We start from the raw sequence: 288,358 nt of genomic DNA, 5'->3' as shown, positions 1-288,358 counted from the left end.
AACACAACTGTTCAAAACCTTTGGGATGCTGCAAAGGCAGCCCTGAGAGGGAAGTATATAGCAATACAAGCCTTTCTCAAGAAACAAGAAAGGTTTCAAATATATAAACTAAAGGAGATGGAGAAAGAACAGCAAATAAATCCTAAACCCAGCAGGAGAAGAGAAATAATAAAGATTAGTGCAGAAATCAACAAATAGAAACCAAAAGAACAGTACAACAGATCAACAAAACTAAGAGCTGGTTCTTTGGAAGAATTAATAAGATTGATAAACTGCTGGCCAGATTATCAAAAAGAAAAGAGAAAGGATCCAAATAAATAAAATCATGAATGAAAGAGGAGATCACAACCAACACCAAAGAAATACAAGCAAATATAAGAACATTATGAGCAACTATATGCCAACAAATTAGGCAATCTGAAAGAAATGGATGCATTCCTAGAAATGTATAAACTACCAAAACTGAAACAGGAAAAAATAGAAAATCTGAACAGACCCATAACCAGCAGGAGAATTGAAGCAGTCATCAAAAATCTCCCAACAAACAAGAGTCCAGGGCCAGATGGCTTCCCAGGGGAATTCGCCAAATGTTTAAAGAAGAAGTAATACCTATTCTTCTGAAACTATTTCAAAAAATAGAAATGGAAGGAAAACTTCCAAACTCTTTCTCGGAGGCCAGTATTACCTTGATCCCAAAACCAGACAAAAACACCACCAAAAAGGAGAATTACAGACCAAGATCCGTGATGAACATGAATGTCAAAATTCTCACCAAAAACTAGCCAATAGATCCAACAGTACATTAAAAAGACTATTCACGGGATCCCTGGGTGGCACAGCGGTTTGGCGCCTGCCTTTGGCCCAGGGCGCGATCCTGGAGACCCGGGATCGAATCCCACATCAGGCTCCCGGTGCATGGAGCCTGCTTCTCCCTCTGCCTATGTCTCTGCCTCTCTCTCTTTCTCTCTCTGTGACTATCATAAATAAATAAATAAATAAATAAAATAAAAAAATAAAAAGACTATTCACTATGACCAAGTGGGATTTATTCCTGGGCTGCAAGGGTGGTTCAACATCTGCAAATCAGTCAACGTGATACAAGACATTAATAAAAGAAAGGACAAGAACCATGTGATCCTCTCAATAGATGCAGAAAAAGCATTTTATAAAGTACAGCATCCTTTCTTGATTAAAATTCTTCACATGAGGGTATCTAGGTGGCATCTGCCTTTGGCTCAGGGCATGATCCCGGGGTCCTGGAATCGAGTCCCACACCGGGCTCCCCACAGGGAGCCTGCTTCTCCCTCTGCCTATGTCTCTGCCTCCCTCTCTCTGTGTCTCTCATGAATAAATAAATAAAATATTTTAAAAAGTGAATAAATAAATAAGGTGGATCCGAAGCTGGAGTTCATGCACAAATGAATCCCATGTGCTCCTATTACACGTGTTACGGGAGTGGCCACAAAAGTGGTAGCCCCCAATGTGAAAAAGGAAAGAGTAGGGAGACGGTTCTCAGTGTCTATACAGCAAAAACAAACAAGACTTTCAGGTGCAGCACCACTGCCGAGGCCGAGTCCTAAGCAAAGCCTCTCCTATGGGTCTTCATTAGAGAGCCACTGAGAGGTGCCCTGAAAAGCACCGTCCTCAACAACACGTTCAAAACAAACCCAGGAAGGCTTCCCTGGGGCCGTGACTGACCTCCCGGGCCTGCACTTCACCATCTAGCTCTCTGTTCTCTGAGACTCTGCCCCTCAGGACAGCGTCCAGCTCAGGCCAGGGAAGCAGTGTAGACTTATCTCCTACTCATTACCCTCCCTGTGCTCTGAAATGCTCTGGACTGAGGATTACTCTGTTTGTTCTTCTCCACTGGGAGGTCCTTGCAGAGCTCATAGCTAGTCCTCTGCACATCCTCTGAAAGAATACAGGAGGACCGCATTACTATGGCACCCCAAGAGGGGCTTCGCTGCTCCGTGCTATTGATTTGCTATGATTTCCACACTGAGCTCTGTTTGAAATCAGTTGAACAGGCTCCTGACCTCCAGTAACTTGACCAGCCAGATTTTTCTATCTTTGAAAATAAAATTAAGATTTTTATTTGTCACTAAGGAATTCAAATCAAAATGGATACATTTTCACCCAACTTGGATGGTATGTTTGGAACAGTCTGATCTGAGTCAGAAGCTGTATAAAAGTTACAAAGGGCCCTGAGTGATAGAGGGAAGGAATAATCATCCTTCAAGGTGGCTGAAGCAGGAGTACGGTGACATTGAAAGGCCACGATGAATATTAATCTGGAGAGACATGTCATACATGCAAAGACTCCAACAGAGAAAGCAGAGGCTTCACTCAAAACTACAAGAGCAACGTGGGAGCAAGGCTATGTCTGCTTCAGGACAACGCTGGAGAAGGCAGCTGGATCCACTTCCTGAATCTGACCTCCATGCCCACACCATGCCTTTGACTCCTTCATTGTTTTCTTAGACGTACCTGGCATCCTGACAGGTAGAGTGACCAGACAATGTCACAGCCACTACTGGGCAGAACTGGGATGCAGGATGCAGACCCTGTTTCTTGGACTTTAAACAGGGTTTCATACCCTGCATGAAACCAAGACAGTGCTGGGAAGAGAGGGCATGCAAAACAATAAAAGTCAGGAGAGGGGAAAAGGCTGTACAAGGTAGAAGAAGAGGCTGGGGACATCCTATACTTTGCCAAGTGCCAAGCTGTGAAAAAGCCTCAGCAACATTCCCCATGGATTGGGATCAGGGATGCTCCAGAGGGGGTAGGGAAAGGGCCAGAAAGAAGAGTAGCATAAGGTAAGGCTACTCCAACTCCCTAATTTGGACCCAATGATGCCACCTGCCTTGCCTACTTTTTCCCATATCAGTCCTGAATCCACCTGTCATTGGCATTCTGCGGGATGGATGGGCTGAGGCAGCTGAGGGCTTGGCACTTTTGTATATCCGCCACCACAGAATCCATCCAGAGCATTCTCATTCTCTAGAGTTGACTGAGGGCTCTGGACAGTGTATACCAGGAGACAGACCAGCAGGGGATAATCAGCAGTCTCTGCCACAGCCCTTGAGTGAGATCCCAGGTCATCCTCACTCTGATCAGATTTTAGATGCAGTTACACATATGACTGAACAACGCACTTAGAAATCCCTAGCCTGGGGCACCTGGGTGGTTCAGTTGGCTAAGCATCTGCCTTCGACTCAGGTCATGATCCTGGGTCTGGGATCAAGCCCCATGTCTGGCTCTCTGCTCAGCAGGGAGCCTGCTTCTCCCTCTCCCTGTGCTGTTCCCCCTGCTTATAATATCTCTCTGCTGAATAAATAAATAAAATATTTTTTTAAAAAAAGAAAGAAATCCTTAGCCTATTGTATTTATTTAGGGAATTGGGCACAAATATTCAAAAGCCTTCATCATTTCCAGGGCCACTTATATATTACAGCCTGCATCAACTAAATAGTTTCATCATCCTCAACCTCAACACCCTAAGATAAAATGGCATTATTTATGTGACAGTTAATTTTTTGTTAATTATTTAAGTAACAGTTAATTCACTGCAATGATTAACCGAATATCTAAATATTTGGTCAAATATTATTCTGGAGATTTCTGTGAAGGTGCTTTTGGATGACACCAACATTTAAATCAGTAGACTCAGTAAAGCAGACTGCTCTCCCTCATGTCGGTGGGCCTCATCCAATTAGTTGAAGGTCTGAAAGAAAAAAAGGCAGACCCTCCCCTGAATGAGAAACTTCTTCCTGCCAAACAGCATTCAAACTAGGACAGGCTTTTTCCCACCTTCAAATCCATTAACCCTTCATGGATTTTGGACCTACTAGTCTTCAGTCCAGAACAACACCAGTGGCTCTCCTGGGTCTCCAGCTTTCTAACTCACCCTGATGGGGGACTTGCTGGCCTCCATAACTGTACGATCCAACTCCTTATAATAAATCTTATATATATATAAATGTGCATATATTCTATTCCTCTGGAGTACCTGACTAATAAAGTCTGTAATTAAGGAGTGTCTATTCATTGCTTTATAACATGAAGCTATAAACATTCATATGAAGCTTATTTATAATGTTGGAATCCATAGGATGTGGGATAATGTTTTCTATACGTCAGTTATTTCTGAAATGCCATTTGTTTTTTTGTTTTTTCTTTTTTTTTTTTTTAAGTAGGCTCCACTCCCAGTACAGAGCCTAACACAGGGCTCAACCCCACAACAATGAGATCAAACTTGAGCCAAGATCAAGAGCCAGCACATAACTGACTGAGCCACTCAGGCATCCCTCTGAATTCAATTTGGATGAAAATCTACAAACATTTCGATAACTACACTGGTCAGCTAAGCCTCATTCCAAAACATAGTAAAGCAGTTTCTAAGAATAAATAATTCAATAATTAAACAGGAAAAAAGTTACATCAAATAGGTGAGACAATGTGGTCAAAAAATAATTAAGAATGAAAAGATGGGACACCTGGGTGGCGTCTGCCTTTGGCTCAGGGCATGGTCCTGGAATCCTGGGATCAAGTCCCACGTCGGGCTCCTTGCATGGAGCCTGCTTCTCCCTCTGCCTGTGTCTCTGCCTCTCTCTTTCTGTCTCTCATGAGTAAATAAAATCATTTTAAAAATAAAAAAAATAAAAAAATGAAAAATGGATCTGTAAGGTTAGTAACTTTTGTTTTAAAAAGGAGATTGTGCACAAAATCGCAGCCATTGGTATAGTCTCCTTGAGCCAAGCCAGCACTCTGGATGATACTGTATACCTGGTTAGTACTCCATCTTCTAACGGTGCATAATCTTGGGGGGTTTGGTGTTTTTATTTAACCTTTAAGCCATTTTGATGCAACACAGATTCCTTTAAAACTTTTCAGTGATTTCCTCCCAGGAAACCACAGAGGCATTTTTAAATCTTTTGAGGAGGTCTATCTTCAGTGTTGGCAGATATAAACTCAAAAGGCACAGAAGCCCCCTGAAATATTAATCAATCTTTAGTAAGATCAGCTTCCTGTGAGCATGGATTACATTTCTTGAAAATTTCTTGACCGTCTTTAGTCACAATTTCTACATCTCCCCTCCCTGTTCTTAATGCAGTCTTTCCCAACCAAACTTCCATCCCATCATCCCTACTAAGATCATTCTTGCCAAGGTCCTCAATAACTTCCAACCAGGAAAAGCCAGTGGTTAATTCTCAATTCTCATTTTATGTGGCTTCTCAATAGCATTTTTGGGGGAAGTTTATTACTTTTCTTCTTTAACTTTTTTTAAAGATTTATTTATTTGAGAGAGAGAGGGAGAGCATATGAGTGAGCACTAGAGGGAGGGGCAGGGGGGAGAAGGAGAAAAAATCTGAAGCCAACTCTGCACTGAGCACGGAGCCCTCTGCAGGGCTGGATCTCATGACCCTGAGATGAAGATCTTGGCCAAAACCAAGAGTCAGATGCTTAACTGACTGAGCCACCCAGGCGCCCCTTTAATTATTTTTTAAAATAGTCTTCTGAGAACTAAACTTTCTTGGTTTCTCTTCCACCACAATGATCATTCCTGCTATTTCCTTTGCTGGCTCCCCCTCCTCTTCCAGCTGTCTAAATGGTGAGTGTCCCAGAGACCAGGCCTCAGCCTTCTCTTCTACTCTCACTCCTTATGCAATCTTGCTCAGTTCGATTTCTTCCATGATGATTCCACATGGATACCACCAGCCTCAATCTCACTCCAAGGCTTATATACCGTCCACTGATCAGTTAGATGTGCATGATCACATCCAGTTAGATGGACTTGATCAGTTAGATGTGCAATAAGCATCTCCAAGTTAATGCACCCCAGTAGAACTTGAGAGGTGTTCCTTCCCTCACTACTCTCACCTCCACTCCTCCACTTCAAGTTAAGCCCAAGCCAGGAGTCTTCCTGAACTCCTATCTCCCTCATTCTGCATCCACATGTCCTGGAGGCTCTGTCATCAAAATACAGTTTGCATATGATCACTTCTCACAATCCCCACCATTGCACCCAGTCCAAAGCTATACCATTTCTGGCTGGGATTTTTGTAGTGGTTTTCTGTTTTACCACCTTGCTTCTATGTTCATCCCCTTAGAATCAGTTTTCTGCCCAGCAGGCAAACAGACAATTTCAAAATATAAATTACATCATAGATAGCACTCAAACTCTCCAATGGATTCCCACCCCTCTCAGAGGGAAGTCCAGTTTTCTTACCACACCTACAATGCCCTACCAATGTCTCCATCTCGCCTCCTGCTGCTCTCGTCTTTCTCCTCTGCGCCCCTGTCACACCCACCTCCTCACTGCTTCAAACACACCAAACTCTTATCCACCTCAACATTTCTGCCCCTGCTCCTTTCTTTCCCCATGCTCTTCCTCTGGACCTTCACATAGCTTGCTCTGTTACTTCATACATGTCTTTCTTTGCCTGTCACCGGCTCTCAGTGGCTTTCCATGGGCCATCCCCATTTCCCTCTATTTCTTTACCTTTCATTTATCTTCTTTTTAGTGTTTATCTCTAACTGCCAGTGTATACAATAGTTATTTCATTATTTGTTTATTGGATTTATTTAGTTTTGTGATCTAGTGCCTAGAACAATCTGGGGCTCAGCAAACATCAGGTAAATGAAACACCCATTGAAATGAATGTCCCCAGCCTGTTTTCACAGTAGGACTTGATGTCTGAATAATAATATTGTAAAAGATATTCTTTTATTCTTTTTTATTTTTTTGTATTTTTTTATTGGAGTTCGATTTGCCAACATATAGTATAACACCCAGTGCTCATCCTGTCAAGTGCCCCCTCAGTGCCCGTCACCCAGTCACCCCAACCCCCTGCCCACCTCCCCTTCCACTACCCCTTGTTCGTTTCCAAGAGTTAGGAGTCTCTCATGTTCTGTCTCCCTCTATGATATTTCCCACTAGATATTTTAAAAAACCATTCTTTTAGGCCTTCTGAGCCCTTCCAAGTCTATTGTGACACAAATCTCAAGTCAGAGCTCACCCTGCTGCAGGTAAGAAAAGCCTCTCCCTCATTAGAGCTCTTTGCAACTGAGATGAGTGGTCTCCTCAGCTCCCAGGTGTAATTTGAGCAAGCTGGTCTGGTGAAACTCCAGCTGGTTTTTGGAGCCCCTTGATGGATTCCAAAGAGTAAGAAAGGGGATACCTGATGATCCTGTGATGCTGGCAGTAAGACACCAGGGGGCAGCAAATCCAGCTCTTAGTTCTAAAGGAGAAACAGGTGTTCTGATGATAACTACAATTTGTTGTTCAACAGATAGGACAAATGTCAGCACGTGCCTACACTGAGTGCTAGGCAGCAATGAAAATGAATAAGCATGGATGAATCTTACAAACACGATACTCTGTGAAAGAAGCAAGACACAGAAAAATATAGATGGCCTGATTCCATGTACTTAACACTCAAAAATAGGCAAAACTAAGCCACGTTGTTTAGGAAGCATACATGGACAGTCCAGCTGTAAAAAAAAAAATCAAGGAAATTATAGTCACAAAAGTAAGACTGAGGATAGGTGCCCATGGTCAGAGCAGCACATACTGGAGGCTCCTGGTCCTGGCAATAATTTGTTTCTTTCACCTTTGCAGGAGTTGCATTGGTGCCCAATTTGTAATTATTTGCTAAGCTTTACATTAATGGTCCGTGCCTTCTTTGAACATATGTTTACATTTCATATTAAAGGTGCTTTCAAGAAAAGGAAAGGGAAAGAAAGTTAGGGAAAAAAGGGGAAAGAGAGAGATGCACAGCGATGGGGCACAAATAGAGAGATTAAGAGATAGAGCAGCAAAGAAAAGTTTGATTAGATAAGAAGAGATATGCCCAGAAGGGGGAGGGGAAGAGAAAGAGGGAGAGATGGGGAGAAAGAGAAAGAACGAGGTACATCCAGAAAGAAATATTTAAAGGAAAACACGTGAGGGAGAATAAGAAAGTAATGAAGGTCAGAAAGGGGGAAGAGGGAAAAAAGAAAGAGATCAAAGATGAGGGGAGAAACAGGCAGTGAAGAGGGTTACAGACAGAAAAAGGGAAAAGATGCAGAAAGAATTATAGGGAGGGGGCACCTGGGTGGCTCAGTGGTTGAGCATCTGCCTTCGGCTCAAATGGTGAACCCCAGGTCCTGGGATCGAGTCCCACATCGGGCTCCCTGCAAGGAGCCTACTTCTCCCTCTGCCTATATCTCTGTCTCTCTATATATATGCCTCTCATGAATAAGTAAATAAAATCTTTTTAAAAGAGTTATGGAGAGGACAATTCAAACAGTCTATCAGGAAGGAAAGGGGACACACACTCTGGCCAGGTTAGAGGTTGGCATTGGCCCCGGGACCTTAGGGAGGCCCCATCTTGCATGGACAGCAACTAGAACACAATGATGCCCAAGAAAGATGCCAGGAGACCCTCAGTGTCAGGAAGAGTTCCTCATCACGTCTCAAAGGGAACATGAAAGGCAGGGCCGGCACCCAAGCCCGATCTTCGATGACCATCAAAAGTATGGACTCAAGACTTCAAAGTACTCATCTTACTGGGACTTCTATGTAAGCTCCACCAGTGCTCTCTTTGCCTGACTATTTTCAGATTTCATCTGTAACCTCGCTTCTCCTGTCCCTGCTTACAGGAGACCTGGACCTCAACGAACACGATGGACGCACTGCTGATATTCTAGAGACACCCATGGTCTCCGTGTTGGGGTAACAGATGGGACAGGCCATGGCACATTCCATCCGACTGCTCAGAGAAAGAAGTTCACTCAAAATTATACCATGAGTAGGTAAACTGATGAGTTAAGCAGGAACTTCAGTAACCCTCCTCAGCTCCTTAGCCCTATTTGCTTTCTCAGCAACAAAGATCTCTCTGGTTTGGAAAAATTCAAGTGTTCTCAGGAATTAGAGTCTGAAACTGCCATTTTTACTTCTTATCTAACCCTGCCTCCTCTTCTTAGCTGAATCGTGCCTTCCCCATACAGGGAATTTAACTAAAGGCACAATTCTGGGTACCCAAATCCCAACTCTGATTTGTTTGGAGAGGCCTTTCTCCTAGAGGAATCTAATTATAATTTTAGCTGAAATTCAAACCTTGGCTTCAGTCGTGAAGGAACAGATTGGCCAAGGAGTGAGAGCATAGGTACTCCCAGAGGGAGACAGCCTATGTGCTCTCTAGGGCCATCTGGAGCTTTGTGAGGTGCCAGAGGAGGACGTACTGTCCTGAGCAGGAAGTGGGGCTTCTGTTGGAACCAAAATTGGGAGAAACTTGAACCCAACTACCATCTGCTGAGGCCTACACACAGGACCGGGAATCCTGGCCGAGTACTCTTTGGGGTCCACACTCTTAGCATCCCTCCCACTCCAACTTCACAGAAACACAGGAAGGTATATAAAGATCAAGTTATCATCTGTAACAGCCCTGGGCCACAAGGCATGGCATTGTCAGCAGAGCAGAAACCTGAAGATATTTTTTTCAGGGGATGGCACGGGCAGGATGAGATCAAGAAACATCTCAACCAACCAGTCAGCTGTGAAAATCTGGAAATGCTAGGGAAAAGTGAATAAGTTGGAACCCTGCCAAGATCTGCAAAGTCACCAAGTGCAGGGGGGCCACTGGGGGTCTGACGCGGAAAGATGAAATAGAAAAGAAGTCATGGCAAGCAAAGAGCTACTCACTGCAAACATGGTTATAAAACACCGTAAGTTTATTTAATAATTCTTGGGAGATAAGGTACGCAATGCAAAAAATTAATAATCTGTATAATTTAACGATCCCAGATGAGCTTTACTGAGTAACATCTACAGACTCTGTGCGAGGGGCTTTTCATGCATTATCTCATTCAATCCTGATATAACACCAACATAGCAGATCTCAGACTTCTATGAATTTAAAGGATAAAGAAACCAAAGCTTAAAGAGAACCTGACCAAAACTATATGACACCAAAATGTTACCCAGGCTGGTCTGACCCTGTAGCCCAGGATTTAAATCACTACAGAATGTTTCCTCTCATGTAATTCCAATAAAAATGAGTGAGGACATGACATGGGCAGAGTATATGGTAGGAGACCTGGGTTTTATTAACAACCTTGACTGAAACGCACCATGTGATATTGTTCTTGGTTTTTCTACATGAAAACCTGGTGTGACTAGAGCACATGTTCTTTAAAATCCCCTCCATCTCAGATAATTTGTGGCCGCCTGGAGACTCTTTCAGGTGCAATATTACAGGTTTTTGTTTTGTTGCTTTTTTAAAGGTTCACAGTTGGATGACGGTGAACAAGAAAGCGCTATTAGATCACGACCACAGATTATTCTCAATTAGGTCTTTTCCATTTGGAGCCTTTCAGAGCCAGCATGCAAGTACAGTTAGAAAAGTGTCCTTGGAGGGGCACCTGGATGACTCAGTGGATGAGTATCTGCCTTTGGCTCAGGTTGTGATCCCGGGATCCTGGGATCGAGTCCAACATCTGGCTTTCCACAGAGAGCCTGCTTCTCCCTCTGCCTATGTCTCTGCCTGTCTCTCTGTGCCTCTCATGAATAAATAAATAAAATCTTTTTTAAAAAAAAACACTTTTTTCCCCCCAAAGTCCTTGGAAAGTGTTACCCTCACATCCAACAGTTTCAGATAAAGCTCCATCCCCTACATTGGCATCTCCCTAGTGTCTCAGTCAAAGGGAAAGATGAAGGGACAAGATGCAAGTCAGGTGACAAAGCCCTTGAAAGCTCTCCACCCCAGGACCAGGACGGCCCTTGGAGTGAGCCAAGCCCAGGGCTGTGTGCTCCAAGCTAGGAGGCAGCCAGGGACTCAGAGGGCTCATAGACAAGGCACAGCCTCACCAGTGAGTGACAAGCACTATAGACTGCTCACACCAAGTCATAAGCCCAGAAAACCCCCTTGTACTTCATCCCCACCTCATTCTGCAGCACCTGTTTCATTTCAGGGATCTGGATCTTCTACCCACTAAGGCATTTGATCGTGAAGCTTAGAGTCTACTGAGCAGCTTTAAAGTTATCTCCAAAAGAACTTCACTGCTGCTCTCTCTATCTTTACCTATCAAAGCAAATCCATTCTGCAGGGCCTCCCTCAGATGTTGTCTTTTCGAGAAGCTTTCCATCATTGTCCCAGTCACAGTTTCTCTATCCTCTGACCCCAAGGGTCACTTCATGGTTTTCTCCTGTAGCCCTCATTGATAGGGGCATAGTATCCCATGATGCCAGCAGCATGCACAGAGCCTATTGGGGAAAGCTGGATCTAGGTGCATACCCAGCTCTTGGTGTGTCACTCATCTGGTTCCGACCTCAGCACTCTGCCCATCCTAATGGGCTCACATTAATAATCATAACACATATTCCCTGGCTCATTAATATGCACCTAACCCAAGAAGCAGATATCCAAAGGAGACCCCTCATCTGTGACATGGTCAAGTGGGACACACAAAAGAGGATCCACCCAGTGCAGAGCCTTGGCTCAGCCTCAGTGGAGGGTGCATTCTGAATGTAGGACACCCACTGGCCACATGTGTAGTCCATTCTCCAGAAGAAGGTGCAAACAAGGGTAATGAGGGACCACTGCATAAGGCATGTACAGGCAGGCTCAAGTCTTAATGCTTTCATAAAGCCAGACTGAAGGTTTCTGAGAGGCTGCCCCATCATTGCCAGGACCAGGTAACACAAAGTTCCAGAGCCTCAAGAGGGCATGACTGGGGCAACTGCCTCTCACAGAATTCACCAATACCATGACTGCTCACGGGGGTGTTCTGAGCACATGAATGGGACAAGAGGGGAGTGGTCAAGGAAAAGAAGCTTGCTGCTCCATATTGACCCTATAACCTCACCCAGCATTCAGGTCCCATTCTGGATGCTCCAAAAAGTGATGCTTCTCCCTGGGAATGGGGTTCTGACTCCTTTAGACTCTCTCAGCATTGTGAATTTGGTAGCCAAGGTCATGCCCTTGCTAGCCAGAGACCTCTCAACACTGCCCAGAGGGGGCAGCAGGAGGGAGATCCTCCAGGTCAGGAGGAAGCCCCAGCTTCACCAACCCACAGCCAAAGGGAGAGAGAGACCAGCCACAAGGCATCCTTCTGCCCCTAAGCTAGGACAACTGGGAGAATAACAGGGCCATAGCAGGGGAGAGAATAAGAAAAGAAAATGAAAAGCTGAGAGTGGATAGAAAGGAAGAAAAAAATGTGGTAGTGATAAATGGGCAGCACAGAGGAAGGAGAAGGGAAAGAAGAGGGAGGGAGGAGGAAGGACAAAGAAAGGAGGGTAAAAAGGAATCTTTAGAAAAAGTTAATCAGAGACTCAGAGGGAGAGATAGCAATTAACATAGATGACGAGGAAGAGAAGCAAAGGAAAGAGTCAGAGACAAGAATAACAGGAGAAAACAGAGGAGGGAGGACAAAAAGAACAAAGATTGGACAGGAAAGACCAAGGGGTGGAACAGCAAGAAGGAAACTAGGGAAGCAGAGGTAGAAGGGCACACAGGGCCTGAGAGGCAGAGACAGGAGGAAGGGGGAGGGGAGCCCTGAGATGCAGAGATGATGAAGGGAGCAGAGAATGAAGGAAGGCAGCATCAGAATGGCCGGAAGGCACCAGAGAGAGCGAGGGAGAAGAGCAGATGAGGAAAAAGAGCAAACTAGGAGGGGAACTGGACCAGGAAGAGGAAAGGCTGAAGAAGAGCAATAGCACAGAGAGAAAGAACTGGGGAGGGAAGCAAAGTATAGCTAGGAAGGCAAGAAGCAAAAGAAGGAAGTGAAGGGTGACATAAATAGAAGAACAATGGGAGCAAAGAGAAAGGGTTGAATCAGAAACAGAACACAGATATTTAACTCAAATCATGTGTGTCTCAGTTTTCTCAACTGTAAAATGGAATGCTCACTTGACTAATTTTTATGACAACTGAATACGATGATGTGTATAAGCTACCTGAAATACTGTAGTCACTTAATGATTTTTTTTAATTTTGTGGATGACAGTTCTAATGCCAACAATGAACCAAGTTTCAGAAAAACTCACCTGGTTTCATTCATCTTTGTATCCTTACCACCTAACACATGCCCTGACACATAGCCTACTTGTATGCACTCAAATAAGCCGAACAAAGACTGCCAGAGAAAGAAAGGTATGGAATTCTTGGAAGCAAAGAAGATAGATACAGGAAAAGAAAAATGGGGACAAGAAAGAAACAAAAGCAAGTAAATAAAACCAAAAAGAAAAAATGGAGGAAGAGAATCAATGTGGAAGAAGGAGAAAGAGAAAGCAAAGAACTTACCTTGATGACAACTGGGCAACTCAGGCCAGCAGCTGCCGCCCAGCAGTGAGACTGGCAGTTCCATAGACCTCAGAAGCTATAAACTGCCAGGCTAAGTCATGGTTGAGACATGGCACTACAGTGAGTGATGAGGCAGGAGGCAACTTTGAGAAGGATCACAGGGGCGTGTTGTGGACTGAAGAGCTCATGAACATCTATCACCTTTGGGAACTTAATAAAAACCCTCCTGAGCCCACCCTAACGTCTTTGAGCTGCATCTAATTTCAGGGTGTTATTCCTAGTCAATAAACTCTGCTTGTCACAGCCATACCATCACACTGCTTGGGCATCAGAGATCTCAGCCCTGGCTCCCTTGAGTAGATTGTGAAACACAGGATTAGTGAAGGCTCAGTTGGATAAAGAAGTTTGCCTCAAGGTACAGTTTAAGTAGGTAGGATTGATTAATGAATGCATCAACGGACCAGTCCCTTTCATGCCCTTCCTGCGGCACATCTGGATATTATCTCCTCCCAAGGGAACCTTTGGGAGCCCACTGCCTTGATGAACTAAATGTGGGGTTTGACTTTAGAACCTATACTTTGGATTAATAGATATCCAGGCAAATGGCGAATGGGCTAAACTAGCTCATTAAAAGCAATGAGCATGGAAAATGGGGAAAAGTTTGGACAGAACAACCTGATTACCAGCGGCATCAGGTAGGGAAGGACCATTCTGAGTACATTTGTCATGCGTCCTGGGGAAATGGGGTGGAATGGAAGGTGGAATGAAAATAAAAACATTATTTCACTAGGTATCATGTTAAATTCTGGGCAAAGCATCACAGTCATGGTATCCAATGACCAAATGTAACACACAAAGGAGAGGGTTGCTGTCCCCCATGGAATGCACATGAGCGCTTCACTGCATCATAATGGGTAAGGGACAGGCAGGACTAGGTAGGGAGAGATAGATAGGGGGCTATGTGATCAGGCTCACAGAAATCCCAAAAAATGCAGAGGTGTAAGGAAACCAGAAATAAGGGAACATACCAGACCACCCTGTCCTAGGTGTCCCAAGCTGGGGAAGGGGGGCATTTATGACAGTCTCCTGTGGTCAACAGAAAATAAACAGACCCTAAAAAGAAGTAAGCCACTAAAGATGTTATCACCAGTCTTGCTTACACAAAGTTACCGTCAGTAGAGAAATTAAAAAGATTTAAGTTCCCTGGTTAGCTTCCAATAAAAGACCAACCCTACCAACCCTCAGTGACAACCCTGTCAGGACCCATCTCACTCCTGAAAGCTTTTTCTATATCCTTGCTCAATAAAACTCTATGCTTTACTCATTCTCCTTTGTCCACGAGATTCATTCTTCAACTCCATGAGACAAGAATCTAGCTCTTGCTTCAATAATTACCAATCCTAGGGGTAGCTAATAGGTAGTAGTGTCCTGAAGAAAGCAAGTAGCTAAGGTAACCAGCAAGGAGTATGGTGCGCCATTGATTCTGGTGTGAGGTAATACAGAATCATGAATTTAATGAAATGAACACAACTAAAATGAGTGTCAGCAGAGCCTGTGGTTGGCAGACAGAGCATTGCCCCACCGCAGAGAACCAGGACAGAAGCAGGAAAAACACAGCTGCCCTGACAGTTCCCAGAGATGATTGTCAGGACGCAGTTCCCTTATTAAGACAATACTGGAATCCCCAGAATGGCCAGGGAGAGGACAGTCTTTGGGAGACACGGCTGCCCCTGCCTGTGCTTATCACTTCTTGAGATCTACCCTCTGCGCTGGTCAGGAGTTGGAGCCAACCTGCAACCATGAAGAAAAGGCCAAAAACATCAGACAGCTGCTTACCCTGACATGACTGAGCCATGGCTTCTATGTGAGAAAATTAATTCCAGTTTCTTTAAGCCTGTGCTGAACTAGTTTACACTACAATTAAAAGCATGTTATTTTCACCCTTGAAAATAACTGAATTATACCTTAGAACATATAGCTACTACATGTACCCCTTCTTAGACCCCACAAACCTCAACCCATCTTCATGCTTCTTTTTACTGGATCCTCTGTCAGCTATTGACCCTGTTGGTATCAGTGACCATCTATCACCCTCCATCCCAAAATACCTCAAGCATAAGACTCCCTAGAGTTCAGACCCAAGAGAGAAGGAGCTAAAATAAGAAAGAAGTAGACCTACATTCCAGGGATAATTTGTTGGGGGAAGGTGAGGTTTTTTTTTAAATTTATTTACTATATATAGATGAGCGAGACATGCATAAGCTTCCACCACCCATAGAGAGGGAGCAGTTGAAAACAGAATTCTAAGGGAGTGACTGATGGTATAAAATAAAGGGATTTTTTTGAACAGGAGAATAAGTTCTTTGTCCTAGAAAAAAAGGAGATGATAACTAAAGTTTCAGATAGGCAGGAAATTAAAGTTTGAGTTAAGTTTATGAGAAAGTTCTACGGAAAGGGAGGATGGAAGTTTGGGGAGAAGTAATGATGTTTGGAAAGAACCTTGTCGGGAATGAAGGAATAGCCATCTGGGAAAGGGTGAGGAGGCCACCAGCAGGACATGCCCCAAGCTTCCATATAATCAAATTAGACTTCTGGTTTGAAAAGGCAGCAGTCTGAATACTTGCTTTTATTTCCACTTCCTGCCCACACCACAGAAATAGAAGACAAAGCAGCTTTTAAAAATATGTAAATCCATAAGGACAGAAGTGATGGGAAGTGAGACTACAGATGGCAGGAGATTTTAATACAGTTTGGGAAAATAGAATTAGTTGGATGAATATTAAAAGAAATTAAATTGTCTGAAGGTAAAATGCCTGCAAATAAAAGCAGACTGCATCACTCACCTGAGGTATCAGCATTTCCTGGAAGTTTGTCAGAAATGCAAATTTTTTGGCCCCACCACAGACCTACCACAGATGAGGCTCTGAGGGTGGGCCCCAGGTATCTGTGATTCAGTAGGTCTTTCAGGTGATTTTTATACATGCTGAGTCTGAAAGGCACCGCAATAAGCAGGGTGGTAAAACCCAGAGTTTGAGGAACTATAAGCACTTGCTATCGCTTATAGGACAGGGTTTCAGCGGCTAAACCTCAAAAGAATAACCTAAAGTCTGCTGGAAGAGAGGTCAGAACCCCTAACTTTTTCTTTCAGTTCAATCAGCCAGATGACCATACAAACAAGAGGCTTGCTTTTGGAATGATGTAGCCGGTAGGCTTGAAGCAGATGGATCAGGAATGGCTCAGAATAAGAATTGAGTCCATATACTCCAAACAAGGAGATTATTAAAAAGCCTACTTATTGAAATAGCTCCTTCTGCTTCTTGGCTTCCAAAGCGTTGGAAATCAAGATTGTCATTATCTCCCTGCCCACACATTTGGGAGCACTCCTCTGTAGGTAGACTGAGTAGCCTACAGACATTGATATTGATGTAGTTTGGGAATATAGATGAGGTTGGGTGGGGTGAGGTTCAGAGCCAAGAAAGAATTCTTGGGACATCTTTGGTGCAAAATGGTTGTTTTGTTAACACATGGAGACAGGACCCATGGACGGGCTGCCCAGGGCCTATGAGGGACAGCCCATTATATACTTGGGAGTTGGGAGGAGGTAAGGAAAAAGGAGGTTTCAAAAGAAATTTCCTTTGCTGTAGAGGACAAGGTACTGAAGACCTTGCTTCTCTTAGGCTAAGGTTGTTTTCCCCTCTAGCAAGGCATTAACAAGAAGACAGTTGGGAGCTTCCTGGAGCAATGTCACAGCTAGCCCACCCAGGAGTGGGGGATGGGGTGGGGTTTATAGAGTGTCATCTTCTGCTTTGTCCTCAGCTAGCCTTCCGCTTCCTCTCAACAGGGTGGGGTAACCCCCTCTCCCACCTTAAAAAATGATTGGGTCCCTTGCTGCCCATCTACCCTGCAGTGAAGGCCACCATCACTGGGTTTCACTGACATTTGAAGAAAGAATATAATGGTAATGTAACATTGGTTGTCTACTGTATTTCGATAAAAAAAAAAAAGAATATAATGCCAAAGAAACAAAAGCAAACCAAAAAGAAAAAGAAAAGGAACTCTAAGTGATGAGGGGGAGCAGAAGGCAAACTGAGGCGGAAGCATAACTTACAGAGATCACAGTCCTGCAAGAGCAGAGTCTCCCTAGGTCTATAAATATCTTGGTGATTTACAGGAAAAACCATTCTTATCAATGACCTAACTTCCAGAAGGAAATGTAGATACAATTAAACATCTTTATAATCAGCCCACTGACAAATACTTGAGGCAGGCAGAGTATAATGTTCCTCCAGGAAGCTCCCAACTGTGTTCATGTTAATACGCCTCACTAGAGAGAAAAACAACCAGACCACCAGACCACCACCTCCTGGCAGGCAGATTCTCCCTCCCATCCTGCTCTCAGCTCCCTTGCAGCATATTCAACAAACTTCTATCTCCCTTGTTCTGCCTTGGGTGAATCCCTTCACCACCTCTACCTATCAGGTTGGCCCACAATTAATGCCCTGTGAAAACTAAGAAAAACTACTCCATACATGAAACAAGAAAACTGTAAAAAGAGTACCCAGAAGAAAAAGAAGAAAAATTTAAGAGTCTAGGAGAAATAAAAATGGGAAGAAAAGAACTGAAAGATAAAGTTGAGATTTCTAAGAAATCAGACCAACAACAACAAACAGGCAAAGAGAACACAGAAAAGACAAAGAAATCGGGGGATCAATCCAAAAGATTCAATTTCTTGAAGAACAAATGAAGCGGGGGAGCGAGGTTCTTGTCTCACGGAGTCAAAGAATGAATCTCATGGACAAAGAAGAGTGAGTAAAGCCATGGAAGTTTATTAAGCAAGAATGAGGAGAAAGCTCTCAGCAGTGAGAGAGGTCCCAAAAGGGTTGCCTCTGGGGCTTGAAGGGTTGGTCTTTTATTGAAAGCCAACCAGGAAACTTAAGTCCTTTTAACATATCTATTAATATCACCATTGAGTAAGGACCGGTGAAAACACCTTTGATGGCTCACTTCCTCTCTGGGTTTGGTAATTCTTTGTTGATCACAAGTAACTGTTAGAACAAGACAGAACCTCTGACATCTAGGACAGGATGTCTGGTTTGTTTATCTCTGGTTTCCCTTCATTTCCATATTTTTGGGATTTTTGTGAGCCTGATTCCGTGGTTCCCTACCTAGCCTGTCCCTAACTCACCTCCATACTGTTTTTCATACCAGCTATACCATTTTGCATTTCCACCAACAGTATGCAAGGACTCTAATTTCTCGCCAATGCTTGTTGCCTCTTTTTTTTTAATAACCGCCATCCCAATAGGTTTAAAATAGTGTCACGTTGTGTTTTTAATTTGCATTTTCCAGATAATTAATGATGCTAAACTTTTTAAAAAATATATTTGTTGGCCAACTTTGTCTTCTTTGGCAAAATATCTATTCAAGACCTCAGCCTATATTTAATCAGATTAAATTCAGGGGCAAACTTGTCATCAGGGAAATACAAATCAAAATCACAAGGAGATACCACCTCACGCCAGTGAGAATGACTAAAATGAATAAGACAGGAAACAACAAATGTTGCAGAGGATATGGAGAAAGGGGAACTCTCTTGCACTGTTGGTGGGAATACAAGCTGGTACAGCCACTCTGGAAAACCGTGTGGAGGTTCCTCAAGAAGTTAAAATAGAGCTACCCTACAACCCAGCAATTGCATTACTGGATATTTACCCCAAATATACAGATGTAGTGATCTGAAGGGGCACCTGCACCCCAATGTTCATAGCAGCAATGTCCACAATAGCCAAACTGTGGAAGGAACTATGATGTCCTTCGACAGATGAATGGATAAAGAAGACATGGCCTACATATACAATAGAATATGACTCAGCCATCAGAAAGGACGAATACCCACCATTTGCTTCGACTTGGATGGAACTGGAGGGTACTATGCTGAGTGAAGTAAGTCAATCGGAGAAAAACAATTATCATACAGTTTCACTCATAGGGGGAATATAAGAAATAGTGAAAGGGATTATAAGAGAAAAGAGGGGAACTGAGTGGGGTAAAATTAGGGAGGAGAATAAACCATGAGAGACTCCCAACTCTGGGACAAATAAAGGGTTGCATAAGGGGAGGTGAGTGAGGGGATGGGGTGACCGGGTGATGGGCACTAAGGAGGGCACTTGACGGAATGAACACCAGGTTTTATATGTTGGTAAATTGAATTTAAATTTTTTAAAAATAAAGTACTTGACAGTTAAAAAAAAAAAGATTACTAGGGGCATTTTGCTAACTGAAATATAGGAGTTCCTTATATAGTTTAAAGATTCACCCCTTAATTACCATGTGATACACCAGCTCCACTTCTGAGTATTTATTCAAAAGAATTGAAATCAGGATCTTGGGATGCCTGGGTGGCTCAGGGGTTAAGCATCTACCTTTGGCTCAGGATGTGATCCCCGTGTCCTGGGATTGAGTCCTGCATCAGGCTCCCCAGTGGGAGCCTGCTTCTCCCTCTGTCTATGTCTCTGCCTTTCTCTCTGTGACTCTCATGAATAAATAAATCAAATCTTAAAAAAAAAAAAAAAGAAAAGAAAAGAAAGAAATCAGGATCTCAAAGACATATTAGCACTTCTACGTTCACTGTCACACTATTTACGATAGCCAAGAAGTGGAAATGACCTTAAAATCCACTGGTGGATGAATGAACAAAGAAAATGTGGTGTATGAAATACCACTCAACCTTAAAAAAAAATGGAAAATCTGCAATATGCGACATGGATGAATCTTAGGAACATCATGATAAGAGAAATAAACCCATTACAGAAAAACAAACACTGTCTGATTCCACTTATTTGAAGTATCTAAAATAGTCAAATTCATAGAATCAAAGAGGGAATGGTGGTTGCCAGGAGCTGGGAGGGGGAAATGGGGGAGTTACTAATCAAAAGGCAAAAAGTTTCAGTTAAGCAAGATGAACAAGCTCCAGTGTTCTAATGCTGTGTTCTTACCACAGTAAAATCAATTTAATTCAAAAGATTCAATATTCGATTAATAAAAATTCCCTAAAGAGAAAATTATAAAAAGAAATAATTTCCCAGAACTGAAAAACATGAATTTCTTAATTTAAGCAACCCACCAAATTGTGGCTCGTTAACTATAAAAGGAACCACAATGAGACCTTGTTGTGAAATTTCAGAACAGCTATAATAAAGAAAAGATAATAAAATTTCCCAGAGATGGGGAAAGGAAGGTTACATACACAAGTTCAAGAATCAAATAGGCATCAGATTTCTCCACAACAATTTTTTGATTCTAGAAGCTAGCGGATGCGGGAAGGCCATCAACATTCTGAAATAAAATTATTTCCAACCTAGATGTGTTTACCCAGCCAATATTCTAATTAAAATAAGGGAAGAATAGAGATATTTTCAGGCATATAATGGCTCAAAATACTGCTTTCCTCTCCTGCACTCATTCTTAGCAAGCTACTAGGGGAAGTGTTGTTACACCAAAATAAAAGAATAAATCAAAGAGGAAAGTCTGAGCACATGGTAAACAGAGGATCTGACACAGAAGAAAGAGGAAGAGAATTCTTAAGCTTGATGACACAGGAAAATCCGTTGCCCTAAAAAGCAGCCAAGGAAGGATTCTGAAGAGGATAAATCTCTTCAGAATAAGCAGATTGTGGGGTTTTGCTTCCTATGTCAGAATCTAAAGTGCCCTTTTATGATTTCTGGGGCTCCTGAGTGGCTCAGTTGGTTAAGTGTCTGCCTTTGGTTCAGATAATGATCTCAGGGTCCTGAGATCCAGTCCTGAAACAGGCTCCCTGCTCAGTGGGGAGTCTGCTTCCCCTTCATCCTCTGTCTGCTGCTTCCCCTGCTAGTGCTCACTCTATCAATTAAATAAATAAAATCTTATACATACATACATAAAGTGTCTTTGCAAGGTTTCATTTCAGGTATTTTCAGGAGGTAGAAGATTTGGGTACATCAAATGCATTTCTGACAATGGGGAATTTTAAGGGGGTTCACAAAGGAGATGGGGAGACAATAAAGGTTGAGATGTATCACATACAGAGGAGGGGACCTGGGAAAAATCACCTTCTATCTAGTTAGGCTAGGACTATGACTATTTATCTGGCTAGAAGGGCTCATTGCTAGGACAAAGGTCAAGGAAGTGTCACCATACCAGATATTCAAGAGGCAATATTCAGTAAGATAAATATCCACTGCTGGAAATTCTCTCTGGCCACATCTCCCCCACATACTTCTGTCTCTACATGCATCCAAAAAAGAAAAAAAAAAAAAAAAAAGCCCCGGCAAGTTCTCATGGCTAGAAGATGGAAACCACCACTGACAAAACTCCAGCCAATGAAAAATTTAGTTAGAGGATCTCTAGCTTGAAGATGGGGCTTGAGGTTTCCATTTCTCTCTTTTCTTGGAAATCATTCTGCAGCAACCAGAAGAATGAGAAGAAGAAATGCAAACTCTTCCTTAAAAGAAACAAGGAGATTGCTGAAAAGTCTGGTCACAAAACTGGAAAAAGCAGGAAAGGTTAGGAAAAGCAATGGAACTGTATGAAGGCAGACAGTGAAAAGAAGGCTACACAGCTCAGAAAGAGATCATCAAGTGTATTTTCCGAGGACAAGAGCACTCTGAGTACAAAACCAAAATCTTTTGTTTGTAACCAAGAGATAGAGTGTACACACAATGGCAGGTTTCTTGGCCCTGGTTTTGATGTGAAAAGTGGATGAGGCAAGGTTGAATTACACAGACAAGAAATAATTTTAGGTAATAGTCTACCCATGTAGTTGGGGGAGAAGAGAGACATGCAAAGTGAAAAGCCTTATAGTAGCCATTTTCCATTACTGGGGAGAACGAAAGCCTATGAAAACTCATATCTAAAACCCAGATTCTGGGACACCTGAGTGGCTCAGCCGTGGCTCAGCCATTGAGTGCCTGCCTTTGGCTCAGGGCATGATCCCGGATTCTAGGGTTCGAGTCCTGCATCCAGCTCCCTGCATGGAGCCTGCTTCTTCCTCTGCCTGTGTCTCTGCCTCTCTCTGTGTGTCTCTCATGAATAAATAAATAAAATCTTTAAAATAAATAAATAAATAAATAAATAAATAAATCCCAGATGCAAAAGAAAATTTCTGCTCACTTAAAACAGGTGTGGCCTCACCTCCATGTGAACTTCCTGAAAATATCTGATATGGGAAAAACTTACCACCAACTCAAAAATGAGGCCACCAATAGGAACTGCAAAAGATCTGTGCAAAGATCTTGGAAAAACAAATGTGGAAAAGAAAAACAAACAATATGGAAAACATTTATCAGGAAAAGAAAAGTGGCTTTGAACAACTTGAAATTATTTAATTTTTTAAAAATCCTTTATAAGAAGATTTGATTTGGAAAATTGAAAGGACACACAATGTCCCAGGACAAAATAGTACAGAGACATACTGTGTCACAAAGCTACTAGACTTCAAAGACAAAGAATCCTTTGAGGAGCTAAGCACAAATATTAATTCCTTTACAAGGGGAAAAAATAAAGCTGACCTCAGATTTCCCCAAGGCAAATTCCCGTACCAAAAAAATAGTGGAGCAGTGATCATAACATGCTCAGGAAGATAAGTTGTAACCAAGGAATATTTTCCTCACTCAAAATACCATTCCAGTTGAAAGCCAGAAATGAACATTTTGAATATCTGATGAGCCTTTCTTGTAGAAAACACTGGAAGATGAGGTTCCCTCAGGCAAGAGATAAATGAAAAAAACCAACAGGCTTACCACTGAGATTGAAGATAGTTTGCTGTAGGATAAAGATGAGGGTAAATGCAGGGATTATGGTAAAAACGCAGAATGTGGAGAACTGACCTCTGTGCTTCTGAGTCAAAATACATGATGTGAAGACAGAGTCTGAGTATAAAAAAGGAAGATAGTTTATTACTTTGCCAGGCAAAGGAGGCCGCAGCAGGCTGCTTGCCTCCAAGAGTACAAGCCCACGTAGGGTGAAAGGCTGAGGAATTTTACAGGGAAATGCAGACCTGAGTGGCCTCAGTAGGGATCTGGTAGTGGGCCAGCCCGGTCTGTCATGTCTTCAAAGGTGGTCTCTGGACTAGCACCAGAGTCAGCCACCTGAGTCTCCCAACTGACTATACGTTGAGGTCAGCAAGATGTCATTACCAACACCGAGCTCCAGAAACAAAGGATTCTACAGAAAAACAGGTGAAGCTGGGAAGGGGAGCCTTCAAGAATGAGGAAGAGAGAAATGTGCTCACTTTAAAGTCAGTTGCTAAAGCACTAGTGCGTCCACCTTCATTTCCATCTATCTTTACATTTCTATAGCGGTTTCGGTAATTCTTACCAGATGGAAAGATAAGAATATGGAGAATAAGTGGGTACTCGTGAACACTGAGTTCATTCATCCTTTATAGTAGGGGGTCAAACGATATCACTGGAAACTGAGAAATCAAGTAAAAAATAATGGAAATGTATCTAGCAATAGAAAGATAAATGCTAAGAGAGATAGCAGTTCAAGTTGAATGGAAGGGTGAAAGGGAAGAAAAAGCAAATATACTAATTTGTGACTGCTCACAGTGGGGAGTTAATAGACTCTGTCTAAGCAGATATAGGATTAAAAGTTTTTTTCCCACCGGGACACCTGCACCCCGATGTTTATAGCAGCAATGTCCACAATAGCCAAACTGTGAAAGGAGCCTCGGTGTCCATCGACAGATGAGTGGATAAAGAAGATGTGGCCTATGTATACAATGGAATATTCCTCAGCCATTAGAAATGACAAATACCCACCATTTGCTTCGAAGTGGATGGAACTGGAGGGTATTATGCTGAGTGAAGGAAGTCAATCGGAGAAGGACAAACATTATTTGGCCTCATTCATTTGGGGAATATAAAAAATAGTGAAAGGGAATAAAGGGGAAAGGGGAAAAAATGAGTGGGAAATATCAGAGAGGGAGACAGAACATGAGAGACTCCTAACTCTGGGAAACGAACAAGGGGTGGTGGAAAGGGAGGTGGGTGAAGGGTGGGGGTGACTGGGTGACGGGCACTGAGGGGGGCACTTGATGGGATGAGCACTAGGTGTTATGCTATATGTTGGCAAATTGAACTCCAATGAAAAAAAAAGAAAAACAAATAAAATAAAAGTTTTTTTCCTAAATTATGTTTATAAACAATAATCTTTAGATCAAAGATACTTTCCAAAGTATTAGAATAAACAGGCATACTCCAAAAAAGTACAAAACATATTGCATAATAGATATAAAATACAAAACACAAGGTAAAATAGGATGACAGACTCAAGCTAAACGTATCACTGAGAGCCAGCGGTGTGCTAGCAAGTGCTTAACAACTATCCTTGGGAAAACAAAGCAAAACACGTAACTTGTAGCTTTTGCTGATTTCCATGGTGTGCACACTCCCACTGCTACGGAAGGGAGAGTCTGCTTTGTATGAATGGAGGTCTCAGGTTCCCTCACTTGGGTTCCCTGTGAGATTTACATGGGGACCCAAACTGGAATAAAAACAGCCAGAAGGAAAGTAGAAACACAAAGCATTTTATTAAAGTGAAAGTATCCTCTCAAGGAGACAGCAGCAGACACATTCCCAGAGGTTGTTTTGGGATTGGATATTTGCTGCGTCTCTCTGGGCTGAGAGGAGCTGTGACATACAGTGAGTGGGGTGGTCTCTAATTGGAGGCCGCTTCCAATCATTTGGGGGACTCTTCCCACAGGTTGGGAGGGGAGTTTTTGACCTTACAAGGTTTGTCCCTGAGCCAACCTGGATGAAATATATAATGTCCCAATAAAATTAGTTTTATTAAAATGTAACTCACCAAAATTGGTCTAAATAGATCAGTTATTATGGAATATACTTATTTATTACTTATTTACTTATTTATTTTTAGAGACAGGGAGAAGAGGGGGAAGGGGCAGAGGGAGAGAGAATCCCAAGCAGGCTCCCCACTGGGCGGGGCTGGATCTCACAACCCTGAGATCATGACCTGAGCTGAAATCAAGAGTTAGATGCTTAACCGACTGAGCCACTCAGGTGCCCCACTATGGAATATATTTAAAAATTGTCAAAGATCTGTCTTCTCCAAAATACTGTCAAGGCAGTTTCACATGGGACTTTTAAACCCACGCTTGGTCCCAACGTTATTTGTAGTGTTCTAGAATATTAAAAAAGAGGAGGTTTTGGAACTATTTCCCCTAAGAACTATTTTGGAACTATTTCCCCTAAGAAAAGACACCATAGAGAAAAAAAAAAAACCCTCTAGAAAACATCAATAGGCATAAATTCTAAATAAAATAGTAGCAAACAAAGCAGCATATTAAGAGACCAACATGACATGACCAAACATGGTTCATTCTAGGAATAAAAGACTGGTTCAATATCAGAAAATCTGTTTAAATAAATTGCCACATCATATTTCAGTATATAAATATATTGTCACTCCCTTAGACACTGACAAGTATTAGAAAAAGTTCAATACCTGGTCTGGATAAAAACTTTTCAACTGTAAGCAGTAGGTACATCATTAACACAAAAAAGCACATTTATCTCAATCTCCAAACTAATCTTTATGTGAAATGAAGGTAGATTAGAAATATCTTCATTAAAATCAGTAAGATACAAATGTAAATCCCATAGTACTGGATAAAATTTCATCTTACAATCTATACAGTAGTATATCAAGGTAACAATGAAAAGAAATATGAGTATTTTATTGTATTGTCTTGAGTAATTATATTTTTTGAGAAGAACCCATGACAGGGTGAGAGATGTCCACAAATAAACTGGAGTCAAACTAATTTTCATTACTATGCATGAATGCATCCTGAATGATAATACATGACAATGAAGCTTTGCTGCTCACCCTTTAAGTGTGTAAGGCATTCAAAGATGATAGATTATATGAAACTAATACAATGTTACATGTCATTATGTCTCAATAAAAATAAACATTTTACATGACTCATGTTGCTATAGAAATTCCACATATACTCCTTTTGATAATTGCATAAAATAGCAGAGAAGATATCTAAAATGTTACACTTTGGGAATAAGGATAAGGATATATAAGTTCATTAGGATAAATAATGCTATTGAGGCAGCTGGGTGGCTCAGTTGGTTAAGCATCTGACTGGATTATCATGATCTCAGGGTTGTGAGATCAAGCCCCATGTTGGGCTCCATGCTCAGTAGGAAATCTGCTGAGATTCTCTCTCCCTCCCCCTTCCCCTGCTTTCACATGCTCTCTCTCTCTCTCTCAAATGAATAAATAAATGTCTAAAAAAATAATGTTATAAAGAGCATCCTCTTCCTTTTGGATTAATTACAAAGGATACATTGTAATTGGCTCAAAGAAATCTTGATTTTTATTGAAGAAAATAAGTCTTCTGTTGGCAAAAGGAGTATTACTTTTTCTACAACTAAATACTGTTTTCTTAATAAAATTTAATTTCCAAATCTTCAGCTAATCTTGTAGTTTTGCCAAATTTACAATTTTTCCTTTTATTTATTTATTTTTTAATTTTTTTAAAACCTTTAAAATACAAACCCTTGTGTGGAGGGCTGACTTTCAATAGATCGCAGCAAGGGAGCTACTCTGCTACGTAGGAAACCCCGACCTAGAAGCAGGTCGTCTACGAATGCTTTAGCACCAGGTTCCCCACGAACAGTTCTTCCTTTTAAAGTTTTTTAAAAAGATGACAGGAGTCTAATTGCTGCTGGAGTAATTGCATATCCATAAACAAACAAAAATGAATACTAAGTCTCATATCTTAAACAGAAATTAGCTCAAATAGGTCAAAAACTTAAATGAAACTATAAAACAACTCAGCTCAGGTCACTATCTCAGGGTGGAGGGATCTAGTCCAACATTGGGCTCCATGCTCAATGGGGAGTCTGCTTGAGAGTCTCTCTCCTTCTGCTGCTCCCCCAGCTCACATACTCTCTCTCTAAATTAAAACTTCTAAAAAAATATTCTTAAAAATCACCATTTGACTACGTTCGCTATTTGAAATGACTGGGGAGTGCTTGTTTCCATCAAAGAAGTAAAAAGTGTAAATGCTGTGAAATTAACATATTTCAAATATATTTGAAAGTTAAAGCCCTTCTTAAATTGATACTTACAATGGATATAGCAGAGCTGATAATAACCGACAATGGATATAGGGGAAGAAAATAAAATAAATCTCCCTATGGTGATATTTATCAACAAATTTGTATTGTGTTAACCCCAGGTACCAACACCTTTCAAAATTTCCATCTTTGCATGAGTTAAATAACACAGGCTTAAAGACAGATTTGGAAATCTACTGACATTGAGTATGATGGTTAGATTTAAAGATCTTTACGATTAATTCATTTGTGATTATGTAAAACAGCACCAGGATAATGAAAGGTTTCACTGTTGCATGATTTAATCGGTATAAATAGGAAACATTTTAGACCCAATTCAAACTTTTAGATCCACTTATTTGGAAAGAAGGACCACTTCTATTACAGTATCTCCAACTACATATTTGTTTTGAGACAGATTTCAATTGCAGTTACTGCAAAGGTGAAGTAAACTGCTAATATGTTACAGGAGATTTGACATTCTTTTCAATTTAGAACTCGATTAGCATAGATGTTACATTCACAGGAATCTTCTTGCCAATATTATTTTCAAGAGGGCGCCTGGGTGGCTCGGTGGTTGAGCATCTGCCTTTGTCCCCGTCGTGTCCCAAAGGTCCTGGCATCGGGTCCCCCGCTCGGCTCCTCGTGGGGAGCCCGTCTGTCCTCCTGTGTCTCTGCTTCTTTCTGTGTCTCTCATGAATGAATGAATGAATAAAATATTTTAAAAAATATATATATATTGAATATATATATGAATAAAATATTAAAAAAAATATATATATATATATATTTTTTTTTTTAAATCAAGTGAGTCATTTAGAGTTTTGCTGCGCAGGAAATCTGTGACCTGAAACTGGCATCTTGACTCTGGGTTGGGACATCAGTGAATGGAGAGCAAGGAAGACAGGGGGCCACAGGACAGCCGCTCCGAGAACCCGAGAACCCGAGAACCCGAGCACCCGGCGGGTGTTCGTGGGGGTGCGCCCCCTGGAGGCGGCGGCAGCCCTCGCCCGGCGGCGCCCAGGAGCCTGAGCTGCGGGTCGGTGCCTCCACCCGCCAAGGAGCGCATCTTGCTCCCGTTTATCCACCACGACTACGACGCCCTGCGGCGCGCCAGGCTCCAGCTGCGCGCCGCGGCAGCACAGGTGCTAAGGGAGCGTCCAGACCCCAAAGCGGGCGCAGGGACACGCCAGCCCGGGTTCCGCCCTAACCCGCAGCTCCCCGCGCCGCTCCTCCAGGAGCATCTCCCCGGGGGCGCGGCCAGGGGGCGGGGCCTGTCCCGGGGGCGGGGCCTGTCGCCGGGGGCGGGGCCTGTCATCAGGGGCGGGGGCTGTCGCCGGGGGCGGGGCCTGTCCGCCCGGGAAGCCACCGCCTGCGGAGCCCCGCGCGCTGCCCCGGGGTTTCCGTTAAGCTGCTGCTGGTAGACGCCCCGACCGGTTGCGGCTCCCGGACGCCAGTGGCGGGCGAGGGGTCTCTGAGGCTCAGGGCACCGAGGCCCCTGCGACCTCGGTCGCGGCCGCGGCCAGTCAGTGGCGAGCCCCTGGCCGCCCTTTGCGACGGCGCCGCGGCTCCAGCGACGGTGGCGGTGGTTGGGTCGGTGGCGGTGGCGGTGGCGGTGGCGGTGGCGGCGGGTCCTGGAGGGCCGTGGGTCCCGGGGCCGCGCGCCCCGCCCCGCCCTGCAGCTGGCCGTGGGCGTCCGCGCCGCGGGGGGGCGGGGCCTGGGGGCGCGGGTGCAGCCGAGCCCCCTCGCCCGGCGGTGACCGGGTCGCCCCCGCAGGGTCACCCGCGGCTCCCGCCGGGCAGCTCCGGAACTCCCTGCCGGCAGCGCCCCTTCGTGGCTCGGAGAGCGCAGCGTCGACCCTGGAGTCTCCGGGAAGGGGCCCCTGCTCAGGCCCGCGAGTCCCGCTGCAGGTGTCAGCCCGTGGTCGCCCAGCCTGGGGTCACAGCAGCTTGACCTTGGGGTGCCCGGGATACCCAGTGGTTTAATCAGCAAAGGCGAGTCTTACCCACCTCCTTCGACTCCTTGCTTGCTTTTCTCCAAAGCGTTCCCACTGGCCTCAAAACCTCTTCCTCGGGGAGTTCTAGCACACATGATTTGGGGGAGTCTCCTCGAAGGTTGGGGTCCTCGAGGATAGTCCAGGTCGTCTCACCACTTCCTGGCTTCCTCGGGGAGCATAAGCCTCAACTGGCACCAGCTGCACAGAGGTCCAACCTGTGCAGTCACACAAGTCTCCATGCTCAGGAGGAGGGCCTTGCACTTTTTTTTCTTTTCAAGATTTTATTTATTCATGACAGAGAGAGATGCAGAGACACAGGCAGAGGGAGAAGCAGGCTCCATGCAGGGAGCCCCATGCAGGACTCCACCGGGGTCTCCAGGATCACGCCCTGGGCCGCAGGCGGTGCTAAACCACTGAGCCACCCGGGCTGCCCCTTGCACTTGTTTTAGTGCTCTGCAGTCACAGTTCAAAGTTCTTAATTTTTGAGCAAAAGGCCCCATATTTTCTCTTTTCCACTGGGCTCAGCAAATTGTCAACCTGTGGTACCGGCCCCAGCTCTCCTCTTTTCTTGAAGGCCTTCTTTGATAAAGGTCAATTGTATAAAAAATGGAGTTAAAAAGGATACTTCTCTAGACCTCTTAGCAGCTCCTAAGACATCAAGAGACACAGAAGGGCTGGTTCTATTGATTAAATATACCGTTGTTGGAATCATGACGACCTTTCTGTTCCAGAGCTCACCTCCCACCCCTCATTATATTTCAGGGCCTTTGAAGAATATACAGAATGTGAAAGTGCCACACTTCTGAAGGCAACAATGTTTGGTTTCTTGCCCAAGGTGGAGGCAGGTGAGAAATGAGATGTGTTAATGGGTGCTCTGGGATTACTTTCACAGATGTCCTGGAAGGGTTGGTGCAGGTGTGTGTCTGTGAAGGGGGGAGGGGAGGACACTTCAGGAAGGAAACTGAGAGGCTCCACAGCTGGGCTGTCCAACACGGTAGTCGCAAACTACAAGTGGCTGTTGCACACTTAAATGAAGCAAGTCTAAAATAAGATTTGCATCGCTCGTCATCAGAAAATGCAAATCAGAACTATAATGAGATACCACCTCGCACCTGTCAGAATGGCTAAAATCAACAACACAAGAAACAACAGGTGTTGGTGAGGTTGTGCAGAAAGGGGAACCCTCTTGCATTGTTGGTAGGAATGCAAACTGTTACAGACACTGTGGAAAATAGTATGGAGGTGCCTGAAAAAGTCAAAAGTAGAATTACTCTATGACCCAGCCATTGCACTACTATGTATTTACCCAAAGAATACAAAAATACTAATTCAAAGGGATACATGCACCCCAATGTTTATAGCAGCGTTATCTAAAATAAACAAATTATGTAAACAGCCTAGGTGTCCATCAACTGATGAATATATAAGAAGATATGGCATATATATACAATGGAATATTATTCAGCTATAAAAAGTAGGAAGTCTCACCATTTGCAATGATATGGAAAGAACTAGAGAGTATTTTGCTAAGTGAAATAAGTCAGAGAAAGACAAATATATGATTACACTCACATGTGGAATTTAGGTTACAAATGAGCTAAGGGGGAAAAAAGGCAAACCAAGAAACAGGCTTTTTTTTTTTTTTTTTTAAAGATTTTATTTATTCATTAGAGACACAGACACAGGGAGAGGGAGAAGCAGGCTCCATGCAGGGAGCCTGATGTGGGACTTGATCCCAGGACCCTGGGATCATGCCCTTAGCCAAAGGCAGACACTCAACTGCTGAGCCACCCAGGCGTCCCAAGAAACAGACTCTTAACTATAGGGAACAAACTGATGGTTACCAGAGGGAAGGTGGGTGCGGGGATGGGTGAAATAGATGATGGGGTTTAAGGAATGCACTTGTGATGAGCACCAGGTAATGTACGGAAGTGTTGAATTACTATATTATATACCCGAAACTAATATTACACTGTATATTAAATAACAAATTTAAATAAGACTTAAAAAATAGATGTTAACAGTTTTAAAAAATAAAATGTGTTATAAGTGTAAAATGTCCACCAGATTTTAATGTCTGGTTACAGGAAAATATTTTTATAGTGATTACATGCGAAATATTTTGGATATATTGGGTTAAATAAAAAAATTAGTTTCACTTGTTAATTTTTACTTTTTAATGGAACTACTAGAAAATTTTATATATGTAGTTCACATCATTTCTTTTGGAGAGCACTTTTCTAAAGATTTCTGAGTATTGAAAACTGCTTAACTTAAAAAATGTTCAGAAAACCTGCCTCTCCCCAAAAATCTCACATCGCCCTTCTTCTCTCCGAAAGTACTCTGGTGTAGTCTAGAATGGAAGACTTATAGTCACTCATAAAGGAAAGTCTCAAATTTCGGTCACCAATTGCCACTAAAACCAATTCAGATGCCAGCAGGACTGTTTCTACTGTCTAGTTTTGTAGAAGTAAACTATAGAGAATATAGATAAGGGAAGGAAGAATTTTTTTTTTTTTTGAAATTTTTAAAACACAGCTTTATTGAGGTATAACTGATATGCAAGCTCTGCATATATTCAATGAGTACAATTTTATGAGTTTGACATGTACTAGCACACATGATGCCATTACCACAATCAAGAGAATAGACATACCCAACACTTCTAAAGCTTCCTTGTGTCCTTTTGTTGTGTTTACTTTTTTTTTTTTTTTTTTTTATTGGTGTTCAATTTACTAACATACAGAATAACACCCAGTGCCTGTCACCCATTCACTCCCACCCCCCGCCCTCCTCCCCTTCTACCACCCCTAGTTCGTTTCCCAGAGTTAGCAGTCTTTACGTTCTGTCTCCCTTTCTGATATTTCCCACACATTTCTTCTCCCTTCCCTTATTTTCCCTTTCACTATTATTTATATTCCCCAAATGAATGAGAACATATAATATTTGTCCTTCTCCGACTGACTTACTTCACTCAGCATAATACCCTCCAGTTCCATCCACGTTGAAGCAAATGGTGGGTATTTGTCATTTCTAATAGCCGAGTAATATTCCATTGTATACATAAACCACATCTTCTTTATCCATTCATCTTTCGTTGGACACCGAGGCTCCTTCCACAGTTTGGCTATCGTGGCCATTGCTGCTAGAAACATCGGGGTGCAGGTGTCCCGGCGTTTCACCGCATCTGTATCTTTGGGGTAAATCCCCAACAGTGCAATTGCTGGGTCGTAGGGCAGGTCTATTTTTAACTGTTTGAGGAACCTCCACACAGTTTTCCAGAGTGGCTGCACCAGTTCACATTCCCACCAACAGTGCAGGAGGGTTCCCTTTTCTCCGCATCCTCTCCAACATTTGTTGTTTCCTGCCTTGTTAATTTTCCCCATTCTCACTGGTGTGAGGTGGTATCTCATTGTAGTTTTGATTTGTATTTCCCTGATGGCAAGTGATGCAGAGCATTTTCTCATATGCATGTTGGCCATGTCTATGTCTTCCTCTGTGAGATTTCTGTTCATGTCTTTTGCCCATTTCATGATTGGATTGTTTGTTTCTTTGGTGTTGAGTTTAATAAGTTCTTTATAGATCTTGGAAACTAGCCCTTTATCTGATACGTCATTTGCAAATATCTTCTCCCATTCTGTAGGTTGTCTTTGAGTTTTGTTGACTGTATCCTTTGCTGTGCAAAAGCTTCTTATCTTGATGAAGTCCCAATAGTTCATTTTTGCTTTTGTTTCTTTTGCCTTCGTGGATGTATCTTGCAAGAAGTTACTATGGCCGAGTTCAAAAAGGGTGTTGCCTGTGTTCTTCTCTAGGATTTTGATGGAATCTTGTCTCACATTTAGATCTTTCATCCATTTTGAGTTTATCTTTGTGTATGGTGAAAGAGAGTGGTCTAGTTTCATTCTTCTGCATGTGGATGTCCAATTTTCCCAGCACCATTTATTGAAGAGACTGTCTTTCTTCCAATGGATAGTCTTTCCTCCTTTATCGAATATTAGTTGCCCATAAAGTTCAGGGTCCACTTCTGGATTCTCTATTCTGTTCCACTGATCTATGTGTCTGTTTTTGTGCCAGTACCACACTGTCTTGATGACCACAGCTTTGTAGTACAACCTGAAATCTGGCATTGTGATGCCCCCAGATATGGTTTTCTTTTTTAAAATTCCCCTGGCTATTCGGGGTCTTTTCTGATTCCACACAAATCTTAAAATAATTTGTTCTAACTCTCTGAAGAAAGTCCATGGTATTTTGATAGGGATTGCATTAAACGTGTATATTGCCCTGGGTAACATTGACATTTTCACAATATTAATTCTGCCAATCCATGAGCATGGAATATTTTTCCATCTCTTTGTGTCTTCCTCAATTTCTTTCAGAAGTGTTCCATAGTTTTGAGGGTATAGATCCTTTACATCTTTGGTGAGGTTTATTCCTAGGTATCTTATGCTTTTGGGTGCAATTGTAAATGGGATTGACTCCTTAATTTCTCTTTCTTCAGTCTCATTGTTTGTGTATAGAAATGCCACTGACTTCTGGGCATTGATTTTGTATCCTGCCATGCTACCGAATTGCTGTATGAGTTCTAGCAATCTTGGGGTGGAGACTTTTGGGTTTTCTATGTAGAGTATCATGTCATCGGCGAAGAGGGAGAGTTTGACTTCTTCTTTGCCAATTTGAATGCCTTTAATGTCTTTTTGTTGTCTGATTGCTGAGGCTAGGACTTCCAGTACTATGTTGAATAGCAGTGGTGAGAGTGGACATCCCTGTCTTGTTCCTGATCTTAGGGGAAAGGCTCCCAGTGCTTCCCCATTGAGAATGATATTTGCTGTGGGCTTTTCATAGATGGCTTTTAAGATGTCGAGGAATGTTCCCTCTATCCCTACACTCTGAAGAGTTTTGATCAGGAATGGATGCTGTATTTTGTCAAATGCTTTCTCTGCATCCAATGAGAGGATCATATGGTTCTTGGTTTTTCTCTTGCTGATATGATGAATCACATTGATTGTTTTACGGGTGTTGAACCAGCCTTGTGTCCCAGGGATAAATCCTACTTGGTCATGGTGAATAATTTTCTTAATGTACTGTTGGATCCTATTGGCCAGTATCTTGTTGAGAATTTTTGCATCCATGTTCATCAGGGATATTGGTCTGTAATTCTCCTTTTTGGCGGGGTCTTTGTCTGGCTTTGGAATTAAGGTGATGCTGGCTTCATAGAACGAATTTGGAAGTACTCCATCTCTTTCTATCTTTCCAAACAGCTTTAGGAGAATAGGTATGATTTCTTCTTTAAACGTTTGATAAAATTCTCCTGGGAAGCCATCTGGCCCTGGACTCTTGTGTCTTGGGAGGTTTTTGATGACTGCTTCAATTTCCTCCCTGGTTATTGGCCTGTTCAGGTTTTCTATTTCTTCCTGTTCCAGTTTTGGTAGTTTGTGGCTTTCCAGGAATGCGTCCATTTCTTCCAGATTGCCTAATTTATTGGCGTATAGCTGTTCATAATATGTTTTTAAAATCGTTTGTATTTCCTTGGTGTTGGTAGTGATCTCTCCTTTCTCATTCATGATTTTATTAATTTGAGTCTTCTCTCTCTTCTTTTTAATAAGGCTGGCTAATGGTTTATCTATCTTATTAATTCTTTCAAAGAACCAACTCCTGGTTCTGTTGATCTGTTCCACAGTTCTTCTGGTCTCGATTTCGTTGAGTTCTGCTCGAATCTTTATTAGCTCTCTTCTTCTCTTGGGTGTAGGATCTATTTGCTGTTTTTTCTCTAGCTCCTTTATGTGTAAGGTTAGCTTTTGTATTTGAGTTCTTTCCAGTTTTTGAATGGATGCTTGTATTGCGATGTATTTCCCCCTTAGGACTGCTTTTGCTGCATCCCAAAGATTTTGAACGGTTGTATCTTCATTCTCATTAGTTTCCATGAATCTTTTTAATTCTTCCTTAATTTCCTGGTTGACCCTTTTATCTTTTAGCAGGATGGTCCTTAACCTCCATGTGTTTGAGGTCCTTCCAAACTTCTTGTTGTGATTTAGTTCTAATTTCAAGGCATTATGGTCCGAGAATATGCAGGGGACAATCCCAATCTTTTGGTATCGGTTCAGACCCGATTTGTGACCCAATATGTGGTCTATTCTGGAGAAAGTTCCATGTGCGCTTGAGAAGAATGTGTATTCAGTTGAGTTTGGATGTAAAGTTCTGTAGATATCTGTGAAATCCATCTGGTCCAGTGTATCATTTAAAGCTCTCGTTTCTTTGGAGATGTTTTGCTTAGAAGACCTATCGAGTATAGAAAGAGCTAGATTGAAGTCACCAAGTATAAGTGTATTATTATCTAAGTATTTCTTCACTTTGGTTAATAATTGATTTATATATTTGGCAGCTCCCACATTCGGAGCATATATATTGAGGATTGTTAAGTCCTCTTGTTGAATAGATCCTTTAAGTATGATATAGTGTCCCTCTTCATCTCTCACTACAGTCTTTGGGGTAAATTTTAGTTTATCTGATATAAGGATGGCTACCCCTGCTTTCTTTTGAGGACCATTCGAATGGTAAATGGTTCTCCAACCTTTTATTTTCAGGCTGTAGGTGTCCTTCTGTCTAAAATGAGTCTCTTGTAGACAGCAAATAGATGGGTCCTGCTTTCTTATCCAGTCTGAAACCCTGCGCCTTTTGATGGGGTCATTAAGCCCGTTCACATTCAGAGTTACTATTGAGAGATATGAGTTTAGTGTCATCATGATATCTATTCAGTCTTTGTTTTTGTGGACTGTTCCACTGAACTTCTTCTTAAAGGGGAATTTTAAGAGGCCCCCTTAAAATTTCTTGCAGAGCTGGTTTGGAGGTCACATATTCTTTTAGTTGCTGCCTGTCTTGGAAGCTCTTTATCTCTCCTTCCATTTTGAATGAGAGCCTTGCTGGATAAAGTATTCTTGGTTGCATGTTCTTCTCATTTAGGACCCTGAATATATCCTGCCAGCCCTTTCTGGCCTGCCAGGTCTCTGTGGAGAGGTCTGCTGTTACCCTAATACTCCTCCCCATAAAAGTCAGGGATTTCTTGTCTCTTGCTGCTTTAAGGATCTTCTCTTTATCTTTGGAATTTGCAAGCTTCACAATTAAATGTCGAGGTGTTGAACGGTTTTTATTGATTTTAGGGGGGGATCTCTCTATTTCCTGGATCTGAATGCCTGTTTCCCTTCCCAGATTAGGAAAGTTTTCAGCTAGAATTTGTTCAAATACATATTCTGGCCCTCTGTCCCTTTCGGCACCCTCGGGAACCCCAATTAAACGTAGGTTTTTCTTCCTCAGGCTGTCGTTTATTTCCCTTAATCTATCTTCATGGTCTTTTAATTGTTTGTCTCTTTTTTCCTCAGTTTCCCTCTTTGCTATCAACTTGTCTTCTATGTCACTCACTCGTTCTTCCACCTCGTTAACCCTCGTCGTTAGGACTTCTAGTTTGGATTGCATCTCATTCAATTGATTTTTAATTTCTGCCTGATTAGCTCTAAATTCTGCAGTCATGAAGTCTCTTGAGTCCTTTATACTTTTTTCTAGAGCCACCAGTAGGTGTATAATAGTGCTTCTGAATTGGCTTTCTGACATTGAATTGTAATCCAGATTTTGTAACTCTGTGGGAGAGAGGACTGTTTCTGATTCTTTCTTTTGAGGTGAGGTTTTCCTTCTAGTCATTTTGCTCAGTGCAGAGTGGCCAAAAGCAAGTTGTATTGGGAAAAAGAGAAAAAGAGGAGAGAAAGAAGGAAAGAAAAGAGAAAGAAAAAAAAAAGGGAAGAAAAAGAAAAAAAAAACGAAAAAAAAAAAAAGAAGAAGAAAAAGAGAAAGAAAAAGAAAGGAGAAAAAAAGGGGGTGGGGGAAGGAAACAAATCAAAAAGCAAAACAAAACAAAAACAAAAACAAAAACAAAAACAAAAACAAAAACAAACAAACAAAAAAAAATCACGGGGGAGTATCTTCTGATTCTGTGTTCTTTAAGTCCCTTGGCTTCTCCTGGAAGTTGTCAGTCTAGCTGGTGTTCTGGGGGAGGGGCCTGTTGTGCTGATTTTCAGGTGTTAGCAGTTGGGGGAGCTGCTGTGCCCCCGCCTGGTGCAGGGCTCAGTGGGGGGTGTTTACCCCCTGAGGCCGCAGGAGGAACAGCCCCAGTGGCGGGGCAGCTCTGGAAACCTGGATTCAGCTCCGGCAGGAACTCCGTCTGCAGGGCCTGGAGGCTCCGGGGCGGGGCCGCTGATCTGCTCAGCTGGGGCAGGAGCGTCCTCGCTGTCCTGGGCCCTCCCGGCCTCTGCCTGTCCCGGGGGGAGGCCGGATCCTGGGCTGTGTCCCGGCGCCCTGTGCTCCGGGGCCTGCGCTGGTGGATTCGCGCTCCCGGGCCGCGCAGCCCCCTCCGCGGAGCCGCCCCCGAGCCCCTCCAGCTGCTCCGGGTCCCGCCGGGTCCCGCCGTGCGCGCTGCAGCCCTTAGGGAGCTCGGCGCCCTCTCCCGGGGCGCAGGTGTCTGTTAGTGTCCCCGGAGCCCGAGGGCATCCCCGCCCTCCTGGGTCCTGCTCCAACTCCCCGCGAGCCCCTTTACCCCGGGAAGGTCGGTGCAGCTCCTGCGTCTCCGGGACGGGGCTCTCCTGTCCTGGGGACACTCGCCCCGGCCTCAGCCCGGCTCCTCGCGGGGCCCCTCCCCCTTGGAGGCCTTTGTTCCTTTATTTCTTTTTCCCCGTCTTCCTACCTTGATAGAAGCGCGAACTCTTCTCACTGTAGCGTTCCAGCTGGTCTCTCTTTAAATCTCAGGCCGAATTCATAGATTTTCAGGATAATTTGAAGGTTTTCTAGGTAGTTTGGTGGAGACAGGTGATTTGGGGGACCCTACTCTTCCGCCATCTTCAAGGGAAGGAAGAATTAAGCAAGGGAAGGTCACTTCACCAACCTTAGCTCTAAATTATTGTGTTATTACAAATTATGGGATTATGGCAGCCTTGGCCTGACTCCCCTTTTTTCAGTCATGCTATCTTAAAAAGTAATTAGCTCTAGTGAAGAAATTGCCTGGTGCACTGCTCAGAAGTATAGATGCAGCAGAAAATTATATTTACGCTCTCACTTAAGCAGCTTCTTTTCATTATGGAAAATAACAATGGGTGGGCTCCAATATCTTAATATTCAGTGTTTTGAATGTCTCTTAAAAGCAATGTGTTAGGGCAGCCCGGTGGCTCAGTGGTTTAGTGCTGCCTTCAGCCCGGGTCATGATCCTGAGGGCCTGGGATCGAGTCCTACATCGGGCTCCCTGCATGGAGCCTGCTTCTCCCTCTGCCTGTGTCTCTGCCTCTCGCCTCTCTCTCTCTCTCTCTCTCTCTCTGTGTCTCATAAATAAATTAAAATCTTAAAAAAAAAAAAAAGCAATGTGGTAAGTGAAGAGGTCCGCTGTTTATTGGAACGTAGTCCTAACCCAGTCCTTCTAGAGCCTCTAGTTTCCTAGAGGAAAGTGGCCCTAGTGTGGGAATGTGGGTGGAGGCTGGGGGGGGGGGGGGCAGGGAGGAGGAAGGACTGGTGCCTTGGAATAACTTGGAATTCTAGACTTTCTGCAATTGCCAGTAGGTTGAAGCTCAAGCATTTCTCCTGGGACCTAATAAGACATATATCAAATAGATGTGTACTAAGAAGAGCTAGCTTGGTCTTGTCCTGATCTTGACTTTTGGTAGTGAAGGCATCTTGACCTATAGTCTTCCATGTTAGAAAATTTTTTAACTACAAATTCAATATCTTAATAGACCTAGGACTATTCAAGTTATGTACTTAAGTGAGTCTAAGTCGTTTGTGTCTAGAAAGGAATTCATCTATTTCATCTAAGTTTCAAATTTATGGGCATACAGTTGTTTATGATACTGTCATATTAATGTCCAAGACCTGTAGTAATGGCCCCTTTTTCATTTCATTGCTTTGGTATTTTATGTCTTTTTCTCTTTTTTATCAGTCAGGCTACAACAGTCTGGTACTGTTGACATTTTGGGCTGAATACTTTTTTATTGTATAGGGCTCACCTTTCTAGGATGTAGGATGTCTAGCAACATTCCTGACCTCTATACCCATCAGATGCCAGTAGCACTGCCTCTCCATCCCTACCCACACCTCAACTGCAACAGTAAAAAATGTCTCAACATTGACAAATGTCTCCTGAGAAGCAGAATTGCTCCTAGTTGAGAACCACTGCTTTAAGCTACCAATTATCTTTTAGAGCAATTCAAAAAATAAGAGAAAATATATCTTTTGTATTTTACTTTCATTTTAACTATTTCTGGAAATCTTCATTTTTTTGTATAGATGCAAATTCTGTTTAGTAACATGTTCTTTCTGTTGGAGGAAGTTGTTTTGACCTTTATTTTATTGCAGGTCTGTTGATAATAAATTTTCTTGGTTTGGTTGTTTTTTTGTCTGTCTTTTGAAGTCAATTTTTCCATCATATCTGAAAGATACTTTCCCTGGGCACAATATTCTGGGTTTACAGTATTTTTCCTTTAGTGTTTTATAGTTATTACTCCACTATATTCTGGGTTACATATTCATTTCCTGTCCCTCCCTATCCAGGGATTGAAGCTCTTCGTAGTCTTCTCTTATTGCTATTCTTACCCAATACTGAGAGCCCTTTACCTGAGCCCTGGAGGCAACAGAGTTTGCTGCCCCTTTCCCAGTGGCTTGAAGCCTTATCATTCATAGAAAGGGTATGACAACCAGACTTTTGTTCTTTCCACAGTGGGAGGTTACTCTCCTCCAGCAAGAACTTCACCTCCAAAGGAGGCACTCACTCTCTGGTGTCCTGCTTTGTTCCTAGTTTTCCTCATCAGCACCCAGTGAGAACATGGAGAAGTGGAAGCAAGCTCCTTTTTTTTGTCTGAGGCTTACAGAGATTGTGAACTTTCCTCCTGGTCCACATTTGGCCTTTAGCATCTGTTAACAATTTTAGCTGAATTCTTAGCATTCTGTATGCTACCTGATGTCTCCTCTTCAGTGCTCACATCCTATCTCTTCTTGGTGGGGCCAGCCTTTCCTTGGATCTCAAGTTACTTGCTTGGTCTGCGACCCTTGCTGTGATGTCCAACTATCCCAACTTGTGTGGTACTGAGGAGTTTCCCAGGACATGGGACTTAAAGAACTAAAACTGGGAAAAGTCCAGTAGGTCACCCTAGCCTCAGCTCTCCAACAGGTTCAAGAGAAGCTTTTCTATAGTTTTTCTAGTTGTTTAGGTGAGAGTGATGTTCTTTCTAGGTTTCTACATCCTAGGTAGAAGCCAAATTGGTGAAATAATTACACATGTTGAAAGTGAACAAAAATGGTTCTTGAGATAGTAAAAAGCCATATTTGGTAAACATCTGTTTCTTACTAAGGCAGATGGGTTTTTTGTGAAATCCCTAAAATAGAGAATAAGCAAAATTAGTTCAGTCTCTTCCATTCTTTTGTCTGTCAACAACAGATTTATCTCATTACGTAAATAAACTCTAGATGAAGAGATAGATTCTCACTTACTCTTCCTATAACTCTATTCAATATTCAGCTAGCACCAGATTTGGACTTTACTTCTAGCATGAGAGCAACTCCTATACATTTTTTAGTGAAATAAAAAAAAAATTAAAGCCCTTTTGTGGAATAAGAAGGCTGAGTACAGCAATATGCTTTCAACAAGAATATTGATCACCTCTGGGTAAATGTGTATGTATATGTACACGTGTGTATAATTTTGCTATCAACTGTCTGGGAACATACTTGATTTATATTGCCACTGGTGATGCATCTGGTCTTATGCTTTTTATTTCAGATGTCATGGGAGCCTGGGAGAGTTTGTGACCCCTCCAGGCAACACTAAGGGTAATGAGGTAGGCAGCCTCAAGGCAATGCTTTATATTTTGTGTGATGATGAAGGCTCTATCATTTGCCCAGTTATTTGTTGGAGTATCTTTTTAAAAAAATTTTATGTATTTATTCATGACAGACACAGAGAGAGAGGCAGAGACACAGGCAGAAGGAGAAGCAGGCTTCATGAAGGGAGCCTGACATGGGACTCGATCCTGGGTCTCCAGGATCACATCCCAGGCTGAAGGTGGCACTAAACTGCTGGGCCACTGGGGCTGCCCTCCTTGGAGTATCTTTGAGCAACCAAGAGAAATACTTACAGCCGTTCAATGAGTTTGTAGGCTCTGTATATGATATCTTCCTTCTAAAATTGTCGTATTTGATTAATAGAATAAATAAGAACGGAAATTGTAAAACAGGAGCATGTATAATCTCAACAGCTGTGGGATTTATATGGCTGTAGATATAATAACTAAGATGTATAGTGTTGATCATGTGTCCAGCATTTTCCTAAGAGTTTTACATCTATTAACATATTGAATCCTTACACATAGAAACTTCATAACAATCCTATGACATTAGGTATTATCCACATATTACAGATTAGGAAAATGAAGGACAAAGAGTTTTGGTAATGTGTTCAAGGTCGCACTGAACAAACGATGCTAAAGCTCATGTAGTCTGTTTCTAGAGTTCTTTTAACCACTATGACAAGGATAAAGAAGAGGTAATGATTTCAACTTTCAGGAGGGTTGATAGTAGTGGGAGTTGTGTATATGTGAACAAAAAAACCTTTCAAATAACATTTTGATTTTAGGTTGTGTATCAAACATTGATGAAAGGAAAGCTAAAAGAGGACATGCTAAGGAAGAGGATTCAAAAAATGATAAAAGTGATGTTATGTACTCACTACAAGTCAACAAACAACAAAATATGAATTACACTGACAAGTTTGGTCAAATATTTGATTTAAACTTCATGTAACACAGATAACCCAGTAATGGCAGAAATGCTGCAAAAACAACCTGCAAGAAGATCTCTACTTCTCTTCAGGAGATACTTGAATACTTTCAGTTTCAAAATTGAAGATTACTTAAAGGCTACTTGCCACACAGAAGAAATTAAGGCTGAAAAGTTTTATCAGTTCCATGTATGATTTCGTGGTTGAGAATAAAACCAGTGAATGGTATGTAAAAGAACTTTGGTTTAAAGGTAACAATATGGACATTATCAACCCACATGAAACATAGATTTACAAATGACTAGAAAATTCAACATCTCTCCCAACCAATCCTTGTAATCAGACGACATATGGGGGGCAGGACAGTCAACAGGTACGCCCACAATTTTGATGAAGTCTATTGGCAGGGACTCTTTCTTGAAAAAGTAGGATACTTTGAGGGCTTGTGATTGGTTTTTCAAGTCAAGTGGTTATTATAAGAAAATATTGTCTATAACTATGCATGGGATGAAATCTTTAACCTAACCTGAGAGCAATCACCAAAATCTTCTCTATTACCTACTAGATGACCTACATGACTTTATACAGCTCTTAGACTGACACTCATTTACATATGAATTTGATATTCTCATAAAGGCAAAAACAATCTGGGCATAAGGAGAGAGTACTCAGATTGTGTTGAAGGGTATAATAATGTGAAAGTTCTGGAGGATGTTTTCTTAAAGCTAATCTTGACCAGAGTCTAAAACGTTTAGAGTATTGGTAATCCAGTATAGCTTGTGGTCCTTAATAAAAGGATGCTGTATTTGCTTTACTATAGTACTTGTCTTCAAGACAAGTGCAAGAACTTAATATAACAAGCTCAGCTACACATGATAATCCAGAATTTTCTGCTCAAAAGAATTGAAGGAAGATGGCCTTTTGAAGGGCAATTCAGTATTTAAAGCAATATCAATAATGAGTAGAAATGGGAGCGTTGCTTTACTAGGATCAGCTCTACTCCAAAACTATGGTTATGCCTTTTTTTTTTTTAATGAGAATTACTTTTTAAATTGAAATGACCTCACAAAATAGTTGGTTTGAGGCTTAGTGAAGGATGCCTTGTAGATAATGGGCACAGAGAATAATGGGTTGGAGTGTTTAGCGAATGTGGCTTTTCAAGTCTCCCCAACTCCTCCCAGGACAGGTATTAAGGCTGGTGATACTCAGGTCTGCCTGCCCAGGATGGAGAAGCTTTCCAAGCCTACATTGTCCTGAAATTCTAGCATATTATATGATTACAAAAACTGCCTTTCAGAAGCCAGATCATCTGGATCTAACCTTCAGGATCCAGGAACGATCCTTGCTAAGCTACCAACATTATCTTGCTACATTGCCTACAATTGATATAATAATGATCAGACATTATTCTAGAGGAAGCTGTGAGGGGCATATTAATTTGGGTCTGCAGTGGTCAAATGTATAGTGGGAGCTAAGCCAAGCACTCTGGTCAGTTCCTACCACATAAATGGGAAGGTATGTCTGGGTGTTGAAGGTGTCTGTAACCACTCTCATGGTGCTTCTGGACATAACAAAACCCAACTGTATGTGTTTTGGCCATAGCCTTAGTAGTTTGCCGAAGATAAGGTATTATCTCCAGACCTAGCTGTAGGAACCATTTGGTTGTTCTGATACCTGTCTGGAACACACAAGGTTTAGACAGCTACTGACTAGTTGCCAGAGTCAGAAACTATAATCGCTGTTATCATTGTTTCCTCACAGAGTAATTGGTGAGGGCTGGTGTAATAGGATATGTTGGTACTGTGAATCAAAAATGCCAAGTATTAACTGTTTTTTGAAGTGTATCGAAGAATGTGACCTCCAGAAAAAGTATTTTGTATAAATATGTCAAGTGCAAACTTATAAGTACAATTTGCACTGATCAATTTAATATGGTGCTTTTCAATCTTTTTTTCTCATTTCTCCCTTTCCCCAAAGAGATTTTCAGTATTTTCTCTTACAGAGTTTACAGATGATGTAATAGTTGATGAATATAGCTTTGCTCCATAGGTGAGGAGTAATGAAAAGAGTAGGAACATATTGTTACTACAAGCGGTACTAGGTATTTTATTTTCAGGTTGTATTTGGAGAGAAGCATCTTTAGAATATTAAGTTCAGACTGGTAAAAGGTAGGGTCTTCTCCCTTTATTTTAACTTGGGAGAAAAATTAACTTTGGGTACTTTTTCTTGTTGAAAGTTTAAGATGATTTTGCAGGTATTTTTACATTGGGGTCAAAGAACTAAGACTATAAATAGTATCATATCTCTGGGATTTTTAAAAAGATTTTATTCATTTATTCATGAGAGACATGGAGGGGTGGGCAGGGACACAGACAGAGGGAGAAGCAGGCTCCATGCAAGGAGCCTCATGTGGGACTCGATCCCAGGACTCCAGGATCACACCCTGGGCCAAAGGCAGGCGCCAAACCGCTGAGCCACCCAGGGATCTCTCATATCTCTGGGTTTTAAACAACTTTTTAAATAGGGTTTTTAGAAACTTAGACTAATTTTTCTTGTCTTGAGTTTTAAAGCTGTTTGATTTTGTGAGCTAACTACATTAGGAACTAAAGTGCTGGAAGCTATATCTTGGAACTTTGCAATCTTTTACACTTTCTGCTTTGGGAGTTGATGATAAATGAGGGTGGTGGGATGGTGGTAGATAGGATTAGTGCAGTGGCATTTGACTTAAATGATTGAATGGAAAAAGGACAACAACCATTGATCTCATTATGCATTCAAATATAAACCTATAATATAATGATTACAGTGTGTAACCACCGCTGAGATCAAGGAAGGGAAGGTTGCCAACCTTCCACATGTTACTTCCAAATTGCAGCCCTCTCCCCACAGGTAACCAGTATTCTGATCTGTAGAGTAGTCCTTTTTGAATACTAGTGTTCCTCAAAGTATGGTCTGGCATGAGCATCATCTGGGAACTTGTTAGAAATGCAAATTCTTGGGCCCTTCCCAAGACCTGACACACTTACACATTTTTGTGTGTGGGATGTATACTTATGTGATTAAAGTATAAAGCAGGGATTCTCAAGCTTTAACAGGTATGAGAATGACTTGGATGACCTATTAAAACAGAGATGCTGGGGCCTACACCTAGAGTTTTTGATGATCTCTTTCCGGTTGTTTTATTCACTGATTTTAATTTTCTTATGTGCTGGGTATGTTTGACTTGTGCTAGTCATTGGACTTGAAATGTTATTTTGCTGGAATAACTGTGAGGCCTATAATGAAAGTACTTTGCTCCAAAGAGTATTTGCATTTGCTTCTGCCAGGCACCGGAGGGCACTATCAGTCTGTGATTGCCTGTTCAAAGTTTGATATTTCCTGGACAACTCAAGGGATTCTTACTGTTTTAATTCTCTTTAGATTATTCCAACTCTTGTTCCCTTCACTCTTAGATCCTAGAACCCAGACTGTTGTAGGGGAGGGCCTCCTGTCAGGTTCCCCAACTTGAATGGATCCAGAGTTTGTCCACTGCTTTACTCTGAAAGGCCATGAAAATGGATAGTCTTACATTTCTGGGGTTAGCTAGTACTATCAGGGGAAAAAGTAGCTTCAAGCTTGTTCTCGTCTCTAGATTCTTGACTTCTCTTTACTTTTGTCCTGATGATTCCAGACTATTTTATAATCTCTTTGATGCTTTTGAAAAGATCATTTTAAATATATTTTATCCAGTTTTTTTAGTTGTCTTGTTATAGGACTGATATGAACAACCTGAACCACCTTTACCAGAAAGGAAATCTGGAAAATAAATTATTAATGCACAACATTTTTTCAAAATACTATGGTTTTTCAAAACATTAAAAATCTATGGATATTTATATCCTTAAAAAAATTTTGTTTTTAGCTTATAACTTCACCCAAACATGGGGGAAACAATATGGTTTTGTTATACAAACTCTCCTTATGAAAAGATTCCTAGGGTTGCATATTTATGACCTTTAACCATGCCAAAATGCTTTGATATTTCTGGTGGGTTCCAAGGAATGCTTCCCACGACTTCAGAAAGCCTCACAAAATGCAAAGATGTGCCTAGTACAGTATCCATTTTGCAGCTTATGGCACTTTCTATAAGGTTTATTTTTGCCCATAGCTTTAACCAGTCTGGACACACCAAATTTAGGAAGCATAGATGGCTTACACTTTTATCCCTAAGATGGTTTCTGTCTGAGATAGCATGTGGAATGCCCCAGATTTTATTTACTGTCAGGTTCTAAGCACTTGATAGATGATATTTTGACTATCTCCTCCTCCCCCGCCCCCAAATAGTATGTCATATCATCTTTTTTCCTGTTTGACTCCTGTCTCATGTTGCTCCTTTGAGATAGGCAAGATTCTCAAAGAGAAAATACCCCTTCCCAACCTTGCTGATAAATCAAAATTCATCGTTTCTGGATAGAAATGAGTCTGTTATATTTATCTTTAGGTATCTTTTGAAGGGGATTGGACATGGAAATACATTAATGCTACATATGTGCATTTGGAAGGTAATCTGATACACTTTCTAGATGTCAGAGATTGTTAGGAATTTGGTGAGACACTTTATCTTAAATACTCTCACTGATGCTTGATAATTAAGATATGTAGCAATCTGTGTAGGCTGGGCTAGGGGTAGGAGTGAGCTATCTGTAGAGTCCTTTAAGGATTCTTGACAGTCATTTGATGAATGACAGGATCCCCTGAAGGTGTGGTAAGGGTTGGTTGTAGTGGAGCCCACGACCCCCATATGTTGTGTGTCAAGATAAATGCCAGAATTTCTCCTGATGGTAACAATCATTAGTTTATCTCAAATAAAGACTATGACTCAGCTAGTTAGAGCATAGAACGCCTTAAGACAGTGAAGTGCATGCTGCTCCCCAGTACCTTTCTTTACCTTCCTTTTTTCTCCGTGAAATGTGCCCACAATCCGTGGGCTATGTCACTAGTGCAGGATGGGAGTCAGAGTCCTACCAGGTCAGAGGAACACTGAGTCTCCTCAGTCTGTTTTTTTCTTTATCAGTCAAGAGGACGATGTCATCAATATCTAAATCAGTAAACCTGGAATTCTAGCTACCTTGTTTCTGGATCTAAAGTTCATGGTTTGAATATAGACTTTCAAACTGTACCCCAGGATGTAGGAACTCTCCATTTTAGAATAACAAATAACGGGTGTAGGGGTGGGAGGAGGGTGCTTTCCATATAACACAGGGGCTTTCCAACCATGACATTTCTTAGGTTACAATACTTATAAAGTCCTGACCCAGCACAATCCACCCCTTAGTTGGTAACTTTTGTGTGGACCAACACACTGATCTCCAGACCAACTTGATGCCATCATTATTTTCACAGAATTCATCCCTTAATAGAAATAGCACTTTCACAAATAATAAACTTCCTTATTATAAATTTCTTCTTTACTAAAAGGTGTGAACTAGGATCACATGAAGTCCACTCAGTTTAACCATTCCATATGAACATAACTTACTGAATCCCATGTGTTCAGGGAGTTGTCCAAGATGTAGGCATTTTTCCTTTTTAATAGCACGTGGTCCTCCTTCCTTTCCAGCTAGAGTATAATCTTAAGGACATGCAGTAGGAAACTACCATATATCTTATGGCTACAATTTCTTCAGCAATAATGTTGTATAGCTGGTCATCTGTAGCTGTATCACAGATCTTTGAAGTATCCTTGTCATTCTGAACTTGGAAATATAGTATATAGTAAATATACTATATTTATAGTAAATTATATAGTAAATTCTGTTCCTGAGCCCAATAGGGATTTTGGGGAGCCATTGGATGGCTCTCAGTGCTGGTCTAGTTAGTTCCAAATAGCGTCTCCCCCTATATTCCTCAGGCAGTCAGTCACTGGTGTACATTTGGTCCTCATATCCAGTAGGTGGGAGAATTAGGAGTGGACCTACACTTTTTGCCAAAACCCAGAGTTCAATTTTTGGTACTTAATATAGATGTTATAATATAGGACTTTTATGAGCATTCTTGATGTTACAAGTGCTGGTGCCTATTCCCTTTAGCTCAGACTCAGAGAAAACATACTTAGATAGGATTGGGACTATGTCTTAGGACAACAGGAGCCAGGCTGTCTCAGGGTTTGAAAATGGACCATCTCTCATGGGTCCACTCAAATGGTCAGGTACAATCAACCCTGTTCCAGCTGTTAGATATTTGGTAAGTCTAATGTTGCCCATCCCCACATATATTTTCTCTCTTAACTGCAGTAAAGCCTTCTATTATTACTTTTAAGCTTAGCTTTTGCATAGGCTATCCAAGTTCTGAATTTTGCATGGTTTTTTACTGGGTACCATGATTTCTCATCCCTCAATTGTTCTAGAGGAAAGTATGTATCTCCAACAATTGGGATATGTATTATTCTGTATCTGCAGCCTCTAGACCATTTAGGTAACTTGGCATAGATCCAAACAAATAATTTAGTATTTTCCTGAGAAGAGTCAATTACTGCAGGTGCTGTGAATCACCTGCGATGTCTAGGGCAATGACTGTGATCATTCCTTCAAGGTAAAACACATTATCAGTATTTTTTGTACTAAAATGAGGACTATTGGCTTATTGGCTGTAAGCTAGTCCTTCCATAATTCATCTTCAGTGTAGGTAGGAGAGACCTCTTTGAGTTTCTTTCAAAAAGTTTCTTCTTGGGCAGCCCCGGTGGCTCAGCGGTTTAGCGCTGCTTTCACCTGGGATGTGATCCTGGAGACCTGAGATCGAGTCCCATGTTGGGCTCCCTGCAAGGATCCTGCTTTTCTCTCTCTCTCTCTGTCTCTCATTAATAAATAAAATTAAAAAAAAAGTTTCTTTCAAAAAGCAGAGTTACCTCCAGCTATAGCAATATGTGATTGGCATTGAACTTTTGGGCAATGCCAGCTCCAAGTCAAAGAGTCCCCCCCACAAGAGAGCACTCTACATACCTTCCTTACCTTATTAGGGGAACCAATACCTGGAATAGTATAATATACATCTTTGACTTACTGAACTTCTTTGTCTTACTACAATAAAGTTTTCTTTGAGAAGACTTTCAATGAAGATGACTTCATGAATGTAGCCAGTACAACAGTCTATATACCTCAAGGGAGATTGGTTTGGCAGCAACCCAGTCCAGTTCTTCCCCTGCATCTTCCCAAGCTTGTTTCTGGAGTAGTTGGAGCCAAATAGCCCCTGGTAGAAATTGTTATAGAAAGAATGGTGAAGCCCTATATATAGAGTAGAACAGGGTCAGCTAGATGCTTTCTGTAGGTAGCTAAAGTTATCATTTAGTCAACCTAGGATGAACTGTAATAGGTGGCTAAAGGTTCTTTTTTGTATGAGGAGGAAAGAAACGAGAGGATGGGGCAGAGATAGCGTATCCTTCCTATTTTTATAACCTAGTCAGTTGTTTTTAGTCCTGTTACCTCTGTTGGCCTATAGATTCCTGCAAGGGTACTTGTGACTTGGTGTTTATGAAACATTTGTGTCTCAGCCACACCCCAATCTACCCCACCCTCCAGACCCACAGGTCTATTACTTGCACAAAAAGCCTCCTGTTTCCATGTGTTCCCAGTGGAGGAAGTGTCCTTATTTGGGGTCATGGGCCTCTCCTCTAGGGGCATTTGTCTCAGTCCTCTGAAGCTTGGATATAGGATTGAAGGGCAGACATTATGGTTGACAAGCTCTATTATTTCTCTTGGTATTTCCTTCCTGTGACCATTAATGGGTTGCCCATCATTTTGGGCTTTTTTTCAAGCTAGACCAATAGGTCTTTCTACTGAGAGCCTCTCCTTTTTCCTCTTTTTACATTTCATTCCCCTCCCCCCCCCCGCCGCCTTTTTTGTTTTTTGTTTTTTTAGGGGGGGAGCTGAAATTCCCAGAAGTCTTTAAGCATCTTTTCCAAAATTGTGCATAGGAAAGATTGCTAGTTATCTACCCCTTTCTTCATTCTTCTTTTCTTCTTTATTAACAGAACCTTGATTTTAATAGAGCACATTTGCAATGCGCTCAGCTAAAAAAAACAAAAAAACAAAAAAACAACATTGTCCATCCTCTGCTACCAGTAAGGATGACACCGTGTGACACCGTTGAGGGGTGACTGAATGTGTTGAGAAGGGTTTCTCATAAAGCTTCTTAAAAGGGGGTAACTTCAGGGCATGTGCCCTTTTGCTTTTCTTTCTTACCCTTCTTCCTGCGTATATCTTAGGGGAGATGATGACATAGAACTGGCATCTTGCAACAATATGACCATGTGAGAATGGGGGATGCCAGAGTGGCTCAGTGGCTGAGCATCTGCCTTCGGCCCAGGGCGTAATCCTGGAGTCCTGAGATGGAGTCCCACCCACATCGGGCTCCCTGCAGGGAGCCTACTTCTCCCTCTGCCTGTGTCTTTTGTCTCTCTTGTTCTGTGTCTCTCATAAATAAATAAATAAATAAATAAATAAATAAATAAATAAATAAATCTTTAAAAAAACAAAAACAATATGACCATGTGAGAAAAGCCAAGTGAAAAGCCTGCATTACGTTTGAAAAGGCGGGGTTATATGGCAGGTAGGTGCTGTGTGTGAACTCACACTGCATAATTTTTGCACACTACCACCATCCCTGCCACCTTTGGTTGTAAAAAATCCCTTTGTCACACGGACCTATACTGCTCGTATATATCTAATACTGTTTGCAGAAGAACTGCACTGCTATTAGTTACTCTCACCATCTGAGACTTAGACACTTTTTTACACCTAAATCCTTTAAAAATAACTGTTCATACCTGTTTGCCCCCATTCAAAACTTGACATTTTTTTATGAATGGAAGACCTAAGATCCTCCAATGGAGTAATGGCTAGATGATACAATTTGAAAACTCCAGATTCAGTTGACAGCAAGTTGGTTAATTTTGACAATTAGATTTTAAAAATTAATATCCACAGAAACTGGCTTTTGAAATAGTAGTAATATAAACATACCATGATATGGTTTACAACACATTACCCATTTTAAATGTTTAGATCCATATTTTAAGTTTTGTGGAGATTAATACTCTCTTTTTAGATTCCTATTTATTTTCAGCCAGTCATTCCAGCTTTGTATTGTTTGTAATAATAGTGTATTATTTGTAACAGAACAGGTTTAAGACCTACAAATACAAATGGTTATTTGCAACAACTTAACAAAGTTCCAAAAAAGTTATGTATTACTTCCATGTGGTCCACAAATAGAATCTACAAATGCCTCAATTTATAAAAAGATCATCTCTGTCTGTATGTGTATATATATGTGTGTATATATATATATATATATATATATATATATATATATAATCAAGCTTTTAGGGTTCTATTTTTTTCTGTAATGAGCTGGTATTAACTTTTTCATAAGAACATTTTTTTAGGGCAGCCCTGGTGGCTCAGCGGTTTAGCGCAGCCTTCGGCCCAGGGCGTGATCCTGGAGACCGGGGATCGAGTCCCATGTCAGGTGTCCTGTATCTGTGTGTCTCTGCCTGTGTCTCTGCCTCTCTCTCTCCTCTCTGTGTTTCTCATGAGTAAATAAATAAAATCTTTAAAAACAAAGCATTTTTTTAAATGAAAAGACATCCTCTTGATGGACATTTAACAAAAGAAATGGAAGACTGTTGCTGAGAAATGAAGAGCATTCAGGAGCAGCAGGAACCAAGGGATGCATGCTATTGCTACTGAGACACCACGGTCAACAACCCAGACTGCTCATGAGCTGCTCCTTGACCTCTTGCAGGACCTGAGGGGCCATGAGCCCTGGCTGTAATGCCAGAGATGCTCTCTCTCATCTGCCTTTACTTCCTCATGGTGCCTTGCCCCCTCCCATGTTAACATGTCTCTCTGATGCTTAAAAAGTGTGCTTTCATTTACAAAATAAACAATAGAATTTGAGTTATATGCCAAACCCCTGAGTAATGCTGAGAACATACCAGTGAAGCCAAACAGACCTTCATGGAATTAGTCTATAGTAGGGGGGATAGATGCTAATCAGATCATACCAACATATAGAATGGGATAAGGACTATGAAAGAATAGGCTTCTAGGAGGTCAAGTTTTTGGGCAAATGGGGAGACCCTCATTACACTGAGCATTCAGAACTCCCACCTACAATGAGAACTGCAGGGGAAGAGCAGATACATGACAGTTACAGTGAGGGGAACAAGTATTTTGGGCAGAGGAAACAGCATACTTGAAGACCCCAAGACACAATGGACCTTATTGTTCTGGGGAAGGGAGAGGATGGTGGCTAGAGAAAGCAGAGAATGGCTAGATAAGTTTGCAGAGCTAAGCAGAGGCCATATCACACAGGGCTTTGGGACTTAGGATAGAATTTTGTCTTTTTTTTCCTAAGTCACAACACTGAAAGGTTTTGAGCTGAAAAATAGCTGAATCAGATTAGTTTTCACACTGGCTCTGGTATAGGAAATGGATTGGAGGAAGAGACGAGAAGAACTGGAAAGAACAATGACCAGGAAGGGACCAGTCATTTCTATAGCTACCTTATGTAAATGAGGCAATTTCGGACTTTGGCTGAGAGTTTGTAACCTTGGCTAACTACTAGTTAGCATTTTCTGCTTTTGAGATGGTTGCCCATCTTCATTCTTCCCTATATGGGTTCCCACGTTTGCCATAGATAAACTTTTGGGTAGTGGTCATGTCTGAGTTATGAGGTAAATTCTTTGCTCTTCCCAATGTATTGAAGCCACAGTTATGAAAAGGACTGAACAAATAATGGGTGCTTAGTATGAGGCAGGCAGTGTAGTAGGCACTGGCATATAGAGTAAAAAGAGCCCTTACTCTCATGGAACTTACTGGATTGGGAGCACAGATTAAATCTTACAAATGTGATTACAAACCATGAGATGATCATGTCTACCTGTCTTGTTCGCCACTAACAAAAGGTAGCACACTTCATGATTCCCAGACCCAGGGCTACCTGATATAATTGTGCAGTTTGAGTGTTGCACAGAGATGCCTGGCCAAGGGAGCTAACAGGGTCAAAAACTCTGCCAGAATTCACCTTGTCTACCCATACCCTTGTGCAAGGCTACAACTGCCCAGAGGAAGGAAAAGTACCTACCTGTTTCTTTTGCAGCAACGTGTCCTATAGGTCAGCACTTCTCTGCCTGTAATATTAGAAGGGAATTCCTTATTCTTAAGATGGAATGGCAGGTCAAGCTTGTAAATGTGTAGCTGCCTTAGGCACAGAAAAGTATCCAAGGTGAATGTCCTAAGCATGAGTGGATATAATTTTAAGCTAAGAAAAATGGAGTATAAAGAAGGCCTAGGACATAGATATTTTTAGGGCATAATTTTTCAAAACAGGTTCTGCATCTGCAGGACTTAGAGCAATGTTACACAGAGCTAAGACAGAATGGATAAAGACAACCTAGCAGCAGGACAGTGGAGGAAATCCCTGGTTGTGCATGAGGAAAGGTGGTTGTACGGGGTGATAGGATGTGTGGCATCACACTGGGGAATGCTGTGGTGGAGGAAGGGGATGCATCTATAAAATCATGTATTGGTTTCTGGATGCTGAGCCTGGCTAGTTAAACAGAACTTTACTCCTATAATATTAACATTTTAGTCTCCATTTTGAAATCACAGACTCTTAGCTTATGGGAGTGGCTCTGCTTCTGGGAGGAATCCTGCCAGAATAAAACCAGAAAGAAAAGGCAAAAGACCAGGAGCCAGGTATCTTTAAGTCCTGACTCTTCCCACTGGTTGTATGATCTTGGACAGGTGGAGTAAACTTCTCTGAGGCTTAATTGTTTCATGTGAAAACAGGAAGCTGCCTTCTTCATTGGGTTACAGGTCTTAGAAGATATTGAGATAAAACTTTGTAAACTGAAAGCATGCTTTTTGTCATGAAACGCCAAGTTTCAAAGTGTCAGAGGCCTGACCCTGAGTTGGGTTGAGCTGACCCGGTTGGCTGAACTTCTGCTTTGGAGTGATCCATTTCTGAAGGTGAGTCTGGGCTCATCTGTCTTCTGGACGTGTCAAAGGTGTTGATTACGCTCTAGCATTGATGATTGAAAACATTTAAATTTGTCATACAGACCCAATACAATAGGTAGTTTCCTGGTTCGGACAAGTTGTGTTCTGACCACAGGACATCTATCTTTTAATGGAATCTGTGGTCAAGATCTTTTCTCCTTTAATGGGTGTTGTAAAATTGAGGTTAACTTTCAGGCACCAGCACCACCCTTAACAGATGCATTAGAGAGCTCCTCTCCCCTCAGTTGCTAGTTTGTTGGGCATTGCAGCCTACAGGACTATTTCACTGCTTCCCCTTCCCAGACTCAGGCCCTCACTTGCCCTCTTTCTCTGACAGTTATTTTGAGCTACTGAGGATCATAGAAAACAGTGGCAAAGGTAAGTAAAATATCTATATCAGCCTTTTTTTTCTCTCTCTCTCTCTCTGGTGATCATTACTGAATAGCAGCCAAAATGCAGTTTACTCCAACTTCTGAAAAGTTGGGGGGCTCAGACCAACTAGAGCAAGAACCTATAAGGCATTTCAATGCATCTTACCACATATATAGGAAAATTGCCTTCCCCTCTTTCCAAGTTAAGACAGAAGTCCAGTGTTCAATCCACACCCATCCAAAAGGGTGTTGAGTTCAGTTTGTGTGAGGACATTACAAAGGTCAACAAATTGGCAGAGTGAGAGGAAACGTGTCCTCCACAATGAACAAGTATAGCAGAAGGCTAGTGACACCACTGCACGTGGGCATTCATGTAGCAAGGTGGTTATCACGAGGCCAGAACTGGACCATAACTACAAAAAGATCCTTGAAAGCAATGCCAAATGGAAAATATATCTGTGTCTTTGTGAGGACACACAGGGCGGTTTCTTTGTCTCCAAACCAAAAACGATCTTGAGTCTCATGAATGACCGCTTTCTCTATTTCGTGGAGACCTTCTTCTTGTATCAGATCAAGTTCCTCATTTTCACAGGCTTCTCTGATGCCCAGAGCACAAATATGACAAAAAAAATATGCAAAAGGTGTGAACAGATCACAAACACAAAAGATGTAAAAGCAGTCCATAAACATATGAAAAGATATCCAATCTTACTCAGAGAAATGAAAATTAAAATCACAATGAAATACCATTTCTTACCTTTCAGACTGGGAAAAATTGCATAGTATAATATTTTGATGCAACGTTATAAGGAGACCCCTAACCCTCATATGTTGTGGGTAAAAATGCAAATGAATAAAATCATTGTGGATGAAATATAACAATATTTCACAAAATGACAATCATTTACCTTTTGGTACAGCAATTCCACTTCTGGGAATGTACCCACTTGTGGGACTCTATACCTCTAATAATATGACAATGTGTATCATGAGAATATTCACTGTGGCACTGTTTGTAATTGCAATACTGAGAACAACCGTCGACCCAGGGAATTTAAAATGATTATGATTAAGATGACAAGGGCTCTAAGAGGGAAACTGGCATGCAAGAAGAGATGGGCAATGTAAGCAGAGAGATGGAAATCCTAAGAATCAAAAAGAAATACTTGCAATCAAAAACACTATAACAGAAATGAAAAAATGCCTTTGATAGGCTTATTAGTAGATTGGACACAGATGAAGTTTCCCTGAGCTTGAGGATATACCAATAGAAATCTCTAAAACTGCAAAGCAAAGAGAACAAAAGCTGAAAAAACAATAGAATATCCAAGATCTATGGGTTAGTACAAAAGGTAGAACATACATGTAACAGACATGTCAGGAAAAAATAGAAACAAAAGGAATATATGAAATAATGACTGAGAATTTCCCTCAAATAAATGTCAGACACTAAACACAGATCCACAAAGTCTAGAGAATACTAAGTAGAATACATTTTTTAAAAATACTATACCTAGGGATATCATTTTCAAATTACAGAAAATCAAAGATAAAAAATCCTGAAAGAAGCCAGAGGACAGTCTACAAAATCACAACTTGAACTAATTAGGTAAGGTTACAGGATAGCTGGTTATCCTAACTCTAATGAAATATAGAGGTCTCTAAAAAGAGACCAGACACAAAAACTGACTCATGACTCACTTGTAGAAAAGCACAGGAAGACTATAGGGTCAGATCAGAAGTAGGGAAGTAGGGAAGAAGGTTTCAGCTAACACATTTTTTTTTTTTAAGATTTTATTTATTCATGAGAGAGAGAGGCAGAGACACAGACAGAGGGAGAAGCAGGCTCCATGCAGGGAGCCCGATGTGGGACTTGATCCCAGGACTCCAAGATCATGTCCTAGGCCAAAGGCAGGCACTAAACCACTGAGCCACCAGGGATCCCCAGCTAACACATTTCTTCAGCTGCTAAAGTCTGGATATGAAGTGGTATAATCTGAAAGAACAGGATCCCCAAGGAGCCACAGAAATAAGGGATTTCATACTTGCAGGCTTTTCTCAATGGACCCCACAAGGTATTCATTCACAAATAAGTGTGATTGGCAGAGCAAGGGGCTAGAGGAGAAAACATCCGTGAGGCACAGGCCTAGAGGAGGGGAGCAGACTCCGTTGCAGGAAAGGCAGGAAGCCTTGTCTGGAAATGTAGCCACTGAACCAAGGGCAGCAATCCCTGTTACTCTCAGGGCATAGGTGAAGACTGATTATGGCTGGGAGGAGCAGAAAGAAAAAAAAGTCCTCATGGGCTCAGACCAACAAAGGTGGTCTGCTGGGGAAGGACAGGGTCACTGAGGTCTCACCCCTGAAATTCAGGGATATAGGGCCTGCCTAAGACCGGTGGGATCAAGGCATCCTGTCCCAACTAGGCAAGCAAATACTGGTAGTAAGAAGCACTTGCAACCTACCTCTAGGAGAGGATCAAGAGGGTGGAGAGACATCCTCTCTGAAACTCAGGCAAAGGTAAACAGTAAAGGCCTAAAGCCGAGAGTGGAGCAGAAACATGGAGAAAAAGGTAAACCTGTCCCACCGTAAGTAGAGGGAAGCACTAGAATTGGAAGCTATTGGTGAACTGAAAGTAAATATAGAAAAAAAGAAAACAAAAACAACCCATCTTAGTTCCTGCCTAAATTGACTCAACCTCCCACATACTTACGGCCTAGCAGAAAAGTGCCCAATTCCGGGCATAAATACTATTTACCTCAGTCCTTACTGTCCTACACACAATGTCTGCCTTTCAACCAAAATAAAAAATACACAGAAAAAAAAAGAAGAGATAAAAATATATGCCAAAGTAAGCAGCAGAACAAGACTCTTATATGATTCACATGTTGGAACTATAACTTAAATAACTATAATATGCTAAAGGCTCTGGTGGAAACGGTGGACAATATACATGAACGAGGGAATTTTAGCAGAGATATGGAAACTATAGAAAAGTGCCAAATAGAAATAATATGATAATAGACAAAATGCACTTGTGGTAATAATATTGCAAGGTAGGTATAGAAGAATGCTCCTTCTTCTGTGATAAAGATATCTGCAGAAAATCCATAGCATCATACTTAACTGATGAAAGATGGACTGCTTTGCTGATAAGTCAGAAACAAAGGAAGGGTGTTTACTCCCAAAACCCTATTCAACATCAAACTGAGTTCAGTAAGATAAGAAAAAGTGACTTTATACTTATTGGAAAGGAAGAAATAAAACTGTTTCTATTCATAGATGAATGATCTTCTATGTAGAAAACCCCCAAATTCTACAAAACAGATACTGAGACTCATAAGTGAAGTTATCAGCCACAAAATATACGGTCAATATAAAAAAAAATCAATTGAAAACAAAATTGAGTTCTATATTGTAAAAGTCAGTGATTGGAATTTATTGTAAATAATACCATTTATAATACACTAAAAAACATGAAATACTTGAGTATAAATCTAACAAAATATGCATAGGATTATATGCTGAAAACTACAAAATAGATTTAAAAAAGTAAAACCCTAAGCAAATGGAGAGATACGCTATGTTCTTAGATTGGAAAACTCAATGTTGCTGAAATGTCTTTGCTCTACAAATTGATCTAAAGGTTGAACACAATTCTAATCAGAAACATTATAGGCTTTGTTGTACAAATAGACAAGTTTCCATATAAGCTTTATATGGAAATGCACAGGACCCAGAATCCCCGGAACAATTCTGAAAAAGAACAACAGTGTTGAAGCCCTCAAACGGCCTGATTTTGATGCTTACTGTGAAGCCGTGGGAATTAAGCTGTTGTGGGCTCAGTGAAAGCACAGACATGTAAAGGGCAGAAACGAGATAGTTTTATTAGCTTATTTTGGAGTTGATCATTTCAGATTCATCTTTTTCAGCTGCTTGATCCTTTCAATTTGTAGATTGGTGTTTATTTCTTCAGGTATAGATGTTCCATATATATTTTAAATTTTTTAATACTTTATTTAAATTCAATTTGCCGACATATAGTATAACACCCAGTGCTCATCCCATCAAGTGCCCTCCTTAGAGCCCATCACCCAGTCACCCCATCCCCCCACTCTCCTCCCCTTCTGCAACCCTAGCTGTTCCATATTTATATTTCTTCTTTAAGGATTCCAAGTTTACCCATGTTGCTTTTTTGCTTGTCTTCTGTGTCAACCGTTTCCTTCCTGACCCTTTTTACTTTGCTATCTCATTTCTTAGCTGTTTGCTTACCTTTCTTTAGTGCCACGTACTAAATTTACATTTGAGGCTGTTCTGCCTCGGGTGCTGTAGTGGATCGAATGGCGGTTCCCCAATAGATATGTCCACTCAAAAACTGTCAGTGTGACTTTTTTTGGAAAGGGAGTTTTTGCAGATGTAATTACATTGTGGATCTTGAGATGAGATCATCCCAGATACGCGGGTGGGCCCTAATTCCAATGGCAAGTGTCCTTAGCAAAGAAGGCGAGCAGATGTAGAAAAGAAGGGAATGTGAAGTTGGAGGGAGAGATTACAGTCCTGCAGATACAAACCAAAAAGCCCAGGAATTGCTGGCAGCCACCAGAAGCAAGGAGGGAGTCCCCAGAGGAAGCTACTCTGCTGCCACCTTGATGGCAGACTTCCAGTCTCTAGAACTGCCAGAGAATCCATTTCTGTTATTTCTAGTCACTCAGCCTGTGGTGCATTGTTGAGGCAGCCCTAGCAAACTAATGCACTTAACTTCTTAAAATTGACTCTTCAGGGACGCCTGGGTGGCCCAGTCCATTAAGTGTCTGACTCTAGATTTTGGCTCAGGTCATATCAGGGTCATGAGATCCAGCCCTGCGTCCAGCCCCATGTCCAGCCCCACCCACATCGAGCTCCACACTGGACATGAAGCCAGCTGTAAGATTCCTTCTCCCTCTGCCCCTACCCCCACTTTCTCTTTTTCTAAAAAAAAAAAAAAAAAAAAAAAAAAAAAAAAAAATTTTACTCTTCAGTCCTGAGATGATTTTTCTTTTGTTCTATTTATTTCTTGAGTCCAAGCAACTCTTTTATTTTTTTTAAGATTTTATTTATTTATTTGAGAGAGAGAAAGAGAGAGAACACGAGTGGGGGGGCAGAGGAGAGGGAGAAGCAGATTCCCCACCGAGCAGGGAGCCTGACGTGGGGCTTCATCCCAGGACCACAGGATCCTGACCTGAGCGGAAGGCAGATGCTTAACTGACTGACTGCCCAGGCACCCTTTGGCAACTGTCTTTTAATCTCTTCCTGTTCTTTTTCCAAATCCACTTTTGTTTTTAATTTCTGATTATAGGCAGTTTTTTATATAATACTTTTTGAGGTTATTTAGTTAGTTCAATCTAGAATGTTGTCATTTAGTTTTCTTCTGCTTCATGGTGGTTTTATGTTGTTTGGATTTGTTTTGTTTTGTTTTGTTTTGTTTCTTTCCTATCACCCTTAGAATAGTGGAGGATTTTATCACTTGAGGTGTATTGATTCTCTCTTTCTTTACCTTTAGGTAAATTTGCCTAGATTTATTTCATTTTCTTCAATTCTTTCTGTGGATTTGGAATGGTTTAGAAGATTCTTAGTTTAATGGTGCCATCTTCTGTCAGTATGTGGCAAAGTAGAGCTTTTTAAAAAAATATTTTATTTAAGTTCAATTTAAGTACAGTTTTTTAAATATTTGTTTTTGGTGGTTGGGGAGGGATTGTCCTCCATATAAGATCCAAGCCTGTGATGTGGGCTGAAGAATATAATTTTATCTGTAGGCACTCACCTTTCCAATTCTGTATGGTTGAAACCTGTTGCCTTCTCAGGAAGAGCTTCCAAAAGCATAAGACATCCTTGCTCACTTCACATTTCCTTATATGGGACGCTTTTTTGGCACCATCCCCACCTTCACTACTTGCTTCTCTTTCTTTGTGTGCCCTCTCTTTCTAGCAACCACTGTTTGGGTACTTCCCACAAAAACAAGGACATGTAAACCAAGAAGGAACCAGCTAGGGGCAAGAAGGAGGAACAGAATTCAAAGAGGAGAGGGGCAAAGGGAGTTCCTGAAAGGAAACAATATTGTGGTGTAGGATTAGAGATGGCCAGCTCTGGAGGTACAGTTCCCCTACAGCCTCCCTCAAAACATGAAGGTAGGATCTAATATTTATAAGTAAGTATATTGAGAAAGTTTTTTTTATAGTTCCCTCAGAATTTGGGGATAAACTATGGATGTTACCAAAGAACACTAAGCAAGCAACAATAACAATAACAAAAAAAATGTGGGGCACCTGGGTGGCTCAGTTGCTTAAGCATCCAACTCTTGATCTCAGCGCAGGTCTTGATCTCGGGGATGTGAGTTCAAACCCTACATTGGACTCCATGCTGGGCATGGAGCCTACTTAAAAAAAAAAATCATTAACTCTGTCTGGGGTAGGAAGAATTTAAAAGAAAATGTAACCATGAAATATGGCTCACCTAATAACATTTATATAGTAAAAAATACAATGATTGAATATTGATTTAACCAAACATAATATTATTAGGATTGAATTAGGAGTGGAATATAGAAGTGTGTGTGGGTGAAGGGTGAATTGTAAGATAGCTAAGTTTTCATCTTCCATTGTAGAAAATAATTTCCAAAAACTGAAAAATAAAAATCTGGATCAAGCTTAGGAAGCACAAAGGTCACATTCTCCCTCTCCTGTCCTCCATACTAGATGCCTTCGCTCATACACCTCAGCTCCCTTGAAGGCAATTCCCCTCACCTTCTCTACATCACACTGTACTCTAAAGCTCAAATCAGGTCCCATATTCTTCTGCAAGTCACCCCTGTTTACTTGAACAAAATTGGGCCTCGAGCTCTCATATTCATAATTGATTACACTTTTCTGGCATCTCATATTTTTTTATAATAAATTTATTTTTATTGGTGTTCAATTTGCCAACATACAGAATAACACCCAGTGCTCATCCCGTCAACTGCCCCCCTCAGTGCCCGTCACCCATTCACCCCCACACACCGGCCTCCTCCCCTTCCACCACCCCTAGTTCATTTCCCAGAGTTAGGAGTCTTTATGTTCTGTCTCCCTTTCTGATATTTCCTACCCATTTCTTCTCCCTTCCCTTCTATTCCCTTTCACTATTATTTATATTCCCCAAATGAATGAGACCATATAATGTTTGTCCTTCTCCGATTGACTTATTTCACTCAGCATAATACCCTCCAGTTCCATACACGTTGAAGCAAATGGTGGGTATTTGTCGTTTCTAATGGCTGAGGAATATTCCATTGTATACATAAACCACATCTTCTTTATCCATTCATCTGTCGATGGACACCGAGGCTCCTTCCACAGTTTGGCTATTGTGGCCATTGCTGCTAGAAACATCGGGGTGCAGGTGTCCCGGCATTTCATTGCATCTGTATCTTTGGGGTAAATCCCCAACAGTGCAATTGCTGGGTCGTAGGGCAGGTCTATTTTTAACTCTTTGAGGAACCTCCACACAGTTTTCCAGAGTGGCTGCACCAGTTCACATTCCCACCAACAGTGTAAGAGGGTTCCCTTTCTCAGCATCCTCTCCAACACTTGTGGTTTCCTGCCTTGTTAATTTTCCCCATTCTCACTGGTGTGAGGTGGTATCTCATTGTGGTTTTGATTTGTATTTCCCTGATGGCAAGTGATGCAGAGCATTTTCTCATGTGCATGTTGGCCATGTCTATGTCTTCCTCTGTGAGATTTCTCTTCATGTCTTTTGCCCATTTCATGATTGGATTGTTTGTTTCTTTGGTGTTGAGTTTAATAAGTTCTTTATAGATCTTGGAAACTAGCCCTTTATCTGATACGTCATTTGCAAATATCTTCTCGCATTCTGTAGGTTGTCTTTTAGTTTTGTTGACTGTATCCTTTGCTGTGCAAAAGCTTCTTATCTTGATGAAGTCCCAATAGTTCATTTTTGCTTTTGTTTCTTTTGCCTTCGTGGATGTATCTTGCAAGAAGTTACTGTGGCCAAGTTCAAAAAGGGTGTTGCCTGTGTTCTCCTCTAGGATTTTGATGGAATCTTGTCTCACATTTAGATCTTTCATCCATTTTGAGTTTATCTTTGTGTATGGTGAAAGAGAGTGGTCTAGTTTCATTCTTCTGCATGTGGATGTCCAATTTTCCCAGCACCATTTATTGAAGAGACTGTCTTTCTTCCAATGGATAGTCTTTCCTCCTCCTTTATCGAATATTAGTTGACCATAAAGTTCAGGGTCCACTTCTGGGTTCTCTATTCTGTTCCATTGATCTATGTGTCTATTTTTGTGTTCATATTTTGTTTTATATTAGTAGATAGCAGTAATTTGCAATTTGCAGCAAATGCTGAGCCCTCAGAGGAGGCAGGAGAATAATAAATGTTCAATAGGTACAGACATCCAAGAGAGGATGCAGCGTCTTACTTACCATACTTACTATACTCACTTGCCTACTTAGAATAGAATGAGGCAGGGGAAAAAAGGTGCTGATAAGGGCTGGGGAGCAGAGAAATAAGGCCAAGGTGTTTGGCATCACCCCTTCAAAATAAGTTTCCTAGAAGAGGCCTTGAAACAGACATGGAGAGAGGAGTGAGCAAGAATTGATATTTGAGATATTTGTGTTTTTGCTATGTATTTTTTCCTCCAGACAACCATTCTAACAATGGTTCAAGAGAAAATTACTAAAGAATCTCAACAGCAACTACAGTGTTAATGTAATTTGTCTAACCTACAGTGCTAATCTAATTTGTTGGGGCCTTCTGTGTGTCAGGCACTACTGATAGCCCCACCAAATGTAATGGCGATGCCCTTGTTAATACAATAATTGGATTCACAAGTTTACTTCCCCTTCATAAGCTTACTCAAAGTCTGACCTCATGCAGCCCCTCCATCTCACTCATGATCTCTTGATTTTCTGACCTCAGAGCATTTCTTTCTGGATCACCTTGGAGTAGACAGAAGGAGACCCCGGCCCAGATGCCCTCCGAGGCCCTTTATCGCAGCCTGTCTCCATCCTTCCAGCTTCTGCCTGCTTTGTAGTTAACAGCCAACACCTGTGACCTTCGCAGGCTTTCTCTCCCAGGCAGTAGGGCTGCTTATCCTTATTGAGAGTGGGAGGTGCCTGTGTGTTTTACATCTACCTTCTACCCCTCGCTGCCCCCCCAATCCCCCCCCACACACACACACAGACACATAGCTCCTATGTTATCAAACAAACAGGTGAAACAAACTTTCAGGAGTCAGTTACTCCCAGAGGTATCTACAATTCAGGTGAAAGCTGACACTTCATCAGAAACTGCAGCCTTGCTTAACCTTTCTCCCCTATCCTGCTGCTGCGTTTCCTTACTAGTTTCTTCCTTAATGTATCACTAGCACCTGAATCCTTGACTCAGGATCTGATTCTGGGAGGATCCAATTTAAGATAGTTGGTACCAGAAACGGTCCTAGGAAGTACCCTCTAAGGATAAGATTCTGGAGTTGGATCGTAGGTTGGCCAGAAGGAAATGACTCCCTGCTAGTGGTAATAGGCCCTGACACACTAGCGTTGCAATTACTAAAACTTTCACTGAGACAGTACGGAGGTAGACGGGAATGCATGAACTTATTCATTATCAGCAGCATTTGAGAGATACAAGGGAACTCATAATTATGACTACCACAGAATTTGGTAACTTTCACTGGGTCTTCCTGATACATCAAGAAAGGCCTGCCATCTGCAGCATAGAATTATACACCATTAAAACAAAGACAAAACAAAAAACGGCTCCTAGCATGATACTGAGCCCTGATAGAGACAGAGAATCCGATCTTAGGAACTCAAGTAACTGGGACCAGAGCTGCCCCATCTTGAGCTGAGAGCTGTCTGAATTCCTAAGTCATAATGTTGGGCAGGCCCAACAAGAAGCCATCCAGAAGTGGTATATTCTGGATGTGGCTGGAGCTGGTGCAGAGGACACAGATAATCTGTGTGGAAGGTCAGCTCTGTTTTCACTCATTACTCATCACCCATGCACCAGTAACTTCTCTGCTAGCATGAAGTGAACTCTCCCCTCTCATGGCAGAGTTCCTTTGATCTACCAACAAAGGAGGAAAATAACCAGGTCTGATTCATGGATGGATTGAATATGTTGGTATAAGCCCCAAATCAACCATGGACTATATATATATCCTCACTCAGGGGTGGCCCTGAAAGACAGTGGAGAGGGGAAGTTCCCCAGCTGGACAGAGTTTGGACATTGCATCTGGTCATCTACCTTATATGGGGAGAGAAGTGGCCTGTGGTAAGGATGTGCATATAGAGATTCATGGACAGCAGTGAATGTCTTAGGGATTGATTAGGGACCTGGAAGGAGAAGGATTAAAGCCATCTGGAGAAGAAGCATACAGATGAACCTATGAGAGTGGGCTCAAAGTGTGAATATGTTCCATGCCCACCAGTACCACGTGTTTCACGCCCACCAGTAAGTATTCCTGCAGAAGAGACATACCACAAGCCGGACATTCCAATGGATGTCAGTTTGCCTCATTCTTGGCCATATCACTGACCAGCAAGCCCATGAACAAAGCCAGCCACGAAGGCAGAGATGAAGACACACTATTTATGAGCCCATAGCTCCCTTTCACCCAGGTGAACCTAACTGCTGGTATTGCTGAACATCTGACCCATCAGAAACAGAAACCAACACTGAGTCCAAATATAGCGTTAGCCCTTAAGAACAATGAGTCACTTTTCACTAAGTGAAAAGTTGATTACATTGGACCCTGTTCACTCTGAAAAGGAAAGCATTTTTCCTGATTGCAGTTTGATGTATATTCCAGGAATGGGCTTGCCTTTCCTTCCCACAGCCTCATTTCACTAGCCAAGACCCACAGAGCATCTGATTTACCAGCATGAAATGTTGCACAACAATGCTTTGAATGTGTGTCCGTGGGCACAAAACTCTAGGATCCATTAGTTCTACCACATACTACATCATCCAGAGGCTGGTGGCCTAATAGAGCGTTGACAGCCTCTTAAAGGCACAGCTGAAGTGCCAGCTTGGAGGTTATACCCTGTGAGGATGGAATCTGTGTAATCAATGGATAGAACATAGAAATTTGGCAATCAACCAGCAGAAGTAGGAAATGACCCCATTACCTTCACTCCCACTTGAATAATTTGTACTTCTTGTTCCTGCAAACTTAGGCTCTGTGGGTCTGAAGGTCCTGGTACCCAGGGGAGGTATGCTTCCACCAGAGGATATATTAAGAATTCAATTAAACTTAAAGCTATGGCTACCATCTGGTTACTGCCAGTAAACCAAAAGATACAAAAAGAGGTTGCCATACTATCAGGGGAATTGACTCTGAGGAAGTAGAACTGTGCTTCATAATGAAGGTGGGGGGTGTATGTTTGGTGCTCAGGTGGCTCACTGGGATATTTCTTGGTACTTCTATGGCCAATATTAAGTGTGAATGGGTAGCTGCAGAGCCATGGCCTAATAAAGGCATGGTAACCAGAAGCTCAGAACCCTGAGGTTGAAGGTCTAGATCATCTCACCAGGCTAGCCACGTAGCCTACCAGAAATTGTAGTCAAGGGCAAGAGGGGAATCTAGAGCAGATAGTAGCAGAGAAAAATGACAAACATTACAATCTCAGGACTAACTGCAGTAGTGAGGGCTATGGCTTCTCTCATGAACATACCTCTCATAACTTACCCCCAGAAACCTGGGCCAAAGGTACCTTTTTCTCCACATCCTTGCCAACACTTGTTAGCTCTTGTCTTTTTGATGATAGCCTTTTTAAGTTTCTGTGAAATAGTGTCCTTTTTCCTTTGATTTGCATTTCCTGATGATTAGTGATGTTGAGCACTTCTTGATGTACCTGTTGGCCATTTGTATGTTTTCATTGGAAACTGTCTATTTGGTTCCTTCTCCCTCCAACCAGTTTTTAATTGGATTATCTGTTTGTTTGCTATTGAGTTGTAGGAGTTCTTTATGTATCTTTGATTTGTAACTATCAGATATAAGATTTGCATCCTATATCTACCCTATAGGTTGCCTTTTTATTTTGTTGATTGTTTCTTTGCTATGCAGAAGCTTTTTAGTTTGATATAGTTCTACGTCTTTTTTTTGGCTTTTGTTGTTGTGCTTTTGGTATCATATCCAAAAATATCATTCCCAAGACCAATGTGAAAGAGTTTTATTCATATGGGTTTTTTCCTATGAGTTTAGTGATTTCAGTTCTTATGTTTAAGTCTGTGGTCCATTTCAAGTTAGTTTTGTGAGTGGTGTAAGGCAGGGGTCCAATTTCATTCTTCTACATGTGATAATCCAGTTTTCCCTGCTCCTTTATTGAAGACTATCCTTTCCCTATTGTATACCTTCTAGGTAGCATGTAGGTAGCATGTTTGGTTTTTTTTCTTTTTACCCATCCACTACTTGATATCTTTTGATTGAAGAATTCAGTCCATTTACCTTTAGAATGATTATTGATAGATAAGGACTTACTAATGTCATTGTATTCTTTTTTGGCTGGTTTTGTAGTTCTTTTTTCCCTTTCTTCATTTCTGCCTTCCTTTGTGAATTATTGATTTTCCTTAGTGGCTCTGATTTTCTTCCTTTTATCTTTTGTGATTCTACTCTAGGTTTTTGTTTTGCAATTCCTGTGAGACATTTATAAAAATTTTTATATGAATAACACTCTATTTTATGCTGATAAAAGTTTAACTCAAATCACATTAAAAAACTCTAAACTTTGACTCCCTGCTTTTATGTTTTTGATGTCATAATTTACATCTTTTTATATTGTGTATCCATTAACAAACTTGTAGCTATAGTTATTTTTAATATTTTGTCTTTTAACCCCGATGCCAGAATTAAGTAGTTAACACACTACATTAGTATTAGAGTATTCTGAATCTATGTTTGTATCTACCTTGGTGTATATTTTCTCATTACTAATTAGCGTCCTTTTGTTTAAGCTTAAAGAACTTCTTTTATCATTTCTTGTTAAGCAGGTTCAGCAGTGATGAATTCCTTCAGCTTTTACTTATTGGGCAAGGTCTTTATTTCACCTTCATTTCTAAAGGACAATTTTGCTGGATAGAGTATTCTTGGTTGGCAGTTTTTTCATTCAGTCCTTGGAATGTATCATCCCATTCTTGCCCAGCCAGCAAGATCTCTACTGAAAGGTTCACCAATAGTGTTATGGGGATTTCCTTGTTGAGGGAATGTTTTTCCTTTTACTTCTTTTTAAATTCTTTGTCTTTGAGTTTAGACTGTTTTATTATATTATGTCGAGGGTAAGACCTCCTTGGCCTGACATTTTGGGGTGACCTATTAGCTTCATGAAATTGCATGTTTAAATCTCTCCTCAAATTTGGGAAATTCTCAGCCATTACTTCTTTAAATAAGTTTTCTACCACATTTCTCTCTCTTCTGGTGGGACTCCAATGATGTGCATTATTTCCCTTGGTGGTTTCTCATAGTCCCACCAAGTCTCATGGCCCACCGAGTCTCATGGGCTCTTTTCATGGTTTTTTCCTTTTGTTCCTCTGATTGATACTTCAATTGGTCTGCCTTCTAGCACACTGATTCTTTCTTTTGCTCAGTCAAGTCTATCGTTGAAGCTCTCTATTGAATTCTTCAGTTATTGTATTCTTCAAATCCATGTTTCTTTGTTTTTTCATATTTTCTATCTCGTTGTTGAACTTATTTTTGTATTGTTTTCCTGATATCATTAAATTGTTTATCTGTGTTCACTTTCAGCTCTTTGAGCATTTTTAGAACAATTATTTTGAATTCTTTGTCAGACAGTTCTTGGATATCCATTCTTTTGGACCAGTTACTAGCAGCTTAATGTCTGTATTCCTTAAGTGGAGTTATGTTCCCCTTATTCTTAATGATTCCTGAGGCCCATGTAGGTGCCTGTGCATTAGAAGAACTAGACTTTAGGAACTGACTTTGGTAAGGGAAGACATTCACTTGCAGGTGGGGGCATGCTGAAGTGTGCTGTGACCCCAGGTCTAGTAGTAGAGGGCTCCAACTATGGGAGCATGTGGCAATACCAGGTCCGGGGGAGGCATGATATCTCTTCGGCTCAGGCCGCTGGAGTCCCCAGCATCAACAACTATGTGTGCATGGTGAGGATGGGGAGAGGAGTTAGCAATGGTTGTAACAGCTGTTGTGATATTCAGTGGTACCTCCAGGTCCAGCACCTAGGGGTCAGAGCTGGTGGTGTGTACACTCTGAGCTGTGGGAGCCAGCTGCAGGTGCCTATGTAATGGCAGGAACCAGTTGCAGATACACATATCCAGGGCAGGCAGCAAGGGCCAGGGACAACTCTGGGTTCACTGACAGCTACAGAGGCCCTAAGTGTCAATAGGATTTTCTGTAGTGCAATCTCCCACTGCATGTGTGTACTTCAGTAGAGACTGGTATCAGGAGTTGGGTCAGAGGATTACAGATCACAGATGGAGGGGCTAGCTATACATTAGTACAGTGGTACAGGCCAGTTATAAAATGCAAGGCCTGATCTGGGCACATAAGCAGCTATGGGGGCCCATGGCTGCACAGTCTCTGTGGTGTGTGCACCGGGGGGTGTGCACTACAGTAAAGGCTTGTGATGGCTGTCTGGTCAGCAGCATGCAAGGGAACAGCTGGAGGGTCTAGCCCTGAGTACACACATAGCAGTCAGTGGGGGGGATGGTCAACAGTGAACATCTAGGCTGATGCAGTCACAGAGGTCCGAGTTAGCTGCCAGTGTGGATCCCAGGCTCTGGCAGGGGCAGAGTGGTGGGGGTGGTGATGGAGCAACAGGGACTCAGGTGGCTGGCATCAGTGAACACAGATACCCATAGAGCCAAAGCTGGTGAACCATGCAGAGGGGTCTGGCAGCTGTGCTGGCCATTTGTTCTTTCTTTAGGGTGAAAGCTGCTGGGTCTGTCTGTGTAGCAGGTCACTGTGAACCACAATTGGTCCTGCTGCATGGCTGCTCTCAGTAGCCCCTGCTTTCCTTTTTGTTCCTAGCTATCTCTATACATCTCAGTTTTGCCTGTCCGGGTGGGGCAGAACTGAAGCAGGTCTTTTCTGTGGTGCCATGACAGGCTGGAGAAGCTAGTTGCTTAGCCTGCTTTTCCTTTCCTGAGCAGAGGAGCTCTTTCTAACTGGGAAGTTCCCACTTGGCCCTGAGCATACCGCTTGGCAAGGCAGGGTGATGCAGACAGAATGAAGCTGTCCTCCTCCTCGTGCAGTTATGCTGAGTTTTTTTGTTGTTGTTGTTCCACTGTGTTGCTAAAATTTCTTAAGTGGACCCCAGAGCTGTTTTTGTTCATAGCTAGCTATCTAATTATTGCTCTTTATGTGGGGACAGGAGCTGGGGTCTCCTGTGTCACCATTTTGATGATATCACTCTCCTCATCATTATCATTATCATTATCATTATAATCTTTGTAACTTGATCACATGGCACCAGGATTGGGCAAAATGTATGTACATCAGCATTTATCAGTTGGATGAACACGTGGTTGGATAGGTGAATGGAGGAACAAATTTACTTAAACAAAGTTAAACAAATATTTTTTAGAAGTTCTAAAAGAAAAAGTTGCAAAGAAATGGCTGGCAGGATTAGTGCACACTAGATTCAGAGTTTAAAATGAACTTTAACGTCTGCACTAGAGAGTCTGTCCCAAGTGAAGATTGCTGAGTTAGGCAATAGTAGAAACTTCAGCATAAGGATAAACTTAGAAAGTGTTCCTACTCTTGAGTAGTGGCCCGGCAGTGCTGGTGTCCTTCCAGCTAGTAAACATGGAATATTGCTATGTGGCTTCTGATGGAATTTACCATGGTCTGATAGGAAATAATTCACATGAGCAAAACCGAAGCGAAAAAAGCTGAGATTACTAACTGCTGGCCAAGTAGAGCAGACAGTGAGATCAGCGTGGTCACCACAGGCCAAACCACTAACTCCCTTCTCTTGGTAAGTAAGCACTGCCTGGAGCATTAGAATCAACTATGGTTGGATTATTTTATTGTAAAAGTGGCTACTCAGGGTTTCTCCATGTTTTTACTTTCATCTAGAACTCTCAGTTGAATATTACTTTATTACTCAGTTCCCAGGGCCATACACTTTCCCTGTGCAATATGTTCCAGGAACAGGAGGTTTCCTATTTGGAAAAGAGGTACTCATGTAAAGCCCTAGCGGATACTTCCCCCTTGCTCTCCCTCCGCAGAGATTCATAAGGGCTTACAGCCTCTGTGTCAGCGTGAGCTGCAGGGTTTAAGACATGCAGCCATGTTCATGTCTGTGCCTGGGACTGGTCCTTTCCATTCATCTAATCATGCCTCCGATAGACCTTTGGCAAGTGGGTTTCAGAGCGTCCCAATAAAGAAACTTGTGAAACTTTCCCCCACTTATTTTTAGGCTCCTTCCATCTGTCTTTGGAAAGAGGTAGAAACAAACATCTGAGGCAGCACAGTGAGAGCTCTGGGCAGTGCCAGGGTCTGAGGCTGCAGTTCTGGCTCTGTTTGTTCAGCTGTGCGGCCCACCTGTAGGCTGCCCCAGAGCAGAGATGTTGTCATTAGAGACATACACACACCTCCTCGCCACAGAAGGACAGACCAGATCTCATGTCTGGAAAGAGTGGGTCACTTCTGTAGCGACAGACTTGACCGATTCAGTTACTCAAAGCAACTACACTACTGTGCCGCCTCTGCTATCTTGCTGCCTCTACTCCCCTTCCTGGCTGACCTAGCTACACGCGTGCACTCCCTCCACGAGGGACTTCTCTGTCAGAGGGCATCTTGTTTCCCCAGACCTTGCTTCATGCTTTGGCCTTGGCCCTTTACTGGAGGCTCCATCTCCCTCGAACCTTGACCCGAATAGGACAGCGAGGCCTTGGTGTGAAGTGGACCTGCCTCCATGGCAGCCATCACTGTCTTCCTCTTCTTGTTTCTTCTTTGAACACCAGTGCCAGGCACCAGCCACTCTCACTGCCTCTCCTTACCACCATCCTCACTGCTGCGAGAGCCACAGGCTGCTCCTGCCACACTGAATTCTCAGTCTTCCGTAAGTGTTGCAGGGAATCTGAATTTAGAGACTTTCCTCAGACTTGCCCCACAGTTCCTCTCGTCCTAATTCTATAACAGAGCAATAGAACAATCTGTGTCCCTTTCCTCTCCTTTTGTGACCCCCTGAACTTGAGCCAGGCCTGCTAAGCCTAGAAGGGCAGACTGCTCCCCTAAGCCTGGGCCTTTGGCAGCAATCTGTATGACTGTATAAAATAATTTATGGTTTGCCTATCAGAGTCCACTTTCAATCTGTTTGGCTAGCAGATGTTGGGCCTTCACTGCTTTAGGGAAAAGGGGACTTGAGCCAAAAGCAAAGAAAGACACAGAAGATAATCTTGGACTTTTGTATTTTCAAGGGTCCAGATCTGGGGTTAGTGTGCTTTAAAAAAAATTTTAGGAGAAGGTTTCACTATGTGTGCTTTTTGCCTTCATTTGTTTTTTGTTTTTTGTTTGTTTTTTGCTTTTTGCCTTCTATATTGACTTTTTTTTTTTTTAAAGATTTTATTTATTCATTCATGAGAGACACACAGAGAGGCAGAGACACAGGCAGAGGGAGAAGCAGGCTCCATGTGGGGAGCCCAATGTGAGGGACTCTATCTCAGGACCCTGGGATCATGACCTGAGCCGAAGGCAGACACTCAACTGCTGAGCCATCCAGGTGCCCCTATACTGACTTTTGAACCTTACAACTAGATAGGAATATGATTCCACTGTGCAGTTTTATAAAGAAACTAGAATTTTATAGCCAGGCAATTTGTTTTTCATGAAAACAGAAAGACATTTTCAGATATGTAAGGACTTGTGTACCCTTGAAACAAGTTTTTGAAGATGTATTGCAACAGAATGATAAATGGAGCAAATTAAGAGCATCAAGATTGGGGATATTACAGTATAAAATGATTATTGCTGAGTAATTAATCTATTTAAAATAGAAATATTCCTTAAAATATGCTGTAACTGGTTATTAAACTGAATGATATCATCAAAAATTATTCTCCATACAATATTCTGAATCTGAAATCCTCTAATTAAAAAATATATATATATAAATTCAATTAATGAACATGTAGTGTATTATTAGTTTCAGAGGTGGAGTTCAGTGATTCATCAGTTATATATAACACCCAGTGCTCATTATATCAGGTGCCCTCTTTAATGCCCATCACCCAGTTACCCTATTCCCCTTCCCCTTCAGCAACCCTCAGTTTGTTTCCTAGTGTTAAGAGTATCTTATGGTTTGTCTCCCTCTTTGATTTCATTTTATTTTTCCCCCCTTTCCCCTACATTCATTTGTTTTGTTTCTTTAATTCCATATATGAGTGAAATCACATGATAATTATCTTTCTCTGAGTGACTTCTCTCGCTTAGCATAATATTTCACTCTAGTTTCATCCACATCATTGAAAATGGTACAATTTTGTTTTTTGGGGCTGAGTAATACTCCATTGTTTATATATACTACATCTTCTTTATCCATTCATCTGTCAATGGACATCTGGGCTCTTTCCATAATTTGGCTATTGTGGACATTATTGCTATAAGTATTGGGGTACAGGTGCCCCTTTGGATCACCGCATTTGTATCTTTTGGGTAAATGCCTAGTAGTGCAACTGCTGGGTCATAGGACTAAAATCCTAATAGTAACAAAGGTTAAGGATAGGGAATAGAGAATAAAAGTTTGTCAAACTTACTTTGTTTATATAGAAATATAAGATATCGTTTCATTTTTGACTCTGACAAGGAGTGAAATATAGGGTAAAGTACTTTTGCAAAGCTTTGAGTAGAATGACATATGGGATATATATACTATGCTATATCAAATGTATATTATACAAAGCTCTGAAAATGATAAAAGGAAAACCTATATAATAAAAGGAGAAAACAAAAAATAGTTGGAAGTATAAAACAGAATGAAAAAAGGTAACAGTTAAAGATAATTATGATGGTACATTAAAATGATTTTAAAATAAATTAAAATCTCCCTATTAAAAGGCTAACATTCTTGGGCACCTGGGTGGCTCAGTTGGTTAAGCATCTGACTTCAGCTCAGGTCATGATCTCAGCATCCTGAGATCGAGCCCTGCATCAGGCTGCACACTCAGTGGGGAGTCTGTTTCTCCCTCTCCCTCAGCCCCTCCTCTTGCTTGTGTTCTCTCTCTCAAATAAATAAAATCTTTTAAAAAATAAAAATAAAAACATAAAAGGCTAGCATTCTGAGTCAGAAAACAAAATCTAATAATGTATTGGTTTTAAGAAATGCACTTAAAACCAAATGAGACTCCAAAAAGCCTTATATGCAAAAGGATGGTCATGAGTATATCAGATCTTCTTAACAAATAGTACTGAGGCAACTGAATATCCACATACTCCAAAAAATGAAGTTGGACTCCTTGTCTTATACCTATCCCAGAACTAATTCAAAATGGATCATTGACCCAAATATGAGAATAAAGCTATAAAGATCTTACAAGAAAACAGAAATAATCTTAATGACCTTAGGCAAAGTTTTATTAGATATGATACCAAAAGAATAAGGAACAAAAGAAAAATAAACTTCATAAAAATTAAAAATTTGTGTGCTTTGAATGATACCATTGAAAAAGTGAAAGCCCACAGAATGGGAGAAATATTGGCAAATCATATATCCAAAAAGGGACTTTTATCCAGAATTTATAAAGGACTCCTAAAAAACTCAATTATAAAAAGACAAAATTAACCCATTTTTTTTAATGGGCAAAGGTTTTGAATAGATATTTCTTCAAAAGGATATACAAATGGCTGATAAGCACTTGAAAAGATATACTGGGTGATATCATCATGATGGCAGCATAGGTCATTCCTTATTTCAGCCTCCCTCACAAGAACACCAACTAGCAACTATTCATAGACAAGATACTATTGTGAAAATCCCATAACCCAGGGGTGAGACTGAGGAACTCCTTGGGGCCACAGAGACCCAGACGGACGACTACATTAGAAGGGTTAGAAGAGTTGGGGCGCATGGGTGGCTCAGTTGGCTGTGTCAGACTCTTGGATTGGGCTCAGGTCATGATCTCGTGATCGTTGGATCAAGCCCCAAGTTGGAGTCTGTGCTGAGCTTTATATTCTTTCTCCCTCTCTCTTCTTCCAGCTCATGCTCTCTCTTTTTCTCTCTCTCAAATAAAAAAAAATATTTAAAAAGAAGGGAAGAGAGGGACGCCTGGTTGGCTCAGTGGTTGAGCGTCTGCCTTGGGCTCAGGGCATGATCCTGGAGTCCCAGGATTGAGTCCCATGTCAGGCTCCCTGCATGGAGCCTGCTTCTCCCTCTGCCTGTGTCTCTGCCTCTCTATATATCTCTCTCATGAATAAATAAATAAAATCTTTTTTAAAAAAAATAAAAAATAAAAAATAAAAAGAAGGGAAGAGAAGAGGCAGCTTGCGTGTTTCATTCCACCATCCACTTGGACAGACACTTTGGCGATGAAAATGTCAGCAGGCCACCTGGCAAGTGGCAGACCAGCGGGCCGGTGGTGCAGATCACCTTGAATGATATGGCAGGGAGCACAGGACACAGCAGAAGCCCCAAGAAGTCGTCCCCATGTGGAGAGGCCATTGGTAATGGCAGTGAGGTTTGGTTCTACTCCAGGAAACATTTTCAAAAGGTAGGAATTTACCCTGAGGGTTATTTTGCTTCCTCTTTGTATTAAACACGAAACTCCCCTTTCAGTCTTGGTGATTGGTCCTTTGGATTTCCCCAGTTACATATGCCTACTTGAAAAATCCAGAAACGTGTGGAAAGCTTTGATGTGCATAGTGCTTTCGAGCGTGGGCTCCAGAGCTGGACTGTACCCTGCTCGTACCACTAGAGCAGGCTCTTCCACTAATACCTACTTGTTACTTCCGTTCGTACCCGACCTGTTCAGGCCTCTGTTGCCTCGTCCGTAAAATGGGAATAACAAAATTGTCGATCTCCTTGTTGTGAGGATTACATGAGTTAATACTCATCGAACCCTCAGAACAGAGCCTGACACATCCTACAGCCCTGATTAGGCAGAGAGCCACACCAGCCCCCCTGTCCAACTGTTAAGCATAACCTCTGCAAAACCTGCAAAAACAGGGAGCCTGAACAGTGACCCTGGCAGGCTCAGAGCCCAGCCTGTGATCCTGCCTGCTTGCTGAACACAACCTTTGGCCTTGCACAGGCAGGGAGCCCTGATGGTGACTGGACTCGATTGCAGAGTATAGTGGGCCCAACCTGATGAAGGAACCCAGACGTCAGCGCTGCCTGGCCGGAGAGCACAGTCTCTAGCCCCACCCAACTGCAGGATACAGCTGGAGGCCCCTTCTGACCACAGGACCTGGCCAGCAACCTTGCTTTTACATGGCTGGCAAGTTTCTGTTGGCTGTTCCCAAGAGGCTTCAGTTCTCAGGACTTTTCTGCAGGACTGCTGGAGTGTCCTCATGACATGATGGTTGGCTTGCCCTAGAGCAAGTGATCCAGATGAAAGCAAGGTGGAAGCTACAATGTCTTTGTGACCTAACCTCAGAAATAATAAACTGTCATTTCCTCAGTATCCTACTGGTAACACTGATCAGTACTCTCCAGCATGGGAAGGAATTTCATAAAGACATGAAACCAGGAGGTGAGGGTCAGTGGGGTTCATTTTGAAGCCTGGCTACAACAATCTGCCTTATTGACCCTAACCCTGCCACATACAAAATATATTCACTGCTTCCAAATCCTTCTTGCTCCTCAGACCTCAGATGGCGGGGGATCCCTGGGTGGCTCAGCGGTTTAGCGCCTGCCTTTGGCCCAGGGTGCGGTCCTGGAGTCCCGGGGTCAAGTCCCGCGTCAGGCTCTTGGCATGGAGCCTGCTTCTCTCTCTGCCTGTGTCACTGCAGATATTCTACAAAAAAAATATGTTATAATTTATACAATTTTCCTTAGAATTGGACATGCGGTTTTTTATACTTGTTTCCCCCCACAAAAGTGTAATTACAAAGACATCCCTACTGTTCTGGAGACATTTTTGTGATGTATTTTTAAATTTTAAAAAGTGGGATGTGATCTTATGTACGTGTGTGTATGTATGGATATATAGTATTTTAAAATAGAATTGGGAACTGCTAGCAGAGATTATCTTTGGATGATAGGATGCAGATGACTTTTTCCCCTTTATGATTTCATGCTTTTAACAGTGAATATGTACTACTATTATCATCAGAAAAAGCATTAAAAAAAAAAAAAAAGGAATCCTGCCCATCCCTCAAGACTGTCACCCATTAAGACTACCCAAATCCCTGTCAAGTCAATCTCTTTTTTTTCTATAATTTCATTATCGTTCTTTTCCTTGTACAATCCCATTTCTTATTATTTGGCATTTGTATGGTACTCTTCTCCAGTTATAAATGCCTGCCTAGCAGCGTGAGTGTACCACCTAGGTCTGGCGCTCCAGAAAATGGCCTCGCTGCTCTCACCTAAGCCTGACACCACACACAGGCAAGGCAGGCCCGTTCTCCCAGGCTCTGATTTCTTGGAGGGCAGGCACTGTGGCCATTTGTCACTGTCTCCCACTACCACCCATTGGACTGAAGTCCTCTTCCTATTAGAAACTTGTTATCCAGTCAGTGCTGAAAAGGACTGGCTGGTGGTATAAATGAGTCAGGTGGTGGGATTTTTATGGGTGCCCCAGGCCTTTTCCTCTTTCCTGCAACTGATGTCATTATCCCGGCCACGGGGAGGAATTTTCTGGCCTGGAAAAGTGGAAAGTGACCCTGGACAATAATGCACTCCCTATTAAATCACAGCACATCCCAGAGGGCTGCCCAGCGCATCACAAGGAAAGAAGAAACCAAGATCACACAGGAGGCCGGAGCTAGGACTGGTGGGGGTGGCAGTTGGGGCGTCCAGGTGTGCCCCTCTCCCCTCCCATTTCCGGCTACAGAACTGGTACCCTAGGGGTGTGGGCTCAGCACGCTGTCAGGGTGCAAAGGTTTCTGTAAGAACAAAGAGCCTAAGAGTTGGGCTTTGGTCAGTGAGGAGAGCTACTGGGGTGGCCGACGAATCTCTCGCTGGAATGGCCTTTCCCTTTGTGGGCTGGCTCTCCCAAGTGGTTGGTGAGGTGAGGAGGAGCCAGGGACTCGTTCTTTCTCCCTCATGTCCAACATAAACACCTTTTTAAAAAGCAGCAGATTAACTAGAGTGGGAAGTAGGGGAAAGGCAGCCTGAGGAGGCTGCAGAGTTCCCCTCCAGACGCAGATAGAGGGGCCCAGGCCACCTAGCTCACCAGCTAAGAGGACCTGACAGATTTAGGGCCACTGTAAATGTGGCGAGAACAAACCTCAGTTCCCAGAAGTCTATTTTTCTGTCACTTCTATCCTGAGCTCCCTTTCCACTGGGGTCTGGACAGAAACCCAGTCTGCGTTGATAGGGCATTACAGCTGAGTTCCAGGAAGCTTACAGCACTAAAGCACTGGGTGCAGGTGCCAGAAGTAAATACGGGCATATCTTGTTTCGTTGTACTTCACTTTATTGCACTTTGTGGATACTGCATTTTTTAAGAAAGTTTGTGGCAACCCTGTGTCAAGCAAACCTACTGGCATGCTTTGTCCAACAGCACTTGCTCAGTTCCTCTATGTCACATTTTAATAATTGTTGCCATATATCCAAGTTTTTCATTATTATTATATTTGAATTGCTGCAATTTCAGATAAAACTTGAATGGATGAGGAGTTGCTTCTCACGGAGGAGCAAAGAAAGTGGTTTCTTGAGATGGAACTCTCCTGGTAAAGATGCTGTAAAAATTGTTGAAATGACAACAAAGGATTTAGAATATTATATCAATTTAGTTGATTAAGCAGTGGCAGGAGGGACGCCTGGGTGGCTCAGCCGTTAAGCGTCTGCCTTTGGTCAGGGCGTGATCCCAGGGTCCTGGGATCGAGTTCCTCATCCGGCTCCCTGCATGGAGCCTGCTTCTCCCTCTGCCTGTGTCTCTGCCTCTCTCTGTGTGTCTCTCATGAATACATTAAAAAAAAAAAGCGGTGGCAGGGTTTGAGAAGACTGATCCCCAATTTGAAAGAAGTTCCACTGTGGGTAAAATGTATCAAACAAGATTGCATGCTACAGAGAGATTGTTCATGAAAGGAAGAGTCAATGTGGCAAACTTCGTTGTTTTTTTGTTTTGTTTTGTTTTGTTTTGTTTTGTTTTGTTTTGTTTGAGAGAGAGAGAGTACAAGTGAGGGGCGGTGAGGGGCAGGGGGGGAGGGAGAGAATCATAATTAGACTCCATGCTGAATGTGAGCGCAGAGCCTGATGCAGGGCTGGATCCCATGATGCTGAGATCATGACCTGAGCCAAAATCAAGAGTCAGACACTTGATCAACTGAGCCACCGAGGCACCCCATATCGTTCTCTTATTTTAAGTAATCACCACCGCTACCCCAGCCTTCGGCAACCACCACCCTGATCAGTCAGCAGCCAGCAACACCTGGGCAAGACCCTCTACTTATGACTCATTGGAAGCTCAGATGATGGGTAGTATTTTTTTTTTTTTTTACCAATAAGAAATTTTTTATTAAGGTCTGTGCATAGTTTTTGTAGACACAATGCCCTTGCACACTTTTTTTAAAAAAAAGATATTATTTATTTATTCATGAGAGACACACAGAGAGAGAGGCAGAGACATAGGCAGAGGGAGAAGCAGGCTCCCTGTGGGAAGCCTGATGCGGGACTCGATCCCAGGATCCCGGGATCATAACCTGAGCCAAAGGCAGACGTTCAACCACTGAGCCACCCAGGCGTCCCTGCTCTTGCATACTTAAACAGACTGCAATGGAGTGTGGTTTAGGGGGACACATTCAAGCCAGAATGGCAGGTGTATGCAGTTCGCAGAGAAAAGGAACTTTCCTTTCTCTCCTATTCCTGCTTCTCACGGTTTTTATCCAAGCATTTTAGCTATCCCCTTGAGACATCATTCCCTTAGGGTCCTTAGGCCTTTGGAAACCAAGGTGAACACCTTCCTTCTGCTTTCTGTCCTCCTTCATCCCTTCCCTGGGGGCAGACAACTCAGTCATCTGAATCCAAGCAAGAGCAAAAGGGAGAAAAACCAATCAAGCTGCCACATAAAGAGACCATTCTTCCTCCTGGAGTACTGAAGAGAAGCTAGTGGGGGAGGCTTCGTGGCTTTGGGATTCCAGTCATGTCCTCCTTGGAGACAAAAGGTGATAAGCAGCAGTGGTTCCCTTAGCGAGTAAGAAGAGAGGGAGAAGCTTTTTAAAAACATGTTTATTTTAAATTTTTACATAATCTTTGGGTAATTCAGAATGAGATTAGGCATGTTTCAGACACTTCTGAGATGGAGGTCTCCAAACCAAAATGAATAGCTTACGTGATTGAAGGACTGGGGGAACACATGACAAAGGATGAAGAGACACCTACTGACAAAGACACAAACCCCTTGGGACGGGGACTTCCCTGCAGCACACAGTCACCATTTTTAAGTTACCTGTCGCAAATATTAAACATCTCACCAGACCAACAATAATACCCCTGTCTTATTTGCATTTTACTAGTTTCCATAGAGAACACAGAATTAAAAGTTCCATAGACCCAGAATCACACTTAAATTAATTTGATCCCTTATATTAATAATAACAATTAAAAGCTAGCATCTACCCAGTGTAGTCTCAGTGTCCACACCAACGCCTATCTCCCACTGGTGGAATGCCACCTTCCTCTGTTTATGATTCAAAGATTGCAATGAGTGCATCGAAAGAGAACCTAAAGCAAGCTGAGAATTCCTGGGCGCACAGAGGTGGAGAAGACTCCCTCTACACAGCAGGAAGCAGCCCAAATGCTCTGCCTATTCCCAAGCCAAAAGACCAGAGCTGCAAGGAGGGAGCAGGAGGAGGAGGGACACTTCTGCACTTGCACCCCCGCTGCCTTGGATGGTTTCCTGGGTGCTCCAGCCAGGGCAGTTGTCGTCTCCCAGTAGCATAGTTAATTCCCTGATGATGGGATTCCCTCTCTGGCTTCCCTCAAAGCAAGGTCCTGCCCAGGTGTGAGCTTGGAGCAGGTTCTTATTGGAGGAAGGAGGGAGAGAGGCAAAGAAGCCACTATGTACTAAGCACCTGCTATGTGCCAAGTACAGACCCGGGACAGGTGTTTCATGTAAGCTTAACAACAACCCTGTGAGGTAGGCTCATTACCTCCATTTAGCAAATGTGGAAACAGAGCCTCAGGAGAATTAGCCCATGGTGGCATGGCTAGTAAACAGGGGAACATCAATTTGAAAACCCAGGGCTTCTCTCTCCAGGACTCCTTCTACTGCCCATATAACCCAAGGGTCTGGCAGCATGAGAGCACTCCAGCTCCCAGACCGCTGGTCTAGAACTCAAGCTGAAGAGGCCCTTAAGCACATGGAGCCAGGAGTCCACAAGCCTGGGTCTAGGAGCCCTGGCTCTACAGCATTACTTTGTAACCCTGAGTGAGTCCTTTACCTTCTCCTCACCGGGGCCAGACCAGTCCAGTGTGGTTCTTCACCTGGGAAGGGGGTAGCAAAACTCCCCAGGAAGCTTATTTGCACACCACGGTGGGAGGGGCTCTATCTGGAGACTCTGACGTTGCCCCTTGCCGGAGAGGTGGAGGGCATAGCCGTCTGATAAACCATTATCTCTAAGGTTCTGTATTTTTTTTTTTTTAAGATTTTTTTTAAAAATTTATTTGAGACAGAGAGTGAGAGAGGCAGAGACACAGGAAGAGGGAGAAGCAGGCTCCATGCAGGGAGCCCAATGTGGGACTCGATCCTGGGTCTCCAGGATCACGCCCTGGACTGAAGGTGGCGCTAAACCGCTGAGCCACCCAGGCTGCCCTAAGGTTCTGACTTCTGAGAGCAACTTTAAATTCTAGGGAACCACATCCCTAACTCCCTGAGACACATTCTGCAAAAAAGCCCATGAAGGTCAAAGAAATCATCGGATCGGGAGGCTTTTAAAGTACAAAATGCCTTAAAAGTAATTTGAGAGAGGGAAACAATCTACTGTTTTAGAGGGGAAAAACAAGGTGGCAGGCAGGAGGGGGTGGGGCAGGCATTGACAGGGAAGCAGCGGACACGGTGTGCGAACCCAGCTGCAGCGAAGGGTCAGGCCAGGCCGAGCGTGGACAAGTCAGGTTTTTGGCATTTGGCTTGCCAGGTGTCTGCCATGGGGCTGCACTCAGAGGGAGCGGTTTCCTTAAAAAATAACTTGAGCCTTGAAGTTTGGGCAGACCTTAGAGAATAAACATGGGCAGTAAAGGCAGAAGGGAAAACACAACTCAAATGACTCAAACATCTGCTTGACGTGTTTCTCCACTTCCTCTAAAAGCTCCTCCACCGCGCAGCTCAGCGAAGCCCTCTCCGACCACAGTCACGGCAAATGCGTGGCCCCTCTGAGCATGAGAGCGGACAGCACGGAGTCGGCCTCGCCACGAACGCCCTGAGCACTGAGCACACTGAATCCTCCCTGTCTCTCTCCCACTGAACTGTGGACAGCCGGAGGATGGAGACCGTGCCCTTCTGTGCCTCTCTTCTCCATATGGAGAAGGTGTGGGTTCATCAAGACCCTCTGCTCAGAAGCACCCAGGCTAAGGACCCACCAAACCAGCCAGAGAGACAGGAATGCCACCTCTCCCAGGGGCATGGGCTTTGGGAGAAACTTTGTTCTGGAGGAATCGACATGTTTCCTATGCCCAGTACCACTCATTGGCCCCCAGAGCCACCCTATAATACTGGCCCAATCATAATTCGGGAGAATTTCTTTAAAATGTGACATCGGTGTAAAAGTGCAGGTTTGAAGCAATGGAGAGTGCTGGTTTGTGAAAATAAGGAGAAAACAGCCCAGCTTTGGCAGCCCTGGTGGGAAGGTGGTATGGAAAGAATGCTAGGTGTGTGTGTACATGTGTGTGGCAGGAGGCTTTGGGCTCGCACACCTCTGCAGCTACGGGGCAGGCTGGACCTGGCTGCTTGCTGTTGGGACTCCTACAGCCTGTGGTTCTCGCTCACAGAAGGCCCACAGTGCGGGCCGCGATTGTTTAGGAGCGTGATCTGCCCAGACTTGGTGGAGAATGGCGAGGGGGACCTGACCAGGGAGCCCACGCTCAGCAGCGAATCCTCCGGAAGCCAGGCAGTGTAGCTTTCCCCAGCAGGTAGATGTCCTCATCTGTGCCCTGGTTGAGGTGCTTCACCAGATTCTTCTCGAAGAGGAGTGGGTGGTAGGCGCCCATCGTGCAGGCACTGTCAAAGAACTTCTGGTAGTAGTAGCACACATCAGTCTTACGCTTAGATGGGAGGAACTCGTAAATATCCACCTGGTCACACAGTGTCATCATGATGATGATACCTGAAGAGGAGAGCAGAGGTAAGTCCTGCCCGACAACCCACTCCAGCACCCTAGAGGTCTGCCCCGTGAGTCCAGCAGCTCAGAAACCCAAACCTGGGGAGATGTCGATCTAGAGTTTCTGTTGACAGCTCTGATTCTCAGCCCGAGCTCTGCCAGTAAGCCAGTCCAGCAGGCTTCCTCAGGGTGCAGGCTGCTGAGCTTATGACCTGTGAATCCCTAAACACTAGAGGACTGAAGTGCTCCGTTCATCAGTCACTGAGTGTATCGGTGTGAACATGAAGAGGGAGGACAAGAGGACAGAGGAGACAGTACCATCACACGTAGATAGTACTTTCTAGCACTTGTGTATCCAGCGAGAGCCTCGCAGGTGGCGCTGACTGGGGGGAGTTGTTTCTTAATGGTACTTCAGAGAAAGAGTGTGGGTGGGGAGGCTGTCCTTCCCTCAGCTGCCAGGGGGGTGGTGGGAACAGGAACTTGCGTAGCCCATATTGACGGGCTCCATTCATTCCGACAGGAGATAGAGCGGAGGGGGTGAGGCCAGGTTGGCGCTCTCGGGGAGGTGGCACAGAACACTGTGCTGGAGACACAACCCAACGAGAGGCAGGAGACTCCTGCTACACCCACGCTCGTCCCCACCTGGCTCAAGTGTCTCATGCAGGACACGTCTCTCCCTGGGCCTCAGGGTCTCCATCTGCCCCGAGGGGTGATCCAACCGCTTCTCCTACCACAAAGGTTGTTGCTAGCATACAGTGAGATCATGGCTCTCAGACTCCTCCTAACAACCCCTTCTGACCCCTTAGGATGAAGCAGTTCTCACTAATAGCCAAACTGTGAACTGCTAGCAGCAACTATGTTCCAGAGGAATCAGATATGGGAAAAGCCCTCTCTGGCTGCCCCTGGTCCAGTGGGGGAGAAAAGATACTTCTGCAACCAAGCTGGGGAAGGCGCAACAGAAGTGGCTTCTGGAAATTATGGGAGGGAGCACCTCCTATGGGTCTCAATTAAATCTCCCAGCAGCAGTGGTATGGGGCCCGGTAGGGGCCATGACCAGGAGGGATGGATGAGGGCAGGGCTGGCAGTGGAGGGGACTGCATGGATAAACACCAGCCACTGGGGCGATGGGAGAGTGTTCCCCAGATGCTTTTCCAACTATTCCTGCTCATAAGGTCTCCCAGAAGAGCCCCAAATGCATACATACAGAAGTTGAAGAAAAAGGTATGAAGATATGGTCCTGAGATGGCCCCCATCCCTTTCTCCAAGGAGTGCCTGTGACATTGAACACTCAGTTGTTCATGAGCTCAGAGGACAGTTCCCACGGGGCTACCCTGTTCTGCACCCAGAAGAACCCATCAAACTAAGAGACTCTTAAAGACAGAGAACTGAGGGTTGCTGGAGGGCAGGTGGGCAGGGGAAGGGCTGGAAGGGTGGTGGGGATTAGGAGGGCACTGGTGATGAGGAGCACGGGGGCTTGTATGTAAGTGATGAATCACTGAATTCTACTCCTGACACCGATATTATACCATGTATTAACTAACTAGAATCTAAATAAAGTTTTGAGGAAAAAAATGTAAAATTAAAAAAAAAAAAAAAGAATGCTTCAGTCTCACCTCCCACCCTGAGGGAGTCTGCATTCCAGGAGAGCAAGCACATCACACAGGGTGGTGTCCTGGAGCTATCTGGAGGAGAAGAGCCATCCTGCGGGGGGGGCGGGGGGGGGGGGCAGAGGAAAGAGCTGCCCTTCCATGTGTCCAAGAAGAAAGTCTGAAGCCCGCATTTAGGACCCTCTGGCCTCAGACCGCAGCCCACCTACACCAGCTCCCTCAGCTCCATTCACGACCCTCAAACCCCATAAAGCTTTGCCTCTCATTCTTCTCAGGGCCATGACTAGGGTACTCACCGGGTTAAGGCCGATTTTTAAAATTTTGAATAAAATATTATTGATTCTTGTTTGTCCTCGGATTCCAGTATGGCTCAGCATAACATGATCACTGATCCTGTCCTTATTTAAAATGTTGATATTTCACTCAGCTTAAAATCTTACATTAATTGTGATTTTTAAAAGATACCGTATGCATAGTATTTACCCAGTCACTGAATTTTTTGGTGCCCCCTTAAATTGGGAGGCCAATGCCTGCCTCCCCTCCTCTTCCAAATCCCAGTGCTGCCCTTCCTGTTTTCCTGCCCCCTCCCCACACCAAATCCACCCCTTACCCGGGCCTGGCCCAATGCCACTCCTTCACCAAGCTCGCTGACAGAAGGGGTGCTCCCTCCTGGCTTTCTGACCCCTGATTGAACTCCCCCACAAACACCCTAAAGAAAAAGGATTCTCTCTTATTGGTGTCTGGATCTTACCTAGAACTTGGCACAGCCTACACACACAGCAAAAACCTAGCAATTGTTTGGTAAGCAAAGAATTGGATGAATGAATGAATGAATGAGATCTCATTTTCTAATCTCTTCTAGAAACAAACATGAGAGGTCTTTCCCCAGATACGGACTCACCGAGCATCCCGGAGGATGGGGGGTTGGGCTGGATCTCCTCTGGGGAGACTTCTTGAATGATGTCCCATAGCTCCCAAGGCATCTGGGGCTTGAGAATGTAAAAAGGCTGGTCGGGATGCAGCTTGCGATAGCTCTTGTAGTTCTCAAAGAAGCTGTAGTCGGGGCTCTGGTACCACTGAAAGGGAAGGAGAGGGTCTTCTCAAGAAGAGGGATGTGCCTCAGAGCCCCTTCCTTGGAGCTGACTCCAGATTTCTCCGCATCACAGCTCTCACTTGACAGCACAGCGGACCCAGCACACAGCCGGTGCTCACAGGGAGTTTTGAGCTTGGCCACCCCAGCACAGCCTCAAACTTTGGGATCATGACTCAGGGAATGCTATCAGGGCCCAAAGGGGCCCTTGGCACCATCTAATCCCACTTCTTATTTTTAAAGGGGCGAAAACTGGGGCACAGCTTGCCACACTGTCGGTCCCGAGCCCCTGTCCCGCCCCAGGCAAACTTCAGTTCTAAGTGAGACCAGAGCAAGACTGTGGAGGCTGAGGTGGCGAGGGCGCCGGGGATGGATGACCAGAGCCGTCAGCTCCCAGGGGGTCTGACTTCAGAATCCAGTGTCCCCAGGACAGCAGCCTCCAGCCTTGCGCCCTGACACCGTTGTCCTGTGGCACTGCGGCACGTAGGGAGAGGCTGGTTGACACGCCCGACGGACAGCAAGTGTGCCACTCTGGAGGAGCTGCAGAGCAAGGGGGCCTGAGACTCCCAACCCCAAAACAGAGCCCTCCGCTTGGTAAACAAAGTCCTGGGCAGGCGACTTCCCCTCTCCGTACTCTAGTCTCCTCACCTGTACAAGGGAAACAGCCATGCCTCTATCTACTTCCCTCTGTTGTTATGAGTTGAAATGGGAAGAATTCTGGAAAGTGGAATGGTGATTCTGTCCCAGGAATGTGTAATCACTGTCTACTCCTGCTGATCCGCACCCGAAATGACTGTACTGGACGGCCCCACCCAACAGTGAGAAATCCAGCCACCCCGACTCCTGACCCGCGCCAGAGTTAAGAGAGAAACACGGCCCTGTGGGGCCGAGCACAGCAGCGAGGCTGCAGGACAGGAATACTTCTGCGCTGCTCGTCCGGATGACGAAGGAGCCAGTCTTCAGGGCTGGCCCAGGTCAGCCGTGACTTTCAAAACCCAGGAACTTGGGAGCATCTCTAGGCAAACGGAAGACTCAATCTCTCTTTCCCACGGACGCCCACCTACCTTTGGGATATCTGAATGGTAAACAGACGGGTCCCATACAATTAGGATTCCTTCGTTGTACAGACTGTCCTTGAGGAAGCGCCCTTCAGTGGTGACCAGCTGCAAGGAAGAAACAGACCAACTGTCACCTGGATGCTGACATGTAAACGCTTGCCTCGTAGTACTGACTGGCAGGTCACAAGCACCACCAGAGGCCCCAGGGCCCGTGAGGCTTCTGTCTTGGTGTAGCACTTAATTTCAGCGATTTGTGAGATCAGCCGTCGGACGTTCACCTTCAAAAGCACACATGCCCCAGGTGGAAACTGAGAGGAACAAGTGGCAGAAATCAAATCAAGAGCTGCCCTGAAACGAAGAGCAAGAATCACCACAATCCCTCCGCACCCCGACTGCTCACCATCACGAGGCGGAGAGCTAATCAGTGTCACTGTAATAGCCCAAGAATGACTACGGGAAGGTGTCAACCCAGAGAGCGGCAACTTGCCACGAGCCTCTGAAGTCATTCAGCTACCTCGTCACCCCCCCCCCCCCCCCCCCCGCAAAGGTAAGAACGGCCTGGAAGCCTGAAGACTACAATCCCACTTCCTCAGTATATCATTGAGATAAGAACTATTAGCAGTGGGCCCACCTTGGCTGGGTTCTACTGGGTGCTAAGGAGTCCCCAGGGAGGGGTGGCTCAGTCAGTTAAGCGTCTGCCTTTGGCTCAGGTTATGATCTCAGGGTCCTGGGACTGGATCCTGCATCAGGTTCCCTGCATCTCTGTCTCCCTCTGCCTCTCGCTCCCCTTGCTTGTGCACACTCTCTCTCTCTTAAATAAAATCTTTATGGGGATCCCTGGGTGGCTCAGCGATTTGGCGCCTGCCTTTGGCCCAGGGCGCAGTCCTGAAGTCCTGGGATCAAGTCCTGAGTCGGGCTCCTAGCATGGAGCCTGATTCTCCCTCTGCCTATGTCTCTGCCCCTCTCTCTTTCTATGTCTATCATGAATAAATAAATAAAATCTTTAAAATAAATAAATAAAATCTTTCAAAAAAAAAAAAAGAAAGAAAGAAAAAGGAGTCCCCAGGGGGTTACAGGGTGCCAGCATGAGTCTGGCCGTGAGGTGAGTGTTCAGGGACAAATCATAGCTGGCCAAGCCAGGAGAATGGGGTGTGAGGAGACAGAGGATGTCCCAGCTGTGACATGTGGCAGAGACTGCTAGGTATCACCCAATATCCATTCATTCTTTCTTCCTTGGAAACAAACAGTTCTGTTTACCTCAACACATGGCCACCTAAAATAAAGATGACCTGAAATAAAAATTTCCCAACTTCTCTTACAGCTAAGTCTGGCCCCATGATAAAATTCTGGCCAAGGGTATGTGAGCAAGTGTGACTTCCAGAAAGTGTCCTTAGAGGCAAATTCATGCCTTTCTTTGTTCATTCCTCCTTCCTGCCAGCTAAGAGTGGATGTGATGGCTGGAGCTGGAGCAGTCATCTTGGACCATGAAGCTGAAGTCCCATGACTGAAGGGCAAATGCACAAGGTAGCAGGAGCCTGGGTTCCTGACACACTGGAACACCATAGCAGTTCTGGAATGTCCACCCTTGGCCTTCTTTTACATGACATAGAAATACATTTTTATCTTGTTAACCTAGTGCTGAGGGGTGGGCAGCATGTTCCTGTCACTAACAGACAAACCTAATTCTACTCACTACCATGAGGAGCTTATCTGGGAATACGCAGGTTGTCCAGTGCAGCTAGGATACAGGGGGAGAGCTAGAAGGTATTAGAAAAACATAGGCAGGGGCCACGCCAGAGAGCTCGGGGTTTCTTCAGTAGATTATGGAACTGGTGAAGGCTTTTCAGTGAGAAGGATGTAAATTGACTAGTGTTCTGGAGTCTCGAGAGTTAGAGAGAAGGGGAGACCAGGTTTCAGCCAAAAAAAATGATGGGGAAGGACAAGGAGCTACAACTTGCAACTGGAGACTTGTAGACTCACTGCGTGCTGAGAGTGAAGGAAAGCGGTTCAAGGGGACTCCTAGACCTCAGGCCGTTTCCTACAATGAGAATGTGGAAAGAAAAGCAAATGTGCCAGGGGTGGGTGAGGTGGGGGTCTGAAGTTCAAGGATGAGGCAGTTGGCCTCAAGTCCCACAGCGAGGGGCCACTGGATCTAGGAACGTCTTCTGACTTTAAGTGCAGTCCTGTGTCCCCGGGGAGTATTGTAACCCCTGGCACAGGCATGCAGTGCTGTGGTCCAAAGGCGGGCCAGGCATCCCGGCAGGTGGGGCTTTGCAAGGCAGACGCCACGGAGCTGGAGCTGGCGACAGGAAGGCCCAGGGAGCAGCGGGCGACCTCCCACTATTCTATACTTCGGGAACAGAATTCCACAACTTCATTCCTATTCCCACCCTGCTCCACCCCCCTCGGAGCAGCTGGTGTATTGAGAGCCCAAGTCTTTTCCTGAGCCCCGCTTCTTTCTCTGCCATCAGCCAGGTGATGCAGGTGCGCTCAGGAGGACAGAGACGACTGGGATTCTTAAACCGTCTCCTGCTCCTCCCAGTAATCTCTGCACAAGGAGGAGGCCACTGGCAGCCGGTTCTGGCATCCTAAGGCTTTCCTGGGATCTGGGGCTTCGCGGGCCTCAAGTCCCAAGGGAGCTGCTCAAAAGTCTCTTCCCCTTTGCCACAAAGGCGAACAACGATAGCAACCGATGCCATCTGGTGCGGTTCATCCCAAGCCACGTACTTCCATACACTGTCTCAGTTCATCTTCGCAACAGCCCCAGGAGGTAATTGTTTTTAAGACGCTCTTTTTATAAATAAGGAGATAAAGTGAGAGATGCCAAGAAACTCGCCCCAGCTTACAGCTAGTAGCAGGGGGTCTGGACGGGAGCCCTGCTGCCTGGCTCCAGGGTCCGCCCTGCTGACCGACCCGCACTGCCTCCCGCAAGGTGGGGGGGGGGGGGGTCGGCGCGGGGTGTGGGAGGAGACAGACACGGCGCGAGAATGTTGCTTCGTCTGAGTCGTAGCAAGTCAAAGCTGGAAGATCCTCGAGGGGCTGGACCCAATCCGTCAGTTTAGATGGGTAAACTGAGGTCCAGAGAGCAGAGAGACCTGTGGGCGAGCTGGGGACAGAGCCAGAAGGGGAGCCGAGAGGCTGCCCCCCCCCACTGCGCATGCGCATAATGAGCGCCCTGGCTCCGCAGCCTCGGTCCTCACGCGCATGCGCACGCTGCCCCCCCCCCCCCCCCCAGCTGCTGCGCGGGAAGCACTAAGCAAGAAACTGAGAAGAGAGGAAGGTAAGGGCTCGTTTTCCAGAGCAGGAGCAGAGGTGACGGCAGCCAGGCCCCGGGCGGGGACGGGGAGCGGCTGGCAAGCACCCCGCAAGTGGAAACGGACCTGGCCCTGACCTGCCCGCCCGCATTCTGGCGGCCCTAACGTGACGTTGAGAGATGTCCCCCTACCCGAGGGGCCTCCGAGCGGCTCGGGGAGGCGGGCAGTGCTCCGGGGCCGGGGAGGGCCATTTCCCCTCGCGGGGCTCAGGTGCAGGGGGACCAGCCGGGGCACCAGCCGTGCCGGGAGCATCTCTGCCAGCCAAGGCGCTGGGGACAGAATGCGCATCTTCTCAGGTGCCCCTGCCCTTAGCCTGGTGCAGAGTCCGACTGGGGTCCGGGATCCCAGGAGCCTCGTGATGAGGGACGTGAGTCATCGCCACAGCGACAGAGCCCCCAGGGACACCTGCCAGGAAAAGGCCACGCAGGGAGACGGAGAGGTGCTATTATGGAAACCTATTTATTTTTATTTTTATTTTTTTTAAGATTTTATTTATTTATTCACGAGAGACACAGAGAGAGAGAGAGGCAGAGACACAGGCAGAGAGAGCAGCAGGCTCCATGCAGGGAGCCCGATGTGGGACTCGATCCGGGTTTCCAGGATAACACCCCGGGCTGCAGGCGGCGCTAAACCGCTGTGCCACCGGGGCTGCCCATGGAAACCTGTTTAAAGTCATCTCTCCAGTCACAAAGTAAGAAATGCTCACTGCAGAAAGTGAGAGAAGAATACACACGACTGCATAAGGTAAGAAAACAACAGACAATATCTGTATGAATATGTTGGCCTTTTTTCTCCCCAAATCTTTTTTCCCCTCAGCGTCTTCCCGCCCCCCACCAAAATTCTTATGTTGAAACCCTAACCCCCGATGTGACTATATTGGAGGTGGGGCCTTCGAGGAGATAATTAAGGTTTAATGAGGTCACAAGGACAGGTCCTCCATCTGATAAGACTGATATCCTTATAAGAAAAGGAAGAGACCCTAAAGATCTCTCTCTCTCTCTCTCTCTCTCTCCACATGTGCACCGAGGAAAGGCCACGTGAAGAGGCAGAGATGTGGCCCTCCACAAGCCATGAAGAGAGCCCTTATCAGAGACCAGGCTTTATGGCACCCTGATCTTGTACCTCTGACCTCCAGAATTGTGAGAAAATAAATCTCTGTTGTACAAGCACTCCCATCTGTGGTATTTTGATGGCAGGCCTAGGACACTGATAGACCCTGTGTGTGTGTGTGTGTGTGTGTGTGTGTGTGTTTGTGTGTGTGTGTAGATACTGATATCTTAACTATAGAGTCTAGACTTACTGTCTTGTTAAACTCATACAACAATCAAAGTCCATGTCTTCTTAATCCTCCCTCACAGTATTTCTCAGCCCCAAACAGGGCCTGAAAAGGAAGCTATCAGGGGTCATATAACTGGCCCAGGATCGCACAGCTAAGAAAGGCTGGAGCTAGGGTACAAATTAAGGACTGTCTCATCTTTTCCCACTGTACCAGACAACCTTCATTCAAGACAGTAAAAAGTCTGTGTTCCAGCTGCCAGACTGGCAACTTTGCCAGAGTTACAGAAGTAGTCAGCACTCTGGGAAGACACACCGGGTGGTGGTAGAGGTCCTGAGCAGATACGAAAACTGAAGGCCTGACCATGGTAAACTGGACCTGGACAAGAAGCAGGTGCTCTCACAGAGAGAAGGGCACCTCAAGTGGAAGGCCACCGCAAATCCCAAATCAGAGGTGCCTGTAATTCCCCCTGGCACCCCAGAAAGTCATTGAAAGAATCAGCAAGTATAAGAAGAATTGATGTTGGAAAGTACTTCACTGTCCAAGCTGAAGAGGTTACAAGAATAAAGCTACGAAATTCAGCCACAAAGGACTACTATGCCACTATAACAAAGGAGGAGGAAAATTTCTACAAGCTAATGGAGTGATTTTGAGAAGACACTCGGAGAGAAGCAGTGTAAAAGAGCACACAGAGCCCACTGCACTACCTTCTGTGTAAGAGCCACAGGGACTTCAGAAACCCTATACACCTGTTTGTCTTGACAAACACAAACTCAGAAGGACACATCTGAACACAGTACAGTTGGCTGCCAACAAAGGGTGGGGGTAGAGCAGGGTGGGAGGAATGTTACAGGGGTGGTTAACACTTCTCTGTAGCTTTTCGGATAGTTTTGAATTTGGAGAGCATGTTAATATTGTGCATGATTTAAAAAGAAGGAAAAGAAAACCCCAAAACTGAAACAAAATGGATACAACAGAATTTCAAATGAATTCGACAATCGCAGCGAAGAGAAACACTTCGGAGGGAGGAATCCAGGTGACTTAGGTATAAGATGCATCATGTGACTGTGCGACCCCAGGCTTGGGCAGCATGTGGAGGAAAACTGCAAATCCATCCTGAACTCCCTCCGGTAGATTTGGAGTACGGAGAGATGTGCAAAGTAATTTTCAAACTATCTTAGGGGTATTACCAATGCGAGCAAATAAATAAATGGGCACATGTGTTAGATGCAGGATCCTCACTGTGAAAGGAGGGGGAAATGCAAATATAGAATGCGGAAGGCAAGGGATACTTCATGTGGATAGACTGAATTCAGTCAGGGTCTATCATTTCTAAAACAGGCATATCTGTGTGAACATGCATGTGTCTATGCAGATGTGTCCATGAACACACGCAGGTCCATATATGCCAGTAAATACAGGAATGCGTGTATACATGTACTATTTCCTAGTTCTTTGTGCTATAAGAGCCAAGAAGCAAAGATACTTCAGTAGGCATGAACCACCTAGCACCCAGATCTTGGTTTCTAATATCAATGTTTACTTAAAAGAGCCAAGATTCCTTGGAAAAATGACATATTCCAGAGCTAAGGTAGGTTAGTATGAGGAAATAAAACTTTCCTCAATACCTCAGTGCTCCTGCTACAAGCCCTAGACGCCTATACTCTTCTATACCATCAGAATGAACTCTATAGCTATTTGTCTAATTAGTTGGTCTGCTCTGGTTCAAAACAGAATTAAATCTCTTATCTCCCCAAGAAGGCAAATGGTTATAGCTCAGACGATATATCTAGGTTAATACAGAGATATACTAAGAGGCCAGGAAACCTGGTGCAAGAGGAAAAAGGTCCAGGAACTTATAGACGTCTCTGGTTTCACATCTGAGCCAGTTTATATTCTAAAGGACTGGAGTAAGAAGGGTTCCCTTTGAGGGAGGGGACAGCTACCTCCTGCCTCTTACAAGTGGTGTGTTGGAGGGAGGGCAGAACTACCCACTTTTTGTCCCTTGCCTATGAAGTACCTTGCTAGTCATGTAGGACAACTAATGTGGCTCTCATTGCATTGCCCTAGAAGTCAGAGCTTGAGCAAGGAAGAACTAGTACGTTCATTATCTGTTGTAAAGTATTAGATCAGAAATCTATCTCTGATCCAGAATACATGTGTATATATACATTCAGCATAAAACTAATAAAGATGAAACATTTAAAACACAACAGATAAGTACAATTAGTTGGACTACCTTGTTATGCCAGAAGATACCGAACTTTAAAAAAAAAATACTAAGGAGGGCATGCATGTCACAGGGAAATAGGGGCCAGCTTCAAGGAACTCCCACCGGCCAAATCTAAGACTATTTGAACGCCAAAGTAATTCAGAACAATGATGAATTACAAACCACTGGAAAAAGAGGAATCCATGAGTTCTTACCAATCATAAATAGAGAAAGGAGAGGAGAGAGGGAGAAGATACATGGAGGAGGAGAAGGGAGGGCTCTCACTCACAGTAGAATTCCAAGTGCCAACCTAATGATGCAGAACAGAGAGAGCTATAGTTAGAAGACTACCATTTTGCAAGCATCAAAGGAAAGACTGGTTCAGGCAAAAGTGAGCCAGGAATGCTAAATATAGGAGGAAATTTTGATGAGGAGCAGAATAGTGGCACAGTGTTAAAGTGTTCAGCCATAGACTATAAGGGAAAGGTAATAGCTATACAGTGGAGAAATCAGACAATACCTTATCCAGGTGATCAGAATTAAAATCAGCTGAAGGGCAGATAGACTTTGGATGCCTCCTGGTGTGATGCTCTTAGGAGGACCCAACATCATGTGTGTGCTTTTCCAGCCAGGAATATATGAACCGAATCTAAGATAGAGAAGGCATCAGAAAAACCTCAAATAATTTATTTTTTTGAAGAAGGACTTCATTCTTCAAAAATGTCAGTGCCTTAAATGAAGAAGAAAGGCTATGGAAATATTCCAGACGAAAGAAGACTGAAGAGGCACAACAACTAAATGCACTACCAGATCATGGACAGGATCCTGTACCAAAATAAATTAATATATGCCATAAAAGACAGTATTAGGTCAATCAGCAAACAAACCTATCTGGAACTCAGATTAAAGTGTATTATCAGTGTAAACATAAAAAGTTGATAACTGTACTTTGATTGCATAAAACAATATTCTCGTTCTTAGGAAACAAAGCCTAAGGTGGTGTATTAACTTAGTCCATTCAGGAACTACTATAATAAAATACCAGAAGCTGAGTGCCTTAAATAGCAGACATTTAGTTCTCGTAGTTCCAGAGGCTGGGAAGTCCAAGGTCAAGGTACCAGCATATCTGGTTCCCCAGTGGGAGCCCACCTCCTGGCTTGCAGATGGCTGCCTTCTCCATGTCCTCATGTAGTAGAGATTTCTCTCTTCTGAGGGAATTAATCCCATCATAGAGGCCCCACCCTCAAGACTTCTTTTTCATCTGGTTATCTTCCAAAGGCCCCATAGCCAAGCACCATTGCACTGGAGGTTAGGGCTTCAACATATAAATTCAGGAGAGACACATTCAGTCTAGAACACTCTGCCCCTGGATCCTCCAAAATCACATCTTTCTCACATGCAAAACAGATGAATTCCACCCAACCTCCTAGATGTCTCAATTCATTCCTACACCAACTCTAAAGTCTGAAGTCTCATGTGAATATTATGCAAATCAGATAAGGGTGAGACAGTTCATCCTGAAGCAAAACTCTTCCCCAGCTGTGAACCTATGAAACCAGAAAAATCATGTACAAAGTACAGTGGTGGGATGGCACAGGATAGACATTCCCATTCCAAAAGGGAGAAATCAGAAGGAAAAAAGAGGTGCCAGGTCCCAAGAAAGTCCAAAACCTAGCAAAGGAAATACCACTAGATGTTAAGGCTTGAGAAGAACCCTCTTTGGTTCAGTGCTGTGCCCTATGGACCCACCAGGGCAGCGGTCCCATCTGTGTGGCTCTGCCAGGCCACAATCACACACCCAGGGCTCTGAGCAGCTACCATCTGGCCTATTAAAACCAAGGCCTCCCTCCCACCTTTGAAACCAAGGATGCAACCTTGATGATTTCTGCATCACCTTTGGGATCATGCTTTTCCTTTCATGAAGAACAATGCCCATTCGCAGCCCAAGAATATAGTTCTGGCTCATAGGACCTAAGAGGCCCACAGCCTTCCTCCACTTGGTCCCGTCTCCTTCAGCTCAAGCTGGCAGAGTTTCTGCTGTGGTGGCTGAGTAGGTCTGTGGTTCACACACTTGCTGATCTCCTTATCAAATGGTTTTGGGGCCACCCCTTCATTTTCTCTTCAGAACAATTTTTTCTTTTTCTTTCTTTTGCCATACAGATATGCCAAGAATTTTCCAAACCTTTAAGCTCTGTTTCATTTTTGCTAAACAATTCCTTTTTTAATTCATTTCTCTCTTCTCACATTTCACTAAATGAAGTCAGGGGAAACCAAGCCAGTCCTTCAACACTTTGCTTGGAAATCACCTCAAGTAAATCATCCAATTTCTTTGCTCACAAGTTCTACCTTCCACAAAACACTAGAACTCAGTTCAGCCAAAATCTCTGCCACTTTCTAACAAGGATCACTCTTTCTCCATTGTTCGAGAACATGTTCCTTATTTCCATCTGAGACCTCACCAGAAGGGCCTCTGTTATCTGCATTTCCTCCAACATTCTGTTTGTGATTATTTACATCTTCTTTTAAAAGATGGAAACTCTCTCTCCCGCCCTCCTCTCCTCTTTTTGAACCCTCACCAGAATTTCCCTTAGTATCTATATTTCTAGCATGCCCTTCAAAACTCCTCCAGCTTCTACCAATTACCCAGTTCCAGAGCCACTCCACATTGTTAGGTTTTTGTAATAGCAAAATTCTACCTCTCGGCACCAAAAACTCTTAGCTCAGGCTGCTATGACAAAATACCATAGACTGGGAGGCTTAAACAACAGACATTTACTTCTCATGGTTCTGGATGATGGGAAGTCCAAGGTCAAGGTGCTAGTAGATTTGGTTCTTAGTGAGGATGCTCGTCTTGACTTGTAAATGGCTGCCTTCCTCACATGGCAGAGATTATGGCGGGGGTGGGGGCCCACACTCAAGACTCCATCTAAATAGATTTGTCTCCCAAAGACCCTATTTCCGGATATAATCACACTGAAGATTAGAGCTTCACTATATGAATGGGGGAGGGCATAAACTTTCTGCCCACACCAAGTATTTAGGGATTGATGTCTACAATATATACAACTTCCTCTCAAATGAAAAAAATATTACAAAGAATGAACAGAGCAGATGATACAGCAATGAGGTAAAACAAAGAAATAGTGAGTGCCTCTGGATAAACAGTATACAGGCATTCTTCCTATTAGACATATTATTGCAACTTTTTTGCAAGTTTTAAAGTACTTCCAAATAACAAGTTCAAAAAAAATTTTTTTAAGAACTTAGAGAAGTTTGGAGGCAGTCCATTGAGTGAGCAGAAGGTTCTCTAGACTATGCTTCATTCAACAAATATTTATTGCATGCCTACCACGTATTGGGCACTGGTCCTGGTACTTGGGTATATACAGTGAACAAAACAGACAAACACATCTCCTCTCGGAGACAGAACATCATGGTGGGAGAGCCAGGCAACAGGTGAGATGGGTAACTCCAAGGAGGGAGTGAGAGGCGTAGACTGGGAAGGTTCCAGAAGAGAGCCAGTGAGGAGTCTGACCCAGCTGTGAGGAGGCCTTCATCCTGTCCAGGCCTGCCATTACCTTCTGTGTTGTGCAGGCCACCTTCTCTTCCCGGGCCTGGGTCATCTTGTTTGGAAAATGAAATGACCCAGTAAGACCCTGAGCTCCACAAGGGCAGGGAGCATGTCTGTCTGTTTTACTGCTATTGTGGGCTGCTCAATTCCAGCTCCCTTCACAGAGGCTGGCACAGGGCAGGTGATCAAGTAAGAACTTCTGGAATGAATTCATGGCTCGTTGATCTTCAAAGTCCTTTTAAGCTCTGTGAATTCCAATACTGCTTGAATCACCCCAAAGGATGTCTCCTATCACATCAGACATCACATCATTTTCTACAGACATTAAAAGGATAATGAGAGAAATACAGTAAATCTTTTACAAGAGGATAATGAGGTAATATTATGAACAACTTCATGCCAATAAATTCAATAACTTAGAAGAAATGAACAAATTTCTTGAAAGATACAAACTTCCAAAGGTTAGTCAAGAAGGAACAGGTAACATGAATAGCCCTAAATCTTTTCCTTTTTTTTTAAAGATTATATTTATTTATTTGACAGAGAGAGTGAGAGAACACAAGCAGAGGGAGAGGCAGGCAGAAGGTGAAGCAGGCTCCCTGCTGAGCAAGGAGCCTGATGTGGGGCTCGATCCCAGGACCCCAGGATCAGGATCTGAGCTGAACCCAGACACTTAACTGACTGAGCCACTCAGAAGCCCCGAATAGCCCTAAATCTATTAAAGAAATTGAGTTTATAGCTAAAAACTTCCCACAAGGTAAATTAGGCTTTACTGGCAAACTCTACAACATGCAAAAAAAAAAAAAAGAAAAGAAAAGAAAGAAAAATACCAACTCTACGCAAACTATTCCAGAAAACTGGCAAACAAACTTTGATCCAAATCCCTCCTCTATCACATCTTTTCTGCCCTCCCCTGAGCAATTCACTCAGACTCTTTGAACTTAGTTATCCTCATATAAAATAGTGGTTGCTGATCACGCTTCACAGCAGTGATCCCAAGATCAAGTGAGATAAGATATGTATGGGCCTCAGACAGAAGAAGTATTAAAGAAGTGGCACCAGCTGTGGTCTCAGGCTAAGCCTCAGTAAGTGATCTGGGAATGTCCCGGTTGAAGTCCAATCAGGACGCCCCGTTGCCACGTACGACATAGGCTTTCTCTCCCTAACCTGGAAGAGGGCTTCTTAGGCAAACCTACCACAGCTTTAAAGGAAATCTTCGCAGGATGGAGACTTACCTCTCCACTAACCACCTGGAAGAAATGCCTAAGGAGGGGCAGCCTCCCAAATCCAAGAGAATTTCAGGGCTCCTCCAAGCTCCCTCTTCTTGATCGCTGCCCCTACCGATCTGGAGATCATACCCATTCTCTCTGAAGTCACAGTCTCCAGCCCCAAAGTGGCCAGCATGGCCTGGAAATCCTGTTCCATTCCTCTGTCTGGCTCCTTCCTCTGCTCGCTTCAGGCCTTCTTTGCTCAAACCTCCTCTACTGAAACCTCACTTCCCCTCAGTCTCCTTACAAAAAAAAAACAAACAAAAACAAAAACAAACAACAACAACTTCTCTACATCCTACTTTTTTGGAGAAAATAGCAGCCCTTTCATCCTTCCACTCCAAATGGCCTCTTGCTACATCTTTCCTAGCCTTCTTCTCTTCTGACTCCCTCCTGTGGGGGGCTTGATTCTCAGCTGGGCTTTGGATCAATCCCTCCACCCCATCACTTAGGTATCATCCCCTCTTTTTAGTATATTCAGTTTCTCCCTCCATCATTTGGTTTCTCCTCATTGACCTAAAAGAAAATGATGGTGGTAAAATATACCTACCATAAAATGTACCATTTCCACCATTTTTAAGTGTACCGCTCAGTGGCATTAAGTGCATCCATGCTGTCATACAACCATTACACCATCCGTCTCTAGAACTTCTTCATTGTCCCAAAACAAAACTTTCTACCTATTAAACAATAATTCCTCGCCACCCCCAGAAACCACCATTCTACACTCTGTCTTTATGAATCTGATGACTCTGGGAAGCTCATGTAAGTGCACCCACACAGCACATGCTCTCTTGTGACTGTCTTCCCAGTGACTTGTAAACTTACTCAGTTCTCTCCAATCTAAAAAAAAAAAAAAAAAAAAAAAAAAAAGAAAAGAAAAGAAAAGAACAGAAACTGGTGCTGGAACTCTTGACTCTCTAGGACTCCCTGCCCTGCTTCTCTTCTGCCCTACAGAGCTAGCCTTTCTGAAAGAACTGTACACATTGGCCTTCCCCACTCACTCCTGACCCTAGGCTCCAATTGGCATCTGGCTTCCCTGCTCTCCCAAACAGCTGCTGACGAAGGTCACCAGTGGCCTCCCTTTGGGCAGAGAGAAAACAATGCTTTTCAGGCCTCACCTCAGTGGGCCTTGGCAGCATTGGACATTGCTGACTACCCTCTCTTTTTGTTTTCATTACCCAAAGCCCCTGCATAGAACTTCTGTCTACACCCTGTCCCTCATGCTTTTATTTGGCCCCACTGTTTCATTGCCTCACATATAAAAATGACTGGCAAAGGGACACCTGTGGCTCAGTGGTTGAGCATCGGCCTTCGCCTCAGGGTGTGATCCCGGGGTCCTGGAATCGAGTCCCACATCAGGCTCCCCCCAGGCAGCCTGCTTCTCCCTCTGCCTGTGTCTCTGCCTCTCTCTCTGTATCTCTCATGAATAAGTAAATAAAATCTTTTTTTTTTTTTTTTAAAAAAAGGCAAATTCTCACCTCCAGCCCAGAGGTCACCATTGAGCTCCAACCCCCTCTGTAGAGCTTCCTACTTGACATCTCTTCACAGGTCTCTATGAGGCAGCTCAGATTAACCCCATCCAGAACCAGAGTTTTTAATCCTACCCTCCTCTCTGACCCTAGCCCACACAACCCAAAACGTCTTCAAGCACTTGCAATCCCAGTGACTTCCAGCTGGTCAACAACACGAGCCAGAAATCCAGTAGCACCTGCAGCCCCTCTCCCTTCACCCCCCGCTGCTGACCCACTAATGCCTCAGGACCACACATGCCAATCCATCTCAAATCCATTCCATTCCATTCTCATGCTTACCCTCATTTCTCCTCTGCTGCAACTGTTAGCATTGCCCTGCAAGAGCCTCCTAACTGTGTCTCTATGCACCGCAGGGCTATCAGATGGATGCCAGCAACCTTTGCAGAGAGCACGTCTGGTCATGCCACAGAGATTAGCCCTGGCTGCAGCACCAGGGCATGGCTCCCCCTCACCTTCAGCCTCAGTGCTCAACACACCCCCACACGTGCTCCCCACCCCCTGGGCCCTTATCTTCCCTTGCCCTGTCCATACATGGCCTCACATAGGCTGTTGTCTCTTTAGGCAAGGCCCTCGCTCTTCTCAACCTCTATACCCACACAGCTGACTCACCTCCTCACGACTCCTGATGTCCCTGACCAGGGAGAGTTTCCTTGAATGGGCTCTGGGAGCACCTTGATCCTGTCCTTTGTAGTTCTCTGTTGCAACCATCTGTCTCTGCATAGCAACTGATCGCAGCCATAGGTGGCAGGTGAAGGCACCCAGCCTTCTGGGCTCACCACTGTATCCCCCAAACCCATCTCAGCGCCGCCCCACATGAATGTAAGAGTAGCTATCATCCACTAATGTATATGCCAGGTACTAGGGGCTCTCCGTGGTCTTCTCGCTTATTCCTCCTAACAACCTTGTGCCATGAAGAAAGTACTACTATTCTCCCCTCCACGCCTGAACAGATGGAGGCATAAGTAACTTATGCACGATCATTTAGCTATTAAGAAGTAGAGCCAGGGTCTCAGCCCTAGGCAGGCTAACTGCAAACCGATGTGCTGACTACTGCATTTCACTCGGTACTGTCCATATTTGTGAAACGGGGAAGGGAGGGATAGAGGGAGGCAAAGGTGGATCTTTGGGTACCACCTTATACAGAAGTAGAGGTCAAGCTATAGGCACTACCTGAGCTCTCCCACTCTAGGATTTCTTTGACTGGGGCATGAGAAGGAAAAGGAGAAAGAAGGGAAAGCTCATCCCACCTTCTCTGCCTGATTTTCTAGACTTGCCAGGTCCAAGCAGCCATGAAGCTCCAGCCTCATCTCCTCTCGAGGGCAACACAAAGCCATCCCCACCCCCTTGCCAGTGAGACCTGTTTGGATGTCTCCTTCATTGCCTATGTATCTCTGTCCTGCCGATACCACTTTTAAGAATGCCTATTACTCTTTCTCCAAATCCTACCCATCTTTCAAAGCCTACTCTGGTGCCACATGCTCCAGAGCTCCATAGTCTCCTGTTCACCAATCTAGTTCTTTTATCCTGCCCTCTTCTAGTTTATAATACAAGTCATATAAAACCCAAATATGAGGTTAAATAATAAATAGGAACTGAAAACGCATAGAGTCTACTGAGGATATTACAGTGACAAAGAGTGACATTATCACCAAGGGATTTGAGAAAGAAAAGAAAACAAAATGGCAGCCACTTGCAAAGAAGTTAAGTTCGTCAATCCCAGTCCCTTCATAGAAAGGTTCCTATGACTGTGGGCCTCAGATGGAAAGTGGGCCATGCAAGAGGCAGCTTCTGCCCAGCTGGTGAGTTCCTGAGGGGCAAACAGCGAAGAGACTGCTGTCTGAGGGAAACAGAAGTAGGGCCTTGTGCCAGAGGGGTGGAGAACTGGAACAGTTCAAAGGGCACTTATGATCACTCCCAGGATGTGCTCCACAGCCACAGAGTCCCAGGCAACGTAGAGTCTACACACTGACATAAAAACGTAAAAACATAAAAACCCCAAGGTTTATGTGCTTACACAGAGAACAACAAACATTGATGGTTGTGAGCAAGGTGAATGTGTTTGTAGACCTCTCACGCTAGTTTTGGTATACGGGTCATCGTTTTGTTTTTTTGTTTTTTGTTTTTGTTTTTGTTTTTTACCACTCATTAAATTTTTTAACAGAACTTTGTGGCAAGAGTATTTCTCAAGTCCCCATTCGTTTTGAGAAATCAGTATGTGCTACCTGGAAATACTTCAGGAAACTAATTCTCTTGCAGAATTCATGAGGGCAATGCAACACTTCTAGTGACATAAAACACATCATCATCTGGTGCTGATGTCTTATGTTACTTGTAAACTATTTTATAGCTTATCAAACACACCCACATTTATTGCTCCCCTTACGTTTCAGAGTATCCCTCACTCTGATATTCTCTGCCATGTTGTCCCTCGTGCAATACTCACATACAACCGGGCAGCTATGGAGACAGCAGAACTCTGCTTTCTCAGGGCACTGGACACCTCTGTTAATGCCATCTGATGCCACTGGTGCTTTTTCATGAACACATCACCACGCTGGGTCTTAGAATGACCTCAGGAAGGTCATGGGACTTAATTTGGCAGTTCTGCTATGCTCCCAGTAGGTGGGTTCTACATTAGGATCTATACTGTGATCCTTCTCTCACTCCAGATCCACACAGAAGAAATTTTACCTGAGAGTTCATCAGGCGAATGGTGGTTTTCGTGCCCACATCTTGTTGGAAACTGGCTGTGGGTGCCCCATTAAACCTCAGGACTGCGTCATGATCATCTATAAACCACAAGGAAAGAGAAAAGAGGTGATGAGCACCAGCAACATGCAGAAACAGAGGAAGGTCTGGAGGGAGAGAGGGCAGGAAGAAGGGGAGGGGCAAGAGAATACTACTTCCTAATCTTTATCCCATCATGATCCCCATCACAAGAGAAAAGGATCATATTTATATGGGGCATTCTGGTACAGTTTGTAGACAGAGATGACCACCCACCTGCCTGGCAAAACCTAACGAGGCTCGTATTGTTGCATCCCTGAAATGCATTCCATGACTCCAGTAGGCCTAGGCACAACAGAAAGGTGAATAGGGCCAGCGTGCTACCTCAGATGTAATCACTATCCCAGTTACCAAAGGAGCAAACCAGATATTCTCTTGGTGTTACCAGTAGGTCACACTTCCACCTCCATCAGAAAAATGAAGACGCTTCCCTAAGCTCAGTGTAACCCACAAGTGCAAAGTCCGCATAGCACTCTGAAAAGCTTGCAATGCTCAGTAAATTGGAGAGATTTACTATGGTATCCAAGACAACTCCCCGAGTGTTCCATTATGAACCTGAGGCCCAGGAAGGCTCACAAACCTGAGTGGTGGTAGAGATGGAACAGAAGGTCAGAGATCGAAACTAAATCCCACATTTTCTATTTTTTTTTGTCAGAAATAGTGTCCTAAATCCAGGCAAAATCAGACAGATTATGTTTTTAAAAATTCCCTGGCTCTAGTTCCCTGTCCCTTGTAGCTGTTTCAGCAGAGATTGGAAGACTTGGAGAATTTTTTCTATTTGGCTTTGACCAATCTTCTGAGGGAGAGGACTAATGACTTTTAAGCTCTATCCCAATCCTGAGCCAACCTCCCATGAGCTCATCCTAACCTTACTTGATTCAAGCAAGTTTAGGGTTCACCACTGCAATCTGCACAAGGTTTGGAGGACAACCCAATTTTCTGTTGTTTTATTTCCCTCCTCGCAGGAAATTTATTTGGAGTGGTTCTTCATCCACAAAGGTGACACCAGAAGGTGAGGGGCTGGGAGGAACTTGGCTCAACACAAAATGATCTGTAAAAACAATGCCCACGGAATTAAGAGATGAAAGCCTCCCTCTTTACTTAAATTCTAACATAGTCTTTAAGCCTCAGGGGACTAGACATATCATCTAGTCACAAAAACAACCCTATCTCCATCCTGGGACAAAACTCATCAAAACGGTTTGAAAATTCCATGAGATGTACATAGTCCAAACTTTATCAGCCTCCAGGGCAGACCCCCTGAACTGCAAATAGGGCAGAAGGCACACCTTTACACAACTCAGATTGCAACACGCTTGTCAGTATCAGCCGCTGGCTTCGAAAATGACTGGCAGTAATCACACCAGAAAAGAAGATCCATCAGAAGCTTCGCTTGGTCAGCTTCTCCATTTCACAGGTGAGCAAATGACTAATCTGAGCATCCCGGTACCCAAACAGGACCAACTCCGACGGAGTCACTGAGAACTGGATAAAAGGATTATTTACAAAGTTGTAGGCAGAATTTAAAGAAATCCACAGGAAACGGCCAATACCCCAGGGTTGGCTGCAGCAGGGGCCACTACTGGCCTGCCCCAGATGTGGCAAGAAGAGTAGAGGCCCGAGCTGAAGAAGGCCACTTGTGCGCAATGGTGGCCCGTAGGGAAACACGGCTATGGGTGATGTCCAGCCAGCGAGGATGGAATCGGTACCCCAACCTCTCTCTCCTCCTTCCCTTGGCTTCTTGGCCTGAGGGAAAAGAAGAGAGAGAGACTCAGAGGCAGAGAGGCACTTGAAAGGGGCCAGACTGTGAGCTGAGAAAGAAGCAGCCTGTGAGCATTCTGCAGTGAGAGAGCTGGTGGGGGGGGTGGAGGGAGTGAGGGACAGACACCCCAACTTCACTCTCTTCCTTCTCAGCTTTGGAGCAGGACTTCTACTGTCTGGTCCCAAATAAAATCCAGAGAGCATGGAAGCCCAAGTGACACAATCCCAAATTTAACCTCTCAGGGCCCAAAGTGAGCCAAAAAAGGGAAGAGCATGGGGCCGAGGGGTAAATGGAGAGCATCCAGCATAGGGGAGGCTTAGGAGCCATCCCTGGTACTGACCATAAGAAAAGAAAAATGTATTTGTTCACTTAACAAATACTGATTAAGCACCTACTCCCGTCAGGCACAGTTCTGGGCACTGGAGACAATGGCTGTAAGCAAGAAAGACAAGGTCCTTGCCCTCAGAGCTCTTGCCATCCACAGCAAGGAGGGAGCCAACAAAGAAGCACAACCAGCTGCACGTGGGACGGTTACAGTCTGTGATTAATACCATGGCACGAATAAACTAGGTGGTGTGACAGAGATCCTGCGGGAATCTCCTGTGGACAGAGGGAGGATTCAGGAGCATGCCTTTGAGCTGAACCCAAAGGAGGACCACCCACGGGGAGGGTCCCGGGAAGCACGTTCCAGCCAGAGGAGGCAGTGTCGTCGGGGCCCCAAGGACAGTAAGGACTTGGCTGGAGACGAGTGAGTGAGGGGAAGAAAAAGAAAAATGCAGCTAAAGAAGCTGGCATGAACCAGGCCGCACAGGGTGTGGAGGCCAGGTACGAAGTCTGGATTTTATTCTAAGGAGAAAAAAATATATATCAGTCAAAGAAGATAACTCTAAAATTGACTACTAAATTGGGCTCCTAAAGAAAGAGGATGGCGGCCTTGTTCACTAAACTATCTTTTGCTATCGGAGGCTGAAGAAGTCCTCAAGTCAGACAGGCCTCTAGGAAATCACCAGCAGAGAAATCCACAGCTACCGGGACCCCCACAAATGAGCCTTTGCCAGGGGGAGGCTGCAGAACACAGCGGCCACCACTGCTGTTGAGCTTAGAATGAGAGGACAGAAAAAGACACAAATTAGAAAATGCGGAAATAAATGCACCACCGTGTGCATGTCTAGAATATTCAACAGAGTCAGCTCCTTAGTAAATTCATCAATACACCAAAATCCACGGTCTGCAGGTATAGTAGCTCTAAATAGCTGGAAATTGGAATGAAAGGAATTTTATCACAATTTAGACCAAGCTTTTTTTAAGATTTTCAAGTTAGCTTCATGAATCAGGTAATCACATTTGGGAGGCTATATTCTGCTCCCGGTTAGGAAAATTAGATATAATACACATCAGGGCTGGACAATTATGGCCTGAAGGCAAAAATCTGGCCTGTTCTCCATTTTGGTTAACAAAGTTTTACTGGAACATAGCCAGGCCCGTTCATTTACTACTGTCTAGTTTGCTTTTGCACTACGACAGCAGAGTGGAGTAGCTGCGAGAGACACTGTATGAACTCAACACCAAAAATATTTGCCGTCCGGCCCTTTACAGGAAGTGTTTGCTGACCCCTGATAGAAGCAATCCTATTTTCTGAGCTATACAATCCAAGGATGTCTTCTCAGACCTCACTCTGCACAGAACCCCATCTGCCCCAAATCTACCCAAACTCTGCTCCCCTTGCCTCCCATCGCAAGGCATACACCTGCTTCTCCCTGTTCCTTCTCTCTGGCCTTCAGAAAGCCTGCCTTCCCTGTTCTTTCCCTTACATCTTGTCCCTTACATCTCTACACTTTCCGTAGGCTTTCTCCTGAGCCCTCTCTCCTGACTACAACTGTTTCCTAGGGACAAATGACCCCTGCCTGAATCTGATCTCCCTGCCCACAACCTCCCCCCCCACCTGACCCTTCCCCCAGAATCAAAAGCCTAACTGCATAGATATCTACTCAGAGAAATCCACAAACACTTCAGATTCAGCCCCTCCCAGACAGCACCTACCCTCCTCCAAAAGCATGCTCCCCTATGATTCGAGATACCCTCCCAAGTTAGAGACTCTGGCTCCCATCTGTCCCTCAAGGTCATTTCTAGTTAAATAATTTCTGTCTCTTCTCAAATCAGACCTGTTCTTTCCACCACCACCACGATCACTGCTCCAGCAGGCCTGGCACTTCTCATCTGGAAGTGGCAATAATCCCTGAGAATAGATCACATAGCACTCCCCCTAGACAAGGGGGTTCAGAGAAATGAGAAATCCCTCCAAAATGCACATGATCTCATCACTAGCTTGCTGAAAACCCTTCTAGGACTCTATGGCTTAAAGAACGAAACCCAGAGTCTTTTCTGTGACCGTCAACATCCTGTGGGGGCTGTCCCTTGCCTATCTTTCTGGCCTGGCTCCTCAGCCCCTTCACCCTACAGGGCCCCCCAACATGCTCTGCATTTTGTCCCAGGCAGCCTTTGCCTCTTGCTTTTGCCTCAACTCAGAGTGTGCTTCTCCTTCCCGTGGGAGAGCAACTAAGCAAGAATATCACGGGATTGCTTTTTTTCACCTGACAAGGGATTCATCACACCAAAAACTTTATTATAAAGCTACAACTGGGGCACCTGCGTGGCTCAGTGGTTTAGCATCTGCCCTCAGCTCAGGGAGTGATCCCTGGGGCCATGGGATTGAGTCCTGCATCAGGCTCCCCGCAGGGAACCTGCTTCTCTCTCTGCCAATGTCTCTGTCTCTGTGTGTCTCTTGTGAATAAATAAAATCTAAAAAATAATAAAATAAATAAAAAATAAAATAAAATAAAATAAAATAAAATAAAAAATAAAATAAAATAAAATAAAATAAAATAAAATAAAATAAAATAAAATAAAAGCTACAACCCCTGCAGGCACAAGAGCAGAGCGAGTGAGCATGCAGGCCTTGGAGTCGAAGGACCCAGTTTCAAGTCCCAGTCCACTATTTATCCATTACATAATCTCTTTGAGCCTCAACAGTCAGCTAGTAAGTTAAAAGGGAACAATAATCATCAGTTAAATGGGAACAATAATCATCGCTACATCACAGGATTACCGAGGAGGATTTGAAAGCAAAACATGCTGGGTGCACAGCAGGTGCACAATAAGCGTTACAATGTTTGAGAAATAGCTTATTGTTTGAAATGAAAACTCAAACAAATCTAAGTCACCTTACATATACATGTAACAAAAATAATTGAAAATGTCTGTGCCCACCACCGTTGGCTGGTTTCAGGGGCTACTGGAGATAACAGTACATTATTACAATCCCTCTGGTAAACTATCTTGCAATGGACGAAAAAAGAGCCATAAAACTTATCTTACTTTGGTCTTCTAGCCCCATGACTGTGGATATTTTCCCTTTGGTCCCTTAAGTTGCCTGCACAAAAACCCTGTCAACAGTACAATTTGTAAGAGCAAACAATTCAAAACCATTCGGTACACTCAATACCCAGCAATAAGCAGAACAAATTCCAGGTAAAGTGGGAAGGCCGTGGGCCTGACACGCTGTCTGATACTCCCAGGCCTTCAGCAAAGAGCTTTCCCCTTTGTCTTCTGAGACCCGCTCTGTGTTGTTGAAAGATCCACAAATGAATAAAAGAATGAATGAACTCCTTAAAACATTTGTTAGACTAAATGCCCAGGGTAATGCCCTAAGAAAAGGGAGGAGGCTGGAAGTCCAACATGCAATGTTTGTTACATCCCAAGAGCAAAGTCTTCCCAGGGTAATTCATACCTGAAATTATAACTGTAGTCTACAGAAAAAAATTATTTTACTGTGTATGTAAGTCACTTGCAAACTTTCATGGAGTGCATAAAGACTGTAGTTCCAATTCATAGAAGTATCAGGCTCTGCCTCAAACTCAGCCAGTTCCAGCCAGGCCGTCAGTGATGAGCTAACACAGAGAGGAGGATCAGTTAGCACCTGGGATATTGGAGACATTACCATTGTAGAGCAAAAGTCAGGAAGAAAGAAAGGAATTTAGTTCCATTATGGGTGAACAAAAAGCAATCACACGGAGCTTCTAGAAAACAAAACCCAGAAGAAATCAAAAAGGCAAACGCCAAAGTTGGGGTGGGGCGGATTATCTTGGCAGCCTTGATTAGTGAGCGCTGCCTATTTGGGGAAGCACAAGATGTGACCTCATCACTTCTTTCTGCTCCAGGGAATCCAATTTGGGTCTACCTTTCTGCCTTTGAGAGCCTGTGGTTTCAGACCATTTTTCCTGGCAGTCTTAAGGAGGGAATAAAAAAGGAGACATATGACCTCACCTGCTCCAGTACCTTCCAGAGCCGGACAGAAGAGCAAGGCTTCCTGTGCTTTTTGCTTCCTTTAGCCTGATTCATTTCACAATAATGGAAAACACAACTAGGGAGCCTTAAGCAAGGCCATTGCTTTGTGCTGTACACATGTTTACAAACATGGACAGACTCTCCATCTTTATGAAACTGTGAGGATTTCAGAAAGAAAGAAAAAAAAGCAAGTTGATATATTCTGACCAGTGGCTTTTAGCCAAGTCACAGAGAACTCTCAGAAAAATCGATGAGAAGCTATGGACTTTCTCTCTGGAACAATGTACGGACGACTTACACACACACACACACACACACACACACTTTATACACACCTAATCCATAGGTATTTTCCACACAATTTTAGGGACTCGTGAACCCCCTAAGTTTGGTCCACAGCCCCCAAGTTAAGAATTCCCACTCTAATTAGTGATTTTCAAACAGAAAGGCTGAAAATTACTCAGACAGCTGAGGCCAAAAGAGGCAATTAGTCCCCGACTAGCCAGTACAAGTACAGAACTTCAGAACCTGAAGATACAGGAGAAATCAGTGCTTCTACTGTTTTCAAGTCAATTATAGAGTTGTGCTTATCACTCAGGGCAGATTTCACTTTTCCAACGGTATCGTCTGTAGAACAGCAATATTATACCCAGAAATGCTGGGTGCGATCGTCTAGGCTCTGGCATGTTGGTTTTCTCTTTTTCTCTTCTCCCTTGACTATATAAGAGCTACTTCATTTTAACTTATTATGGTGATCATGTAAGTAAGACAAAAAGGAAAGAAAAATGTACCTCTTTTACTGGAATAATGTTTATGATTACAAGTGAAATAAGGCATTTTTTATCAACATAAAGGCAACCTTGGCTTATACAACCTCTTCTCGATCATGAATACTGACATCTTTACTACACTCACTACCAATAATAAATATATTTTCCAAAGGGGGGGAAAAAAACAGAGAAAACAGAGAAAAGCAAAGCTGTTCCTATTGATAAGGGCGCTGGGGGCCTGGATGGATCCTCACCCTTTTGGCCGCCCCCTGCTCCCTCTGAGTCCACGAGAAGGCCAGAGGATGCTGCGGGGAGCGCAGCACTAGCTCACGGGACCAGAGTGGGGCCTTGCCAGTCCTGTCCACACACCCAGCTCCATAAGAGGAGTCTTCACACTCCAGAACCCACCTATTTCTCGGCCCAGCTGGGAGGACTTCAGGGATCCGGCTGAGGAGACAACAGCGCACCTGCCCCATGGCCCAGCCTTGGTCCTAATGTTCTCCTTGGGTAGGAAACCCTCCCATTCGGAGGTGTTGAAGGGAAAATCTGTGGCCTCTACCATGGAGACGTTCACATGGTCCCGGAGATGGCAGTGCAGGGCCTCCGCACTGAACTTGACCCCCGGCCCTGGCCCCTTGTAGGACACTTTATACTTATTCATGTTCAGATAATTTCTCCAGATCTTCTGTAGCCTGGGGATGAGGTTTTTGGAAGAGCTGTCCTTGTTCCACACCTGGAAGGAGGCCTCGGACTTGGCCTTGACTGGGCCCCGGGGACTGCCGAGGGCCTGGCTGGCCCTGGGGGGGTTCTGAGTGCTGCTCAAAGTCGCAGCCTGTTTCTCCAGCCCTCTCACCATCTGGAATTCCTTGGTTTGCAACTTGAGGGAATCATAGTAACTCCCTTTCTTCTTCTCCTTCCACACACAGATGACTGCAAACAGGAGAAAGGCCAACACGCAGCAGCTGAACTTTTTCTTCAAGTTGGTGTGAATCATAATGAAAGATGTGTTCAGGGGAGCCACTCTGTGCTGAGTAGAAAACAAGCCTAAAAAAGGTAAGAGGAGGGAAAAAAAAAAAAGATGTGACCAAAATCTAGTGACCGGCAGGAGGGGGGGCAATGAGCTGGGCAATGGATTCAGAGTGAAGGGACTCATTTCCAGCCCGTCTACCTCCCACCAGGCTCGCAGCCTGCAGCTCCTTGGAGCCAACATTCAGCCTCAGTCTGAGCTTTGAATGTAGACCACGGGCCTCAGACACTCCCTTTAAAAAAAAAAAAAAAAAAAAAAAAGACACTCCCTTTTTCCTCTCTAAGCCATGAACACTTTCTGTATTCTCCGACCATTCCTTCTCACACACTAGCTCCCTGACTACCTGAGCTTGGTGAGGTCAGGAACCATCTACTCATCACTGGTCTCCTGGGGCCTTATACTATCTGTTCAACAAAGGCACATATGCTTGGAAAACAGGAGGAAAAAAAAGGAAGAGGAGGATGACTGGTCTACCTGACAAGAATCCAAACTCCCAAAAATGCGTAGAGGCCCACCATCCTTTTAAAATTGCCAGAAAAAGGGGATCCCTGGGTGGCTCAGTGGTTCAGCGCCTGCCTTTGGCCCAGGGCGTGATCCTGGAGTCCTGGGATGGAGTCCTGTGTCGGGCTCCCTGCATGGAGCCTGCTTCTCCCTCTGCCTGTGTCTCTGCCTCTCTCTCTATGTCTATCATGAATAAATAAAATCTTTTAAAAAAAAGTAAGTAAAATAAAAAATAAAATTGCCAGAAAGAGGGACGCCTGGGTGGCTCAGTGGTTGAGCATCTGCTTTCAGCTCAGGTCGTGATCCCAGAGTCCCGGGATCCAGTTCCACATTGGGCTCCCTGCAGGGAGCCTGCTTCTCCCTCTGCCTGTCTGTGTCTCTGTCTCTGTCTCTCTCTCTCTCTCTCTCATGAATAAATAAAATCTTTAAAAAAATTTTTTTAAATAAAGTAAATAAAAAAAATTGCAAAAAAGAGACCTCTGTCCAGAAACCGTGCCAGAGACCTGGGACGCATCTCTTTAGGGGCTGTGGTGTTGGACTCCTGCTTGACAAGAAGACCACCAGTTAGCTTACAATGTAAACTCCGTTTCATGGAGTGCCCTGCGAGAGCACTATCAAGTGGCAAGGAAGCAGCCTCACCTCGTGGTAAAGGAGAGGACATCCTGGGAAGACAGCAGACACATAACCAATTAAAGAGATAAAAAGAGAGGTGCCTCAAGCACGTCAGGTGTTCTTTCATGTTATTTCGCCATAAACCAGGGCTCTGTCATGTACGGCTCCAGCCAGTACCACGCACATGACAGTCCAGCAGGAAGGGCATCCTCTGTGCTGTGTGGAGAGGCCCTGACCATCCCTGGCCAGGAGGGTGTCATAATCTCCGTATTTATAGATTAGAAGCCTGAGGCTCTGGGAGGTTAAGAGAAGTGCCTAGCATCACAAAGCTGAGTAAATGGTAGTGATGAAGTTCAAATCCAAGTGCACTTGATTCCATAATCCATGTCCTTTTAAGCATAAACATGCACGAAACTGCTGAAAGTTCTGGCAAATGGATTTTCTTTATACAAATAGAGCCTAATGGTCCCTTTCATATCTGGGTAAAGCCCTACTTTGTTTTCCCAGAATTTATTGTGTAACTGAACGGAAGATGGAAGTACTTTGAACTCAAACAATGTCTGTATCTTTTGGAAAACATTAAGTTCTTTCCTAAATAACTGGGTCTATTTACCGTAATGAGTCTAAGCAATCACCTGTGGGGTTTTGCTAACCCACTAGGGATCCATAGTTTCTTCCCTTGGAGCCCAGTGCTAAGGATATCCAGGACAAGGGGTAGGAGTCCTGGACTAGATATTCACAAAACCTGAGTTCTCTCCCCATTATTGGTGACTTTGGGCAAGTCACTAAACCTGTCTCTACCTGGGTTTTCTGTGAGTAATCTCTCTCTCACTCAGGTGCGCTGGGAGGACCAGCAGAAATGGTGTTTGATCTAGATCATCATTGCAAAGGCACAGGAAGTGTTCTGAACACAGACCAGAGGGCAGCCCCTTGGCTGAGGGCCACATGGAGGCCATGTGGGACCCGGAAAGATGGCAGAGTAGAACACTGGCATGATTCCTCAATCTGAGTTTCAGGTCCTCCTCTGGACTCTTTAATGTAAGTGACATCCAGGCTGTTTCTGGAATCCATGGGCAGTACCGGTGATACCGTGCTTCCCATCACCCCAGACCTCAGGAGCCAGTGGATCTGGGGAGAATGGGTGCTTGCCTGGAGCCGTGGAAGTCTGAGAAGTGATACAATGTACATAGAAGGAAAAAAACCTCAAACCTGGGATCATGAAATGGGTTGAGGGGGGTGCTGCTTACAGGTCAGAAAACAAAGGAACTCAATTTCCTCAGACACTCGCTCAGCTGATCACATGGCTAGGGTAGCTAAGGCGCTCAAGAAGAAGGGAATGGAACTCAAGAAGAAAGAGAAGGGTGCTTCCCATATCGTAGACACTTTAGTTGCAAGGTCTAATTTAATATTTACTGTGACACAATGGAACAGATATTCACGGCCCCCCTGGAGAAGATGAAAACACTGAGGCTTAGTAAAGCTCTAAGGCTTCTCCAAAGTCAACAGGTGTTCGGAGCCAGAACCGGAATTCCAACCCAGGTCTGTCTGACTCTAAAAGTTCACGGTCTGCGTGCTCAAAGACAGGCATCTATATTAAAAGACAGAGAAAAGTGTTGACCAAACAGGACTCAGAAATCAGGGGCTCTAAGAGGGACAAGCCAATCTGTCAGATGATCACAGGAAAACCACCTCTGCCATCAGCATGTCCCAGCCCTGACCCGTCTGCATGCACCAGGTTACCCTCAGGCAGCTCCTTCACAGTAATTAGGCTTTTGAGACCCAGAATAACCCTGTCATGTAAGCAGAGCAAATCGTCTTGGCTCCATTTAGAGTCAAAAAAGCTGTGGTTTTATATATCCACGTTTATTATTTATTTAATCTCCACAGATGCATGAGTGATTTGGAAGTGGGCACAGTTGAGAGCTGGGATTTAACTTTTATGTGTATAAGGAAAGTGAGACAAGACGTAGGTAGGCAGGCCCTGATTCACTGCATAGGAACTCAGGCTCGGAAGGGGCCGGTGGTCACCTTCCTGCTAAGACCGACTCTAGAAGGTTGAGGGTCTCAGAAGAGCTCCTCCAAAATGCCAGGCACAATAGTCCTGCAACTTTGAGACAGCCCGAGGCTTCAGGGTCATGGCACCAGGACTCTCATCTGAAAGCTCACCTCAGGGCTCCCCAGGTGTCCTGACACCACCCTCTCTTGGGGCTCCTAGTCCAATGGCTGGCTGGAGCTTCTGCTCATAAGACACAGAGAGCTTCAAGACCCTTGTTTCCCTCTCCAGCTGCTCTAAAGAGGCACGATGGAAGCAGTTTCCTTCATCCCAAGCTGAAGGAAAGGAGTAGTATATTTTTCTCCCCTATTTCTTTGGGAAAACACATCAAGCTTTGGATTTTCCAGATGTCTTAGCCTCTGGGCCTTTTCACTGCTGTAGTCTCTCCCTGCCCATTTGCCTGGCAACTAGACAGTGTTACCTTTCTGCTTCTGACCTCCCATGAAGCCCCCTCCCACTCGTTTTAAGTGTTTAGCAATGCTCGCTATTCCTGCTGACCGCCTGCTAGAGGGGAACCCCTCCTGGCTCATTCCTGAAACCCCAGTGTCCGGCACTGTACCTGAAACTGACTGGGTACTCAATAAAGGATTACTGAACTGATGGGACTATATCAATAAATCCTTAACCATCCCCACCAGGCTTCTAGAAGAATATGGTAAGAGCCCACATTGTCACCTATAGAGAACAAGCCAACACTGAACCAAGAGAAAATCTCAAAGTAAGGTTCCTGCCCTGATTTACTCATCACTACATGAGTACCAAAGGTGGGCTTGGCACAAAGTAGGTGCTCAAAAATGGTGGACTGAACCCCAGAATAACTTCAAGTCTAACACTTACCAGTTATAGACACAGGAAAACCATCTATCCCCACCCCTCACCAAATCAGAACTAAAAAAAAAAAAAAAAAGATGAAGAAAACAGCAAAGCCATAGTCAGACATTGAGACTCTTGAATCCCGGCCACACACTCCATCGCCCCATTCTTCAATTAGGAATGTACCCCTTTGCTGCTCCCATAGCCCATGCCTTCAGGTGTTCCTTACCTGCTTTTGGCTAATCCCCCTGGGGCTGCAGGCCCTGCAGGTCCTCAGGAATCAGTGCTCTTCTCCATGGGAGGAATGTATGCTTTATTGGATCTGGAGGCCAAGGCGCATTTTTCTCTGGATGATCAAAAAACATCTGCAAAGGCCAAAATGAAAAAAAAAGAAAAGAAAAGGGAAAAAACAACAAAGAGGAGGTTAGGGGCTGGTTTCCAGCAGGGGCAGGGTTAAATATTAACAAGGTGGACAGGCCCCTCAGCTAGTTTCCTGGCCTCCGCTACAGCTTGATCCAGGAAGCCTGGAGAGCTCAGAAAAAGAAACACAGAGACAAGAGCCCATTATAGGTGCTGTGCTCAGAGTCGTGAGTAGCAGAGAAGGCCTAGAAATAGACTGATACTAGATAAGAACATGCTAGAAGGATAAAGCAGTCCCCACAGACCAATGTAGGAAGGAAGGATTATTCAGTCACTGGTTTGGGGATATATAAATAGTAATTTGGTGAGAGAAGATTCGGATCATCCCTAAATACACTCTAGACAGATTTTCTTTTATTTATTATCAAAGAATACTTTCTTTGAAATTTCAATCAGTATAATGCTAACTAGAAAAAAGAGATTGTAAAACTGTATATCATATTCTAATCAAATCCATGAAAATTGTTCTTTAAGGTACCTGTAAAAAGAGAAAGGACTAGAAACAGAACAAGATAACCCTGGACGGTAGAATAATGAATGGGTTTTCATGTTTTACAATTTTTTGTATATTCCAAAATTTCTAAAATGTATATGCATTACTCTTAGAGTTGGAAAAATTATTATAAAAATATAATTTGAAAATGCTAAAAATAGACTTCTATATTTGTTAGCTCTTTCTTCTGACAGAATATAGAAAAATAATAAAAGACAACTTTAATAGTCACTTGCATGAAAACTCTCACTTGTCTCCAAGAAAATGCTGTAATTAAAAGGAAATAAAGAGTCCAGCTGTGCAAAGGGTAAAGAGAGTCAAAGCTCCTCAAAATAAACAGGCACTCCACATGAATGGACAAATCACAAAACAGGAAACATAATTAACAAGCATATAAAATGATGATGAATCTTGATAGAAACCCAAAAGCGACAACTGGCATGTTAAGATGCTGGTTTATAAAAATAAAAAAAAAATGCTGGTTTATAGAATTTATATCAGACAGTTTTCAAAATCATTAATATCATTACTGAACAGGTTGTAATAGAATTGGTATATTCTGAGGGAGCAGTAAAAATTAGAAGGTACCAGGTCATAGAATTAAGAGCTTATGACCATCAACCAAGTTACCATACTTGTAGGAAATAAGACAACAAATGATTGAAAGAAGATCAAGCCGACATATTCTGGTTTCTTTGCACATAAATGACTCCCTACCTTCCACAGTAGTGGTGAGATTCAGAAGAGGATCAGTGGGATAAAGAAAGAGTTTTATAAAGCAATATGTACATGCAAGAAAAAAAGCAGTTTTCAATTACAAAGTGATTTCTAATGGTGAAAATCTAAGGCTAACAGCTAGGCTTTCAGCAAAAGGGAAATAGTTAAACCAGGGTACCTCTACCTGACAGACTATACACATATATATTATGTATTAGCAATATTAATTTAAAATATATAAGGTAATATGTGATAACATAATATATATAATTGCATGTGAATTTCTGTAGCAATAAGGGGGAAAATTCTTCATATATTAAAACAAAGGAAGTAAAACAGAGAATGTTATCTCTGCAAAAATCATTGTGATGAAAAGTTACTCATGTTCAAATAACTAGAAGAAAGGTACAAGATTGAGACCTGAAAACAGCTGAGGAGCAAGCTGAGCAAGGAGTCCTCTCTCAGTTTGACTTCTTTTATTATGCTTATTATGTTACCAGAATAATTAGGCAAAACAACATGTTAGGAACAATATTGACCCAGTATATCAACTCCATACCCACTCCTGGGCTGATCTCAAAGCCCGTCCTAGGAGACGCAGCACGAAGAGCTCAGAGGAAGTCACAGTGGCCACAAGTGGCTCCCTCCCATGACCTAAGGGGAAGCCCCTACCTGGCAGGCCTGGGGTTCAGACTGGCAGGTGGGCAGGTGTGGTCACCGGGCAGGTCTGATGGGGCAAAAGTGAGAGGTGTTGGGGTGATCTTGTCAAAAACCCAGGGCTCTCATTAGTTCAAAGAACTGGCTCCTGGTTGAGTCCTAGAATATCTCTGATAGCTCTACCTCTTTTCATGTCACATATGTGTCCTTCGTGGTGCGAGTCTAGTAATTATGCATGCATTCATATTATTATATGATTACCATCTGGCTCCGCTACTAAAAATGTAAACTCCTTCGGTAGAAACCTTGCCAGCCTTCATCGCTACTATCTTCAATGCCTAGACGAGTGTCTGGCACATAGTAAATAATCAGTATTTGTTGAACGAAGTATCACCAGCTCTTAAGAGGTCTACGCTTTCCTCAGGCATCACTGATGGAACCCTTTCTTTCTTGGCACCCTCCTGAGGAACACTGCAGGTAGGCCCCCTGCCCTTTAGATGATGCCTCTAGCTTATGAATGTGGTTTGCTGCCATTCCCCCCACACCCCCAGCCAGTAAGCTGTGGGGCAGGTGACTTCAGTTTGAATTCAGGACACAGACAGCAGAAGAGTGCAGCTAACGCAGATCTTCCTCCCCTTATCAATCACATCTGCTCAGAACAACTTCGTCTCTTAGGAGATAACAACCACTTCCTGCTCTTGATTTCTAAAAACCGACTAACTGAAACAAAGTAGAGCAATTGTTGATGTACATCTATCATACGTGATGAAAGTCTTCCAGAAATCTTCACTGCTGCTCATGAGATTGCAGCCATGGTGAACTTCAACCAGCTGCATAAGTTCTACAGAGGCCTCAATTCTCCAGGTGAGAAATTTGAGCAATCAATGACAATAACAGTTACCACTTACTTAGCACCAGCTATGTGCTCAGCACTGATTAGGGGTTAAGGGTTAGAACTCTGGGTGGGGGTGTTGGTAGTGGTGGTGGTTAAAGATCAGGGCAAGAGTTCAAACCATCTTGCACCAGTTATATGACCTCCGGCAAGCTACTCAACCCTCAAAGACTCAGCTTCTTTATCTATAAAATGAGAATACTAATAAAAGAGCCAGAAGCACCTGGGTAGCTCTGGTTGGGCGTCTGTCTTTGGCTGGGGTCGTGGTCCCAGGGTCCTGGGATCGAGTCCCACATCGGGCTCCCTGTGTGGAGCCTGCTTCTCCCTCTGCCTATGTCTCTGCCTCTCTCTGTGTGTCTCATGAATAAAAAATATAAAATAAAATCTTAAAAAAATTAAAAAGCCACTCTCATAGCATTATTTAAATAAACAAGTAAGGGATTACACTCAAAGGGATTACAATAGGGCACATGACAGAGATTATACACATTATTTCATTGACTCCTCACCAGGCCCTACCCAGTGCAAACCATTACTGTCCCAACTACAAATAGGGAAACTAAAATAAGGAAGAGGCGTAATTTTCTCAGACTAACTCACTTGTGACCCTCCAGATGTCCTACTCTTTCGTCCTTTGTTGCCTCGCAAGGCAAGTTCCTTCTGATGAAATGTCCTTTCCTACCCTGTTCACACAAGGCCACAGCCACTCAGCCCCATCTCCCACTCCCATAGACCTTCGACTATCTTCTCTAGCTATTCCTACCACCTTCTCACTATCTCTCACTTCATTCATATTCTCACTTCCCTTTCTACCCAGCTTCAACTCCGTGGTCAGGCATTAAATTGGCCTCTCTCGTCACACAACGTTGGATAAACCCCAATTCTGGTTAAATCCAACTCTCTGTCTTCCTCCACACCTGCCAGAGTGCAGCTGCAGGGCTAAAGAAAATCACAAAGTAAAACTTAGGGATTTCACTTCAAGTTCATGATCACTAACTTCAAGTAGCGCCTTCATCCTTCCTAGCAATCACATGCTACTTTTTTGGTCAATTCACCCGCCACTCTCCTAGAGAACTATCTGACTTCCTCCCCATGAAAAGTCCCCTCTTCCACTTCCCTTGATGAATTTGCTACTTATTCATAGAGAGAAAGGAAGCTATCAGAATAGAATTACCACAGACACAACACACCTTTGTACCACAGCTCCTCACCTTACTTGCATTTACGCCCAAATGATCTCGTGTTCCTATGGATGAATTGGTGGCACCCAACCCTTGGAATACCCAACATCTGTTCCAATAGATCCTGTATATTCTTGTCTACTTAAGGATACTCTTCTACAAAATCTCCCTTTTCTTCTGCATCATTTGTAGCCCTCTCTCAAAGATCATGCTTATCAGCACATAGACATGCTATTGCTTCTCCTATCTTAAAAAAACAAAAGTCTCTTGATTAAGGCAGCCACCACCTGACCCTGATCGGTCTTAGCATCACTAAGAGTAGGGCACCTCAACAGTATGTGCCTTCTGGTGTGAAGCACACGGTGCCACCTCTGAAAAATTCTCACCTGAAATGTTTAGTTGGTATATACTCAAGCCTTTATATGTAATTCCAGGTTTTAGAAAACACAGGAGCAAGAAGAACAAGGTACCTGACACAAGAGAGAAGTTATCAGACAGACCCAGAAAGCAGGGCATTCTACAGAACTGAACAAGCTTCATCAACAGGTCAATGGGTGGGAAAAACAAATGGCTAAAAGACAAAAACATCATATCCAACATGCAGACTTGGCTTGAATCCTGATTTGAACAAAACACCGTTGGGAGCAAATAGGGATATTTGCATATAGATTTGCTATTATATGATATTAAGAAATCATCCTTACTTTTGTTAGGCATATAACAGTAAGTATTCTTTTATTATGATTACATAATGTGCTTGTTTCTTTTTTTTTTTTAAGTCTTTTTCAGGTGATATAGAGATGAAATCTCCTTTAGAACACTTCAGCCAAAAATAGAGGAGGAAAACACCAAAAAAATGCAATGTCATATGAAAAAATGTGTTCAAATTAAGCCATGTAAGGAGTAAGAGTTATTTGCAGACTCTTTCCGAACACTATCATTTGGGAGTGGGAGAGTTTGAAAGAGCTTGAAAGGAGAATATGGGAGACAATCTTTCTGTTTTACTGAAGGAATTCGCTGAAAAAGATATTGGACTTGACAATAGTCACATATTTAGCCCTGGCACGAGTTCTAAATAACCTCCATTTCCCTGTTCCACCTGTGTAACTTCTTGACCTCATCTCACCTCCCACCTCCTACCTGCTTTCTTTTGCGGTAAAACTCCTTGAAAGAACTGTGTAGAGTCAGTGTTTCTGATTTCCCTCTTTCCATTCTCACTTGAATGCCCCCCAGCAGGCCTCCCCCAGCTCCAGGAAACTGTTCTTGTCAACGTCACCAAAGACCTTCATGACCACTGTGTTGCTAAGTAAATGAACGGTCAGAGCTCACTCAGTCTTCATCGCGTTCGGCTCAGCAGCAGCATTTTCCAAAGTTGGTCATTTCCCCCTTCTGGCTTCTCAAATCTACAACTCGCTGTTCTGGTTTTTCTTCACTTTACTGATCATCTCTCAGAAGTCTCCAATGCTAGATCCTTCTCATCCTCTTCCCCCACCTCTGCACACTGAAGCGCCCCTTGATTCTGTACTCAATCAACAACACTTGTCCACTGGTTGTGAGCACCTCCTGGTCTGTTTCCCCTCTACCCGGCCTGTAGTTTGCACCCAATACACATTTGCTGACATGCACTAAGATGAATTGAGAAAGCAGGTTCTGTCGGTGAGTTTCTACGGAAAGGAACTTCTTAAGAACTTAAAAACAACAATTACAAAGCCAGGTGGGAATAGGGGTGAGAATAAAACACCTATACTCACTTGACCATTTCCCTATCATCTATTAACCACAAGGGGAAGCAGCACCACGCAGAGCGCGGATGGTCAAACTCTGAGCTCGTTGCAATTATGAAATGACTTGCTGAAATGCAGATTTCTGAATTCTTCCTCAGTCATTCTGATCCAAGCAGTCTGGGATGGAGCTCAGAGATGGGCATTTAACAAGCACCCAAGCAACTCTGACATGAGTGGTCCCACCTGCCCACCATGCTCTGAGAAGCAGAGGGCACCATTACTCCAGTGAGATTTGCACATAAGGAAGGGCTAGTTTGAGAAAGCTTTCTCCAGATCCAGGATGAGAAGAGTACAGATAGCGAATGTAATCATTTCTTATACTAATTTGGAAGAGGAAATTTATGCCTATTGAATCTAACAGTAACTTTAAAAATAAGGCTTGTATTTTAAATGTCCTTCTTTGAATTATTCCAATAAATCCTCTTCATTGTATTTTAGAAACTACTGATGTGTGTGACAGGTTGGGGGGGGGGTGGGGGAACCTGATCCTTCAGGGACAGTTTGAGAAGCCCTGGCTTCAGAGAAAGAGTTCATACTCTGTCATTTCAAAAGCCCAGATTCAAATCCCAACTTTTCTATCCGTCCATTGTGGGAAGATAGGCCAGTTGGTCAACTTTTACAAACCTGGTGTCTTCATCTGTAAAGGATGGCTAATAAAATTTTAAAATTTGCCCCTGCAGGGTGGTGGCAACAATTTAATGACAGACCTTAGGACTTTATTGCAGCAAATAATTATTGAACTTTTACCATGTGCTAAGCGCTTTACATACGGTAAAGCTCCTGTAAGTCAGTGAAGCTCATTTAATTCCTGCAGGAACGACTGCCTGAGGCAGGTACTGCTGTCACTTGCTTCCAGAGTCCCCAGAGATGTGGGCCTGGCTGCTGACTCACTCCCAGTCCCTGGGCCCCCGAGTTTCATCAGTGGGCACTGGCACAGGTCAAAAAAGGGAATAGTTAATGTCAAAATATTTCTGACAAGTCACAATTTTGTTCAGATCACACACATTAAGCAACAGGAAACCAACCTGCAGTGAGTAAATCTGAGAAGAGAGTAAAAGGAAAAAGGAAGCCACAAGAGATTTCACGGGGTGTCTGAGTGGCAGTGTTTGCCAATGTTTACCTGAGGGCAAGCCCAGCCTCCGAGCTAATGGTGGGGAGAGGGATATCCTGCCCAGATCAAAGCCCTGAAGATAAAGGGGCTTTCATCCCAGCTTGCCCCAACTGTTCCAGACCCAGGTGGCAAAAAGTGTCTCTTAACAGAAATTAGATCTTTTCCCAGCCGGGCAGCCACTGATAGAGAAGAAACACCTGCATACATTTCCCTGAGGTTTCTAGAAAGCCTGAGGACAGGACTTTGTGGGGGTACTGAGTGCCCACCATGGACAGAGCAGCCCCTCTGGGGTTTCTGCCCAGAGCTAGCCACTTGGACCAGGTGGGGAGAGCTCTGAACACAGGATTTCCAGAACCACAGCAAAGGGAAATCACAGGCCATTTGCTACGGTCTTCAACTTCGTGCCTTCCCAAGTTGTATCTTTGAAGGAATATGTACCTTCCCATTTGACAGGTATCGGCTGAACAAGGAACTTTGCCCCCATTGGCTCCCTCTCTAGCTGATGCCCACCACCCAGTCCCAGCTGGCATCTTGCCCGATCTTACCACACTGTGAACCACTGCGCACTCCACTGCATCAGTCAGAGTAGAGCCAAGGAAGAAGGAGCAAAGGGCCTATAAGGAGAGGTGAATAAGCACGGCATGCCTCCCGGGCAGTAGGCCCATCCCCTTTGCCTCCACACTTCAACCCACACCCAACAGAGAAGCAGAGAAAAGAAAATGGGCCTCCCTCCCCACCAGGAAGTGGGACTGTTTCACCTCCTCCCAATATTTAAAAAAGAATTTCATTTATACGATAGAAGTTTTTACACATACAAATAGGTACGGAAGTAACACAATGAGCCTGTTTTCAGAACCCAGCTCCAAAGAGTACCAACATCTTGCCAACTTTATCTTTTTTTTTAAGATTTTATTTATTTATGCATAAGAGACACACAGAGAGAGGAAGAGACACAGGTGGAGGGAGAAGCCAGCTCCCCGAGGGGAGCCCAATGCGGAACTCAATCCCAGGACCCCAGGATCATGACCTGAGCCAAAGGCAGATAGATGCTCAACCACTGACCCACCCAGGTGCCCTTTGTCAACTTAATCTATTTCCCCTTCCCTTTTTTCCTCTGAAGTAATTTAAAGCAAATGTCAGCCCTCGGATCAGTCTCTGCCACCATCTCTTCTCCATTGGCGTTCCTTAGGAAAATTAAGCCCTAATGTCTTCCAACACCCATTTATGTCATAAATGAACTCACCTTGCTGGCATCTAGGATGGTATTAGCTATGTGCCATCCTTGGGAGATGTAGGACCAGAGGCCCTCAAATAATTTTCTAGGGAGTTTCTTTCTCTAGAATATGCCACACACACACACACAGTCAGTTCTGCCAGAGAATATATGAGGATATATATATATAGAACCACAGTGCCATCGATACTCAATTTCAAATTTTCACCAGTTCTCTTAAAAGTGTCTTTTGCACTAATTCCTTAAAGAGGATCCAAATGTCATGTGTGGATAATATACCATTCTAAACTCTCTTTTAATTTATAATAGAGCCCTTATTTTCCTTTTTCAGGACTTCTGTTTGTGGGAGAAACTAAGTCCTCTGACCCATGGAATGTTCCTAGTACTGAATCTGGCGGAGGACCTCCTTACGGTATTGTTTAACTTACTCCTCTCTGCTCTGTGCTTCCTGTAAATGGAGTGTTAGATTTCAAGGCTTGTTGAGATTCGATGGTCTCAAGTTTGATGGTTCCCCCAAGTGTTTTATACGTAGGAGGGTCTCAGTCGTGGTTGACTAGGGGAGTTCAGGGTGAGAGACATGAGCAGAGAGGCCGGAGCTCCTCCACTCTGCAGCAGTCCCAGAGTCCATGAGGACAACACACACACGTACTTATAGATAGGTGCGTTCATTCTGCCAATGCTCATTGCCTACTGTGATCCACCTGGAGATACGGCAGTGTAGAAACCAGCCAGAAATCCCACACCCCACCCCCACCCCGGAACTTGCCTTCCAGGGAGGGGATAAGGGAAGAGTAAAACAAAATACATATGTATGTGATGTTTTGGAAGTGGATAACTGCCAGGTGGAAAATTAAAGCAGGGAAGACAGGCTACAAACAGCGGGTGTATGGGGGAAGGGTGGAGCTCAGGGTCACACTGGATAGTCAGCCTCACTGAGAAGGCATTTGAGCAGAGACTGGAGGGAGGTGAAAGAGGGTTCATGCAGATTTCTGAAGGAGGAGGGTTCCAGATGGATGCAAAAGCAAAATATCTGGGCAGGGGCAGGCCTGACCTGTTTCAAGAATAGCATCAAGGCCAGGAACAGAGCAGGTGAGGAGAAGGGTAGCAGAGGGTGAGGTTGGGAAGCCTTAGAGCCAGATCACCTTGGGCCTTAGACTGGTGTAGGATTCTCGCTTTCGCTCCAAAGAAGACCCAGCTGACTTAGGTTTGAAATGATCATTCTGGCTGCCGCACTGAGAATCAAGTGTTGTTCATAGCAGGTTGAAGGAGGTTAAAAAAAAAAAAAAAAAAAAAAAAAAAAAAGAAGAAGAAGAAGAAGGAAGACCTTTCAAAAGGCTATTGCAACAATTCAGGTGAAAAGAGGCCTGTGAGCCATCTACTAAGCTTCTTCCTGGGTGCTAGCAATTTAGAGATGTTACCAAATTTAATCCTTATCAGCACCTTATGGGGTTGGCTTTTAATTATCTTCTTTTATAAACAAAAAGGAAGCTCCAAGAGTTTAAGCCATTTGCTCAAGATGTCATTGCCAATGGTCAAACTAGACTATCCTAACCGCCCCCCACCGCCCAAAGTGCTCATGCTATCCAACATATGTCTGTCTACTCAGAGTCCTTCAAAGGGCTTTACCAGGTCCAGTGCAGTGGCTGGTCACCATCTTTGACCTTCTGGTGACATCTTTTTACTCTGCCCTGATCACCACCTCCTTAACCCCTCGGTGTGGAAACCCCATCGTTCGTCTGTATCTTAGAACCTACATTTTCTGTGCCTAGAGACCCTGATCCCCAACTATCCCCAAAGGATACCTTAACTAACCACAATGCCTTTGAGAAACAGTCCACTTGCCCTGACTTCCAGAAACCTTCACCACGATGGGCTCACCTTTCCTAACTTGTGCCAGTTGAGCTGCCACTTAATCCCATAATGACTCCTCTTCCTGTTTCTCATGTCAAGGATGACAGGCTGCCCCACCAAAACTGTGATCCTTCTGTCATTACAGAGTTCTGGCTGAAAGGGTGGGCTCATCCAGGGATGACATTTTCCAGCAAGTACGCACGCACACACATACACACCCTGCATCTACATGAAACCAGTAGACTATCAAAACTGAGCAAAAATAACAAGTGTCATTTCTAGACCAAGACCACTAGGAAGTGCAGCTAGCATTATATCAACAGGGTTCTTAGTAGAAACTTCCTGAATTTCTATTTGTACCAGTCTAGGAATTTCTGCAGAATTCTCAGCGGTAGAGTCTTCCATCATCTGCACAGATCTCTCCTTATCTCAGTACTTCCCTAGCACAGGGAAATAATAGGAGCTCCCCTTAATTTAGTCAAAGCCAGAGGTTCCTAAATTCTTCGGCACCAAATACCTGTTGTATTTGTTTCCCCCTGCTACGACTGCCAGGTTCTAAAAGATGCCATCAGCCAGATTTAATTAAGATTTTGAGTTCTTATTTGTTCTCAAATGAACAGAGATACTGCTGCCAATAAGAGACTCTGATCAGCATGAGATTGTCATTGTTATCACAATCTGTTGGTAACATTCCAGCATGACACAAAGAAACTGGATAATTTCCTTGGCCCACGCAGGGCTTTTTTTGTGAATAAATGTGCTTCTGCCATCTGGCTTTTTAAAATACTCCGAGTGTCTGGTGGGTCTCTGGAGACCCTGGGCAAGGCATTCTGGTTTGTATGGCCTGAAACTTGCCCCCAATAAAAATCATAACTTTCTGATCCCAGCTGGCCTCCTGAAAACAGGTTTTACTGGTTGGCTAGATATGTAGGGTACTTAAAAAAAACTACGCACAACTGCCCCCAACGAGGCAGAAATAAGGCATTCTGTGCTTATCTGGAAGAATCTGGCCCCCAAGTGCATAAAGCTCAAGGGCACAGCAATGTAAAAACCAGAATTTTATTGACAGCCAGATCAAACAGACACAGGTGCCCTGCCCATCATCTCAGAGCTCAGCAGCTGAGGCGGGCAGCAGTTATATCAGAAAGATGCCCCCTCTGGGACTGCACAGCAGAGCTCCTACAGCCCAGCAGAGTAACGAGGTGGTCCAGAATTTTCGCTGAAGAGCAGAGGAAGACCAAATAACAACCCAAGAGGAAAAGAGTTCGGATGAAAGATGGAAGATTAAGACTTTTCTCTTAAATCCTAATAATGAGGGCCTGACGACCTACGTTCCTCTTCAAATCCAGTTTAACTATGTCTTTAGTGAGAACAATGATGTTGTCTTAAACATAAATTTTCTCCAGGAATTCCTGGGCCAGAGATCATGCCAAGGACTGTTTGTTCTTCCCTCGCATCTTGGTTTTACCCGACTGGACAGGAGGATGCCAGGACCAGAGTTCTTAATATTGCCCAAAGGTCAGAGTCACTGACCACTCCTTATGGCCACCAAAGTGACAACTGTTTACCTCGCTTACTTAGCAAATTGACCTCTTTCCTAAGTCCAACCCAAGCCCAACTGGGCCACCATCCAAAGAGAAAAGCAAAGAGAATGTAGAGGAGAAAAGGTTTGATCAAGTCTGTTCTCAGAGGAGCATCCTACCCCTAGTCCCATAGCCATTAAGGTCAGTGTAGGTGAAAGGAACCACTTCTCTATATTACCTGGGCATTAACATCACCTAGGAACCATGGAAAAATATAGATGCCCAATACTGTCCTTAGTAGATTCTGATCTAATTGGTCTGGACCAATCAACAATAGAGTCCTTGAAGAATGTGAACATCCACAGGAGGGTGGCCTCAGGCAGAGTGGGAGGGTCCATGCTGGCTCAGCACAGTGTGAACATGGCAGGGTCAGCCAATAACGTGACCTCAAGCACGTTAAGTCCTTGCTTAGCACAGGCTCCTCCACTACCCGGGGAGTCTGTGCCTCTTCATGACCCAGAGTTCCTGAGGAGGTGGCAGGGCCTCCACCTCAGTCCAGGTCTTTGAGAATTTCAGGCCCAACTGTTGTCAATTCTGGGCTGCCCACTTCAAGGGGAGATGTAGATAATTCATGTCGGTTATAAGGTCAGGGGGAGTCAGGACTACCAGAGAGAGTGCTAACTGCCCTTGCATCAAGGGGTGTCTTTCAGCTTTCTCTCCCCTTGGTTGTGATCCGGATTTCAGTCGCCAGCTGGCAGAGGCAGAAATGGGACTGAAGACTAATCTCATAGGCGCAGGAGTGTGCTCCATTCTGGGCAGTCTCAGACGAGGGCTCGCACATAACTTCCACTCCTGGTGAATGGTCCTTCCCCCTTAGATGGCAAGGGCTGGTTTTCTGAAGTGTTCTACATTTACTTGCCTCGCCATCACCCATGCACAAAGACCACTTTATATCGCACCTAGCTGGTGCTTAATGGAGCATGTTGACCAGTGGAAGGCTTAGATATTTTCTTTAGGGGCCAGATCCACACATCTTAGCATTTACTAGTTAACCCTCAAGTATCCCTACTCATCATTCCCTCCTTTCATTTCAGGGATCCAAGGGCATCCCCATTACCAGCCCATCTCCACAGAGGAAGCTCCCTAGACCCCCCCAGGGTGGGGTCCTCCTCCTATGAGGAGTCCCACCACACTCCTGGCCTAAGTGAATGTTCTCTTGTATGCTCCACCAGGGGCTGTGGAAGGAGTGGGGATCTTATTTTTCCCATCTGATAGGGTTCCATGTGGACAGAGTTCACCAACACCCATTCTGCTGCTTCAGCACTGCCAAACACAAGGTATACAAGTGGTACTCAATATCAGAGAGGGCCCATTGCCAGGGCTTGTAATGTGAATGTTGGGGGTGTAAGGTGGTTAATTTTTATTTATTTTATTTCTTTAAAAAATATTTTATTTATTTAGTTATGAGAGACACAGAGAGAAGGCAGAGACATAGGGAGAGGGAGAAGCAGGTGCCTCCCAGGAAGTCTGATATGGGACTCGATCCCGGAACTCTGGGATCATGCCCTGAGCCAAAGACAGATGCTCAACTGCTGAGCCACCCAGGAGTCCCGGTGGTTAATTTTCCTATTTGGAAAATGATTTCAGACTTGAACTGAAATCATCAACAAACATGAAACACCTACTGGGTGTGTATCCCTGTAGAGAGAGAGAGGGAGAGAGAAGTTACTGTGACTGCTTCTGGGGGCTTCCTACATACACATAGGAGAGTTCATTCAAATCTAAGAGCCATCCTCTGAGATTGGCATGGGTACTGCTTCCATTTCTCAGATAGGGAAGCTGAATTTTAAAGACACTGAAGAGCTTTGACTAGTAAATGGAAGTGCCCAAACTGGAATCCAGAACTGTCTGAATCCAAAGGCCATGCTCTTAATCCCTGTACTACAATGGTCATCTTGTTTGACCTGTGACTCTCTTGGCCACAGCCATGCCCACCGAACCGCAGAAGCAAATGGTTTCAGTTATAAAGGAACCAATAGTATTGAGTTCAAAGTCCAGAGCACAGTTAGGATGCTTGATATGGTGAACTGGATATTTCAGCAGCCCTGGAGGGCTTTGGCATGTACAGAGTCAACTTTGAAATGTTGACTACTAGAGAACGACCCCAAAGGTCCTAAACCAAAAAGCAGCCTGATCTGTGCTCATGAATGAATATGAAGCATGTGCACAGAAAGCTAGTATATGGGAGAGCTCATCCCCAGGCCACGACCCAGGACAAGAGGGAAGAGAGGGTCTCTGTGCTCTCCATGCACCAGAACACGGTACAAATAACTCCTTGTGATCTACAGCTCCCAAAAAAATAAGAAAGACCGCTAGTCCATGTGATGAAAAGTTTATACTCCATGATGAATTGCTGCTAACAGATTTATAAATGCCTATAGCCCTATATTCATGCAATCAATAAGAGACAGAAGTTGCCTCAATTGTTCAATTATGCATGAATGCGTATATGGGGAAATTGTGTGCTCTGGGAGCATGTGCATGAGGCAGGCAAGGGCAGGGCACCAGAGAGAGGGTGGAGTCAGCCCAAGTAGGTGCACGAAGCTGAGCAGAGGGAGGGGTCCTTTCAAGGGAGTCCCTGACCTCAGCCTATGGCTTTGTGAGTAGCCATGGAAGAGCCTGGCAATTTTCAAGCATGTAGCAGAGAGCAGATAGAAAGCTTCAGAGCAGGCGAGGGGAAGTGATGAGCCAGAGGGGATAGTCCAAGGTCAGCAGCAGGAGGAGGGTGCTGCAGCTCACAACACCCTCTTCCATTCCCTGCAAGTAAGCAGCCTATAAACTAGCCACAGCAGGTACTTCTTAGCCACCTGCTATGTGCCAGGTCTGGGGCCGAACACCTACTGAATCTTCAAAATAACCCGCACTAAGGCAGGTAACCGTCGAACCCAGAAACCAAGGCTCAGAGAGGCAGCGGGACATGCCCACAAGCATCCCACTGTCAGCAGGCAGAGCCAAGATCTCAACTCAGATTCGACTCAGGGCACAGAGGCCAGGAAAACCTGGGTGCAACCCCCAGTGCAGACGAGATGAGGGCCTGAGATGAGGAAGATGATCAGATGAGATCCAGTTTGGGAGAGTGGTACAAAACTTCATGGGAACCCAGTTTTGCAGTCAGATGAACCTAGCCTTGGGTCCCAGCTGCATTACTCAGCCCTGTGTGATCTTAGGCAAATGTGATAGGAACACCCTGGGTTTCAGCGTCCTCCTTTGTAAATCGGAGGCAAAACAACCTACCTCGCAGGACTGCTGTAAGGGTTGGAAGTGAGGACCGTGCGGTGCTGGGCATGTGGCAAGTGCTTAGTAGCTGGTGACTTATAAACCTGCACCTGGCAGGGGTCGGAAGAGGGCACAGGAGACGGGGGCCTGGCTTTGCCACTGTGGGTCGAGGAAGTCTTCACTTGTGAGAGGAGATGAACTTTCTGGGAGTGTCATGAGTCAGTATTTGTCTTTGGCTAAATAAATACAGGACCTTGATGTTCATCTCAACAAATCCGGTATCTGCTGCTTTCAGTGTTAACTCTTTCAAACACCTCTGCACAGCCAAGAGAAGCAGAATTTGGGACCCTCAGGAAGCCAGAGCCAAGGGAGTGGGACTAGGAAGGCCATAATTTCAGGTAAAGTCTGAAACCAGGTCCTAGCCGAGTGGTCCCTCTATCAAGACATCGGAAATAAAGCTGGTGGGTAAAGCACCTTCCCATTTCAGAGACGAAAAGAAACACTGTTTAAGGAACTCCTACTTAAGACATTGAAGATTTCTTCTTAAATCAAAGTATCCTTCTATTGTGAATTGAGGTGATTTATAACCATTAGAAGAATCCCTTCTTGGGGTGCCTGGGTGGCTCAGTGGTTAAGTGTCTGCCTTGGGCTCAGGGTGTGATCCTGAGGTTCTGGGATCAAGTACCACATTGGGCTCCCCGCAGGGAGCCTCTTTCTCCCTCTGCCTATGTCTCTGCCTCTGTGTGTCCCTCATGAATAAATAAAATCTTTTAAAAAAAGAATCACTTCTCTGTGATCGTATGCATGAAAACATAAAGCTGTTCAGTTCCCTCAGAGTTTGTACCCTCCGAGAGCCCTCTGCAGACCCCAGAAGGGGGTGGGGGGGTAGTTTTCTCATGGAGCAGAGGGCTCACTGCCCAGAGCAGGAAAAGCTGGTAGATCCAAATTCTCACAGGAAAGCCCACCGTCCTTTCTCAGGATTTTCCCTTAATTTAGAAAACAGGCCAAACTCACTCCCCCTCCCAGCTTTACCCTTAGGTCTCTTGCAACTATCTGGTGCCCTGAGAAGAAAACAGGAAGTCAGTGACGTGGTCCCAGAGTGTAAACAGGGTAAAGTAGGTAGCCCTGAGGTCTGGGCACCCAACCTTGATGTCAGGAGAAATGCTTCTCTACCCAGCCAACTGCATCCACGCTCTGAGCTGAGCATTGTAGGGTTTTCTAGCCTTCTTGCTTGGTGTTGCAATAACCTAAAGGGTCCTCACGACCCCCACCTCCCACCAATCAAAAGCTGTAAATAGAGGAAGAGAATAGGGTTCTCTCCTAGTCTGCAAACAGGCAGGTTATTTAGAGCCATAGTCCTCTTTTCTGTTTCAGGGGTTCAACCTTCTGTAAGGGGTGTGTGTGTATGTAGTAAGAACAAGTCCAACGGAGGGGGTCTGGGCCTGGGCAGAGAGAAACAGCACAAGGAAGGTGAAGGGCCAGGGAGGGGCCCAGTGAGTTGAGGCAGCGATGCCCACTTGGCTGGGCCACTGTGGAAAGATCACATTCCAGGTGTGAATTCTGCTCCCAGGAATAAGGTGAGACAGTGCCACACACAGGCCCCTGAAGCTCACCCCAGTCCTCTGGCCCAAGCACCACAACATGCATTCCCACCCAGCCAGACAAATCCTGGGAGCAGGCAAGTCTGAATCCCTTCCTCGATTCCTTCCTCAGGCTCACCCAGCTCCCCAAGCTGGATTTCCCGGCTGGGGATACCTGCCTTTCTCTCTCAGCAACGGGAGGCTGAAAGGCTGGGGAGACTTCGAAGAATGAAGGGTGAAGGGACAGTGATACAAACAGGAGTAGGAATTCCTGCCCGGGCCCTTCCCTGTGCAGGGAGTGGGGCAGGTGTGGTTAGGATCAGGGCTGGGGTTGGGCTTGGGGGAGACAATGACACCCAGTCTGGAGTTCCCTCCTGCCTGCGTGCAAGAAAGCAGGAGATCCTTCTGAGACACTCTAATCCTCAGCTTCCCAAGAGCAACAACAGCTACCATCCTGCGGTGGAGCGCTGTGCACCAGCTGGCCCCGGTGAGTCTCTGTCTCCTCGGCCTCATGAGGCCGGCATGACTGCCCTAGCTCTTCCCCGAAGACATCTGAGACAGGGAGAGGCTGACGGTGTACAGTCAGTAGCTGGTAGGTGACAGAGCCAGGATTTGAACCCAGGGCTCCCTGTGTCTGTTTGCCTCTCATCTTCAAAGTGGGGAATGGGGAAGGAGCAACAAATCTCTTCCCTTTTCCTACTCTCCTCCCTTGCTCCCTCCCTGAAAGGATGGGAACCAATTCAGTGTGAGGCTGGGGAAGTCAATGTCCCTGGAAACCAAGGAAAGTCACATGAAAACTATAAGATACCACCCTCCCCCTCTATCAAATTAACGAGGCTGAAAATATATATAACGTAGAGCTGATGAGAGCACTCTTAGATACCTCTCGTATGGAGACTACATACAACATGTCTTCCGAACGGTGATTTGGCAAAACACAGCCAAGCATTAAAATATCCATTCTCCCCCCCGTCCCTTTTTTTTTTTTTAAGTGCCATCTACTTCAGGAAACTTGGCACTTTTTACTTTTGTTTTTAAGATTTTATTTATTTATTCATAAGAGACACATAGAGAGAGGCAGAGACACAGGCAGAGGGAAAAGCAGGCTCCATGCAAAGAGTCTGATGTGCGACTCGATCCCAGGACACTGGGATCAAGACCTGAGCCAAAGGCAGATGCTCAACCACTGAGCCACCCAGGTGCCCTTGTCCATTCTTCTTTAATTCAGTAATCACATCTCCAAAAAGTTAATAATCAAAGAAGCTCTCAAAGACTGCAGTCTCATCTCAGCCCACATATAACCTAAAGACACCTCAATTCACAACAGAGGAATACTTAAATATGGGATGTCCACAGGATGGGATATGATTAAATAATTAAAATCACGTTCATGAAGATTTCTTAAAGCTTTTTAATGAAGAATTGCATACATATAGAATACTACAGAAAGTAGTACATTGAACCATCAAGTACCCATTACCCATTGTCTGCAATGATCAATTTATGGCCAATTTGTTTGTTTGTTTTTTTAAGATATAGTTATTCACTTGAGAGACAGCATGAGTTCGGGGAGGGGAAAAGGGAGAGAATCTTTAAGCCGACTCCCCACTGAGTGAGCAGCCGGCCACAGGGCTCGATCACACAACTCTGAGACATGACCTGAGCCAAAACTAAGAGTCAGGTACTTAACCAACTGAGCCACCCAGATGCCCCTGCCACTTTTTTAAAGATTTTATTTACTTATTCATGAGAGACACAGAGGCAGAGAGTGAGAGGCAGAGACAGGAAAAGCAGGCTCCATGCAAGGAGCCCAATATGGGACTTGATCCCAAGACTCCAGGATCCCACCCTGAGCTGAAGGCAAACGCTCAACCACTGAGCCACCCAAGGCGCCCCTTTTTATGGCCAATCTTAGCTCATCCATATCCAGCCAGCTCCCCACCTTGGGTATTTGAAGCAAATCACAGACACCATAGCATTGCATCCATAAATATGTCAGTGTGTGTTTCTAAAATGTATTCTTTTTAAAAACACAACAAAAATACCATTATCAAACCTAATAAAACTGTCAGTAACTAAGGTTTCTAAACAAAAAAAGTATAATACAATGTGAACTGGTAAGGAATATTATAAAACCATATATTCTATATATAATCTTAATTGGAAGAGAGGGAGGGAAGAGAAAAAGAAATGCTATTCACAGAGAAAACAACTTGAAGGAATCATATCCAAAATATTGCCAGTTATCTATAGTTACCCCCATGTCATGGCATTAGAGAGGATGTTTGCTTACTTTTGTATTTTTGTCTGTAGGTTTACTAACAGGAATCTGCAGTGTTATATATTTATGTATCATTTTTTTTATTCTTCTTTCATTCAAGTTCAAAGTTTCCCACTGAGGGGCACCTGGGTGGCTCAGTGGTTGAGCATCTCTGCCTTTGGCTCAGGTCGTGATCCCGGGGGTCCTGGGATCAAGTCCCCACATTGGGCTCCCAGCAAGGGAGCCTGCTTCTCCCTCTGCCTATGTCTCTGTCTCTCTGTGTCTCTCATGAATAAATAAAATCTTTAGAATAAAAGCAGTTTCCCACTGGTATCACCTTCCTTCAGCCTGAAAAACTTCCATTAACAGTTCTAGAAAAAAAAAAAAAGCAGTTCTAGAGCAGGTCTGCTAAAAATGAAATTTCTTGATTTTCCTTCATCTGAGATCTTTATCTTTCCTTCACTCCTAATATATTTTTTTTATTTTTTATTTATTTATGATAGTGAGAGAGAGAGAGAGAGAGAGAGAGAGAGAGAGGCAGAGACACAGGCAGAGGGAGAAGCAGGCTCCATGCAGGGAGCCCGACGTGGGACTCGATCCCGGGTCTCCAGGATCGCGCCCTGGGCCAAAGGCAGGCGCCAAACTGCTGCGCCACCCAGGGATCCCAATCTTTCCTTCACTCCTAAAGGATATTTTTTCTGGATATAAAATTCTAAGTTGACACACCTTTTCTTTTTGTACATTCAAGATGTTATTTCACTGTCCCTGGCTCACATGGTTAGAAATGAGAAGTCTATGGTTGTTTTAATAGGTTTGCCTGACGTATGTGTCTTTTTCTGGTTGCTCCCAGATTTTTTATCTTTCATGTTTAGCAGTTTATGATGTGGCTGAGTAGTTGCCACTGAGTTTATCCTATTTAGGATTTACTGAGATTCTTTTTATTTTTTTCCTTAAAGATTTGCTTATTTATTTGAGAGAGAATGAAAGTGCACCCATGAGTTGGAGGAGGGGCATAGGGAGAGAAAGAATCTCAAGCAGACTCCCCACTGATCACAGAGCTGGACATGGGGCTTGATCCTAAGACCCTGAGCCAAAAGCAAGAGTCAGACACTTAACCAACTAAGCCACCCAGGTGCCCCACACTGAGATTCTTTAACTTGTTAGCTTATGTCTTTCCCCAAATTTGGGACATTTTTAGCCATTTTACCTTCAAATTTTTCTGTACCATTACCTTTTTTCCCCCCACCTTCTGGGCTGGGACTCCAACCACATGAATTTTCAACTTGTTGATGTCCCATGGTATCCTAAGATGCTGTTCATTTTTCCCCCGATAAAAGCATATATTTACAAATATAAAATACTGTATTATTTCTATTGATCTATCTTCAAATTCACAGATCTTTTTCCTCTGTTATCTCTTTTCTGTCACTAAGCCCATTGCAATGAATTTATTACTTTCTGATGCCATCTTTTCAGTTCTAAAATTTCCATCAGGTTGTTTTGCATAGTTTCTATTTTTCTGCTGATAATTTCTATCTTGTTCATTTCAAGAGTGAAGAATTTTTATAATAGCTACTGTAAGTCTGTCTCATAATTCCACCATTGAGTCATTTCAGGGTTAGCACCTATTATGGTCTTTTCCCTTGAGTATCATTCAGAATTTCCTGGCTCTTTTACATTGAGAAAATTTGGATTGTATCCTGGCCTTTTGGATAACATGTTATGAGACTGAATCCTGCTTAAATTCTCTGGAAAAAATGTTGATATTTTTATTTATTTTATGTACAATTAACCCAGGTAGGTTCAGATTGAAAATTCTGTCTCAACTTTGGTGGCTTTATGCCAGTTTGGGTTTCAAAGCCTTTGCTAGGCTAATTGGGTCTGCCTGTCATATAGGTAACTCTGGGTTTCTCCAGGACCTGGGTAGTGTTGATTTCATAGTTAAGTACTCCAAACCTTTGCCATGCTTCTTCAGGTCTATTCCATCCATACACACCTTGGAGCATGCCCATGACTTATATTAGTCCATACACAGAGGGAGTATGGCCTTTTTCCCAGCTCTCTCCTCTCAGAGATTTCCTCCCACTCTCTGGAGGCTCCTTTGCCATGTTCCTCTGCCTGAAAGGTGGGGCTATCTCAGAGTTTTAGCCTCCCACACCATCGTGCAACTCTCTGTGACAAAGGCCATTTCGGGTCATTGTCCAAGTTTTAGGTCCCATCTCCTTTCTGTCTGCTATCACTTCCTGGGGCTCTTGCAATAGTTACTTTTGCATTCTGTCCAGTTTTTTAGTTGTAAACAGAAGGAGGTCAAAGTTGAATGACATCATCTTGGCTGGCACTGCTGCCCTTCCTTCTCAGCAATTTTTACTTTGCAAAGTTTCACTCATCTCTCCAAAGCTCCATCAAAACACCATCTCCTTCCAGAAGCCATCCTTTTTCTCCTAGCTAGAAAAACTTTTCCTTTTCCTCTATATTAGGGAAGAATCAGATTTGGCAATATTGAGACTCAAAGCCAAATCTTTTTATGAACATCTCTGTTCAAAGGTCCAGGTTTGAGGACACAGCAGAGATGAAATTGAACCCAAACAAGAAGGCTTGTGGTGATTAGGAGAAGAGATTTCACCTAAAACGCAGCTTTGCTAATTGCTTGATGTGTGACTTTAGGTAGGTCACTTAATTCTAGGTACCTCAGTTTCCTTATCTATGGAATGGAAATAATAACATCACAAAGAACTGTTGTGAAGATTCATTGGGTCAATAGTCAGAAGGCATCTAGAATAATGCCATGTTGGAGATGTAGGAGGTTATCACTCTCTCACAGGTTCCCATGACTTTGCCTGGCAGATGAGGCAAGCCTACACAGGGAATGAGGAAAAACAGATGGAGTGAGCTCACTCTCCACCTTGTACAATGTCCTGTAAGGGACTAGCATTTTCACTTCGGTAAATGGTTCAAAGAGCACAATTTATGTGTCTGGGTAGATCTTCTGAGAAGCCACATGAATGGAAGGATAACTGCATCAGTGGGTTAGAAGATCTGGCTTCCAGAACTGGGTCTCCTTTGGGTCTGGTTGTTCTGTTCGAAATCATGACCACACAGGGTAGAGATAAAATGTGAACTTTTTTTTAGACTGTTGCAGGGGAGCTTTTATGATTTTTGTTCCTTCTGTTGTTATCTGTAACCTCACCTTCTGCCACTCCCTCAGCCCTCACATTTCATCTGGACTAAATTAACTAGAGTACACCCATCCTACCTCACCATTTCCCACTCGCACCACTGCTGTCATCCTCAAGCTCAAATACCTCTCCCAACCCTCTTGTCAAATATGTTAAATGCTTCCTTTTCTATGCCAACTCTTCAAGGACTTCTGGGAGGCTTTCCCAGACTCTCCAGGACACTCCTTGGTTTGGCTCTCTACCCTTGTGTCCTAGAGCTCTCTGTACACATCTTGGTGGCACTTTCCAGTAGATGGTAATCACTTATTTTATAGGTCCTTCTCTCCTTAACTGCACCAGTGTTTATCAAAAATATGCACATTACAGGGGCTCCTGGGTGACTCAGTTGGTTAAGCAACTGCCTCCAACTCAGGCCATGATCCTGGATTCTTGGGATCCAGCCTTGCATGGGGCTCCCTGCTGCTTCTCCCTCTCGTGCTCCCCCTGCTTGTGCTTTTGCACTCTGTCTATGTCAAATAAATTTTAAAAATATGTATTTTACATTATTGGTCTCAAAAATCAACTCAGAGCATCACTACCAGCTTTCTTTTTTTTTTTTTAAAGATGTATTTATTTATTCATGATAGAGAGAGAGAGGCAGAGACACAGGAGGAGGGAAAAGCAGGCTCCATGCTGGGAGCCCGACGCGGAACTCAATCTCGGGACTCCAGGATCGCACCCTGGGCCAAAGGCAGGCGCCAAACCGCTGAGCCACCCAGGGATCCCCACTACCAGCTTTCTAAAATTAGAATACACTGTGTCTGTGCACGCACACATGTGCATGTGTGTGTGTGAGAGAGGAAGTTCTACCTCTCTGGAGAACTCTTCCACATTGATACAGCCTCAATGCATTCTTAGTCAAAATTCCCAGTTATTTTGTAGACACTAACAAGCTAAGTCTAAAATTTATAAGGAAATACAAAGGACCTAGAATAGCAAAAGCAATATTAGAAGAACAAAGTTAAAGGACTTATATTAACAATTTATTATAACCAAAGTAATCAAGACACTGTGTAATTGGTGTAGGGACAAACAAGTAGATCAAGGAAAAAAACCACAAAATCCCTAAATAGGCCCACACATATACAGTATCAATTTTTTACAGCGGTACCAATGAAATTCAATGGAGAAAGAAAAATCTTCTTAATAAACTGTTCCAAAATGTCTGGATATCAACACAGGAAAAAAAAAAAAAATGACCTTTGACCTCTACTTCACTTTATCCATACAATTAATTTGAGAAGGATCTTAAACCTGTGTGTGAAAGTTCAAACGATAACACTTCTAGAAGCAAATATAGGAGAGTATCTTCATGAACTTGGAGCAGGCAAAGATGTCTTAGGACACAAAAGGCACTAACCAACCAGCGGAAAAACAATGGTTAAGTAGAAGTTCATCACATTTAAAGTCCAATTTATTTGAAAGTGGCCCTGACAACTTAACCTCAGTTCATAACGTGAGAAAGACTGAAGAGGCCCAGAAACAACTGTCTCAGGACAACACATACCCAAGATGTGCCAAGGCCTCACGCAAGGGTAACAGAATCATATTTCACCAATGTGGTAGGCCCAGAGTTAAGCATTTAAGAGAACAAGATAAAGTCTTTGTCACAGGAAGATCAGAGTATCGCTAGGAGATAAGACTCACTCAGAGCACATAGCACTACTAAAAGATGTAATTCTGACCTGCAATCTAAAATAACTCAGGCAAAGAAGAGAGCAGGTTGGGTTGGAGTAGATACATTGAGGACACGAAATGGGGAACTGAGAAATCTGATTGCTTCTCCCCATCCCATTTTCATACATAAGAAAGCAGGACCACTGGCAGAGAGAAGGCCACATCACTGGTTTCCAACAGAGCCAAACTAGAACTCCAACTTCTTGGCTCCCTCTCAAATCCTCCTCTTAGCACTGTGTCATGCTGCTGACTTCAGTCTGGCCGGGCTTCCTGGAAGATGTAGGGGATTCACGTTGGTCCTTAAATGTGAGTATCTGAGATGATATCTGTGAAGCTCCCAGTACACTGCTCAGCATACAATATGTGTTCAGTAGAGAAGACGATTGTTAAGGTAGGTTGGACTTCCCAGGTGAGCAGTGACAAACCAGAGGCCCCACAGCCAACATTTCTAGAGCAAAGTGCATTTCACACCAACTTATTCCTACACCTTCCACCAGTTACTGCTGTTCAAGGAAAGCCAGTGAGGCTCTCTCTGGCTCTTGTCTAACTCACAAGGCATGAGGATTAAAGGAAATATTCATCCTTTCTGTAACACACCCAGAGTTCAGGTTTTTCCCATAACACAGGGAGGCTAACAAATTAGACATGAACATGCCACAGAACTATCCTCACCCCAAATCTTAGGCACAGGTTGATGGCACAGTTGGGAACTGGTGAGAGGCTGAAAGAAAGAGGATGCTTAGGGATAAGAAACAGCTGGGATGAGAGGACAGACAATGTCTCACAAGGTACAAGGGCAGCAGAAGCAAAGGGATGTCCTACGTGTTTTCCAAACAAACACTATGGTTTTCATTCATCCTCTGCCCATGCAGAAAATGGCATTTACCTTCCACTTGCCTTTCTTTTGCAAATCCACCTGTCATTGTCCTTCTAGCATGTACCTTCTAGCATCATGGGCAGATTTCTGCAAGTTCATCCATTAAGCCAACACACTTATGGAGTCCTATGCTGTTCAGGCCCCGGGCTAGGTAAGAAGGATACATGGGTGACTACGGCAGGTCTCTGCCTCCGGAGGGAGAAAGACTGGTACGAGAGAACCACAGTGGTCCAGTATGCCACCATAGAGAAAGGCCAGTCATCCAGTCCAGATGGTCCGGGGAGGCAGCCTCGGGGAGACACCTCATCTCCAACAGGAAGATGAGGACGAGCTGGAGAGACAGGAGGAGGGGATGGGTAGGCTGTGCTCTAGTGCCTCTTCCATTCTTTCTTTGCATTTCCAAAAGATTGTGCCCTTTATCTCTTCATTCAGACAAATATCATCGGAGCATAATGAAACACGTGATACCTTCCATACACCTGCCAGTTTCTTTTGATGCCAACTGGGAGGAGAAGCCACTAAATTACTAAGTATATGAAATATCACCCTCTCTCTGTGAAATTATGCACTTACTAACCTTCAAAACAAGATTTCACTAAAACCTGTCAACAGCTTCAGGGACACGAAAATGTTGCTTTGCTTCCCTCTTTGTTTCAGGATGGCCTCAAACCTACAACATAGAGACATACAAATACACCGTAACAAGAATGATCAAAACCTAAGAGCTCATTACAATAGAAGTGCTGCTTAGACCAGTGTAAAGGGACAAAGCTCTCCCTTCTGTAGAGTAGAAAATAAAAATTTTTAAAGACAATATTTTGGGTCGCCTGGGTGGTTCAGTCAGTTGGGTGTCTGCCTTTGGTTCAGGTCGTGATCCCAGGGTCCTGCGATCGAGCCTGTATAAGGTTCCTTGCTCAGTGGAGAGTCTGCTTCTCCCTCTGCCTGCTGCTCCCCCTGCTTGTCCTCTATGTCAAATAAATACGTAAAATCTTAAAAATAATAATAATAACAATGTTTCACTTTCGGCTCCCTTTGATGTGCAGCGCTCTGTGCTACACACCATCTCACTAAAACCCCCTAGCACCTTTGTGAGGCAGGTGTTATAATCCCATTTTACAGAAGAGGAAGCTCAAGAAGAGAAAGGTTAAGAGATTTGCACAAAGTAGCATCTAGGAAGTGTTGGGACTGAGATTCAGACCCACATTTATAAGCTTCATGGAGTACTAATTATGTGCCAAGCACTGTTCTTTCTACTTTTCAAGGATGAACACATTTCACCCTCCTGGAGACCTCACAAGGAGACTGCCGTTGTTCTCATTTTAGATGAAAAATGAGCCAACGAGAGACTAAATCACATGCCCACCACCACACATCTCTCTGCCTCCAAAGCCTGGGACAGATCCACATGCAATAGGAAATGTGGAAGGAAGTGGGAAAGTCATCCCTTTCATGCGGGCTGTGTTCAGTTCAGGATGGAGTTCTATTCTCCTTTTGTGCCACTGTGGGAAACTGAGGCTGAATTTCGGGGAGTGCTATGCCCAGACTTGAAGGCAGTGGGTATTGGGGCTTGGCCCTCACCATCAGGTAAGGAACTGTTGAACCACCCTTCCTCTAGGAAGGCACCCCAACACTGATGGTGGCCTCACCCATTCCTCTGGATGGTGACATCAGTGATGTCCCAAGAGGTATATGAGGAAGTAAGTACACACAAACACTTGGCATATCTTTACCTTTGTTAAGTTTAGCAAAACTTTGAATCTCGTGATTTTTGTGACAAAAACGGTGAGCTCGCATTAACACTTGATGCTGGGAAAGTGGAAGTATGTACTGTCTACCTTAAATTTATTATACAGTGCTGTATGTCAATTATATCTCAATAAAGCTGGCAGGGGTCAACAGCAGAAGCAATACATCAAGAAAATGAAAGCAAGATCTCAGAACAACCAACACATTTTAAAATGTTTGTAGCTTTCTGGCTTAGAATTCAAAGGCTGGGGTTTTTATTATAAAGAAATAATTTTAAGGACACCTAGAAGATTTAGGGACACCTTTTAGGGATGCAGCCAGTTAAGGGTCTGACTCTTGGTTTTGGCTCAGGTCATGATTTCAGAGTCCTGGGATCAAACCCCGCATCAGGATCCGCACTCAGTGTGAAATTCTCTCTCTCCCTCCCTCTTTACCCCTTCCTGCTTGTATTTGCACTCACTTTCTCTCAAATAAATAAATAAATCTTTAAAAATTAGTTTTTAATGTATAATTATAATTGCATATTGCTTATAAATACAATTATATTTAATTATATCCCATTTAAATGTAATTAAATTATGTTTAAAAGTAATTAAAGTAATTCATAAATATATTTATAAATCTTAGTGACCTGATTTTATAATCTAATTACAAAAGATAGAAAAGAAACCTAGGCATGAGGTCGTAGACTGGAGTATTAACCATGTCAATTTTGAAACCATCTAAACATCCATCCATAGAAACAAAGAAATTATATGTAGAATTCAGTGATATCCTCTGAGGCCATTAACATAGCACACACACTATAAAAATAGAAAAATGTTTATGGTAAAGGCAGAAACAAAATAAACTCCATCCACGCTAAAATTATAATTCTAGCAAAAACCTTTTTGCCCCCCACCACAAATGGAAAAATAGATGATTGCAAGAGAACGTTGTAAAATGAACACTAATGGGCCAGAATGCCAGGAATTTAAAGAGTTTATTGTTATTGCTATTGTGATGTTTGTGAATAAAACAAGAAAAACAAATTTAGAACCCACTTGGTTGCCCAAGGGGCAGGCACATGGTCCACCTAAGCCAGTTTCCCCTCCAGGAAACTATCATCTTCTAGGAAAGGGATAAAACTCAGACAAACTGTAGGCCCTCCTGCCTTAGCATAGGGAGGGCAAACATGTGTACTTGGCCCTTACAACCTGGCCCTGGCTGAGTTCTCTCTGCGAGTTATAACCTGAACCTTCACATATATAACAGGCTCACCACATAGTGAACGGGCTCCCTTAACTTCTGCTCTGACATTTGAAGACAAGCCTTCTCTTCACTCTCCTGTGATCCCTCAGCCACATCCTCAAAAGTCTAACAATGGTTAACAAAGTCTAACAATGGTTTGGAAACTAGCTACCCCTGCTCTGTCCCCAGACACCCCGCCCCTTGTCCACTGCACACAGTAGTATCAACACCAGCAGCAAGTCACACCCTCGGGGGTAATATCACAACCTCAAGGCCATTGCTCATTTCCACCTATTCAATTCCACCATCCTTCCAGGCTCAGATCAAGCACAGGGGAAGAGGAGGGACAGACCTGGGTCACAAACCAGCTCTCACTTTCCAGCTTTGTGATCTCAGGCAAGTTACGTAACCTCTCTGGTCTTCATTTCCTAAGCCATTAGGCAATATGATAATAAATGCTTCATGTAATGGTTGAAATATATAAAATCCATACAACCCAACTTCACCTGGTACAGGAGTCACTAGCCACAGGCGGCCATGGAGCCCTAGCAGTGTGACTAATCCATACTGAGATACTTTATAAATTTAAATTACACAGAAAAACAGAATGTAAGAATGTTGGACTGATAACTTTAATGTCAATTGCATAATAAAATAATATTTTGTAGATACTGGGTTAAATAAAATATATTAAAATCAACCATCTTTTTTTTAAATGGTTAACTTTTTTTGTTTTTAAGATTTTATTATCTATTTGACAGAGACAGAGCACAGAAGGAGGAACAGCAGAAGGAGAGGGAGAAACAGACTCCATGCCAAGCAGGGAACTCAACATGGGGCTCGATCCCGAGACCCTGGGATTATGACCTGAGCTGAAGGCAGACGCTTAACCAACTGAGCTACCCAGGTGCCCCTTAACTCCATCTTCTATTTTTACTTTTGTAATGTGACTATTATCAAATTTAAAATTATAAACACAGCCCGAGCTTGTGTCTTGCTTTCTATTTCCACTGAACACTGTTCGATGTTTGTGCTCTCCCTACTTCTCCCTCCCCACTCACTGGCCACATAGAAGCTCACACCTGGCTCACACCTGTATCAAGTCATTAATTACATCTGTGGTTCCAGGTGGAGTCCTTTCTCCTCCTCAGGTCCCAGGTTACCAACCTGAGACAAGTGACAAAAAGGAGAAAGGAAACTAACCTTAGTATCAGAAAACTGCACTGCGGTCCTAGCTCTACCATCACTAATTAAGTAGCCCTTAGCATGCCATTTCACTCCACTGAGCCACAGTTTTGTCATTTACAAAACAGAGGGTAATGATATCATGTTCATGGCATGAGAGATTGCAGGTGGAAGGTGCTCGATAAACTGTCAAGGACTGTAGAGGTAAAGATTAAGTAGTATGATTTGCACAGCAGCAAGGAGGTGGGGTGGCCATACCCACCTCCTCTGATATTCTCTGCCTTCCATCTTATACTATTACTTACCTATTTTCCACATCTCCTGTCTCTAAAAACAAGTATCCCCAAGAACACACCTCCTCCTCCTCACAAGTCCCCCAACATAACCAACGCAGAGTGCTACAGGCAGACCCCTCAAACCTCCACACAAATGGGGTGTGCCCTTATGTACCAGGCATTAAGCTTAGTGGTAGGGGGGGTCTGGCAAGAAACCTGACAACACAGCATGGGACGTGCTTGTAACAGAGGAATTGAATACATGTAAGTGCACCAGGGGCCAAGAGCAGCATGCTCCCTACCTGGGAGAAACAGAGAAGTGTGGTGGCAGGGAGAGGTAGGCAACGGCCAACAGGAAGGACTCTGACATGCACAAAACAGAACAGTATGAAAGCCTGAATGAGCATGGAATGCTGCGGCCCTCAATCCAAGGTAAACACTGGCATGTGATGTACAACGGGCCACCTAACAATATAAATCTTATCACGAGAGGTCCCTGGTTGAAAGGTCCTTCCTGCAGACGGAACATGACTGCCTTTCTGACTTTGCTACTTCAGCTTCTCCTAGCTCACCCTGCAGTCCACTTAGGGACATGTGCAAAACCTGCCATTATGAGCTGAACTACCACCTGTGGTAACTGCATTAACTGCAGCGTTGTGCACAGAGCCTTATGGGAGCAAAAGCCCCTGTCTCAAAACATCCTGTTCCTATTTTTAGCCAGGAAATACCTCCTCACCATCTATGCTCCATCTACCTCCTCCCAAGGCCAACAGGCGTGAGAAGCACAAACTTACCCCATCATGTGCGTGGCTGGGTGGGCTTCTCTACGTGCTCAAGTGTTTCTTCCTGGTTCCCAAATAGGATCCAGATTATTTCTAGGAAAGTTAGGCAGCAAGCTCTATCAAAAAACACAGTGTTCCACTTGCATGGTCCAGTTAAAGCAAACACAGAAGGCTTCTTGGCTGAAGATCTAAAGGTGAAATTTCTGAAGCTGAACTTGTCCTTCAGCTTGGTCTTCAAACATATAAAGAAGTAAAATAATCTCAAATGATCATATTTTTGTTTAAGAATGAAAAGATGAAAGATCAGGAAGTGGGTGATTCTAAGAGGGAGGGTTGAGCAGTGAGAGCAGATAAGCACCGTGAAGGGGAAGCATCTGTGTCCACCTCTGCTTATATGGAGAATAAAGCCATGCCTTACCAATGGCTAGCTACAAAATCAGTACCAGGGCCGAAAATCCTCCTCCCTTGGGAAACTACTGATTACAAGCATTCTAAGAATTCTAAAAGTCAGATCAACCTATGACAACGTAAGGACTGTAATTGAATCCTGATTGGAAAAAACAGCCTTTTTTTTTTTTTTTTTTTTCTTCACAGTAATCTCTCCAGGGACACCTGGGTGGCTCAGTGGCTGAGCATCTCCCTTCGGCTTAAGTCATGATCCTGGGGTTCTGGGATCAAGTCCTGCATCAGGTTTCCCGCAGGGAGCCTGCTTCTCCCTCTGCCTATGTCTGTGCCTCTCTCTGTCTCTCACAAGTGAATGAAATATTTTAAAAATTAATTAATAAAATAAAATAATCTCTACAGCTAATATGGGGCTCAAACTCATGACCCTGAAATCAAGAGTCCCAGTCTCTACCAACTGAGCCAGCCAGATGCCCTCCAAAAGTCCCTAGGATCTTTTAAACATACACTGAAACATTTATGTATACAGACAAAAATGAAAAAATAAGTGGCTGTATGAGAAGTCAGGCAAAATAAGATCTCATCTGGTATGGATAAGCACGTGCAGTAAAGGAAAGTTGAATGAAAAGTCCTCCTACCTTAAATCACCCATAGAATAGAACACAGTCTGCTACAGAACACACAGTCTGATACAGCCCCGAATGCTCACACAAAAGTTCCTTCCATGAACCCAACTCTGCTGGGTTCTCATCCTGCCCTGGAGCAGATTACAATCTTTCCTCTGGGTAACAGAAGAAATAATTATCTTGACTTTAGCTCCAGGTAGCACAAAAGACACAAATGCTGGGATCAGACCCTGCGAGAAGATGCTCAGCCTAACAGAGCCGGAGAGGAAGTTAGAGTCGCGCTCCCGACCCTGCCCTTGTGCCGGCCGGACCGGAATATGACTGAGTGGCTATCAGAATGGTGGGCACTATTTCAATTATTCTTTCTTCTTGAATCCCTCCCCCTACCGCCTTTTTATGAATGTGCTAAGTGGATGGAGTTAATGACATGCCAGTCTCCATGCTGTATGTCACTTCTCTGAGGCTGCCGCCAGCATTAGAACTGCTACTGGGGAGAAGATAATCACATCTGAACACACAGAAAGATACAGACAGTAGGGAGCCATGCAGTGTTTGGGTGACGCAGACAGTCCCTGGTGAGGCAGCAGCAGGGCAAGCAGAGAGCCTAGCATTCCGTTATTGTGATTAGCATGTCACTATCATCCTCCTGAGCGTCCCTGAAGCCCTTAGTCTAGGTGCGGGGCTTTCCATTTAATCTTAAATCTTCTGAATAACTCTGTAGGTGGGTTATTTCACAGGTGAGGAAGCTGAAGCTCAGAGTGAGTGAGTGATTTCCCAAAGGCCACAGACAGCGAGAAGGGGACATAACCAAGATGCAAGTCTTGCTCCCCAGCCCAGCCCCTTCTAGCACAGTGCTACATGAGGCCTTTGAGCACAGTTACTTTAACTAGACCCCTTTATTTTCTAAAACACCTAAAAACGAAAAAACAAAAACAAAAGCAAAATCCTGTTGAGTCGTCCAACTGAAAAGTGGAGAAAACCCTACTCTGCGATCCACAGGATGACTTCTGCACATTTCCAGTCCCATTCTGTCTCACTTCTGATTTCTCTGGCTGCCATTATGATGGATCCACCTGACACACTTGAGAGAACAGAACAGGAAATAACTCTTCCGTTTGGAATGACAGATATTCAAGTGATCCCAGGATCCCATCCCCCACTCCCTCAAAATAAGATGTTCCTTAGGAGGATTTTTTTTCTTTAAACTTCAAATCCATTCGGTTGTCATGGCCACTTAATAGTGAGTCAGACTGGCCATTCACGGAAGTGAACTGACAAAGGGCATGCTCTGTCCTAAAGGCCAGCCAAGTGGTGACTTAGGCACCCCACAGGGAGTCTGACCCCAGAATAGATCCCTTTATGTACTTGCTACTGCAATTCCTCATGCAGGAGTTTATCAAGTGCCTACAAAGGGAAGTGCCCATCCCTGGCGAAGGGTTGTGGGGTACATGGACATTCAAGTCACCATCCCAGGCCATAGGTAGCTCCAGGCATTGTGGGGAGTGGGTAGGCAGCCAAACAGTCATCTGCTGCCACAGGAGCCTATCCTCTGCCATACCCAGATTAGAAGGAATGGGTGGTTTTGGAGGGGCTAGTAAAGGACTTGTCTCACAAGTACTGACCAGCAGTGAGAACCATCCAACAGAGAATAATAGTGGACTGTGGGTACTTTAAGGGCAAGGACCATGCCTAATTTGCCTCTGCATTTTCACAAAGTAGGCCCCAAATATTTGTTGTGGGGTTTTTTTCCGATCATGGTCAGGTACTATATTTACAATTTTAAAAGATACCGAAACTGTTCTCAGGTGCCAGAACAGAATCTAAAGGGTTCAGTTTGAGGAACAAGATTCCTGCCCTCAGAGTCAATTTGGCCATATCAGTGGTCAGCTGGAGATGAGGGAGATGATACCCACAGGCCTCTCAAAGGGTGGGAAGCACAGATACCCTAAAAGATTATGGGCAGGCCACCCTCTGTCCTCAGGAGGAAGGGGAGGTGGCTAGGGATGGAAGCCCCCTCTGGCTTCTATTATGAGTAAGAGGCCAAGCTCCGTGACTCAGTGGAATTCACTTCTTCCCATAAATTCAATGTCCCCCAGCCCTGGGAGCAGTGGAATCATGGGAACAAAGGCAGCAAGTTGAGTATGGATCATCACAGAAGGCCCAGAGCAGCTCATACCCCTGTCCAGTATGGGATGAGGCCATCAGGCAAGTAACTCCTGCTTCCAAGGGAGCCGGGTCACAAGAACACACATCTTCACAGGTGAGACCTGGGGAGGCCAGATGACATAATCCTTAAGTCTCTATCAGGGCACCCCAGAGAGGACTTGAAGGTTTTCTTTGACTTAGCATGTGGGAAGAACCAGTGGGTCTGATGTAAAGAGCCTGTTGAATATGAGGCAACTGAGAACAGAAGCCATGTCTCCCTGCTCCCCAGTCTGAGTTAGGAGCCCCCCCCCCCATTGTGTCCCACAGCATCCCTCTCACAGTTTCTCTGTCCATCTCCTCCACTAGGGTGTGACCTTCTGGAGCACAGAAACCATTCCAGACTTTTCTACCACGCTGCTAGGTCCAGGCTGGGTCCTGGGCAATGACTTCTGCAGACTCTGAATGCAAGAACTGTGAATGATTTACCTATAGAAGAATCACACTCTGCCTAAGAGAAAAATAGAGGTCGGGCCTGACTGAAAAGCCAAATCAAAACAAGTCCAGGAGAGGGCAACTGACCGCATTCAACCTGCCTCCCCCGTATTATAAACTAACAGTTTCGATGGAAAGGTCTAGATCACACGAGAAAAAAAAGTCAGTTACCACCAGGTGCACGGGGTAGGAGCCTGGCATGAAGATTCATACCAAGACTGTGAAACTCTGCCCAGATATTTGCAGATGACGTAAAAGCAAGGGCGGAGAAGGTAGCGAGGCAGGCAACCATGACGGGCAGTGATGGAGAACTCGCTGGCTCAAGTACCTGAGTCAGCTGGTGCCAGATAAAGCCAGAACCTGGTCTGTATTATTAATTGGAATTTTTAGAGGAAAGGACTGGTTTAACAGAGAGGGACTTGGTTCTTCATTCCAGGTAGCCACTCACGGGGTAGTTGAACACAGCGGTCAATCCTGATGCCAATCAATACATCATCATAGGGGCGCCTGGGTGGTTCAGTGGGTTGGGCAGCTGACTCTTGATTTCAGCTCAGGTCATCATCTCGGGATCCTGGGGATCGAGCCCTGTGTTGGGTTCCATGCTCAGTGTGGAGTCTACTTAAGTAAGATTCTCTCTCTTCCTCTGCCCCTTCCCCCATCCACATATACTCTCTCTCTAGTAAATAAAAAAAAATCTTTAAAAAACTACAGCATCATAAATACCAACACCACTGACTTAACATGAATTATGTGCCAGGTGCTACGTGAGGCAGTTTGTCTCTCTCCAATTATTGTAAAGTAAATGCAAGTCACCCACATTCATAGATGAATATCTTTATAGGAAGACCCTTGCCCAAGGTCATGCATCCAGCTAGATCAAGGCTAGAATTCAAACCCAACTCCAAAGCCCATGTTTAGAGCACACAGAGGAAAGATCAACCCTACAAGTAAGGGTAGGGAAGGGAAAGGTTTCCTGTGAAGAAATAAGGCTGGACCTGGAAGGAGGTGTAGGATGTGGACACCTAGAACAGTACTGGAAGGACATCCAGGAGATCCTGACGGTGCCTGAGATCCTATGTGAGAAGAACCCTGCCGTCATGCCACTATTTTTCCAATAGCAAATGCTACCTGATGAGCATTTGGGGATTCCAACTTTTATTCATCACAGAGAAAGTCGAATACGTACAGGAAGACTTCAGTCGTTAGCTCTTCATCAAAAGCTCAAGCATTCTGCACTACCGCTTCCTATCAAATCATCACCGTTAGGAACATAGTGCACAGGGCCTAAATGTTCTCTGTGGCCTACCGCACACCATCACAATTAGAAATGACCTCAGTGGACAGTCAGGTTGGCCAACCTGTCCCCTGATGAACGAACTCCCCCCTCAATAGCAACAACAAATGCCTGGTCAGTGAGCACCTTCGTCCGTACCTGTAATAATGATAATAATGTAATAATGATAATCTCTTCTTCCAAGGCAGCCCAGCCACAGGTAGCCAAACATTAATTCTGAAAAACCTTTTACTTACATTGGACTGCAGTCCTCCCCGTACCCCTTACCTTCCACCTGCTTCTAATTCTACTCTCTAGAGGAAAACACATGTCTGTTCTTTTTTCCATAGGCCAATCCTTTAAGACCGTTACACTCCCCTAAACCTTCTCTTATTCAGGCTAAAGATTCCCCTTCTTTGAGCCATTCCTTCAATAACATGGCCTCTGAACTCTTCACCTTTCCACTTACTCATCTTTGGACTCATTCTCATTTGTTCACATCACTCTGACTAGAACTCAACAACTTCCAGGTGTGACCCAACTAGTATAGAACAGGAAGCTGACTATACCAATGCAAATGTTAAAAATTTAGTTTTTAGCAGTCTTATGCTAATGACTCTCAGTTGAGTACTACTGAAATCAAGCTCACTCGCCTTTTTTCCAAGCCCTCCTCTCTAGCCACACCCAGCTGGGCTGCCTTACTGGTACCTTCGGTATTTGGAGCTCACATTTATTCTGGTGCATTCTTTCTTTCACACTTAGTCCCTCTCTTAGCCTGTGGACCTTATTCAGAACTTTGACCCTGGCACATACAGCATTTGCTACCACAAATGATGGCTGGAAATCATCCATAAATCAGTGAGCCTTCTCTGTGTATTCGTATAAAGCACAAGTTAAGAGCTGAAGACAGGCATTATCTCCTGACACAAATGAGCATTCGTTAGTGATGATAATAGAAGCAGCACATCTGCGCCAACTGAAACACCATCCAATCCACATCTTCCATGTTGTTCCTCAGAAGGTAAACCCTCAGTTAATGAGGATACAAAGATGTCCACTGTCTGATAGAAGAGTTCTAAGTTAACGATCATAATAATCGGCGTATCTTTTGATATGACATCACACGTCTGCCCTTGAGGGGTAAGGATACTTGGGATGGTCTTTAAAATATAGACTATGGGACCAGACACAAGTTTCATGGTACAGACGCCACAAGGAGCAGCTAAACTAAGGCACAAGAGGTGGCACGGGACTGCCAACTGGGAAAGACATTATCATTTGCAATAAGATATTACGAATCGAGAGGAGCTATCATTTCCAATATGTGCCCCAAATTGAAAAGTCTCAAGTCATGGAACCCTATGCCTCATGTTCCAGAGTGAGGAGAAGCATGGGGATAGACTTAATAATTTGTAATGCCTTGAAGTATACAGTTATCATTTATCAAGTAGTACCACATGCTGTGCATGGACATAGGACATTTCAGTCATTGCCTGATGCTCATGGTTCATAATTATGCCTTTTGAAAATTTAAATTCTATTTCTCTCTCCCTTGATTCTTCCCAGTCTCTAGACTTCCAATAGCACTTCTGCAAAAATATTTACGAGTTTTCTCAGGGCCCTAGTAATTCATTCAACCACCCCTCTGATAAATATTTCTCAACATTTTCCTGACAATAAGACTGGGCACTAGGAACTCTGGCTGACTTCAAACAGAAGTTTCTTGGTCTCTTTTTAGCCACAGGCTTCAATTTTCTTTCCCTGGGGCTTGTTCTAGCCTCTCTCCTCTTTGTTGGCTGTGAGACCTTGGGTAGGTTACAGAAAAGACTGATTCAATGCCCTTCACCTAATAAGGATAGATGAAAGGTACACACAGGCCTAGCATAGCTCCAGGCACATCGGATACTTAATAAATATTAGAGATTTCTTCTCTCTTTCATTCTTTTCTATGCAGCCTGCCAAGCTGTCTCTTTTCAGAGAAGATAGGAGTAAAAGAGGAAGGAGTCCTCCTCTCTCCCAGGACATCTCTGAACTTTATGGCATTTGCCACCACCAGGGAATTAAGCCGACATGCTTTGCATATCACATTTTTAAAAGGAAGAAAAAGCAGACAGACTTTGGCTCTGGATATATTTCAAGTCATGGTTCTTTTCCTGACACTATTCTTTTTATAAAATCCACAGGAAGCAAACTCATAACATTAAAATCCAACTCCCAGGGCAGCCCAGGTGGCTTAGCAGTTTAGCGCCACCTTCAGTCCAGAGCCTGATCCTGGAGACCAGGGATGGAGTCCCACATCGGGCTCCCTGCATGGAGCCTGCTTCTCCCTCTGCCTTTGTCTCTGCCTCTCTCTCTCTCTCTCTCTCTCTCTCTCTCTCTCTCTCTCTCTCTGTCTCATGGAAAAAATCTTTTTTAAAAAATAATAAATAAATAAAATCAACTCCCAGAGAGGTGGTACAACTTGGTATGAGAGGAAGCTGGCTCAATGCCAGGCTCTGCCCAACAGTCAAGAGATCTGCCACCCTTAGCCAACCCTTTTGTTCCTCTTATTTCCCTGGAATTACTATCAGCGTTGGCCTGAATGTATGTATCCACCTCCCCCGCAACACTGGAATTCATATGTTGAAATCATAACCCCCAGAGGCAAAGGTATTAGGAGGTGATGAGGTCCTGAGGGTGAAGTCTTCATGAATGGGATTGGTATGCTTATAAAAGAGGCCCCAAGAGCTCCACTGTCCCCTCTGATGCATGAGGACACAGAGAAGGCACCAGCTCCCAACCAGGAAGTGAGCGCTCACTGGAATGTCACGGTGCTGGCGCCTTGAGCTCAGACTTCCCGTCTCCAGGAACTGGGAAAAATAAATTTCTGTTGTTTAAGCTGGTATTTTGTTATAGCAGCCTGAATGGACAAAGACCCACCATATCCTTCACATCCATGTAAAACTGTTAACTTGTCATTCTAGTTACTCAACTGAGTCACCTGAAGATTTACCTCTTAAAAACACAGCCTCTGTGCAGTAAAGGAACCCAAAGTATAACCAAAGAGTGGGCTGCTCGAAGTGCTAAGACCTGTGTAGCTTAGAGGAGAGAAATGCCATGAACCAACACTCAGTGGGACACTCCTGTTATTTTGTTGTTGCTGTGGACACAGTGACTGGTCAGGAAGGTCTATAGTTGTTTCTACTGTATTCAAAAACTATTTACTATGGACCCACTGTGGGCCAGGCAGGGTGCTGGGGGTGGGGCTCAGATTGAGTAGCGGCTCTCTGGCAGGGACAAGATATAATCTGGACCATGTTCTTTCAGTCTGGATGGTATTAGCTTACTGTGTGTCACTTCCCCACCCACACCCAAAAGACTGGTTTTTAGAGCTAAAAACAAGTCCTTCAAACAAATCACTTCCTCATGCCACCACCTAATCTCGCCTTCCCCATCACAGGGCTTCTTGAGTTACTTACGCTTCCCCACTTTCTACTTGTTCCTCAAATAATTGAAGTTGGCACAGATCATCCAACTAAGGTTGCATTTCTAATCGCAAAATCTGAAGATCCCTCTCCAGGCCTTGTGAGGCCTCTCTGGGTCTCCTTCTTCAAACTCCCTCCTATTAAAGTCTAACAGGAGGGACACCTGGGTGGCTCAGTGGTTGAGCGTCTGCCTTTGGCTCCTCCCTCTATGTCTCTGCCTCTTTCTGTGTGGCTCTCATAAAAAAATAAAATCTTTAAAACTATAAAATAATAAAATAAAGTCTAACAAGCATACTTCCCGTTTCCCTCCTCCCTTTCCATCTCTGTATCCTCTGGTGGCCAGCTTCCAGAGCAGCCCTGACATCACCAGGGAAGCCAGCCTCAGCAAGAGCTCCGCTCACTCCCTACTGCCTTACACAGAGGCAGGTCCTGCATCCCTGTGGGCCACCCCCATTCTGGCATCTCCCTCAGACACCAGACCACATCTTTTTAAAAATATTTTTCAACTGAACACCTGTCCAGAATCTTTGGACTCTACACTGACTCATTTTCTTAAATGCACGAGCCACGATGTCCTCAGCAAAAATCTTAGTGCTTAGGACACAAGAGTGAATAAACCAGATGAAGATTACTGCCCTTAAGAGGGCAGAGTGAAACACTAAAAAACCCATAAATGTAATAAATTATTTAGTTTCTCAGAGGATACTAAGTGCTATGGGAAACAAAGTAGAGCAGAGCAGGGAAGGGGAGGATCAGAAGTGCTGGGATGAGGCAAGTTTCCAGGTTTAAAAGGTCAGAAGAAGCCTCACTGAGAAGAGAACATTCCAGCAAATTATAGTTAGTGAAGGAGTAAGCCCCACAATATCTCAGGAAGAGCATTTGAGACAGAGGCCCGAGGCAGGAGTGCCTGGGTGTGTACAGGCCAGAAGGCAAGGTACAAGTGAAGGGGACAGACAGAGGGGATCCCAGAGGGACAGAGACAACTGGGTGGGGGTGGGGGTGGAAGAGATGAGCTAGTACCTTACAGCTCATGGTAAGGACTCTGGCTGTTATTCTGAGTAAAAGTAAGAGCCACTGCAAGGGTTTGGCAAAAGAACAATGTGGTTAGACTCAATGTTGCCAGGATTGCTCAGGCTGCTATGTCGGGACAGGGAGAGGGGTCAAGGGTAAAATCAGGCAGAGCATCAGGAGATCACTGGAGAGATCCCAGTGCCAGATGCCTACAGCCTGGAGTGGGAAGTTGCAGTGGGGGGTGGTGAGAAGGAATGTGTTTCAGGTGTGCTTTGAAACTCAAGTTCGATGGCTTGGGTGCGGGTGTGAGAGAAAAGTCAAGGGTGATTCCAAGGTTTGGGGCCAAAGCAGCCGGAATGATGGTGCTACTCTGAGGAGAAAAGGGGAGAGAAGTGAAGAGCAGAAGTTCAGTTGGGGTTCAGTCTGAGTTTGAGATCAGACTGTCAAGTGGCGTGTAAATAGGCAGCCTGATGGCAAGTCAAAGGTCTGGAGAAAAGTCCAGGCTGGAGGTGTAAATGTGGGAGCTATGGGCAGTGAAGGCCTCTGGAGGCTCTGGAGCAGTTGGTCGAGTCGTCCTAGGGTGTTTGCTCTGAAGCAAGAGTTCCTGGGTTTAAACCTGACTCTAGTACTTTTCAGCTGTGTGATCTTAAATGAGCTCAAATGCTCTGAGGATGTCTCCTCCTCTGTAAAATGGGAAAAATGAAAGTATCTACCTCATTGGGGTTTTATGGATGAAAAACAAGCAATTCATGTTAACTACCCCACACACAGTAATCGGCACACAATAAATGTTGGCAGTTAAAACTCTCACTGTCCCTCTCTCCAGCTCTTACTGTCTTGCTAAGTCTAGTATCTTCGACTTTTCCTTCTTTCTTACCCCATAGTCAACCCATTCCTCTCCCCAAGTGCTCCTGGATCACGTGTTCATCCTGCTACCTCACTGCCCCTAGAATGAGCCCTTAAACGGTACTGAATCTAAATAAGAAACAAAGTTCTATTTCTATTCTTAAAACATTTCTTAAATCTGTCTCCATCTCTCTTTTCTCATTTCTCATCTGAGCTCCCAAGAAATTTTACTAAACTTCAATTATAGCTCAAAATATAATTTTAATTTGCGTGCATGTCTCTCTTCCCTTAAAACCATAAGCATTTCAACCACCAAGTCATAATTAGCTCCATATCCCTAGTGCCTTGTGTCCAGTGCACAGACCGTGGTAAGTGTCCATCAGTTGATCAAATGACAAAAAACAATTTTATTGGCCACTCTTACCTGCTAAACACAGAAATTAAAATAAAATCACCACCACTTCCACATAAACTACAGTCCCTGCCTGTAAGGAGTTTTGAGAGGTAAACTTGGTACACCTGAGGCAGAAAATAAAACAGCTGAATAAATGGAATGAGACCACTATAATGAAAGGGCAAGCTGTACAATACTGACTTTAAAAAAAGAAAAAGAAAGAAAGAAAGAAAGAAAGAAAGAAAGAAAGAAAGAAAGAAAGAAAGAAAGAAAGAAAGAAAGAAAGAAAATACTGACTTTACATAAGGAACTCCAAGAAAAAGATACCATCTTGGCTAGATTAGAAATGAAGATAGACAGTAGTATTGGAATGGCTGGCTATGGCCTGAAGCCTTCAAAAAGGAATGATGGGAGCAAGGTTTTTAAACAGAAGGTGGGGACGGGAGGCTGGCCAGTGGGGCTTCGTCAGGGGTCAGAGAGATAATAGGAGAACAAAGTGGCAGTGTGTGAGAGCACTAACCTCAAGATGGAAGTCAAAGAAGCTGCTGGGAAAAAAGACGGCCAATAGGCAGTCAAAAAGGGGAGTGTGGTGGAGGACCCTCCATCTTGACATGAGTATGTACGTGATGTAGAGCCAAAAAGTAAAATCTGTTCAAGGAAAACAGCTTGAGTTGAAGAAAGCACTCAAATTCCCTCACCTTTCTTGGGGGATTTTTGTTTCTCTAACACATCTATAGATGTGTTATAGTATATAGTATAGTATATAGATCTATATACTAGAAGAAGCCATCTCCTGGTGTTTGGCAGACAAACTTGGGGGCTCAGATGGTCTCCTTATTCAAGTTAATACACACAGGTATCCTTTGGTTTCAAGCTCCAGGTTGATTTTTTTTTTAAAGATTTTATTTATTTGAGAGAGAGAGAAGCAGACTCCCTGCTGAACAGAGAGCCTGACTCAGGGCCCAATCCCAGGACTCCAAGATCACAACCCGAGCCAAAGGCAGTTGCTCAACCAACTGAGCCACCCAGGTACTCCACTGCAGACTGATTAAATGATGCACAACTCATGCTCTCTTGCTCTCATTTCATCTTCCAGCTGTCATCCCTCATGAGAAGTCAGATTTCTGGCCCTCAACATCCTTGCCTCAGAGCCCACCAAGGTGTAGACACATACTCTCCAACAACCTTGGCAGGGATGGAGTCTTCCTGAGGGTCACAAGGGACTGGAAATCTTGCTGTGCTGCCATCACCAAGACATGACTAGAGGAAGATCATGGTTATCCACATTCACAAACATTAGGGATAACTTCAAACGTGAATGTAGGAGTCAGTTATCCTTTTGATGCATTCTGAATATAGCTTTGTGCTCTATCACCAGTTTGGGGAACCTATCCCTAACTTTCCTCCTCATCGAGAGAAGCAAAACTTATCATTCCAATGAGACAAAATGTTATAAGCATAATAAGTTCTAATTTGTGCATCACACATAGGTCTGAAGCCCCAGCCCATTTCTTACTAGCTCTGTCACCTAGGGCAACTGGGCTGAATTCTCTGAGCCTTGTTTATTCAACTGTAAAAGAGCGATAGTGTTACCTATATCACAAGGCTGCTGCAAGGATTAAATAAGAGTAGATAATATAAAGCACCAACACACAACCAGGGTGTAAAGTGGCAGCACTTGTCATGGATCTTAGAAATGAAAGTATCCACAGCAATTATTCGGTAGGTTTCCATCAGCTTTCAAGCAAGGTCGTTTAGATGCTCTTGATCTCTAGGAAAGCCATCACCAAATTTTGTCATCAAGACTGAGGTTGAAAACGGGATAGAGGTCAAGCTTTTCTCCAGGCTCTGAAGGGACAATATTCCCTATGTTCTATAATTTATATGCCCATAAGATGGGCCTTAAGAACTTAAAAATAAAGGCAAGACCCAGACATACAAGAAGAGCGAGACATTGGCTCACCACCAATCCCCAAGGAAAATGTGTCCTCATGGCCAGGGAATGAGAGTCTGGAGACTCAGAAGCTACAGAGGAAAGTGCAGTACAGGCTTCCTGAGACACAAAGCAGGGAGTGATGGCCCTGAAATACCTACTCACCATCTCTGCCATGCCTACCTTCCGGCTTTCCCTGCCGGAGTTGGGATCCCTCCAGACTGCGCATAGCTGCACCACTCCACCTCCACCGGAATATCAAAATGCCAAACCCATGAACAGCTCCTCAGTGCATGCATTCACGGGACAGACGCTGACCGAGCACTGGGTCCTCTCGACCAGCACACCTGACACATGGTGTCACAGACTGCTTGATCACGAACAATAGGGACCTTTGTAGGCAGCTCATTCCACTGGCAGGTAGTTCTGAGTTTAGAGTTTCAGAATGCAGACTCCCTGATCCTGGATCTACTTCCCTTAACTTCTATCTTCAAGATCTAGTTGTAGGACTAATGAGCTTTTAAAAGATGAAACGCTTTTCACAGTAAGATGTCCTTTCAATCAGTTCAAGTCATAATACTCACAGCCAGTGTTTATTGAGGGCCAACCCAGTGCCACACTTTATAGGCAGGAACTTACAATACTATGTTTCCTAAACCTGTCCAATCCTGACATCATCCTGGGTACCTGTTACAGCCTCTGCTCCCCACGCCTGCCGCCTGCCCCCTGCCAATAAAGTGGGCTGAATCAAAATCTGATACAGAGCCTGGGAACTGCTCCTTCAGCAAGAGCCCCTGGCGATTCTTAGGATCATGCAGATTAGAGACTGGTGATGTAGTGGATCAGATGTAGGACACCTGAGTCCACTATCTGATTCTATCATTTACTCACAATGGGACCTTAGGCAGCTTGTGGAGCCTCTCTGAACCTCAAAGATCCGTGATTTCAGAAGGATAACAGCATGTATCTGCAGGGTATTCAGAGGAATAAATTAGATGTCTTAGTACACAACCTCTCCATAGTGGCATCATCACTTGTCCTAATGACCCTATAAAATTGCAACCCTCATAGACCTAGAGGGCATTATGCTAAGTGAAATAAGTCAGTTGGAGAAAGATCAATACCATACAACTTCACTCATATGAGGAATTTAAGAAACAGAACAAAACAAAAAAACAAACTAAGAAGCAGACTTTTAACCACAGAGAACAAGCTGATGGTTATCAGAGGGGAGGTGGGTGGGAGATGGGGGAAATAGGTGGAGGGGATTAAGAGTACACTTATGGTATTGAGCCCTGAGTAATGTAGAGAACTGTTGAATCACTATAAACCTGAAACTAATAATACTATGTTAACAGTAGTGGAAGTAAAATTTTTTAAAAACTTAAAATTAAAAAATAAAAATAGCAACCCTAGTATTTTTGCTCAGTGCTACACAATTCGCAGTTAAAGTATCTGCGATCAGGATTTAAACTCAGATCTTAACCATGGTTAAAGCCTAAGTGCCTACATCCAGCAGTGGGGGAAGGAGGAAGTAAACAGGCGGGAGCCCTAGGGGCACAGAATGACCTACATATCCAGGTCTGGCTCCAAATTCTTGCTTGGATCCAGCTCATACTGCATCCTCAGGAGCAGCCGTCAGGCAGGAGCTCTGGCCAGCAAGATGCCCCTGGCATCACAGTAAGGAAATAAAGTTTGCCTTGTACTTCCTCCTGCCTCTGCTTCTGCTCCTCTCCTGAGTAGCGCCCCCATTCCTCTTCCTTTTGGGACCATTCAGAATCCCTACTCTTGCTCCAGGTCTACACCCACCCAGCCCTAAGGAGCTCCGCTCTTGGGAGGCAGGCTGGGTGTAGAGTTTGAGAGGCTGGCCTGAGGAACAGGGCAGGCTATGCTTGACTCCACGACTTCGAGGTTTTGTAATGTCTCTTCACCCCTGGGAGACCCTCTCTCTGCTGCAGGGCTCATCTGCAATAGTGCTCTCAGCACAGTACCTGGCTCATCTGTCAATCAATAGCACCTGAGACCCTGTACTTAAAGTGGAGCCACCTGCGACTCACACTTTAGCACGTAATTCATTAATGAGCCCCCATTCATTTGCTCGCACAAATATGCACCAAGTACAGGTGAGAGATAAACGGTCCAGCCCCAGCCCCTTCGGCCCTTAGAGGAAGAGAAAGACCCATAAAATGGTGGGTGTAAACCCGTGTAAGGCATTCAGAACTAAAGGCTAGGCTGGTACCAACTCCACTAGAGCAAGTCAGGAAAGGTAATATGCCTCCTGGGTTCCGAAGGGTGAATAGGAGTTTAACAGGCAGAAAAAGGCATACTTAACAGAACAGTAGCCCAAAGGTTTAGCCATGAAATAGGGCCCATAGTAGCCAGAGAATGGTGAGAAGTTATGAGAGGTGAGGGTATGAGGGCTGCAGTGATGGGAAATGAGATTCAACAGGATTATCTGCTCCAGACAAGTATTTCTAAGTCCCAATTCATCCTGCAAGAAACTGGGACTGGTGGAGGTTTTCTAAGCACGTGATATTATTTTCTCTAAATTTAGTGTTGAGCTCCTGCCACTAAAAAGGGCTTTGATGGGGTGTGAAGAGAAGCCATTTCCACTGATAGAGAAAGTGCCAGAGACGATCTTTTATCACCCCCGGCCTGTCCTTCAGTCCCACCAACCGCTGACCCAGCAGATCCCAAACTCCAGTCAGGTCCCCCAGGAACACTCAGCTCCAGAAATCAGATTTCCATGTTTGCAGAGCGATGGGAGGAGAGGAGGGTAAGAGACCCAGCGGGGACGGGCTGCAGGTGTAACGCAGGTGCGCCGGGAAGATGTCCTTCCGTGTGTGGTGGCCCTCGGCCTCCTGAAAGGAGCGCGACAGACCAGCTGCCACCCCGTCCTGCCTGCGTGGCCTCCCGTCCTTCCCTTGAGCTCTCTGAGGCTGTTTGCTCATCCAGTAAGTGGAGATCAGCCCCGCTTCGAGAACATTCTGAGGGTCTGTCTCCAGGGGCCAGCACAGCATCCTCTGTGAGCAACGAGGGACCCTCCGGACATTACTACGCTGAGTAACAGCCCCGCATTACCTTGTGGAGGAGGGGGACGGGGACGGGGGCGCAGGATGGGGCCAGGCTGCGCCAGTTCCTAGAGGCCGACCGTCCTCCCGGCTGCTTCCCGGCCTCCTGGGCCACTGGCTGCTTCTTTGCCACCTGAGCCGGGGCCCTGGAGAGCTGTGGGCTTGCAGCCGGGGGCTCACGGGCTCACATGACAACCTGGCAGGGCGCAGCTGTTCCTGGCACCGACCTGAATAATACAGGCCTTTTTCCGCAAACTCTGGCAAACAGTCTGAAGTGACAGGTGAAAACACTGGGCCCCAACTCTCACCCTCACCGGGGCTGAGGGCAGAAGAGGCCAAAATACCTCGCCTCTATCTGGGAAGTGAATCAGAGCTCGGTGGCCCGGTGGCAGCTGAAGGAAACTAGGGGTGATAGATGCCAAGAGAGGGACTGGACCCGGGGAGGGGGAGGCGGGGTCGTCAAGCTCCACGCAGGACAAACCGCCCCTACTGCCCCAGGGCCACCTCACTGGAAGGTTTCAGAACCCCAGGGGCACAGAGGAGGGGGCCCTGTGACCTGCTAGCTGGGGAGGGAATGGGGCCATGGATTTCATCTCCACAGTTGCCAGAAATCACTGCGACCACCACAGGAGCCCCCCCCCTTTTTTTAAGATTTTACTTATTTATTCATGAGAGACAGAGGCAGGAACCCTTATGAAGAGCCAGCCCTCACCCCTCCAGAGCAGGGGACAAGTGGGGGGGCTTAACAGGATTTCATCTCCTTTGTACTCTGGCAGCACCTAACTCGGTGCCTGGTAGCCAGGCACAGTCAGTCTAGAAAACAGAATAAAGGGCAGCCCGGGTGGCTCAGGTTTAGCGTCGCCTCCAGCCCAGGGCCTGATCCTGGAGACCCGGGATTGAGTCCCACGTCGGGCTCCCTGCGTGGAGCTTGCTTCTCCCTCTGCCTTTGCGTGTGTGTGTGTGTGTGTGTGTGTGTCTCATGAATAAATGAATAAAATCTTAAAAAAAAACTGAGTAAAGCTGTGGTTGGAGGAAGAACACAGGCTTTGGACACAGGAGCACCTGTCAGCAACTCTGCAGACTTAAGCAAGAGCTTGTTCCTCTGAGCCTCAGTCTCCTCATCAGGTAAATGGGATGATGACATGGACCTGGAAAGGTTCTTGTAAGAGTTAAAATGATGAATGTGAAAGCCCCTAAAATAGTGCTTGGTAGGTAGCAGGCACTCAATAAATGGACTTCTCAGACTGCAGTCTTCTAATATCTTAAGACCTTCAGTATCAAATGTTTCTAATTCTTCTGGAAGGGGGGATAATAAAAAGAAGCTATAAAACTGAAGATGATGAACCAAAGGAAAGTACAGGGATACCTCTAGGGTCACACCTGTGGTCTCAGAACTGTGTGTGTTGGGGATTGGAGTTGATTGGTATTCTTCAAACCGTGCTCCAGGAACCCTAGAGAGTCCGTGGAGCCCGAGGGGCTGTCTTAGAGTGGGGAGAGAGAGACACGTGGACTCGTGTGGCTTCGGGAAACTTCCCACAGAAGGCTTCCTTCTGAAGAAACAGTTCCACACTCCATCTTGAGCCTGTTGAAAGTCACTGCTTTGTCCAAGGTCACCAGTGTCCTAAAGACCAGTTTTCTCCAGGCTCCTAACCCAGGACTAGGGTAAGGCAACAGAGGCACCTGGAGTGCAATACTTAAGGAAGCCCACCCCCCTCGGGGTCATGTGAGGACAGGGTTGGCATCCAAGTGGGAATGCCTCCTGAAATTCAGCACCTGAGGCACCTGGCTTGCCTGGCTGCTACCAACCCTCAGTCCCCTTCTTGGGCATGTAGCACTTCTCTCTCTGGAAATCTCTCACCATTACCTTCTACAGCACTGCCTTCTGTGGGTAGTGATCTGCTTTCTGGCTCCTCTCCTTCTTGGGCAAGAAGAATGGGATAGAGCACTGGAGGGGAGAAAAGGAGGGTGGGAGGCAAGGAGAGGACACAGTGTGGGGAGGGGCTGTTGAGTCTGGTGTGAACAAGCTGAGTGTGAGGGGTTCGCTGAGGTGCAAGAGGCGGGTGGGCAGGGTAAGTCTGGCCCCCAAGAGAAGCTGGAACAGAGAGATTTCTCTCACCTGAGAGAATCTTCTCTCCCATCTACTTCTCCCTTCCTCACCTCACTGACCCACCCAAGGTCAGGCCCACACCACCTGATCTTAGAGCCCTGAAGGAGCCTCCTGAACCATACCTGCCTCCCATCTTTCTCCACATCTCCACAAGCAAGATTATGCCCCAAGTCCAGCTCTGGACAATTATGCCCCCATCCCCTTGGAGACAAAAATGGCATCTTCCATGTTCACTAAGTCCTCACCCCCACCCCACCCTCAGGCCGCCAAGCAACACCTCACCATATGCAAATGCACCCTTAAATTGTAGGTGACCTAATGCACCATGACTCCCTGAATTCACCTGAGCCTCCTGTCCTGACTTTGCTCCTGCTCCTATCTTCCTCCAGGCACTCTCGCCGCTCACCCTAATTCCACCTGTGGAATCTTTGCACAGTAAACAACACGCCCACTCTCCTCTCTTTGCAGGTCCTGCATCCAGATTTGCCAAAGCCCAGAGCTGTTTGCAGATATTGGAGAGTACACTTTCCTCTTTCTGCTCGGCCAGTATTTTCAAAATGTCAATATTGCAAAAGCAAGCAAGGCCCTTGCCTTGTCCTCAGTGAAGAGCCACTGGGTGGAAAGCAAACACCTGGCCTGCCCTGAGACCCATGGCTGCAGGCAGGCTACACTGAACAGCGGGTCTTCAGTAGGAAGCTTGTCGACCACAGAGAAACCGCCCTCTCCACTGTTTCTCTATTCTATTCCCCCTTTGCACCTAGCCCGGCTGTGGGCTCCAGCGGGCACTTGGTAAATACTCAGTGAATTAATTAACGAGATCTGCGGGAAGCACAGAACTAAGTCCAGAAAATATAATTATGGAGCGATTTCCATACAAAAATAATTTTCTTGCCTTATCCATGTGAAGATGAACAACCCCTCCAATGATGAAAATGCTCTAAAACTGGATTGTAAATAAGTAAATAAATAAATAAAAATTTAAAAATTAAAAAAATAAAATAAATAAAACTGGATTGTGGTGATGGTTGCACAACTTTTACTAAAAGTCACTGAATTTACACACAAAGGAAGTTCATGAAATCTAAATTATACTTCAGTAAAGTTGTTTCAAAAAAGTCTGTGAGATTTGATGGTGGCAAACTATGCTCCGCTGAGTAATAAGCTGAGTCACAAGCACACTTAACAACAAAAACGCAACCAGGCCCTGTAAGGTGTGGCTCTGAGCTCAGCCTTAGCTCCCATGGGTCAGGATCAGCTGTCAACGGTGGGGTCTGGGGAACCTCCCAGAACAGTTGTGGTTTGTTGGGGTGGAGAGAACACCAGGGTGGCCAGGCTTCAGGTCAGTCTACAGTCAGGACACAGGGTCAAGTGAACTGATCCTACAGAACATTCTATGTGGGCTCCTCCGGTGGATTAGGCCTAAAGAATCTGACCCAGATCAGAATCACTCCCCCGAGGAAGTGTCCTCCGGCTCGCACAGTACCAGTGAACTTCCTCCACAGCAATCCCACAGGTCATGATGTCACACTCAGCTGTGCTATTATTTAATTAACATTTGTCTCTCTCTGTAGACCATATGCTACATGAGGTCAAGGATCTGGCTCGTAGGCTCCCAGGGCCTATTACAGAAGCAAGCGTATGGTAGAGGGTCATTTAGAAGTTAACTGAATGCTGAACGAGTGGATGGACACTCTTCACCTAGTGAATCAGGACAAGGGACACAAACCCATTTTCTTTCAGGGCAGCACTGCCATGCAGCTGATATTTAAGACTGGGAAGGGCCCCATGGAGAGGAGAAGAGGGGACCAATGTTCCCTAGGGCAATGCACCACACTGTCCCCACTTCACCTCACCACAATCTAGACACCAGATATGGTTATTGCCCTGTCAATAGGTAGAAATGGGGGTTTTACAACCAGAATCCAGATCTGTCAGGCCAGGAAGGCCAAGTCACCTCTGGGGTGGGGAGTGCCCCTTTGGTGCAACCTCAAGGTTATTACTGCACAGGCAGGTGACTGTGAGTCTGAGGGCCAATGAGGTTGCTACTTTTCCCAAGGTCGGGGCCTCTGCCCACAGTGTGCGTGAGCCAGTCCTGGGTGCACAGCAGGCTCATGGTACAGAATCATGTATTCACAAGACTGAGGTGCAGAGCCCGAGCCTCAGTCAGGCCTGGACAACGGCCCATGCCCAGTGCAGGCCTCCAAGGAACTCCCCTTTCTCCTGAGAAAGCACTTCCCACCTATTCTGTTTTCCACTGCCATCATGAAGTGCTGACGAGCCCCAGAGAACACCCATGGCATGCCCTCCCCCTCCCACTTGCTGCCAAAGGGAGAGCCTGAGGCCAGGCGTATACTGCACAAGGCGCACCCGTCCCCGCAGAGGGATAGTATAGCACACTGACGTTGGGGATGGACTTGGTGTCAGACCATCTGGGCTCAAGTCCCAACTTACTCACAGCTTACTAGCTATAAGACCTCCCAGACCCTAGTCTCCTCACGTGTCAAGTGGAGTATTAACAGTATTGACAACTCTTTGGGTTGTTGTGGGCATCAAATGAGTTAATACATATAAAGCACGTAGTACCTGGTACATAATAAATGCTATCGAACTGTTAGCTGCCATGATGATTTTTCCCAGCACATTAAAGCTGCCTCTCTATAAGTGAAAGAACAGAAGATGCTGAGCACAAGGAAGGCCTGAGGCCATGACAGATTCCCTTGGCATTTCAGGCCTCCAAACACTGAGAAAATAGCCATCCTGGCCTAACTCCAGAGGCTTCTTTATCTCAGCTGCCAGTAAGTACAGATGTTGGCATACTGGCACCAGGGAGGGACAGGGTGGAGAGAGAGAACTTACCTCACGGCACAGTAATAAAAAAAAATAATAATTAAAAAAATCAACACTCACAGGTTGTTTGCTCAAAGAAAAAAAAACCTCCCTGGAAAAATACACAGCTCTAAAAAATATCACTTTCCTGGAGACACTCAGAACAATGAAAAAGGATCTCCTGTAAGTGCCTAACTGGGTCAAAGGACAGAGAAGTGAGACAGAAATGAGTGAGACAGCTTCAAAAGCTGCTTCAGGACAGCTCCAGAAATGTGGGAGGGGGTGATGAGCATTAGGTCTTCTGGCTTCTCAGATTTAAAAAGTTCGGGCTGAGGTCTAGATTCATATGGCCAGACCCAAAGGAGCAGAAAGGGTAAGAGCCACACACCTAGCCATCAGAGAAATGCAAATTAAGGCCATAATGAGGGGTGCCTGGGTCAGTGGTTGAGCATCTGCCTTTGGCTCAATGCATGATCCCGGGGTCCTGGGATCGAGTCCTGCATCAGGCTCCACACAGGGAGCCTACTTCTTCCTCTGCCTATGTCTCTGCCTCTCATGAATAAAATCTTAAAAAAAAAAAAAAAAAAAAAAAAGACCATAATGAGACACCACTGCCTGCCAATCAGATGAGCTAACATAAAACTATGACCCTACCCAATGCTGGCAAGGGAGTGGATCTCTCCCACACTTCTGGTAGGAATGTTAAATGGTACAGGCACTCTAAAAAACAGTTTGGCGGTTTCTTAAAAAATTAAAAATATGCTTGCCACACAACTCAGCAATTGCGCAGCTCGGCATTTATCCCGGAAAAACAAAAATGTACGTCTACACAAAAACCTGTACAAAATTGTTCATAGCAGCTTTATTTGTAAGAGTCAAAAACTGGAAACACGCAAAACACCCTTCAAAAGGTCAATGGCGAAACTGGTGTACCCGTATCATGAAATACCACGCAGCAACAAAACTATCTCTCTATTTATTTATTTTATCTATTAACAGAGGTTTGGGTTGTCCCCAGTTTTTAGCTATTAAAATAAAGCTGAAAACAAAATAAAACAAAACAAACAAACAAAAAGCTGATTTAAGCATTTGTGAACATTTTTTTGTGAGGACCTATGAATTCTTTTTCCTGCATCATCACCTAAGAGTGCAATGGCTGGGTCTTATGGTAGGCGTATGTTTAGCATTTTAAGAAGCTTGCCAAATTGTTTTCTAGAGTTGTTGTATCATTTTACATTGTCCCCAGCACTACATGAGAGTTCTGGTTGCCCCAGTTCCTTGCCAACACTTGGTATAGTCGGTCTTTTACATTTTAGCTATTTTAATAGGTATGTGGTAATATCTTGTGGTTTTATTTGAATTTCCTTAAAGGCTCACGTAAAAAAAAAAAAAAGATTTGTTTGTCTTCTTATGATTAAGCGGGTATTTTTTTATATATTCTATAAATAAGTCCTTTATCGGAGAGGTTTGAAAATATATTTTCCGATTCGGAGGCTTGCATGTGGTGAGAGATAATAGCACGTAAACTAATCATTACAATTCAGCTGAGCAAGTATATATATAGGGAAATACAAGGAAAGATCAGTAATCTTTTTTTTAAAAGATTTATTTATTTTTTAGAGAGAGTATGAGAGAGAGCACATGTGTGAGCAAGTATAGAGGGAGGGGCAGAGGGAAGAGAGAATCCCAAACAGACTCTGTACCTGGAGCTAGATGTGGGGCTCAGTCTCACCATGGCCAGATCACCACCTGAGCCAAAACTGTGAGTTGGATGCCCAACCAACTACACCACCCGGGTGCCCTGAAAGGTCAGTAATCTTAGGTCAGGATGTCAGGGAAACTTCTAGGTGGTGAAGGTATGTGAATTGAGTTGTAAAGGAAATTTAAAGTTAGTTTGGGGCAGCCTGGGTGGCTCAGCGGTTTAGTGCTGCCTTCGGCCCAGGGCCTGATCCTGGGGACCAGGGATCGAGTCCCAAGTTGGGCTCCCTGCATGGAGCCTGCTTTTCCCTCTGCCTGTGTCTCTGCCCGCCGCCCCTCTCTGTGTGTCTCTCATGAATAAATAAATAAAAATCTTTAAAAAAAAGAAAGAAAAAATAAGGGGGACCATTCAATAGGCACCTATTTTGTGGGAAGAGCATCATATAAATAATTATTAGTCTTCACTCGGAGTAGAGGTTATTTAGCCCATTTTACATATGAGGAAAGGCCAGGTAGTCGTGCAACTATGATCAAGCAAGGCTCAAACCCGCTTTAAATGTTCTCAAAGCTGGGGCACTTTCCTCTGTATTGTGAGGTCTTACGACAATGGTGAACGTCCAGGAAGAAGCCGGAAGGAATGATACCCCTTGGCGTCAACAGACCTCTAAGAAGGATGTGAACAGAGGAGAAGGATGGGCTGGCATCACTGAGATGCCAGGGGATGTGTGGCATCAGTGAGACGACACCCTCTCCCTTCTGGGTTGCCATGGCCACAAACTCCTCTGACAGCCAAACCCAGCCCATCACAGGCTTTGGGCCAGATAGGCCAAGGCAGGAAGTGGGCTGTACCTGGCTCTGGGAACATTCTTCCCTGGCGTGGGGGGAAGGACCTTGGCCAGACATTCAGAAGAGATTCCAGGTCCACTGGTGTCATAGACAAGGCCCTTCCCCTTTCTGAGCCTCCATTTCCTCAGATGGAAGATGTGAAAGCCAACCAAGCAGCTTTCCAAGGACCTCTTTCAGCCGGGACTCACATTCCAAATGCTCAGCTGAAATGAGCTTTTCCTCCTTCTGAAGCTGATGGGTGCCAGAGAGGAAAAGGATTCTTGATTATCTACAAAACCATACAGCCCACTACCCCCGCCAGCCCCAGCTCCACAGGCAGAGGCACCTGCCCCACTTAGCAGGGCCTGCCCAAATCTCTCCCTCTGCCACTCTGTCTCCTCCCCTCAGCCCCACCCCTCTGCAAGAATCTTCCAAAGACCCCAACCCAGCCTTCGCTGATTTGCTCCCTAGTTATCAGGGTAAGCACTGAAAATTCTGTTTCTCAGGGCTCTGGGAGCTTTGGGACACACAGACAGTTTCCCCCATTAGAATTATTGGAGATGATGTATGGTTATGGGCTAATATATGTCATACACAGTCTCAATACTGGAGCGCACCTCCCCTTGTCCCTTGGCATACCTGTATGCTCAAGATCAAGCCAGGATTTCTTGCCCGAACATGCCAGGTTATGTGGCTGGGTACACAGCATCTGTGAAACTGAATTAAATCCCTCTTGCCAGAGGAACAATCACGAAAACCAAACAGGTCCATCTCGGTATCCCCCTGACAAGAACGCCGAGAGTCCAGAGGCTGAGGCTTCTGCTTCCAGATGACTCAGAGACCGGGGGCTAGCAGCACCCCAACTCACTACCCCCAGGTGTCACGCGGGTGAGGGGACTATGCTAAAGAACTTATGGATGCTCCCGGCTCTGACACTATCTTACTGTAGAGTGAAGAGTCCTTGGTATCTGAAAGGAACAATGTGGCCTTTTGTGAAGCTCCAAGCACTACAGCTGCCACTGTTCACAGAGCTGCAGAGATAGAATGAGGTACCCCGAGGGAAGGGACCCTGCTGGCTGGAACTGCATTTGGGAACTCCCACCCGTGTAGGCGGTACTTGCTGTGAAGAGCACCCACTACCTCTGAGAAGCCAAGGAGTCACAGCCAGGCTCCGTTTACAGCTCTGTTGCCTGTGGGCTGTCCAATCTTGGACAAGTCTCTTTACCTCTGTGAGAGACCCCACTTCCACATCTGCCTCGTTAAGAATAGAAAAACCTACCCCGTTAGGCCTTTGCAGAGTTCAAGGAGGTCCTGCAAACAGAGCACAAAGCACAGGCCTAGAGCCATCACTGAGTCTTCCCTACCCTTCCCTGCCCTTCCTTATACACACACCTAAAAGTCTTCAGAATTAGATCTGTCCAGCTGGTTTCACCGACCTGGAAGACTGAAGCCCCGATGAGGAAGGGGTCTTAATTGCAAGCAGGCCAGGGGACCAGGGCACTGGAGCTGTGGCGGCAGCTACTGGGGGAGCGTGGAGGCGGGGCCAGCCCCTGAGACCATCCACCAGGTCCCTGGGCCAGTCACATAAAGGGCTCCAGGATCCTGAGGCTTCCTGAGCAGTGCCCCATCCCACCAGCCTCATTCTTTGCCTCCCCGGGAGCATGTGCTTATTATCCCCTCAGCCACAGTTGTCACCAGTGGTGTGACCTGGCTTAAAATGAGGGTGTGGGACCAAATGGCCTCCCTCCCACCTTTATCACCTTCTGAACTACACTTCTACAAAGTGAGGGGGTGCTGAACTGATGATGCCCCACCTTCTCCCCATCCCCCTCTCCAGGATACAAAAAGGAGGGAGGGGTAGGGAACCCAAAGGTTCTGAAAGTGGAGGGGGAAGGGCAGAGGCTGGGGTTCCATTATGCTAATTTAATTAGCTCTAATCTGCCCACAGCAGGGCCTTGAAGAAAGAGGCTTTTGTTTAAATTTCACATTTGGCAGGAAGTGCTCCTTCCCTCTCCACCCCCCACACCCCCCAGGAGAGTTCCAGAGTCAAAAGCTCCCATTTCAGTCCTGGCTCTCCCATCTAGCAGCGCCCGGGCTTCCTTTTCACACTTCTCTGACCGACTCCTCGATTTTTCCAGGAAGGAAACATGCCCCAGATGTCTGTCAGGAAAAGGAGAGTTTTTCTCTGCCCTTATAAAAGGGTGTCAGTAATTCACAGATTTCCCAAGAAGCGAGCGCCAAGGCGGGAAGGGCCAGCCGACCGTCTCCACTGACAAGCCTGGGGTTTACCCATCTACCAAGTCCACCCCCCCCAAACCCCGCGGGCAGGGAGCCTCACAACCGTCTTACTGGATAAGAACAGAGGTCTCACTCCTTTGGCCACTTGGCTAATGCTGCCTGAGCCCCTGCTCCTCACAGAGGGAGAGGGGTGCGCAGGGGAAGCCACTTGCTTCAAGTGTCCCGGCCTGTCCCTGTCGGTGGCAGAGCGAGCTGGCAACTTGAATCTCCCAAACCAAAGGCCCTGTTTGTAGCCCTGGCTAATTGCCCATGCTGTAAACTTCCCCACCGTGGCCAATTTCCGGCTGTCAACAATTTTTAACAAGCAGCTCGCAAAATTCCTGGAGATTACAAAATCTGCTCTCTGAAAGCCCGCAGACTAGAAGCCAATTCTCCTGGCTCCTGGTTGGGGGGTTTTCCTGCCTCACCTCTCTACCTCCAGGCAGGAGGACGTTGACCTGCTAACTGGGGGCTGACTGAGGAACCTTAATGAAACCCACCCAGAAGGATTGTTAACAGGGGTTGCATTTCAGGCAGGTTTTATTTTCTTCCATGTCAGTATTTTTCCAAATATCCTGGAGCACATATTACCTTTACAATCAGAACATATCTAGGTAATGAGTCATTTTTTTAGGGAGCTTAGTGGAATGCTTTGCAATCACGGCCCTCTCCCCCCCGCCCCCACATAATTTCTGTCCGCCTGTCTCCCTTGGGTGTGAGAGAGAGTCTCCAAGGAACTCAACTTCCCCCGCAGGACAGAGCAGGTGTTCACCTGAACCTGGTGCAGTCTGATGTGGAGGTTAAATTCAACCCCTTTGCAGTTCAAATTTCACAAGCGGCTGAGAAAACACAACTCCCTGTTAAGATTCCAAAAGTCGCACTCTGAAAAATCAAAGCCTCCTTGGCCATCAAATGGCCAAAGGTGGAAGCAGATGGTTTGTACCAGAAACAACTGCTCCTTCTCCCTTGAGCCTTTAGAGGAAGAGGTTTCCATGGATGAGAGGGCGTTTTCTGCCCTCTTGGTCCCCGAGCTGGCATTCGGGCGGTCTTACCTCAGGGCTGGGACAGAGGCCTGGCGCCAGGGCTTGGGCACGCTCAAGGAGGCCAGTTCATCTCAGCTGGGCTCCAGGACTTCACTGCTTATCTCGGGGCTGCTCGCTGCAGAGCTCTGCACAGCTGGCTCTACCTCGCCTGCAGAGATGGAAAAAAAAAAAAAAAAAAACAACCACACATACAAACCAGAGTTGCCAACAGAGCCCCAGAAAGCACTCTGTTAATACATGCAAGCGGGTTAGCACCCTGCCTCCTTCCCACTCCCGGCCCTGGTCACTCCTGACACTTCAGGGCCCCCTTCCAGAACGACAGCGCCACCTGAAAGAGCCGGCCCTCTCCCAGGACTCTAGCTGCCCATCTGTTCCCCCAGACCTACCCCTTCTGCCATTTCGGTGCGCTGTAGATGAAGCAAAGCAGACTCTACCACAGTCACCTAATCCTGTGCTACTTGCTGCTATGAGTAAGAAATCCAAGAAAAAGTAAACGAGAGTTCTGGTCTCAAGTTTCGTGTTTAAATAAGGCTATGGAGAGCTGATTTCAGTGAACAAACACATCACACTCGCTCAGTCTCCCTTTGACCTACGGTGTATTGTTTGTAATGTTACAAATGTGAATTCAATCCCTAATTTATTTTGGGAGCATTTTTAACGGAAACTGAATTTCCAACCCATATATTGTTATGGCTGTCTGGGTGGACAGCATTTGTTTTTAAAGTAACTGTTTTTTCCAAGTGTCAAAGAAATTTATGTTCAATCTAGAAATTTTAGAAAATATAATTAAGTCCACAGAAGGGGCAAAAAATTACCTATTCTTTTCTCCCCCAAGATAACTACAGATAACACACCCTTCCTGGTTTTATTTGGTTATTGGATTTTTTTTTTTTAATTTTTTTTTACAAAGATGCAGTAAAGCAAGGCATGGCTTAGTGCTGGGTCACCAGTGTTGTCCTGCAGTGGCTACATAAATTGCCCCTGTGTGGCCATACCAGAACAGTTACCCCATGGTAACTGGCCATTTCCAATGTTGTTTTTTGTTGTTGTTAATGACAAATAGTCCTTCAAACTAAATCTTTGGGAAAATCCATGGTTATTTCCTTAAGACCCAGCAAGGAATTTCCAAATGTCTCAGTCTTGGCATGCTACCTCCGGAGCCTCTGTGCCCTATCAACTGCTCCCAGCAATGGAGAGAGGTGCTTGGGGTCTCTACCCCTGCTCTCCTCCACCTGGCCCCTCTCTCACCCACACCCTTGCTCACCGCGTGAAACATTTCTCTGCAAATGAGCGTGCAGAGCCAGCCGTCTGGGTTGTCACTTTTTATGTTCACAATCAGCTCAGCCCAAGTCTAAGACCTGATGATTAAATGAGCTTCCCTAGTCAAGCTTGGGGTGCGGTGCACGAGAAGGAGCTGGTTAGGAGGAATAGATAAGACGAGAGCAGTAATGCACAAGTGCGGTGTCCGGGAGGAAGAGACTCTGAGATGCCAAGAGAAACAACAGCCAGGCCAGGAGAGTGCAGACACTGAGACGGAGTGTCACCAGATGAAAGTGAAGAGGGGGTGGAAATGTCAAGGTCTTGCAATGATTCAGGGAGAGCAGAGCAAAGGACAAAGGCATCTGGTGACATGGAAAACGAAAAAATCACTTGAAGCATTTGGGCACTTTGCTGCTGTCTATAATTAATAGTGACAAAATACCAGGGGCCAAAGTCACGGTGGGGAGACCGAGGCAGGCTGGAAAGAGATGGCTACTCACAAATGCAGCTGAACTGGTGGCCACCTGGGAGCCTGCCAGCAAGCTGCCTTCCCCCGGAAGCAAGGTGCTCCTGGGTTTGGGGTTCTGGAGCCACTGACTCACTTGCCCCCCTAACAGCGGGGGGAGGCCCCCTCTATCCATCTCTCTCTATCTAGCCTCTCTTTTGCTCCAGGCCAAACCTTCAGTGAGACATAGTTCACCGCATAATCTGTCTAAACAGACTTACTGGATTTCTGTGGCCCTGTGACCCAGGCAAAGACCCTGGGAAGCCAAGCCTTGTGCCCCTTCCCAGCTGACAAGTGCCCCCTGCCACTCCACCCCCTGCACCCTGCACTCCAGCCATAGCAATCTGCAGACTGGTGAGGAAAGGTGGGGTTCCATTTGTGCTTAACAAATCCTTTGGCAGATGGCTTGCAGACCTCCAATTGCTCCAATAGGCAAGTCATCCTACCTGTCTCCCTGCTACCCAACCCGCACTCACACCTGAGCCCTCTCTGATGGACAAAGGGTGGAACTTGCATTTAAAAGCAATTCACCTCAAAAAAATAAAAAATAAAAATAAAAATAAAAATAAAAAAAGCAATTCACCTCAATGAGGGAGCTGGGCTAATTAGATACTCTGTGAATTGCAACTCTGAAGAAAGACTACAGTCAGCTAGTGGTAGACCCAGAGCTTAAAGGGAAGGTAGCCAGGGCTCTAGAAGAGGTGAATGGCTTGTGCAAGATCAAGTGATGGGGGCATGTGGCCCTGCAGGAGAGGAAGCTGCCTCACAAAGAAAACAGAGCTGAAGCAGACAGGAAACTGTGCAGCCCCAGAGAGAACAGATGCTTAGTGATATTCTAGAAAGTGCAAAGATCATCGGTACTTCCTCCTTTTTCTTCCTATAAGCATCCCCTGAATCCCTTCCAGAAGCCCTTGAAGAGCTGGGTGTAGACCGGCTCTGGGGTCCCAGATGGCTCCAGCTCACCAAAGTCTTCCAGGGCCTGGTCTGAGAGCAGAGAAGCTCTCCCACCAACACCCAGTGCATGGCTGTGTGGTTAGGCTTTAGTCATCCATTGTGGCTACTCAAAAGACTTTTTTTTTTTAACTTCCTTCTCAAGTTTATGGCTGGATTTTTGCCAGATGAGGCAACCTGATGGGACAGTCTTGGATTGCAAGTACAACTTGTACTTTGCAGAAACATGGGAAATAAAAAATAATAGAGCAATAATAACAGACAGTAGATGTTTCTAGTATATGGTTTTACTATTAAGTGGCCTATCCTTACTCCTCCTGTCACCTTACCAGTGTGATCCATTCAGCTGACCACAGAATCCTCTTGCATTCCCTTGCCCCTAAGTCACCTATATAGACTCATGTGCTTCCTTGCAGTTTTAATATAGCACCCACCGAACTGAAGCCTCCCATAATCTGTGTGTCTTCTGCTCCAATTCCACAAGGGTCACTGGCTTGACATCTAGATTTGGCTTCACTACTTTTCTCCTGAGGGCTAATCAGCCAAAGTTTAACTCCGTGCCTTCCTCATGCTTGGGGCCTATTTGCGGCTCCTGCCCTCACTCCTGCCTGCACTATTTTCCCACCTTACAGCCCCTGGCAGCTCCTCAGCTAAGGCTCTCAGTCAGCCCCAGGGGCAGCAGAAGAGGATTCTTTTTTTTTTTTAAAGATTTTATTTATTTACCCATGAGAGACACACAGAGAGAGGCAGAGACATAGGCAGAGGGAGGAGCAGGCTTCCTTCAGGGAGCCTGATGTAGGACTCGATCCCAGGACCCATCATGCCCTGAGCTAAAGGCGAAGCTCAACCACTGAGCCACCCAGGTGCCCACAGAAGATGAATCATCTAAGGAAGAGAGCAGATAAATGAGAGGCTGCCTTGGCCTCATTAACTCCCTCATACCTCATACAGGCATTACCTTCACATATGCAATGTGTGCACACTGACCATAGACCACAGCCAGGAGTTAGAGAGCCCACAAAGAACCAAAGAACCCAAAGAAGTTCATGAAATGAGCCAAGAACATAAGAATTTCAGAGCCCAGCATCTGCTGATACAAGCATCCTCCAAACAAGGGCCATTACTAATGGGCTTGGTGAGAGAATGGGTTAGCTTATCCCAGGGGTAGGGCCCAGGCCCCAGCTCCCTGGCTTAAATGAGCAATCACCATAAGGCACACAGGAGCCGTGGGTAAAAAATAGCCCTGTTAACCCTGCATCCATTATTCCACATTATCTGGAATATGAGTGACTTTTCTGATTGTTTAGATATGGAAGCTAAATTAGCTAAGAGCTCTTATCGATCCTGGTATACAAAACTTTCCAGGATCTAGGTCTCCACAAATTTGCTGAGCTCTACAGTCAGATCAGAAGACACTGTACCCAAAATGCAATAAGAATTTCTGCTAAAATCGGATGACTTCCTGGATTATTTCTGCCTTCCCCTTCCCTCCAAGCTCTTGTTTCTTCTGGACGGTTCATCTGTATGGCCCAGACCCAACATTATAGGGTTCCTGTGCTCGACCAAGGGCTAACCACAATGTTCCTTTGCATATTTTTTTTTATTTAAATGTTTTGGGCAACTACTATGTGCCAGGCACTTAATATACTAAATTATTCATTTATTCCTCACACGATCCTATGAGGCAAGGAGTGTTTTCTCCATTTTCAGACAAGGAAAAGGACTTTAGTAACCAGCCAGGGCCCAAAGCTGACAGATAAATGACAAAGCCGGAATTCTCTACACCGGCCTGCCTCCCCCAGGTCTTCTTCCCCCAGTGTTAGGACAGAGCTCCGCCAAGTGCTCTCAACAAAAGCTGAAATTAAAGATGAGTTCAAAAAAAAATAAAATAAAAAAATAAAGATGAGTTTAACCCTGAATACAAAGGTTCGGACAAGAAAAGAAATGGTGTAAAGAATTTATTTCCAGACAACCAGAAAAAGGAAGCCCTTCTGCCTCGGCCGTATGCACAACACCCAAAATAAGGGAGCTCCTGTTCATTTCTTTGCATTGTTAACATGTTGTTGTAGGCAAACAATCCCTCAGTTTTGACTGTGCCTATGTGAGCTGCCAATCTGGATATGCACAGAGACACATAAGCCCTTCCTACAGTCCGAGCCATACACAGACATGGTTTCAGGCCCTGGCCCCGTCCTACAGACCTCTGATCTCTGCCGCCCAAATGCAAGGACTTTCAGCTCTCTGGTCTAATTCTAGAATGATCTCAGCGTATCTAAATAGCATACTTATATGGCTTTTATTCATTACTTCCTACCACAGAAAATGAACATTTAGCTTGCTTTTACCACCATCCCACGTCCCTCTTCTACTTCTGCTAACATAGTTAAACCATTTTTTTTTTTTTTATTAAGTCAACACTAGATGTTACATCCACATAAGTGACGGTTCACAGCCAAGCTCTGTGGTGTGCCACGGTTCATTCCTTTCGTGTATATTCCTTCGTTTTCATTTCTGGAGTCCATTAGTGTCTCTCTTGTTTATTTGCTTAATATGCTATATACCTACCACTAACTCAGCCCTCAACTTTCCAACTTTTCCTTTTTTTTTTTTTTTTTTCTTGGAAGCTCTCCCTTCTGGAATCTTTTGTCCTCCTACTCCAACCTAAGCTGGTTGCTCTCTGGGCTTAAAGAAGACTTCTTTTCTTCTGTCGTTAATTAACTCCTCTAATTTTGAAGGAACATATCTAGAGTAGCTTCCTCAGAAAGGACATACAGGGAATAGAATAATTGAGATTGCTCTTATCTGAAAATGCCATCATTCTTCCCTCACATTTAATTAATAATTTGTTTGAATATAAATTCTCAGTTGGCAATAAATCCCTCTCAGAACTTTAAAGGTATGGTTCCATTGCCTTCTTGCTTCCAGTGCTGCTGTAAAATCAGATTTCCATGTAATCAGTTTAGGATTTTTTTTTTCTCTTGTGTCTTCAAGCTTTGCTTCTGATTTGTGTGGGGTTTTTTACAGTGATGTGCTTTGATGCGTATCTTTTTTCATTCATGGCATTGGGCACTCAAGTGAGTTTTTTCACCTAGAAGCCTATGTTCCTCAGTGCTCAGAATTTTCCTTGTATTATTTCTTTGATAACTCTTCCCATTGTCTCTATTTTCTTTTTCTTTTTGTACATCCTCCTATTCAGATGTTGAACTTCTTAGAATGATCCTTTTTATTTTTCATTGCATAGCCCTTTTATTTCTTTCTTTTTTTCTGGGTTTCTAGTCTTTCTCCAAGATTTTTCCAATTTTATATTCCAAATCTTCTATTGAGTCATTGATTTCTATCATACTTTTAATTTCCAAGGGTTCTTTCTTATTCTTTGAATACCCCTTTTGTTGCACGTTGTCTTTATTTTATTACTGTGCTATCTTGTCTGGCCTCTAGGACACCAGTAATTATAGTTTTTGTGAAGTTTGCTTTTCTTCCCACACTGTCTCTATTTCTTGAGAGTTTCTTTTTATGTGGTGGTCGTTTGTCTCTTGGTTTCTGTGTTTTATGTTTCGAACTTTTCTCAAATATCTGGAGATACTTAGAGGTCTTTTAAAATTTAAAAGTGAGGGGTGTCTGGGTGGCTCAGTGGTTGAGTGTCTGCCTTCAGCTCAGGGCATGATCCTGGGGTCCCGGGATTGAGTCCCACATCAGGCTCTCTGCATGGAGCCTGCTCTTCCCTCTGCCTATATCTCTGCCTCTCTCTCTTTGTCTCTCATGAATAAATAAACTAAATAAATAAAATAAAATTTAAAAGCAAGACAACAAAGGCTGACCAGAAGCTTGACGTACAGGGGCAGAGCTGCTGGACCAGTGGATCTTAGGAGAGGAGGGTTGAGAGTGATCTCCCCATTTTATTTAAAGAACTCCAAATATCAATATCTATAGGCCTTTTCTTTTGGGCTGTTAAATTTATGCAGAGTCCCTTCTAATTTCACTACTAGGGAAAAGGGGATCTAACCCTAGCTCCCAGGATTGTAGGAACTGTCAAAAAAAGAAAGCTGGGGTGGTCTCACTGTTCAGTATGTTGAATTCTATTCATTCCCTCTGTTTTATTTTATTTTTTTCTATTTAAGTTCAATTTGCCAACATATAGTATAACACCCAGTGCTCATCCCCTCAAGTAGCCTCCTCAGTGCCAGTCACCCAGTCACCTCAACCCCCCAACCTCCTCACCTTCCACAACCCTTTGTTTCCTGGAGTTATGAGTCTCTCATGGTTTGTCTTCCTCTCTAATTTTTTCCACTCAGTTCCCCTCCTTTCCCTTATAATCCCTTTCACTATTTCTTACATTCCACGTATGAGTGAAACTATATAATGTTTGTCCTTCTCTGATTGACTTACTTCACCCAGCATAATACCCTCTAGTTCCATCCACATCAAAGCAAATGGTAGGTATTCATCTCTTCTGATGGCTGAGTAATATTACATTGTACATATATATATAGACCACATCTTCTTTATCCATTCATCTGTCGATGGACACCAAGGCTCCTTCCACAGTTTGGCTATTGGGGACATTGCTGCTATGAACATTGGGGTGCAGGTGTCCCAGCGTTTTACTAAATCAGTATCTTTGGGGTAAGTACCCAGTAGTGCAATTGTTGGGTCGTAGGGCAGGTCTATTTTTAACTTCTTGAGGAACCTCCACACGGTTTTCCAGAATGGCTGCACCAGTTCACATTCCCACCAACAGTGCAAGAGGGTTCCCCTTTCTCCACATCCTCTCCAACATTTGTTGTCTCCTGTCTTGCTAATTTTCACCATTCTCACCGGTGTGAGGGGGTATCTCATCATGGTTTTGATTTGTATTTCCCTGATGGCCAGTGATGCAGAGCATTTTCTCATGTGCCTGTTGGCCATGTGTATGTCTTCTTTGGAGAAATTTCTGTTCATGTCTTCTGCCCATTTCATAATTGGATTTTTGTTTCTCAGGTGTTGAGTTTTAATAAGTCACCCCAAGATTGCTAAAACTCATATGGCAATTCAGCAATGTGGCAGGATACATAATCAATGCACAGAAATCTATACACTAACAATGAGACTGAAAAAAGAGAAAATAAGGAGTCAATCCCATTTACAATTGCACCCAAAACCGTAAGATACCCAGGAATAAATCTAACCAAAGAGGTAAAGGATCTACACCCGAAAAACTACAGAACACTTCTAAAGAAATTGAGGAAGAGAAAAAAAAGAAATTGAGGAAGACATAAAGAGATGGAAAAACGTTCCATGCTTGTGGATTGGAAGAACAAATATTGTGAAAATGTCAATGCTACCCAGGGCAATTTATACATTCAGTGCAATCCCTATCAAAATACCATGGACTTTCTTCACAGAGTTGGAACAATCTTAAGATTTGTATGGAATCAGAAAAAAAAAAAAAAAAAAGAATAGCCAGAGGAATATTGAAAAAGAAAACCAGAGCCAGGGATTGAAAAAGAAAACCAGAGCCGGGGCATCACAATGCCGGATTTCAGGTTGTACTACAAAGCTGTGGTCAAGACAGTGTAGAACTGTCACAAAAACAGACACGTAGACCAATGGGACAGAATAGAGAATCCAGAAATGGGCCCTCAACTCTATGGTCAACTAATATTTGACAAAGCAGGAAAGACTATCCACTGGAAAAAGGACAGTTTCTTCAATAAATGGTGCTGGGAAAATTGGACATCCACATGCAGAAGAATGAAACTAGGCCACTCTCTTGCACCATACACAAAGATAAACTCAAAATGGATGAAAGATCTAAATGTGAGACAGGATTCCATCAAAATCCTAGAGGAGAACACAGGCAACACCCTTTTTGAACTCGGCCACAGTAACTTCTTGCAAGATACATCCATGAAGGCAAGGGAAACAAAAGCAAAAATGAATTATTGGGACTTAATCAAGATAAAACGCTCTGCACAGCAAAAGAAACAGTCAACAAAACTAAAAGACAACCTACAGAATGGGAGAAGATATTTGCAAATGACATATCAGATAAAGGGCTATTAGCCAAGATCATTCCCTCTGTTTTAGAAAGGCATCTCACGCATGCCCTTCTCAGCACGCCTGCTGTGCCTGATCTTAATCAGGTCTTAAAATCGAGTTTGTTCCTGGAAAGATACCTAAAAGAAGTTTTAGTTACCAGGAAAAGAAAAAAAAAAAAAAAAACTTGTTTTCCAGGCATAGTTTCAAAGGCCAGACATTTAGGAAAGCATTAACACAGGCTCAGGATCACTTATCAGGGATCGCCGAGGCCTGTTAAGTGTCAGAATTTAGAATACTTCATCTTTTGGAAAAGTGACATGTGGCCCAAACTATATATTGCGTAACACCTGCAGCCAGCTCAAGGCAGCTCTTTCTAATGATACGGATTAATATTTCTGCAGCAGGACAAATGAATGTTTATACTAAGTAGGTTAAAGATTTATAAATAGGCTCATTCTAGTCCAGGACAGGTTTTGCCACCTAGCAGGTTAAAAATAAAACTTGGTTTTCACAGATTTTTGGATTTGGAAATTGCAGATAAGAGATGGTGCATGCATTTTTCCTAGGCACCTCCTACACCTCCAGTCACACTTGGGGCATTTTCACACGGATTTTGTCACTCTGTGGGTCTGCTTGCTTGCAATGAGATGTGGAACAAAATGAGGCAAGTTAGGATGTGGGGGTTGGGGGGAGGCCCGCTTCAACAGAAAGAGTGTCTAGGGGCATAGTCACTTAGAAAGTGTGTGTCCCACTTCTGTGCCAGCAAGCTCTGTGACTCTGAATAAGTTATTTAAGCTCCTTGAACCTCGATTTCCTCATCTATAAATTGAGGTAATTTCAACTAATTCTGAAGTGTTTTTGTGAGGATTAAGGTAAATTCAGCCAACAACTATGTATCGTGCCCACTATTCCTAAGGCATTGCTCTGGGTCCTAGGAAAATAATCATAACAAAAGAGATAAAGTCCCTGCCCTCATAGAAACAACTTCCTAGTGAGAAGAGACATAAAGTAAATAAATCAGATGGCCCTATATGCCACTAAAGACAATAGTCAGGATAAAGGGGAGAGAGCCAGGGGGATGAGGCAGGAGGCTGGGACCAGAATTATCTTATATAAAATGGTCAGAAAGGCCTTTCCAATAAGGTGATGTTTAGTTAGAAACCGGAAGGAAAAGAAGAGGAACATAATGAAAGTGTAAGAAGGAAGGGTGTTCCAACTGAGTGGAACAGCAGTGCAAAGGCTCTGAGTAAAAAAATATATAAATATGTGCTTTATGTTTAAGGGACATGAAGTAACAGAATGAAGTGGCAGAAAATTGTAGAAGCTAAAGTCTGTGAGGACCTGAAGACCAGGTCATGCAGAACCTTGCAGACCCTTCTAAGAACTTTGGCTCTGAGTGAAATGGGAAGCCCTTGTTGGTTTCTGAGCAGAAAAGAAATGAAATGGTACATCTTTTAACATAGTTGATCACTCTAGTTGCTATTTTGAGGAGACCATAGGAGCAGGAATGTAAGTAGAAGACCCAGTGACAAAGCTATTCTAAAAATTAAAAGCAGTGATTGATCTGTCCTGGACTGGTGTGAATTTAGAGGATCGAACAAGTAGTCAGCTCTTTGACTTACTTTGCAAGGACAGTTGACATGATTTGCTGATAGCCTGGATGCAGCATGAGAAAATGAGTCAAGACTGACTCCAGAGTTTGAAGCCCTAGCAACTAGAAAGATGGAAGTTGTCGTCTCCTGAAGTGGGGATGGCAGTTTTGAAGGAAAAAGCAGTTTAGTCTTGGACCGGTCATCACTGTGATGTTTATTCGACACCCAAGGAAACGTGGTGAGTAGATGATTGAATATATGAATATGGCGTGCAGGGAAAGGTCTGCAATGGAGTTCTAACTGGAGGATTGTTGGCATACGAATGGCAGGAGATCACCAGGGAATGAGGAGACAGAGAAGAGGTCAAGTCCAAGGGCTGCTCCCTGAGGTGCTACAAAGTGAACAAGTGAAGATGAGCCAACAAAAGAAACTGAGAAGCCAGTGACAGAAGAGGAGAACCAAAGGGTGTGATAGTCCAGAAGCCAAGAGAAAACACATTTCCAAGGGAAATGGAATAACCAACCATATCGAATGCTGCTGGTAAATCAATATAAGGCCTGAGATTTAACCGTTGGAATTGACAACATGGAGGTACTGGTGAACCTGACAGGTGTGGTTTCTGTGGAGCCATGGAGGCAAAGTACTGATTCGCGTGGGCTTAAGTCATGAGAGAAGAGGACTACAGGGAGCAAATGATTCTTTCAAGGAACAAAGAAATGAGGCAGCAGCTGGAGGGGTAGATGAGGTCAGGGGAAGAAGTGCATGTGCATATGCGTGTGGGTGGGTTTCAGTGGGAGAAAAACAACAGCCATAGATCGACAGATGGGGCAGGCAGATGGGAATGGTCCAGCAGAGAGACAGAAACATTGGGAAGAGAAGGGACTATTGCCGGAGTCGTGTCCTTAATTAAGTAAGGGAACAGGATGCAGCACACGAGTGGAGGGGTTGGTCGGAAATAGGAGCAGAAATAATTCATCATCCACAGTAACAGGCAGAAAGTAGAATTAATGGGCATGCATTTGGTGGCAGAAGGGTGTGAAAGTTCTCTGATTACCATTACTTTCTCAGGTAAGTGGGAAACAAGATTCTGATGGCGAGTAAGGATGGGAGAGGAGGTGTTAAAGGTTTGCAGACAGAAAGAGGTGTGAACAGTCACCTGGATTAGAGAGAATGGCAGTGGTTCTCTGCCAAGACTGTCCATTGGAATCAATTTTTAAAGCTTGGCTTTAAAAAAGGGTACTAAAAAATAATAAATAAAATAAAATAAAATAAAATAAAATAAAATAAAATAAAATAAAATAAATAAAAAAGCGTACTAATGTCCAGGTCCACTCCATAAAGACTCTGGTTTCATTTGTTCTAGATGGAATTCAGGCAGCACTACCTTTTATGATCTCCCCAGGTAATGCTACTGGAAACCAGAGTTGAGAACCACTGGGCCCAGGGAATAGAGACATGACCTGACAACACCGAAGTCCACTTAAGGATCATGGTCATGAACTAGAGTGGGAGCAGTCAGGACAGTGGTCTGCTTCTCTACCGTCACACTGAGCTGTGGGGGCAGGCATGGTGGGGAGAGTGAGCCTGTGTTAACCGGGATTACGTGAGATTCCTGTAAAGTGCACATGGTTAGAGTCCAGTAAATGAAAGCTGCCGTATTTCTATCACCTGCTAGATGACATATAGGCTCCTTGTAGCCAATATGAAATATAACTTTGTTTTTATCTCACCCAAATGATTCACTCAATTTGTGTCTATCACAGGGTTTCGAAGTCATTTGCAAGTAACTAAAATCACAAATGTATATCCTTAAACATGAAAGTGTCCTGTGTTTCTCTTTTGTGACACTGAACACTACATATGGGATCACGGGAATTCACAGGTCATCTCTCCCACCCACCCTCCTCGAGTCCCAATTTGATAACAATAGTTCTGCGCCAAAGTTTTGTGAAGCCCGTCTCCAGGCCACAACACTGGGAGCCTGCACTTTCAGGGTTCCACATTTGCGATGTCTGTCTGGTGACCTGTACTACTCCCTCTGGGAACGTCCACCCTTGATCCCAGCCCTGAGCCTGGAGAGATCTCTGTGGTGATAAGTGCCATCTCAAGACTCCCTCCCCGAGCCACTGTTGGCTAGGTCCCTGTCCACATCTACCCAACTGCCAGAGAAAGACTGCAGGTGCTATCCTGAGCCTAAACTGTGTGAGCTCGAATGCTAGCAGAGGGCAGAAGCCCTGTGGGGTCCCCTGCTGGCCCCCCAGTGTCCCCTATGGTCAGCTCCTGCCCTCCCTTATCAGTGGATCTTATGCCAAATCCCGCTTGTGAACTTCCTTCTACCCTACCCTAACCGCCCAGGCAAACGCCTCCACGGGGATCTCACCTCTTCTACTCTGACCCTACCCGGCCCCACCCCTGCCTCGTGCTCTAGCAGCAATTTGTGCAACCCACATTCATCTGCGTCCTGATTATAGACCCACCTCCCCTCCTAGACAGAGGCTCCTCCAGGGAGAGGCTGGACCTCACATAACCTCATACCTACAGTGCCTCGCAGAGTGTCAGGCCCATCAGGTGGCCAATAACTGAAAATAACTATGACGTTAAAAATAGTTACCATTAAAAAAAATAGTTACCATTTATTATCACCAATTACATGCTGGCACTGGGTTAAGCACTGCACAGGACTCGCACCAATGCCATGAGGTAGCAATGATTAATTGCTACAGATGACAAATTGAGGGTCAGAGAAGATAAGTTCCCAAGTTCATACAGTGAAGAAGTGGCCAACACAACAACAATAAGAACAAGAAGTGGCACATCTGGAATTAAACCCGAGTCTATGTGGCTGCAAAGCATGTGGTGTTTTTCCCAGTGTGATAGGCTCTCGGAGAAAGATGACCCTGCAGATGGTGAGGGGAAGCCAGGGAGTTGCCTCCCAGCCCCCACTCTGGGCGTCACCTGGAAGGCCTGGGGGACAAGAGTAGGACTCTCCAAATGCAGAAGCACGTCCCCGGGAGGTGCCTTTCATCCCTCTCCTGCTTACCTGATCTTTCCTCTCCTCCGGATTTATAGGCCAGAATAAAATGTTCATTGTGTAGAGCAAAAAAGGAACCGCCACAAGCCCTCTGGCAGGAAGCATCTTCTGGGGATTTATTCCTAACACTGTCATTAACCACCCCCAGCTCGGGCCCTGGGCCAGCATCCTCCCAACACCATACAATTGACAAAGGCTGTCCCAGCAGCATGCTTGGGTAAGTGAAGGTCCAACCCCACTGCTTTTGTCAGAGTTCCCTTATTGCCCTGCTCCCTCTCTCACCTGGGACAAATTCCTATGACCCTGGTTCCCAATAGAAGGAAAAGAAGAGCAAGGTCCTGAACCTGACTCCACCCACCCTAGGGCCCAGCTCCATGCATCTCCAGCCCAGAGAACTTTCCCTACTCATCTTGCTGCTTGTGTTTCACCTCGAAGGCCAGAAGTGACGAGTGGAAAGGGACTGCCCCGAGTGTTCCCTACCCTGGGCTGCTGCATCTCCCACTGCCTTGACCTTACCTGGAAAGCACCTGCTCATGCTCACTGGGAATGACTGCATCCTGGTCTCAGGAAGCAGAGGGCAAGCATAGTGGGGGAGTGGGGGGCACTGTGCTGAGAACCGGGCCAGCATCCTGCCATCCAGGGGGCCGCTGTCTCACAGAGCTAACACATAGCGGGAGTATGGTGTGTACGAGATGAAGGGTCTTCTCTTTGCTGTAGGTGCCAGCAATTTGAGGGGCCCATCCTGACTTAATGCTGAGCTATAAGGCCTGTCTCAGAATAGCAGAGAGACCAGCAGGATGAGGAACTGGTTCCTTCAGCAGTACAGAGTAGCTTGGCTCTCTAAAACCACCCCATCACCCCCACACACAACAGGGCTTTTGGAACCCCACCACCACCACCACCACCAACTGCCAGTGGCATGCTAGGCCCCACTCCAGACCCTAGAACAATCCCAATCCTTCCTGGGGCAAATGAGAGTTGCCTCCAGACCACACTAGCGGAGTCCTGAGGTCTGGCTGCCAGCCCACCCTGGTGTGCTGTGTTAGAGACTGATGTCTTAGAGGCCAGGGCCCTGCCTTGTTCTCAGCAGCACTCCTGAAAAGTAAAGACCGCTCCAGAGGCCCCTGGCATCTGTCCTTCCTGTCCCTCCTCCAGACCGCGAGCCTCCACCAGACAGACATCGGGGGGGCCTGCTTGCCTGGCAGCTCCGACATTCCTTCCCGTAGCCTGGCACGTCTGGAACACCCTCCTCTGCCCTGTGTAACTCACCAAGCTGTTCACAGCTGTCCCTCCCGCCTCGACACTGGCCCAGACGTTGCCAGCAACCAGGAAGGCAGGGGCCTCCTCTCGCCCGCCCGGCGACGGGAGACACCCAGACAGAGGACCTGCCTCCCTCCCTCTCCGCTACCTCCCATCACAGCCTCCAGCTGCCTGTCTGAGTCAGGGCGGCACAGCTCCTTGCCTGGTGACCAAGTTGCGTGTTGCAGGCCTGCAGGGAGCAAGTCCGGGACTGTGGCGGGTTTTATGGCCCCCTGTGGGTGCTCTAACACATGTCTCTAAGTTCTCAGAAGGGCAAGGGGTGTGCCAGCAATAACAAACCCTTCTGTGTAGCTCTTTTATACTTTGTCATCTTTTCACATCAATGATCTAATTTGAACATAAAAACAAATCTGAGGGTAGGCAGCCCCACAATTATCATTTCCTTTTATGGGTAAGGAAATTAGGGGTAAGATTAAGTAGCTTGAGGCTACACACAGCTACAGTCTGGACCACAATTAGGTTTTTATATTTACCTAAAATTTACATGTAAGATAGATTTATATTTCATCAGTCTGTATGTAGGTAAATTATGTACAGTTACCTAGAAAGTCTTTACCTATAAAAAATGTCTTTTATATCTATTTGTGTTTTTATGTTTCACAAAGTTCGCCACTGAAGGTCTTCCGTGCACCACAAATCACAGAGCAGTAGAAAACCGTGGCCTTTGGCGTGCTGGCAGCTCGGGGGATTCAAGCCGAAGTGCAGGCAAATAAATCTGTCTCTCAACCTCAGGTTCCCATCTGTACCAGAGGGATAATTATACCCATCCTCTAGGGTTGATGGGCAGCCTGGAGTGGAGATACGGTGTGTCACACCTGGCACACGGTGCACGCTTAATGAACAGTGTCTACGCTTTCATCCATCCTTTGTTCTCCAACCATCGCAAAGTAGTACTCACGGCTACCCAGACATGCCAAACCTTCACTGCTCCAAGCTTGTGCTCCTGCTCCCCCGTAGGCCAGGGATGCCCTTCTCCCGTTCAAGACCTATCAGAACTCTTCCCGTTCTTCAGCACCCAGTTCAAACCCTATCTCTTTGGTGAAACCTTCCCCTTCATCCTCTGCGCCCCAGCACCCACTGGATCATCTGGTTTACAGCATCTCAGCCTGCCTAGAGTTCAGAGTTCACAGAACTGACTCACCAACTTTCCCATGAAAAGACAATGTTTTATTCATCTATTTTATCTCCCATCTGCTTTCCATACCCTGAGCATCAGTACTTAACAATACTTTTTTTTTTCTATTTATTTGTTTGAGAGGAAGAGAGGCAGCATGGGGTGTGGGGGGAGGGCCAGAGGGAGAGGGACAAGCAGACTCCGCACTGAACGAGGAGCCCCACGCAGGGCTCCATCTCAACACCCTGAGATCACGACCAGAGCTGAAACCAAGAGTCGGACCTTTAACCAACTGAACCACCCAAGCGCCCCAACAACACCTTTTGACAACCTCATACAAAATTATACAGAACTAAAAGCCACCCAAGATCCCACCACCCAGAAAAAAAAAAAAATAGATGAGTATCATTCTTCACATGTCTCTACATTTGCATGTGGATAGAAAGGTGGAAGAGGGAAGACTGCAAGAAACAAGGATGGCTGGAACTACTAAATAAAATAGTTATTTTTTAGTTTTGAATGTTATTTTATCTCCATTCTACATAAAGGTTAAGTTTTTAAAGAGCTGAACTTTTCATGAATGTTTCTCCACCAAAACAGATATTATTTCCTTAAAGATGCCTCCGAGCTTAAGAAAAGAAGGAGTTGAAAGGTTGGAACCATGACTTTTTCTCTTTAGACAGGACGGGAGCGGGAAAGTTAGCAACATCCGCATCCTCCCATGTCCTCGCCCAGTCTTCCACTTCCCTGACCTTCTTGGTACTTCTCACATTCTATTCCTTAGCCTTCCTGCCCACCCTTGCTTCACTTCTATTTGAGTGGATTAAGGGCTCACCACTCTCTCTGTCTCTCAAATAAATAAACAAATCTTTAAAGGAGGGGGTATTCACCAAATGACCCTTAACCCTGCCTTCCTAGGTACACCTTGGGTTCATCCTTTTCGTTGGCAAGTAGGTTTTCCCAAGAAGGGCTCCTCTGTCCTACCTTAGAATTCTTGCTCTCGTGACAACTGGCCACCTGCCTTATCCCTGCAGAGTGAGTCGCATCAGTGTTGAAGTCTTCGGTCACACTGCCTTTCCCTCAGAACCCTCTGAGTATTTCTTCTCTGCGTTCTCAAGTGTTCCCCTGCTGCTGATCAAGCCTGAGGCCCAGGCTTCTGCTCTGGGCAGAGCTGAAGTGCTCCCAATATACACCTTCCTCCTTTTCCTTTTTGTTATAGGAGGCCTTCCCCAAGCCTGAGTTCTAAAAGGGTGCTCAGCGCCCCCCAGCTGGAGATGCTCTCCCAGCCTCCTTTACAGTCAGGTGTGTCTGTGTTTTGGTCAGTTGACGGTGCGCAGAAGTGACATGTGTCTCTACAGATGCCCCAATGGCCATTCTGAGAGATCACCTCTGCAGGCCTTTTAGATCTCTGATTTTCCCTGATTAATTTCCTTATCATTGTTCCCAGCATATAGTGTGATTCTCCTCGAGCCTTCCCTAACAACTTGGTTTTCAGTACGTACAGCTCTGTTCCTTTATTAACTTCTCCACGGTGATGTCCGTATCATTTGTTTCCTTATTCTCTGTTTCATTCACAGTTTGCTCATCTTGTCTCTGAGCTCTCCACTGATTATTTTTCAAAAAACTGTATTTGAATGCTCAAATGGATACTGTCTCTCCAACCCAAGAGCCGACTCCAAGCCCGAAACTAGCTTGGGAGATGGGGAGAACAGGCCAAAGGGATCCCACTTTTCATTGGGAAAGATGGAATAATTTTACTCATAGGTCATCTGTGGTCATCCACCATCCTGATCCTCATTCTTAAAGGAACAGCTCAAGACCCACCTGTTCAAATCTCTGCCAGCCTAGATTGATGGCACCCTCTCCAGCCCCCAACAGTTTCTCTGAACTAAACATTCACAGGTAACACATGGGCTTCTAAGTGACCCTGGAATTTAAGAGAAAGGGCAAGAGTCTTCTTCTCCCCTGTCACACATGGTTAGGCACATAAAGGTTTTCTCGGAAGGCCTCTGGAGTCCTGATTTTCTGAATGAAAAGGAGGGCAAAAACTAGAACCAATACTCAGAAGAGATGCCTTCAACACCAAACCCACTAATCCCAATTTAACTCTATGTTGGAAGACACCATGATGCGGGTGGAAGGAAGAAGATTCAGTAGGATATTACCCTTAAAAGATCAAAAGGGAAGGCACAAGCACCTTAGCCAGCAAGCTAGACCTCCCCACCCTGCCTCTGCAGGCACTGCTGTGGGATTAGTCCAAGTACAAGCACCGAAATTCATTTCCTGGCTGACTCTGAGCAAGTCGAGGAACCTGCTTCAGCCTTTGATGCCTTCCTTACCTGCTAAACGGAGGTGATAATGGTATCTGCCACATGGGGAAGTTGTGAAAATCATAGGGAATGCAAGTGATGGCCCAACCCAGGCCCACCACTTCCTGCCTTATGTGCTCTCCTCCAGGAACACCAACCTGCTAGTGGTCCCCCCACACCTTTGCTCCCACAGCTCCTTCTCCTCCAAATACCCTTTCCCTGGAGGGCTAAAAGCTACTGCCCTCCGAGACCCAGCTTAGGGGGTCACCTACTCCAGAAAGCTTTCCCAACCATGCTGTACCTTCTTCCTTGCTTCATGATATTTTTCATACAGTTTTGTAACTATCATCTGCATGCCCTCCTCCAACTAAGCTCCTGAAGAACAGAACTGTGGGAATGTCTGGGTCTCTGTTCTAAAAATGTACATTGTACAAGGGCTATGGCAGGCATTCAATGTTTGTTGAATGAACGAACAAAGCAAGGCCTCCGAAAAGAGGAAGAGGGTGACATGGGAGGTCTGTCTGCCACTAATTTCCAAGGCCCTGCTTGTTACACTGAATACATGTGGGCACGTTATCTACAACACATGCTCTTTATGTAAATATTCCCAATGCCTAGCACAACAACTAGCACATAATAGGCACTCAAAAAATATTTGATGAATAAATTAATGTTGAATAAACTTTAAAAGAGAAGAAATTGTTTAAGAACAACAGGTGCAAGATAAGCCCTTAACAATGTCTTTATTGAGTTGCATTTAAAAGCTAAAAGCATGGAAGGCACCCACCAATCTGTGGCCATACTCACCACTAGTGTGTTTATTCCCAGTCATAACAGATAATGAATCAGGTGGGTATCCTAGCTTTAAAAGGCAAGCAAAAAATAAATAAATAAAGGCCAAACCAGGCTTGACGCAAACAACTTTTACCAAAAAGGGGAATGAGCAAATGCTATCCACACATGACTGTCCCACGAATTCTTTCCCTCATATGTTCTCAGGGGAATGATAGAAAACTTCCATCAGCCCCTCTAGGGAGAATTTCAGCCAAGCTCCCAGTGAAACTAAGGGTGAGACCACTTCTCAGATTCAAAGGACTTAGAATTATTAGCAGTAGAAAAATCCTGTAACTTAACACAGAGAAAAAGCTATGCCCCATGCCAGCCTCAGTCCTTAGCAGCAGTGAACCTTTGGGTGAGTCTCTACCCCTCTCTGAAGCTCAGCCTTCTCATCTGCAAAATGGAGCTACTGATACCCAGACATGGAGTGTGGCTGTGAGGACTGCATGTATGAGAGAACATATAGTGTTTCATCAGGGCCAAGAGCACAGCAAAAGCCCAGAACACAGTGAACTTGCCAGGTCGCCCTCACAAGACTCCACTAAAGCTTAACTCCAAGAGGCTCTTCCTTTTCCGCCGACGGAAAAGGACGACGAGCATTATATATGGCTGGTACTGTCAACTCTAGCCCGGAGGACCTTCAAGAGGTTGCAAAGGGTAGAGTGTTGCTAAAATTAAAGCTGAATGACGTCTCAGCACTGCTAGGGAAACCAGGAGATGGATGCAAATTTAGAAAGACTGTAATAAAAAAAAAAATTTACAATCAACCTCCTGGGACATGTAGTTCTTTTCTGGTTGCCAGATTTCCTGGTCATCTAAAGTGTATGTGATATATTTATTACTGTGGAAATAATTTATGAATATAAAGTCAGGTAGAGCTGCAGCCAAGGACAGAACAGGAGGAGGGTTGCCAAGATCCAGGGAAACAACGTGTAAGCCTCCCTGGAAGGCGTCTGTTCGATGCCACCTGCACAAAACAGGTGAGACCTGCTCCGGGTCCTTCCTATGGAACTTGCCCCAACCCTGCAGCCCTACTTTGCCTCTTTCTGCTTCTTGCCCCACGGTCCTAGACTCCCAAAGTTGGAAGGGGCTTCGCAGGCATCTAGGTCAACTCACCAGCCAAGCCCCAATCCTCTGATGGCCAACAAGGTCATGTGCGACGTTGGCTCCAGTACTCCCACGACCTGCCCCGGGACGTTGCCTGCTCCACAGCTGGCCAAGTGGGCTCTGTAGGGTCCTTCCAGTCTGCCACCCTGCAACATCTGCCCCAACCTGCGCTGGTCCTCCCCTCCCCAACAACCGCTCTGCGTGCTTGGTAGCCTTTTTCCATAGGAAGAAGGTGCCTTTAATTATCTCCTGCAGCCAAGAACATCCAGTTTCCACATTTATCCCACCTCCGATACAGAAGACACCTCTGTCTTCTAAGTGGCCCGTCTCCGGGTGCGCTGCATTTTCCCACGATCTGCATCGGAGCCAAGGAACACTCCAGAAGGGTCTGATCAAGCAGAAAGGGCAGAGAGCCCCGGTGCACTCCCTCCTCTAGGCCTGGCATCAAATGCCCCCTCCTTCCCTCTCCCCCCTCGATCCCCATCCCTCCAGTTCTAGTCGCCCTCCCCACTCCCTGCATGCCCCCACCCCCTACACACACACACACACACACACACACACACACACACACACACACGGGGTCTCCTCGGGCCCTGGGAACAGAAACAAACTTGGCAGTGCCAGGGACAGTGCAAGGAGGAGGAGACGGTGATGACGCAGCTCAGTGTCTTGCCCTTGCAGCCTAGGGCACCCAAACAGCCAGGCTATCTCCAAAAATAACCCCATCCAAACAGTCAACCTCTTAGTAATTTCCCGGGAGCCCTTCGTTCCAGCTTTCCAGGGTGTGGTCCCCAGTATCCCTGTGCCCATTTCCCTCACCACCCTTTCCAGAGCTTAATGGATTGGCTTCATTTAACCAGTGACATCTCCAACCTTTGTCCCATAAGTTGAGGGTCTAAATACAGTTCGAAATACGTTTTTATGGAACATTTTTATGGTTCAGTAAACATCCCAATATAGAGCATAATGTAGCTATGAAAAAGAAAAAGCATCTGTATACGCTGATAGGGAAAGATCTTCAGTACATATAGTACAGTGGAAAAGGCAGGTTTGTCATGGATGGGCGGAATGAGATGGAATCTATTCACTGATTCTTTTTCTTTTTTTAAAGATTTTATTTATTTATTCATGAGAGGCACACACACAGAGAGAGAGAGAGAGAGAAACAGACTCCACACAGGGAGCTCGATGTGGGATTCGATCCCAGGACTCCAGGGTCATACCCTGGGCCAAAGGCAGGCGCTAAACCGCTGAGCCACCCAGGGATCCCCCACACGGATTCTATTCATAACCATGAATACACACATAAATGTACATACCAAAGGGGCTGAAGGACCCACAAAATACAAAGAGTAGTCACTTCAGAGAGAAGTGGGATTGTGGAATATGGCAAAAGGTGAGGGGGTTAATGTTTTACCCTGTTTGAATATTCTAAGAGGAAACAGGTTTCATTTACTGTGTGTATGAAGAAGCCCCCTGACCTTAGGGATATATTTCTCCTTTTGTCATCGAGCATCTCAGAGCTGGAAGTGGCCTGGAGAGCTCAGAGTTGGGTCCCTCAGGAGGGGTGACATGCACCTTGCCTAACATATAGCTAGCTAGTGACAGCCGGAGACCACAAGCCAAAGCACTAGGCATAGTGCTGACATAGTGGCACCCCAAGAGGATTAAAGAGAGGGCTTCAACTTAATTACTAAAACAAATCAACTTTCTTCTTTTAGTTGAGTCAGAAATTCCTACTTGGAGGAACAGCCAGATAGAAGAAACCAAGCTCATCACACCTGGAGGAAAAGGGGTCCCAGACAGGGCCCGTCACTCAGGCACAGCCAGCAGGCCCTACCTTTCCCGGGCCTCCGTGCACCCATCTGTGAGTCAGAGGGAAAAGCTGAGTGGAAGGGAACAAGGAGAGATTCACGGGCATGGGGTGCAGTGTGCGGCAGGGGCTCCCCTGAAGCAGTCGCCACCTCCTCAGGATGAGACTGGCAGCAACACTCCCTGAATGCGTCTCTGGTGGTGGGGCCACCAGGCTGTGACCTCGCTGCCACAGGGAAACTGCCTCTCGGGAAGGGAAGGCTGGTTCAAGCCTGACTCCGTGACCTAACGTGGAGCTGCTTGGGCTATCATATGGATTACCTCATTCAGTACTTGCCAAACGTTTGTGAGTGTGCTCGAGGAAATTCACAAGTCACATGCCAAGCGCAGACAATTGGCAAAAGGTGGGGACACTCTGCAAAATTAGGCCTCCCGACTCTAAATTCAGAGTTCTTTCTATCCTGTCAGTGTGGGATGAAGCAGCCAGGGCGTCCTCACTTGAGCAGTAAAACTCCAGAAGTTCTACAGTTGGCACCCCCCCCCCCCCGTCACACACACACACACACACACACACACACACACACACACACACACAGAGTCCCATAACAGTCACAGCAGACACTGGCTCTAAGAGCAGCACCACTCAATGCCTCAAATATGCATCATGCTGATAAGGTATCTGCGATGTGCTTCAAAGTCATGTGGGGCTATAGATCAGCTCTAAGTTGTGATAATTGTTGAAGATAAGTGATTGTTTACAGGGGTTTATTACACCATTCTTTCTACTTTGGCATATTTGAAATTGTCCATAAGAAGACTTTTTGGGGTGCCAGGGTGGCTCAGTCCGTTAAGTGTCTGACTCTTGATCTCCAAGATCTTGATCTTGGTCATGAGTTTGAACTTCAAATTGGGCTTCACACCGGGCATAGTGCCTACTTAAAAAAAAAATAAAAATAAAAAAAAAATAAAAGAAGAAGAAGAAGAGGAAGAAGGAGACTTTTTTATAATGCATCATGCAAGTGATCATTTCCTTCTCAATTTGTCACCTAGTAGGCGTTCCATTTCAATGAACTTTCTGCTTCCCTCAGCACAGAAAACCACACAATGGCCTGCTCTCATGTTAAGAAAAAATACGGCCACGGTTTCTGCAAGTTGTGAAAAATCTCGACAATAATAGCCATCACTTAGTGAGTCCTTCCTGTGTACCTGTCACTGCACTGGACCCTTTAGCTATGATTTCATTTAATCCTTACAGCGGCCCAGTGAAGTAAGGGCTGTGCTGCCCATTTTATAGAGAAGGACACTGAAGTTCAGTGAGCTTAACTAGCTTGTCCAGGTCTACACCCGTGATAAATGATGAGCAAGAATTCAAATCCTTCATCACAAGAAAAAAAAATTCTATACGTGTGGTGGTGGATTTTTTTTTTTTTTTTTTAAGATTTTTAAATTTAGGGCAGCCCAGGTGGCTCAGAGGTTTAGCACCGCCTTCCGCCTGGGGCCTGAACCTGGAGACTGGGAATTGAGTCCCATGTCGGGCTCCCCGTGTGGAGCCTGCTTCTCCTTCTGCCTATGTTTCTGCCTCTCTCTCTTTCTCTCTCTCTCTCTCTCTCTGTGTGTGTGTGTGTGTGTCAGGAATAAATAAATAAAATCTTAAAAAAAATTTTTTAAATTTATGTATGAGAGAGAGTGGGGGAGGGGGAGAAGCAGAGGGAAAGGGACAAACAGAGTCTGTGCTGAGCATAGAACCTGACTCCAGCCTCGATCTCATGACCTTGCGATCATGACCTGAGCTGAGACCAAGAGTCAGATGCTTAGCTGACGGAGTCACCCAGGTACTCCTTAACTAGACTTATTGTGGTGATCATCTCACAATATACACAAATATCAAATCACTAAGTTGTATGCATGAAACTAATACAATGTTGTATATCAGTTACACCTCAGTAAAAACGAATCAAATCCTGAATTACTTGTGCTCTAAACTTCTACTGCTCCCCCAATACGTAATACTTTAGCACTTGGAAGACTTCATATGTAATTGGGACTGAACCTATGAAGGGTTTTTTTTTTTTAAGATTTTATTTGTTTGAGGGGATAGGGGCAGAAGGACAAGTAGACTCCTCACCAAGCAGGGAGCATGGAGCTGAGCTCTTTTGATCTCAGGGTCCTGAGATCAAGACCTGAGGCCAAAGTCAAATGCTTAACCAACTGAACCACATAGGCATCCCTATAAAGTTTTTAAATGATCATATCCTTTAAAATGTGACCCAGTTATTTTAACCTTAGCATTTTATCCTATGGAAAGTACCTTGAAATATAAACAGAGATTTATTCACAAGCATGTTAATCACAGCATCAATTACCATATGGCAAATTAGAAGTGGCTGGGGTAACCCCATCCCAGAAACCTTCCTAATGCTTCCTCTGTGCTCCCGTAGTACCCTGAACCAGTCTCTTGCTCCCCAGTGTCCTCCCCTGGACCATGAGTTTCTTTAAAGCTGAGTTCTTCTCATATATCTTTGGTTTAGAGTGAGCACTAGAATACATGAGGACTGAATTAGTAAATGACCATGGAGTTGCTTACTTAATACCCACAGAAACTGTTCAAGTTGTTTGGAGGTCACAAGAGTAGGACTAGAACCCAAGGTCACATGCAGGGCCCTTCTCCCTCCACCTTAGACTTTAAACTTTTTCTAAAATAACAAGTAACATAAAAATGGCTGGAGTTTGGGGGCGCCTCGGTGGCTCAGTCAGTTAATTGGCCGACTCTTGGTTTTGGCTCAGGTCATGATTTCAGGGTGGTACCCACATCAGGCTGGATGCGAAGCCTGCTTAAGATTCTCTCTCCCTCTACCCCCACATGTGCTCGCTCGCTCTCTTAAAAAAAAAATAGCTGGAGTTTGAATGCTCGAAGCAGATTGAGATAGAAGGAGGATGTTGGAGGCTCCTCCCTCCACAGGCACTCGCTGAAATATCACTGAAGTGATCAGAGCCCTTGGGCCACGTGACCTCAGATGTGCTGAGCAGCGGATACGGGTGATGAATGAAAAATGTAGCTTTGATGCTGATGTCAACCATGACATGTGTATCTGAGAAGGTTGAGCAAGAAAGGCAAGTGATAATGCACATACAGCATGTTCTCAACCATTTAGAGAAAACAAATCCATTAGGAAAAAAAAAAAAGAACAGAGGGAAAATTGCCAAATGTTAACAGTGGTTACCTTTGAATAATGGAATCTTTTTCTGTTTCTCTATACTTTTTTGTACTTTCCAAATTGTCCTCCATGGGCATACCTGATTTTCATAATCTGAACAATAAATAAAATTTAAGTCACCAAATGGATTCTGAAGGCTACCCTGAACCCTACCCATTACCGTAGTAATGACTTGAAACTGAATCGCTATGTTACTGTTACAGCTAAGATTAGAAAGAATCCATCAATTGGAACCAGAACGACATCATGTAGTTTCAGTATACATGCATACAAGCGAGAAAAAGGTGTTTTTCCCCAACTCGGCTTTTACTGAACAAATCACTGATACCAGGTCTAAGCAAATTCTCAGTATTATAATGTTCCAGAAGATTACTACAAATGTCACTAATGAACTATTCTTGTCATTTTTTAATGAAACCACATCCTCACACTGGTAGAAAGTTACATTCTCTTTGAAGCCTTCCCTCTTCTACTGGCTCATTTACCACCTGCTCTTGGTTTGACTCATGAAGAAAAGGGCAACCCCTCCCCACCCCCACAGGTCAATATTGAGATGAATTAGATCTATTTTCTGTGGGTTTCTGAGGACAATCTCTAAAAGGGAGATCCAAATGTGTTCTGAGCAAGAGTGACAGGGCACAGAATGGATCTGCCTCTTTGTAACTACAGGTCAGCAAAGGATCCCACCCCTAGCCTGCCTGCTTACCAGTAAATACGAAATGGATGAATGGAATCACTTCAGATTGCACAACCTGGGCATGAACGTTATAGTTTCCCTTTTTGTTTGTTTTTTTTACTAGGTTTATTTACCTTAGAATCACATATGCCTCACAACCACTCACGGCCCCTTTACAATTTGGCAGACATTCATACCTCTTTGCTAACTAGGTAGGGCCTCCTATTTTAAGCAGGGTCTCCTATTTTACCCTGTGGGGTTACTCTCCCACCAACATTCTCTACCACCTACAAAGCCGGTGAGTACCCAAGCCTGCCAAGAGGTCTGAGCGGTCATAAGCATGCGTCACATGACTTGATACCCAAAACAAGTCCAGGAGACACAGACCCAATCTTCCCCTCACATTATCCAATCATATCCTCACAGAACACAGGAGAGAAGGGTTGACTCAAACCCGCTCCTCTGATTCTAAGGCGTAAGCATCTTCCATCCCACTAGCACAGTCTGTGCAGACACTGGGCAGGAAGGACGATCAGTGCACTTCCTAAGGAAGGAAACTGCAGCCGCTAAGTGGGGTCTCTGTTTTCTGGCTTCTTGTTGTCTTTTGCTTTAGGATTATGCTCAAGGCAGCTCCCTGCTGGGAAAGCAAGCAATAGACAGGGAAACACGGAGGAGGCCAGGACCAGGGTAAAGTAAATGCTAACTATGATGATAACGTGATGATAACCATAATCTTCTTTACCATAGCTACCACAGGGATCCAGGGCTTTGTTTAATAACCAATACCTATTTAAATCCTTAAGGAACTCATTCTCTGACTTAGAGGGTGTTGTTATAACAACCATCATAACTTTGACTTTACTCTGGGGTGCCAACAACTCATTTGATGCAACAGTTTTCCTTTTACACAAAAAGAAACACTAAAAGCAGACACCTGGCTGCATGTCCTGGGGCAAGTGATTTCTCCTCTTTGGGGCTCACTTTTCCCATCTGGAAAAGAAAAGGGTCTGGCCAAATGATTTCTGAAGTTCCTTAGGCGAGCATCCTGATAAGAAAACTATACTCCCAGGCCCTGTGGAATGACCACAAACACGAAACCCTCCAGAACCCCTAAGAAAAGAAACAAGTGTAACCAGGAGATAACAGGGACAGGACATGAGCTCTGGGGAAACCCGGACTCGAAGTGGTTTTTTGGTTTGGGTTTTTTTTTTTTTTTTTTTTGGTTTTCCAACTTTCCCACTGCCAAATATAAAAATAGGCAGCTAACTTCCACAGAACTCTCAAAAAGAATTTAATTAAATAAAATCAATGAAAACAATGCTTTGTTCTCCCACAAGTGGCTCAGGAGTAGCCCCCTTAAGAAACACTTTCTTCCCTGCGGGGCTGATGTCAACAGCCCCATGCTTAGACCCAAACAAAGACCTCCTGGCACAGGGATGAGAGGCGAAAACATCTAAGTCTCCACAGTTGGCCCCATTCCAATCTGAGGGCAAAGGGGCAGCGGGTAGAGAAAAATAACTAACCTTATGAAAGGCTAGGAGGAGAGTCAAGAATTATTAAATCTATTTTTTCTCAAATGAATAAAACACTCTTGAAAGGGATAATGGAAGGGTGCAGCTTTCAATCTGAATTACTTTCTTTGTTTAACTCTGTTCTGCCTATGGCCACTGACTTTTGACCACAGAATCCTGGTTTTGCCTTCCGTGGCTGGCAAGGCTGGGAGGGGCAGTATGGGAGTTGGGAGACCCATACTCAAACCCTGTTTCCGATTTCACTTGTCTTAAACTCAGATAAGCGGCTGCACCTTCCAGGTCTCCATTTCCTGCTTGTAAAACAAGAGGGTTCACCAGATGCCCCTCTAGATCCGCAGGAACAGTGGGTTAGGGATGATGGCCCTCGGGTTCTCCCCAGGGCCGGGCTGAACCCCCATAGGTACCGGCAGCCCCACCGAGCACGGAGCACCGTCTGGCAGGGGTGCCTCCACTCCCGCACACCCACCACCCCCACTCCCCCACTCCCACAACCCGAGGGGCTCACCTCTGCACCAACACCCTCACCTAAGAGGCCAGTTCGCCCTCCCTCCCACGTCCCCACTGCCAGAACAGGTCTGATGAACTAAACCTGCCAAGCTGAGCAGAGCATGTGTGTAAGCAAAGAAAAAGCAAAACCAGCAAGAGCCCTCTCTTATCAGGACCTCAGAATTTCGCTCAAACTGATAGAACTGAAAGATGCGAGCGTCCCTACCCAGAACAGGAGGCCTCGGCGAGCCTCGCTTGTAAAAACACCTAAGAAGCCCCGAGCCTAAAGGGGCCGAGGACACCCGGGCTGGCTCTTCGCAAGGAAGGGACCAACGAGGCTCAGCGCAAGCAGAAGGCCGAGGAGACGAGCCCGCGCCGCCGCCGCCGCTGCCTCCCGGGGCGCTCGCTCTCTCCCTCCGCGGGCCGAGGCTCGCGGTCTCCCCCCGGGGCCGTCGCCCGAGGGCAGGGCCAAGGCGGCGCTGGGCTCCGTCCTGCCTCCGGGCGGGACCCGCGGACCCTTAATTCGACCCTGGTCCCGACGCGCGGTGGGGGCGACGGGCGGTCCGGGTCACATCAAGGGACGCGTCGCGGCCGGGGCAGGTCTTGGCCTGGGGTGAGCTTTCCGTAACTGCTTTCGCGTTTCGCTTTCCCCTTTCTTTGGAGGGCCGAGGGCGCCTCTCCGGTGTCTCCGCGGCCCTCCCGCAAGCGGCGCCCCCAGCGCGGCTCGCTGCCCCGGGCTCCGCAGGGCGGCCCTCGCAGGGGGACCCCCGGGGGGTCCCCGGCCTGGGCGCACGTGCGACTTGTGGCGCCTGAGCCCCCGCCCCCGCCCCCGCCGCAGGCCTCAGTTTCCCGGTCTGTAAGGCCAGAGCCGGAAGCCGCGGGGGGCGGAGTCTGCGAGGCGTCCCACACCTGACCCGGGGCGCGGCGGAGAAGCGGGGCTCCCGGGGGCCGAGCGCACGTGGGTTTGTTGTGGGTCCGCAGGCTGGCGGAGCCGGGGGGAAGCAGGGCGGTCCCCGGCCGGGACACACACGCGCGCACACGCACGCACACCCCGGCCCGCCAGCGAGACCGCTCAGGCGGCGCTGGGCACCGGCTCCGAGCGCCCCGGGCGCGCCCCGCGCCCCGCCACCCCGCGCCTCCCCGCGCCTCCCCGCGCCCAGGGCTCCGCTCCCCTCCCGCGCCCCGCGCCCCGCGCCCCGCCACGCCGCGCCCCACCCCGCGCCAAGGGCCCCGCTCCCCTCCCGCGCCCCGCTCCCCTCCCGCGCCCCGCGCCCCGCCACCCCGCGCCTCCCCGCGTCCCGGGCTCCGCTCCCCTCCCCGCCCCGCGCCCCTCTCGCGCCCCTCCCGCCGCCCGCCTCCCCTCCCGCGCCCCGCCGCCCGCCCCCGCCCGGCCCGGGCCCCGCGGCCGCCCTGCGCACCCGACTCACCCGCTGCGGCCGCTCCGCCCGCTCCGCGCCCTCGCCCTCGCCGGCCGGCGGCCGCTCCTTTTGTTAGCGCCGGGCAGTGCCCCAGGCGTCCTCGCCAGCCCGGCCCGGCCCCGCGCTCCCCTCCCCCAGGTGCCGCCCGACTCGCGCCCCGCGGCCGCAGGGGAGCCGGGCAGCTGCGAGCCGGGCGCCGGGTCCGGCGGGAGGGGCTGCTGGGACGGGGGGGGCCGGGGCGGAGGGTGGAGGGGCCCGCGAGGGAGGGGGAAGAGCGCGGCGGAGGGGCGGGGGAAGCGGCGGCCTCCGTTATGCAAATAGTCGGGCCGACGGGGTGGGTCCCCGGTCACACGGCGCCGCGAGCCCCCTGGCGTGGCCCTGGGGGGGGGGCTAGGAAGCGGGCCTCGGGGCTAGGGGTGCCGGGTGAGCGCAGCGCGGGGTGCCGGGACCCTGCCTCGGGCTGGGGAGGTCGGCGCAGGGACGGGGGAGGGGCGAGGCCTGCGCGGGGACCCCGGGGCTCGCTCCCCGCCGCGCCCCGCAGGTCCCCGACGGGTTGGTCCTAACCAGCGCGAACTATAAATCCTGGCTCTGCTACCGACCGGCTGCGTGACCCTGAGCGAGTCGCTTTACCTCTCGGAACTATTGTCACGTAGAATATGAAGCCACGAGATCCCTTTCACGGGGTTTGACAAGAACCTGCCGACGTCGGGCGTGGCGCGTCCCGGGCGCTGTGGAACCCCGCAGACAGAAGGGAACGTGGGCCGGGAGCTGCCTGCGGGCTGGGGCGCGAGGCCTGAGGTCGGGGGGCGGGGGGAGGCCGCGGGGTGCTTTCCTTTCACAGAGGCTGATCTGGGGCTGCGCGGGGAAGGCCAGAGGAAACCGCAGGTTGAGCAAGCGTCGCCGCTCTATACACACTAACCATCCCTGCCGCCTCTCCAGTCCCCTAGAAAGAAGGGTGTGACTCCCAACAGCAGTCATCATCACCCAAGTGGATTCTGGGCACCCACTTGGCACCAGGCTCTGTGCTGGAGGGAAGGGAGGAGTGGAAGGTAGGCTGGGTCCCCTGGGGACACGATGTACCGTGGGTGAAGCCCAGACACAGAACTCCCTCTCTCTCCAGATCGAGGTGACCACTCCCCACCACCAACTTGAGAAAGGGGAGCTCACATCCTCCTCTCAACCCCATCACCCTTCTTCCAAATCTTGCTTCCTTCTTTCCCAGATCCCTGCCCCCTTCTCGGCTGCTGAGGAGCGTTACTGCTCAGTACAGAGCTCCAGGTGGAGGAGGTGTCAAGCAGGGTGAATTCAAATCTCCATGACCCACTCGCTGTGTATTGGTTGGAGTTCCTCAACCTCTGAATCCCTTTGAACCCCTTTCCTCTTCTGTATCATGGAGATATTAATGACAGTGTTGTTCTCACGATTATGTGAAACCATCTCTAGGAAGCATTTAGCCTAGTATCTGGCATATAGAAGGTGCTCATAACAGTATAATGTATGAGTGAATAAGTGCAAATAGGCAAACTCAGAAGACTGTTTCTGGGAGGATGCCATATTGAAGATTTCAGACTTTATTCTCAGAAAATTGGAAACTCTTAAAAAGATTTTATGCAGGGGCATGGCATGCATCCTTGTGTTTTATGCTGATTTTTCTGACAGCTTACTGGAAAATGGATGGCAGGAGCAGAGACTGCGAGCACAGAGCACAGGGACCAGCTTGCAAGCTGCCATCAGGGGAGACATAATAGGAGCTGAGGCAATGACAGCAGGAATGAACAAAAGACATGCAAATAATACCCACCATTTGGGGAGTAAAAGCGCTTTGCCTTATTATATCGTCTCTCCTTGTTGTAAGATATGCGATGGTGTTAGCCCCATTGTATGCATGAGAAAATTGAAGTCCAAGAAAAATTGAAGAGCTAGAATTTGAATCCTCTTCCACATTAATGGAAAGCCTTAATCATTTCCTTCCTCCGTATCACTTTTGTGTCAACACAACTTAAGTACCAACAACAACTGAGCCCTTCATAGTCTCAGTCAAAAGAACATGCGACTCTTGAGCGGGGAGCTGGTGAGTTTGAGCCCCGCGAGTATAGACTATAGAGATTACTAAAAATAAATAAATAAACTTAAAAAAAAAAAAAAAAGAAACGAAGAACAAGAAACAGGGGAGAGGCTTTTTTCTAGAAGGTTCTCCAGGGCCCACCCCACAGTACTCTTTACAAGGAGAATTACAGCCAAATGATGGAAGAAGCTCACTCTGGATTCTTACAGAATCCTGGTGACCAGAAAGGACATGAAAAGCCCAAGAAGTTTCTGGGGCTATGAGGCAGATGGGCAGGCAGGTGGGGAGGTAGCTCTGGGAGATGTCCAGGGTGGGAGCATCTGTGGAGCCATTCCCCTTGGGGGCCACTCCCTCCAGGTTGCAGCTGGGGCCTTCCAACCTGTCAGCGAGAAGCAGGAGGCACGTGGTCCTGTCTGGAAGGCTTCCCCAGATATTGTCTCTGGCGCTCCTACCTTGACAGACTATTTTTCTTTAAAGTACAGGAATCTAACTTCCCTCTGGACACTATCTCCAGCTCCCCCCCCCCCCACCATGAACTCAGTCTCTGCTTATGAATAATACTTTAGGTAATGCCTTTCTTGGTCATTGTTTTAGGCAGATGACCAGCTAAAACAAAAAACGCCCTACTTTATAACCTTCATTTGCAACAATCCACTCACAGACAGTATTTTCATAGCACTCCTGAATTGGAGGTGGTGCTATTACGCAGTCTTGTAGAGACGAAAGAAAGCACAGGCGGTTGAAAATATCCTCCCAAACCCTTCTTCCTCATCCCACTCTAGATGCTCACATAGAACCTTCAGCGGCCCCCACGGTTCTTTTCTGCACACCTTCAGTACCCATTGTCCAAGATAAGGGTGGGCTCAGGGTGACAGGAACTGCCCTGTGGTCTGTCTGCACCCCCTACCTTGGGTCTCAGTGCCCTCAGCTTCAAGGATAAAGATACCAAACAGAAGCCAAGTCTATGGAACCCAAGTCAGAAAACAGGAATAGAGCAGCACCATCTCTAAAAGAACCACACTAGGGGGCAGAGGCTGGACACTAGAGAGAGGCCTCCTGGGAGGACCACAGCCACAAGGTGGTAGGGAAATGGCTGCCCCAACTGCGCCTGGTACAGCAAGCAGTGACCTTGTGGCCCCAAGACCTCAGAGTATGATCCGGGCATAGTGTGAGCAGGCATGGTCAGAGAAATGGACATATTGTGTGGGCACAGGTGTCGTTGGACTGCGCTTCACCCAAACAACTTCACTGTCCAGCCCTGTCCTAGGAGATATGAGGAGAAACCAAGTCTCAATTCACAAATCATTTCTGTTTTGGTAAAATATCTTTTGGCTCATAAAGAGTAATAATTGCCATGTACTGAACATCTTCTATGTGCAAGACAATCTATGTGCGTGTTCTCATTTAATCCTCACTTGGGGAAGGGGGTATCATTCTAGAACCCTGGTGCACCTAAGTCCTCTTATGCTACCCCTCTTGTTCTTGCCTCAAGGCCACTCTTAGCATGAAATTAATGTACGGGAGGCAAGGGGATGGCTACAAATCTCACTGCAAGAACATTAAAAAGTGAGAGAGGTCTTTCCTGCAGGTTTCTTAAGGAGACCGCATGGTGTCACACCAAACGTCAAGACGCAAGGCTTCCTAGATATCTGCTTACAACATCCCTTTCTTTGATGTTCTACTCCCGACATCACCTTCAGAGTTCTCCACCTGCCTCCTCAGCATCCCTCACCCTCCCATTGTTTCTCCAGCTGCCTCCCACCTCTCAAGTCCTACCCTCTGGAGGTCTCCCTTAGTTTGAACCAGCCTCTCTCAGTGATTCCAAAAGGTATGAAAAAAAAGAGTGGGAAGCTACAAAACAATAAGACAATGCACATGAATATAGATCTTTACATTTACAAGTGGCTTGCATAGGCATTACCCCACTCGAGGTCTTTTCGGACTCACAGCAGCCTGTGAGGTGTGGGTATGGCTCCTTATCATCCCCACCCACAGATGACAAAACTGAGACTCAAAGGTAAAGCAAGTTGCCTAACTTCCATCACTGGGTATTGAGCCATGTCCTGAAACCAAGGCCTCCTTCATACCACATGTGGCTCAAGGCTGCAAAAGCCTGAAGGAGCGCATCAAGCTGTCAGTAATAATTCACAGGCTGCTGGGAACTGCTGCCCTGGTGCTCCGGGGCAGGACTCAGAAGCTATGCCCAGGAGACCACATTCCCCAGCAATGCAAGGAAGTGCAGGGGCAAAGGGACTCAGAAACCAAAGATGCTTGTCATAAATTCTCTCAAAAAGATCTAGGAAATTGGCTTCTCTCGAGGGACTCCTATCAAAACCAAAGTGGAAGCTGCCTCCTGAGTATTTATTACTTGAGGATGACCTTCAGAACCACCCACAGTGATGGTCAGGCTTTGTGCAAGACGCTGTGTGGGCCAAGGAAAGGTCTCTGAAACGAACAAATGTTTTGAGGGGAAAAGAATCAGTGTCTGATGCCTGTTGGTGATTTTGCCCAAACCTGCCTCTGTAGGGCCTCCGGTTTTTAAAAGGCTATTTTTAATAGTTGTTTTCTAATTTTACAGATTAAGTTTGCCTTAGGAAATTTAGGAAAGTCAGACAAGTCTAAAGAAGCAAGGGGGAAATACCGTCAGCCCAGCTGCTACAGGTAGAATTAACCTTTGGCCTGTTTTCTTCTAGTTATTTGCTATATGTTTTCCTACAATTTTCCGTAGTGGAGATCATAAGATGTTTAATGATATCCAGCTTCTCTCCCCCATGCAGAGGATAGCATAAGCATTTCCTATATGTATGTCGTAATAAATTTTTTCATTCACGTCAGCCCTTATTAGATGCCAGGCAAACACTCTCAGGCAAGTTGTTACGGTTTGTTGCACCATTTGTTGGCTGTCGGAGGGACAAGTTAGGGACTCAGAGTAGTTACTGACTCTGGAGTCAGGCTGCCTGGGTTTGAATCCTGATTCTGCTACATCCTAGTTGCGTGGCCTCGGACAGGTTCATTAACCTCTCTGGCTCCACCTCCTAACCTATAAAATGAGGATAGTGGTATCTACCTCACCAAGTGGTTCTAAAGATGAAATGAGTTAATTACATGAAAAGTGCTTAGAATAAGAGATGTCACAGTAAGCACTAAGTAGGAGCTATTAGCAATATATGCTGTATGTGGTAGCGTCATAAATTATTCAACTCTTCTCCTGCAGCTGGACATTAAGGCTGCTTTCAATTTTTCCACTATTATAAATAATCCTATAAACCATTGACTGCATGCATCAGGGAAGAAAAGGCAGATTGAAAGTCTGCTGTGAAAATATTTGAATGCCAAGATAAGGCATTATGAATTAAGAAATTCGGGATAGGGATCCCTGGGTGGCCCAACAGTTTAGCGCCTGCCTTCGGCCCAGGGTGTGATCCTGGAGACCCCGGATCGAGTCCCATGTCGGGCTCCCTGCATGGAGCCTGCTTCTCCCTCTGCCTGTGTCTCTGCCTCTCTCTGTGTCTCTCATAAATAAATAAATAAATAAATAAATAAATAAATAAATAAATAAATCTTAAAAACAAAAAAAGTAATAGCTGTTCGTTCCTGAGCACTTGCCAAGTGCCAGGCACTGCGTTAAGTATTCTCCAAACATTCCATCACGGAACACTTACCACAACCCCATTAGGCAGAGACTACCAATTTTATTGCTCATATTTTATAGATGAGGAAACAAAGAAGTTAGGGACCTAATCAGGGTCACACAAGGAAAAAGTGGTGAAGCTGGATTCTTAACCAAGGTATTTGATTAAATTAGGGCAAGCTAATAGCCAGGGCTAATTCTGGTGGTTAAGGCATTCAAAGGATCATGCCATTGCTTACTGTGCTTTACCTATGTGTATTTTACACGTCTCCCCAAAGAGAGCTGACATTTCATGAGGAAAGCTGCACAGCACAGAGTGCCCCAACCTGTCAGTCAGCTGGCCTGAATTCTATCTTCAACATTCACATTCCAGACTGCAGAAACCAGACAAAGCACTTCCTCTTTGCTACTTTGTGAAATGAGGACAGTTGGACTAAATTAGTTGTTTCCCAACCTAGTGGACCTTTCAAATCACATGCAGAAATCATTTAAAATACAAGTTCTATTCTCCACCCAACATTTCAGTGGTTCCGGGGTTGGACCTTGGGTATCTGTAGCTGTTAACATGGGTCCCCAGGCAGTGTTGATGATCAGTGGGATTGGCAGATGAGTCAACGAGGTTTCACCCAAGGCTCTTTCCAACTTGTCCCAGAGAAGTTCCTCCAACAGGATAAAAAGCCACCAACAATGCCTAAGCATGGCGGCACCCCATGACCAGAAGAGCCCTCTCTCCCAACAGCATCCTGAGTGAGGGACCCTTTGCCAAGGGATTGTGAACTTTGAATGGCTTAGACATGGCTGCAGCCTCAGCCACATTCTTGTTGACCATCGTCCCCAATAGTTAATGGGCCTCCAACAGCTGGACGATAACCTTTGGAAAAGGTCATATTTTCCCATCACTGGCATAGCTCCTAAGGGTCAAATGTCTCCCGGAGAGCTGCATCAACTTTCCAGCCCTTCTTGTGTAGGGTACAACACAAAACCTTTGGTAGCTTCCCAGGAGAAACCTGAAATGTACAGCTGCAGCATTACCCTGTCATGAGTTGGTACGGGGATTGGTGATTTAATTTAATCTATAACCAGCTCCGCTAAGGTCTAAGTATGTGCACAGATAGGCATTTGAGGAGCACCGACAAGCCTCATACAGGAAGTAGCCCCTGAACAATGCCACATTATCCATTACAGTCTTCCTTCGCTGATATCATAAAGCACTCAACTGTCAAGTTCAATTAGCAAGTAGGTGGTCTATAATGAGAATAACAGTCTGTATCTCTCAACCTAAATGGCTCAGAGCACTACAGAGTCATGACCTGAAGGCCTCAGAATAACTCCATCCAGAAAGCAGGGACATCAGGGCAGGGCCACTTAGCCCAAAGATTTTTGTGTCCCTGAGGGAGGAGTGGGAGTGCAGGCGTTTGTGTTAAATATATACCATTGTATTAAAAGGGTGATATCAAGTTGGCCTGGGGTCCTATCAAATGAGCTATAATTCCAGGGTGCTTGGGATACCATCATACCTCTTTGGCCAGTTCCTCTGTGAGGCCTTTCTCAAACTCACAGAAAGGATAGAGGGTAGGAAACTCATTTCCTTGCCCTTGCCCTTTACAGATCCAAAGCTCCTAAGTCCACACCGAGAGTGAACTATACAGGAGAGATTTTTATTTGTAGAATCTGAAACTCATCTGATGGTTGGGTTAAGAAGGGGGCACAGTACACCCGCTTCATTTTAATCTATCCCCTTTAAAATGTGTTCCTCAATAAATAAAATCTTTTAAAAAAAAAAAAAAAGGGAGGGGACACCTGGGTGGATCAGTGGTTGAGCGTCTGCCTTTGGCTCAGGTCATGATCCCGGGGGCCTGGGATCGAATCTCGCATCGGGCTCTCCACAGGGAGCCTGCTTCTCCCTCTGCCTATATCTCTGCCTCTCTCTGTGTGTCTCTCATGAATAAATAAATAAAATATTTTTAAATAAATAAATTAAAATAAAATAAAATGTATTCCTCACTTAGAGGACTCCCACCCAAGGCGCTTTCCTATACATCTTTCAATTTTACAGATAAATCCACTGAGGCCTAGAAACTCAAATGGCCTGCCATAGATTACCTAGCTAATAAGTGGCAAAGTTTGGACTACAACCTCCATCTTCTGACTCTGTTAAAATGTTAATAAGGGGCTGCAGGGCAGCCCAGAAAGTAGAGAGAGAACCAGAGACTTAAAAAGCAGAAACTGTTGTGGGCTAGCCTCCCATAATGAGACCCTTGAGAGGAATCAGGCCCTGCTCATTATTTTCTGACTTTACAGAGTGGTCAGGGATCATTAGGCTGGGTTTTCAGCCTGTCTCTTCAAAGGGCTAAGAAAAACATAGAAAGTGATAAATGGAGATGGTAGAGAATAGCCAGATGCCTGGTGGAATGTTATTGTTTCTGCTGGGAAGGAGGAAGTCACTCCATCTGAGATAGCTTTGTGTGAGCCTAGACCCCTGATGGTTCATTTCCTTCACCTCAGCGTTTTTGGCACAGAAGATGAGGCGGCGTTACTGCTTCTGAGATCTGCTGAGCTGGAAGAAATAATAATTCTCAGTTATTGATTACTGAGGTGAAATAGAGCATGTTAAGATTAGGATCTGGATATTCCAGAATGATCTGAGAGAGAAGTATCACTTCCGCAAATTACTGAACCGGCAACTGAACTGTGCCATAGTTAATCCTCGCAGAGACCCTGTACGTGTGCGTCATTAAAGCATTTACAGAGGCACTAACTAAGGCTTAAGGAGTTTGAAAAATTGACCAAAGGCCACAGGTCTTGTAACCAGCAGAGCTGGGGATTGAACCAACCTGTGCATGACTTCAAAGCCATTCTTTAACAACTGTGCTCATCTTCAGTTTTTCCTTGGAGGCAAAGTGATGTGAGATTGTTCTGACTCATCTCCCCAATTATCTCTGCCACTGGGCTTTGCTTATGCTTTTTCAGTTCTCTGAACTGCCCTCTTCACCTCACTCTGCCTGCATGAACACAAGCCCTCCTCTAATGTCTAATTCAACCCTGAGCTTCTGCAGGAAGCCTTGGGTCCAAAATCATTTCTTCCTTCTCTAAAGTCTTAGAAACACTTGCAGAATTTCTCAGGACTGTATTTTTTTTTCATTCATTAAATGTATAACTAAATGAGATTTGGGTTTTTATATATTTTCAAATAAATATGCATTAGATATTTTATGGAAATATCTATTTATATAAGTAAATCCACAAATTAGGACAAAATTTGCTTTAACAGATTCAGAGACGTGAATTGATTCAGTTCAGAATCTTCTTCTAAGCTTTTCCCCAAATTTGGACCCAGAACCACAGAGGTGTGAAAGTGGGGGTCCCTTCTGGCTGCATCCATGGCCAGGAAACAGACTTACTCCACTTAGTTGACAGTTTCCTCTCTGATCCTCTCCAAGGTCTTTAATAAAATTCCAGGAAGGCCATGCCTCTGCAGTGTGCCTCTCCAGCAGGCTACTCACAGCTCATTCCCTAAATAACTAATGAGACAGGAGCAAACTGTTTGGTAATGGCACTTCAGCAGGCTTTGGGGTCAAGCAAAATGGAGTATGGCCCCTGCATTGCTTTTTACTAGTCGGGTGGCTTCAGGAAAGACCCTTAACCACGCTGAATCTATAAATTGGGAGCACTATAGCATTGGAAAGATCAGAGTCAGGATCAGTAATAATACGATTATGTGCATCAAATGGGTACTCAAAAGATGGCAGCTATTACGATTATTAGATGTGACCCCAATCAAATGGAGAGAAACAACTAATTTCCCTAGGGCCAATCCAGAAAAAAACATAAATGTTTTTGGTCTTGCCTAAAATGCTTCCTTCTTCTCTTTTCTTCTAATCCCACTGAAAATTAAACACTGTCACTGCAATTACCTACTGTTTGTGTCTCTCCAAAATTCACATGTTGAAAACTTAATGCCCCAGGTGATGGTATTTGGAGATGGGCCCTTGAGAGGTAATGAGGTCATGAGGTTGAAGCCCTCATGAACGGGATACGTGCCCTTATAAAAGCTGCCTGAGGACGCTCCCTTGCCCCTTCTACTTTGTGAGGACACAGCAAAAAAGATGACCCATCTATCAACCGGGAGGCTGGCCCTTGCTGACACTGAGCCTACTGGCGCCTTAATTGTGGACTCTTCTGTCTCCGGAACTGTGATAAATACATTTCTGTTCTTTATAAGCCACCCAGCCTCTGGTATTTTAGTTATAGCAGCCTGAACAGATTAAGATACCTACTTTATGAGATGGACACATGTCCATGAGAAAATTAGCATTACATTTTAGTTTCTAAAAGATTGCTGCTCATTGCTCATATCTGACATATTGAAAAAGAAACAATATGGAGACAACATTCTCATGTTCAATCCTACAATGATAGGCCTTGGACTGAATCAGAGAGCTAGAGGCCACAGGAACTCTTGTGCTAGTAGTTGCTCATCATCATGTGAGAAAAACCTCAGGTATTACTGGAGATTTTCCTACATTCATAGAATGTCAAGGATTATCTCATTTTTCTTTTTTCTTTTTTCTAAGATTTTATCTATTTATGCATGAGAAACACAGAGAGAAAGAGAGGCAGAGACACAGGCAGAGGGAGAAGCAGGCTCCATGCAGGAAGCCCGACGTGGGACTCGATCCTGGGTCTCCAGGATCACACACTGGGCTGAAGGCAGTGCTAAACCCCTGAGCTACCCAGGCTGCCCTCTCATTTTTCTCATGAGGAAACAAGCACCAGAGTGGTAGAGAAACCTCTCCTGTGTTGCACAGTGACAGAGCCCCAAGCAAAATCAGATTTCTTTCGCCCTTCCAACCATCGGTTTGAAGACATTACTGAGTACTCCTTGCACACTAGCTCTTAGGGGTGCCAGGCAGCAGGGGCCAGGACTCCAGCCCTGCATAAGCTCACAGGATGAAGAAAAAAAGAGTCACGGCCATGAGGGAACAGCTCAAGACTTTTATGATCGAGAGCTAAGTGGGGCACCCAGGCCTAAGCAAACTCCATGGTGCAGGAAGATATTTGTTTTGTTCACTGTTCCATCCCTAGTCCCTAGAATAGTTCAACTGAGGCAGCACATATAATTGTTAATGCAGTTAATGGACTCTGGAGCTGCGGGGGCTGGAGTTGATTCCCACATCACCCAAGGAATAGCTGAGCAATTTTGGGTGAGTGACTTAATCTCTCTGAGCCTCAACTTTCCCAAAGTAAAGCATGAATAGTACTATAAAGATGAAATGCAATAATCTACATAAAGTACTTTTAAAAGTGCCAGGACAGGTGGGGCGCCTGGGTGGCTCAGCCGGTTAAGCATCTTGGATGCTTCAGCTTGGATCCTGATCCCAGGGTCCTGGGCCCGAGCCCCATGTTGGGCTCCCTGCTGAGCTTCTCCTCTCTCTGCTCATCCCCTACCCTACCACACCCCATGCTTGTGTTCAATCTTTCTCTCTCAAATAAATAAATAAATAATTTAAAATATATATATAAATAAATAAGTGCCAGCAAAGGGTAAATATTCAAAGGATATTAACTATAATTATTATTCTAAGCAATCACATTATTAGGGAAGATCTATATATAAGCATACTTGTGCTATCAAGTGATACTTGATGAATAAATGAATGATGGGATGAAGTGAATGAATGCAATTGAAATCAGAGAAGGAAGGAAGTTTTGCGACTGAAGTGCTTGGGGAAGGTGTCCTAGCAGAAGCCTGACTTGAGCCAGGCATTTAAGAAAGTGTAGGATCTGGGCAGGATGAAACAGAAAGAGAAGAAAAACTCTTACATTTCCAGAAGATCTCTTAGGCAAAGACTTAACATCTAAAGATGTTTACTAAAGTGTTATTTTTTTTTCTGTAAAGTTTGGAAACAGCCTAAATAGCCACTGAGAAAAATAAAATTTGATAAGCCTATAAAATAAATTTCTTTTAATCCATTAAAATATTTTCAAACAATAGTGAATAACAAATATGTTCATATTATAAAACTCAAAAAAAACCCACCACACACCATACACAGTATAATCTCAACTAAATAAAAATATACATTTGCATATAAAAGGAAAGACAGATAATTATCAAAATGTTAGAAGAGAGGAATATGGATAATTTTGTTAAATCTTTCCTAGCTTTTCAAACTGCCTACAATAAGCAGGTATTATTTTAATAATTGTGTTTAGTTTTAGTTGTGGTAAAATATAAAATTTGCCATTTTAACCATTTTTATGTGTCCAGTTCAATTAATAATGTTTTTGAAGACTTGTATTTTTCCCAGGTGAACAAGAGTCCCAGGCCCAGGGCCATGTTCACACTGCCATCACGTCAGAGTGGCCTCCCCAGATGCCAAAGGAAAAACATGGCCAGCGCTCGTGCCCCAACACCCCAACGGACCCCTTTGCCCTGGAAAACAACATTATGATTCTGGAACATGTAACTGCCTGCTGAGAGTTGGCACTTTGGGTCTCCTGTGTGCGGAATTATTCCTCCCTAAAGTCAGGGTGTTCACAGGCTGGTCATGTCTGGACAACAAGCGGCCTCCCCCATCCCCAGGCCTCTTCATTTTGTCTCTGATACTGCTCCACACGAATGCAACTTTCAGCCATTTCCTCCAATGCACCCATATGGGGTGGGGGGAGGTTCCCCTCAGGCTCCAGAATCCCCAAAAGTTCCTTTGTGTCTCCTGGAAAGTATACAAGGTGGGGATATGGAGCCTCTTCGCCTACTTCTCAAGGGTTGGCCTCATGCTGCAGCTTGCATAATGAATCACCACCAGAGTTAGAATACCTTGGGAAATAGAAGCCTGGCCAGAGGGAAGAGCTTCCTGGCCTCAGGCCTGTGTGTCGGCGACGTGCCCACGTCCAACGGGAAAATGCTTGTCTTGAAATTGCTCCTCGGTTTCCCTATAATTCCACCACCTTTTACATCCATTCTCTTCCTCTGCTGTTTTCATGAGTCTAATTCATTTATTCAACAATCATTATTCACCTCTTTCATACACCAGGGACTATGTTAGGCATGAGATACTGCTAACAAAGGTAATGGCGATAATCTTATAAACTGCCAAGCACTGTGCTTAAAATCTTTACCTGCATGATCCCGTTTAACCCTTATAACAACTCCACAAGGAAGGGACTGTTCCCCCATTTTACAGATTACAGAGCTGAGGCTCAAGAAGAATAAGACACTTGCACAGAAGAACTTCTGGGTAAAGGTGGTAAAATAACTGTAGATGAGAACATCTCTCTCTCCCAACAGTTAACACAATGAACAACAAAAGTCAAAACAGCAAAATAGCAAAAGAAATTATCAGTAATTTCTACTAATAAGCACCTGCCAGACCATGCTCTCCCACAGATAACGGCTGTGTGCTCCGGATAAACTATGAATAACAACAACCTGAAGGCATAAGAGAATGAACAGCCTGCAAACAGGCTGAAATCAGCACCACATGCAGCAGCTAAAACTTGAATTTTAAAAAGTCCACACTCTTTCTGGCCTAAGGAACCAGAGGCCAGAATATGCTGGAAAGCAAGGAGAAAGGAGGAAATATGGGAAATGAATGATCCAAAGACAGAGAGCCCCAAAGTCTGTGTGTAAACTCTGACCAGGCTGCTGTGAGATCCCAAACCACTCAAGCACAAAGCAGACTGAAAGTAACCACGCCAAGGGGAGAGGAACTGGGTTGAGCTGCTTCCCCAAAGGGCAGCTTTGCAGTTTGGATCCACCTGAGTTTATTTGCTTCCTAAACCAAAGCATCAATTCTCTCAGAGAACTACAATAGGGCCTAGACTCTCCATAACATCAAATTCATAATGTCTAAGATATAATTCAAAATGAGACAACATACAAAGAACCAGGGAATATAATTCAGGCTGAAAGGAAAAGACCACCAACTGACACCAACCCCAATATGATCCAGATGTTGCAATTAGATAAGGAGTGTCAAGCAGCTATTACCATTATGCTCAGTGAAATCAAGGAAAATATATCTTTTTTTTTTTTTTTTAAAGAGAGAGTGTGTGTTTGTGCAAGCAGGGTATGAGGAAAGGGCAGAGGGAGAGGGAGGGAAAGAGACAATCTTAAGCAGGCTCCATGCTCAACACAGAGATCCATAGGGCCAGGAGGCAGCATGGAAGGGGAGGGTGGGCTCTATCTCATAATCTTGAGATCATGACCTAATCCAAAATCAAGAGTCAGACACTTAACTGACTGAGCCACCCAGGCGCTGCACTCCCAGGAGAATACACTTAATGAATGAAAGGCAGGAAATCACAGATGAGAATTAGAAACTATATTTTAAAAGAACCAATGGAAATGCTAGAACTTAACAATACAATGTTTGAAATTTAAAATTTCTGGATAAACTTCACAAAAAGTCAAAGAACTTGAAGTTAGCTCAATAGAAATGTTCTAAGCTGAAGAAGAGAAAGAAAAAAAACATTGAAAAATATGAACAGACCCTCAGGGACCTGTAGAATAATGTAAAAATGTCTACATATATGTAATTTTAATTCTAAAAGTGGAAGAAAGAGAGAATGAGGCCAGAAAATACATATTTGAGGAAATAATGGTTTCCATTTTTCCCAATTTGTAGAAAGACATACATTTATAGATTCAGTGAACCCCAAACAGCATTAAGTATAAATAAAGACACACAGAGGGGTATCCAAGTCAAGAAACTAAAGTTTTTGAAAGCAGCCAGAGCAAGGGGGAAAGATACATCCCATTGTGGAAGAATCATGTGAGCCCCTGTTGAATTCATATTATAAATACTGGAGACCAGAAAGACAGTGGAGCATCGAGGGGAAGGAGAAAAGCAGCCCGTAGCAACCAAGAATTCTATATTCATTGAAAATATCCTTCCAAAACAGAGGCAAAATAAAGGCATTTTTTAAATTTTTTTTAAAGATTTTATTTATTCATTAGAGACACAGAGAGAGAGAGAGGCAGAGACACAGGCAGAGGGAGAAGCAGGCTCCATGCAGGGAGCCTGATGTGGGGACTCAATCCCAGGTCCCCAGGATCACACCCTAGGCCAAAGGCAGTGCCAAACCACTGAGCCACCTGGGCTGCCCAAAATAAAGACATTTAAAAAAAAAATCCACCAGCAGCAACAAGGAAAGAGATTCACGTTGATGCCCGGAATGTTGAAAAGAAAGAACAAAGGAAGGAGTTTGGAGGTGGTGCCTCATGCATCGCGATCTCTTACTTCCCTCCCAAGAAGCAGTATGGAGGGAAAAGGTGAGAGGGCAAAATCCTGGTAACATTCAGGCACTGGCCCACCCCTGTAGCCATCGGGAGAGAATAGGACTGAGCAAATGAAAAGTCAGCTTGGAGAAACATGGCAAGAAAACACTTGGGAGCAGAAGCCCCTGTATTCCACTGCAGGACCATGAGGGAGTGAGGACAGGTGCCCCGGGCTCGACAGTTCCCAGATCATGGTGCTAGGTTGGAGGCATGCCCACAGGAGTGGTAGACACAGCCAGAGGGCTGGCATGCATCCTGCAACTGGACATTCTAATGGGTCTCAGAACAGCACAGGTCCCCGGCCCCGCAGCAGAGCCACATGCAGCCCCGTCCACTCCCCAGGTCCTGCAACTACAGAAAAGTAGATGCAGCAGGCAACTCGCCGCAGCCCTCAAGCCAGAGCTCTGATGGCAAAGCAACTGAGTTTTAAATAACAGAGGAAGAGTTTTAAGAACTCACCCATATTTTTATATCGAACCAAATAATTCATGTTAGTTCTCAGGCTAAATAAAAAAGAAACAGGACAGAAACTGAAAATATTCCATATAGAGAAAAAAAAAATCAATCCAGTCTGCAAGAAAACCTAGCCAAAACCAAGCAACAGAATACTCTGTGGATTCATCACTCTTCAGACATACATATTCTTTTTTTTTTCTAAGATTTTATTTATTTATTCATGAGAGTCACAGAGAGAGGCAGAGACATAAGCAGAGGGAGAAGCAGGCTCCCTGCAGGGAGCTCGATGTGATACTCGATCCCAGGACCCCAAGATCATGACCTGAGCCCAAGGCAGATGCTCAACTGCTGAGCCACCTGGGTGCCCCCAGACGTACATATTCTAATAAAGAATATGATTTTATTTTCTTTAAGGTTTTATTTATTTATTTATTTATTTATTTATTTATTTATTTATGAGAGAGAGAAAGAGGGAGGGAGCAAGTACACGCACATGCACATGGGCCAGGGAAGAGGCAGAGAGGGAAAGAGAATCTCGAACCGATTCTCTGTTGAGCATTAAGCCAAACTCAGGACTCCAGCCCAGGACCTGAGCCAAAACCAAGAGTCAGAGGCTTAACAGACTGAGCCACCCACGTGCCCCAAGAATATGACTATAACAAAATCAGAGCACAAAGACAAAAGGATTAAGTAACAGTGGGAGATTAAAAAAGAGATTATAGTGCTACAGCGGCAAAGTGTATAGCCAAATCTGCATTCAGCTCTAGCAAATCTAAAAAATAATAATAATAATAATAAACATATAGCAGAAGAGATACAGCAGGATAGCAAATTATTTTACTGGACAGAAGACTTGAGATAATCATAGTGAATACCGAGGGAAAGGACATGAAATTTGAAGCAATTAAAGAATAGGTGACAAAGACAATCTAACATAAAAATTACTGATGTTCCAGAGGTGAAGATTTGCAATAATTAAGGGAAGAAACTGTAATATAGGAAAGTGTGATGGAGAGAAACTTCTCCAAAGTGTAAGAATTTAAGTTTTTAATCAAAAAGATATACCGTGGGGACGGCTGGGTGGCTCGGCAGTTGAGCATCTGCATTTGGCTCAGGGCATGATCCTAGAGTCCGGTAATCAAGTCCCACATCGGGCGTCCTGCATGGAGCCTGCTTCTCCCTCTGCCTGTGTCTCTGCCTCTCTCTCTCTGTGTCTCTCATGAATAAATAAATAAAATTTTTAAAAAAGATATGCTGTGTTCCAATAACATGTGGAAAAAAAGAGATTTTTAGATATACGCTTGTTAAGTTGAAGGATTTTAAAAAAAAAGAAGTATTTAGATATCCAGGAAAAAAATCCAATCACCTAGAAGGGTGAAATTTCAGATTTTCCACGGCAGTGTTCAATGGAAGAGGACAGTGGAATAACATCTGCAAACTTCCAAGAGAAAGAAGTATCCCCAAAATATTACATCCCATTGAAATGTCATTCAACTATAAATGCAAAAGGCACACATTCTCAAACATGCAAGAACTCAGGGAAAGAAGCATGCATACTTGAGCCCTTCTTGGAAACACAAGCTTTACCTAATCAAGAGTTGAATAAGCATTAAACAACTTGGGGCGGGGTGGGGGGGGCAAAAACCCTGGTGGTGAGCAAGAAATCCATTTTTTAAAGATTTTGTTTATTTATTCATGAGAGACACACACAGAGAGAGGTAGAGACACAGGCAGAGGGAGAAGCAGGCTCCATGCAGGGAGCCCGATGTGGGACTCAATCCCAGGACCCCGGGATCATGACCTGCACTAAAGGCAGATGCTCAACCACTGAGCCATCCAGGTGCCCCATGAAATCCATTTAGGTATAAAAGCGAAGTTAAATAACAGAGAAGTGATAGAACAGAATGGAATGGAACAGAATGGTCATAACCTTTACAAAGAAATAATACAGACAAGCAAGACCTAGTAGGAGGGGAAAAAGAGACAGGAAGAAGTGCTATGGTGCTGGTCTCATATCTTCTAGGAAGCCATCAGTTGGTGGTATCTAAAATTAAAATATGACAGTTTTGAAAGCATAAAAACTCCAGCTTCTAATGGTTTTTATCATCCTCTTTTCCCCCTAATCTGAGCACAGGAGCCAGATAGCAAGTAAAAATAGCAAACATTTATTGATGTTTACCATATGCTTATTGCCCTAAACTCTTTAGAGATTAATTTATTTAATCCTGTCCGTAGGGTTAAGTCTATTACTAGCCTCATCTTACATAAGAGGAAATAGGACACAGAGAAGTTAACTAACCACCCGAAGCTAACAAGTCATGGAATCAGAATTTAAACCCTGATAGTCTGGCTCCCCAGCCCATGTACTTACTGCCCAGTGAGCATGTGAGGTGGCCAGGCCAAGATATTTAGCTTCTATTTCTCTAAATAAACTGAGTGCATGCAAACAGAGCACCTGTGTGGGTCAGTGTGCAGCTTGCTGGGCCCAGGAGAGGGTTCTGCTCTATGAGGGGTTTAAAGGAACTCCCTGTACCCCAGTATTCCTTGTGGTAAAGAATCACTTCTCAATTTCATCAATCCCTTGAATTTCTTTTTTTTTCTTTAAGATTTTATTTATTTATTCATGAGAGACACACAGAGAGAGAGCGAGAGAGAGAGAGACTGAGGTTGAGACACAGGCAGAGGGAGAAGCAGGCTCCATGCGGGAAACCCGACGTGGGACTCGATCCCGGGTCTCCAGGATCAGGCCCTGGGCTGAAGGCGGCACTAAACCACTGAGCCACCTGGGCTGCCCCAATACCTTGAATTTCACTAGTCTGTTGTTGTTTGTTGTATTTTTCCTCTTCGAAACAACAGAATATGGACTATCATCCAATGGTTATCATTTTTTGTTTGTTGATGTATCATCCTAACATCCTGATCCACTTGGAAATATCTATAACCATGCTTACAAATAATAATTTTATTTCCGAATGGTGAGATATGGGGGTCATCTTTGCTTTCTCACTTGTGCTTTTCTGTATAACCTATATCACTTTGGTAAAAACAAAGATTTTTCGAGAAAAAAAATGAGAAACTTGTTTAAGTTCACATAGTTTGAAGCTGCGATATGAACTCAAGTCTCATAGACTTTAAGAACCATGCACTTGTTGTTGGGTGGCTCTGTAGGTTAAGTGTCTGCCTTCGGCTCAGGTCATGATCCTGGGGTCCCAGATCCAGCCCCACGTGGACTCCCTACTCAGCAGGGAGCCTGCTTCTCTCTCTCCTTGCTTGTGATCTCTTGTGCACATGCTCTCTCTCAAATAAATAAAAAAAAAATCTTAAAAAAAAAAAAAAAAGAACCAGGCACATACCCACTTTACTCTCTTACCTCCTATACCCTGGGTAGGACTAATGAACTCCAAGTCTTAATGTGAGTAATAGCTGCATATGCTAGAAATTATGGTGCCTTTAAAGTGCCAACATCACATCCAGCAAATATAAGTAGGAAATAAGTATTTGTGATTAAAAAAATAGTATTATTAATCACTGATACTACAGTATATTATTAGAAATGTTACCATAGAACTAAGTATATGATGGCATGGGAACATAGAGGAGAAAATCCTGCTAATTCAAACAGACAGTCAAAGAAGGCTTCCTGAAAAAAAAAAAAAAAACAAACAAACAAAAAAAAAAAAACAAAGAAGGCTTCCTGGAAGAGGGGAGAGAAGTTGACTTTTTAAAGAATAAAGTTTAGCCAGGTAAGAGGCAAGAAGAGTAGGGCATTCCAGGCAAAAGAAAGCGTGATGGATTAAAATAACTAGATTGAATGCCATATGGAAATGCGGCTGGGGAAGAGGGGGGAAAGGTAAGTCATTGTTAGATCTGAGATTACCTCCTGTGCCATGCTGTGCTATATACATGGAGTTGGCTCTTTAAAGTCAATGGGAACCCACTGAAGGGTTTGTTTGAAGCACCTAGTGTCCTGGGAACGTAGTCCTTTTGAGAGCCCACTGGCTGCTATGTGGAGAACTGGTTGGGAGGAATGACTCTGGAGATGGCCTACCCGTTCTGGTTATTGTCATAGTCCTCCCAAGAACTGATGGGCCCTAAGGCAAAGAGAGTCTCGGTGGAGAGCTGACTAGTATTGTGGTTCTCAAAGTGTGCTCCACAGACCCCAAGGGGTCCCTGAAGTTCTTTCAGGTGGGCTGCAAGGTCAAAATTATTTTTGCAATAATATTAAGGCGGATAGAACTGCTGGTGCCTTAGCTCAATTAAGAAGCCACTAAAGTCCATTAATAGTCTTGCATTCTTCACCTCCATCCATTCATTAAAAAAAAAAAAAAAATCAATTCCTTTTCAAAACGTCCTTGATGAAGGAATAAAGAGGATTAATTTCATTGAAACTTGGCCTTGAGAACACCTCTTTTTAATGCTCTATATGAAAGATACATAAAGCATTTTACTCACAGAGAGAAGTACAATTGTTGTCTCAAAGAAAAATACATTTGCAATGAGTTATGAGCTGCACTGACCACTTTTTTCGCAGAACACCATCTTTACCTTTTTTTTTTTTTCCATCTTTACCTTAATAAAAAGGACTGATTAAGGTTATTCACATCTGAATATTTAGGAGACATTTTCTTAAAAATGAACAAACTGAATCTACCACTTGAAGGAAAACAACTTTTTCTTATCTTTGTTGTGGTATTTGTTAAGAGTTATATCTGTTACCAGTAATGAAATTTGAGTTTTCAGGCAAAAATTAGAATTTGAGGGGTGCCTGGCTGGCTCAGTTGATAGAACATGTGACTCTTGATCTCAGGGTTGTGAGTTCAAGCCCTATATTAGGTGTAGAGATTCTTTAAAAATAAAATCTTTATTTTTTTTTAAGATTTTATTTTATTTATTCAGAGAGGCACAGAGAGAGAGGGGGCAGAGGGAGAAGCAGGCTCCATGCAGGGAGCCCAACGTGGGACTCGATCCTGGGTCTCCAGGATCACGCCCTGGGCTGAAGGCGGCATTAAACTGCTGGGCCACCGGGGCTGCCCTAAAAATAAAATCTTTAAAAGAATTAGAATTTTGGGGGATGCCTGGTTACAGTTGATTAAAACATCTTACTCTTGGCTTCGACTCAGGTCATGATCTCAGGGTCATGAGATCAAGCCCCACATTGGGCTCTGAGCTCAGCATGGAGTCTACTTGAGAAACTCTCCCCCGCCCTCTGCCCCTTTCCTCTGCATTCACACACACACTCTCTCTCTAAAAATAGATGAATATTTTAAAAATTAAAAAAATAGAATTTTGGAAAATTTGCCCACCACTGTACTTACTGATTTTTTTTTGTAGGTCTACACCCAATGTGGGGCTCAAACTCATGATACCAAAATCAAGAGTCACGTGCTCTACCAACTGAGCCAGCCAGGTGCCCCTATATTTATCAGTTCTTAGAGATTTCTCAGATGAGGTCATAGCTATGGGTTGAATCATGTCCCCAGAAAAGACATGTTGAAGTCTTGATGCCTGGTGTCTGTAAATATAACCTTACTTGAAAATAGGCTCTTTGTAAATGTAATCAACTTGAAAGAGATCATGCTGGATTAGATTGGGCCCCAACTCTAATCACCGGTGTTCTTATAAGTAAAAAGAGTTTTATATACATAAACACAACCACACACAGGGAATGGTGTCATGTAAAGATGGCGTTGACATTGAGGTCAAGTCAAGTTAAGAAATGTCGAGGAATGCTGGCAACTACCAAAAGCTGGGAGATGGGCATGAAGGAGAATCTCCCTCAGTGCCCTAAGAAAAAAACCAACTCTGCCAAAACCTTAACTTCAGACTTTGAGCCTCCAGAGAGATGAGAGAATAAGTTTCTGTATAAGATATATCACCTTGGTAAAAACAAAGATTTTAAGCTGTGCTGTGGGTGGTGCTTTGTTAGAACAGCCCTAGGAAACTAATACAGTGATGATCACCCCACATGTAGCTACTTGATACTGTAAAGGAAAGTGTGTCAGCATTTGAAAGATGTGCAGTAAACCAGTATTTCCAAAAGCCCAATGTATGTCCTAAAATCATGCATGTAAGAGAGCCATTCCAAGCGTGAAGTAGACTGATACATCATAATATATCAGAATACAAAGAATTCAGTGTCAGGTTTCAGAATTCATGTTGCAGCTAACCTTTAAGAAACTATCACTTGTGCTTTGATGTAGCATCAAAGGAAACCATCTACAATTAGTTGGAAAGGCTGCTGAAACCTCCCTCCTTCTTCCAACTACTTACCAGTCTAAGGCTGGATTTTCCTAATATAGTTCAACCAAAATAATATATTGCAGCTGATTGAGTGCAGAAACAGATATGATAATTACCTGTCTTCCATTAAGCCAGTCATTAGATTCGCAAAAAGATGTAAAACGATGCAACTCTTCTCTCTCTCTCTCTCTCTCTCTCTCTCTCTTTTTACTTTGGAAATGGAATCATTTTCACAAAATATTGTATTCATACTAATATGTGATGGGTCTGTTATTATTTTAAATATTTCAAAAATCTCTTTTAATTTCAAATTGAATAGATATCTTTAAATATAACTCATGTAGATAGAAGCTTTGGGGGATCCATGATGATTTTTAAGAGTCTCAAAGAATCCAGAGACCCCCAAATTTTATTAGTTTACAAGGTAAAAACAGCAGGATTTAGCAAACGTTTGGGGGAGATGAAGTGAGCAGTCTTGGTCTAGTTCCAGAACTATCCTCCTGATGGGGATTATGTCAAGAATAGGCTTTAAAGGAGAGGAGGTGTTTCAGTCGGGCAAATGTTGAGTGTAGGTTGTCTAAGGAATGCCACCAGAACGCTACTGTGAAGGGAGAGAATTGTCCTAAGAAGAGTGCTCAGGATGGACTCTAGGGTTACACCTGCATGAAGGCAGAGCAGGAGCGCAGGCTAGAGACCAGTCTGACTCAGAAAAAGGGTATGGGGGAGGTGGGGAGAGAAACTTTGCAGGGAAGGATGTCACAGAAGCCAAGCAAGGTAGAATTTTCAAGAAGGGAAGGGGTCAGTAGCAGCAAAAGCTCTAAAGGAATTCAGCAGCGTCATTCCTGATGAGCTGAGAGCAGTTCTAGAGGAAGAAGGGAAGTCAAGGAAGCAGCTGGGATGGTCTGTTCATAAGTGACAAGCCAGAAATCAGGCAAAAGTAAAAAGAGTCATAGCTTATGGTGAGTGAGGAGAAGGCCAGAGGACATGTAGCAATTCAAAGTTCAGAAAGGGGAAGCATAGACAGTAGCACAAGATTCCCCAGGAAGTCCAGAGGATGGGACTTTCTAGAGCTCAGGAGACAGTGGGGTGGAGCAGGCAAGCCCAGGAAGGCTTCTGAACCAGACTGATTCAGGTCTTACAGGCGAGGGCCTGGGTGTCTGTGACCTCCCAAAAGGCGTGCCTGGAAACTCTGACCCCTTCGAGTCCCCAGTGGGATGGTATTTGGGGATGGGCCTTTGGGGGGAATTAGATGGTGAGGGAGAGCAAAACCTTCTTGAATGGGACTAGTGCCTTTTAAAGAAGAGGCCAGGGAGTTGGCTTCTCTCTCTCTCTTTCCCTATCGCTCCCACCACCAGGTGAAGATACAATGAAAAGACCAGCTGTCTGCAAACCAAGAAACAGATTCTCACCAGACACCGAATCTTCCAGTACGCTGCTCCTGGCCTTCCTAGCCTCAGATTGGCTAGAAATAAACATTTGTTTATGTAAGCCACCCAGTCTATGGTATTTTGTTCTAGCAGTAGGGGCTGAGCCACTAGATAAGAGATCAACAAGCTGCTTAACTTCTCCGTGCCTTAATTTCCTCTATCAGAAATATAGAAAGCAATAGTATATACCTCAAAGAGCTGTTTACAAAGCAGCATGAGTTAACACACATCAAGAGTTTAAAATTTGGGGTGCCTGGGTGGCTCAGCGGTTAAGCACCTGCCTTCGGCTCAGGTCGTGATCCCGGGGTCCTGGGATCGAGTCTCACATCGGGCTCCCTGTGTGAAGCCTGCTTCTCCCTCTGCCTCTGTTTCTTATGAATAAATAAACAAAATCTTAAAAAAAAAAAAAGTTTAAAATCCTGCTTACCAAATGGAATTTACTTAACCAATCACTGCTACTGCTGAGACAGAGGGGGTGAAGCAATGACCATGTCTGTGGTCCGTCAAAGTCCATAGGTTGGAGGGTGGGAGCAGAGATGGCTCCTGCCCAATAACTCTCCTCATTTCTGGAGCACTTAGGAGGCAGCAGATGGTCTAGTCCGAGTGTAAGGAGGGCAGCAGAGTTCTGAAATATGATTCAATGGGACATAAACACAAAATTGCTTTCTTTTTCAATTACTGTCTTCAACCACAGTCTTTCAAATCCTCCTTTCCAGTTTCTTAAAAGGTAGTTTAAAACTTCAACCTCACCAGGGCTCCTGGGTGGCTCAGTGGCTGAGCAGCTGCCTTTGGTTCAGGTCATGATCCCAAGGTCCTGGGATCGAGTCCCGTGTCAGAGTCCCTGCATGGAGCCTGCTTCTCCCTCTGCCTGTGTCTCTGCCTGTGTCTCTGCCTGTGTCTCTGCCTCTCTCTGTGTGTCTGTCTCTCATGAATAAATAAATAAATAAAATCTTAAAAAAAATACTTGAAACTTGCCTCTATAGGCTGGAGCTGGGATTGCGACGATGGGCACTTCCAATGAGGGGCATCCAGGAGGGAGAAGAAGGAGAGGGAATGTCATTCTCCCCATCCCACCCTTGTCTTGATCCTCTCCGGTGGTAGCTGCGTCTCTGGCTAACACTGGCCGGCCTACTTGTCCTTTTCGGCCTATGTCCAAGGGCTGAGTCAGCCACGGGCTCATGTGGGAACTTCTGAGGGACCCCAGCTCGGAGCTTGTTCGACTTCTCCACCCCTCCACTGCTCGTACCCAGCAGCCTGCCCCTCTGCTGGGTGACCTGGCCCTACACTCTGCCCTCCAAGGCCAGGTGTCAGCAAGGTGCGTCCCCTTGACCGTCACCATCAGGAGCAGGATACTCTGCCTGTGACAATCCCCCAAGGTCCCCACTGCCCTCCCTCCTCCGCAAGCGTGAGCAAGTGTTTAGGGGATGGTGGTGATCGCTGGGGGTTGGGGTGGAGCTGGCTCTGTAGGGAGGTGGCTATATGCACACTGGTGGCTCTCTTTACAAGGGGAGATTCTACTGCCTGTTGTTCTCAGTTCTGGGCCCTGGGGCCTGAAGCAGCAGGGAAGCCCCCTCAGCCTGGTGGGAAGTAGGAGAGGTGCTGGCTCAGCTGGGAGCTACGCTAGATGAGCCTAGGGAAGCCCACCGGGCCAGACCTCCAAGCACTGCTGATTCAAGTGATCCTGGTGCTGAGGTGGATGGAGAGCCTTTGAAGAGTTTCATGCAAGGAACTAGCATGATCAGATATAGGGTTCAGAGCAATCAATCTGGTGGGAGGTCAGGAATTAGGAGCCCACACAAGGAATCCGGGGAGAGATGGCAAGAGTGTGTCCTCAGAGTGATGGTGAAAGGAATTGCACTCATGGAGTAAAGATGTGGGAGGGACAGGCCTTGGGGGCTCAGGGCACTGAGGCCATGTCTGTGTACCACTGCTATGCTCTGCCCACCAGTTGGAACACCCCTTCCTCAGAGAAGGTCCAATGGTGGACTCACCTGGTCATGAACCTTCCTCTGTCTGTGTCTGCAGCTGGGCCTACCCTCATCCTCTGACGCATCATCACAGCTTGGGTTTTCTAGTAGACACTGTAACGGAGTTGGAGGGTGCATTGTGTTTCTTAGGAATCAACACCTATAAGACAGTGCATCTCCACGACAGCCCCCCTCACTGCCCTCTGGCTTTGGGGCTTCAGGGCTTTGGGTCAGGCCGCCACCTTCCAGCCGGCCTTTCCCACCTCTGCAGAATCTGACAGTCCAGGAAGTTTGCCAGCAAGGCTTTGCAGAAGGAAGCAGGAAGGACTCTAAGTTCTGGAAAGGCTCTTTACCTGTACCTGTAGCCCCAGGCACCCGTAGTTAGGAAGGCAAACTTACTTCTATAGAAATGGATTGGCAGTTCCTTGGTAAGAGGTATTTTAGGGATTTTTCTGCTGTGCTAAATCGTATCTGACTCCCACCCTCACCTAAGATAATCTAAAACCAGGAGTACTGAGCATCAGGAAGATGGCAGCTTCTGGAGCCTTGGACATGCCCTTGCTCATGTGGATTTGGAACTTGAACTGACCAGGTGTGCCCTTGCCCAGGAAACTGTGCATTAAACTAGAGACAGAGTCTGAGGAGCAATTTGTATGATTACCTGCAAGTCACTTTGAGGGTCGTTTTAAGAATCCAGAGGCTGGCATGTTGCCGGGTGCCAGGCAGGAGCCCCGGGATGTTTGTGGGAGGGAACTTTTTCACGAATGTGAGTCTACCGTGAAATGTATTTGGGATGGACACAGCTCTCAGTCAACTGTTCTGCTGCCCTCACTCATTAAATTCCTGTTAAAGGGAAAGCAGATTCTATTTTCAGGAAGATGGATAGGCGACCAATTGGTAACTGAGAGAGGACGGGGGAAGAACAGAGGCGTTTCCAGAAAGATAGCTTCTGATCCCACTTTATGACAGAAAGGCTTACGTAGAAGCTCTGGGGCTCTTGTTTCCTTGTTGATAACCCTGAGCTAGTGACTTATCATTTATAAGTGTGCAAAAGGAGCACGTTCTTTTCTTTTAAGATTTTATTTATTCATTCATGAGAGACCCAGAGAGAGAGCCTGAGACATAGGCGGGGGAGAAGCAGGCTTCCTGTGGGGAGTCGGATGGGGGACTCGAACCCAAGACCTCAGGATCATACCCTGAGCCAAAGGGAGACACTCAACCCACTGAGCCACCCAAGCACATTCTTAATACCTAAATTACAAAGTATGGTAAGGATCGAGGTGATAGGTGAAGTGCCTGGCCAGCCTGACCCTCGAGGTGAGGTGGCTCTAGTTGTTCATCAGAACAGAGGTTGGTGTTTCTCCACAGAGGAGGAAAGGCAGGGGAGGAGGGGCGAGGAGTCTAGAACAGAGAGGTCCTTTCCTCAGGCACAAAAGAAAGGCACGTGGTTACCAGTCACTTATTCAGTCATTCCTTCACGACAGTTACTGAGTGCCAGTGGATTCCAGGTGCTTGGGATTCATTTGTGAACAAAACAGGCAAAGATTCTAGTCCTCCTGAAGCTTACATTCCAGCGGAGGAGGCAGACCATTAAAAAAAAAAAAAAAAAAAAAAAAAAGAGTATATAAAGAGCTGATGAATGCTCTAGAAGAAAAAGAATCAAGCATGATGGGAAATCAGGACTGAGGAGTAGAGGGAGGGAAGCAGGTTGTGAAGGTAAATACAATGGGCAAGGTAGGCGGGATGCTGGAGGAAGTGGGCCAGAGCGAAACCTTCGAAGGCCAGGACCCCTGGAGGTCATGGGAATAGAGCCTTCCAGAGCAGGGCCAGGGAGCAAGGGGCAGAGAGCACAGAGGGGTCACTTTGAAGGATGAGACGCAGAGCTCACTGGCTTTGCAGCTGCTCTCGGGACTTGGCTGTTGCTCCAAGTGAAATGGGAGCCTTTGCAGGGTTTTGAACAGAAGAGTGACAGTATCTAACTTTAGAGGGATTATACCGGCTGTGGGGGGAGAGCCATAAGAGGAATTTCTACGACAACAGTTCTATACGGTTGATGTAAAGGAATCGGTTTCCAGATAGATTACGTAGTTTATGTAGGACAAGTCCCAGCAGGTGGTGGCTGAGACTGCACAAAGCTAGTGCTTCCCTCGGTTCCAGAAACTCCAAAGGACGCAGATCCAGACTTTTCAGGCTTATTTTAATGCATGAACTATTCATCTTCAGCAAAGAAAAGAAAATGCAGATAAGAAAGATTGAGAGGCAAACTTTTCCTTTGTTGTTACATAATTAAATTTTTAAATAGGTATTACCTGCATAGGATGCTTCAAAGTTAAAAAGGATGGAAGTGTCTTTTCCTTTACCTGTTGTCTGTCCAACACTTCCTTCCCACAGAAGCAAACACAATCAGCGTTGGCTGCATAGCCTCCTAGAGGTACCTGCATGTACCTCATTGTTAGGGACCGAACTGGGGCATCCCCCTCCCCGATTTCATATGTTAGAGTCCCAACCCCAGTACCGCAGGACATGATCGCATTTGGAGATAGGATCTTTAAGAGGTAACCAAGATTAAATGAGGTCATTAGGGTGGGCCCTAATGCACTCCTATTGGTGACCTTATAAGAACAGGAGATTGGGACACAGACAGACAGGCAGAAAGACCAGGAAAAAACATAGGGGAAAGGTGGCCATCAGCAAGCCAAGGAGAGAGGCCTCCGGGGAAACTAATCCTGTGACATCTTGACCTCACACTTGGAGCCTCCAGAACTGTGAGAAACAAATTCCTACTGTTTAGGTAGTCAGTTTATGGTACTTTTTACCATAGCCCTAGCAAAATAATACACTTCTGTATATCTTGGGGAGACACATATATATAGTTTCTCCCCAAATTTTGTATGTTGAAATCTAACCCCCAAGGTGATGGTATTAGGAAGAAGTGGAGCCTTTGGGAGGTGATTGGTCAAAAATGAGGGTGGAACCCTCATGAATGGGATCAGTGTCCTTATAAGAAGAGACCAAAGAGCTAGCTCACTCTTTTCGACTGTGTGAGGACACAATGAGAGGTCAGTAGTCTGCAACTTGGAACAGTGTTCTTAGAACATGACCATGCTGGCACCCTGATATCAGACTTCTAGCCTCCAGAACTGTGAATCACACATTTCTGTTTCTTTTTTTCTTTTAAGGTTTTATTTTATTCATGAGAGACACAAAGAGAAGGCAGAGACATAGGCAGAGGGAGAAGCAGGCTCCTCATGAGGAGACCGATGTGGGACTCGATCCCAGAACTCCGGGATCACGCCCTGGGCTAAAGGCAGGCACTCAACCACTGAGCCAGCCAGGCATCCCACACATTTCTGTTTCTTATAAGCCTCCCAATCTATGGTGCTTTGTTATAGCAGTCCAAATTGACTAAACTATGTATTTTTTCCACAATTTTAAGAGATTATGTATACTATTATGCACTTTGCTTTTTTTCACTTAAAGCTGCATTTTAGGGACACCTGGGTGGCTCAGTCAGTTGAGCGTCTGACTCTCGATTTCAGCTCAAGTCATGATCTCGGGGTAGTGGGATAAGGCCCCACGTTACGCTCTGCTCAGCCCAGAGTCTGGGATTATCTCTCTCCCTCTCTCTCTGACCCTCCCCCCACCATTCGTGTGTGTGTGTGTGTGTGTGTGTGTGTGTGCACACGTGTGCAAGCACTCTCTCAGTAGATAGATAAAATCTTTTAAAAAATAAAACTTCATCTTAGAGATCACACCAGACCAGTATATGTAGAACTGCTTTATTCTTTTTAAAGACTCCAAAGTTTTCCACCACATGGATTTTTTTTAAGTAGGCTCTAATCCCAATGTAGGGTTTGAACTCACAACCCTGAGATCAAGAGTCACATGCTCTACCAACTGAGCCAGCCAGGTGCCCAAGCATAGATTAATTTAACCATTTTTTATTAATAGACATTCAAATTGTTTAAAAACTTTTGCTCTTACAAAAAGTGCCACAATGAGTAACTTTGTATACAATGTCATTTTATACTTGTATATAATATAAGTAGGATAGATTCTTAGAAGTAGAACCACTTGGCTGAAAATAAATGAATTTAAAATTTTGGCAGATATTGCCAAATTATCTTCCAAAATTATGAATGTGCCCTCCAATCAGCAAACGTTTCTGTTTCTCCATAACACCATCCATATGTGGTGTCATAAAACTATTTGATTGTTGCCAACGTAATGGATGAAAAACAGTATCTTGTTCTTATTATAGAACAAGTTAAATGACTTTTCACATGTTTAGATATTTTACTTAACTTAAGAATTGAACATTTCAGCATTTTTCTTCTCCCACTCTGCATGGAAGTCTGGGTACCATAACCACTAATCTGGCCCCAGGTGTTTATGACTCTGGTATTTCAAATCCTGTTTCCCTGTAGCATTTACCATTCTTAATACCACAGGGCACATCACAAAGGATGATCACTATCACCGTGGTTGTCACTAGATACCCGCAATCTAGCTCAGTCAGATGACATATAAACAAATATTTACAATTCCATAGCTACCTGGAGGAACCCAGGACAGTTTCAAAGTGATACTTGAAGGACTTACGAAAGTCAGCCATGTAGGAAGCCTTCTAGGTTGGGACACCTGGGCTGCTCAGTGGTTGAGCGTTTTTGCCTTTGGCTCAGGTTGTGATCCCCGGGTCCTGGGAATGAGTTCCACATCAGGGTCCCTGCATGGAGCCTGCTTCCCCCTCTGCCTGTGTCTCTGCCTCTCTCTCTCTGTGTCTCTCATCAATAAATAATTTTTTAAAAAAGCCATTCTAGGCAAATAAAGAGGCTGCATACTTGGAACATCAAGTATTCTGGTAAGACATCTAACACAAAGTAAAGAAGAACATGGTTGAATGGCCTCCTCTCCCTTGTGCAGGTTTGTGAATGCGAATAACCACACCTACCATGGTTTAGAGCTGAGGCTGCTCACTGGCATCCACAGGAGCCTCTAACTCAAATCCACTCCACTTCCTCTCCTGAGTTTCCTCTCTCCAAGCAACCTGCTCTCATAATTTTAAAATACCTGTGTCATTTTTTCTGATTACAGTAGAAAATCTTACGTAGCCAATTCAAGGAATACAGAACAATATGAAAAAAAAATTTAAAGAACAAAAATACTGGGCAGCATGGGTGGCTCAGCAGTTTAGCGCCTGCCTTCAGCCCAGGGCCTGATCCTGGAGACCCCAGATTGAGTCCTATGTTGAGCTCCCTGCATGGAGCCTGCTTCTCCCTCTGCCTGTGTCTCTGCCTCTCTCTCTCTCTTTCTCTCTCTCTCTCTGTTTCTTATGAATAAATAAATAAAATATTTTTAAAAAAGAACAAAAATACTAACTCCCAGAAGTTTTGTGGGACATCTTTGTAGAGGTCTCCCTAAACACAGATACACATACAGACACAAACACACACACATCCCACACACACATATAAGGTTGACTATATATATTTCATATAAATTATATAACATTTTTCACTAAATGATTATGGAAATTTTTCATGCCAATGAACATAGAACTACATCTTCCTGATTACTGCCTGCACGGTATTTTATTCTATTACAGCTACCAGAATTCATCGACTAATTTTCTTTTATGGGCACTTAAGCTATTATACAAACTTTGCTACATTGAACAACCTTGTCTATTTATGTACATCAAGATTATTATATTTTTGGTGTAATGATATTTTTGCTTGATCAGTTGCTATTGGACTGACCTCAGGCTGACCAGGTCTTCTCGCAAAAGGACAATTTCTAGTCATTGCCTTAAACCCATTTGCCTCCCTCCTTTCTGGCACGATTTTCAATTTAAGGAACTTATTCCTCATATCATCCTCATCCCCAAATCTCCCAGGTTTGTCTCATGCAGAATGGACAGCACCCCCCACCCCCAGTGGGTAAAAATGGGGACGTTGCTAAGAAGATCATTGCTAATGTTTCCTGGCCTCTCTGAGTTTATGTGAAGTTAGGGTCTGAAAGGTTTCCCTTGGGCTCTTTCTTTGAAATGTAGACCTTTCCTCTTGAGTCCCCAAAGACTTAAGGCTTCCCTCCAGGTTTGGTGTACATTATAAAACACCCCTTTCATCTGCTACTCCACGTAAGTGACTGCAGTGTGTATGTGAAGTTACTCTGTTGTCCTGTAGATTCTTGTCATTGGAAAAAGTTACACTGATTATTTCATCTAGTCAATAAGGACATTGAGTCTACTCGATGTCATCAGTAATTGACATTTTGCAGAGTACCAGATCTACCCCTGTAGGCCCTACTGTATGTCATCATAAATTGAGCCTCAACTTCCTTATTTGTAAAATAAGAAGGCTAGGCAAGAAGATTTCTGAGGTGTCTACTGCACTTAAGGCTGTACTGATGAATGGACTAAGCCAAATGAATGAATGAGCATATTACTGGAAGGCAATCTTCTTATGACTTAGTGGGATACCAAAGCAACAATTTATTACCCCAACAACAGCTCAGGACCACAGTGGCAGGAGTATTCCAAGGACATCTTGAGTAATCATGACAATAAGCACAGTAGATAGGAGCCCTAAGGAGATAGATGTTAAAGAGGTCAGAGGTAGCCAGAGAAAGGAAGCCTCAGCCTATTTACGAGGAGGAAATTTTACCCTGAATCCTGTCTCTGGTTACATCTGCAAGGTTTCAGGTTCCCCAGACTCTTCTCTTCAGTACCCTGTCCTCAGATCACCGTGTCCATATCTTAATTGCCTGTCTCTGTCACCCTTCCCTCTACTCAGCAGATCTCCCTACCTTGATTGGGCTGGAATTCACCTTCTCCTTTGTACCTCATATTATAATCATGCAAAGACTTCAGGAAGGTGGGCTTAGGAAAAATGAGAGACTACCAAAGGATATGCAATTCTGATTCTCATGACATCTGATTCTCAAGGTTTCATGTACAGCCACCCTTCTCAAAGTGTCAGTCACTTCAAAAAAGCTCCTAAGAGTCAGTTCTGACCTACAAGGAACAAAAGGTAGTTTCTGCCTTGGCTTGATTTCCCTGTACTCTGGAGACCCTTCTGTTCACTTTCACAGCCTGCCTCTCCTATTGGACCAGCTCTCCACTGGATTTGCATGGAGTCCCACCATGGAAATCTAGTAGTCATTTGTTGTATTAAATCTCTTGCAGGCCAGATGGTTGTTCAAGTTAGCCAGTGCTGTATAACATACCTCCCCAAAGCTTAGTGGCTGGCATAAAACATTTTATTATGCTTGCAGATGCTGTAGATCATGAGTTTAAAATGGGTGCATAGCCAGAAGGGCTCTGCTCTGCTCCACAAGGTCTAGGGCTTCAGCTGAGATGACTTGGACATCTGGGAGTGACTCAAATGGCTGAGCACTGCAACATATTGGGTTGGAGAATTCACTTGCAGTATGGTTTCTCAACATATATGTCTAGCCAGTTGGCTGGGATAGCTAGAAAGCTGGGCTTAGCTGGGACTGTCTACCAGAAGCCCTACACCTGGCCTCGTCAGCATGGCAGTGCCATGTCAGACTTGAAAAGATACTTGGTTCCACCAATTTCTAACCCACTGGGAGCACATAGTCAAATGCTCCTTTGTGTTCTCCACCAGCTTAAGAGTAAGTTTTCCAGTTTGATAAATCAGTTACCATTCTTTTTATGCCTTATGGATTTTATTGCTACTGTCTACACTCCTACTTGTCCTTGTGCAAACTTGGCTTTAAAAATGTTCGCTAGGAAAAAAATAATAATAATAAATAAATAATAAAAATGTTAGCTAGGGATGCCTGGGTGGCTGAGTGGTTGAGCGTCTGCCTTCGTCTCAGGGTGTGATCCTGGAGTCCCAGGATCGAGTGCCACATTGGGCTCCCTGCTTCTTCCTCTGCCTATGTCTCTGCCTCTCTCTCTCTGTATCTCTCATGAATAAATAAATAAAATATTTTCAAAAAATGTTTGCTATTGTTTTAATGGATTTTGGAGAAATAGCAGAGATAAATATATATGCTAATCTACCACCTTTAATAAAAAGTACTGCGTGTTTTCTCCGAAAATGTGTGTGTGTTTGTGTGTATGTGTGTGTAATGATTGTGAGATACATCAGACTGATACTCATAGCATTACGTGATTCATTATCACTGTTTGATGCTACTCTATTCTTTGACTATGCAACACTTTATTTATCCATTCTTTTTTAATGAATGTTTGGATTGCTCCCAAGTTTTGCTCTTACAGAACAATACAGCTGTGGAAAGTCTTGCATATGTCTCTTTGTACACCAAGATAAGGATTTCTCCTAAGAAAGACAAACAGGAAAAGAGTATAGTTTATAAATCATCAACCTCTTCAGCTTTATCAGATAATGCCAACTTGATTTCTAAAGTGGTTATATCAATGTGGATACTCCCTCCCATCAAGAGTGGGTAAGAGCGCCAGTGCCTTTGCACTCCCACTAACCTTTGGCAATACCAGATTTTTAAATGTTGCCAATATAATGGATTTCAAATAGTATGATACTATTTGAACAAATTGAATCACCAGAGACTATTAGTGCATACTAACACCACTCCTTGTAAATTGTAAAAAGAAAAAACACGTCTTTACAATGGAGGATTTGGCTGTCACTGCCTTAGCTAAGTGACCAAATTTGGCATCACTAACAGCAGTACCATCTGATATTATGAGTCCCATGATACGATGCAGTATTAACTATATATAAATTTATCTATAAATAATTCTTATCAAAGATATTAACCTGAATCTAATCAAGCCCTTGGCAAAACTTCCACCTTATAAGAAGTAAAGGGAATTGAATGACAAAGGGAGTGATACTCTGAAGAAATAGACAAATCCAGAATATGGGACTCTCCCTCTCTGGCTGGGTGCCTTTAGCGAGTCAGCATCATGGAAGAGGAACTTTAACTTTAGTCTCATTTTTAATTAAATGAGACTAAAGTTACAAACCAAAACATACACCTTGATTAAATCTTAATTGGGACAAAAGAGAAATTTGGGGATGAATTTTGGAATGATTGGGAAAATTTGAAACTTGACTAGATGAAAAATGATATTAATGAATTCTTGTTAATTTACTCAGGTAGAATAAATATAATATTAATAAATATAATAATGATGTGATTATAAATTTAAGCTTACTTTAGGGTGCTTATATATAAACAAATGTAGCTAAAATTTGCCATATTTGCTTTATTTTCATCAGAGACACCCAGAGAGAGGCAGAGACATAGGCAGAGGGAGAAGCAAGCTCCCTCCGGGGACCCTGATGTGGATTGAGTTCTGCATCATCCCAGGACCCTGGATCACGACCTGAGCCAAAGGCAGATGCTCAACCACTGAGCCACCCAAATGCCCTAAAATCTGCCATATTTGTGGTAATGATGGTTATATCTAGATAATGCACGAAGGATATAGAGGGACTGATTATACTGTTCTATTTTGTGTGTGTTTGAAATTTTAAATATTATAATTTTAGAAAAAATATACCTTGTACTATTTAATTTGGAAAAATATATATAACATAAAAGTGACCATTTTTATTATTTTTAAGTGATACAGTTAAGTGGCATTAAGTACCTTCACAGTGTTTATTGAAGTATAACATTTTTAATCAAGCTTAATGAGGTATAACTTATATGCAACAAAATGCACACAAGTTTTATAATTTTAAAGATTGATTTATTTATTTTATATAAAGAGAGCATGTGTCCACACACACAAGTTGGAGAGGGGCAGAGAGAGAGAATCTTTCAAGTAGACTCCCTACTTGAGTGGGGAGTCCAACATGGGGCTTGAACCCATGACCCATGAGATCATAACCTGAGCCAAAACCAAGAGTCTCTCACTTAACTGAGCCACCCAAGCGCTCCAATATGTTTTATGATTTTAAACATAGAGGCTTTAAATAGCTTGATGTATTACAAATTGTATTTTTAAAATGGAATCTCATTGTGATTTTAGTTTAATCTCCTAGATTATTAATAAAATAATTCTCATATATTAATATATTAATAATTTTGTATTTTTATATAAGTTGATTTTATTAATACAAATAATTGATAATATAATCTATTAATAATTTTCATGAATTAACCAACAATGTATTCTTTCATACTTTTGTTCAATTTTTATAGGACTCTTTTTTAGTTCTTTATATCTTCTGAATACTAATTCTTTGTCATCGGAGATATGTGGTGTAAGTTCTTCCAATATGTGGCTAGTCCCTTTCACTTTCTTTAGGGGTATTTTCTGATTAATAGAAGATTTTGATGTTACTATAATAAGATTAGAAATGTTTTTCTTCATTGGTTATGCCTTTTGAGTTTTGTTTATACAATCCTTTTTTATCCATATATTTTTTCTAAAAATTTGAAGTTTTCTCTTTCATATTTAAGTCTTTAACTTTGTTGCAATAAGTTTATGTGCATGATGCAAGGAAGGGATTCAATGTCATGGTTTTTAAAATATATATAACCAAGTATCCCAGCATCACTTATTGAATTATCCATTATTATCCCATTGATCTGTGAAGCAGCCTTCATTATGAGTGAAATTTTCATATATGCATGGGTTCATATCTGATTCTATTTCTTTGTTCCTAAATTAAACCCTATTGTCTTAATTACTATAGCTTTATAATAAGTATTATTATCTGGAAGGACAAATTCTCCAACTATGTTCTTTTTTCAGAGAATTCTGACCCTTCTCAGCCCTTTGCTCTTCCATAAAAATGTTGGAATCAGCCTGTCAAGTTCCCTGAAAACCTTACTGGGATTGAAATAGCCTTGATTCTATACATCAATTTGAGACCTTATAAATAAATTTTTTATAATTTTGATCTTTATAATACTATCTTTCTGTGCATGAACCATGTCTTATTTTGAATCTCGTCTTTTGATTTCTATCAAGCAACCCAATGCCAGACCCAGAGGAGAAATTCAATATTTTTTAAAGGTTTTATTTAGGGGATCCCTGGCTGGCTCAGTGGTTTAGCGCCTGCCTTTGGCCCAGGGCGCGATCCTGGGGTCCGAGGATTGAGTCCCATGTCAGGCTCCTGGCATGGAGCCTGCTCTCCCTCCTCCCTCCTCCTTCTCTGCTTATGTCTCTGCCTCTCTCTCTCTCTCTATGTCTATCATAAATAAATAAATCCTTTTAAATAAATAAATAAAATAAAGGTTTTATTTATTTATTTATTCATGAAAGACACAGAGAGAGAGGCAGAGACATAAGCAGAGAGAGAAGCTGGTTCCCTGTGGGGATCTCGATGCAGAACTCGATCCCAGGATCCTGGGATCGTGCACACCCTGAGCCAAAGGCAGATGCTCAAACACTGAGCCATCCAGTTGTCCCAAAACTCAATATATTTTGTTGAATAGATTGATTATTAAAGAATGGAGGTAAATATGCCTAAAATCTCTGATTGGTCTTCACCACTGCATTGCTACCCGGTGGTTTGCAGTGCAACATCTCCAGGATTCCCAACAAGGGTATATAGTAGCTCAGTGAGCAGATAGAGAGCATGAAGAAAGGGTAAAGGTTTCCAGATGATGCCCACAGGAGCTTCTTGCAACACAGCATCTATGTTGCCTACACTAGCCAGCCTTTGTGCATTACCCATGTAACAAGCCTGTCTCAGCAAGCAGACCAGTTCAGTTACTGTGTCTTATAGGAATTGAGGAAAGAATGGTTTGTGGGCTGTCAAAACAATTTAAACAAAACAAAGGTTTTCCATTGCATATAATATTCAGGGAAGCTACCAGAATCACTTTTGTTTCCCCTGTTAGAAGGTGACCAAGTAAAGTATTCATCTGAACCCTATGACAAATTAAGCTTTTATAGGTTTTAATACATGGCAGCTTTAAGAAAGGGTTAGCAAAGTTATCCTGTAGCATTTTACATAGATGAATATAGTGTGAATTCATCATCAGTTTTCCTACTAGACACTGATTTGTGGCATAATAATATAAACAATGTAACAAAAGCATTCAAAAATAAAAAAGACTTCTTTTTTGCATATCAGAAAAATAAGCTATCAAATTTATGATCACTTAAGAGAAGGTTCTTTCCCCTAATAACATTGTTAATGGCTCAGAAAAAATTACCACAGCATAAAAGAAGGCAACAAAAAGGGGCCCCTGGGTGGCTCAGCTGTTGGGCATCTGCCTTTGGCTCGGGGCGTGATCCCAAGATCTCGGGATCAAGTCCCACATCCGGCTTCCTGTGGGAAGCCTGCTTCTCCCTCTGCCTCTGTCTCTGCTTCTCTCTCTGTGTCTCTCATGAATAAATAAAATGTTTAAAAAAGGAGGAGACAACAGAAATATATTCCCTTCCAGGCATTTTTAACCTTCAACCTTAGAGATAAGCATTACACTAATTAGAAGCTTCAGGACATTAGAAGCTTCAGAAACATTTATTTCTCACTTAATCCTTTTACATTTAAGAAGAGAGGCTTAAGGGATGCCTGGGTGGCTCAGTCTGTTAAGCGTCTGTCTTTGGCTTGGGTCGTGATACTGGGGCCCTGGTTTGGAGTCCCATGATCTCGGGGTCCCTGGATACAGCCTCACATCGGCCTCCCTACTACTCCCTAGTAGGGAGTCTGCTTCTACCCTCTGCATCTGCCCCTTCCCCAGTTCATGCTCACTCACTTGCTCTTTCTCAAATAAATAAAATCTTAAAAAAAAAAAAAAAAAGAGGGGCTTAAATGCTGTTTTACCACAGAGCTACATAAGGAAGCTTTCATAGGGAGCCCTGGGTCCCTCAGTGCCTTCTATCACAGCAGACAGCCCCTTGGGAAGGGCATGGAAAGCAGGCTGAGGACCCCAAACATTCCACCCTCTAATTCTTGAACATCCTATAACCCAAATTCTAGGACTTCAAATTCTCTCATCATGGCAGGCTTACCAATTTTTTTCTGCTTGATTCCATGTTTGGTTTCAGGAAGATTATTTTGCTCAGAAACAGGAAATCATGAAGCAAGTGCTGACTTGGAGGGAAAACAGGGATATAAAAAGGACGTTGACCCAACAGAGAAGGAAACCAGGCTCAGTGATTAACGGACAAAGGGAAGTGGTGCCTCTGGTTAATCTGGCCAACTGACTCTATCATAAATACTTCCTGTTCCTTTCTGAGAAACTAAAAGTCACCTGAAATTTTACTTGGATAAACTAAAAAACAAATCAGAAATCTCCTTATAATGGAAAAATCAGGCTCGTATCAACTGTGATCCACTCCTAAATGCTCCTCACAAACAGGCACCTATCAGCCTTAGAAGATATTTTTTAAAGATTTTATTTATCTATTTGAGAGAGAGAGCTAGCATGAGCAAGGTGAGGAGTAGAGGAAGAAGCAGACTCCCCGATGAGGGCTCAATCCTAGGCATGACCTGAGTCGAAGGCAGATGCTTAACCAACTGAGGCACCCAGGTGCTCCTAGAACATATTTTCATAAGGCTCATACTTATATAAATTCCAGATACCTCACCACCCACTAACCATAACATCATCCCTCAATATATAGATAACCCTGTGTTAAAATAACTCAGAGTACATTATGGAAATACAAGCTGACAAAATAAATTCATTAAAAGGCAACAATTTTCAATATGGAGGTAACATTCAGAATCCCTTCAATGAAACAGATTTCATAGGGAGAAGTGAGCTTCTGATAACTTCAAGTGTCCAATTGTGAAGAAGGTCACAAATGATTTTCTCTATTGAAGAAATAGAGCCTTAATGTGATAGGATAGAGATGCGTGTTAACCTTATGTCTGTTTATTCTCTGTGAGCAGGGGCTGAGACACCCACGTAACACACACTCCCACTTCTCCTTTTACCTGGCTCATCATATACTCCAACTGAATGAAATAGCAAAAATTAGGTTATGATTATATCCTAAATTTATAATTCTAATGTAGAAATATCTCTAGAATTGAGTCTTTGCTCCTCAACACAATCACTACTGCTTTTGTCTTTACTTGCTAGGCCTCATAACAAAGAGCCTCTAATGTAGTCTTTGGACAGCAGTAATGCCAGCAAGTGACCTTAATACAGTGCCAATCTGATCATGTTATGCTCTTGCTTAAAAGACTTTTGTTGGCTTCCCATCGCCAAAGATAAAGTCCAAACCCTTTCTACCCTACTAGTCTCTTTTCCTGAGTTTGCTATACTCAACCTCATCTCTGGTCTTTTCTCTTACGTATGTTTCTTTCCAGTCATATTGAATTTCTCATCTTGCCTTATCAGCCTATTTATGCTTTTTTTGGCTTTGTATCTGCTCTTCACTTTTCTTGGAAGGTGTCCTCCCTTGTTCCTCAATTTAGTAGATTCCTACTCATTATTTAAGACCTAGTTCAAATGTTATCCCCAATGCACAGACTTCCTGACCTTTCTGGAGGTCTAAAGCATCTTCTTTCTTAACCTGGAACCATATTTTATTATTTTTTATGGAAACAATTATTAAGATAAAGGGAAATTATGAGCTTACACGTCTATCTTCCCTCTAGGTAAGTGCTCTCCAGTAAAACTTTCTGGATGATGGTAATGTTCTTTCATTTTGTCCAATAAGGTAACTATGAGCTACATGTTAGCTATTGGGTACTTGCAATGTGGTTAGTGTGACAGAAGAACAAAACTATTTTATTTTTTTACATTAATTTGAATTTAAATTTAAAAAGCCACATGTGGCTAATGGCTACAAAATTGGATAACATAGTTCTACTCTACCCCCCACAGATCCTGCCTAACAGTAGGTGATCAATACCTTTTTGTTGAATGGCTAAATGAATGGATGGAAACAATATCAATATTTTACATTTCAAGGCCATCTCATTATTATATATTCCTTGTAGCTTAGAAGTATATAAGGTTTCCCAAATGTATCTAGGAGCACCTTAAAGTCATAGTACTCATTTCAGAACCCAGTGAAATGGCTGTATTTAATTTAACTATATAACTCAAGAACTAGGAAATGTTATCATATTATATCCCTAACTCATACATGAAGTATTTTAAAGATCACTTTTTATCAGGATAAACCCTCTTACAAAATTATGAAAAACTTGAAACTGAGTTTGAATGAAAAAGCTTGATATCAGATGTATTTTTCAACAAACACATATTTATTGCAAGGACTGCTGTGCTCTGTCCTAAGAAAACCTGAGTGGAGAACTGAGTTCATCTGACAGTTGACAGTGGAGGTGGGAAGATGGCTTCTAAAGGGTAAGAAATGTTAGCAGCAATAATAAATGACCCCAGACATTGCACAACACAATAAACTTAACAAAACAAAGGCTTAATTCTTGCACATGTTATATAGTCTGATGTCAGTTGGGGAGTTCCCTAAGGAAGCTCTCCTCCAAAGGTGGCTCAGGGATGCAGGGTCCTTTCATCCTGTGACTCTCATTGCCCATCATTTGGCTTCCCACGTGGAAGGAGAGTACAGTGTGTGGGAAGGCACATCAGATATTTCATTACTTCAGCCTGGAAGTGATACCCATCTCTGCTCTTTTGGCCAGACCTAGTTATGGGGCCAACCTAACTACAGGGAAATATAGAGGAGCATGCAAATAGCAGGGAGTTCCAGTAGTCTATGTCACAATACTTAAGGCAATAGAATCCATTAGAATTTATTAGAATTGCCCTTAACAATCCTTCTTAAGAATTTTGAGCATACATAAAACAGTTGCCATTAGTAGATATGTTGAATGAAAAATATCTATTTTTATGGAACGGATAATACTCAGCCTTGGGAGAAACCCACATCTAAGAAAGGTAAGTGAACAGTGAAGGAAACAACAGGTTCACATTTCAGTTCTTGTGTTCACTGCAGGGACCATGATTCCCTACACATTCTGAAAACATCTCTCTCAATAAATGTGGATTTTATTTTGTGAGACTACTCTATTGTAGGAAAAGATGGGGTGGAATGATAGGTTCTTTTGTTAAATATGGGAAATCAAGACATATCTTTATCTCTTTTTTAAGATTTTTTATCTGTTTATTCATGAAAGACACAGAGAGAGAGGCAGAGGCATAGGCAGAGGGAGAAGCAGGCTCCCTGTGGGAAGCCCAATGCGGAACTAGATCCCAGGATCCCAGAATCAGGCCCTGAGCTGAAGGCAAATGCTCAACCACTGAGTCACTCAGGCAACCTAACATACATTTATCTTATTTTTGATCAGGTTACTACTTATAAATATCTTAAATCTCTGTTATACCTGAGATCCCCTCAATGCTCCTTCTCTTTATTACTGAAGACAGGGAGTATGCTCTTGACTGGGATGCATCACAATTTCCAGTTTCCAGAGAAAACAGTCACTTGTTGAAAGCAGTTTGGCATGTGGACATTTCCAGCATTGTATCATTCCTCACAGAATTACCCATCATGAAATTATTCTCAGAGAGAAAGTTTTCCAGGGTGGGAAAGCAGCTGAATAGAACTTTTCTTCATTCGAATACCAGGATTCATTCTTCCTTTTTTGTGGCTATGATTGTGTCATGAGTAAGGAAGACAGTAAGATCTTTGTCTTCAGGATTCAGATGTAATGTATTCCTATTTACCAAAATAAATGTGCCTAGGAAACAAGACTATGAACCAGATGATATCTTACTGCCAATAAGTCAAAAGGAATGTGTGAATCTGAGAAAGAGCTGCTACTTCAACTTTTTTTTTTTTTTACTTCACCTTTTAACTGAGCCCTGGCTTACCCTTTGCTAGACCTCAGCACACAGGACTGGTATATTAAGAAAGTTTTCTACAAACTCAAATTACAGAAAACAATTATGCTTTCAAAAGCCTGGGTTTTACCCTGTTAGCAACATTGTTCAAACTCATGTGTGAGTCTGTGAGGCCTTCTCATCTCCATCCTCCAGCCATCATTAATACTCAGCCAACTAGCCCAGCGTGGAGATTTCCAAGTTTCCTGGGCTCTGACACCATTCTCCAAAATAGTCAGTAGTCAGGCATTTCTTTCGCCCTGTCTTTATATATATCTGCCAACATGTTTCATTTCTAGGTGTAAACATTATTGAAACAAATCACCATAACACCCGGTAAACATTATTGAAACAAATCACCATAACACCCGGCTGTATCCCCTCCTCAAACTTCATTTATTATTTTTTAAATATTTTATTTAGATTCAATTTGCTGACATATAGTATAACACCCAGTACTCATCCCATCAAGTGCCCTCCTTAGTCCCCATCACCCAGTGACCCCATCCCCCTACACAACCCTTTGTTTCCCAGTCAGGAGTCTCTCATGGTTTATCTCCCTCTCTAATTTTTGCCCACTCAGTTCCCCCCCTTCCCTTATGGTCCCTTTCACTATTTCTTATATTCCGTATATGAGTGAAACCATATGATAATTGTCTTTCCCCGATTGATTGATTGATTGATTTCACTCAGAAATTTTATTTATTATTGAAGCCTAATGGCTAATGTGTTGGTATTTGGAGGTGAGGCCTTTGGAAGATAATTAGAGCCCTCGTGAATGGGATCGGTGCCCTTATAAGAAGAGACCCAAGGTCTCTTGATCACTCTCTGTCCAAGTAAGACCCAGCCAGAAGAGGCCATCTGCAAACTAGGAAGAGGGTCCTCACCAGAACCCGACTGTGCTGGTACCCTGATCTAAGAATTCCCTGCCTCCAGAATTGGGAAATAAATTTCTATTGTGGTAGTCACCCAGTCTATGGTATTCTAGTAGAGCAGCCCAGATTGACAAAGGAACATCCATATTACAGAATATTATGCATCCATATGAAAATCACATTTACAGGGGTGCCTGGGTGGCTCAGTCGTTTAAGTGACCAATTCTTGATTTCTGCTTAGGTCATGATCTCAGGGTAATGAGATTGAATCCCACTCAGCATGGAGCCCACTTAGAATTCTCTCCTTCTCCCTCTACCCCACCCCCACCCCTCGTGCTCTTGCTGTCTCTAAGGAAAAAATTGCACTTATGAACTATATTTTATGACATTCAGTTTATCCGAAAAAGCAGAGCAAACACTGAATATGGATTTTAATATTGGTATCATTATGATACCAATTTTTTAACAAATGTGTTGTGTATCCCAACTTGCTATTCCTCCTCTCTCTTTTTTTATTTTATTTTATTTATTTATTCATGAGAGACACACAAAGAGAGAGGCAGAAACACAGGGAGAGGGAAAAGAAAGCTCCAAGTGGGGAGCCTGATGTGAGACTCCCAGGACCCCAGGATCCTGACCTCAGTCAAAAGCAAATGCTCAACCCCTGAGCTATCCAGATGCCCCTCCTCCTATCTCTTTTATTTATTTTTTTTTTTAGAACCTATCTCTTTTAGAGTGTCTCTTTCTTCCAGGAAAAATACTGCAAAATCAAAGATTCTGTCTTTGGTCACTCCGGGTGGCCCTTGTATGAGTGGAGCAGCTCTACAGCTTCTCCCAGCTTTGCCACAGACCACCTGTTTCCTACCAGACTCTGCTGAAAACCATTCCCACAGTTCCCTGTTTCCTCTCCATGAAAACCAGTGGTTGATGTGGGGCAAGCCTTGCCTTATTTGATTCTCCTATTCCTTGATCCCCATCCCCACCACAAGACTGTAACGAAGGGCTCAAGAAATTTAAGGAAATTATAACACTGTAGGAAGAACAAACCTAAAGAAATGCTCACAATACGACTTTTGCCAGAGTCCAAAAGCAAGCCTCCAAAGTTAATCCCAGCACAGGAATCCCTTTGCAGGAATAACTCCATTCTTAACCTGACTCCCTTGTCCTAAAGTTCTCCCTTTTGTCTCTGCTGTAAAAATTATGCATTTTGGAAAATACCACTGCCTAACCAAAGATCCATTTACTGGAAACTATATGTGAGAGCAAAGTCATGGAACTCAGAGTTCTCAAACTGTCAAACAGTGTGGAAGGTAACCAAATAACTAGCATGCTACCCAAGGTGCTTTCATACACAGTGGGAGCCACTCTTTTTTATTTATTTATTTATTTACTTATTTATTTATTTACTAATTTACTTGTTTATTTATTTATTTATTTATTTATTTATTTATTTATTTATTTATTTATTTTTGGGAGGCACTCTTACTGCAGGAGCTTTCTGACTTGTTTATCAAGCCCTTCTGGAGTGCTGCCAAATTCCCAGAATAAAACGTATGTGATAAATCCAAAAACGTTGAGAACACAGCCTAGGGTGCAGTTCCTTTTCGCCATCTTAATGTGAATTTCTTTTATTATTAGATGTGCTGACATTCAATTCAGAGGGACGAAGCTCACTATAAAAAGAATCAGCTATCTTTTCAGCACACGTAGTTAAATTTCTTGAGAACAAAGAAAGCCCACAATTATTTCAGTTTTTGAGCAAGTGAACCAATGAAAACTCAACGTGTCCTTAGGAAAGATTATCAACCTCTGTATCAGCATAAAAGCTAACACTCATTCTTCTATTGCAATGTTCTATTTTAATCGAAATATAACTGACATATGACATTATACTAGTTTCACGAGTACAACCTGATTTGCTATATGTGTAGGTTGCATAGGTTGTTTAAATGTTAAATACACTTCAAACCAAATTATTTTACCTCCAAATTATATTCTAAAATATTGTGACAATTTTTGTTTAAATTATAATTTGGAGGTTATCTGTGACACCCTACCCTGTTCCCCAGTACTGGAGCTTAAGAGATCACTATCAACATATATATATATATATATATATATATATATATATATATATACACACACACACAAAATTACTGGTAGAATCATATTTACTGTAATAGTCTCTGAGAACTGGAACTATGATTTTTTTTTCTTTAAGCTGTTTTGTGCTTTTCAATTTTTTTGCAATGAAAATTCATTGTCTTTGTAATCAGGAAGAAAAACATCCAAATATGTTGTTAAATGCTTTGGCCACTGATCATTTGATCAGCAACTTACATAAAAGCAAGTGCCTTTATACTTCCTTAACAAAGAAATACCAAATATATAATATATAATAACATTACTAACCTTTTAAAGTCTTCTGATTTTTAAAAAGATTTTATTTATTTATCCATGAGAGACACACAGAGAGAGGCAGAGACACAGGCAGAGGGAGAAGCAAGCTCTCCACAGGGAAGCCCAATGTGGGACTCGATCCCAGAACTCCAGGATCACTACCCAAGCCCAAGCAGACACTCAACCACTGAGCCACCCAGGTGCCCCAAAGTCTGCTGATTCATAAAACAGAGAAGACAAAAGAGCCCCAAATTTATAAGCTGGAACTGTAACTGATAATTCTCCAGTATCATTAAACTCTGGGGTTGTATTTCCAGCCATGCCAGAGTAATGGAGTCTGCAATTATCTTCCCACCACAAGCAACTAGAAAATTGGAGGAAATGTAGGAAAAACAAATTTTGGATATTGGACAATAGGTAGTTGAGGCTCATGATTTATGAGAAAATGGGGAAAAAATGATGTGAGCCCTACACTTTCCCAACCTTTCTGCCTAGATGCAATGTCCAAGCTATGGGACAGATGGGGGCATACAAACTGAGCTGAGGAGATAAAGATTGGATTTGAAGAATACTAAGGAGGCTGAATTTATAGGGCATAATTCCTGAAAAGGAGAACAGAGCAAAGAAGGAATTCCAGAAATCTGAATATGGATCCCTTTTCATGTTTGACTACAAACCAGTCTGTACATGGCAGGCTGAAATCCCACAATATCAAAGAATGATTTCCAGAGACAGAAACCAAAAAATTCAGAGAGCACCAGGAATTGTTCAAATCCCAGCTAGTCAGAGTAGAGAGGCAGTATTGTACACACAGAACCTTAATGAGAGACTCCAGAAAGTCCAGGCTTAACAGTGGGGATAAATTAACCTCACAGTATAGCCTACTCTAGACTCTCCCTAGGAGATGAGTCCACAAACTTAACTGCACAGCAAAAACAAACAAAAACAAAACACACACACACACACACACACACACACACACACACAAACCCATAAAAAGCACAAGGAACCATTCTTTAAAGACACACGACAAAAGCCAAAGCTCAACAATCTAAAATTTAGAATGTCCAGTATTTAACCAAGCATTAGTAGGTCTATGAAGAAGAAGGAAAACATGATTCATAACCAGAGGAAAAATTAGTCAATATAAAATGATGCTGAAATGCCAGAGATGGTGGAGCAAGATGACAAGGACATGAAAACAGCCATTATACATAAGCTTTATATTCTCAAGGACATAAAGGAAAACAACACAATGAGATAGGAACCGCAAAGTATAAAAAGCAAATGAATATCTAGAAATTGGAAAGCACAATATCTGAAATGAAAATTTGGTCGTAGGTATTTTTGCCACAAGCATCTTTGCCACAGACATTTTTGCTGCAAGCATTTTCGCCACATAACTAATGGCCATAAGGCAATTTTGCAATAAAGGATAAAAAAGTAACTGGTTAACGGTTTGCATATTATTAAGTAGAAGAAGCCAATATGAGATGGCTGCCTGATACTGGATGATTCCAGCTATATGGCGTTCTGGACATGGTAAAATGATGGAGACAGTAAAACAGTGACTGCCAGGATTCGAGTGAAGGGATGGATAGGTGGAGCACAGAGGATTTTCAAGGTAGTGAAAACACTCTGTAGGATACTATAATGATACATAACAAATATGACTTGCATTTTGTTTTCTTTTGTTTTTAAGTTTTTATTTACTTATTCATGAGAGACACAGAGAGAGAGGCAGAGACACAGGCAGAGGGAGAAGCAGGCTCCCTATGGGGAAGCCCAATGTGGGACTCGATCCCAGGACTCCAGGATCACAACCTGAGCCCAAGGCAGATGTTCAGCCACTGAGCCAGCCAGTTCAACCACCCAGACATCCCAAATGTGACTTGTTTGTAAAAGGATTATAGCAAATATAGTTATAGATTTGTTATCCAAACCCACAGAATATGCAACACCAAGAGTGAGCCCTAACCTAATATATCAACATAGATACATCAATTGTAACAAATGTACCATCTGGTGGAGGATGTTGATAATGTGGGAAGCCGTGTAATATTGTGGCAGGGAGTACATGGAAATTCTCTGCACCTTCCTCTCAATTTTTTTTAACGAACAAAAGATTTGAGCAGGAACTTCACAAAGGAATATATAGAAATACTCATTAAAGGGACACCTTGGTGGCCCAGTGGTTGAGCCTCTGCCTTCGGCTCAGGACTTGACCTCAGGATCCTGAGATCCAGTCCCACATCCGGCTCCATTCAAGGAGCCTGCTTCTCCCTCTGCCTTTGTCTCTGCCTCTCGCTCTGTGTCTGTCATGAATAAATAAATAAAATCTTGGGGGGGGAAAAAAAGAAATACCCATTAAAAAAATTTAACCTCATTTGTCATCAGAGAAATAGACATCAAAACCAGCATGAAATCTCACTTCACATGCACTAAAATAGCTAAAAGTAAAACGGATTGAAAATAATAAGTGTTGGCAAGGATGTGAAGCATCTGGAACTCTCATATGCTGCCAGTGGAAATATAAAATGGTACAGTTACTTTGGAAAGGAGTTTGACAGCTTCTTTTAAATTTTACCATTTGGCCCGTAAATTCTACTTCTAGGTATTGATTCAAGAAAAATAACAACATATGCCCACAAAAAAGAGCTGTACAAAATGCTCATGGCAGATTTTTTCATAATAACCAAGTACTGGAAAATCCCCAAATGTCCATCAATGGCTAAACAAATTGTGTTCCATCGATACAATGGGGTCTTACTGAGCCATGAAGACAAGCTGCCGATGCACAAAACAACATTTTGTAAGATCCTGAGTCTTAGCCTCAGCTCTGCTTATTTCCCTAAGAAGCCCTCAGCTATTGTTCCCATGAGAATAGTTGCCTTTGCAAGAAAATGTTATGAGGAAAGCCTTATGAGTGGTTTGGTCATCGAATTCTCATTGTAGTCTCTAACTCTTTGCAGCTAGAGAGAAGCCCATTCTCATGTCTTTATTAGTTTTACTTGTTTTTTAGGTTTTGATTTTTGGGGTCTTTTGAGGGATGGGTCAACATTTTAACTCAAAACTTGATTTTCGATGTCATAACTCAGGACTTAATATGTTTCTCCAATAGTATGAGCTTCCTTCCTCTCAAAATAGCTTTTCACTTTATTCCTAGGTTTGATGCTTCTAATAATTTATAACTGTGTATCACCTTCAATTTTAAGAATTATTTCTTTTTGGTTATTTAATTCATTGGTTTAGTATCTAAATGAAATGACACACTTTAACCAGTCAAATTTGAAGAATGCTGGGTTTTTTCCTTTCTTGGTGAAGGGTTGGGGAGAGGTGGGTGGATGGTAGCAATTTGCTCTTAAAAATAAGGTTTGGTCTTGTAAAGAATCTATTTCCCTGATGGCCCCATCATCCACATATATTACACACCATTAATAATTACATGTCACCACCAAATATTTGGCAAACCTAACACTTAACAGGCATTACTATTGCTAGCAAGATAGTGTATTTTTCTTAACAAATGGTTGTGGGGGGGCCTGGGTGGCTCAGTCTGTAGAGCATGTGATGCTTCATCTCAGGGTTGTGACTTCAAGCTCTACATTGAGGGTAGAGATTACTTAAAAAATAAAATCTTCAAAAAATAATATGGTTTGGAAGGGGCACCTGGGAAACTCAGTTAAGTTTCTGGCACTTGATTTCGGCTCAGATCATGATCTCAGGGTCCTGAGATCTAGCCCCAAGCTAAGTGGGCAGTCTGTCTGAGGATTCTTCTCTTCCTTTCCCTCTGCCTCTCCCCCTGCTTGCATCCCCCCTAAAATAAATAAATAAATGAATAAATGAATAAATAAATAAATAATAATAATGTTTGTGTCCCTGCGGGGCTCATTTAAGCATCTGAATTGATTTCAGCTCAAGTCATGATCTCAGGGTTGTAAGATTAAGCCCTGGGTCAGGCTCCACACTGGGCGTGGAGCCTGCTTAAGATTCTCTCTTTTCCTCTGTCCTTTCCCTTCCCCTTAAAAAAAATAAGTTTTTTTTTTTCAGTTTATATGCAATACCTGTTTGTTATAGAAGATTGCTGTATTTCCCTCTTTCTCCACATTTTGGAAGCATGCTTTCCTGCAGATTTCCCATCGAAAGTGATTCAGGTAGGACTAACTCCATGCATGCATTTCCCCCACTCCTTAATAACTAGCAACAGAACGGGGCGGGGGGTGCTTATTAGATCAAGGTCACCACGTGACCTGACAAGGCTAACCACAGACTGCCAGACTTTCTGGGGTTTTCTTTTTGTTTTAAGATTTTATTTATTTTTTTATTTGAGAGAGAGAGAGAGAGAGAGAGAGAGAGAAAGCAACAGAGACAGTGAGAGAGAGCATGAGTGGGGAGGAGAGGGAGAAGCAGACTCCCCACTGAGAAGGGAGCCTGACACAGGGCTTGATCCCAGGACCCCAAGATCATGACCTGAACCGAAGGCAGATGCTTAACTGACTGAGCTACCCAGGCGCTCCCCGACTGTTTTTGTTTTAAACGAAATCTAGTTGGCACACAATGTTACATTAATTTGAGGTGTAACGCATAGTGATTCCACAACTCTATGTTATGCTGTGCTCACCACAAGTGTAGCTACCATCTGTCACCATACAACAGGATTACAATATAGTTGACTATATCCCTTGCGCTGTGCCTTTCATCCCATGACTTATTCATTCCATAACTGGAAGGCTCTACCTCCCACCCTTTTCCCTCATTTTGCCCATCCTTCCACCCCCTTCCCTCTGGCAACCACCAGTTTGTCCTCAGGAGGGTTTGAAATACAGACATCAGAAGAGTGAAAATTTCTTCAGTTCTGGGATACAGAATGACAGAAGTAGAAGTCTTTTTCAGCCGCCTTCTCTGGTCTCACAAAAGAAGCCATCTGTATCAAGGAAAAATGTTATTGATGCACTAAAAGCAGCAGGGATGAGGGATGAAATAATAGGACAGTTAGACTCATCACCATGTCATTGGAGCCTCTGGATCTAGACTGAAATGTGCTCTATCCCTGAGATTTTTGATTACTTGACTGATAAACTTTTATTTTTGCTCATACTGTTTGGAGTTGGGTTTCTGTTACTTGTAACCGAGAGTTGACAATAAAACAGAAGTATAAAAGGAAAAAACAAGTACTGTTAATCCCACCCCCCAAAGACAACTGGATTTTTGTAGCATTTTTATAAGTTTTTATTCCAGTTGTTTTCTCTGCATACTTACAATCATATACCACAATTCTATACCCTTTTTAAATTTAAATTTTATTTTTTTAAGAGATGTTATTTATTTATTCATATGAGACACAGAGAGAGACAGAGGCAGAGGCAGAGGGAGAAGCAGCCTCCCCACAGGGAGCCTGATGCAGAACTTGATCCCAGGATCCTGGGATCATGCCCTGAGCTGAAGGCAGATGCTCAACCACTGAGTCACCTAGGCACCCTTCTATCCTTTTTTTAAAAACTTAATGTAATTATGTAAGCTTTGCTCAGGTAATTCAAAATTATTTGCAAATATCATTGTTCATAGGTATCTTATCATGCAACCATGCTTTAACTATAACCATCCCTCCATTATTGGATACTTAACTTGTTTCCAATGTTTCTCCATTATGGATTATACTATAATAAATATCTTGGTACCCAGAGATTCTTTTCCCCTTGAATTTAGGACTATTTCCTTCATATTTAATCTCAGGAATTCAATTACTGGGCAAAACATGTGAACATCCTAAATGTCCACGATAAAATGTGACAAATTTATATCCAAAGAGTTGTATAATTTATAACCTCAGCAAAGGTGCATGAAGATGCTAAATTTATGACCACTTTAAGTGCTACCACTTAAGACAATCTTTCCTTAGTTATATGGCTGAAAATAACATGGCATGACTTTGTTGTTTTAATTTGTACTTATTAGAGAGCATTGCATTTGCATAAACTTAAGTCATTTATTTTTTCCTTTCTGTTGCTTGTCTCTTCACATCCCTACCGAAATGTCTACTGGGGACATTGTGTTTTTCTTATCAATTTGACCGCTCTCTCTTTTAAAAATTTGTTTATTTATGTATGTATTTATTTATAATCTCTACACCCAACATGGGACTTTAACTCACAACCCAGGGATCAAAAGTCCAGCAGTCTGCTGACTGAGCCAACCAGGCACCCCTGTTCCTCTCATTTTAAACTCAAGAGTCTCCTCTCTCCCATTTAGAGACTTGGTAGTCACTTTTGTAGACTTTCAGAGTATCTTTAATAGTTTTACTTTCTACTTTAAGTGCATTTAACTATCTAATCTGTGTGCAATCTTTTTCAAGCACGTATGAAGAAAAGGCCAGGATTTCTCTTTTGTTGTAAACAACTGAAATGCATAAAGCTTCTTTGATCACATGTTAAACTTTCATATATCTTAAGGTCTAATTCTGAGCAATCTTATCTTCCATTAATCTGTCTCTTCTTATGCCAGGAATACTCTGCTTTAATTGCTATGATTTTGTAATGTGCTCCAACAACTAGTAAGGCTAGCTGCCATTCCCACTTGTAAGTTTTTATTTTTAAAGTTTTATTCTTATATCATCTCATCTGTCTGCTCTTTCAGATGATCACCACAAAAGGAAAAAACTGACACCTCTGAAAATTCACCAGCAGCCACAGAATAAGAAAAGGGGTATAACTACAAGTCACAAGCTTCAAAATGTGGCTATTGAGGAAAGAAACGAAACATTCTATCAGAGCAAAGCCTGGCTTCTAGTCCCACTGCAGCCTGCTACCCACCATGATGGTACTGAGGAGAGAGAGAGCTGGACAGATTCCTGAGAATTCTCACTAATGCTGCCCAACCCAGAGAAAAATAGACTCAGAGGTAAGTAAGCAGCCCAAGGAAACACTCATCAGAGTGAAGGCCCCAACTCCAGCTCTCGCTGGATACAGGAAACCATCAGGAACACAGAGGTATCCTACCATGAGGACAGCACGCATGGCCAACGTGACAGATTAATTCCTGGTACCAGATATTTAACATCATTTCAGAAGAGAGATTAAAATCCAGATTACTTAACAAAGGGTGCACGCAGCCCCGGCAGAACGGTATTTCTACCCTTTCTGTCCTCAATCTCAGAAGAGCAGATAGAACCCAAGACTTTAGCTCCGCCCTGTAGCCTGAAGGTGAGACATGCATGTCAGGGATGGAGGTCATAGAGAACTCATCCTCACTGTCTCAGGGAGAGCTGAAGGTCTGGAAAGAGCTGCCCACATTCAACACAAACAAGCTACAATTCATCAGATATACTTTGGAAGAACAAAAAGAAACTGGTACAACATGCCAAGGAGGAGCCAAGGACCCAGGCTGGGAGAAAACAATATAAGCCGAGCAAAAAGTAAAAACAAAACAAAACTTCCCAAGAGTATGTGTTCTATGGAAGACTGTGATGAAAACCTGAATAAAATAGGAGGGAGCTCAATGACAAAAAGATAGAGCAACAGAACTTCCAGAACATTGTTAAGTAAGACTGGAAAAAGTGGTTGTCCTTGTTTTGTACCCAATTTTGATAAGGACATATTTGGTGTGCATTATTTATTATAGTGTAGACACTGTTTCGAGCGTGTTATTCTTTATCATGTTAAGGAAATAGCATTCTATTTCTAATTCACAAAATGTTTCAGTAACCGATGGTTGAACGCTGACTCAACCTATTTCAGCTGGCATAAAGAAGCTATTTTGCAAGGTGCTTTTTTTCTTGCACCACACTTACAAAGAACCTCAGTGCAGTCCTCAGAACTTGTCCATATAAATGATGAGTGAGACATTTCATCATCTTTCCTTTTAACAACCAGACTTTCTGTCATACAGCAAATTTAATGACTCATTTTACAAAGGCAAGTTTTTCCATCATTAGTATTTACAGGATTGCTGACGTCAGGGATACAGGTTGTATAAACGCCCTATCCCCCAAACATCTTGAAACTAGAAAGATGGAAAAGCTGGTGGGATTGGGGTTCGTTCCTTCTACAAACGTGAGCTTTGGAGTTCAGCAGCTCTGAGTATAAACCCCTGCCCTGCAATTTACTAGTCATGGCTTTGAACCACAATTTAGCTTTCACAAAAAGCACCAATTTTCTCACGTAATGGTTGGGTCTATGATACTTAATTTACAGGGTGTTGCAAAAATTAAATAAAATGATACATTTCAAGCAGGTACCTCAAAATGATTATTTATGCTATTATCATTGTTATTTTTTAAAAAAATTATTACATGCCTGACACATAATAGATATTCAGTAAATATTTATTGAGTGATTAAATGATCTCTATAAAAAATTCAGAGATGGGCAGCCCCAGTGGCCCAGTGGTTTAGCAACGCCTTTGGCCCAGGGTGTGATCCTGGAGACCTGGGATCGAGGCCCATGTCAGGCTCCCTGTGGGGAGCCTGCTTCTCCCTCTGCCTATGTCTCTGCCCTCCCCCTCCCCGTCTCTCTCTTTCTCTCTGTGTATCTCTCATGAATAAATAAACAAAATTTTGAAAAATTCAGAGATGAAATAGAAAGTCTATGCCCACAGGAGATTTGCCAGCTAGGAAATTCATTGCAAATAAAATAAATCTAAATAAAGCTGGACTTCTAAGTTTGATTTCATGGGGCCTAATGACTTTTTTATCTGAAAAAAAGATTATTTTAAATTCCAGTCTTGTGACTTAATTCTGTTACTAAGTATTCTTCCTAAGTTGATCTCAGCCTGGTCCCTGAGCACATTCACAAACCAATTCTTGACCTCTTGTACTCTTTGGATGCAAGTAGTGGAAACTAACTCAAGCTAGTTTAAGTTAAAAGAGAAATTGTACAAAGATCTAGGAACTGGTGTCTCAGGGGACCCAAGGACAGGGATATAGCTGAGTGTTGAGAAGGAATGGAACCAAAAAGTGGCAAGATTTTGGAAGTAGAGTTCTCTTTCTCCTTTTTGACTTTCAGTTCTATTTCTCTCCGTTTCTTTCTCCAAGGTGAGTCTCTTCTCTCTCTGGACTGCACGGCAGAAGGCCACCTATGAGTCTTGAATCTCCGTGTTTTGCATCCATCCTAATTCATATTCCTGGAAGGACTCTGGTTGGCTCGGCTTAGATCAAGCACTTACACTCATCCATTCAGTAGCCTCCAGGAGAAAGGGGTCAGAATGCACCACAGAATGGACCACCTTCACTGCTTGAAGTGAAGGGCCAGGGGTAACCCACCTTGAGTGGAGAAATAGCAGAACATCCACTAGGTGTCCCCAACACCTAGCACCTACCACACACTGACCCTTAACATCTCGCAGCCCTAACTCAAACCACAAACTGAACTGCACATTAACCTTATTCTTGGTCCAGGAATTCTGCTTAACTGAGCTTGTGACACACACATAGCTGATAAAGTGAAGAGAGCTTGCTTCACTTACTTTTGGGAAAATGTGGTTTTTATATAATAGATTTTATTCGAAATCATGTTTACTTACTGTAAAATACCTGAGTGAAAACGAAAAAATTAAAAGAAAAAAATCTAGTTCTTTCTAAATGTTCTTAAAAGCTTGGATATTTCCAAACATTCCTAAGTAAACCACTATATGTAGAATAAAATTTCTGAATTTGGAGGTAAATATTTCTGCTTTGGTCCCTGTTGCTGGGGTCACGCTGACTTCTTTAGTGTCTGCACATCATTTAATGTATTCTTATCAACCACTCCATGTACAGTAAAATTCAGAGACTCGGGTTATAATCAAGACTTTACTTGGCCCCGAGGAATTTTTGGTACCTTCCAAGATTCTCCCTCTAACAAAAGTCTGTCTCAAGATTGGACTTTTTCTTTGACCTCCATCAACTTCAAAGTAAATTACATGCCTTCCTGGAGTTCCTGCAATCTCTCAATGCCTTCTCCTTTTCCTTCTTCAGGAGTATCATGGGACATAAGATATTCAGTGCCAGCCAAGATGCAATGAGTCAACAACAGTCTATCTTTCCCACTGATTACAACCAAAACTTCTAGGCAAAATGCAAAAAAACAAATAACTAAAATACCCTAGTTGTACACATGCATGGCAGACCCAAAGAAGTGTAGTAAAGCTTCAAGAACTGAACTACCAAAGTCCGAGGCTAAACTCAGAGCTGTGCATGTGATAGATAGACCCAAATACCATAGCAAAGGTTTGAAAACTGAACTGACATTGGAATCATAACCCACAAAAGGTGAGACACAACTTGTAGTCTGAACCTAAGCCAACTGATTACCTGCTAACAAAAGCAAACAAACAAACAAATCAACATTCTCTAGAGGATTTTAACAGAAGCCAGAATCTCATAATATAATATTAAAAATATTCTGGATACAAGTCAAAATTACTGAATGTATAAAGAACCAGAAAAATCTGACCAGAATTCAGAATAACTTGGAAGAAAAGATAATCAACAGGTGACCCCAGTTAAATTACCAGACACAGACTTTATAATACCCACTGTAGCAATGAGGTAAAGATGAACATTCTTGAAATAAATGAGAGGATAGAGTTCTTAGCAGAGAAAGAAAAATAAATTTTAACCTAAATGGAAAAATTTAAACTAGAAGATACAATATCTGGAATTCATAGTTCTACCAAATGCACTCAATAGCAGAATGGAAATGACAGAGGAAAGAAAACCTGAAGATAGATCAAGAGAAATAAGAAGATCAAAGAGAAAAAGATAGAAAAAAATTAGTGCAACCTTAGGTGCTTATCAATCTAACATTCATGTCATTGGGATCTCAGAAAAAGAGAAAGATTACTCAGAATATATATTTGAAGAAATAATGGCATAAAACAGTCCATATTTGGTGAAAAGCACCTATTTACAGTCTCAAGAAGCTCAATGAATCCCATCAGCTTAGGTTAAAAATATGTATATAGTTATATGTATATGTATATATGTATATAGTTTATGACATATCATAAACTATTCAAAGCCAAAGTAAAGAAAATACCTTAAAAGCACCTGGAAGCAAAAGGTGATAAGTTACAAGTAAGGGAAACTATGACTACAGGCTTCTTATCAAAAACCTCAGAGCCTGAAGACAGAGAGAGAATATTTTTAAAGTGTTGGAAGAAAAAATAATAAATAAATAATCATAAAAAGTCCTGGCTGGATCTGTCAGTAGAGCATGTGACTCTTGAGCTTAGTGTTGTGAGGTCAAGCCTCCATTGGATATAGAGATTACTTAAAAATAAAAAGTGCTGGGAGGAAAGAACTGCCAACTCAGAATTCTATAGCCAACAAAAATATCCTTCAAGAATGTAGGCAGGATAAAGATATTCTCAGATGAGGGAAACTAAGAGAATTCATGACTTGCAGACTTGTTCTGAAAGAAATGGCAAGGAAAGTTCTTCAGGATGAGGGGAGACTATACCAGAGGGAAACATAAAACTTTAGGAATGAAGAAAGAACAAGAGAAATGATGAATATCTAGCTAAATAGAGTATTTGGGGCCTCTTAAATTCTTTAAAATATGGAAGACTGTTGAAAGCAAAAATTATAGCATTATCTGTAATGTTTAAATGGATATAGATATAAGATACACAGCAACCACAACATAAAAGGATCAGGACACAGAATCCTAAGGCATGCATATTTTATTTGAAGTGGTAAAATATTAATTCTAAGTATACTCTGAAAAGTTAGGTATACACATTGAAATTCCTAGAGCAACTACTAAAAAATACTAAAAATACCACAGCCAAAATCCAATAAATAAATTAAGTTGAAATATTATGGAATATTCAAGTAATACAAAAGAGAATAAAATATATTTAAATATAAATATAATATAAATAATAGAATATTATATAATATTTATATGAATATATTATAAAATATATAATACATGTAATATACAAAGTACATGTTAGTTGACTATGTTATCATTCAGGATTCCGCTCAATAGTAGAAAAGTTTTTGGAGAGTCAAAAGTTATACACAGATTTTTGACTATGTGGAAGGTGTGTGCCCCTAAACCCCACATTGTTCAAGAGTCAACTATATAGATAGATTTAAAGCAACACAGTGGGAAAAGATAAATGATGCAAACAGTAATCAAAGGAAAGTTAGACTGCCTATATAAACTTCGGACAAAGTAGGCTTCAGAATAAGGAAAATGACCAGGGATAAAGAAAGACATTAGATAATGATGAAAGAGTAAAATCATTGAGAAGACATAATATTAAATGAGTATGTACTTAACAGGAGAACTCCAAAATACAGGAAGCAAAAGCTGGCAGAACTAAAAAGGAATAAATCCATAATTATGTTTGAAGATATGATGTGACCATGAAGATGTCATGGGACCATTAATCTTGGCCACAATTCCTCTCAGGAGGGGCTATGCAGTTTGGGTCTCTCTGTTTCCACAAAGAATTGGCCATGCTCCAGAGAGCTTAAAGTGAGATTGACTCCATGTCCAGTGCTGTGAAGATCCTCCCACCCCCACCCAGACGTGGGACTGTGAGCATGACCAGATATCAACCACTTGTTGAAATTTTAGAGAAAACCAATAGTAATCTTCCAGCAATATCTAAGAAACCTAAGAAAATTCAAACATAACATTAAGAGTTTATGGTGAACAGGTGCTTTCGCATCCATTATCCACTCTCCCACTTCTGGCAACTGTGTCCAGTTTTGCCTTAGAGAAAATACCCTTTCTCCAGCTTGAGCCATAATCAACTTAAGTCGATAAGTATACTCCATCCTCCTGACTGAAGTAATTGGTCAGAGACAGCCAAACAACCCAGTGAGAGCCAATGAGATGCAAGAACATACTTGCTGGGGTTTCTGGAAAAGAGAACTTCCTCCCGCCTCCGTGGGAATCACCAGAAAAGAGAATGTCCCTTTAGCCACATGATGTGGTGGGCGGGTGCCAGAGCTGGCAGGCTGCCAGTCAGTCTATTTGATATCGTGAGGAAAGGCCTAGAAGTATACTGTGTAGAGCCTGAGAGTTAAGTCCACACTGCTGACGGCAGAGAAGGACAGATAGAAAAGAGTCTTGGATATCACTTGAGCCTCTGGTTCAAGCCTTACCCAATGACAAAATAGCTGCTCTGGTAGTTTCCATCATGCAAAGGAATCCTTTTTTCCCCCCATCTTGACTGAGAGTTGTTTTCCATCATTTATAACACAGAGGCCTAACATGCAATGTCCCCTTACCCCTTCACCCTCCTCTGAGCCCCATGTCTTTCTCCAAAAATGAAAACAAAAGCCATATGATTCAAGTGCTTCTACTTTTAATGCTAAACAGTATTTTTATTTGTATAACATGATGATGTGAAAACATTTTATTTTTTTACTTTATGTTTAAAAAATATTTTATTTATTCATGAGACAGAGAGAGGCAGAGACACAGGCAGAGGAAGAAGCAGGCTCCCTGCGGGGAGCCCGATGTGGAACTCAAACCCAGGACCCCGGGATCATGCCCTGAGCCAAAGGCAGATGTTCAACCACTGAGCCACCCAGGTGCCCCGATGCGCAAACATTTTAAAAAATGAAGCTTTGTATGTAGAAATAATAATCCCTTAATGATAAGCAATACACAAACAGAAAGGAATCATTCAGAATGATAAAACTGGGAGGAGAATAAAAAAAAGCTTCCCCTGTCTGTTTATACAGAATGCTACTAACTCTGCTTTTGCTAAAGACTTTGAAAAATGTTACTCAAGCTGTTGTCTCCTGGGAGGATATTTATCATTATCGACTACTTCTATACTTCTTTATTTTTTTGAGAAATATTTGACAACTAAAAATTGTATATAATTAGATGTACAATGTGATGTATTATAGATAAACATGGTAAAATAATCACCACAATCAAGCTAGTTCACATACCCATCACCTCAGATAGTTCTTTTCTTTACTCTTCTTCCTTTTATAATTCTTAAAGAACAAGAATAGATTCAGAAGGCCCAGGTCTTTCCAGACCTTGTTGGTACTCAAGGAAAGAATCGTCTCCAAATTCCTTTGTGGGTTTTGCATTGCAGGCTCAAGCTACCCCCTTGAGGGAGAATTCTTTAAGTATTCTGGAAAATACACCCAAACCTTAGTGGAAAAAATTCAAACTACTCAATGGAAAGGATTAAATTCAGGGAGTTCCTAAAATGAAAATGTTTTAAGATAAGGATCAGTTTGTAGATAAGGATCAGTTATATGAAGAGACTAAACTGGAGTTAATTCTGGGTAGAGGTGAGATTCAAGAGATTTGGTCTTCATGAGGCATTTATCAAGGACCTGTAAAGGGACTCAGAGGTGAAAGAAGCACAGTCCTTTCCAGGCAGTTGTCTCCAGGCTGGTAGAAAATGTCAACCCAGGATTCTCATCCAGCTTAATATGTAGAGGGACACAGGGGCACGGTGTTGTGAGGAAAATTTGCAGGAAAGAGCTATCACATCAGAGAAGCTTCCTGACTAGGTGGTTTGGAGGAACAGGGAGGATTTCACCATGTGGAGATGGAAGTAGCTTTCTGAGCTAGAGAGAAGAGCATGAGGAAAGACACAGAAGCAGAAGTACAGAGTAATTAGTGGTTCAGCCGGGATGGGACCTAGTCATAGAATCACCTTCTCTGAGGGAGCTCTACTGGGGAAAGGCTTAACTCACCATGAAGACCAACTTAGAGGCCCTCAGGTGAGGTGGGTGATAGACCCCCTACCAACACTCTCAAGAGGCCGTATACTCCTAAAAAAAGGCCAGGGTCTAGTGGAGAAGGCCTACAGACCTGGGTTTGGTTACTAACTCTGCCACTTAATACCTGTGTGAGCTTAGGCATTCCCTTACTCTCTCAGGCTCAGGACCCAAGAGTAGAATGAGAAGAATAATATCTTTCCTGTGCACCTTCCAGGATTGGCATGAACATGAGGAAAAAGGGTGGACACAGAATAGCACTGCCAAATACTTTCTGGTAGTCCACTATCTCACCATATATGTGAAGCACCCCCAGAAATATTATTAACTTTTCGTTGCTACTACATAACAGATCCTTGAGGCCAAGAACTATGTTTTCTTTAGGACAGGGAATATAGTATGTGATTTTTTTTGAAAAGGTACTTGCTGAATGAATGAGTAAATAATGAGTAATGTTCAGAGCTCTCCAACTAGACACAAAAATTAATCTTCTTCTTCTTCTTTCTTCTTCTTCTTCTTCTTCTTCTTCTTCTTCTTCTTCTTCTTCGTCATCGTCGTCTTTTTCAAAATTAGTCTTCTAACTCCACTGAACACCTGTTGACTGTTTTTTCACTTTGGAGTTGTTTGGCCAGATGGAGGCTCTAAGTTAGTTGTGATCAGTTGGTGTCATGGTAGAGAAGGAAGCCCGTAAAGGTGGAGTCATTGACGTTATCTGCGTAGATCCCATAAGAGTCCCCATCCCCGTACACCTGGAGCCAGACTTGGTCGCCCACTTCCAGATGAAGGAGCACAGAGCCAGAGGCCTGGTCCACGTTCTTCTCCTGGTACTGGTCATAGGTGAAGAGCATAGCCTTGTCTTTCTTGTAGAGGCTGACCTTGACATCCTTCAAGTAGACTGTGATGTGGTAGGAGAAGTAGTACAGCCCAGGAATGTTGCAGTGAAATTTTCCAGTGGTGCCATCGTAGTGGTTTTGCAGATTGTAGAAGATTTTGGTAAAGCGAATGGGAACATTGGGGACAGTGATCCGGCTCTCCAACCCCACACTGAATGCCGAACGGTGTACATAGGCACTTTCCCCAGGTTCTCCTTTCCTTCCTGGGGTTCCTGGAAAGCCTCGGGGACCTTCAACCCCAGTTACTCCAGTTTCACCAGTGTCACCCTTAGGACCAACAAGACCTAGAGAATGAAAAGACCTCAGTGACCATAAGGAACAGAACACTCCTGCCTAGGTGAATTCTAGCCTGAAACACTGTCTCTTTGGCCCTTACCCACAGCCTGCCTGACTTACAGAGCAAGGGACCAATGGGAGCTCCCAAAGAGGTGAGTTATACTTTCTACATCCCCCAGCAGACTTCCATAAATTCATCTCCAGCCTTATTTCCTATAAGTTTGCATCCTAGACCCTCCACCCTGCGAACCCTTTATATGCTGGCTCAACCAACCATACATTTGCTCTTCTATCCCTTCTATCTGGGATGCACTCCCTCCTTTATTCTGTGTACCCATCCTTCAAGGCCTGACTCAAGCCCCGCCTCCTCCTGAAAGCCTTCCTTGTTAATCCAGATCTTCATTAAGACCGTTGCATTTTCTCTCTGTTCCATACTTTGGGCATTTGTCCACATTCAATCTGGCATATTTGGAATAGACTTCCTTGTAGTAATCTTTAACAGCCTCATGCATTAGACTTTTTTAAAAAAGATGTTGTTTATTTATTCATGAGAGACACAGAGAGAGAGAAAGAGGCAGAGACACAGGCAGAGGGAGAAGCAGGCTCCATGCAGGGAGCCTGATATGGGACTCAATCCCGGGACTCCAGAATCATGCCCTGGGACGAAGGCAGGCCCTAAACCACTGAGCCACCCGGGGATCCCTAAATTTATCTTCTTAACTGAAACAAGAGTTCCCCAGGAGGAGGACTGTGAGCTATAAGAATGCATTAAGTGTGAATGCCACTGGGTGGAATGGGAATTAAGTGGAAATCAGTGGAATGAGAATTAAGTGGAAATGAAGGGAGACATGAATGTGAACAGATTGGGAATAGTGATGGATAGTGTGGGGGTGGGAAAGAGTACAGGGAACGTGATGTGGATAGAGCAGAGTCGGAGGTGCTGGTTTTATAGGTTGCTTATGGGTCACAGAAAAAATTGCTCCCTTCCTGTGTCTAGGCCTTTGTCAATAGCTAATGACTTTGTATAGTTCCAGAAGCCCTCTTCTATCCAGAAGAAGTCTATGATGGAGGAAGCCAAAAAACTTGTTCTTACCTGGATCTCCTTTCTCACCCTTTTCACCAGGGGTGCCATCTCTGCCATCACGGCCTGGGGTCCCATTGTGGCCAGGATGCCCTGGGATGCCTGCCATCCAACCTGGGCAGGCCCCCTTCGGCAGGGGAAGCAGGACTCCAGGCCCTTCTGCCACGGAGTCCTGGCCGTGAGCGGGCAGGACTAGTAGCAGTAGAACAGCTCGTAGCAACAGCATCCTGAGCCCTGGAACCCAGATCTGCATTGTCAGCCACGCAAGGAGACCTCATACAGCACACCCCATCAGGACCTAAGCAGGATTCGGGCCATCTCAGCAGTGTCCACTTCTGAGACCTGCTCTCTCAACACTCACCTATTCTAAAAGACTTGTTTGACTATTTCCACCTAGCTTGATCTCTTTCTGCCCTGAAATTTGCAATTTTAGCATTATTCTTCGTGTGTAATCTCCTTTCCTCAACAGATTGTGAGTTCAATGAGGGCAGAACGACACTCTTCCAATTGCCTCATAGGCACAGGGCCAGGCTCCTTGGACCAAGTTCCAAGAGTCCATTTGTCAAGAATCTACCTCTTGAGTTTTCCAAGGATGACGACTCTAACCAACTTCTCTCTCTCTCTCTCTGGCTCCTTCCTTTTTCTTCTTTACTTCTCTCCCTCATTTCTTTTTTTCTTTTTTCTTTTTTTTTTTAGATTTTATTCATTCATGAAGGACACAGAGAGAAACAGAGAGAGGCAGAGACACAGGCAGAGGAAGAAGCAGGCTCCATGCAGGGACCCTGACATGGGACTCGATCCTGGGTCTCCAGGATCAGGCCCTGGGCCGAAGGTGGCGCTAAACCGCTGAGCCACCTGGGCTGCCCATCTCTCCCTCATTTCTATGTCTGTTCCTCCTCCTTTCTCCCTCTCTCTCTCTCTCCCTTCCCCCCTCTCTCTCTCTTTCTCTTCTGCCTCTGCCCATCTCCTGAATCACATATTAGACCATTTGGTTTATTGTACATGCGCCCGCACACGTGCACACACAGGCATACATCCACATGCTTGCACACACATATACACAGTCGCACAGTGCACACACACACAGCCTCTCCCTGTGTTAGTCAGACAACCAGAGCCACACTGTCCCATGAGGATGACCCTCCGCTGCTGACCCTTTGCCTGGGCCATTCTTAACTGCACCTCCTCACCTGCCGGATCCCTCTGCAGCCTTCAGGACACAGTTAGGATGTCTTCTCTTTCAGGAAGTCCTCTCTCCCCAGTCGGGGTTGTTCATTCCTCCCCTGCACACACTCTGCCCTCGCTTACCACTGGTATTGCACTTCCTGCACGATCCAGTGATTCCCCGATCTGCTCATTCATTTCACCCATTAAACTACAGGTACCAGGAGGCAAAGCCTAACACACTATCTACTTTTTAGTAGGGACTAAATAAATGTCTTTCGAACTTTATTTTTTTTAATTTTTATTTATTTATGATAAATAGAGAGAGAGAGAGAGAGAGAGAGGCAGAGACACAGGCAGAGGGAGAAGCAGGCTCCATGCACCGGGAGCCTGATGTGGGATTCGATCCCGGGTCTCCAGGATCGTGCCCTGGGCCAAAGGCAGGCGCCAAACCGCTGCGCCACCCAGGGATCCCCAATAAATGTCTTTCTAAGGAAGAAAAGAGAGAGCAAGAGAGTCAGAGAAAGGAGGGAGTGAGGGAGGAGAAAGGAAGACGGAAAGAAGGATGGAGAGGGGCGTATATTTGAAATATGTGTTCTGGGAGCCCTAGCAAAAAGCTCAAGTGGCACAGGTGGCCGGGGACATCCTGTCTCAACACCGTTCCTCCATATCCCACCCCCACCGCAGAAGATGGTCCTTTATATATATACGTCTTAGTCTCCTCAGCCCTCTTTCACCAGGGAGTTGAGAGAAGGCACCACAGAAAGGGGAATAAGTCCTAGGATCCTGGATTAAGGCAGCCCTAAAACCTTCTGTGGAGTTTGAGAGGTGCTTAATCCCATGAACCTGATTCTGAGTTAAACACAGTCCACGTGTATTTTTTTACACCAAGGACTTAACCAATTTTCATCAGTTTGCTTGTCTCTTAAGAGTTATCCAAAGTCTCCAGAATTGGGCTTGGGTTCAGGGGACAGCTCCTGTGTGCAGGAGGCAAGAAAGTCTCTGATTGACAATTTTACCCTCCAAGATATGCATGGTGTCTAGAATCCTACCTCTATGCCCCATCACCTAGGCTCTATAGTGCCCTCAATGCAACGCACCAACTCATCATTCATTCATTCATTCATATAAACATGAATCTATATATATCTATATATGTCTATATATCTATATCTATATATATATGAATTCACCTTTCATATAGATAGATAGATGATAGATAGATAGATGTAGATGTAGATGTAGATATAGACACACATACACACACATGTATTCACTAAAAATTGGTAATATAAACACTTTGGAAACTACAGAAAACAAAACGATCCCCAGTCCCAAGGCTTTCTCCGTTTATTTTTAAACATAATGAAAAACACATTTTACATAAAAATTTTATTCCCCCATTTTTGCCTTGTCACTTTCTGGTTCTCATAATCACCATTTTTTAAAGGTTTTTATTTATTTATTAGAAAGAGAGAAAGCATGAGCAGGAGGGAAGGGCAGTGGGAGAGGGAGAAGTAGACTCCCAGCTGAGCAAGAAGCCAGCCCAAAGCAGGACTCGATCTGAGGCCCCTGAGATCATGACCTGAGCTGAGCCACCCAGGTGCCCATAATCTTCATTTTATTTTTTTTCATAATCTTCATTTTAAATGTGTGTGTGCTAGTTCATCAAATGGAAACAGTTAAAATATACTTAACCATTCCTATTTTGTTGAACTTTTAACTTACCTCCATTTCAAAGTATTATTTTAAAATCCATAACTACTATCCTTGGTCATATAGCTTATCCCCAAGTTATATAGTTATGACCTATTCCCAGAAGTAAAATTACTGGCCCAAATCTATGAACATTTTTAAGGCTCTTGATGTGTATTTCCAAACTGCAGTTCGTTACACTGTTACTAGGTAGTGTGTTAGTGTGCTATTAAGAAAGCCTATTAACTACTCTCACCAGCAAAATTTTAAAAACCTATTTCTGTTATTGCTAGTTTAATGAACAAAAGAAATGGCATCTTGCTACTTTGATCAATAGTGAGTTGCACATTTTATTAAAGGCCTATTTCCTAACTTAATTTCCTCATTCATGATACACCCTTTAGTGTTTTGGGTTACTTAATTTATTAGGGACACAATGTGCTTTTTTCTTTTTTTTTTAAGATTTTATTTATTTATTTGACAGAGAGTGCACACACAAGCAATGGAAGTGGCAGGGGGAGAGGGAGAGGAAGAAAGAGAGCTCTGCAGGGAGCCCGATGTGGGACTTGATCCCAGGACCCTAGGACCATGACCAGAGCCAAAGGCAAATGCTTAACTAACTGAGCCACCCAAGCTCCCCACACTGTGCTTTTGAATCAATTTGTGTGACCTCTTTTTACAGACACTTTATCATATATGCCACACCTGTTTTCTCTGGTGATTATTCTGTAGATTATTCTTTTGTCTACCCTGATTTCTAAGTGATGGAAGTTTTCATTTTTAGAGTCAACTCTTATTTTTCTTTGCTTCTAAGATGTAAACAGTTCTTAGCCCTTGTAGGTCTTGGAAAATATTCTACTTTTTGTCTTCTATTGTTTGATATATTTTAATTTCATTCTTTAATTCATCTTCAATATTTTGTTTTGTGATCTAAAAAAACTCAAATGATTTCTATTTGAAGACTAGCTGTTTAAAGACAACTTTAGTTCATCTTTCCACTCTTTATTAAGCTGCTGCATCATTTATTTAGTAAATATCAAGTTTTACTATGATCTTATAAGTAAGTGAGAATTGAGAAGGAGATAGATTGATAGAAAAAGGGGCCGAGAGAGACCACACAGCAGCAGGCACTGCCCCTTGGGTCCTCTGTAGCTGTGAATCTCTAGCCGACGCGCCCCTTACCATCTATGTACACTTTTGTCGCCCTCTACTGGATTTCAAGGGCTCAGGCGAGTGTAGTCCATAGCTGCTGGAAATGAAATGAGATACAGCCTAGGCTTGGCTGGTCCCAAAATAAGAAAAGGTGAGTTAGATTAGAAGGCAGGGAGGAGAGACCAGCTAAGCCCGCTTTCGTATTTAGGAAGAACACCTCATATGAATAAGACTTAATATGCATTCAAAGTTTCCCACTATTTGTCATTTTCATCCTTTCTTCTTCTGGAATTAGCATTCCAAGTCCCGAGAAGACCTCTGAAAGGTTGTGTGCTTGCTTTCTCCTGAAACAAGGAGGCTGTGCTCTTTTCCACAAAGAAATAGGAAGAGAGAGCCCAGAACATGAGAACTGGTGGGGGACAGCTACAGAGGACCCAAAGATAGGAGAAGATTGGCTTTTCCAAACTGTTGGGGGGAATGTAAAGTCAGAAGGCCTCTGGAGTTCTCTGGTTTAAGATTCTCTTCTCTCAGCCCAAGGGAAGGCATTCTGTTCTCAACATTTCAGTATTATGGATGGATTTCTCCACTAACAGGGACAAGCAGTCCGGATACCATGACAGTGGCATGAGGAGGAGGTACTGAGAAGAGAAGTGGGGTGAAGATCGGTACGTGATCCTCAGGAATTTCTGATGCTAGAACAGACTCTGATTGCAAAAGAAAGTTGTCTTCTAACCTTAGTTCTGGGTGGAAAAGTCACCAGTTGATAACAATTGAAGGTCAGGGCAGAGACACTACTCTCAAAAAAAAATGTATTCCAAAATTATTTGTGTTCTTTGTTTAGATATGGCAGTTGTTACACTTACATTTGGAAAGACTTCTAATTCCACAGGGGAAAACATTAATTAATGAAACCATAAAATAAGACCCAATGGTGCCTGTAAAGAAAGCATTTATGTGGATCATGAAGCTGGACCCCAAGTTTCACTTATAATTCTGTTTCTACAGAACTCCGTGTGTCACTTAATGTCTCATTTAATCCTCACAACCATTTTGAGAAACAGTATGAAATAGAACAGGATCACACGCTCTATGATCTTGGGGCTTGGGTGAGAATGATCTGTTCTTACCTGTAACATGTATTAGTCATATATTTGTTGGAGGATTAAGGGCATAAAATCCATATAAAGTACCTAGAATGGCACATGGCACGTGTCAGTGCTTAATAAATGTTGGCTATGACTGTACCCATTTTAGAGATGAGGAAAGTGAGTTTCAGGAAAGTTAAGTGACTTGTCCAAGATCTTAGAGCTTTTAAATGCAAAAAGAGCTGGAAATTGAATTCTGGTCTTCCAAACCCCAAAAATGGACCCCTGGGCATACTTCAGAGGAGAAAAAAAAAGCATCAGGATCACATTTCTGCCTTTTTATATTCCACTCCATGGGATGGAGGACATAAGAGAAAATGGCTTGAAAAGCCCTCCAGATTATAATGCAAGCGCCCTGGCTTCTAGCCTAGGCTCCACCATTAACACACTGGGTGACCTCACCTCCCAGATCTCATGCTCGTTGCCTGCAAATGTGATTATTAATGATATTAATCCTTACCTATCCTATTTCACAATCTTATTGTATCAGTTGACTAAAAGTATGAGGTATTTTATAAGCTTCCACACATATAAGTGAAGAGAAGGGAAACTAGCAAATATTTATGGACCACCTGCTATAGACCACCACTGTACGGCCACCTGTTCTTCATCTCTTTCCATCCCTACTACTCCAGGAGGTAGGACACAACTGCCACAAGAGAACTCCCAGGACCAGAGAAGATTAGTAACTTCTGCCCATGCATGAAAAGGGAAAGAGTACAGGGGTGCAATTTAAAACCCAAAGCCTGGGTTCTTTCAGTGGCCCTGGCTTTCACAGTATACCGTGTATAGGCATGGATCTCTTCATTTTTAAAACTATATGAGGGGATGGCCACGATGTTTTCTGGATCCTAAAGGGCCATATTATGATCTCTTCTTTTCATATTTAGAATATATAAGAAATTCCACTTTGACCTGCTGAAACTTCAATAACAACAGCAGAATCTTGTGAAATGCAGGATGGGGTTTCCTTTGGGACTGACAGGAAATAGTAGAGGGGGGAAAGGCCACCAAATCTGGTGCCAACTCTTCCAGTAGGAAAGGGCACTAAAGCACAGATCACTGAGAGCCTAAATGAACCCCAGAATCATCTCACCCCTGTCCTCCTTTTACAAACGGGAGGTTAACGAGAAGGGAAAGGGTGCATTTATTAGATCTTCATAGAGGCCAGCTCCCACACTAGTAGCTTTTACCCATTATTTATTTTATCTATTATGTATTTTAATCTTTACAAGAGGTCCATGAAGCAAGGAAAATAATCCCAACTTTAGAGATGGGGAAACCAAGAGATTAAGGACATGATCCCTCAGACATTCCTGTTCTGACTTCCAAACCAGTGAGCTTCCCATCATGCTACAAGGCCTCTAAAAAGCCTTCTCAGACTCAGCTTCCTAACCTGCTAAACTGTGATCACATAAGATGAGGGACATGAGAATACTTTAAAATCGGCAAGGGTACATTGGAGTAGAAATTGGATAAGGAACTTTTATTTCATGTAACTTCCCCCATAGCCCTGCTCTTGCTTCCACTATAGAGAAGAATCGGAGACTTGAAGAGACCAAGATGCTGCCTTTAAGATCACACAACTCTTAGTAAAAGTGCTGAACAGCTGGGAGGGGAAAAAAAATAAAGAAAAAAGATCATGTGAGCAACTCTTGTGGGTTCTGTGAAATTGCCATTTTTAGGGGAACCTGAGTGGCTCAGTGGTTGAGCATCTGCCTTTTGGCTTTTAGGTCATGATCCCAGGGTCCTGGGATTGAGTCCGCATTAGGTTCCCCGTGGGGAGCCTGCTTCTCCCTCTGCCCATGTCTCTGCCTCTCCTTCTGCGTCTTTCATAGGTTAAAAAAAAATCCAAAAGAAAAAAAGAAACTTCCATTTTTAAAGGTTAAAAATGGTTTTGCCTGCTACAACCTAAGGATGAATGACAGAAGCAGGAACCAACTCAGTTCAGGCTGGCTCCTAGGAGGATTACTTGGAAACCGCATCTCCACGCCCAACACACACACACACACACACACACACACACACACCCTCCAGGAACTAGCATAGCAGCACATCCCTCCAATGCATTTTTAGGATCCAGTCACTCTCCACGTGAAAAAATTCCTGATTGAAAACGTCTGCTCTCCAAAGTTTCTACCTCCTGACTTCAGCTAAGTGGGGACACTAATCTCCTGTCCTGACAAGGAGTCCATGGAAAGTCTGTCCCCTTAACCACCTTAGAAAGGACAAGAAGCAAGTCCTGTGTATCTCTGTACAACTCCTCAAGAATTAAGGGAGGGAGACTGCAAGGACTGCCCATTAAACTGCAGGGCTCTCTCTCTGCTTCTGTGTTTCCAGAACAAAGCTGACCCCCTCCTGGTCCTTTGGGCACATTCCTTTGGGCACATTCTACCAACAAGGGCCCCGTCACTCACCTACCTTGCGTGGAGGAGCCAGCCTTACACCTAATGGGAGGAGTCACCGGGAGTGAGGCGCTGCAGCCCCTCTGAGGTTGGATCTGAAACCCAGAACCTCTCCAGACTAGGGGCCCGCACCCACTGACACAAGAGGGCTGGGCTGATCTCTAAAATCCCTCCCGCTCTGACCTCTGCCTTGACATTGAAAACAACCAGATGCCTCAGATGCAGCGCTCGTGGGGGCCAGCAGGATTGGGCTTGGCAAAGGCCAGGCTGACCCACTGGTTTCTGTCAGAAAATGTCTTCTATAAGATTGTCATAGGTTTTCAGTATATACCAAGCGCACTGTATCTCATTTGAGTGTCTCAATCATCCTGTGAACTATCTCCACATCTGTGTAGGTATCTCCATATTTACAGATTCCCTCAAATCCAAGGAGTGATTATGTCTCACTCATCTTTGTACTTCACTAACTCTACCCGGTGTCTGGCCTTATAGAATCTGCTCAATCAATATCTGCTGAGAAGAATCAAGTGGCGGAGCTGGGTTCCAGACTCAGCCTGAGCGCTGGCTTTCCCCAAGCTGCCTTTCCATGTGCTTCTTTCGTTGCCTACCTGGTCAACCTGAGAAGTTCGTCATTTCCTTCCCTTCTTATTTGACTGAACTCTATCACCGGGCCATCCCTCCCTCTTCACTGACCCCAACCTTTTCTCTGGGTAGGCATCTTGCCACAGAGTGAGTTGGGCAAAATTCAAGATGGCCCCAGGCATTCTGATCAGAAGAACAGTTCCTTTTCTCTTACAGATGTGGGAGAACCAAGGAAGAAGCCCAAGGCCTATCTGCCTCCGCCAGTGCTGCCCTGGCCAGAGTTTTGCCTGTACCTATCTGTGCCCTGCTATGACAAGAGAGCCTGGGGAAACCCCAGCCAGAGGCTCCATTGCAAGGCAGCCCCCCTACACACACCTCCCGACCCAGTTGGGAACTGTAGTCGACTTGTTCTTACCCTCAGGTGTAGAATCAGACCCACAAACTGCAGTCGGGATGGAAATGAGGAAATGATCCAGCCTCAGCAGTCTGGTACTCAAGGGGGAAGGCAATCCCCACCCCAAAGTTGTCCCTTCCCATTGGCCAGCCCTGTCAGGGTAGAGGCCAATGGGAGGGCACCCTGCCCCTGGCAACTGCTTCAGGTCTCCACTCTGGGGAACCTGCTGCAAACCTTCTCGGGTTTGGGAAGCCAAGTGGATCCTCAGTCACAACACTCAGATTCTCTTGGCTCTTATGTTTGCTTCCTACAACCTCAACAGAAGGTAGGGCAAGGTTCAAGACCAGAAAAAGGAAAATAAGCTATCTCGACATCTGAGGGAGAAACTTCCTCCTATAAAGTGAACTGCCCGGTGATCCAGGAGATGCCCCTTTCCCCCATCAATTTGCCGTAATAAGTCAGGGACACCAATTACCACCACCACACTCCTGCCCGCTGTGCATGACAAAGTGTGAGATTGTGTGGTGCACATGGAGCACTTCAGAAGGGGGAATAGTCAGAGGGGTTACAATAAAACAAGAAATAGAACACATCCTCCCCTCTCTGGGCTGGACCCCAAATTTGGGGAAGACTTTGTGGGTTAATTCAGAGAACCGAGGTGAAGGGAAGTTTCTGGAGTGGTGTGGGGCAGAGCCAGAGTAAGCCCTTTAGAGGCTCCTCACTGCAAAAGGTTATAGAGCTCTGAACCTGATGTAACTCAAATTCAACATAACAGAAAACTTTCCTAAAATGTGATAATAGAATACAATCTCTCAAGATTTTCTGGTTCCAAAATTCCGAATAAATTTTGAAAACTAAGTTTTTGTGGGTATGTGAGCCCTTATTTTGCCAGTCCCTTAAGCATATTTCTGACTTTACCTATTGGGGAACCCAGCTCTAGGCTGGGAGCAGCCTGGAGGACCACCAGCTGCCACCCATGTAGGTGTTCCTAGAAGGCTTAGGCTTGAAATGGCAACATTCATCACCTTGGACTCTTTCTTGGCAAACTCATGTTCTGTTTTTGAAACTCAAGATCAGAGTGGTTCCTGCAAGCCACAAATTCTGGGGCACTAAATCGTGACCCCAGCAAGGGCTCAAGATCCCAGTAACAACTTCTACAAGACAGTCAGAAACAGGATGTTCTCAGGATATCTGGGTGCCTCAATGGTTGAGCATCTGCCTTTAGTTCAGGTCGTGGGATTGAGTCCCGCATCGGGCTCCTCGCAGGGAGCCTGCTTCTCCCTCTGTCTATGTCTCTGCCTCTTTCTCTGCGTCACTCATAAAAAAATAAATAAATAAAATCTTTAAAAGAAAAAAAGGAAACAATGTTCTCAGGCAGAGGCTGGGCAAGTGTCTGCCTGCCCCCAAACACCATCTCTGCTGGCCCCACAGATCCTAAAAGTACACAGCAAAGTCAAGTAAAAGTCTGATCTCAGGCCTTTGCCTTTGGCTAATATACATATTTTCTGGAGAGGTCACTTTAGGCCATTGGGATTGGAGTCATGAATCCCTTTCCAAGGGCCCACTGGCTTAGATAGGGACCAGGGGAAACAAGGTTTAATAGAGTTTACCAGGTAGGTAGGACCAAGCAGAAAACAGAGAAGCTGCAGTTACTCTCAATTGAATCACTGTTTTTGTTTTTATTGTGGCATTTGCTTATTTACTTTTGGTTGTGTTACTATCTGTCTCTCTGTCTCTCACTACGTTGGGAACTTCATGAGAACAGGCGCTTTACCTGTCCAGTGTTGTATCCCCTGGCCCCTAGAATATGATCTGGTACAAGGTAGGCAATACAAAGTGTTGAATCAATGGATAGGTAAGTGATCATATTTAATCTCCCTTTAAGGATTGCTATGGCTGTCTCATATTTTACAAAAAAAAGCCTCTAGAGTTCAGTGAGGTTAAGTGACTTGTCCAAGGCATAGATCTAGGATTTGAACCCAGATCTGAGTCGAAAACCAGTATGCTTTCTAATAACTCATGTTCCTCACTCCTCCTGATGGACCGTGAGACCCTAAGATCCCCATTTGTACTTCAGTGTAGCTTTGGCAAAAAAAAAAAGTATTTTCTCCCAGCTTTATGGGAATGCAGCTGGTTACAGCAGGCTTTAACTGTTGCACAAGGTGGAATGCCTCTAGCCCCAAAAACACACCAGGACTGGGCTGGGTCTGGTTGTCAGCCAATGACATTGTGAAAGCCTGTCATTTTGAAACCTCAGGGAAAAATGCCATCCACCACAAAGGTCACTGTGTGGAAAGAGGCAATTCTGTGGCATACTGGCTTAGAGACCGTAACTGAAAAGCATTCAGCCAGGAATGCCTCGAGGCTACTCTTTTTCCCAGGACGGAACTGTTACTACCTAGAGTGAAATAATCAAATAAATGTGATCATTTCCTCTAGGGTATGATGTCTGCAGTTCAATTTCCCATCAGCTTGTGAATTGGGATATTGAAACAACAGGGCACATGATTAAGTTTCCCATAAGTATGGCTAAATATTGCCATACATTTTTTGCTTAATTGTGATTTCTAAAACATAATCTTAATTGAAATAATAAAGCATCATTACTGTGTTTTGAAAAAGAATCCAGAATATTGGAGCATGACAGCAGAGTAAGCACACCCTGGAAACTTCTGCTCCATCCCCAAATCCCTAGAAATGGCAAGAAAGGGAAAAAAAATCTTGGCTATAAAAGGAAAAAGATTTGGCTATAACTGCACTTCACCTAAGGCAACCTCAGATACTAATTTAAGTATATGTTTTGCCACTCAGGCTGTGGACTAATAGTAATGCACTTCCAATAAGCAACCCTAGATTCGTATCTTTGAGAACCTGTGTCCTGGGACCACACCCAATATCAGTCAAAGAATTTCCCACAATAATTTTGGAAATGCTGGAGAAGCAAAGGAAAGGAGATGCCCAGAGATCCAGAAGTGCCTCTGTCCATAGGACATAGCCTATTAGCCTACACTCAGTCTGTAGTGCTAGAGCCTCCATGACTGTACTGAATGGCAGCCAGGGCCACTGACACTGCCAGGGATATGGCCAGAAACACAATAGCTTCTCCCTTTTACTCCCTGTCAATCTTACACAACAGTCTTGCCTTTGCAGAATCTAATTGGAGCTCATCCGGCAAGGGAGACTAGAATATGTTATTTCAGACACACAGCTTCAGGAATAAAGGGGATTATTTAAAAGTGGATATGGGGCTAAGTACCAACAGACATAATCTGACATAGGCCACAATTTCAACAAACAGAAGAATTTACACCAAGAAATCAAAGCTAATTGCCTAAAAAAGGGGGCAAAACTTAAGAATAATTGTTATATTTAGGAATATATCTATTCCTATGCCATGGCATAGATAAAAATAATTTAAATGAATATCCTCCCACAATAGGAGATGAAAATAATTTTCTCTTCCTCAAGTCATCAAGTTTGTGGTGATTTGTTATGGCAATGCTAGGAAAATAATACAGGGAATAGAGCTAGGGAAAGATTTCTTACATATGACACCAAAGCCATGATCCATTAAAGAAAACAATGGAAATTGAGATGCCTCCAAAATTAAAACTTTTGCTCTGTTAAAGACCCTGTTCAGAGGATTAAAAAAGCAAGCTGCAAACTGGGATGAAATATTTGCAAACCATATATCTGAAAAAGCATTTGTATCTAGATTGTATAAAGAACTCTCAAAATAAACCAAAAAACCCAGTTAGAGGGCAGCCTGGGTGGCTCAGGGGTTTAGTGCTGCCTTCAGCCCAGGGCGTGATCCTGGAGACGTCGGATCGAGTCCTACTTCAGGCTCCCCGCATGGAGCCTGCTTCTCCCTCTGCCTGTGTCTCTGCCTCTCTCTCTCTCTCTCTCTGTGTCTCTCATGAATAAATAAATAAAATCTTTTTTTAAAAAATCCAATTAGAAAATGGACCCAACATATATGAAAAATATTTCATAAAATAAGATATATGGATGGCAAATAAGCACATGCAAAGATGTTCAACCTTATTAACCATTAAGAAAAAGCAAATTGAAACCACCAATGAGATATCACTACACACCAACTAGGATGGCTAAAATTAAAAATATTAAATATTATAATGGTGGATAGATATTATGCATTTATCAAAAACCATGAAAAAGTGGTTTCTCTTTGATCAAAAAACACAAGGAGTGAATTCTAATATAAGCTATGGACTTTGGATGATTTTTTAAAAAATATTTTATTTATTTATCTTACAGAGAGAGCACAAACAGGGAGAGTGTCAGGCAGAGGGAGAGGGAGAAGCTAAGCACGGAGCCTGATGCAGGCCTTGATCCCAGAACCCTGGGATCATGACCTGAGCCAAAGGCAGATGCTTAACCAACTGAGCCACCTAAGTATCACTGAATGATTTTTTTTTTAAAGGTTGGAAAAATAAAGAGCACAAATTTTTTTAACATAAAAAAATAGTGAAATACTAAATTTGGAAAAGAACATGATAAAAATAGATCACTCATAATCTGCCAGTAGAAATGGAAAATGGTACAGCCACTCTGGAAAATAGTTAAGCAGTTTCTTAAGAAATTAAACAGCAGCCACACTCCCATGCATTCATCCCCCCAAAATACCTACACATAAAAACTTGAATATACTTGTACATATATATCTTTGCTCATTAGTGTAAGTAAATACTTATGATAAACATGTAGATGTGGAATTGCAGGATCAAGATGTACGCACATCTTAACTCTCTCTTTCTCTCTCCCTCCTTAAAAAAATAAAAAATAAATAAATATTTGACATTCTATTAGATTTTTAAGTATCTTATTTTAATTTGTATCTCTTGATTATGCATGAGGTTATATTTTTATATATTTATTAGTTATATGTATTTCCTTTACTGCGTATTGTGCTGTTCATTTTGTCCATTTTTTTTCTATTGAGTTATTTTTATTAACTTTTAAAAGTTTTTTGTATATCAAGGAGATTAGTCCTTCATTATATGTTTTGAAAATGTATCTTTTGCCTTTTAAAAAGTATGTTATACAAAAATTTTTCGCTACCTGTTTAACCTAATTTTTAACATGTTCCTTTTGTTTTCTGGACTTTGTGTTTTGCCTAAAGATTCCGCCCATTCCAAAATTATTCTTTAAAATATTTTTTTCTAGAATGTTTATGATTTCTTTTTCCTTTAATTCACTGACCAACTTATAATTATTTTGTCAAATGAACAAAGATCACTTACACAGTTAATCAGAGGCTGTTTAGCCAAAGCTTACTATTCTAAGGGAGTCATTACTGTCACCTTTTCATTCCAGTAGAGACTAGAAGAGGGTTGAAAGGACAGTGAACTTTTACATACTGAAAAGAAGAACTCTTAAGACAGTCCTTGGAAGAGTTTTTTTAGGTGGGATTTTCTGATTCTCATAGCGTGGGACTTTGGAAGTGAGAGAAGTGTTATGATTGACTTTCAGATACATTTGTCAGTCTTTGATTGGACCATTACCTACTGGTATGTAAGTGGAGGCTCTCCAGCCTGGGTAGGGTCATCTGGGCTTTCCTGCTTCAACTGGAAGAAAATATGCTCCTCAGCTTTAGAGTTTCACATAAGCAGTTCCTCATGTTTTAAAAAATGAAGTAAAATCCACCTTCATTTTATATATATATATATATATATATATATATATATATATATATATATAAAATATACTTTGGTGAACCCAACACACATCTTAATGCATATTTATTTTTTTCAATTCTAATTTTCATACATTCACTTTTCAAATGCTTTGGGGGGTATTTCAGGAATCTCTACTCTGCTGCTCACCGTATATGTTTATTCATCAGGAATATGTATCCTCTTGACAACCAAGTGCAGCATGATCCAAAGCTATAAGACATGACTATTAAAGTCATACCTGAAAGTTTATTTATTTATAAAGCCTGATACTAAAGGAAATATGTAATTAGGAGACTGTGTTTCCTTTTTTTAAAGATTTTATTTATTTATTCATGAGACACACACACACACACACAGAGAAGCAGAGACCCAGACAGAGGGAGAAGCAGGCTCCTCGACATGGGACTCGATCCTGGGTCCCCAGGGTCACGCCCCAGGCCAAAGGCGGTGCTAAACCGCTGAGCCACCCAGGCTGCCCAAGACTGTGTTTTCTAAAACTTTCTATCCTTGTACTGTGACATGAAGCCTGACATACAAGAGGACTTCATATATGTGGGCTGAGTACAGAAATGCTGGTGTGGCAATGAGAACTGTGGATCAAGAGTTAGAAGACCTGGACTCTTGTCCCTGCTTCCCTGCAGGCTGGTTGGGGGACCATGGCACAAATTAACAGACTGTTAGCCAGGAAATGGCCTCCATTATCAGTAACTGTAATTCCTGCCCTTCCTTGAAGCAAGGAGTTACCACATGACAAAGTTTTCACCTATAGAATATGAGAGAAGGTGACGTGTGCTACCTCCAGGCTGTGTGTTAAAATATTGCACGTGTGATTCTCCAATTTCTTCTCTACCTAGGTACTGGAATGCAGATATGCCTGTGACTCAGTGTTTTGGGGGAAGGGTTTGGGGATTGGTTGTTTTTCATAGAACTACATATTTCTTTCTTATTCCAAGCTTATTGAGAAATGACTGACAAATATATATTTTTAAAGATTTATTTATTTATTGGGGGGAGAGAGAGAGAGAAAGAAAGAATAAGAGGGGTGAGGAGCAGAGGAAGAAGAGGACTCCCTGCTGAGCAGGGAGCCCAAAACTGGGTTCGACCCTAGGACCCTGAGATCATGACCTGACCCAAAGGCAGGTACTTAACCAACTGAGCCACCCAGGTGCTCCTATAATTGTGTATATTTAAAGTGCACAGTACTATGATTTGATATACATACACACTGTGAAATTATTACCAAGATGGAATTAATTAATACCTTCATTGCCTGACAAAATTTTTCTTTTGTGGGGGGGTGAGAATGCTTAAGATCTATTCTTAGCAACTTGCAAGTATACAATATGTATTATTAACTATGTGCCTGTGACCCAGTTTTGACCATACAGACAAAGATGATGTCGAGGGGGATGGTGTGAAACCCACATGGAAGAAGCCTGGGAATCCTGAATGTGCGGAGTAGGGCAGGCTTCCCAGCGATCCTGCACTATTCCGTGAGACAGAAATAAATGCATTGTTTGACTCACTGGACTGTTGCTCCCTGTTGCAGCAGCTTCTAACCCACAGGCCACGCGGTATTCCACAAAGACAAGAGTACTGCAGTCCAACAGTTGGGGACATGAAGGGGTTAATAAGAGTTTGCAGGTTTCCTTCCTGTAGGAATTCTGGCTACGTGCTTTCTTTTTTCCTATATTGCAAATTGAAGGAGAAAATTGCTGATTTCTTGCATTCTCTTCCTGGTTCTGAAAAACAAATCTGAAAAAAAAATGCTGATCTCGACGATTTCTGTTTTCTCTGAATATTGCATAATGCACAGCGAGGGTTTCATGTGCATTTGGGACACACCAAACTTTACAGAATCACGCAGCCTTCAGCCCAGTCACAGCAGTCACAGCATGTTACCTCACGGGGACAACAGGCTGTATTATAAAACCATGGAGAATAATGGTCCCAAAAGGTTTAGGTCCTTTTTATCTCATTGTGCTGTATTCTTTCTCATCTAGACAAATGGAAAGATGACAAACGTTTGACCCAGAGAAGAGTCATTCTTTTTTTTTTTTCTCCTTTTAAAAAGCTTTAAAAATGTTGGTCTATTTCTGTAGTGGGCACATGGCTAGTCAATGGTCAAAGTGGTTTTTTTTCTTAAGATTTTATTTATTTATTCACGAGACAGAGAGAGAGGCAGAGACACAGGCAGAGGGAGAAGCAGGCTCCATGCAGGGAGCCCGATGCGGGACTCGATCCCAGGACCCCGGGATCACGCCCTGAGCCGAAGGCAGATGCTCCACCGCTGAGCCACCCAGGTGCCCCTAAAATTAATTTTAAAACTAAAAAACCTAAACGTAAATTTCTCATAGGTCAACACGGCCCCAACCCTCCCCGAAACGGAATAGCCTCGGCCCCACAGCGACACCGCGGCGGGCTGCACCACAGCAGGGGCGTGGCCTCCTCCGGCCTCCGTACGCAGGCCTGGCGCTCGCGCAGGCGCGTGAACAGTCCCGAGGTTCGCGGGCGTCCGCACTAGGTCCCCGCGCAGGCGCTGGTACTAGCGGAGCAGCCCCGGGGCTTTTCGGCGCTCGCGCAGGCGCGTGGGGAGCAGCCCGGGTCCCGGCGCTCGCGCAGGCGCGTGGGGAGCAGCCGCGGGTCCCGGAGCTCGCGCAGGCGCGCGAGGAGCAGCCCCCACCCCCCGCCCGGGTCCCGGCGCTCGCGCAGGCGCGTGGGGAGCAGCCCCGGAGCTGGCGGCCGTGTGTGCCCAGAGCCGGACGGGGAGCCGCTCCCCGCTCGTCCGCGGCGCGCAGGGGCGTGGGGGGCGGCGGCCCCGCGGGCAGGCCCCTGGGAGGCGGTCCCGGTGCTCCCCCCGGGCGGCCGGGGTGCAGGTCCGCAGGGCGCTCAGGGTGGGCCGGGCCGTCGGCGCCCCCGCGGCCTGCGCGGGGACGGAGGCGGCGCCGTGGTCCGGGGAGGGGCCCCGCGCGTCCTCAGGCGCCCGCACCGCGCCTGCGCGCGCACCTCGCGGCGGCCCCGGGACGCTGGCTCGGTCCGGGCGTCCTGAGGCTCCAGGGAGAGTCGGAGGAGCCGCGGCCGACGAGTCCTCTTACTGTTCTTTCCTCGTTCTTGTTTGTTTGTTTGTTTGTTTTGGGGGGTACAAAGAAAGTTATTTTATTATTATTTTTTAATTTAGTTTGCCAACGTCTCCCATCAAGTGGCACGCTCACATGCCCTCATCACACCTGAACACAAGGGCTTCGTGGCCTCAGTGCCCCACACAAGGCCGAGGGGTGGGCGTGGGGGTGGGCGTGGGCCGGGGACCCCAGGGCCACCCGCTGCAAAGCCAGGCGTGGGGCCGTCCCCCAGGCTGGGGGACGATGCTGCACCTGAGAGACCTGACAGCCGGTCCCAGCCACTCCACAGGTAAGTGGCACCTGGGGCAAAATGATGACCAGGCACTGGTGGCTGCTTTCCCCTCTCCTGTGGGCCCAGCGGGAGGGGACGGGGACCCTCAGCCAGGCACAGGGCTGGCGCAGAGGACCTCACACACTCGGCCACGGGTAGACTGCAGCATTTCGGGGTCATCTGGGCCATTCCCTGCCTTCAGGAAGGATCTGCCTAAGCCTGGAGAGAGATGATCCTCCCAGCGCTGACAGTCCCCGGATGCCACCTCCCTGCTGGCGACTGTCAAGTGCTTGTGGCCTTCCTGGCAATTCCACAGGTAAGAGAGGAGGCCTCCACTTTAGGGCAATGTTTTCCTAATGTCTTAAGATAGAAAGTTTACATCTTGACCCAGTGTATAGGCAAACACAGGGATACATATTAAAACAGGTTTTACACAGAACATTATCCTCAGAGATAGGAGTGAGCTTGTCTTGATTAGCGCTGAATAATGTCTACAGCTGTTGGATTACTATATTGTACCCTTGAGACTAATAAAGCACTGTATGTTAACTACACTGGAATTAAAATTTTTTTAATTAAACTAAAAATGAAATTAAATTTAAAAAAGCATATTACCCTCCTTACGAGTGATGCCCTTAAGAGTTTGAATTGTGTAATTGCAATAAAAAAGTTTTCTTAAAGATTTTATTTCACAGAGAGAGAGCACAAGCAGGACATAGTGGCAGAGGGAGAAGGTGAAGCAGGCTCTCCACTGAGCAGGGAGCCTGATGCAGGGCTCCATCCCAGAACCCTGGGATCATGACCTGAGCCGAAGACACACTTAACTGACTGAGCCACCCAAGTATCCCTAATTTCATTTTTTTCTAATGCTGGCCTATACATACTGAGTTGATTTTTTTGGCCTACTAATGGTTTAAAACCCATAGTTTAAAAAAAGCACCCTTCTAGGGTAGGGCAGAAGGAGAAAGAAAATAAAGAGAACCAGAAGGAAAATGGTAGGGACTCGGGAAAGGCAGAACAGAGAAAGAAGACAAGGACAGAGTGCAGAAGGTGTTTTGTGGGAGGTCCCATAGGTGCCTGCCACGATGTCCCTTCCAGGGCATGGGCTCTAGCATACAATACCATCCCACTCTGTGCCCTTGGGGTTATGTCTCCCATAAGACCCTGGGCCAGTCGGTGGCAAGACAAAATCTTTTTCACTCTGGAAGCCCCGCAGCTCCCAGGAAAGGAGCTCTTAAATCAGGCACAACCTTAGAGAATAGGCCTTAGTCAAAATTTTTCATTCTCTAGGGATGAAAATGCCTTGAAGGGTTCAACCAGTCAGTGATTATTTGGCACAGTCAGGATTTTGCCCAGTGGGTCACAAGCATCAGTTTTTCATCCATAGTGAAGATAACCATATCTATTTTAGAGAGTGAGAGGATTAACACTATGTGCATCAAGAACATTAGCATGCCTGGCACATCATAGCAGTTCAATAAATAGCACCTGCTATTATTGTTAGTAGTAACAAGAATTTATTTATTTATTTTTTGAATTTAAAATATATATATTATATCTCAAAACAGCACTGGCCACTTCAGGTATTCTCCAGTCACTAACTTTTTGGGGAGATTTGGCTGCCAATGTCTTCACCCTAGACAAAACGGAAATCCTCATAGACACTTAAGGAAATGACCTTAGAAATAAAAAGAGAAAATATGTGCGTACATAAATCAGCAAAAAACTAATTCAAGCACTTAGACCTTAACAAATGTTCATATTGGCTACACCAGCATTTTAAGTTGGTGTACATTTTTGAAAAATTAATAGAATAATCTTACTTCCCCCAGTGATTTCGGTCAGTGTTTTGGGAAAGACATAATATGAACAAGCTCTAGCTACTCCTAGTCTATGTGCCAAAATAAATGCAGAGTACCAAATAAATAGAGATGGATAATATAAATGGGAATGGTGGGCCAGAAAAACTCATGATGGTAAGAACTCAAGAGCATTCTCTCTTCAAACAATCTTCAAAACTCAAAATTTGTAAATATAAACATTTTAGGGAATTTAGTTTTAGTGCTTAATGTTTAGAATACTGGGTTGTTTTACTTTATAAAAGTTAAATGAATCTATTAGTAAGCAAATTCAGTAGGGAGTTTGAATTACATTGAACAGAAAATACTTTTCTGAAAACTACAGACATCCACGAAATCTTAAGATCAGTGATCTTGCTCTAAGTTTGTCCTTTCCCTTCTTGTCCACTAGATGGCGGATTGGAACCACTCTGGATCCTGCTAACATCTTGGCATCTCTTCCTGCACAGATTTTAAATGGTCAAACTTTTTTTTTTTTTTTTGGTTCCTTCCAGATTTCGCTCTCATCTCAAGCAAAAGCAAGGTACATTTTGTGAAAATGTTAGGACACTATCTAGCATACAGACAGAGTTATTTTGACTGTGAGAGCTGGAGCTTCCTTAAAGAAGCTTCTTGTTCCTTGTCAGAGGGCCTGAGCTTTCTCTTGTCCCTTTGGGGGAACATTGGACAGTACGATTGTGCTAACATGAATGAAAGTACCTGAACTGCATCTCATTCAGTCTTCACAGAGAGACTATAAGGTGTCACCTCTATTTTGTGAAATACAAAATTAAGAACTTAAGTCACGTTGAAGGTAAATTATTTTGTCTAGAGGGACAGAACTGAGTTTGAGCCTGGAACTCTAGGACTTCAAGCACTTGTGCTCCTGTCACCTACGTTGTGCTGTTACCTGGTGGCTGTTAAACCACAGGGCTAATTTCTGTCTCCTCTGCCCCACTAGCAACCTAGATGTCAAAAGAAGAGGAGTCTCAGGATTAGTCTAGATTGTTAGGTTGAATCAGTGCCTTTTGCAAAGTTTTCCTCTGTGAACTAGAATTTAAATTTGTACAGATACACTTATATATCTCTGAAAATTTTTTTCCTTCTCAAACTAATCTAAGACCAAAAGGAATCACAGTTACTAATAAACATCAAGAGAGAACTGGTGTCTTTTTTATGTAAAAAAAAAAAAAAAAAAAAAAAAAAGGTAAGAAAATCAATCAACATGAAGTCTCAAAATGTTTTCTGTTTCTTTTAAAGAAAATACAATATTTACCTGCACATGCAATTTTTGGATGCTTCACAAAAAAGCTTGTTGTGCTCAGTAGTTGAGTGTCTGCCTTCGGCTCAGGTCATGATCCTGGGATCTTGGGATCGAGCCCCACATTGGGCTCCCTGGTCAGCGAGGAGTCTGCTTCTTTCTCTCCCTTCTGCTCGTGCTGTCCCTCACAAATATATAAATGAAATCTAAACAAAAAACAAAAACAAAAAACAACTAATTTCAGGCTGAAAGGAAAAAAAATCACTCAAAATGAAGCCAATTTTATTTTTTTTTTAAGATTTTATTTTTTCATTCATGAGAGACAGAGAAAGAGACATAGGCAGAGGGAGAAGCAGGCTCCAAGCAGGGAGCCCAATGTGGGACTTGACCCCGGGACCCCAGGATTGTGTCCTGAGCTGGAAGGCAGACACCCAACTGCTGAGCCACCCAGCCATCCCAAAATGAAGTGAATTTCAATTTATTTTACACACACACACACACATTTAAGTAAATATTAAAGAAGTAAGGCCACCATACACATAAAACACTGTCTACTTAAATGTATGTTTTGATCTTTTTTTTCTCTCATATATTCAGAAGGTGTTTCTGTAGTCTTGGCTTATTTGGCCCTGGCATCCTCTCCCACTTACCCACCTACCATGCCTTGATTCTGAGTCTGTCCAAGTTGTGACAGCTAGTTCTGTTAATATGGACGGCAGCAGTATCAGTGAGCCTTCCATTCCCCATTCTTCCATGTGTGCACCAAGGAAATAGAAATGAGCCCAAACTCTATAAGTCAGTGGGGAAACACACATCTCCAGAACATTATTTGTTCAGGTGTTTTCCAGGCAATGAGAATAACACCAGGTCTCAAGCCCCAGTGGCTCTCTCCACTGCCTATACCAGCATAAAAACCAAACACTTCAGCCTGATATTTAAGGCTACCTTCCTCCTTCTCATTCTCATTTCCTTCCACTCCATCAATGAACCTCTCAGGCAAGGCTCCAAATCACCACTGAAAATGCTTAGAGGCAGGGAAGTAATTTTCAAAGGTTCCTGGGTCTACTCTTAATTATCTGTGCAACTGGCACGAATTGTCTTGCTGCTACAATGGGCCTGCAGCCTTCATATCCCGGCCTCATGCTCTGATGTTTGCCCAAACTGGGTCTTTGCCTTGTATCCTGCACACCATGCAGCCCCTGCAAACCTGCCTGCTGCCAGAGCCCTTCCCTGGTGGGCCTGATCTTTCCCCCAGTCTCCGGAAACCTCCCAAATCATAGGTGGTCAGGCTGCAAACATAGTTGTCCCAAACCAGTGTCTGCCTCCCTCCTTGATTTATCATGCTGATGTGTTTCCCCCCATCAGGCTACACTCTTCCCTCCCCAAACCCATCTGCATCTGTAACTCCCTCTGGCACAAGACTCCTTCCACTTGGCTGTCTCCAGAAGCCCTGTCTCCACATCTCTTGGCGGCTGCCAGTATCCTTGTCACTGGGTTCCGTGTATACCTTGCCCAGAGTGTACAAGGTTATTAAACTCAGCAATCCCAAGGATTAAATGTGGAATAGGAATGAACTGGGGTGATAATCTGGTCCTTGTTAGAGCTTTGTAAAATGCTAGACATAAGGTCCTGATATTCCTGATCCTGAAACCTCCTTTCCCCATTGCTTGATGCTTTTGAGTCTACATTCTGTCCCAGAAGTCTCATCTCCTCTCAGGGACCAGCCCAAGGCCCTGCTACTACCCACTCACAGAGTGCACTGAGGGCCCCTGCGAATTCCTAGAGCCCTCGCTGTTGGCATTGGTCTTGGTGACTTTTCATCAGATCCTCCTTGGTGAGCCAGACTCAGAGGAGACCTGGTTCTTATAAAAGAAGGGGCTGGACAGTGCTCTAGGCCTGTCTTTCAGGTCCAAAGTTTTATGTGTATTGACTTTTTCCTTCTTATTTAAACTTTATGTTTTGCTTTTATTTTTTTTTTAAAGGGAGGGAGAGGGAGAGAGACAATCTTAAGCAGGCACCATGCCCAGTGTGGAACCTGACACAGGGCTCTATCTCAACAACCCTGAGATCATGACCTGACCCAAAATTAAGAGTCAGACATTTAACTGACCAAGCCACCTAGGTGCCCCCAGACTTTATGCTTTTAATTCCCATCACAACTTAGAGCATAGTGCCAGGCTCTCAGAGATCCTATAAATGTATTTCTGAATTGGTAACCGAATAACAGGTTTGTCTTACTGATAGGGTAAAGCGATTTTCCACTTTGTTGTTGTTAAGTTTATTTTTGTTTTTTTTTATTTTATTTTATTGTTTTCAGCATAAGTGTAGTCTTTAATTTCAGCTATTGTACCCATCTTGCCACCCACCTCCCCTCTGATAACCATAGGTTTGTACTCTATAGTTAAGAGTCAGTTCCTTGATTTGTCTTTTTTTCTTTGCTTGTTTTGTTTCCTAAGTTCCACATAAGAGTGCAATCATAGGGTATTTGTCTTCTGAGTTACTTCACTTGGCATTATACTCTAGTTCCATCCATGTTGTTGCAAATGGCAAGATTTCATTCTTTTTTATAGGTGAATAATATTGCATTGTATATACATATATCACATTTTCTTTATCCATTCATCTATTGATGGATACTTGGACTGCATCCAAATTTGGCTATTATAAATAATATTGCAGTAAACATAGAGATGCATGTATCCCTTTGAATTAGTGTTTTTGCATTTTGGGGGGTAAATACTGAGTAACAGTTACAGCGTAGTTCTATTTTTAACTTAAGGAACCTCCATCCTGTTTCCTACAGTGGCTGTACCAGTTTGCATTCCCACCAACAATGCACGAGGGCTCCTTTCTTTCCACATCCCTGCCAACACTTGTTTCTTGTGTTTTTTATTTTAGTCACTGTGACAGGTGTGAGGTGGTATTTTGTAGTTTTGATTTGCATTTCCCTAGCGATAAGTGATGTTAAGCATCTTTTCATGTGTCTGTTACCCATCTGTATGTCTTCTTTGGAGAAATGTCTGTTCATGTCTTCTGCCTATTTTCTTATTGGAGTATTTATTTTCGAGTGTTAAGTTGTATCAGTTCTTTATATATTTCACTTTGGAAACTCCTAGGTTGATATTTTCTTTCCCATCTCATAACAACTGTATTGTTTCCTGGAAGAAATTTAGTTAGAATATTAAAGTGTAGACAAAGGCCAGTAACCAAAACCTCTATGTTCTACAAATAAAGATTCCCAGGCACCAAACCTAGAGATTCTGAATCAGTAGGTTGGGTGGAAATCAGTGCTTGTGACAAGCCCCTCAAGTGATTCGGAAGCTATAGGCCTGAGTTACCCTTTTGAGAAACATCACTCTAAGAAGTAAGGATTTTTAGGACAATGCAGAGAGCAGAAATTTGTTTCTGGTGGCAGCAAGTGATGTTTTCTTTCATTGTGGGGAAGGTTGGGAATTCTCCTTGAGAGCTGGAGCCCTGAAGGCAGAGGAGTGCCCAATGCTAGTTTCTGTGTGTTGGCAGGTTGAACTTTCAGCAGCACAGTAGCTAGAACAGCCCATGCTGTTGGACTCATATAGCCTCCGTAGCTACTCCATTCATGACCTTATTGTGCCAACACTAGGGTGACCAAAGGCAGAGACTGGCTGAGGATAACTGGAAGAGTCATTGGTTGATTAGTGCCTGTCCTACGGGTGATGCTTTCTTCTGAGTATTAACATAGGTTACAAAAATGTTCACATTCCACGCCCACTATCTTGGTCCACTAGCCACATGCCTCTTTCCCACAAACCTTCATCCTCAATCTTCCAGTGTTTTCTTTTTTCAAGTCCCTGACCAACTGGCCAACCTGTTCACCATTGCCCACAAGCCTCTGTGCATCCTTGCCTTGGCCCATTTCTCTTTCTTCAAGTAGATGACTTGATGTACTGCCTGATACCATCCTTAGGAGGATACTCTTCACAGTAATCCCTGAGGGACCCCTAACTGAGGCTGCACTACAGTAGCTATCCATTTTTGTCTCACACCCACATACCAACTGATCTAAGAACCACACAGCCTTTTTCCTCCTCTGTCAGCTAGTCATAGGAGCCCTCCATGTAGTCTATGAAGGGCTGTCTCTAGGGTGGCCCCATGATCCCTTCCTCCAGGTGTTCACTGTCATGGGTAATCCCCTTCCCTTCAGTGAGGCAAGTCCTGTGACTTGATTCTATGAATGGAATATGGTGAAGATGATGAGATGTACATGAGTAATAAGTGTACTTGATACACTATATAAGATTGTAACACCCGTCTTGCAAGGACACTCCCTTGTGCCTTAAACCGTTTGTTGTGAAGAACAAGTGGCCATGTTATGAGCTGCTACATGGAAAGGGACATGTGACAAGGAACTGAATCAGGGGTCTCTGGCTAAGAGCCAACAAGAAGATAAACCCCTCAGTGTGGCAGTCTGCAAGGAAGTGGATTCTGACAATAACCACACAAGGCTGGAAGTGAATCTCCCCAGCTGATGCTCAGATAATAATACCACAGTCCCAGTCAATGCCTTGATTACAGCTTTGTGAAAACACGAAGAAAAGGACCCAGTTAAGTTACATTCTAAGTGCTGACTCACAAAAACTGTGAAATAATAAATATGTGTTGTTTTAAGCTGCTAAGTTTATAGTAATACTTTTATGCAGCAATAGAAACCTACTACACAGCCAGAAATATGATCTGAGAGAGAGGCACTGGTACAGAATGGTAGGTGACATGGGAGCCTGGGCCACTTGCTCGTGCAGGTTTCCTGTATTCTCTGTCCCTGTGCATTGCTGTCTCCAGAGTTACCACTTCTATCTTATGATGGAATGGTGCTAGTTCCTCCCAACCTTGGTAAATTTGACAGAACCCAGCTCCTGGTGAGTAAATTTCGACATGTCGTCACTTAAGGCCCCTTATTTAGGTGCTTAATCCATACCAGGGCTCTGTAGCACATGGGGATCTTTTCTCCAAATGATTCTCTGCTGCAGATCACATAGATTTGCATCAGAACCCCGGGGCTTTGTGTTGTACTTCCACTCTTCTCCATGTGACATCTTTTCTCACCACAGATAACTCTAATACCAAGGAGTACCTGGTTGTATAGCCCACTGATGGTACTGCCCAAGCAGCAGTGATACTTGCACGTCAGCCTGGATCTGCTGGCAATTCTCCTTGTCACCAAGTAAATAAGTAAGAGCAGTATTTCTAAATGTGCTGCCTCCAGAAAACCAAAAGGATTTCCAGGCATTGTGTGAGAGTTCTTCTTCATTGTGTGAGACGTGAGTTAATAATCTGGCCTAATTTGGTAGTAATGGGAGCATATGTCCCAACTTGCACCAAACCACCGGATCCCAAATAACT

General features: G+C 44.0%; 2 protein-coding genes and 5 long non-coding RNA genes across 16 annotated transcripts; 4 read left to right on the top strand and 3 right to left on the bottom strand.

The window, feature by feature from the left end:
• Positions 1 to 27,698: 27,698 nt before the first annotated feature.
• LOC118353240 (uncharacterized) lies at positions 27,699 to 30,125 on the bottom strand. The gene is made up of 2 exons (XR_004811798.2): positions 29,429 to 30,125; positions 27,699 to 28,108 (listed from the first exon to the last, which is right to left on the bottom strand). It is a non-coding gene; the product is annotated as an uncharacterized LOC118353240 (long non-coding RNA).
• A 46-nt stretch (positions 30,126 to 30,171) lies between these two features.
• On the top strand, positions 30,172 to 50,702 carry LOC112662796 (uncharacterized). The gene is made up of 3 exons (XR_003138834.3): positions 30,172 to 30,260; positions 41,216 to 41,273; positions 42,068 to 50,702. It is a non-coding gene; the product is annotated as an uncharacterized LOC112662796 (long non-coding RNA).
• A 29,241-nt stretch (positions 50,703 to 79,943) lies between these two features.
• Positions 79,944 to 200,999, bottom strand: ST6GAL1 (ST6 beta-galactoside alpha-2,6-sialyltransferase 1). 7 transcript variants are annotated; one of them, XM_035710142.2, is made up of 9 exons: positions 200,238 to 200,434; positions 171,055 to 171,193; positions 122,447 to 122,515; positions 114,876 to 115,011; positions 110,049 to 110,684; positions 102,669 to 102,766; positions 86,808 to 86,906; positions 85,555 to 85,729; positions 79,944 to 83,052 (listed from the first exon to the last, which is right to left on the bottom strand). In XM_035710142.2, exons 5-9 carry the CDS (start codon positions 110,632 to 110,634, stop codon positions 82,811 to 82,813), a joined length of 1,200 nt encoding a protein of 399 aa, XP_035566035.1. In that variant the 5' UTR covers positions 110,635 to 110,684; positions 114,876 to 115,011; positions 122,447 to 122,515; positions 171,055 to 171,193; positions 200,238 to 200,434; the 3' UTR covers positions 79,944 to 82,810. The 7 variants fall into 7 exon arrangements, with proteins under 7 accessions (XP_035566035.1, XP_035566034.1, XP_025307296.1 ...); XM_035710141.2 differs by lacking the exons at positions 122,447 to 122,515; positions 200,238 to 200,434 and adding an exon at positions 200,859 to 200,999; XM_025451511.3 differs by lacking the exon at positions 122,447 to 122,515.
• Positions 131,449 to 147,926, top strand: LOC125754282 (uncharacterized). Its single transcript, XR_007408064.1, has 4 exons — positions 131,449 to 131,852; positions 143,132 to 143,277; positions 145,831 to 145,980; positions 147,737 to 147,926. It is a non-coding gene; the product is annotated as an uncharacterized LOC125754282 (long non-coding RNA).
• Positions 199,239 to 203,657, top strand: LOC125754281 (uncharacterized). The gene is made up of 2 exons (XR_007408063.1): positions 199,239 to 199,423; positions 201,168 to 203,657. It is a non-coding gene; the product is annotated as an uncharacterized LOC125754281 (long non-coding RNA).
• Positions 203,658 to 240,956: 37,299 nt separating this feature from the next.
• LOC125754316 (uncharacterized) lies at positions 240,957 to 252,946 on the top strand. Its single transcript, XR_007408230.1, has 2 exons — positions 240,957 to 241,098; positions 251,952 to 252,946. It is a non-coding gene; the product is annotated as an uncharacterized LOC125754316 (long non-coding RNA).
• A 5,657-nt stretch (positions 252,947 to 258,603) lies between these two features.
• On the bottom strand, positions 258,604 to 270,973 carry ADIPOQ (adiponectin, C1Q and collagen domain containing). 4 transcript variants are annotated; one of them, XM_025451330.3, is made up of 3 exons: positions 270,816 to 270,973; positions 262,270 to 262,491; positions 258,604 to 261,184 (listed from the first exon to the last, which is right to left on the bottom strand). In XM_025451330.3, exons 2-3 carry the CDS (start codon positions 262,481 to 262,483, stop codon positions 260,664 to 260,666), a joined length of 735 nt encoding a protein of 244 aa, XP_025307115.3. In that variant the 5' UTR covers positions 262,484 to 262,491; positions 270,816 to 270,973; the 3' UTR covers positions 258,604 to 260,663. The 4 variants fall into 4 exon arrangements, with proteins under 4 accessions (XP_025307115.3, XP_025307112.3, XP_048961734.1 ...); XM_025451327.3 differs by having other exon boundaries at positions 262,270 to 262,555; positions 270,816 to 270,937; XM_049105777.1 differs by lacking the exon at positions 270,816 to 270,973 and adding an exon at positions 269,835 to 269,978.
• Between the last annotated feature and the right edge of the window lie 17,385 nt (positions 270,974 to 288,358).

The sequence above is a fragment of the Canis lupus genome, chromosome 34 (genome assembly GCF_003254725.2).
Source record: "Canis lupus dingo isolate Sandy chromosome 34, ASM325472v2, whole genome shotgun sequence".
In the NCBI taxonomy this organism is placed as follows: Eukaryota; Metazoa; Chordata; class Mammalia; order Carnivora; family Canidae; genus Canis; species Canis lupus.
This window is presented reverse-complemented; position numbering and strand designations above follow the sequence as displayed.

Excerpts from the sequence above, each read along its gene's own strand:
- ST6GAL1 (XM_035710141.2), bottom strand. The coding sequence starts at position 110,634 with ATGATTCACACCAACTTGAAGAAAAAGTTCAGCTGCTGCGTGTTGGCC. Across the intron at positions 102,767-110,048 it reads CCAGCTGGGCCGAGAAATAG|ATGATCATGACGCAGTCCTG; the intron begins GTGGGTTCTGGA and ends TGTGGTTTATAG. Across the intron at positions 85,730-86,807 it reads ACCATTCAGATATCCCAAAG|TGGTACCAGAGCCCCGACTA; the intron begins GTAGGTGGGCGT and ends CTTCCCTTTCAG.
- ADIPOQ (XM_025451327.3), bottom strand. The coding sequence starts at position 262,510 with ATGCAGATCTGGGTTCCAGGGCTCAGGATGCTGTTGCTACGAGCTGTT. Across the intron at positions 261,185-262,269 it reads GGGTGAGAAAGGAGATCCAG|GTCTTGTTGGTCCTAAGGGT; the intron begins GTAAGAACAAGT and ends TTCATTCTCTAG.